The following is a 288,358-nucleotide window of genomic DNA, read 5'->3' as shown; positions in this document are numbered from 1 at the left end:
CTTGACGTACTCCTTTTCCTATTTGGAAATAGTGTGTTGTTCCATGTCCAGTTCTAACTGTTGCTTCCTGACCTGCATACAAATTTCTCAAGAGGCAGGTCAGGTGGTCTGGTATTCCCATCTCTTTCAGAATTTTCCACAGTTTATTATGATCCACACAGTCAAAGGCTTTGGCATAGTCAATAAAGCAGAAATAGATGTTTTTCTGGAACTCTCTCGCTTTTTCGATGATCCAGCGGATATTGGCAATTTGATCTCTGGTTCCTCTGCCTTTTCTAAAACCAGCTTGAACATCAGGAAGTTCACGGTTCACATATTGCTGAAGCCTGGCTTGGAGATTTGAGCATTACTTTCAGTACAGCATTCCTTTTCACAGCTGAATAATATTTCACTGGATGAATATACCACTAATCAAAGTGAGTTGTAGGGAGTTGTTTTAGCACAAAAGAGACATTGTTGCCCACATGCTGGTGGTTAAGACTCTGAAGCCAGACTGCCCTGGTTCAAATCTTACCACACACTTGTGGTGTGACCTGGGAGAGTTACATAATCTGTGCCTTCATTTCCTCATCTCTACACTGAGTAGTAATAATGCTTAGCTTACAATGTTGTTGGAACAATAAACTACATAATATATGCAAAGTGCCTAGAACAGTGCCTGGCGCATCATAACCACCGTGTAAGTAAGAGCTGCTGTTGCTAGAAAAGGAAATCAAAAGGATGATGAATGGCAGGGTAAGAAAGCAGAAGCAAGTATCTTGGATGATAATGGCTTTTTCTCAGTGATTTTTTCAAATTAAAAGTAGTTTTTATAATTGTGTATGCGCCTCTGCTCCCAACACATGTCCAGGGCAGTTTACAATTAAAACCCTGGTTAAAAGAGTTCAACCCCTCAAAAGCAGATCTCATCATTTTTTTTTTTCTATGCAGGTCATGACTATCTCTGTTGCAAATGTTATTAGTCTCCTATTGTTTGGTTCTTGGATGATTAACGCACCAAATTATGGGCAAGCTGTCTTGTTATGTAGTTCAGTTACTAAGTTGTCTTCAACTCATTGTGACCCCGTGGACTGTAGCCTGCCAGGCTCCTCTGTCCATGGGATTTCCCAGGCAAGAGCACTGGAATGGATTGCTATTTCCTCCTCCAAGGGATCTTCCCAAACCTGGACTGAACCTGCATCTCCTGCGATGGCTACATTGGCAGGTGGATTCTTTACAATTGAGCCACTAGGGAAGTCTGGGCAAACTTACTATTCCATAATCTGGAATTTCCAAACTGAGATTGAGATACATTTTTGAGAAGTTTGTATTTTTAATTCTGGGAGCAGAAGAGGAAAACCTCTCCAATTTCTTATATATGCGTATAGTCATATTACTCATGTATATATGAAGATTTTGTAAAGACAAGGGAATGAACAGGTGTGTAGGTGTGCATGCATGCTAAGTCACTTCAGTCATATCTGACTCTCTGTGACCCTATGGACTGTAGCCCGCCGGGCTCCTCTGCCTATGGGATTCTCCAGGCAAGAATACTGGAGTAGGTTGCCATGGCCTCCTCTGGGGGATCTTTCTGACCCAGGGATTGAACCCGAGTGTCTTAGGTCTCCTGCATTGGCAGGCAGATTCTTACCACTAACACCACCTGAGAAGCCTGCAGGTTATGTATATACTTTGGTAAAATGCCATTTATTGATATCATGTGGCCATACTGGGTTCAAATTTGAATTACCTGTTAGTCTCAGGCTTTAACCTTTTTAATAGTATATGGATTTTTTGTTTTTACACTGGTTTCCAAAGGTTTAACTAGAGCATGTAACAGTTTACATAAATGTCTCCTCTTTTTCAATTATACAAAAACTCCCCTTTCACACTCAGTTTTCTTTAAAGTGAGAGGGGAAATGGAGCCATCTCAGTCTGTTGTGATCCAGCACCTGCCATGATCCTCACAGCAGGATATTTTTCTTTAGTCATTTTCCCCACGGTCCTTGTTCCTTGTGATTGTTTAAGACATGTGGCCTGAGGTGTTAGGGCTTCCCCAGTGGTTCAGTGGGCAAAGAATCCACCTACAATGCAGGAGACACAGGTTGGATCTGGGTCGGTAAGATCCCTTGGAGGAGGAAATGGACACTCACTCCAGTATTCTTGCCTGAAAAATTCCATGGAGAGAGAAGCCTGGCAGGATACAGTCCAAAGGATCGCAGAGAGTCGTACATGACTGAGCAACTAAGCATAAGCACTGAGGCATTAAGTAACTAACTATTTCTCCAGTGGGGCAGTTCTAGAATTTTCAGCATTGGTTCAAAGAAGATAGTAGGTCCCTTTAATGGAATATTGCACCCTGTAAAATGAGGTTGGATTTGATCATCTAAAGACCTTTTCCTGTGGAAGCATCGTTCTGTGGTTCCAGGCCTGCCATGCAGCATGGTTGTCAAGTCAGACTTGTGAGGCCTATGATTGCAAGTTTGTGATATCAATTGTTTCTACCAGTTTTGACTGACAAGGGACAGTGGGTATTTTTGGAAACCAGCTAAAGTGGCACTGCCCTATGGTTAGGGCATAATCACAATTTTCAATTCTTGTGGGCCACTAGTTTTAAAATTAAGAGATTCTAAACGAATTTTAAATTTAAGATGTTTCCCATTATTTTAATTTTGCACAGAGAGACAGATTTTCTACTAAGACATTTAATACTGTGCTATTTCAAATGATTCTTTATTTCAAATAAAGAATTTCATACTTTGCATAGAATTTAATTACCTCTTATTTCATAGGAAAAATCATGCCCTTGTCATTAAACACCCATGGAAGCACATTCACTCTTTCATTTACTCTTCTGTACATTTTGGTACCTGGTTATATTGTTGAGTTAATCTGTCCTTTAAAATTCCAGGGATAGAGTGAACTGTATTTAATCTTAGGGTTCAAAATGACCTTAAATCCCTGTATTTCTATGGAGAACACTGTTTGGGGCCTAGAAAGAATGGGGCTCCATTCAGATTATCTTTATTTATTAATTAAATTTTTTTTTTTTTAGTTCTTTAAAGTTCATGTATCTGTATATAATTTTTTATTTTGTTTTTTCTACTGTCCTATTGTTTGTCTTAGAACATTCCTATTAAATGTTTCCATGCAACAGACACTCACACATGTGTCAACAAGCTTGTGCTCATAGAAACTTGATTCCAGTCGGGGGTCTAGAGCCCTCTGTGGCACAGACCAGTTGAACTGAGATCTTCAAAAATGAGACTCCAAACTTGAGCCCTGAAAGATTATATTGAGGACAAGAAATCTCTGTGAAAATTATAAACTCAGATCAAATGTTCTTTGACATGATGAGCTTTTGGCATTGCTTCCTTCTAGGAAATTTCTCTTAAAAAAAATAGTATTAAAATTATTTTACTTTTTATTTTAAAAAGCTGTATTGATTATCTTTATTATTTAAAGATATTAAATAAATATTTAATATTTAATTTTAATTTAATCAAATATTTATTTAATTTTAATTTAATTAAATATTTATTTATTTAAATTTTAACTCAATTCAATTTTAATTAATTTAAATAATAAATATCTATTTAAATTATTTAATTTAATATTTTAATTTTAAACAAATATTTAATATTTTAATATTTAAAGATCATATTTAAATAAGAACATGAACTGCAGAGAGGACAAATAATTATCCTTTGACATCTAGAATTTTACCATAAATCCAAATTTCACCACTGAAGTCAAGTCTGACCATTAAAGCCTGGCAGCCTTCTAGAACATTGACTCCAGTCCTCAGATGTAGTTTACATCAGAGACACAGTGCTTGCCATCATAAGAGTTAACGATTATAGGAAATTTTCATCAGAACTCTCAGATGACTGGGAAATGCTGTTATGGAAACAATTAATTATTGGCCAGTTAAACACCCATTTCAAACCAACCGAGGAGGTGAAAACAAGCCACTGGAAATGGACACTCCATAAACTTTTGGGACTTTGGTGATCAGCACGATCAGAAGGAGAACTAAACTTCCTGGTCAGGAGAAGAGAACTAAAATTTCTGGGTACGTTTAACTGCACTCAATTCTAGATTCTGTGGGGTATTTTATATATTTAATTCTCACAACAGTCCTTTGTGATGCATATTATCCTTATTTGACAGGTGAACAATATTATGTTTACAGTTAGGTCATTTGGCTTTCAACTTGTGGTTATTCTAACTTTATTATGTCCATGTGGTGCTGTAAGCAGTGTGGTCCACCTGTTAGACAACAGAAAATTCAACTGAGTAAATTTAAAGCTCAGATTGGCTTTATTAAATGTCTCATAAATTGGGCTTCCCTTTTGGCTCAGCTAGTAAAGAATCTGCCTGCAATGTGGGAGACCTCGGTTCGATCCCTGGGTTGGGAAGATCCCTTGGAGAAGGGAAAGGCTACCCACTCCAGTATTCTGGCCTGGAGAATTCCATGGAATACCCATCCCAGGAAATTGCAAAGAGTCCAAAACGACTGAGCAACTTTCACTTTCACTTTCCATCTGTCAACTTGAAAGGAGTTCCACCAAGTTGTAGAAAAGGGAAGGGTTTTTTTATTTGAACATCAGTTCAGTTCAGTTCAGTCGCTCAGTCGTGTCCAACTCTTTGCCACCCCATGAATCGCAGCATGCCAGGCCTCCCTATCCATCACCAACTCCCAGAGTTCACCCAGACTCACGTCCATCGAGTCAGTGATGCCATCCAGCCATCTCATCCTCTGTCGGCCCCTTCTCCTCCTGCCCCCAATCCCTCCCAGCATGAGTCTTTTCCATTGAGTCAACTCTTTGCGTGAGGTGGCCAGAGTACTGGAGTTTCAGCTTTAGCATCATTCCTTCCAAAGAAATCCCAGGGCTGATCTCCTTCAGAATGGACTGATTGGATCTCCTTGCAGTCCAAGGGACTCTCAAGAGTCTTCTCCAACATAGGCACCTTTAAAAAAAAGTTATTTATTTAGCCACACTGGGTCTTAGTTGAGGCATGTGGAATCTTTAGTTGCAGTATGTGGGATCTAGTTCCCGGATCAGGGATCGAACATGAGCCTCCTACACTAACAGTCTTAGCCACTGGACAACAGGTTAGTCCCAGGGAAGGGTTTTAAAGGCTTGAAGAGATAGGATAAGGAAATTATTAGTAAAGAATGCATTATTTTAGGCCAGGCCACCTTCCTAAGGGGATGGGAAGAGGTAGATGACCTCACTTGTGCTAACCAGGTGATTTCCAGGTTGGCTGGGTTAAAGGTTACTTTCCCAGAGGGGTTGAAACTGCGATTAAGTCAGATATTAAGTTTTGGCTCGGTGATGCAAGTTGAGCACAAGTGACTCCATTTGAGACACTCTGTCTCCTCACTCCACTGAGGAGCAGGCTATACCTCAGGACATGAAGACGGTTCATCTGATCTGCCCTTTAAGTGCAACCTGTGCAGAACCTACATTAAATGTTTAAGGTGGTAACGATCCAGCAAAGCCCAACTGAATGAAACCTCTACTTGCAGAACAAACAGAAAGAAAGTATTCTGCTAAGTGTATGTGATAAGTGATTTCTAGTAAGAAACATGTATTTGGTCTTCCTGTTTCTGCCACAGAGCTCCTAAAAACCTTGAAATTTCCTAAACAATGAGAACTGTAAAGGAGTCTTATGTTAATGAGGTGACTTCTGAAACTCATCTAAGGATGGGGGCCAGTTGCCAAGGGAACCAACCAAGATCAAGGTGTTGGAATTTTCATCCCACCCCCTGATTTCCAGAGAAAGTGGGATTGGGGGTGGAATCAATGGCCAATGGCCAAAAATCAATGGTCGATGATTTAATCAATTGTGATTTAATTAATTGTGCCTATGTAATGAACCTTCCATTAAACCCCAAAAGGTGATGGGGTTGGTGAACACAGGGTGGTGTGGGCAGAATGGGCCACTGAGAGAGCATGAAGCTCCACACCGTTTCCCTGTACCTTGCCCGACGCATCTCTTCCATCTGCTATTCCTGAGTTATATCCTTTTATAATAAGACAGTAATCTAGTAAGTAAAATGTTTCTCTGAGTTCTGTAAGCTCCTCTAGCAAATTAATCAAACCCAACAAGGTGGGGGTCATTGGATCAGAAGTGTGAGTGATGATCTGGGTTTGCAACTGACTTCTGAAATAGGCCTAAGTCTTTAACCTGTGGAGTCTGATGCTATTTCCAGGTAGACAGTGTCAGAACTGAGTTGAGTTGCAGGACACCCAGCTGGTGTTGAAGTGCTTGGTGGCCTGGGGAACACCTGTCCTTCCTGCCCCCTCCCCCACTCCTGACATTGGAATTGGGAGCAGAATCCTAAGTATGGGGACATGGGGTGAAAATCCAACTCACAGTTTCACTGAGACTACAAAGGAGTTCCTCAAACTGCAGAGTTTGCTTTACCAAGAAATTTACTATTTGACCTGCCAGTCCAAGGACCAGGACTCAGACCTAAGGTCTTTTCTCATCTGTTTCGTTTTTTGTAATTTTGGGGTACACCATGAAATATGAGGAATCTTAGTTCCCCAACCAGGGATCAAACCCATGCTCCCTGCTGTGGAAGCACAGCGTCTTAACCACTGGACCAATAGGGAAGTCCCCCTCATCTCTGCCTTTAATTGCTCTTGAGCTTCCAAAGACCTAAAGCCTGGGTTCCAAGTACTGCCACTCAGGAAGTCTTTCTGTTCCTGAGCTGGTGGCCATAACAGATTCCAAGAATATCAAGAGCTCCTCTCCTGCTCCCTTTCCGGGCACACATGTGGACCCCACATAGGTCTCCCAGAGGCTTGGAAAAGGCATACGTGGGCAGGAACAGGAGAAAGAGGAATAAAGGAAAGATATTCTTCTTTTTAATTTTGGAAGTGATTAAATTGTCCACAGGTTCCCAATCACTACATTAGGACATCTACACTGTGAGAAGAATTTTTTTTAAAGGAATCTTATTTGTATATTTTTCATGTATGTACCTCAAGTGTGTATAGTTCAGATAATGTGTTGAATTAACTGTCTGGTTCCCCACCGCCCTTTCCAAGTATTTCCCAATATTACATGTTCTTTGGGTTGACTTGTGTGCTTACTCTAATGGTCACAACAAAAAGATTTAAGTTTTTATCATCATTCTCTGATAATCATATAAGGAACAAAACCAAAATCATCCCCAGGTCCTCAAGAACTTCCTTTCTGGGTGAGTAGCTTTAGATCAAAGGTGTCCCCTTTCTGGGGAGTGACTCCATCTTCATAAATCTTTATGAGAATTATTTGGTACCCTCCAAAGCAGCTGGGATTATGCAAATTTCCTTTGAGATGGAGCCTTGGAGAACTGTCACACATAAGGAACACGTGGGGTTGTCAGGATGGTGAGATAATGCACTAACTGATAAGGCAGCTGCAGTGTCATCAGTCTACCACAAACCCTTGCTTATCTGTAAACCTTAGCCAGAGGAGCATCCTACTCACGAGGGTATCCTCCGCTTCCACAGTTCAGCAGCATCTCATGGATTAATTTTCATAGTCTGAAAGCTCTTAAGCTAATATTAAGGTAGCTTTAGAAAAAAGGTAGTTAATATCAGAAAAGACCTGAATACATAGGGCTTTCTTGGTGTACAGTGGTTAGAATCTACCTGCTGATGCAGGGGATGTGGGTTAGATCCTGGTCCGGGAAGATACTATGTGCTGCAGGGTGATTAAGCCTGTGAGCCACAACTGCTGAACCTATGAGCCTGGAGCCCATGCTCTGCAACAAGAGAAGGCACTGCAGTGAGAAGCCCCCACACCACGAGGAGGTAGACCTCCCTCACTGGAATTCGAAAAAGCCTGAGTGCAGCGATGAAGACCTAGTCCAGCCAAAGATGAAAAAAGAGAAAAACTTAGAATGGAATACAGTTCTCTTCTTGGAAGCTCTAACAGTCCCAAGAAACTTTGTTTTCTATTCTTGCTGCTGCTGCTGCTAAGTCGCTTCAGTCGAGCCCGACTCTGTGTGAACCCATAGATGGCAGCCCACCAGGCTCCCCCGTCCCTGGGATTCTCCAGGCAAGAACACTGGAGTGGGTTGCCATTTCCTTCTCCAATGCATGAAAGTGAAAAGTGAAAGTGAAGTCGCTCAGTCGTGTCCGACTCCTAGCGACCCCATGGACTGCAGCCCACCAGGCCCCTCCGTCCATGGGATTTTCCAGGCAAGAGTACTGGAGTGGCCTTAATCTTCCTCAAACTTGTGTCATCTTTTGGCTGCTGCCGCCTCTGGTTAAAATTTCTTGGATCATTTATAGCAACAATATAAGCTGGAATAGGGAAGAGGAAGGATAATTAAAGAAAGACTCCCCATTATAGAACCCATTCAAACAGACCATTTCCTCCAGGAGTCACCCCTGCGCTTTGATCTCTCAGCTAGTAAATCTTCCAGCTGAGATTTTATAAACAGATAGGGTAGGGGGTCCCTGGAGAAAGAGAATCAGTCATAGTTTTTGACAGAAGAGAAACCATTTTTGACCTAAGGTATTTGGTGATCTAAGCTGGGCCACTTGCATGCCTGCCCTTGAAAAGGTCTCAGTAATGAATGATCTTAAGGGAAGGGAAGGAATGCAGAAACAAAGGAAAAGCAATCAAGAAACAGTTGTTCAGTCTCTAAGTTGCGTTTGACTCTTTGCGACCCCATGGACTGCAGCACATCAGGCTCCTCTGTTCTCCACTGTCCCCCAGAGTTTGCTCAAACTCATGTCCATTGAGTTGGTGATACTATCTAACCATCTCATCTCCTGCCACCCCCTTCTCCTTTTGCCTTCAATCTTTCCCAGCATCAGGGTCTTTTCCAATGAGTCTGCTGTTCGCATCAGGTGGCCAAAGTATTGGAGCTTCAGCCTCAGTCCTTCCAGTGAATATTCAGGACTGATTTCCTTTAGGATTGACTCGTTTGATCTCCTTGCCATCCAAGGGACTCTCAAGAGTCTTCTCCAGCACCACAGTTCGAAAGCATCAATCCTTTGGCACTCAGCCTACCTTATGGTCCAAGAAACAATAGTTTGGTGATAAAACAAGTACCTGTTCCTCCTCTCAGGATATAATATCAATCTGATATGTATCTGAGTTCTCCATGAGCTAAGGTCCCCCCATCCAGGTGGAGGATGGTAGCGACATGTTGAGACCCCAAACTTGTTGGAACTGAAAGGATGATAATGTCGGCCTTTTCTGACCCTCTTGACTTCAACCAACTTCAGCTTGGACTCTGGTAAACTTTCCCCCAATTCTATACTGCATTCTCTTCTGCTCAAGCCCCTTTATGAATATGCATATACTACCCAAACCCTACATAAATATGTGCATACATTTAGCTTGAAATTTCCTCAGTTTTTCTCTTTGGGGGACATATATCCCTGGTGTTCTCCCTACTTGCTTCAAGTGATTAATTCTTCCTTCTCTTCATCTTGGTTGCATCTTTTGGCTTGACATATATCAAGAAGCAAACCCAATTTTGGGGTAATAATTTGACCAGGACTTTCTAATTCAAGACTCCAGGTATTTCACCACTGTTTCCTGGCAAAGTCAATGAGAAAGGAGAAAGAAAGCGTAGCTGTCTTTAAGGAAGCACCATCACTGTTCTTTAGTCACAGACATCCCTGTGGGATTCCAGAGAAGTGAGAAAGACAAATTCAAGAAACAGCTTTGCTGAAACTTGACTTTTGGTTGTAGAATTCAGGACTCCTTGGCTTATAAGTGAAGAGGTGACAAGGTTGCTTAAGCAAATGGGACTTCATTGGCTTGCGTATTCTGACCTTGGGAAACTGGGCTTGAGCTGGTCCCAGGGATGAACAGAACCTGGAACATGTGTGCCACCAAGCCGCAACCTCGGCCATCCCCATTCCACCTCTTGCTTTGTTCTGCCAAACTACTCGTCTGTGGCAGGGGATGTGGTGTTGGTGCGCCAGACTGGGGTCCTCAGAGCTCTGACCCAGACAGGACTTCAGCTTCATTCTGAAACATCGTGGAGAAGGGTTTTGATTGCCACGGCTTAGGCTATGTGCTGGTTTCCTGTGGCCAGGGGTAAGGTGCCCTGTTTGGTCCAGTCTGGTTTAGTGCATATCCTTGTTGCAAAAGGAGCCAGAGAGAATGGGAAATCACCATGGATTGGATGTCCGCTCTGTTTTGTGCCTTATGTAGCTAACTAATCTTGGAATGACCAAAAATGTTTTCAAAAAAATTTTAAAAAGGATAAGGTGTGTTTTATAGTTATGCTACAGGCCAGATTTCATTCCTTAATCAGTTGATCATGCAACTAGTCTCATTAATTATCCTCTTTTCTATTTTAAAAGCCACTAATACAACTTAAAAAAAAAGTCTTCATTGAATTTGTTACAATATTGCTTCAGTTTTATGTTTTAGTTTTTTGGCTTCAAGGCATGTTGGATCTTAGCTCCTGACCAGAGATCAAACCCGCACCCCCTGCATTGGAAGGTGAGGTGTTGATCACTGGGTCACCAGGAAAGTCAACAATAGAATGTTATATATATAGTTAAAAGAAAGAGACTTTTAAAAATTTATCAAATTATACACTTAAAAAAAGAAAAAAAACATAGGTACTGTGAGGAGTTAGGAGGGTGACTTCCTGCTACTCTCTCTCCTGCTGGACACAATCCACTCTGGTCTCAGAACCCCTTCTCACCATGTCCTGCCTTCCTCCCCTGCCCATTCATAGGCTACATTGTTTTGAAAGACTTCAGGGAAAATGAAAGTAGTGAATGGCCCCCCAAAGTTGGTGATTATGAGATCCATCCCAAATAGTTATTCTTTAGAGATAGGTAGATAACTATTTTCTAATTCATTAAAAGGAATCAAAGCCTGCCACTTACCATTTGAATTTTTTATATTTAATCACATGTTCTTTCCATTTAGTTTTAAAAATTGCATATGTTAAGATGTGTAGAAATAAAAGGAATTGCTTAATTTAGCACTGCTGCTGCTGCTGAGTCACTTCAGTCACGTCCGACTGTGCGTGACCCCGTAGATGGCAGCCCACCAGGCTCCCCCGTCCCTGGTATTCTCCAGGCAAGAACACTAGGGATAGTCTTATTAGACACAGAAAAGCCTCAGTTACCATTTAAAAATTCTAATGATAGTTAAGAGGGAAAAAATAATCATAAATTATGGAAATAAAGAAATCAACATTTTAATTTTCTAGGTTTTATGAGTCACTTATTGCAAAAGAATTCAAAAGAATCTATAAAAATTTGTCAGAGGTAATACGTTTTCTTAAATGTGTATATATATATATATAAATATATAACATAAATATAGATTTATTATTATATGTGTGTGCCATAATGCTAAAATACGCAATGATAATAAAAGATTATTTGTTGTTGTTTGTGCAAATATTGAATTACTGAGAATTAACTCAGGACACACAACATTTAAAATATAAATCTTAACATGAAAAATAAGAGGACAAGAATAAATGGACAGATATGTAATATTCCCAGTTGAGTATTTTAAATAAAGGAGATGATCATCCTAAATATAATACATGGGTTTATGCATCATTGATGCATTTTATCAAGGGAAGTTATAACAGAGTAAAAAAGTAGAACTTGACAATTTGATAGTCACCTGGAGCACTAAAGGACTCAGTATGAATTTGTAAATGTGTACATATTTACATAAAATTGATCATAGTTGAAACATTTTAGAAAGTAATGAAAACCAAAACATTATGGTACTGAGTTAAAAGGAGAAGCATTGCCCAGGGGATTCTATTTCGCTGCTCATTTACTATAAAATTAATGTATGACAGAACAAGAGCCATACAGCTGCCATGGGCAATTCTGCCCTCAGCTCACCTCTCTGCCTCCGTGTTCCAGGGTCAAGCATCTTCCATGCGCTTGGCTAAGTGGACTCAGGGCCTGCCATGCCTCTCTCTCCTCTGTGTACCCATCTGAAGGTGGCGATCACTATGCTGCTGTACCCTGCATCTGGTACTATCTCAGGCTTTTATTATTATTATTGTGTGTCTGCACGGGGTCTTTGTTGCTGTACTCCAGCTTTCTCTAGTTTTGGTGAGCCAGGGCTACTTGCTCGTTGCTGTGTGGGGCTTCTCACTGTGGTGGTGTCTCCCGTTGTGGAGCACAGGTTCTGTGGCACAGCGGCTGCAGTGGTTGCCGTGGATGGGCCCGGTTGCCCTGCGGCATGTGGGAGCTTCCTGGACCAGGGATTGAAGCCATGTCCCCTGCTTTGGCAGGCAGATTCTTAACCACTGGACCACCAGGGAAGTCCTGTTGCAGGTGCTAGTTGGGAGGTCCAGGTTGCATGTTCCAGCCCAGTTTTATCACACGAATACACTGGGAGTATTAGGCATTTATTCAGTTCCATCAAAGGTATACTTTCTTCTTTGTTTCTCATGGCAAATTTTTGGAGAGACTGAAGGGAAGGCTTGGGTGGATATGGTTGACAGAGGTGGCTGTGAGAATTCCTGTTTCTCTGACTATAATACAATATAAACTCACTACAAATTCTTTCATTACTAATATTATTGTGATAACTGGATAGCAAGACCGGGAAAATTAATTTAGATTTATACTTATTGTATATACTGCAATGAATTTGAAACTGTTTAGAGGCTTAAACATTAAACAATATATGAAAAAACAAGGAAAATAGAATAGCATATGAAACATATTTCTCTGTTCTGGGCAGTAAAATTAAGGTCTCATTAACAGTGACCTCAACATAATAAAGGCTATACATAACAAGTCCACGAGTTTCCCAGGTGATGGTAATAGTAAAGAACCTGCCTACTAATGCAGGAGACTTAAGAGCCATGGGTTTGATCCCTGAGCTCAGGAAGATCCCCTGAAGGACAGCATGGCAACCCACTCCAGTATTCTTGCCTGGAGAATCCTGTGGACCAAGGAGCCTGGCGGGCTATGGTCCATGCGGTCCCAGGGAGTTGGACACGGCTGAAGCGACTTAGTACGCGTGCATAACAAGTTCACAGCTAACATCATCCTCAATGGTGAAAGGCTGAAAGCTTTTTCTTTAATATCGGGAACAAGGCTGCCCTCTTTAGCCACTCCTATTCAACATAGTATCAGAAGTCTTAGCCAGAGCAATAAGGAAAGAGAAGGAAATAAAGGGCATACACATTGGAAAGGAATAAGAAAAATTGTCTATGTTTCAGATGATATGATCCTGTATGATAGGATAGAACATGCTAAAGACACCACCAAGGAACTGATAAACAAACTCAGTAAAGTTGCAGGATATAATATTAACTGCAGAAATCATGTAGAAGAGTTCTATACATTAACAGTGAAATATCTGAAAGAGAAACAAAGAAAACAATCCCACTTACAATAGCATCAAAAACAGCAAGACATTTAGGAATGAATTTAACCAAAGAGGTGAAAGATTTGTACACTGAAAGCTGTAAGATTGATAAAAGAAATTGAAAACACAAATAAATGGAAAGATATGTGTTTATGGGTCAGAAGATTTAGTACTGTTTAAAATGTCTGTATTGCCCAAAGCCATCTATAAATCTAATGCAATCCTTATCAAAATTCCAATGCCATTTTTTATAGAAGTAGAAAAAAACAATCCTAAAATTCATATGAAACTGCAAAAGACCCCAAATGTAGTAGGGAACTTTGTATTCTGCTACAAAGGGATGTTGCCTATAAGATTAAGTGATAAGTGACGGCCCTTCTTTGAGAACGTTGCCTCCCAGCTAATGAGCATTAAGCTAAAACACCTTCGCTAGTTTCACAAGTAACATCCTGACCAGGCTCACCTGTGACTGAGAGCAGGGAGGCTCATGGGAACCAGGAAGTGTTTGACTTTACTCCTCCCCTTTAGTATAAAAGAAGCCTAAGACTTCTAAGTCAGGCAAGCTGGTTCTTTGGGATACAAGCCTATTGTCTTCTTGGTCTGCTGGCTTTGTGAATAAAGTCATCATTCCTCCCCTCTCCACTCTGCTACCCATCTCTCCATTTAATGGCCTGTCATGTGGCAAGTTGTATGAGCTTGGACTCAGTAGTGGGTTTTGGCCCAGCCAGCCAGGAGTCTTGCTGTCTTGGTTAGCCGACCCGCTGGGCCCAAGCAACTCCCGAGGCCCATCCTGAGGATCCCCCCTTCACAGTTCTTCAAAGTGGCCCTGGCTGTCCCAGCGCTTGGCGGTTGGAGCAAGGAGCTGACGGGCTTCATACAGTAGGGTAAGTCACTCCGGTGTGTATACAGCCGGGAGAATTTCCTTCTTGTTTCGGGCCTTTTTCCCCCTCCTAGAATAAGCCCAATTTGTTTCCTATTTGAGTGTGGTACCCTGCTACAGAGAGGGAGGAGTTGCTGCATTGCACCTGACTTGGGAACTGGTTTGTTTTTTCGGTGCTAGCATCTGTGTGTGCCATTTGTGTTTTGTTTTGAACTTGTCTCTAGAAAGAGGGAAGGTTTCAACTATCCCTAAGGAAAGTTCTCGGACACATATTTTGGATAAGTGATTACAGCTCTGAACTCATGGGTGAGAGGAGGGCATTTAGTTGGAAAAACGTGTGGCCACAGTACCTGTGAGGCTCTCCGTAAAGGGTTTAGGCAGGGTTACTTTGGGATCCCGGGGAACCATGAACTGCTACCCTGGCTGCGTTAATTACATCAGTTATGGCCTCCTGTGTCGCAGGTGTATGTAAACCACCAAGACCAAATTGAGGGTTTAAGATTTTCTGTTTGCTTTTGAGTTTTTTATTTCGCTTTGTTTGGTACTGTTTCTCCATTTACAGCCAAACTAGTTTTGTGATATTTAAAACTTTTACTGGTATCAAATGGAGGAAAGGAACAGGAGAAAAACCCAAAAACAAAACCTGTCCTTATCCAACAGAGGGACATTCTCAGGAAGAAGAGAAAGGTTCTGCTTGGTTTTTAAAATCACCAAAAAGCTGCAAATAGAAATAGAAGTGTCTTTTCCATGAATATTAGTAAAAAAGGTTTAGCAGTCTAGACAGGTGACCTTGATTTGTCCCATCTGCTGGAAACCCGATTTGAAACTGACTTCTGTAACTGATGGGTTTTACCTTGTTGTACATGATTCAAAGGCCAAAGCCTTTGTGTGAATCACAACAAACTGGAAAATTCTTAAAGATACGGGAATACCAGACCACTTTACCTGCCTCCTGAGAAATCTGTGTATGCAGGTCAAGAAGCAACAGTTAGAACTGGACATGGAACAACAGACTGGTTTAAAATTGGGAAAGGAGTACGTCAAGGCTGTATATTGTCACCCTGCTTATTTAACTTATATGCAAAGTACATCATGAGAAACACTGGGCTGGAAGAAGCACAAGCTGGAATCAAGATTGCCGGGAGAAATATCAATAACCTCAGATATGCAGATGACACCACTCTTATGGCAGAAAGTGAAGAAGAACTAAAGAGCCTCTTGATGAAAGTGAAAGAGGAGAGTGCAAAAGTTGGCTTAAAGCTCAGCATTCAGAAAACGAAGATCATGGCATCTGATCCCATCAGTTCATGGGAAATAGATGGGGAAACAGTGAGAGACTTAATTTGGGGGACTCCAAAATCACTGCAGATGGTGACTGCAGCCATGAAATTAAAAGACACTTGCTCCTTGGAAGGAAAGCTATGACCAACCTAGACAGCATATTAAAAAGCAGAGACATTACTTTGCCAACAAAGGTCCATTTAGTCAAAGCTATGTTTTTTTCCAGTAGTCATGTATGGATGTAAGAGTTGGACTATATAAAGAAAGCTGAGAGCTGAAGAATTGATGCTTTTGAACTGTGGTGTTAGAGAAGACTCTTGAGAGTCCCTTGGATAGCAAGGAGATCCAACTAGTCCATCCTAAAGGAAATCAGTCCTGAGTATTCATTGGTAGGACTGATGCTAAAGTTGAAACTCCAATACTTTGGCCACCTAATGCGAAGAACTGACTCATTGGAAAAAACCCTGATGCTGGGAAATATTGAAGGTGGGAGGAGAAGGGGATGACAGAGGATGAGATGGTTGGATGGCTTCACCAACTCGATGGACATGAGTTGGGGTAAGCTCTGGGAGTTGGTGATGGACAGGGAGGCCTGGTGAGCTGCAGCCCATGGGGTTGCAAAGAATCGGACATGACTGAGGGAATGAACTGAACATGACTCATGGCAAAATTTTGAAATGGAAACTGAGGTCCTTTGTGTGTGTGTGTTACAGATGTGTGGCACTGCCAAAATTAATTTGTAAAAAGTTCTATTTAATTGCCTCAAAGGAAATGCTTATGTAAAATATTCAAATATAAAAAATCTGGCTGGAATGAATTTCAGGTTCATGTGATCTAGGAAATGTTCATTCTGGGAAGTATTGAATTAATATCTGGTATTAGAGTTAACTTAAGCTTGTTCGTTTGATTAATACAGATGTGCCTTTAGACTTTTCAACATTAAATATAATTTATTGTACCTAGGTTTCCTAGAAATTAAATAAGAATTTATTCCTTTTACAAAGCTTGTTAGCAAGAAAAATAACAATATAATAAAACTTTGAATTAAATAAAATAGAGGCAAATGAATTAAGCATTTTAGGTAAACTGTATCTGAATAATTGTTTTGGGAATGTCTGTCTAAAATAGTCTCTCCGGGTTTTCGTAAGTTGAAATTGAACTAAGTTAAGTGAAAAGAATTCATTCACCACTATATGGGTCATTTCAAATAAGATAAAACATTAGAACATTAATTGCTTGGCAGGACTAAGTTTGCTTACCTTTTGCCTTCTCCGAAGAGGAAGAATGAAGCATAAGCTTGTCAATTGGGAAATGCTGGTATGACAGTTTTACAAGTACTTGCTTCTTGGTTTTTACTAAAGAGTACGGTTTTAAGGTTAAGAATTATCAGGGAAACATTTTGGTATGCAAAGAGGGGATGCGTCCTAGAATGTTTCTGAATGGGAAAGAAAGGGAGGGACATGATAATATGGATATGGAAAGTTGTGGAAGGTTTGTGGAGCAGGAACACTGAAAGAGTTCGGTGCATGATCAGGATTCGCTAAGATAAGACTGAACCTAAGAAAATGAGCTGTAAAGGTAAAACGGCACAAAACCTGCATTTGCTTCTCTGAAAGGACAAAATTCTCTTCAAATATTGAACCGCTTTCGGTAATTGTGAGTTTCTCTAAGTGATCTGTACTTGTTATTGAACTCTTATTGTTGTTGTTTAAAACCTTTGGATATTTTTGACAAACTTTCCAAAGATCAAATTCTAAATGGAGTTCATTTGATCTCTGGCTTTGAAAGTCTTCCAATGGGTCCCTGGGACACCTCAAATTATTCTCCATCTCAGAGAGAAGATTAATTAGGCTTATTTGCTATGTTAAGTTACGTGAAAAGCATCATCAAATAAGTGATTGATAAAACTTCTTTTGTTATTTATGTAAACATTATTAATGTACACATTCTGGAAATCATATGCAACTCCTAAAATTAAAGTACATTTGATAAATAATATCAGTGATAATTTTAGTAATTATCTTAAATTGTATGTCTTAGTAACCAAGTTTCTTTTTTTTTCTTTTTTCTTTTAATTGGAGGCTAATTACTTTACAATATTGTGGTGGTTTTTGCCATATATTCACACGAATCAGCCATGGGTGTACATGTGTTCCCCATCCTGACCCTCCCTCCCCATCCCATCCTTCAGGGTCATCCCAGTGCATCAGCCCTGAGCACCCTGTCTCATGCATCGAACCTGGACTGGCAATCTATTTCACATATGATAATATACATGTTTCAATGCTATTTTCTCAAATCATCCCGCCCTCACCTTCTCCTGCAGAGTCCTAAAGTCTGTTCTTTACATCTGTGTCTCTTGCTGTCTCGCATATAGGGTCATCGTTACCATCTTTCTAAATTCCATATATATACGTTAATATACTGTATTGGTATTTTTCTTTGTGACTTACTTTGCTCTGTATAATAGACTCCAGTTTCATCCACCTCATTAGAACTGATTCAAATGCATTCTTTTTAATAGCTGAGTAATATTCCATTGTGTAAATGTACCACAGCGTTCTTATCCATTCATCTGCCGATTTTTGCATTGTAATTCTGTTGTTTGATGCCAAAGCAAAAGGCATCCTTTTGATGATTAGATGGTCAACTGCTATTTATGGTTTTACAGTGGCTTTTGAATGACTCTTGAGCTGTTTTGTGAAAAAGCAGGGATGGATTATGAAATTCTTTACGTTTGCGAGCATTTGGGCTATTACATCAGAGAAAATCAGAAAAGGAAGGGAATAAGATGGGGAGGGTATGTTGCTTCAAAACTTAGCCCTCCCTCTGAGCCAGGTGCCCCAGCCACTCTGGCAATTGTGCCGTCGTGATCAGTGGTGGAAGGTCTCAGCACTGCTTGTTTCAATTGGCCATTTAAAGTTAATAGTAAAAGACTGATTAATGATAACCATGTGTCATAAAACCTTCAGAAGGGAAGGAGAATGTTTTGCGGGCCATTGGTTCTGTGTTTGATAGTTTTAAGTTATTTTTATTTATTAAAAATGTTTCATTGAAGTTGATTTATAATGTTTCAGGTGTACACAAAGAGACTCAGTTATATATATATTTTAGATTATATATATAGTTATATATATTCTTTTCTCTTATAATTTTATTACAAAATATTGAGTGCTATTACCTATGCTATATAATAGGTCCTTGTTTATCTATTTTATATATGTTATTTTATATATTATTTTATATATGTTAATCTGAAACTCCTAATTTATCCCTCCCTCTCTTTCCCCTTTGTTAACCATAAGTTTTTTCAGTGTCTGTAGGTTTCTTTCTGTTTTGGAAATAAGTTCATTTGTATCGTTTTTTTAGATTCCACATATAAGTGATATTATATTTGTCATTCTCTGCCTGGTTTACTTACTGTGATACTCTCTAGGTCCATCCACGATGCCACAAATGGCATTATGTCATTCTTCATGGCTGAGAACTATTCCATTGTGTATATGTATCTCGTCTTTATCCATTTCCTCTGTCGTAAGACACTTCTGCTGCTTCCATACCTTATCTACTGTAAATAGTGCCGCACTGACAGGGGGGATACGTGTATATTTTCATATATATGAAAATTAGTTTTCTCTAGATGAATGCCCAGGAGGGGATTGCTGGATCATGTGGTAGCTCTGTTTTTAGTGTTTTAAGGAACTTCCATACTGTGTTCCATCGTGGCAGTACCGGTTTATATTCTCACCAGCAATGTAGGAGGATTCCTTCTTCTCCATGCCCACTCCAGCATTTATTGTTTGTAGACTTTATGATGATGGCCATTCTGACCAGTGTGAGGTGATACTTCATTGTAGTATTGATTTATATTTCTCTAATGATTAGCTTTGTTGAGAATTTTTTCATGTGCCTTTTGGCCATTGTATGTCTCCTAGTTATTTTTAAAAATTAGTACTTTTTAATTGGTTAAAGTCCTTCCTAAGGAAATTATTCCTTGATTTGGATTAAGACATTAGAACCATATTCATCCTAGAGAGCACATCAACAGGAAAAACCGAGAAAATGACCACTAACAACTTGGGATAAGGCCTTGCTATTCGCCTTGCTATGGATCAGTGGCTCCCAGAAGCAGGCTTAAATTAAGCCCCTTTGAAATATTGTATGGTAGGCTATTCCAGGTGTCTGCCCAGGTGAGAGAATCTACAAATGCTCTTAAAGACCTGAAAGTGAAAGTTACTCAGTCGTGTCCGACTCTTTGCAACCCCATGGAATACAGTCCCTGGAATTCTTCAGGCCAAAACACTGAAGTGAGTAGCCTTTCCCTTCTTCAGGAAATCTTCCCAACCCAGCAATTGAACCCAGGTCTCCTGCATTGCTGGTGGATTCTTTACCAGCTGACCTAGCCGTTGCCAATTATGTTAAAGTTTTGGGAACTATACCAAATTCTGTTCATGTGTTTGCCTCCAACAGGTCTGCCTATCTAATGGAAATAGATGGTAATTTCATTGTAGTGTCAATCAGTTTAATTTTGTCCAAATAAATAACACAGAAATTTAGTGTGTGTGTGTATATATGTATATATATATGTATGTATGTATATTGGGAATTGGAACTCAAACCCCAAGTTGAACAAAGTATCTCTTGACTTCCTACTTTTGTATTCAAATCCCTTATGATGAAAAAGACATGTTTTTTTTTTGGTGTTAGGCAACAAAGTGCTAAGGGGGTTCATCGGGTTCAAACAGTTGTAGATGAAGGACTGACATAAATATTCTAAGGCATATTTGTTGCCTCTATAAGTAGCCAGAGTGGTCTTTGTTCCTTTCCCCATAATTTTATAGAATGAATGTTGACACTGGGCAAGTGTAGTTATAGGGAAGAACTTTTGTGTTCTGTTACAAGTTAATCACTAAAGGAATATTGTCTATAAGCTTAAATTATACATAATGGCGTATCTCTGGGCTAATATCTCCCATCTAATGACCATTAAGCTAAAATACCTTTGTTTTACTCACAAGAAACATCCTGACCAGGCCCACTGCTATGATGCAGGAAGGAAGAAATGATACATCCCTCTGGAGGCCGATGGGAGCCAGGAAATGTTTGACTTTACTCCCTTCCTTTTCTGCTGTAAAAGAAACCTGAATTCTAACTCAGGCAAGATGGTTCTTTGTGGCATGAGTCCACTATTTTCTTGGTCTGTTGGCTTTCTGAATAAAGCTGCTATTCATTACTCCAACAACTCTTCTTTCCATTTGTTGTCCTGTTCTGAGGCAAATTGTACATGCTTGGACTTTAACACAAATAGCGTTTGAATTTCTTATATTTAATCTTCCCTGGGGGCTCAGAGGTTAAAGTATCTGCCTCCAATGCAGGAGACCCGGGTTCGATCCCTGGGTCGGGAAGATGCCCTGGAGAAGGGAATGCTAACCCACTCCAGTATTCTTGCCGGAAGAATCCCATGGATGGAGAAGCCTGGTAGGCTACAGTCCACTGTATTGCAAAGAGTCAGACACGACTGAGCGACTTCACTTTCACTTTCTTTCATACTTAATCTAATAAAAGCAATCCTGAGAAGAACAAATCTGGAAATATCATACTGCCGGATTTCAAACTATACTACAAAGCTCTAGTAATCAATACAATATGGTACTTTCATCAAAACAGACACTTAAATCAATGGAACAGAGTAGACAGCCCAGAAATAAACCCTCACATAGGGCCAAGAATACTCAGTGGGGAAAGGATATTCCCTTCAATAAATGATATTGGGAAAATTGGCTATTCACATGCAAAAGAATGAAACTGGACTCTTTGTCTTTCACCACTCACAAAAATTAACTTGCAATGGGTGGATTAAAGACTTATCCATAATACCAGAGACTGTAAAACTCCTAGTAGGAAACATAAGAAAAATGCTCATCGACATTGGTCTTGACAGTGAATTTTTGGATATGCCACCAAAAGCACAACCAGCAAATGCAGAAAGAAATGAGTGGGACAACATCAAATTAAAAAGATTCTAACTAGCAAAAGAAATCATTAACAAAATGAAAAGGCAACCTGTAGAAAGGGGGAAAATACATGAAAACTTCATCTGGTAAGGGGTTAAGGAACTCATACAACCCAATAGCAAAAAACTAATCAGATTTTAAAATGGGCAGCACCTGAATAGACATTTTCCCAAATGAGACATACAAACTACCAATAAGTATGTGAAAAGACGCTCAGTATCACTAATCGCAGTGCCCGTGGATTCTGGTGGTGCAGCTGTGTCATGCTGGCTGAGCTGTGATGCCAGGCCAGGTCATGGCTGCCCTGAAGGTGTTCTTCTGTGAAGGGCTGCTGCTGCTACCGATGTGCTGAAGCAGTCCTGTATTCTCTAAAACTGCGAGAGCGTGTGGCAGTGTTACCAGTACTGCATAAAGATCTTACATGAGGATAATTGTTTTGGTTTTTCCTTTGGATTTTACCATTTGCCAAGGACTTTGATGTGAGTCCATGAAAGCTTCAAGAGGAAAAATATCAGTAAGGATGTGTAGAACCCTTCTACCTCACCTTCCAGAAACATAGTACTCCTTTTTAAAAGCCAATCATGGGGTCTTAACACTTACTCTTTAGGGTCCTCTTGGAGCAGGGGCCTCAGTGACCATTAATGACAATCTCTTGGTTGGCCAATCCCACCATCCTCTAGACTTGCTTCATTTTGTTCAATCTTACAGGTGAGGACTGCCTAGTCAACCTTTGGGCCCATCTCACATTTCAGGGCCCAAGGGTGTCCTTGTAGGATGGTACTGCAGTGTAATTTCTGTTTACAGTTTCACCCAGAAATTATTTTCAATGCCACTGAATGCAACTGTATGATTCATTTGATCTGCCCATTCATTCATATATACATTCATTCAACAAATAGTTTCCAACAGAAAAGTTTTCTTTCTTAAAATGGCAAGGTTTATCAACTATAGTTCATTGCCAAATGGCAGCGAATGATTAGTTGTTTTGTGTTTCAGCATACTGGAGGTAGACTGTTAGTTGATTTTCGTTGACCTGTATTTGTGTTTAGAATCATATAAAATGCCAATGTATTATAACTCAATGCGTGAATTGACAAATGCTTTCTGAGATTTATGGAAACATCGAGTCTTCTTACTCATGGAATTCTTATCTGTATCTTATTACTAGCAGCCCCGAGCCCTTCTTTTTTGACAGCAAATGGAGGGAGATGGACTTTAAAATCTTTCAGAAAGAAGAAAAAGTCCATCTGTAGAAATATAGGTTATTGCCATCTTAAAAAAAAACCCAACAACAAAACTCAACCTAAAAATTCCATTTTTCTCCTTCTGTTCAAATCCAATTGTCCATCTGCTCTTCATTCCTTGCTTCCCTGTGGCTTACTTTGCACCTTTTCCCGGGTTTATTAACACTTGTCATTCAGTCATCTGTCCGCTCAAATCAGCAGCAGCCGCAGTCTAATTTAACAGCTAAATGACAACCTGCTCCTCTGGCTTTAATGTAGACTAATTTGGACAATCTGTAGTCCTGTTTACTTTAATTTTCAGCCTTCTGTGGATATTACCTCCTATAAAGTAGCAGAGGACGTTTGTGAGCTAAGGGCAACAGATGCCCTGCTTGTTTTATCATAGAAAAGTCGACCAGGAAAGCTAGATTCATGACAGTTTGGGGGCTGGATGAGTTTGGGGGGCTGGGTGAGCCTGCCTCAGTAGAGGTGCTTCTGGGATGAGGGGGTGGAGCTTTCTCTGACCACTTTCCTATCTTGAATACTGAAAGCACAAAATGAAGAGAGGCATGCTTTTTCAAAGCAGAATGTTTTAAGAGAAATTGAAAATATTATAAACATATATAAATATTTTGTAAAATGTAAATGTATATTTATATAAAATATTCTGGAACACATGGTATAATATAAATAAAATACATATTTTATAAAATGTAAAAATATTCTAGAACACATGGTAAGATACTAAATTATAGGGCTCTTGGGGTTCCTATTCATCTTTACAATGTTCCTAGGCTGCTGCTCATCTTTCTACTCCTCCCTGCTCCACATGCTTTGAAGTACTCAGTTAACATTTGTGGAATTGAATAGATTAGAAGAATCAAAGGCCTGGTAAATAACACATTTCAAAGGATTGATTTTTAGAAAGAAACTTTAAAACAGACCATCTTGTTTGGATCATTATTAATAGCTGGTTAGGCCTGAATAATATTCAGGGTACATTCCTCACTCATTTAGCAGGTATGATTGTGTCATTCTTCCTCGTCTCAGAACAGCAGTCCTTCCATTTGACATAAAACGGAAGGCAATGAGCAAACCCCATCACCCTGAGTTCCAAATCCTTGTGAAATTTGAACTAAAAACTCTAAATTCATAATAAAAAGATAACGCCTCTAATATCCAGAATTTACTTTTTACATAGTTTTTACTACATGTTGCTTAAAAATTACAGTATAAACTATTGGATGTAAGATAGGCTCAAGAATGTATTGTACAACACGGGGAAGATAGCCAATATTCTGTAAGCTGTAAATGGAAAAGGAACCTTTAAAGTTGTCTAAAATAAAAAAATTATGCCACAGTCGGGTATTCGTGCAGACTTAGCACAGACAGTGTCACAGGTGTCACAGGCCTCAGTTCTGTGACCTGGTCTAAAGCACCGGGGCCTGCTGACAGGGTCTCAGTGAGGGCGTGCTGAGTTTTCTCTGAAACTGCTTTCTTTGTGGAACAACACTGGATATGGAGTCAGAGCTGCCATGCATGGAGGGAAAGTGGGTGAAATATGAAGGTTTGAGAAAGGGAAAATGGCCTGACTGCAAGGCCAGTTTGAGACGACCCATTTGGATCATTGGATGCATTTGCCATCCATCTCTTCATAAATACTATCGAGCCCCTTCCTGTGACAGGCTCCCTTCTAGATGGTGGGGAGATAGCAGGTGACAAAGCAAAGTTCTGGCTCTCTCTGTTTACAGGCAATCAATAAAACCATGAGAAAACATGTCTGCAAAGGATTGCAAATCAGCTTAAAGACAAGAGAGTGATTGTGTGGTTACGCTATTCTGGAAGTCTGGTCACGTCTCTTGAAGGTGACAGTTAAGAGGAAATATGAGTAATTACAGCACTGAACATGGAAGATACTGAGAAAGTCTTCAGGAATATTTTCTAATGAGTTCTTAAAATGACCACTCAAAGGAAGTGTTGAAAACTAGAATCCTACTCTTGGAAACTTCCCCACCATTGCCCTCTTAACATTCTGCTTGCACTTCTGTCATAGAGCCTAAAACGCCTTGATGTACCCATTTCTTTCCATGTCTATCCTCTTGTTTTCTCCTGTGAGCACCTTAAAGACAATCTTTGTCTCTTTTTTTTTTTTGGTCTGTGGCTGGCAATTCTTGGCATGGAGTAACTATTTAATAAATTCAAGTTGAGTGAACTTATTTGTCTCATTCCCACAACTAGACAGAAGGCAGATACTGCGTCACACGTACTTTATATCCTCCAAGTGTCTGGCATCAAGAGGGACAGTAAGTGATGGGTGAAAGCTCCTTGAAGTATTTGGTTAAATTCCAAGTGGACTTTGAGCCTCAAAGGGTAAAATGGAAAGATGGAGAAATAGCTTAGGCTAGAGGCAGATTTAGACAATAGTCAAGTTTTTTAGGGTGTTTGGGTTTTTGGTAGATCAAAGTTGGGATTTAGGGCTGGATCAAAGAAAGGGTGATATGGAAATATGTGGGGAACTTGGGGCTGGGGGTTGATGTATTGGACGCAGGACATTTGTGAAAAGGTCAAATGATGTTCTCAAGGATAAAAAATGTTTTCAATAAAAGCCAAGTTCATTTTTATACAAGAAAATGATGACACAGTAATTGTGCTAGTTTGGCTTTTTGTTTTCTTGCTAATATTACATCACTGAGTCACACGAGCGTGGTGAGGAGGGGACAATAAAAATAAGTTATCAATGCACTATTAACTCAGCGTGCTCTTACCTATTAATAAGACATTGATGTCTCCTCTTATGCGTGTCCCATCGAGAAGCATTTTCTCATTACCTCCAAGCAGCATACACAAAATGGCTTTTTTAATATACTCATGCCTGTGAATGCTTGGTGCTAAAGACTTCTCTAAATGGTCAAAGATATCCTATTTAAGAAACAGGAAACACTTACATTGCACATTATCAACATTAGAACAGAATCTCATTATCCATTAGCTGGTATTTGCACGATTTATAACTCACTTTAGATTGAGTTTTGCAGGATTTCATGATCTTTACCACATCATCAGCTGAAAACTTAGGTGCTGTGTCCTTGTTTATCAGTTGATATTATTGCGGGCATCATGGCCTTGTGTTTTGTAGGCTGCAGAAATCTTTTAAGAGATGCTGCTAATTAACTATTAAATAAATGCTTGGATGAAGTTATCTTCATAACAGATAAGCTCCTCGGAAATTGCTTTCAATAAAATGGAATGAGTTAAATTTCTTTCTGTTTTTGTTAACCTTTGCCTGTCTTTTCTGAATCCCAGACAGAACACTATACAGTGTGTTTTGTTTTTGTTTCTTAAAACTTGTGCTCTCTAAAAACTTTTGAAAGGAGGAACTCGTAAAGATATCTCTGAAATACCCTATGTGATGCTCCAAGTGACGACTGATGTGTTCTCTGCTTTGCGATGAATCTGAGAAGGCAAATCTAATAGAGGCAAATGGTTTTAAACTATAGAAAGAAAATTACATTATAATTTAGTGAGAACTACATGTTAAGTTGCAGGGTTTTTCAATGAGAAAAGAAAAACTAAAAATCTAAGAAAAATGGGTGCTTTGGTTTTTTAAGCCATGACAGATTATTTCATTGAACTGAAAACTGTTGGCTTCAATTGTGAGACTAAATATGGGCTTTAATTGTAAATCTAAGGAAAAAGATTTAAATAGGTAAATACGGGCATCTCAAGACATTTACTGCTTTTGGCAAATATTTATCTTTTCTAAAATTTCACTACTTGAAGAGTTTATTTTCAAAAGCAAAATGGGAGTGGTTTAATTTGTTTATATCCACCCATCCAACGACAGAAATGTTTACTGGACCTGACCATAGTGAGACAGGCCGAGGGGCAGGACCTGACCATGGTGAGACAGGCCGAGGGGCAGGCAGGGCAGTCTTGGGGCCAAGACTAAGATAAGTAAGACACGAGAATCTGATGTTTTATAATCTAGGGACAAAACCAGAAGTTTAGGCCCTTGTTTACCTTCTGGAGAATGGCTCTTATTACGGTCCTCATACGGGGACATGCCTTGGAAATGAACAGAGATCATTCTGTCATTTTTGAGATTGCATCCAAGTACTGCATTTCGGACTCTTTTGTTGACTATGAGGGATGCGTGTTAAAACGACAGTAAATAAAATGACAGAAAAAAATCCATTTCTTCTAAGGGATTCTTGCCCAAAGTCATAGATATAATGGTCATCTGAATTAAATTCGCCCATTCCAGTCCATTTTAGTTTACAGATTCCTAAAATGTCAGTGTTCACTCCTGCCATCTCCTGTTTGACCACTTCTAATTTGCCTTGATTCATGGACCTGACATTCCAGGTTCCTATGCAATATTGCTCTTTACAGCATCAGACTTTACTTCTATCACTAGTCACATCCACAAGTGGGTGTTGTTTTCGCTTTGGCTCTGTCTCTTCATTGTTTCTGGAGTTTTTTCTCCACTCTTCTCCAATAGCATGTTGGGCACCTACTGACCCGGAGAGTTCATCTTTCAGTGTCCTATCTTTTTGCCTTTTCATACTGTTCATGGGATTCTCAAGGCAAGAATACTGAAATAGTTTGCCATTCCCTTTTCCAGTGGATCACATTTTGTCAGATCTCTTCACCATGATCCATCCGTCTTGGGTGGCCCTACATGCCATGGCTCATAGTTTCACTGAGTTGGACAAGACTGTGGTCCATGTGATCGCTTTGATTAGTTTTCTGTGATTGTGGTTTTCATTCTGTCTGCCCTCTGATGGGTAAGGATAAGAGGCTTATGGAAGCTTCCTGATGGGAGAGATTGTGGGGGAAACTGGGTCTTATTCTGATGGGCTGCTGCTAAGTCACTTCAGTCAGGTCCGACTCTGTGCGACCCCATAGACGGCAGCCCACCAGGCTCCCCTGTCCCTGGGATTCTCCAGGCAAGAACACTGGAGTGGGTTGCCATTTCCTTCTCCATTCTGATGGGCAGGTCCCTGCTAATAAATCTTTAATCCAACTTTATGTTGATGGGCAGCGCTGTGTTCCCTCCCTCTTGTTTTGACCTGAGACCAAACTATGGTGGAGGTAATGAAGATAATAGAGACTTCCTTCAAAAGGTCCTCTGCACACATCGCCACACTCAGTGCCCTCGACCCTGCAGCAGACCACCGTCGACCCATGACTTTGTCAGAGACTCCTGGACACACACAGGCAAATCTGGGTCAGTCTCTTGTGGGTTACTGCTCCTTTCTCCTGGGCCCTGGTGCACAAAAGGCATTGTCTGTGACCTCCAAGAGTCTGTTTTCCCAGTCCTGTGTAAGTTCTATAATCAAATCCCACTGGCCTCCAAAGTCTAATTCTCTGGGGGATCTCAGTCCCTTTGCTGGATCCCCAGGTTAGGAAATCTGTTGTGGGTCCTAGAATTTTCTTAACACTGTGAGAATTTCTTTGGCATAATTGTTCTTCAGTTTGTGGGTCATCTGCTTGGCAGCTCTATGGTGGGGTTAATGGTGACTTCCTCCAAGAGAGCTTATGCCACAGGCTGAGTGACCCAGGTAGCTGCACCCAGAGCCCCTGTCCTTGCAGCAGGCCTCTGACCTGTACCTCCAGAGGAGACTCAAACAGAGGTCTGGCTCAGTCTCTGTGGAGTCTCTGGGTCCTGGTGCACACAAGGTTTTGTTTGAGCCCTCTGATCGTCTCTGGCGGGTGTGGAGTTTGATTCTAAATGTGATTTCGCCCCTCCTACCATCTTGCTGGGGCTTCTCCTTTGCCCTTGGACGTGGGGTATCTTTTTTTGGTGGGATCCAGCATTCTCGTGTTGATGGTTGTTTAGAGAGAGTTGTAATTTTGGAATTCTTGCAGAAGATGAGTGCATGTCCTTCTACCACTCTGCCATCTTGATCTGCAGAAGCATTGATGTTTTGGAACTGTGGTGCTGAAGAAGACTCTTGAGAGTCCTTTGGACTGCAAGGAGATGAAACCAGTCAGTCCTAAAGGAAATAAGTCCTGAATATCCATTGGAAGGACTATGCTGAAGCTGAAACTCCAATACTTTGGCCACCTGATGCAAAGCACTGACTTATTTGAAAAGACCCTGATGCTGGGAAGGATTGAAGGCTTGAGGAGAAGGGGATGATAGAGGATGAGATGGTTGGATGGCATCACCAACTTGATGGACATGAGTTTGAGCAAGCTCTGGGAGTTGGTGATGGACAGGGAAGCCTGGCATGCTGCAGTCCATGGGGTCACAAAGAGTCGACATGACTGAGCAACTGAACTGAACTGATGGGTACATGCATGCTGGTTCAAACAGTATTGAGACTCACTGCTGCTGCTAAGTCGCTTTAGTCGTGTCTGACTCTGTGTGACCCCATAGACGGCAGCCCATCAGGCTCCCCCATCCCTGGGATTCTCCAGGCAAGAACACTGGAGTGGGTTGCCATTTCCTTCTCCAATGCATGAAAGTGAAAAGTGAAAGTGAAGTCGCTCAGTCGTGCCTGACTCTTAGCAATCGCATGGACTGCAGCCTACCAGGCTCCTCCGTCCATGGGATTTTCCAGGCAAGAGTACTGGAGTGGGGTGCCATTGCCTTCTCCATTGAGGTTCACTACCATATGTAAAATAGATAGCCAATGGAAATTTGCTGTAGGACTCCAGAAACTCAATCCAAGGTTCTGTGATAATCTAGAGAAGTGGGAAGGGGTCACAGGTGGGAGGGAGGTTCAAGAGGGAGGGGACATATGTACACCTATGGCTAATTCATGTTGGTGTATAACAGAAATCAAGCCAATACTGTAAAGTAATTATCAATTAAAAATAAATAAATGCAATTATTTAAAAAAAACAACAGTATTTAGAAGACAGCCAGCCTCAGGCACCACAGGACAGAGGCCAGGAAAATGAGAAAAAAGTCCTTAGAGAAGAAAAGAAAGAGATTTCTGAATTTAAATCCACCAACCAGCCCATGCACTCACCCACCTACTCACCCATCAAATAACCAATAGATATTACCAAACACCCACTGCCAAGAAATGGTTGTGGTGGTTGCCATGTAGGAGACATACAGAGGATTAGACCTAGATCCTGACTCAGAAAAGGAATCTAAATACCAGCTCTTTTCTTCCAGCGAAAAGGTCAATCCCTAATGGTTCATTATCTTGCCATTTTCCATGACAAATAATAACAAAGACTCTCCTTTCCTCTTTTTGCTAATACAAAAGCTTTGTTAGGATCTTTTTGTTCTTCTGTTGGGCTTAATTTTCCTCTTTCAAAGAAATGAAAATGTGGCTCTTGCTTCCTAAAAGCAACTTCATTCCGTCTATACTTCTCCCAAGACTCTGTTAAGCTTTGCAAAGGTAAAGAAAGTTAAGACGTGGGTTATTCTAGACGGAGCCGTACACTCACTCACCAACCATCCTCTGTGGCAGACGGCACTTTGCTTTTCCTGTAATGCCGTGTTGCATTCGACTCATGGGGGTTGTGGTGATGGGGGCTGTTCATGTAAATACATTTTAGGCTTGAAGTGGTAGAACAGGGAAAAGTAAAAAGTACTTGCCTGGAGTGAAGGATAAAAAAATCGACTTCTAAAAAGTTTTGGTTTTTGACTTGACTTGTGGGCAAGTCTGTTTCTATCATCACATCATTCTTGTCAACATTCAGAGATTTCAAAAGACATTCCTGATTGCGAGGAGCTCCAACCCAGCTCTCAATTATGCCCGTTTTATTCCTGTTTTTAGGTATTTCCTTCAGTGTGGAGGACCAGTTAGATTTATGGTTGTGGCTTTTATCGAGGGAGCTTTGTGGTCAGGAGACAGCTGCTGCTCTGGCATAAATTTAAGTTCCAGAACAACAGATAAACTTCACAAAAAGATTGATTGGAGGTAGAAAAATAGAGTCTGTCCTTCACCAGAGTCTGCAGTGGGTGGTGCCTAGATCTTGGCTCTGGCTTGTCTGGAGAGGTTCTCTAATGTCTGGACGGGCTTTGTCAAACCCATTCGCTCATCAACCACTGTTTCAATCTATCAGCCAACTGGGCACCACTAGAGGCCATGTGAGCTTCCCAGTGGCAACAGTGGTAAAGACCCCACCTGCTGATGCAGGAGACATAAGAGGCAGGTTCGATCCTTGGGTCGGGAAGATCCCCTGGAGGAGGACGCGCGACCCACTCCAGTATTCTTGCCTGGAGAATCCCAGGGAGAGAGGAGCCTGGCAGGATGCAGTCCAAGGCGTCACACAGAGTCAGACACAGCAGAAGTGACTGAGCACACACCCACGCAGAGACCATGTACTCTCCTTCATGTTGAACATAATAAAATATGACTCCCTTCCCTAATGCAAAGATTAGAACCTTTAATTTTTTTTCTCTTTAAAAAAAAGTTTTCTTTAAATTCCCCTTCATATTCATTTATGATAAAGTGAGGCTAATTTCTCTTCACTACCCATAATGCAAACTTGACATCCCCCATTCAAAAAACCAGAGTAAGGGAAGAGGGTTAATTAACAGCACACTTCTATGTCTTAAAATTTTCATATATGCTGATATATATCAGCAAGAAGGGTAAATGTACTTCAACTAGCAGGCAACTCCTTCTTAAGTAGGAAAAAGCTAAAAATAGGAAGCACTGTACATTTGTCTCTTATCCTGCTGGTTTGAGACTGGCCACAGAGTTTGCCCAGCTCAGTGCAAAATGAAAATTCGGCGTGCGTGCTAAGTCGCTTCAGTAGTGTCCGACTCTGCGACCCCATGGACTGTAGCCCACCAGGCTCCTCTGTCCATGGGATTCTGCGGGCAAGAATACTGGAGTGGGTTGCCATGCCCTCCTCCAGGGGATTTTCCAGACCTAGGGATAGAACCTGCATCTCTGAGGTCTCCTGCATCGGCAGCCAGGTTCTTTAACACTAGCACCACCTGGAAAATTTGGAGCCACTAGTTAAAATTAATTTCAAGAGGGCAACAGGAGAGCATTAACCCAGATGTGCGGTACCTTTTTTGTTTTTGTTTTTTAATTCTGGTAGTTTATTAAGTAGGGAGGACTGGTTGCAGTGGGGGTGGAGGCTGTGGGGAAGGCCCATCCCCTACCTCCACCATAACCACCAGGTGATACTAAATTTAAAAAAATAGCTGCAGGTGGGCACGGAGGAGAGTGGGCAGCAAACACTGAGAGTACAGGAGGGACACAATGCCCCCTCCAAGCTCTGTCCATCATCAACCCTGGACCAGTAGGTACTATGATCAGTGAAGGGTGGGGCTCTTGGCTCTGGCAGCCCCCCACAGCCACTGAGTGTGGCCCATTGGATTGCAATCTTTCTGGAGGAAGAGTGTTTTCGGTGTTTGGACCTGAGAGGGTAACAGGCAGGAAGGCCAGGGGTCTCCAAATGGAGGAAATAGCCTGCAAGTGTCAGACATTTTTATCTCTCTTAAGCGGCAGGAGGAAACAAACTAGCAATATTTTTTCCTTCTCTATACAAATTTAAAGGGAGGTTTCTCTTAAAATACTGTGTTGCCATAATGACACCTGGTTTATTCTTGAGCCTAGAGATAACCAATGCCTTTTTCTTATGGGACTGTTTGTCTTAAGCTATGCTAACGTACTATGCCTTTACCCCAAACTCTGTCTCCAAGCCAGTTCAGCTTCTTGGCCCAGAACCTACTTGACAAACCAGTATGGATATTGTTCCCCTAATCTATGTAAATGAAATTATTTGTATGGTGGTCTGCCCTTCTTCAAGATTCAAATTAATCATTTTATGGCCCAGGATAAACCATTTGGCGCCAAGATTATCCCAAAATGCATCTTATGGGTGAGGGGCCTGGTGCCATTCTGAATTTTAAGACATTCCTTTCTTTCATTAACAGACTGCTAGTGACTATATAACATCCAGCTGAAGACTAGCAGGGGTGTACTCTTTCTGCCCCCTTCTGATGCCTATGTCAGAAGCTTTCTCTATCTCCTTTATACTTTAATAAAACTTTATTACACAAAAGCTCTGAGCGATCAAGCCTCGTCTCTGGCCCCAGATTGAATTCTTCTCCTCCGGGGGCCAAGAATCCCGGTGTATTTGCGTGATTCAACAACAACTTTTCAGACCTTTATTCTTGACAGAAATCTGAACCCTTGGCTGGCCCAGTCAGACCCAGATTATGAAGAGGCTATTGTCTCTCAGACTTCTAGATTGTTCTATTCATAATATAAGAGACCAATGGGTCATTGTTACCTGGTGTCCTGATGATTGGTCTATTCAGGACAGAGGCCATGAAAGGGTTATTGTCATTTAGCTTTCTAATTGGTTTACTAAGACTCCAGGACATCAAAGAGTCATTGTTTCTTAGGCTCCCAATTGGTCTACTCAGGACCCAATGTCAGTCAGTCACAATTACTTAGCCTTCTGATTGGCCCATTCAGGACTTAGGACAGTAATGGTTCTGGCAACCTGGACCTCTGATTGGTCAACAGGAACCCATGGTTAGGACCTAAGGGACAGATAGAGCCCCAGCAGCCCCTGGGAAGGGGAACAAGATTACGTGCTTGGGGTTGTATGACTGTGTAAGTTGCCTGTCCAGGAAACTGGCTTTGTACTTACTATTATATGGGGTGGAGATCTCATATTTTTTATATCCTTCCCACAGTTTAATTCTTAGTTAGCCACATCTTGAACTAAACTAGATGATCTCTAGGTACTAGCCTTCACCATCTTTCCAAAACACAGTCTAGGGAACGTTGGAGAAATAATGGTGGCTCAGTGGTAAAGAATCCACCTGCCGAGGCAGGGGATGTGGGTTCCATCCCTAGGTCAGGAAGTTCCCCTGAAGAAAGAAATGGCAACCCACTCCAGTATTCTTGACTGGGAGATCCCATGGACAGAGCAGCCAGGCAGGCTACAGTCCATGGGGTTGCAAAGAGTTGGACATGACTGAGTGACTAACAGCCAGCATAGTTAGTAGTTTCTTATTGAGAATTTCTCAGAGTCTTTAATATACTAATAGCATTATGCATTTCCAGTGGGTATAATCTATAGCATGTCTCAAATTTTTGATGGGTTTGAGACAACTGAAAATACAGGCAAGAATAAGTATGTGATCCTGGAGAGTTAACGACCTAACTTGTTCTAGAGCTCAATTCTGTCCTCAACTGCTGACTCATGTATCAGAAATATCTCCAGCAGGAAGGCTGCATTCCAGTGGTCAACACTGGGGCAATGATGTTGCATAAGAGCCCATGCAGACACTGCTGGTTGCTTATCCAGTATCTGACCTCATCTCCTTTGCTGTTAGAGCCCTGATTTCTTCATGGGTGAAGATACTCACCTATGCGACATTTGCCACCAGGGTGGTCGTGTGACCTAGCTTGGGCCAAGTGGAAATCTATGAGACTTAAAAAAGGACTGAATCAATGGCATGAGTCTTTTGCTCTTCATACTTCCGAGCTTGCTTTCTTCTTAAAAGTCAGGAAACAAATGTTTGTAGGTACAGGATCCAAGTCATAATCATGAGGACAAAAGCCACGGGCGAGGCTGGTGCTGCAGGAGACCTGAGCCGTCCTGGTTTCTGGATGGTGGCCCTGAGCAGGTGCACAAGCCTTACATTGCCAGGGACCAGCCCCAGCTGATCCAGGGTACTCGAAGGAGAGACGGCGTCGGCGAGGGTCAGGATACGATAGTTTCAATTAGATATTAATTAGAGATATAAAGAGTAATAGAATAAGGATAGCTCAGTAGGAAAATTCAGTGGAGAAAAGAGGCTGAGTAGCTTGGTTTACGCGGGGGACCAATAAAACTTCAAGACAAGAAGCTTGCACCACTTACGTAGGCCGCAGGCGTCCTTCCGTTCTCCCGAAGGAGAGGAGACACTGAGGCCTCCCCGGTCGGATCTTAGAAGCCCAGGCAAAATTAGTAAGCTTGGTGGGTTCCGCGTTCCAGATGGAGACTCAGCCAGAGGGAGAGAGAGACATGGGGAGACCAGTATTTTGAGAAACTGATCCCCATTCTTTATTTTCCAGAGTCTGTTTTTATACACTGAGATGTTATACAAAAGTCACGTGGGGACAGCAGTCCTGACTTTTATTAAAGTCAGGTGCTTCACACAAATGTATACAGAGGTCTTAGGGGTGTTACATCATCTTCTGGCCAGGGGGGCCTGCTGACAATTTACGACCCTCTCCTTGTGACAGCGGTCAGTCAATCAGGACACTTATTTCTCCAGGGCTGATTATTCTCAAAACAGACGCCACCCAAGTAAAGTTACACTCCTACAGGGTGAGGGTGTAGTGGGTTTTAGTTAAGGAAAGAATTTACTTAGCCTAAGGTCTAACGTGATTAATATCAAAGGTTAATACTTATTTCTTCTATATATTCATTAATGTGTGTAAGGGCAGGGGATGTGGAGACTTAGCAACAAACATTGGCTCAACAAATGAAAAACCCTTCACCAACACAATTTCTAATTAGCCCATTATACTTATACTAATAGTTTTCTAACTTTTCTAAGGAACCTGTTTTTAGAAGGTTTAAAGCATCTCGTGCCTCTCATGGTTGGGAGGCTGTGAGCAATCACATGTGGCCGGACGAGCCTGTCAGGCAGGCCAGAGAACCTTCAGAGGAGTTTGTAGGTTAAAACACTCTTGCCACACCCAAGAGTTTTTATTGACTGGAGCTCTAGGTTAACTCCTTCTCCGAAAGAGGTGGTGGGGGACAGCCCCCCGTAAAGTCAGAGGTGTAGGTAAGAGCACAAAGTAGTAAAGTAGGCAGGCTCTGGTTATGGGGTAGACGCTCGAGGATTTCCAGGGGGACTCCTGAGGCTCGATCCCGCCTTTGCGTATGTCGAGCCTCCTTCCTCATGACCTTTGCCATGGGCGGAGTACCTCACTCTGGCCCCCAACATTACATGCCATCTTTGGGCTTCTTGTTACTGAGGAAAACACCCCCCCGCTTCTCAACTAAACGGCTGTAGTTGTTGGTTTTGTTCTGTGTAGCTAAAAGGGTAGATGGCCTGAAACACAGCATACCCAAAGCTGAAACAGCATGCCCTTCCCAGCTGCTCCTCAGGTTCTTTTCTCTCCAGTTGCCCAAGTGGGCACCTTGGAGGCGGTCCTCAGTCCCTCCTTCCCTCCACTCCCAGGAGCCGTGAGCCCTGTTCCCCTGGTGCTGCCGCAGGCACACTGAGGACAGCCTCTGCTCCACGGCCCCGCCCAGTGCAAGTGCAGCCACTAGCGCCTCTGGGGAACCAGTCGTGCAGCCTCTGACTTTGGGGACATCCAGGCTCCCCATGGGGCTTCCCAGGTGGCGCTAGTGGTAAAGAAGCCTCCTACCAATGTAGGAGACATAAGAGACCCTGGTTCGATCCTGGGTCGGGAAGATCCTCAGGAGGAGGGCATGGCAACCCACTCCAGTATTGCCTGGAAAATCCCATGGATAGAGGAGCCTGGCGGGCCATAGTCCATAGGATCACAAAGAGCCAGACACAACTGAAGTGACCTAGCACACACGCACACAGGCTCCCCGTGGTTTCAGAGGACAGGAGGATATCCCTAGTTAGGGACACTGCCTTGGCAAATTCCTGCCCAGCTCCACCGGGGGATGCTTTGTGACTGAACTCCTGGTTCATCCTTCCGACCAGGACAGGTCCAGTGGAGAGTCTGGATTAGGCACCAGCATTTATCATTAAATTCATATTCTGTTGTTTCTGTTCATATCTCTGAAAACTACCATAATATCACACTTGTATTTTCCAGTCTCATGTTGTATTAGGAGGGGAAGTGGTGCAAGTTTGAGAGTCATAGGCACCTGGGGCCGTAGGTGCTTAATTTTGAAGTAGTACCTGCTGTGTTGGAGCAACTACTGAGTCCTTTTGTTTCACCTCCTAAACTCTGCTCTAGTCAGTCTATTTATCTATGTCCCCATTGGTGCTACCCCACCAAGAACAGCTCACCCCTTGCATAGATTATCTATGTGCTTCCTAACTGCTGCCTTTTTTTTTCAAACACATATCCCCTCTTTTTTAGATTTCCTTCCCATTTAGGTCACCACAGAGCATTGAGTAGAGTTTCCTATGCTGTACAGTAGATTCTCATTAGTTATCTATTTCATGCATAGTAGTATATTTGTAGATTAGTCCCAATCTCCCAATTAATCCCCCCTTGGTAACCATGAGTTTGTTTTCTACATCTGTGATTACATCTGTGATCCTATTTCTGCTTTGCAAATATGTTAATCTCTACCGTTTTTCTGGATTCCACATATAGGTGATGTATTTGTTTTTTCTCCTTCCGACTTCCTTCACCCTGTATGACGAGCTCCAGGTCCATCCACATCTCTGCAAATGGCGCTAATTCATTTCTTTTTATGGCAGAGCAGTATTCCATTGTATAGAGGTACCATGTCTTCTTTATCCATTCCTCTGTCTACGGACGTTTAGGCTCCTTCCATGTCCTGGCTATTGTAAACAGTGCTGCAGTGAACACTGGGGTGCATGTATCCTTTCAAACTATGGTTTTCTCTGTATATATGCCTAAGAGTGGGATTGTGGGGTCATATGGTAGCTCTATTTTTAGTTTTTTAAGGAACCGCCGTACTCTTCTCCATAGTGGCTGTACCAATTTGCAGTCACACCATCAGTGCAGGGGGGTGCCCTTTTCTTCACACCCCCTCCAGAATGTATTGTTTGTAGGTTTTTGATGATGACCAGACTGAGGTGATACCACAGTGTGGTTTTGATTTGTATTTCTCTAATAATGAGTGATTTGAGCCTTCTTTCGTGTATTTGTTGCCAGTTACATGCTTTCCTTGGAGAAATGTCTATTTAGGCCTTCCTCTAATTGCTTCTAATGGCTTTCCCCACAATCAAGTTGGCTTCCTCATAACCCACACCCCCTGCCACCCACATTCCCAGCCATCCTGTGGCTCCCTGCTTCCAATGACAACGTTTCCCCACCGCTTTCGGGATGAAGGCCAACCTCCCTGGCCTGCGGTGCCACGGCCTTCCTGGAGAGGCCTCCCCCGGCTGCTTCATTTCTCACTGATGCTCTCTAGGCCTTCCTGGAGAGGCCTCCCCTGGCTGCTTCATATCTCACTGATGCTCTCTATTTGCCACACCGCAGCCCCACTGAACAATTCACGTCAGTGACTCTGCGCTCCGTTGTATCTCCAGGACCTTGCCAATACCGCCCTCTCCCCTCTCACATCCTTCACCTTCTCCCAGCTCCCCTTCATTCCACAACCCCCACCCATGCTCCAGATTCTCCTTCAGATCCACTTCTACAGGAGGTCATCTCTGGTCTCCAAGTCGCAGTGACCACCTGTCCAATGAGCTCCAAGAGCACGTGTTCCCACATCGGAGCCCAGACTCGAGTCAGAGAGCCCCGCGTTTGCATCCAGGGTTAGCTGCTTGCTTGCTGTGTGATCTCGGATGACTTGCCCTTTTAGGCTGTCTCCTCATCTATAAAAACAGGAATAAGGAATTCCCTGTCGGTCCAGTGGTTTGGACTCTGTGTTTTCACTGCCAAGGGGCCCAATTTGATCCCTGGTCAGAGAACTGAGATCCCACAAGCTGTGTGGTAAGGCCAGTTAATAAATAAATAAAAACAAAAACGGGAGTGACAGTAGTGAGAGTGAAAAGTGAAAGTCGCTCGGTGGTGTCCGACTCCTTGCGACCCCAATAGACTATACAGCCCACGGTATTCTCCAGGCCAGAATACTGGAGTGGGCAGCCTTTCCCTTCTCCAGGAGATCTTCCCGACCCAGGGATCGAACCCAGGTCTCCCTCATTGCTGGCAGATTCTTTACCAGCTGAGCCACCAAGGAATTACCTCTTACTGCTTCCGTGTAAGTTAAATGAGATCGTGTATGTGATTTCCCAAGTTTTAGTGAATGGAACACAGTAATTAATAAATGATTTTTACTATCGTGTAACTGTCTGTAAAGCATTAGCTTGTGTCTTATGCACTCAGAACAGCTTTTGTACCTGGTCTGTCAGAAAACATAATATATCCTCAAGAAGTACTTGCTGAATGAATGGATGGTCAGAAGGAATATTCCCACACCATCTTTTCCCTCATTTTAAAAGGGAAAAGTTTAATTCTATTTCAAAACAGAACTGAGTCTTTCTTTGAACTAAGTGGCCTGTCAGGAGCTTCACGTATATCAACTCATTTAATTTTCATCACCACTCTAAGGGGTAGCTGTCAGTCTTATTTTATAGGTCAGAAGATGATGTCATAGCCACACCAATAATAAAGAGCGGGACTCTGACTTGAATGGACTCCAAAGGTGTCAAATATTTGTCACTAGAAAAATACACCCTCCCTCAGCTTCCATCCTGAAGAAAAGGATGGACGCACGTGTGGGAGACCTATCAAACCTGTATGCGCAGCGTTTCAGAGCTTCTCTGCTGGCTGTCTGTGCAGCTGAGGGTGCAGTTGTGAAGAGGTCTCTGGTTCATTATTGGGCCCACTTCCACATGGGTTTAGACAGTGAGTCTTTGGGAGGATGTTTGTTCACAGCATGGGTGTGGCTGTATGTGTACACACCTGCTGGATACCTGGGCTGTAAGCAAGCACACGTGTAGCTCATGTTGAGGGACCAGCTGCACATAGAAACTACAGAAGGCCTGGGAAGGCCTAAATACACATCTCAAGGGGAGCTTCTTTGCAGCCAGGGAGCCCCACGTCGGGATGAGAAGCAGGAAGTGACTCCGTGACCTTGACCAGCTGGGTTTGGTGCCAGGGCTGAGAATCAGAGGAAAACTGGGTGTTGGCAACCTCCATCTTCCATTCGTAGGCTTTGTCCCCTGCTGACTGTCGCCCAGGTTCAGGGTGTGATTTGGAAGGAGGAAGTTTAGAAGGAAATCAGTAGTTGTTGCTAGAATTGAGGATTTGGTACCCCTGTACCCTCAGCCATCCCAACATTCAGGCTGCAAATGAGACGCACTTTCCTCTAAGGGAATGTACCTCAGGGATGTGCTAGAGGGTGAGGGGCTGGCTGGTAAATATTTTATTGATACTGAAATTAATTTCAAACCTGCCTTTAGCATTCATACAGCCAGGATTGAAAAAGCAAATTGTTACTGTCTGGGAACGATGGGAGGCCGGGCCCCCAAATTACTTCAGTTAATAAACCCAGACAACCGCACACCAGCCGCCCTGCCTTCTTCCATCTGTCTATGAGTTCAGCCAGTCTCTCCAGTGTTGTTTGCCTGGTGGATCGCTTTGGCTGTGAGCAAGGACACGTTTGTGAAAGTCAGGTTAGAGACTGGCATTGTAGTGAACTAACTGGTGATAGACCAAAAAGGAGGTTCAGGGATATGTGAAATTCAGACTGAGTTAAGATCTAAGAAGCCTCAGGGAAGGAGGTGCGAGAAGGAACCCAGATTGCAGGGGTGGAGAGGCAGGAGGCAGGGCCACTACTGTGAATACAGAGACCCACAGCGCTTGGTGAGGAGAGGAGCTGATTTAGGTCAGGGTCTGGAAGTGGCATAATCCACAACCTAGAACTTGAGTGTTGGGAGGGCTGAAAATACATGGGTATAAAATCCTCAATTCTAGCAACAACTATTGATTTCTCTATGAAACTTCCTGCTTGCACATGACACCCTGACCCTGGATGACAGTCAGCAGGGGACAAAGCCTATGAATGGAAGATGGATGCTCTAAATATGGCCAACATTGGCAACATGGTAAGGCAAATAAATGAACAAGACCTCTCTCAAAGGGTTAACTAATAGCACACCCAGCAGCTAACTGAATAAGGAAATGTGTGCTTCATTTTCCCAGCCCATATTTCAAAATGTTCTGTTGCAATTAGTATCTGTGAAAGATAAGTTATCTCAGCCTTCCAAATAAACTATCAATTATTAACTGATCTGTGGATCCCAGTACTTTATGAGTTACTGTAGTAGTGGTGTCTGAGTGGGCTGCCTCTTCCTTCTGCTGACACAAGTCACTCCCATATCTTTCTATCACCCAGGCTGATTAATAAAGGGAAATCTGACTTCTTCAAAATGTGCCCCCCGATAACTGGCATACACAGCGAGTACCATGCTCACCTGTGTTTTTAATCAGATTTCAGTGAATAGTGAGTTTCGTGGGAAAAAATGGGATTGTGCCAAGAGCGGAAGCTAGGTCACACAAACACCGCTCCTCACCTTGTGAAATGGTTGGCTATCCTGGTTTCAGGTTTTGCTTCAGTGATAATTTTCATTGCTGACTTTTCAAACTGTGGGGTGGGGGAGGGGAATAGGATACAAATGCAGAACCAGCGTATCTACAGCTTTTGCACAGACCAGGAACCGAAAGTAAGGGTCTTTGTGTGTAGGACAGGGTAACCAGGACAGAAACATGGAACCAGGATAGCCAATCATTTTACAAAGTGAAGGAAAGTCCCATTTTCCCATGGGATTCAAAAACCATCGAAACCTGATAGAAACAGGTAAGCATGATTATAGCAACTTAAACTACATCTGAAATTATTGGTAGCTTACTGAATTTGTAAAATCAGTCATCTCCTTAAAAGTTGAAAAAGAGACTTCCTTTATTTTATTAATAACTGTGCTAAACTGAGAGTAGGAAAAAGCAAAGAATGAAGCATAAACACGTTTATGCCCAAACTGAGGTCTGATATTCTCTTTGTTAGAGTTCATCTTTCCTTTGTTCTTCAGAATCAGTTAGGTTGGTTCATGGTTTGGTTGTTAATGTGAAAGAGGACTGGAAGACATACACTGTCTCAATCTTCAAACATGTGAAATGTCATGTATGAAACGAGATGCCAGTCCAGGTTCAATGCACGATGCTGGATGCTTGGGGCTGGTGCACTGGGACGGCCCAGAGGGATGGTATGGGGAGGGAGGAGGGAGGAGGGTTCAGGATGGGGAACACATGAGAAATAAAGGAATAAAAAATTAAAAAAAAAAAAAAAAGAAAATCGACTTGATAGCTTTTATTTTTGGTTAAGGGTTTTTTGTTGCTCAAAACCAATCAATGGGGGAAAAAAAGAACTACAATTTCCTTTATGCAAAAGCTTCTGATTTGCCCCATTCACTTTCAAAATTCCAAAGACTGCAAGAAGGAGCAGGAAAAAAAAGCTGACAGGTCAGTTTTGCACTTTGAAAATTTCTCTGTGGAAATGTGGCTTAAATTTGAAACTGCACAGCACCTCCATTTTCAAATCCCTCATCTCTTTTGAGCCACTTCTTTCTATTTATATAACTTCAGGATTCGAATGCCTTTGGCTAACTAAGGAAAGTGGGAAAGTGAAGGGAATATAGAGACCACCACCAGAGAGGAGAGTTTTAAAACTTTACTCTGTACTAAGGCTGCCTTTGGCTAACTAAGGAAAGTGGGAAAGTGAAGGGAATATAGAGACCACCACCAGAGAGGAGAGTTTTAAAACTTTACTCTGTACTAAGGCTGGACTGGAGTGATCCGTGGGCAGTTATTGGCTGGTTGGAAAAGCCCGACACCTTGTGGCCACGGTTAGTACTACAGCTGCCTCTTTGACACGGTGCCCCAGTTTGTACTCTTCCTAGGGGCTTCCTCGGGTACAGTGGCATAAAAGGTGTGTATGCTATATGTGTAGATTTTTGGGGGGAGGACTTTTTAAAATTGAAGTATAGTGGAATTTGAATATTTCAGGTGTACAGAAAAGTGATTCAGTGCTACGTATACACATTATATATGTATGTTCTTGCTCAGATTCTTTTCCATTAAACATTATTACAAGATTTTGAATATAATTCTCTATGCTACACAGTAGATCCTTGTTATTTATTTTATATAGAGTAGTGTGCATCTGTTAACCCCAAATTCCTCATTTATTCCTCCACTCCCTTTCTCCTTTGGTAACCATTGAATTTGTTTTCTATGTCTTTGAGTCTGTCTTAGATTCCATGTATAAGTGATATCTATGCTAATTGTCTTCCTGTGACTGACGTCACTTAGTATGATGATCTAGGTCCATCCGGGTGGCTGCCAACGGCATTATTTCACTCTTCATTAAGGCTGAGTGATATGCGATTGTACATATATTTCACATCTTCTTTATCCATTCATCTGTTGTTGGACATTTAAGTTTGGATTTTTCAAACATTTTTTCATCTTATACCTGTCTCAGTATCTCCACTGAGTCACAGTTTTTGATCAGAAAGCAGGAGACATGCTCAGAGCCTCCATTTTACAAGCAGGAGATGTTTATTTTGTTACCAAACAAAACTGGAGGGAACATCAACTCAGTATCATTTCCTATTTTTAGCCTTAGAAGAAAGAGAAGTTGGAGGACCAGGGTAGGGCATTCCATGTGCTTTCAAAAAACCCATGAAATGTTATTTTTATAAGTTAAAAGTGAAGGAAATTGAGAGACAAGTTTGTAGGGGAATGAGAGCATGCGTGCTAAGTCACTCAGTCATGGCTGACTCTTTGTGACCCCATGGACTATAGCCCACCAGGCTCCTCTGTTCATGAAAATTTTCAGGCAAGAATAATGGAGTGGGTTGCCATGCCCTCCTCCAAGGGATCTTCCTGACCCCGGGATCGAACCCACATCTCTTATGTCTCGTGCATTGGCAAGTGGTTTTTTTTTGTTTTGAACCACTAGTGCCACCTGGGAAGCCCCGGGAATGATTACAAAATGGGTTTTATTTCCAGCTCTGGTTCTGTCACAAACCATATATGATCTCAGGGAGGTCATTTACCCTCCATGGCTTTCATTCCAACAAAGCTAGGAGATCGGACCAGCTCATTTCCAAGGTTCTCTCTGGCTCTAAACCTCTGTGGTCTGCCCATGGCTGCTCCTCACCAGCTGTGCTTCTGGGAGCACAAACTGGTTTTTATCTTTACCCATCATGCTTCTGGTCCTGAGATCACCGAGCTTAGGTCATCCATCCAAGTCTTCAATGGCCTGTGTCTTTGAGAGCCAACATTCGAATCAACCCACAGAAACACACTGATCTTTCCTAGTTCACTTGACATCCATTAAAGAACTGAATGCATTGCCTTCATCAAACTGTTAGAAGAAAAAATTTTTTCTTTGGCAAGTGATACAAACTCGATCTGGAATCTCTAAATAGGTCCTTATCTTACCCTCTTTTAGTCTTAGAGGTTTTATGATGACCACAGATTTCATTTGTCATCCTTTTGACTTTACTTCATTGTTATGTAGCTCCAGGGTCTTGATCTTGATGGTATGAAGACTGGCCGCCATTAGGAATGTGATGTAATCATGCCATCATTCGGTAGAACCTCAAGTAGCATTACTTTTGAAGATATGACAATGAAGACAAAAGCCTTCATACCAAAGACTTACAGCTCAAAAGGGTAGGCAGAAGGATGTCAGCACAGAGACCTGAGACCAAATCAGCTTGGGGGATGTTGCTTGGTAAATCCTGAAGGATACGTGTGAGTAGCTAAGCATGGAAGGGCTGAGGTGGGGGAGGGGACTGCTTCTGGGAAAACTCGTTTCAGTGAAATAAGAATTTCCCAGCGCCTACTCACTGTTTTCAGTGATTTGGCTTCTTCTAACCTCAGATAGGTCAGATTTGGAGGATATCTGATTCTAACCCAATATATTTCTTTTTAAAAAATTTTAAATTTATTGTATTCAAGTCAATTTACAATGTTGTGTTAATTTCTGCTGTACAGCAAAATGATTCAGTTATATATATATATATATTCTTTTTCATATTCTTTCCCATAATGGTTTATCACAGGACATTGAATATTCCCTGTGCTACTCGGTAGGAACTTGTTGTTTATCCATTCTAGATAGACTAGTTTGTACATTCGTTCCAAACCCCCAATCCTTCCCTTCTACTTGCCTCCTCCTTGGCAATCACTGGTTTGTTCTCTACATCTGTGAGTCTTCTAACCAAATATATTTCTAAACTCAATTTACTCAGCAGTATTCAATTTGGGGGAGTCACATGTCCTCGTGTATAGCTGATGTACATACTTCTAGAAACTTGGGGTAGATCCTTGGACATTTTAGCCCAGTGATGTCAATCCTATAGGTTCATCCAACACACATGCCTGAAATCAGGAAAGGGGCCCCCTGGCGGGTTTAGTTGCAGTGAAATAGGGCAGAAGGGTTGAAGGTTTAAGGATAAGGTGGAATGATTTGGGGATGCTTTGTTTAGCAAAAGAAGGCAGGCAGATTCTCTGGTGACTGTGAAGCTGGGGAGGTCCTAGCCAGACGAGGACTTCAGATCATTCTCCCCCCAGTCCTTCAACCTTCCCCTGAACTGCTCAGTAAGATGGTCTTGAGCTATTTCATGCTATTTCAAGTACAATAAAAACTTTCTTAATCTGCGTTCACTCGCCCACTTCTCTGCAAAACTGACTGGTGAGTGCTGCAGGGTGCTGAATGCTCAAGTCTTTCTCTAGATCCCTCAATCACTTCTGCTCCTTGTTAATTATAATTATATAAATTATACATAAGCCAAAGAGACACACATTTCTATTGCTTTGCTTTTCTTGGTATGAACATGTATTATTACTTTTATTAAAAATTGTAATTTATTTTTGGCTTTTTTTTTTTTGGCTGTACCACGTGGCATGTGGGATCTGTTCCCTGACCAGGGATCAAACCCATGTCCCCCCTGCATGGAGACCATGGACTCTTAACCACTGGACCACCAGGGAAGTCCCAGTTTTGGTTGTATATTTGACTTACAATGTTGCATTTGTTCCAGGTGTATTTAGTGTTCAGGTGTTTCAGTGATTTAGTTATCTATCTCCCAATCTATATTCTTTTTCAGATTCTTTGTTATTATAAGATATTGAATATAGTTCCCTGTGCTATACAGTTGGTCCTTGTTTATCTGTTTTATATGTAGTAGTGTGTATCTGTTAATTGCAAACTCCTCATTTATCCCTCCCCCACCAACAATTAATTTCAAAACTTTTATTTTTTTGGCTGCAGCCATGTGGCATGCGGGATTCCTTAGTTCCCTGACCTAGGGATTGAAGCCATGCCCCCTGCAGTAGAAGCAGTGTCCTAACCACTGGACTGCCAGGGAAGTTCCCTACTATCTTTTAAGGCTCACCAGTTCATCTGTATTTGTCTTTTCTCGTATCTCCTGATCGCACAGGTACTAGATTCTCTTTGCATGCCATTGGGTTACCTGGTTCCCAGCTTCTTCCATTTATGATATGATAGCCAGTCTTCAATCTCTTGTCAATATGGAGTGGACTTGCAATCTTCATAATCTCTTCAGACAAGTTTCCTTCTGCTTCATGAGGATGGGGAAGAGTGTCTGGAAAGCCATGCACTAGGTTCAACTCACTAAGGAACCAATGCCAGAAGAACAACTTTTAAAATTTCTTTATTTATAGACATTTCAGAACCACTGAAATCAATGACAAATTTTTTTTAGACACAACATAACCATGTTTATCTTGAGGTACACATTGGGCCCATAGATAATGCTCTGGAAACAGTGCAACTGTTAACTGGTAGTTAACCCCAGGTTCCAAGCCAAGAAACTGTAAAGATGGTTACAAAATTCTTCGAAAAGAATAAACCATTTCCATTTAAGTCAAGGAAAACGCCCACATTTTTGATGGAGTTCAATTTTTAGGCTTAGCTTAAACAGTATTTTAAAGGGAACTTCATATGAGAATGGGAGAAGATGTTTATAGTTAAGAAATGATCTGAGCCTTACAACATGAGGTTGGAAACAAGAAATTCATAATCCGATAAGTTCATTACAAAACTCATAGCCTTAAAATTAAGAGCAGCAAAATTACAGAAGATATTTGTACAGTTTTACCGCAAATCACGTTTACCCTTTGTTTCTGGCTTTCACAAGGAGACAAATGTTCAAACACCAAGTTCTGAAGACTAAAGGACGTGACTGGCTAAGAAGTAGCCATCAGCATTCCACAAGATCCACAACCCCACCCTGTAAAAGTCCTACTTTCCATTATTTGCCCTCTGGCCATTGTATTTTTCTTGCCCCAGCAGTTTGGTGCCATTATGAGAAAAATAGTGGGAATTGGTATAATGGTGGTAAGTTTCTGAAAGTCTTGTGTGTCCAACAATAGATTTCACTTTTGTGGTGGACTGAAGTTGAAATTTCTTTGAACAGTTCGCTAGGGTCTTTGGAGAACTGTCTGCTTTACCAGTTTGTTATTCAAAACGTTAATCTCACACTCTTTAGGCATGATGAGTAGTGACTTGTGTGTGACACGGAGTGTTGGTTAAATGATGGACCCTCTATTCACCCACACCCACTCCCTGAACTGCTCGAGGAGTCGTGTGGACAACATGCAGTTGGTTCTGGAATGTCACCAGACAGTGTTCACCCATGTGTCTGAAAACAGTTGGAATGGACAGTCATAATATTTCCCCATAAGATTGTTTTATTTCTACATGAGACAAGAATAAACACTGCAATTTAGTCGAATGGGCAGCTCGCTGCAACTTCATAAACTTGAACGGCATATGTGGGTTGAAAGGGTCTCAACGTAAATTTCACAGTTCATAAAGTTGAGCGGCTCAACTTAAAAGAGAGAGAATATGCAGGCGTTTACGAGATGCTGAGAGGGAACTGACCTGTGAGTGCTTGAGTTCGCCCTCCCTGTGTGAGTCAGGCCCACATTTTACATTTTCGCTGCTCGGTTTGATTTATTGCTGAGTTTCCTTTCTGATGGGGGTCGTGATGATTTTGGCCATGAATTTAAGGAGGACCCCAAATAAGAGTCCTGTTTGGACACTTTCTCCCAGGCCGTGGAGTCAGTGCACAGACTGTGAGGCATCTGCCAGAGATGTCCTGTCCTGACTTGGTTGGTTAGAAACGATTCTGGGTGTGAGGGTCTCTCTACACCACTTTTCAATGCAAAATCGCAGCTCAAGAAGGGGAAGGGCTGTCTCCTTCCTACCCCTGTTCTGCATTTCTTGTCATGATTCTCTGTGGCTATGCAAGCCTTGTCTAGTCAGGGTGCCATGTGGCTTCAGACATGCCAGAAGATACTTATTAGCAATTAAAACAAAATTTCAGTCAGTAAAAAAGAACACTAGCCAGTGGGGCTCTGAGATGTTTTGTGTCTCCAACGCTTTCCAAGTTTTGATGATCTTGTAGTGTTTCTTTGATACTCCTTTCCTAGAAGCTGCCATTTTTCCCATCTGTGGCTTTTTGAAAGACAGAGCACACTTAACTGTCCCTATATCCAGCTGCTCGGAAGATTTCACGTTTCTCTTACACAGACTCAGTCTCAACAACTGTGGTTTTAAATATAAACATTATGAATTCCAAGAGGGCAGGAACTGTCCTTGATAGCAACCTGTCAAGTCATCCTAGCATGGTGCCCAGCACACAAATGATGCTCAGTGAATTGTGAGTGTGTGACTAAAAGGCCATGTCGTCCCTGCCCTCAAGGAGTCTCTACGTTGCCATCAATATAAACGCAACATACATAAGCCAAGACAAAAAAAAAAAAGCAGAAGGAACTTTTTTTTTTTTCCAAAGGAAAAAAAAAGATAAAAAGAATCAGTTGTTCATGTGGGGCGACCTTCATAGTAAACTCAAACCTACTTATTCCTCCCTCCTGAATTGAGAACGGTGTCTGGGCGTAAGGATTCACGAATGGGTTCAGCAAGATTTTGTCAGAGAAAACTTGCAACTATTCAACAGCCTCCTGTTTTTAAAGAAAGGTTCTGAGAGGTTAACTTTACCTAAGGGGTTGCCCCTGGCACTGAAGGATGGTTTCCCAACAGGAAAAGTCTAAGTGCAGTACTGGAAGCTTCTATACAGACTTGTCAGTTACTTATGAAGAGGTGACCCAGCCTGACAAGTTTTACAGGGTATTCTTTTTATGGGGTACTTTTAACCTAGAGTATTTGCATTTTGAGAGACATATGAAGGGAAAGAGGCTTTATTTAAAAAAAAGATTTAAGATGGAAAATGAGACAATGTATCAATTCACCTCAGTTCTAAACAATGAGATGGATTAAAAATATCTTTCATGGCAGGAAATGAAGCCATATTGAACAGGTCTGCAAAACTAGAACTGGTGGGTTTTGTCTTTCCACTGGTGGACTCATTTTGATGAGCAGGAAGAGCAGATAATAACATACAAGCCAATCCTGACACCTGGGTGGCTGTCTGTCCCATCTGGAATGTGGGGACAGACTTCAGGAAGGCAGGGCTGAGGATGATAACCTGTTCAGAGATGGAAAATGTTTCTAAGATTCATATGCCTTCAAAAAGTCAACAATTATATTGATGCCATCGTATTTTGGAATAGTTAATCATGTTTGGCAAAAACTGTCAGACTGGGTTCTAGAACTGTTGGAATGAAAGTATGGTAAATCATGTATTTTCTCTGGACGAGAGGAAAGAAGAGGTTTCCGAACTAGACAAGTACTCTTATTGATGCTCTAAAAAATGATGCAACAGACGTAGCACAGATCAAAGCAGAGGGTGGTGTGTCTGACTTCGGAGCGCTCCTAAAGCACAAAGCATGTTGAACATGAGACATGGCTCTGAAAACTGCTCTCCAGACCCCAAATAACCAGATACCGGGAGAAGAACACCCTCAAACCCGAGAATTATCACTCAACAGAAATGATCAGTTCCCCAGACATGAATGGGCACAGGAGTATTCTATGCAAAACCCAGCCTGTAACAGGTTTAAAATTCAACTTAATTCTTCAGTACAGACTCTCTACTGGTTTGTTCCAAGTTTTCCATGCTGGAGCCTGATAAGACCGAGCTTCGAGGGACAGGATTCTGAGAATCTTTGACATCATTCTGTCCACTCTTCCTAAGAGTCGACTTAATCAATGGCCCCAAACTTTCAGTGGATATTTGAAAGTGAACAGATGTTACCTAAAAGATCAGACTCATAGGGATGTTGAAAACATACATTTGTATCATGTCTAGATAAATATACATACACATATAGAGTCTGGGTATTTTTTCTCTGCTCAATAAAATTAGCAGCTACAGATAAATTGTTGTGGTCATGATTTATTATTTCTAAGGACGTCTTATATCCTCTACCAGCACAAGACTTGATAAAATGCCTTTTGATGAAAAGATCCCATCAAGCACATAACACTGCATTGTCATTTCATATTACTAACATTTTCAGGCACAAGAGGAAAACAATTAGCACTGAGCAGTCCAAATAACAGAGCACAGACTAGAGTTAATTGTCTGAAGTTGATTCTCCCAGAGGAGGGAATTGTTCAAGTGTGTGTGTGTGTGTGTGTGTGTGTGTTTAAGATTTCTTGTGTTTCTCAGCTTTGGCTATTTTGTAAATAAATATCAGACCTTCTTGCATAAACCTACTTGGGTAAGAAGTATTTCTCTGAACATGCCTTTTGTCTTTTAGCAGCTGTTGAGTGTTGAGTGACGTACAAGGCACACCTCTAAGTGTTCTGTACAGCATTTTTATTGATGTACAAAATAGCCTGTTCACCATTCAAAAATCATAATCTGCATAGTAAGAGTTCTCTCTTATCCCTATTTACAGCGAAGGTTTTTAGTGCAAAAAAAAAAAAGAAAGAAAGAAATCCATGAAACCGTGTCCCAGCCAGTCCCATCTAGCACAACGGGGTTATCAGTTTTGCTCCATGCCAGCTGGGCTTATTTGGCTATATTTTGGGTCTCCAGCCATTAATGAACTGCAGAATTTTCTTCACCTGCAGTTTGCTCAGTTTGAAATCCTCCGAGAGGATTTCTTCTGTGAGCTGAACGAGCAGATTGCCATCGATCTTCTCGGTCACGAAGAACACGATGACGTCCTCCGACAGCCCGATGAACCGCAGGGACTTGGACACCTCTTCGACCGAGAGTCCCGACAGGTCGGCGGGCGGCTGCCACGGGGACCCGTCGCCGCAGGAGCGGGGGGCCAGCTGCAGGTGGATTGGCGACGAGAAGGGGTAGGGCGTGGAGAGGAGGTCCTGCGCGCCCTTCTGGATGAAGTACGCGTCCTCGGACAGGTCCGGCGACCCGGACTTGGGGGCTTCCTCAGCACCGTCGATTTGCAGGGGCAGAGGCGGGGTGTCCGGGGCCGCTTTCTCTTCCAGCGGCCTCGGGGCCCGGGGGGGCAAGGCGGGGCAGGAGCTGCTCTGCTTGGCCGGCCCGCCTGCCAGGCTCCTGTCACCCGAGCGCTCCAGGCAGTAGCTGGCCGACTTGGGACAGCCCGCGGGCTCCGCGGGGCCCGGAACAGGCGGGCTGGTGGCCAGCTCGCGGCCGTCCAGCTCGAAGGCGGCCGGGCAGTTTCTCTTGGGCGTGCCTGGCGTCTTCTGTCGGGGGTAACTGTAGCTGCGGCTCGGATCCAGCAGGAAGTCGCTCCTGGTGTGGGTCTCCGACGCTCCCGAGTAATGGTTTGGCCACGAGAGCCTGGAGGACAGAGCTTCAGAAGGGGGGCTGCCGCACGGGGACTTGGGGTCCCCGGAATCTGCCTTCACTCGGTTACACGGGTAGCAGGACACGGGAGCGCTCTCGGGGGGGCTCGTCTCACTTTTAGTGACGCTGCTTAAAAGCCAAACACACAGAGAGAGGGGTGAGTGAGAAAGTGATAGTGAACATCCAGCCTAGCTTTAGCCTATCGATGTCAGTTTTGAGTAGAAAAATGCTAGGAAGCAAATATTTCTTATCATGAATTCAAAAAAGTATCTACTTAACCTCACTTTTTTTTTTTTAATTTAAAGAATCTTTAAAGTACTAAAATACATCAGTAACTATGGATATGAAGATACTGATTTAATAAGCTACAGCAGAGATGGCAAATAGATTTTTAACCACAAGAAAATCATTTGTTAGTGAGTGCCTGGATCTTCGTGAAGAGAAAAATCTTTAGTCCTGTTCGGGCTTATCACCAATAGGGTCTGATTAGTGACGTCTGCAGTGGGCAAGGGGGGCGTGAGGGAACAGATAGTGGGTGTCTCGTGCTACAGTGGCGGGACTACATCACCACCACCGATGACCTATCCATCCAAGAGGGTGTGAGGCTGGAAGAAACGTTTCAAATACAGTGCTTACACGAGCCTTGATTTCTGCACAGTTAACACCAGCATAAAGATTTAAGTGTCCAGCGAACAAAAAACACCTGCCAAGGAGAGCTACTGTAACCCATCAGGAGCATGTGTGATCCCCTGCAGCTCTGGGGCCCTATCTTCAGAACAACCATGAAACCCGAGTGCGCTCAGACTGGGTGACCGAGGTGGGGTGGGGTGGACAGTGGGTGGAACCGAGTCCGCCTCTTTGGGAGAAGAGAAGAGGCACATTCACGGCTGACCTCGCGCTTTCACAGCCTGACCAAGAGAAGCAGGTAGACCTAAGTTTGTTTCTCTAGACATAAGAAACAGTTGACAGTTACATAGAGAGAGATATAATGTAATATAATGAAAGATTTCTAAAAAAAAAAAAAAGTTCTCAGCCTGTGCCAACCATGGAATGAGCCACACTGCAGAAGCATTTGCTCAGGGCACCAGGAGGATGGAAATGGAAGACGGTCTGCCAGTGATGGTCAGGAAGGGACCCCGGCTCTGGGTGGAAATTCAGAGTGGAGGCAGAACCCCTGTGACTCCCCGTCTCCCTGGAAGTTGCTGTCTGCTCGGCTGAAGTCAGAATGGAGGGCAGCATTGGCTAGGCTTTATCACCGAACCCCGCACAGACTCTACAGTCTGCTTATGCCACTGGCTCTTCCATCCTAGCTCAGAACCAACAGGGTCTATGCTCGTCCAGTAAAAATAAAAAGAGAAAAAGCTGCCTTTCCTGTCACCGCGAAGAGGGGCCGGCTCCCTGACACTGTCTGCAAGGACCGGGGGCCTTGGCTGCTGAGGGCACCGTGGGGGAAGTGGGCGCTGGCATAGGACTTACATGTCGTGCAGCCCTGAAGAATAGTAGGACAAGGTGGGGCTGGGCGAGCGAGTCTGCGGCCGCGCCGGCTTGGCTGTGCGAGGAGGGACCGAGGGGCTGGTGGACTGAGGCTTTGCGCTGCGGGGCGGGACCGGCGGCGCGTTCAGGAGCCGGCACTCTTCCCGGACCTGGCGCAGAAGAGAACACGCGGGGTTAGCGACACGCGACCCGGAGGGGCCCGAGGCTGCTCTGACGCGACACCAGCTGCGATGGACGGAGGGGAGGGGTGACCTGAGCCGACAGGGGGCTGCTAGACGTGGATTGATTTTGCAAGAAACCAGTTTGGCAAATGCTGCTGAAACGTGGCAAGTAGAGGGGAAGGACAGCCCAGGGAGGGCGCAGGTGATCCATGGCGACGCAGAAAAGAGGAGCAGGAAGAAAGTAAGGGTGTAAGAGATCTTACTAGAGGATGCCATTCTCCCAGGCAGTGGTGTTTCTTCACTGTTCAAGCTGAATTCGACTTGATCCAAACCTTAGGGGCAGAGCGAACCTTGTCTAGTGCAAAAGCTCCTCCAGGGCTTCTCACGGGTAAAGGTGCACCTCAATCCCCTGGGGATCTTGTTTCTTGCAGATTCAGTAACCAAGGGTGGGGCCTGAGACTCTGCATTTTTCTAACAAGCTCCCGGGTGATGCGGACCGGGCTGGACCACAGACCGTACATACTCTGAGAAACAGGGCGGCAGATGGTGGAATGAGGCAGCTCTCCAAATCCCCAAAATAGTACTGTGTATAAGAGCTGCCTCTGCCTCTCTCACTCTCCCTTCATCTTCCCACCAGAGAGGAGGCAGGTGACCCGTGCCAGCAACAGCCTGCCTTCACCCCAGCTTGTTGGCGATTCACAGCCGGCATTCAGAACATGGTTCTTTATAATGAAGATATTTTACGTACTTCTCTGTGTCAGACAGCAGGGGGCAGTTTATACCTGGTTCAGCTACTCTACCCTTAACTTCATAGATAAAAACTGAGCCGATTCTGGCTCAAAAAAAAAAAAAAAAAGGAAAGAAAAAGGCTTTGCCTGCTTTTAGGCTGTGTTTCCACCTTTTTTCCCCACCTTTTCCTTGACTCCTCCATCTCAGGGGCCCTGGGGTAATGAAGACAATGAAATAACAGCTCCCATTAGCTTTTGGTTTGGAGTTTGCTTAAGACCAAATGAGACGGGCTCCTGTTACATCACGTTGGCTACCACCTACGCTGCACGCGGCCTCGAACTGGCTTCCAAGGCCTGATTCACTTGCAGTAGAAATCCAGCCATTAAGAACAGTTATGTGACCCCGGGTGACCCGGCAAATCTCAACTCTAAGCAAAATGGAAGCCATTAAAAGTCTCATCCATTGGCATTTCTCCCTGGGCCTGCTCCCACCCAGAGGACCCACCAGATACAAGTTTTCATCTCAGCAGCTCTTAGGCTGAAACAAAATATTCAGAGCAGTGGATTTTCTTCAACAGCTGCAGGCTTTCCCCTTTTGAGCTTTTCTTAAGAAGGTGGTAGTGGAGGAAATGAGGTTTGCATAAGGAAGAGAGAGGCTTGTAAGCTGGCCCAGGGGGGCTCTTGCCCCACTTTGGGGTCTTCTGCAGAAGCTGAGAACCAACCAGGAGAGTGAAAAGCTCTGGTTGGGGTGCTCCCCTCCCTGAGTTTTGGAAGCATGGGCTGATTACAAAATAAGTAAAATAGTGTTTCCACCTTGCTGCTGCCGCTAAGTCGCTTCAGTCGTGCCCGACCCTGTGTGACCCCATAGATGGCAGCCCACCAGGCTCTGCCGTCCCTGGGATTCTCTAGGCAAGAACACTGGAGTGGGTTGCCATTTCCTTCTCCAGTGCATGAAAGTGAAAAGTGAAAGTGAAGTCGCTCAGTCGTGTCTGACTCTTAGTGACCCCATGGACTGCAGCCTACTAGGCTCCTCCACCCATAGGATCTTCCAGGCAAGAGTACTGGAGTGGGGTGCCATTGCCTTCTCCGTTCCGTCTTGATAGCAAACTGTAAAGTAGCCAACTGTGTCTCTTTTCTTTCTTAAGGAATGTCTTTAGAGTCTAGGGTGGATGGGTGTAACGTCTATAGATGTGCCTGGTTCTGTTTATGCTAGAGTGATAAGAATCAAGGAAAACGTGAGAGGATAAGGAGTCTGTTAATTTTTTTGATTTTAAAAATAGTCACGTTTCAATATGGAATTAGAGAGAAGTATAAGGGTTAAGGCTGAATCTGATTTAAAAATTTCTAAATTTTGGAATTCGTTGTTAAATACACTTAATTAGGGATCGTTGACTTAGATGTCAATGATGATATGCTAAGATGTCAATTACAATTGCATTTTAAAAATGTATTTATTTTTAAGGTAAGGGTATGACTTTACAATATTGTGTTGGTTTCTGCCATAGGATCATTGGCTGATCCAGGTCTAGGAACACAGAGAAGCAGCCACGTGCAGTTGAATTTGACCTCTGGGAAGCCCTCTCTTCTCATAAGGTTCCTGACAGCTGCTTCTGCCTCCTCCTTCCCTAACTGGGCAGTCAGTCCTTAGAGCTTCCCCACAGGTTGGGGGTACAGAGAATACTATTAATAAAAAGTTATTTGTAGGTGACAGGGCCTGGTAAGGTGAACTTGGCTGACCGAGAGCCTTTCCAGCTGAACTCCAAACAGCACCTGAAATACGGAAAGCTCCTGAGATGGCCACATGACTCCTGAAAGGAATTCAAGAACAAAGGTGTGAGTGTGTGTGAGAGTGAGAGAGCTTCTTACCCTTGGGATCTGATCAGTGAGGAGATACTAACATGAAGCCAGAAAAAAAAAGAGTTCTTCCCTTGTGATGAGAAGGCAGTGTTGTTAAGTCACTTCAGTCGTGTCTGACTCTTTGTGACCCTGTGGACTACAGCTTGCCAGGCTCCTCTGTCCATGGGATTCTCCAGGCAGGAATACCGGAGTGGGTTGAGAAGGCAGTTTGGGTGTAATCACGTGACTTCAAGAACTAGGCTTATCTGAAACCCATTTCGGAGACAAAGGTAGTTAAAACAAAACCTGACTTCAAAGGGACCCCGTCCTGGATGAGAACTGAGCTGTAATGCGGTGGAGGCATAGATTAGTGCTTCACCCAGCAGGTGTGGGAGGGCAGCCCGTCGGGGGGTGAGCCCCGCTTACAGCTCTGCAGACAAATGCATCTCCACGGGTTACTCTCAACTTGTGGCTGCAGATGTGGGTGCTCGAGGGAAGTTGTACAGCAGTGTATTTTATGGGAAAAATTATATATGCGTTGGGGTTCCGAGGTTACGTATCACAGGGTTTATGGTGCCATCTTACTTCCTAACTCTTACATCCTTTCAACAGAAATCATTCTACTTTCCTTTGGATTTAATTCATCATGGGACATTTGTATCCAAGGGAAACGTAGCTGTGGCTTGAAATGTATTTCATCTGACAATAAAAGGTAATTTACAAGACCGGATGGCCAATCACCCTATTTCCAGTTTTCCCTCATATTCCGTTTCATGTTGAAGTGCTACATTTTCAGCACATTCCTTCTAAAAGTCTCAGCATGTGGCTTTCATCATGTTACTTCCCATCTCCAGGGGCCCCTCTGACTATTGGACAAAGTCCAGCTTCTCCTGCCTCCCATGGAGGCCTGCAGCAGTCTTTCTAGTGATTTCTTCCCATCTGGTGCCATCTTTCTAGTATTTCCCCTGCTCTCCTCTGTATGAACACACAGGTCCCTCCAGTGGGGCAGGTTCAGTGTCATCTAAACTTATTCCTTGTACTTTCCTGTCTGTCTGTGCTTTAGTTCCAACTCCCCCCCCCCCCCCCGACCCCCATCACTGCCTAAGGCCCAGCCTAAGCGTTACAGGTGCGGTTTGGGACCGTCACACACAGCCATCAGCACTCGTCACTGCGTCTGAACTCTGCACAGATGCCGTCTGTATTTACTCACTCTCCATGTATGCTCAAGGAGCCTGAAAGTGGACATGCTGGGGCCATCGGCATTGTTCTTACTGCTCTGTGGGTGGCAGAGTTTGGGGACTTGACACCCCTGGCCCAATGTGTCACCTAGAATGGCAGGCAGAGGTTACTGGATGTCACCAAACTCAAAGCACTTTTATTTTTATATGGATACCATAAGAATGTCTTTAATATTTTTATGTGGAAACTGCTATTGATAAGTCATCTGGGCTACATGTTAATTTGTGTGTGTGTGTGTGTGTCTTCATATTGGTATCAATTTAGGGGAAAAAAAGGCGTGTAGCAGACCTGGGCTAGGTGACCACCATCAACTCCGCCACCGCTAACCTGGGCGTGGTATCAGTGAAAATGACAGTTCTTTCTGAACTGGGAAATGCTGTGGCTTCATTAGGGAAGGGTGGGGAGGAGGGGAGAGGTATTTGGATGACCAAGAATAAGCTCTCTAACGCTGGTGCTAAGCGAGGAGATGGCATTGTGTCTGAGGCAGGTATTATTATTACCTATCATAGATTATGGGTGACTTTTGCCTACTGGTGGGTGATCTCTGGTGATGAGCAGCTTGAGTGTTTACAGCCAAGCTCCTGGCACCTGGTTATGATGGGGGTCAATCCACAGTATGAATTCAGGGCGAGCAAACTCCCACCCCGTACCCAGAGCCTGGCTTTACCAGCACTTCTCTGGTCTAAAGCCTTTCTTTCCAGCAGTCTCCCCCGTGCCCAGCATAATTGTCTCATCCTTGCCCCTTTACAAGTCTTGTCCCTTTTCTACAGCAATGTTCAATGATCCCATCTTATCAGAGATAAGATACACTGCCCTGAAGTAAGACACTTCTCCCCAGGGTTCAAGGTGCAGACTGCCAACCCAGGGCTAATCAGCAGATTTATTGAGAGGATGAATAGTGAGCTCCACCCTTTCTAGAACCGTCACTTCTCTCTAGTCTATGAAGCATATGTTCAGCGAGGCATAGGCAAAGTGACTCTCTAACACAGAGAGTTCCCTAGTGGGATTTGAAGGAGGCTGTGGAAGGTGCCCGTCCTGGGACTAACAGCCAGACCACAGGGACCATCTACTCCCACTGCCCCTAAAAGTCTGAAGAACATGCATCACTTCCCCTTTTCCTACAAACATGAATTCCATTTACGACTGACTTGTTCAGTTCCGTGCTGGGTGCCCATACAGGTTCACTGAGCTGCTGTGGAGTAGGGCTGACGAGAACGAGGAGCCCCTGCAATTAGCTGGGAGGGGGGTGATGGAGGCCAGTGCATGACAGATAGAAACAGGCTCCGTAATAGCAGAAGGTGGAACGCAGATCAGTGGGAGGATCATGGATGATTCAAGAGGCAGAGGGAGGACAAACTCAGGCAATTATGCTGAGGAAGTCTGGAGGCGGAAGGAGTTGTGAGTGTACGAGAGGCATGAAAACACCCCCGGAAAGATGAATTGGTCTGGGGGCTTAGAAGGCGAGACAAATCCTGGTGCTACTGATTCAGACAGACACTTAGAAAGAAGAACGGGCATTGGGAGAAACCAAGGAGTTCAGGGTTGAAAAGAGTTTGAGCTCAGTGTTCTATTGATAGAACCTGAAGACGTGAAGAGGGCTGAACCCCTAAGAGGCGGCAGAGGAGGAGACCAAGGCGGAGAAACACAGGGGCCTGCACCTCACTGTTCACGGCAGGGAACAGGCCCTGATGGTGTCACAGAAGCGAATGGTGGGGAGGATAGCTCAGGACAGGGATGCGGTGACGACAGGGACGGCAAGAAGTCCAGGCAGGTTGGGAAGATGTGTGACAATTAGCAGGTCACTGAGGATCTTAGCACATGAAGCTTCAGTTGAGTGAGGAGACCAGAAGCAGATTCCAGGGGAGTCAGAGCTGGAACAGGAGGCCAGGGAGAAGTTAGTGAGGACACACCATTCCTTACAAGAAGGAAGGGGGAGGAGCTATTAGAAGTGGATACTGGACTGAAGGAGGTGTGGCTTTTTTCTTGGAAGAAACTTGAAAACGTGCATGAGTAGGTACATGTACGCACGTGACCTGAAATCAAGTGTACACTGACTCCAGGGACAGAGAGAACACACTTCCCCACAGTTTTCTGCTTTCCCCAGGCCAGTACCGGCCACGTAAAACCAGAAAAATAATGGCAGCTGATTATCTAAGAGCTTCCCAGGTGGCGCTAGTGGTAAAGAACCTGCCTGCCAGTGCAGGTAAGAGATGCAGGTTTGATTGCTGGGTCAGGAAGATCCCTGGAAGAGGGTACAGCAATGCACTCCAATCTTCTTGCCTGGAGAATCCCATGACAAAGGAGCCTGGCGGGCTGTGGTACACAGGGTCGCAAAGAGTTGGACACGGTCGAAGCAACTTAGCACACGTGCAGAGCAAAGACGGACACACCCAGTAGAATAAGTGACTTCGGAAAGCTTTGTTTAGCTATGTGAAGGGTGGTTGACAAGGTCAAAACCCAGTTCCAACCTGTGGTCAGAATCGCATGCGTCACAGAGTGGGACTATTTATTTTCAGAATACTCTTCCAGAAAGTGTAACTTGGTTCCCTGACTCCTGGAATAGGCATTTAAAGGATCCTTTCTCCTCCTCTTCCCTGGACTTCCCTGGTGGCTCAGATGGTAAAGTGACTGTCTACAATGTGAGAGACCTGGGTTCGATCCTGGGTAGGGAAGATTCCCTGGAGAAGGAAATGGCAACCGACTCCAGTACTCTTGCCTTGAAAATGCCATGGACGGAGGAGCTTGGGGCAGGCTACTATCCATGGGGTCGCAAAGAGTCGGGCACGACTGAGAGACTTCACTTTCTTTTCTCCTCCTCACTCCTCATAGCTGAAAGTCTTTTTAGCTGGTGGGGGGAACTGAGCCCCATCTGAAGGACCAATAATTTATGCAAAATGGAAAACAAGGTCTTCTTCCTAAATAGTCACATATTAAAGACAATGCATGAGAATGTGTTAAATACAAAGCTCGTTAGAGCATGGTTGGAAACAGGGGTAAATGTAAATGTTTGGCAGACAATTCAAACATTACATACAACTGGAGTATCTTATACACATGAACTACTTTCTTCTGTGACATTCTCTTTCTCTGACACTTCCTAGGGATTAACACAACACAACAAAAGACACACAGTGTGCCTACGAAGCTACTCAGCATAGGAATAGGGGCTTTTTAGTCTGATGATGCTTCTTGGAAAGTCTTAGCTTCTCAGAACTCTCTACTTGTCTTATGAAAGAAATGACACTTTCACACCCCATTCATTCACCAACTGGACCAATGAGACAGCTTAGGAAAATGGAATACTTACAACAACATGTTCCTTGCTGAACTTTTTCTGGGGGAAAAAAATTTTATAGCAGCGACTGTTGTTTAGTCGCGAAGTCATGTCCAACTCTGTAGCCTGCCAGGCTCCTCTGTCCATGGAATTCTTCAGGCAAGAATACTAGAGTGGGTTGCCACTTCCTTCTCCAGGGGATTTTCCCAACCCAGGGATCAATCCCGTGTCTCCTGCATTGGCAGGCGGATTCTTTACAACTGAGCCACCTGGGAAGCCCATAGCAGTAATTACTCAACTTTTAAATACAAGCAGTGGATCTGAAAGCAACTGTCATTAAGACTCCGTGAGTCCTTGTCCACAGTCTAAAGTCCGGCATCCCATGCCTGCGGATGAAAACCTTGGCGCTCCAAGACCACACTACTTGGTCACTAATGGGCTGCAGCCATCCTTAGGCAGACTCAGGATCACTGCTTTTATGCTGACAATAATTCAGAAAACAGACACGATAGGTGAGCTTGATCTGAAACTGGACTCCCCTTCACTGTGAGTTTTCTTCTCTTAAAAAGCTGACTTGGGGATCGTGTCAGTGTTCCGAAGAAAGGAGTTTTGTAACCAAGCTTCCCTGAACTTTGTAACTTTGCCTTGACCGTGTGCCCTCTGCCCCGTATTTTACGTTTCTTCCCACACTCCCTCTCCCAGATAACACAATCATTACAGCCTTAAGAAATCTGATTTATAAAGAGGCTTTTATACAAAGAGTTCACAACCCTGTCACATACCCATCAGGGGTATTCTCAGCCAAACAGAAATTCAAGTTTCAGAATGACAATGTGGCCATCAATGAACGGCTCTTAGATGGATTACGCAAGGGTAGATGTGATTTACAGTCGAAATCCTGATTCTCTGATGCGTGTGTTTCTTTTTCGCCATTGTGTATGTGGACGGTAAGGACCGAAGGCAGGCCTGGGTCTGCCATGGCTTCCAACCTCCAGGCTTGGGGCACAGGAGTCAAGGCTGAGGGCACAGGAGGCCGCTGCTGGGAAACGAGAAGGGCCCGCAGCTCTGAAAAGAATACTTGTTTAAATTCCAGGGTGCTTCCCTGGACTCTAAAGAAAGATGATGCCATTGGGCAGAGAATAAAGCCCTTTTCTGAGCAAGGAGTATAATGCATGACAGATACACTGAAATAGGATATAACCTTCCTATTAATGTGATTCTGTGCAAATGGTAAACCCAAGAGTGCAAATTTGAAACAAGGGCTAGCCCAGAGAATATTACAGTGACTTTATTAACATTCTAATCATTGAGACTTTCAGTAGACACAGGAGAAAACAATTTCTTGGCCAAGAAGGTTTCATTTAAAAACAAATAACCTACATAAAACCGAAGGCAATTAGTTTCAAAATTACTAGAACACAGTAATAATTCAGTCATTATTTCAATTAACAAATGGGAAACGCAGGTATGCCTTGCTTACCGAGTACTCCTTAAAGGTTGTAATTAAAATGAATTAAATGTCAGATGCCTTAGGAGACCTTGTTAATTAGTGGAATCCTGAGTGAATCCTTTCGTAGAGCAATTATTTTGAAAAGTAAATAGTCATTTCCAGATGAACCTGTTTAATATCTAAATTTGACTATGACTATGTCAGGTTTACTTAAGAAAAACTTCCCTTTAGTGCCTTCCTAAGTTTTTTTTAGCTTAATTTATATCACCTAACTTTTTTATTGGATTACAGATATACTGTATCTTTTATATACAGTAGTGTGTGTATGTTATTTCCAAGTTCCTACTTTATCCCTCCCCATTTGCCTTCTCTAATATTAATATTCAACAGGAGAAAGCCCAAAGACAAAATAAAAATTCAGAGTAAAATCAATTATTTTTTAAAAATTTATTTGGTTGAAGTATAGTTGATTTCCAATGTTGTGCTAATTTCTGCTGTGCCGAAAAGTGACTCAGTTACACACGTGTGTACATACTCTTTGCCATTATGGTTTATCACAGGATACTGCATATAATCCCCTGTGCCACACAGCAGAACTTGTTGTTTATTCTATATGTAATAGTTTGCATCTGCTAATCCAAACTTGTAATCCACTCCTCCCCTTCTCTCCCCCTTGGCAAGCACAAGCCTGTTCGCTGTGAGTCTGCTTCTATTCTGTAGATAAGTTCCTTTGTGTCAGAGTTTAGATTCCACATATAATGGTGTATGTGGTATTTGCTTTTCTCTTTCTGACTTAGTATGATCATATCTAGGTCCATCTATGCCGCTACAAATGGCATTCTTTCTTTCTTTTTTAATGACTGAGTAGAACTCCATTATAATATGTACCACATCTTCTTTATCCATTCATCTGATGATTGACACTTATATTGTTTCTGTGAGTTGGTCATTGTAGATTTTGCTGCTATGAACACTGGGGAGAATGCATCTTTTTCAATTATAGCTTGTCTGGATATATGCCCAGGAGTGGGACTGCTAGATCATACAATAACTATTTTTAATTTTTGAAGGAACCTCCATACTGTTCTCCATAGGGGGTGCACCAATTTACATTTCCACCTACAGTGTAGGAGGGTCCCCTTTTACCACACCCTCTCCAGCATTTGCGATTGGTCGATTTTTAAATGATGGTCATTTTGACTGGTGACACCTCATTGTAGTTTTGATTTGCATTTCTCTAATAATTAATGATATTGAGCATATTTTCATATGCCTGTTGGCCATCTATGTCTTCTTTGGAGAAATGTCTGCTTAGTTTTTCAGCCCATTTTTAAATTGGGTTATTTGCTTTCTGCTGATGAGTTATGAGCTGTTTGTATATTTAGAAAATTGAGCCCCTCTCAGTTGCGTCATTTGCAGTATTGTCTCCAAGTCTGTAGGTTATCTTTTCATCTTATGGTTTCTCTAATTGTACAAAAGCCTGTAAGTTGGATTAGGTTCCACTTGTTTATTTTTGCTTTTATTTCTATTGTCTTGGGAGACCGACCTGAGAAAACATGGATACGATTTATGTCAGAGAATGTTTTGTCTATGTTCTCTTCTTTTAGTTTTATGGTGCCATGTTTTATATTTAAGTCCTGAAGTCATCTTGAGTTTATTTTTGTGTAAGGATGTGCTCTAACTTCACTGATTTACACGTGGCTGTCAACTTTCTCAGCACAATTTGCTGAAGAGATTGTCTATTTCCCATTGTATGTTTTTGCCTCTTTTGTTGCAGACTGACAGTAGGTTTTGTGAATTTAATCTCCGGGCTCTCTATTCTGTTCCATTGATCCGTATGTCAGCTTTTGTGCCAGTACCATGCTGTTTTAATTACTGTAGCTTTGTACCGGGCTTCCCAGGTGGCTCAGGTAAAGAATTCGCCTGCCAATGCAAGAAACGTGGGTTTGATCTCTGGGTCGAGAAGATTGCCTGGAGAAGAAAATGGCAACCCACTTCAGTATTCTTTTCCTGGAAAATTCCATGGACAGAGGAGCCTGATGGGCTACAGTCCATGGAGTTGCAAAAGAGTTGGACACAATACAACTAAACAACAATAAGCTCTGCTGTATTGCCTTCAGCTATGTTCTTTTCCCTCAGGTGTGCTTTGGCAATTCTGGGCCTTCTGTGATTCCAATAGGATTATTTGTTCTAGTTTTGTGGAAAATGTCATGAATATTTCATAGGGATACTCATTACATGGGTAGATTGCTTTGGGTAGTATGGCCATTTTAGCAATATTAATTCTTTCAATCCAAGAGTATGGGAGTATCCTTCTATTTCTTTGAATCATCTTCAGTGTCCTTTATTAATGTTTTATAGTTATCAGCATATAGGTCTTTCACTTCCTTGGTCAGATTTACTGCTAAGTATTTTATTTTTTTGATGCAATTAAAAGGGATTTTTTTTTCCCCCCCACATTCCCTTTCTGATCATTAAGTGTAAAGAAACACAACAGATTTCTTAATATTCATCTTGTATACTGCTACCTGGCTGAATTCATGTATCAATCTAGTAGTTTTTGTGTGGAGTCTTTAGGGTTTTCTGTATATAGTATCATGTCATCTGCATATAATGATAATTTTACCTCTTCTTTTCCAACTTGGGTATCTTTTCTTTCTTTTTCCTGTTCGATTGCTGTAGCTAGGACTTCCAATACTGTCTTGAATACAGTTTGCATCCTTGTCTTATTCCAGAATTTAGTGGGAAGGCTTTTAGCTTTTCACAGTTGAGTATTATATTGGGTGTGGGATTGTGATAAATAACTTTTATCATATTGGAAAGTATCTTCCCTCTATACTCACTTTGGTTTAAGAGTTTTTATCGTGAATGGATGCTGAATTTTATTAAATGCTTTTTGTGCATCTATTGAGTCATTGTGTGGTTTTTGTCTTTTGTTATGTGGTATACAACACTGATTAATTTGCATATATTGAACCATCCTTGTGACCCTGGGATGAATCCAATTTGGTTGTGGTGTTATGATCTTTTTTGTTTTGCTTGGCTGTGCTCGGTCTTCATTGCAGTGCAGGAGGGTTTCCTGAGCTGTGCTGCAAGGGCTTGTGATGTATGATCTTTTCTTGTGTTGTGGATTCAGGGTTTGCTAATATTTTGTTGAGAATTTTTGCATATATATTCATCAAAGATAATGGCATGTAATTTTCTTTTCTGGTACTGTCTTTGTCTGGCTTTGGTATCAGGGTGATGGTGGCTTCATAGAATGTCGTTAGGAGTGTGCTTTCCATTTCAGTCTTCTGGGAGAGTTGAGAAGGATCAGCATAGGTTCTTCCCTGTATGTTTGGTAGGATTCACATGTGAAATCATCTGGTCCTGGATTTTTGTTTACAGGGAGATTTTAAATTACAGATGTCATTTCACTTCTAGTGACTGGTCTGTTCCAATTATGCATTTCTTTTTGATTCAGGGTTGGTGGGCTGCATGTTTCTAGAAACTTGTCCATTTCTTCTAGGTTGTTGAATTTATTGGCATATAATTTTTCACAGTATTCTCTTACGGTTTCTTAGAATTTCTTTGGTATTGGTTATTTCTCCTTTTTCATTTATTATTTTGTATATTTGGGTCCTTGCTCTTTTCTTCTTGGCGAGCCTGGCCAGAGGTTTGTCAAGTTTATTTATTCTTGAATGAAGCAGCTGTTTGTTTTGTTGCTCTTTTTTCTATTTATAAAAAAATCTTTTATTTCCTCTCTGATGTTTATTATTTCCTTGTTTCCTTCTGCTCACTTTAGGTTTTCTTTGCTCTTTTTCTAATTCTTTTAGGTGGTAGATTACGTTGTTTGAAATTTTTCTTATGTTTTAAGAAAGGCACATACCACTATGAATTTTATTTTAAGAACTGCTTTTGCTGTATCCCATAGATTTTGTTTGCTTTTGCTTTTACTGTCATTTATCTCAAGGTATTTTTTGATTTCCTGTTTGATTTTGTTGTTGATTCACTGGTTTTTAGTAGCATGTTGATTACATGCTCCATGTAATCAATTTTCTTATTTTTCTGTAGTTGATTTCTAGTTTCATGCTGTTATGGTCTGAGAAAAGGCTTAGATATTATGATCAGAAATAATTTCTATACTCTTTAAGTTTACTGAGGCTTGTTTTGTGGCCTAGGATGTGGTCAATCCTAGAAAATGTTCCCTGTATACTATACTAAAAAAGAATGTGTATTGTCTTTTTGGAAATAACGTCCTGAAAATATCAATTAAATCTAACTGTTGTATCCTTTAGGATCTATGCTGCCTTACTAATTTTCTGTCTAGAAGATCTATTGATTGAGTGGGTGTTAAAGTCTCCTGTAATTGTACTCCCATCAATTTCTCGCTTTATGTCTTTTGGTATTTGTCTATGTATTTGGATGCTCCTACATTGGGTGCAAATAGTTTGATAAGTGTAATATACTCTTCTTGTATTGACTGCTTTATCATTATATAGTGTCCTTCTTTAACTTTCTTTATGGACTTTGTTTTAAAATTTGGTCTGATATGAATAGTGTGATCCCCATTTTCATTTCCATAAGATATCTTATTCCACCCCCCCATTTTCAATATATGTGTGTCCTTTGCCTTAAAGTGGGTCTCTTGTAAGGAACATATTGTAGGCTCCTGTTTCATATTTTTTATTCCAGTCTGTCACTCCCTTGTTGCCATCCACACTCATCTTTTTGTTGGGCTGTGATGGGTCTTGGTTGCTGCACACAGGCTTTCTCTAGCTGTGGTGTGTGGGCTACTCACTGCAGTGGTTTCTCTTGTCGCAGAGCACGGGCTCTAGGCGCATGGGTTTCAGCAGTTGCAGTGTTGGGCTCGGTAGTTGTGGCTCATGCGCTTAGTCGCTCTGTGGCATGTGTGATCCTCCTAGACCAGGCATGAAACCAGTGTTCCTTGCATCGAAAGGTGGACTCCCAACCACTGGACCACCAGAGAAGCCCTCCCTTGTCTTCTAATTGGAGCATTTAATCCAGTGACATTTAAAGTAATTATTGATAAATATGTATTTATTACCACTTAAAATCTTATTTTCCAGTTGATTTTTGTATTTTTTGTTTTTCTTTATGTAGTTTATGATTTCCTTTTGCATTATGCTTGTGTTCTCCTCTTTTTGGCTTTTGTAAATCTACCAAATGTTTTCACTTGTTGTTACCTTGTTTTCCAAGCAGTTTAACCCCTTCCTACATCTACTTGCTTTAGACTGGTAGTCATATACTCAAACATATTCTAAAAATATTTACATTTTATTTCTCTCCTCCCCCCACACTTTATGATTTTGATGTCCTCTTTAACATCTTCATGTATATGCTTTTGCTATTCACTGTGGCTGTCACAGCTTTCACAAAAACTTTCTGATCTTTAAAAAAAATCTGTCTACTGGCTTATTTAAGTGATTTGCTTTTCCAATTGTGATTTTCTCTTTCCTATATATTCTTGCTTCTTTTCTATTTACAGAAGACCATTCATTATATCTTTTAGGTTAGATTTAGTATTGCTATATTCTTTTAGTTTTCGTTCCTCTGAGAAATTCTTTGTCTTCTATTCTAAATGATAATTTTACAGGGTAGAGTACCCTAGGTTGCAGATTTCCCCCATGTTGCTATTTCCTCTGGCCTGCAAATGTTTCTGTAGAGAAATCAGCTGATAAACTAATGGAGGTGGCCTTGTAATTACCTCTGTTTTTCTGTTACTGCTTATTTAGAATCCTCTTTTTAACTTTGCCATTTCTATTATATCTTGGTGTAGATCTGTTTGGGTTCATTTTATTTGGGACCCTTTATGCCTCCTATATCTGGATATCTGTTCTGTTCTTAGGTTTGAGAAGTTTTCAGCCATAATTTCTCTGAATAAGATTTCAATCCCCCTTTCTCTTTTTTCCTCCTTTAGGGATCCCAATTATATGTAGATTGGCATGCTTTATATTTTCCCATGGGTTTCTTACTTGGCTTTCATTTTTAATTTTTCATTTGGCTTTTTCTGAGTGGGTGATTTCTATTATTCTGTCTTCCAGAATATTAATTCTTCATTATGCAATCTGCTATTCATTGCCTTTAGCTCAGGTTTCATCTCAGCAAATGAGTTTTCTAATCTTTCTTGGCTCCTCTTTATAGTTTCTAGTTCCTTTTTACCATAATCTGAATTCCAGTTGATAACTCTTCTTAATTTCTTCAGTATATTCACTATCTTCTTTTAACTTGGTGTCTATTAGACTGAAGAGTTTGTTTCATTGTTGGTTCTTTCAGGGGGATTCTACTGATCTTTTAATTGGGAATGTTTCCTCTGTTTCTTCATTTTTATTTATACTTCTCTTACTCTATGAATTTAGGAGAAATAATTATCTACCATGGGCCTGGAGGGCTATTTTTATGTGGGAATATCCTCGTGTAATCTGTGTAGGGTTAATATTTTTGGTGCAAGGGCTGTTTTAGTATGCATGCCTGTTTCCTCTTTGCTCAGTGTTTGTTGGCTGTAGAGTAGAATTGATTCTTACAGCTCAACTCTTGAAAAATCACTTCTCTCAGCTTTTAAACAATATATTTTAGGATTTTCCCCTTAATTTAGGTAGTTGTGTGAGGGCCCTCATTCTGTAGGGTGGCCACATCCTGCTGTGACATCTGGTAGCACCATGACCTAGCCCTACCCACGCCTAATGAAATCAGCCAAGGCAACTTCTCAGCTTTAATATTTCTAGAGAGGTTTTTCTAGGAATTTGAGTTTCTTGATGTGCATTTGCAGCCTTGGAACCATATGTGGCGTTTTTATAGATACTCTCTAGTTCTACAAAGTCCCCAGATCCCCCATGAAAGGATTACATATTATTGGGGTCCATAGGTTGCTGAGCATTTCTGTAGTTCTTGGTTTATGACAATTACAATTTTGGCTCCACAGCTAGATAACTGTAACATATAGCTTATCAAGTAGACATTTTAAAACTCGGATGAAAGAAGATTTTGTTACTTTTAAACCTAGTTAGGTTCCTGGGATATCTTAAAACAACTAGGAGAATGAAACTCACAGGCACTTTGGGAAGGCAGGGATGACTGTCCCCTGTCTGAGTGCCAGGACTCTCTGCTGGCCTGGCTGTGGAGGTACATGTCCTTGTCCCCATCAGTTTCCATGACTCTCTGGGGCGCCTTTATACCTTAGGTAAGGAAGAACAGGGGAAAATAACCTCCAAAAAAAGAATCCATCTCCTATCGAGGTATTGCTACTATTTCCTGATTACTTACCACGTGCCAGGGAATACTGCCAAGTACTCTGCACAATACAGTAATGCAATGAAGATGTCATTATTAAGTCTTGCAGGGACTGACTCAGGAAGTGAAATATTTTGCCCAAGGTATGAAACACTAAGGGGCAGGGGGAGGATGAAAAGCCACGTGTGCTCTCAGATGTGACGCTTTGTGCCTCTATCTATCACACAGTGTGGCAGACCACTCTGCTGCTGGTGAAACTCCACTGAGAGGGGAAATGAAGACTCAGGGTCCTTGGTGTCTCCTTCCACCTTCTCATCAGGTGCTCAGCCTGTCTGAAGCAGATTCAGATGCTCCGAATCACCTCTGTGTAGCCAGTCTTTTCAAGCACCCACTGAACTCAGTCCGGTGTGGAATCTGGATTAAATTCATCCTGTCTGTCTTATTTTCCTCAAGCATCAGTAACACAGTGTGCTCCATTACAGGAACTTTATTTACAATGAACTTAAATCTTGTAACAGTGGATGTATGCTACCAATCCATCTTATGACTCAATCCCCACATCCTGCTTCTCGTATGTCAAGGGGGCCATCCCAATGGTTAACAGATTCTCTGTCCATACTGCAGTAAAACTTGCTTTAAACAAGTGGTTTATAACCTAGAGCTCCTTTTAAGATTTTCCTTTCATGAATCTTAGGAATCACTGTAATGTTAACATCCAACCAAGAGTGAATGCATTTTTTCTTTTTCCCCTATTACTAAAGACAGGAAGAGGATGTTAATTAACCCCTGGGTTCTGGGGTCCTCAGGTTTGATACTATTGCACAGGTAGCTATAGACAAGTTGTGATCTTGTAGTTTTGATACTGATTTGTGATTCATTACATAAACCAGAATAGTCTGAGAGTCAAACATTCTATTTCTAGAATTTCAAGCAGTGTCAAGCTTTCTCATCATTGCTCTCCAAAATGGCATCTTCCAAAGAGGTTTAAAAAAAGACAGCTCTTGAAGACTGTCACTTATAGAGTGTATCTGGGTAAATATTTTAGACATTATCAGCCAACAGTCAGAAAATTAAAATAATGGAATGAGGGCCACAATGTTACGAAATAGGAGGATATGTTTAGAACATAGGAACCAATTAAGGATAACCCACTTAAGTGGAACTGTCAGGTCATTCTGATTTGAGGGCACTTGGCACAATTTTAAACAATGAAAATGTCACCCCTCAGTGAGCTGGGCAGGCCCCCAGCTTGGGCTTGTCTGCAGCAATTTTAAAGGACAGAAGTGGCCGCATCTCTTCTGTGCCTGGAACCAGGAGCTCCAGGATGTTCCAGTTAGGAACATCAGTTCCAGTTGGCTCCTCGGATGTTCCAGTTAGGGAGGGGAAAAGACTCTTATTCTCGGGAAAGATAAGCTGCAGGGTTTTGTGCTTAAAGAAGAAAACCTTTGTATTCAACAATCATTACAAAGATTACAGGGGTCTCTAACCCACAGGCCACGGACCACATAAAGAGACAAACCTCTGTATTTGATGATCATTACAAAGATAGAGGCTAGAGCAGGAAATCGGGCTGTACAGCAGGGGAGCGGTGGGTGAAACAGAAACCACCCCCTGAGCAGCCCTGGTCTGTGGGAAAACTGTTCTCCATGAAATCCAGTCCCTGGTATCAAAAAGGTTGGGAACTGCTGGACTAGAGCAAAATTCTAAGTAGCCACATCAAGTACAAAGTATATTAACAGGGCTAAACTGATTACCCGCACCTGCCTCCCCCCCACCACCTCCCACCACTGAGGATTTTCTGTTTGGCCCCACAGCCTAGTTTTCCATTCCAGAATATGGGCAGGAAAATGGTCAAGCATTAACTTGGATGATGATGGAACTGCAGCTCACTGTTGGAAACAGGAAGTGTTACTGTTGAAGGAGAAAATTTTTTTCAGAATTTTTTTACAGAAACAAAGACCATCAAAATGTGGAGAAATAGCACAGATATTTGCTATAACTCAGGGGGCTTCCCTGGGGGCTCAGTTGGTAAAAAGTCTACCTGCAATGCAAGAGACTTGGGTTGGGAAAATCCCCTGGAGAAGGAAATGGCAACCCACTCTAGTATTTTTGCCTGGAGAATTCCATGGACAGAGAAGCCTGGTGGGGTTGGACATAGTGACTAAACAAAGGACCCTGAAGCAGGTGGTGAAGAACAGAAGGAAATACAGGCTCACACACCCTGCAGTGAGCCACTGTCCCTGTAGATCCTAATAAGACCAGGCCATGGGCTGTTGCCAAGAAGAATTCATTCACCAATTACCAGCTTTGTTTCTTTTCATAAGAAAGATATTCTTTGACTCTGTTCTGTTACTCCAGTATCTTCTGTTACTGAAGACCTGATGGGATTTGTCACTTTCCCAGATCGCCTTACTTGAAAATGGCCTCACAGGGAAGCTTATTACCGTCTTCAATTATTGGAAGGATAGCTGTGAGACACATGGCCCATCTCTCTCCCTGGACCCACCCCACTGCCACTATCCAAAGGAGTTTTATTTAATTCTGTGGGAGCACTTGAATTTATGCCCCAATAAAGATCTCTTTTGAAAACTACAAGTCGAAGCCACATCTAACAGTCACGACATTCTCTGGATCCCATGCACATCCTAAAACTGGAAAACTTGTTTCATGGCCACAGAACCAATAAAATATATGACTTCATTCGAAATGCCTAATTCTTAAAAAAGGAAAATAAAGTAATTTCAGGTGTTTATAAAAAGTCTTTAGGATTGGAGCGTTCTATAAACACTGAATATGCTCTAAGAAGGTTCTCTTGTGTCGTAAGAAATTACAGCTTGGACTGGAGTACCAAACCTTTCATTCTGCTGTGAGATTTGCTTTCAGTTTCAAATTTAACTCTTAACATTTTTCTTTTAGGACCAAGGTCAAGATAGGGCCTCTTAATATTTATGCTCTTACTCATCTTCCATTAGCCACAGTGAAAACAAGCATCGCCAGTTTCCTACCTCAAGACTTGGTTACATAAATAACTGGGTGTGACCATATTGGATGAGTCAACCAGTCAGTCAACAAACAGGACTCCCCATTATGTGCCAGGTGGGAGCAGAGTTCTACAGGAAAAGTTCATGTGGTCACGTTCCCGTTGAAGAGAAGGACTCTAAGCTTCAAGCAACAGCAAATGTACAGCTGGGCCGAGCCAGTCCTGTAACTGCCCAAAGTACTTGCTAAGAGTACAGTACCTCTTACTTACCTCCCCTTACCTCTGATCTGTTTTTTGAGGAACACCATCTGACATGAATAAAAGAACCAAGGACTCTTGACTCCACCAAGAATTCCCCCAAATATTCTACACCCCCTTCTGGGTACAGGGACTTCTGGTCTTGTGCCTTAGTGCGTGCGTGCTAGTCATATCTGACTCTTTGAGACCCTACAGACTGTAGCCTGCCAGGGTCCTCTGTCCATAGAATTTTCCACGCAAGAATACTGGAATGGGTTGCCATTTTCTCCTCCAGGGGACCTTCTTGACCCAGGGATTGAACTCGAGTCTACTGTGTTTTCTGCATTGGCAGGCAGATAACTTATTGCTGAGTGACCCTGGAAGATTGTAAAGAGGAAGGGAACATGCAGACCTGCAATTTCTGGGGAGTTTTTATGTCCTGAGCAAACAGCTGGAGGTGGGTCTTCTCTCAGGAAAGCTTTGCTGCAGTGAGGGGTCTGCCTCGACAGCTCCAGCACAAAGTCCTACCTGGTGTCCAGGGCCTTGCGGCCACCACTGCCCTTCACCCTCCTTTTTCAGCCCTACTTCACCTGCCCAGCAGAACTGCGTTTTTCTCATCCTCCCCTGCCTCTGCTCAGGTCATTCTGTCTGGAATATCCTTCCTTCTCATCTCTCTGCTCTTCCCATTCACCTGTACACCCTCAGGTTTCCCATTCACGTGTACACCCTCAGCTCATCTGAAATGCCATGATCTCCATGAAAGCTTCTCCTGCCCAACCAGAAATTTTTCTTCTCTGAACTCTCCCACATTTTAACCTCCATAGTTGTCCTCTCTTTTCACCTGTTACCTTCCCTGCTGCTGCTACTGCTGCTAAGTCGCTTCAGTCGTGTCCGACTCTGTTCGACCCCATAGACAGCAGCCCACCAGGCCTCCCCGTCCCTGGGATTCTCCAGGCAAGAACACTGGAGTGGGTTGCCATTTCCTTCTCCAATGCGTGAAAGTGAAGTTGCTCAGTCGTGTCTGACTCTTAGTGACCCCATGGACTGCAGCCTTCCAGGCTCCTCCGTCCATGGGATTTTCCAGGCAAAAGTACTAGAGTGGGGTGCCATTGCCTTCTGCTGCTGCTAAGTTGCTTCAGTCGTGTTCGACTCTGTGCGACCTCATAGATGGCAGCCCACCAGGCTCCCCATCCCTGGGATTCTCCAGGCAAGAACACTGGAGTGGGTTGCCATTTCCTTCTCCAATGCATGAAAGTGAAAAGTGAAAGTGAAGTCACTCAGTCATGCCCGACTCTTAGCGACCCCATGGACTGCAGCCTACCAGGCTCCTCCGTCCATGGGATTTTCCAGGCAAGAGTACCGCAGTGGGTTGCCATTGCCTTCTCCAAAAGGGAAAGCTACTGGAGTCCAAAATCATCATTTCTGGGGTTACTGATGGTGATTCTAGCATGTGTAGTATGTGGCCCAATAACTCCATGGTTTGAAGCAAAGCTTTACACAGCCTGGTGATTACAGAGGGGTGCCCTGAGGCCACATGGTGGGAGCAGAGTGGATAGGACTATGGGGAGAACCCCAGCCCTCCAATCTGTCCTTCAGTCAGATGGGTTTTGACTGTAATTCTTCTATTTATTGTGATTCATATAAGTTTTCCTTTAAAAAAGAAATTCTACTAGAGATAGAAAAAAAGGAAACCACTGCCATAGATACTATCAAATAAATGAACAGAATTATATCCAATGCCTTGAGTACTTTTTCCCTTCAGATATAATGAAATCCATGATAAAAAAAAGTCAGGCAAGGTTCAGAGTGCCTGTCAATCAAAAACATGGTCAAAACAGAGGCCCTTTCTCCTCTCCTATATGATCCTTTTCCATTATAATTTGACAGATGCCTTCTCAAGCTCTGAGTGAGCTGTGTTTGAGGTGGTGAACAAAACCACGTTGGGCCTGGTTCTGCTCTGAGCATCACACCTGTGATGCTCTGATCTCAATGCATGTGGGTGAGCGCACTTATGATGCTCTGATCTCAATGTGTGTGCGTGAGCACACCCATGACACTGTGATCTCAATGAGTGTGTGTGAGCACATCCATAACATTCTGATCTCAATGCACGTGGGTGAGTACACCCATGATGCTCTGATCTCAATGAGTGTGGGTGAAGACACTCAAGAAGCTCTGATTTCAATGCATGTGCGTGAGCACACCCATGATGCTCTGATCTAAGTGCGTGTGCACATCCATGATGCTCGGATCTCAATGCATGTATGTGAGCACACCCATGACACTCTGATCTCAATGTGTGTGAGTGAGCACACCCATGATGCTTTGATCTCAATGTGTGTGCATGAGCACACCCATGATGCTCTGATCTCAATGAGTGTGGGTGAGACACTCAAGACGCTCTGATTTCAATGCGTGTGCATGAGCACACCCATGATGCTCGGATCTCAATGAGTGTGCACAAGCACACCCATGATGCTCGGATCTCAATGTGTGTGTGTGTGAACACATCCACGACACTCTGGTCTCAATGTAACTTCGAAGAGAGAACTACAAATCATGCTGACAGACATCTCTTGATCCTTCTCCCCCACCAAATAAATCTATTCCTTCAGTCTAAGTGGTGCTAATATCACTCTGCTGCTCAGGCTGCACATCTCAGAGTGTCTCCTGATTTCTCTCCTTCACTACTCACACCCAATTTATCAGTAATACTGCTAGTTGCATCTCTGAAATGTTCCCAAGCAGCTCATTTCTCCCTGCCATCTGCTGCTACCGACGGCTGGAGCTCAGGGCGTCATCATTCCATACCTGTTACCAAGTTCATACCTTTTCTCTACTCAGCCTTCTGCCCTCTCCTCCCTATTATCTGTACTCCAGGCAGCATGTTTAAACCTCTCTTAATAAAACTCTCTTGAGTTTCTTGGGAAGATTCCCCTGGAGGAGGAAGTGGCAACCCACTCCAGTATTCTTGCCTGGGAAATCCCATGGCCAGAGGAGCCTGGTGGGCTATATAGTCCATGGAGTCGCAAAGAGTCAGACATGACTGAGCAACACACACACACACACATCTCATCAAACATAAAGTTAAACTCTAACTCCCAACTGGTAAAAAAAAAAAAAAAATCCACCAAGTATTTCTATTTCTCTCCAAATTCAGCAAATTGCTCATTCTGATCACCTTGCATTGGGGAGTTTTCCTTTCTTTAAGAAAGAAAGTAAATTAGCAGAAGACTGAGCAGAGAGACAGAACTGGCCCATCACCCCCAAAACAGAAAGGACTCACGGCTTCGGATTTGGGAGGCACTGGAGGCGGAGGTAGGGCGATCTCTGCAGATTTCACTGCTGCACCCAGCGCTCCGGGCACAGGAAGGGGAGAGGTTGCACACTTGGACCGGACAGAACCTCGAAACTGGTCGCATCTGCTCTTCTCGCTCAGGGAGCGAGTGAGAGGCTGATGGCTGGGCTTGCCTTCCTCCAGCCACAGCTCTTCATAAGGAAGTTCTGACTTCCCTGCCATGCCTGCAGATTCTTCACCAGCTTCTGGGAAAAGGTAGTCGCTCCCGCTGTCCCCCGAGTCCTGATAGGGTAGGATGTCGTGAGGAAAGGGGGCCCACTCTCCTCCCAGGTCCCTGCAGCCGTGGAGGTTCACCTCGCTGTTGCCATGGAGATTGTTGCCATACACACAGACCGAGAGCCGGTGGAAGGACTGGGTGAGCTCATCGCGAGCGTAGCTAAGGGAATTGGGCACGTGGTTATGGCCGGCACACCGGCCTTTCTTGGGGCTCTTACAGTCCTCGTTCCAGTCGGTTTTCACGTCGCGGACTGCCCGTGAATACTCATCGATGTCGAACTGTTCTTGGCAGATACCCAGCCAGTGATGGACCAGGGTTTCAGGCCATCCCTCTCCCTTGACCAGGTGTTCCGGGAGGCTAAACTTGGGGACGGTCAAGTGCAAAGGGAAGTGCATAGGGAGGATCTTGTTGTTGCGCAGCACACAGCAGACCACCACTGTCTTGGTCTGGATGTTCACAAACTTGTAGCGGTGCCCCTCGCGGATGAAGTGGAGGTCATACGGGTTTCTGGGCGGTGGGCTGGGCACCGTCACGTTCACGGGGAGCCTGGTTTTCTCCACGATGTTGCGGATGGTATGCTCGCCCTCCTGCATCTGAAGCTCCAGGGGGCTCCGGGTGCTAAACCTGCCCTTGCACTGGAACGGGAGGCTGATGCTCTCGTTGGTCCGGTGATTCATGCAAATGAGGCAGGGCATCTTGCCTTTTCCCAGCTTGCTGATGGAGTTGAGTTTCCCAATCTTTTTGAAGATGGTGTTGAGTCGCGACTTCTCCTTGAAAGTCTTTGCATAAAGGATTTCTGCCTGGCCCATTAGAGTGAGTTCATCTCCCGTACACAGGGTGATGTTGTAAACTTCGGTGTCTTCATTGCATTCACCCGAAGCAACCTACAATAGGATAAATCAAATTTCAGGGCTGTTTTCTTCAGTTTATTCACACAGAGAAGTAGAAAACTTGATATTAAGACAGATGGGCATGCACAAAGGAAAATGCTGTTTTTAATACTAAATTTAGACACTCCATTTCTCCTATAATATTTATGTGGCTAACAATAACAGGATGATGTTAGTTTTTAGACTTTTAAAAACTTTTTAAAAACTTTTTTTCCTGAAGAACAAGGTACTTTGTATTCCTTAGTAAAATTTTGAGAAATACAGAAGATAAACATAAAAAAAAGTAACACCCACGAGCCTGATGACTATGGTTAATGGTTTGATAAACATGCTTCTAGTTTCTTTTTCTATGTATTCTACCATGTAGATAATTATATTGAGACCTTAATTTTATCACTGTATTTTTTTCAATTATACAAATACTTCCATAAATACTAATAGGTAGAAAATAGGTAGAAAAAGTAGAAAATATCTTTTAAACTATTAAAATTCTACTAATTTTTTACCTTTAAAGTTTTGCTAATTTTATTAAATTTTCTAAAGTTGGGACAAAGGATTTAAGAAATGTCTCATTTCTCCTATTCTTTTATTATACAAACTACTCACATTCACTAGAATTATTAGAAAATACAGATATAAAAATGAGCAAATTCTATACAACCTGACCAATCACTAAAAATAACTTGTTAACAATTTTATAAAAACAGAAAGAAAAGACAAGATGGGAGAGTAGAAGGACGTGAGTACAACTTCTTATGAAACACCAAAGTCACACCTAACCGAGAATGGTGGTGGTGGTGGTGTAGTTGCTAAGTCATGTCTGAGCCTTGCAACCCCGTGGACTGTAGCCCGCCAGGCTCCTCTGTCCATGGGATTTTCCAGGCAAGAATACTGGAGTGGGTTGCCATTGCCTTCTCCAGGGGATCTTCCTGACCCAGGAATTGAACCGGTGTCTCCTGCACTGCAGGCAGAGTCTTTTACCACCTGAGCTACGAGGGACCATAGGCTAAAAAAAAACCCCCCAAACACTGGTTCATATATACAATGGAATACTAATCAGCCATGAAAAGGAATGAAATAATGCCATTTACAGCAACATGGACAGACTTGGAAATTATCCTACTAAATGAATTAGGTCAGACACAGACAATTTATCATATGATACTGCTTACATGTGGAATCTAAAAACACACGTGCCACAAATGAACTTACTTATAACACAGAAACAGACTTAAAGAATGAACTCATGGTTACCAGGAGGGAAGGGCCAGGGGTGAGGGGTCGGGCAACTGGGAGGTTCAGACGGACATGTGTACACTGCTATACTGAAAATGGACAACCAACAAGGACCTGCTATACAGCACAGGGAACTCAGCTCAACATTCTGCAATAACCTGAGTGCGAAGAAAGAATAGATAGCATGTATATGTACAACCTAATCACTTTGCTGTACACTTAAAAGTAACACAAAATTGTTAATCAACTCTATTTTAATATAAAAATTAAAAATTCTTGAGTGATGTTTTAAGCAAAACTAATTTTACTATGCTTATTGCACCAAACTCAAAAATTTAAATTCCTGTTCTAAAAAAAGAAAGAAGTGTATTAGTCTATCTCAGGGATATATATTTATATACAATTTTACTGCTCTGCTTCTCACTGTAATTTGTCCATTTTCCTGTATATATACTCCATTAATATCAATACTGACCTAACACATTCCATTATATCTGGATATGCCTTATTTGACCAATTCCCTACTGTTAGGCAGATGGGATTTCCCAATTTTTAACAATTATAAATAGTACTGCAATAAAGATTTTACACTTATTTCCTTAGGATAAAGTCGCAGAAACAGAATGCATGAACAAAGCTGTGTATATATATTTGAAAGGTCTAATATGTGTTGCTCACTGCATTGGGTTGGCCAAAAAGTTTGTTCAGGTTTTTCTGTAAGATGTAATGAAAAACCCGAATAAACTTTTTGGCCAGCCCAATACTTCTGGTGTATTACGCGTGTGTGTGCTAAATCAGGAGTGTTACACACATTCATATTTCTGATTTATGAGGTTGTTTCCCCATACCCATGCTGACTAAGTTTAATGCTTAGCAGTATTAAAGGTAATGCATGCAACCTGCATTTATTTACGCTTGTGAAAGTTTTCTGATATTTATCAGGATTTAGTTTTTCTTTTGTGAGCTGCCTCCTTGTGTCCCTCACCCATTTCTTCTATTGTGACGGTTGTCTTTTCTTCTTACGATTTATGTGTCTATTCATGGGTGCACTGGGTCTTGGCTGCTGTGCCCGGGCTTTCTCTAGTTGCAGTGAGCAGGGGCTACTCTTCGTTGCGGTGGCTTCTCTTGCTGCTGGAGCATGGGCTCCAGCAATTGAGGCATTTGGGCTTAGCAGTTGTGGTGGACTGGGCTCAGCTGCTCCAAGGCACACTGCTCTTCCCGGACCAGGGATGACCCTGTGTCCCCTACACTGGCAGATGGACTCTTAACCCCTGGACCACCATGGAAGCCCTGTGATGGTCATCTTACTGACTGCTTTTTATGCAAGGTGAATGTCATTTATGCTATATATTTCCTAATATGTTGCCTGAATTTCAATTCTATGGTTTTAGTTTTTTTTTTTTTTAATGTAGCAAACATTTTAAAAGATTTCCTTTGAGAGTCCATTCTTGGGTATTATGCTCCTTCTTTGGTGTTATGCTCCTTCATATCTGGTGTTATGCACCAGATACAGATCAGTGGTTCCAATCAAGGTGTGGTTTTCTCCCCTCCCCAACTCCCTGGGTGTCCTAAGACATTCCAGATTGCCATGACTGTGAGGGTGCTGTTTACATCTAGTGGGCAGAGACGAAGAATGGTGCTGAAAATGCTTACAAGGCACAGGACAGCCCCCACAGCACAGATTCATCCAGTCCAACTTTCACGATTGCTGAGGATAAGAAATGCTGATATCATTAACTAATATTTTCTTCTGCTATTTTGATGGTTTCATTTATTAAATATTTATCTTATTTACATAAAATTTCCTTGGATTATTTAAGATAGGGCTTTAAATTTTTAAATAGCTAACTTAGTATCCAGTACATTTCCAAATAACCATCCCTTTCATCTCAGTTTTGAAGTGCCACATTTATCATATATTAAACTTATAAAACACATACATTCAAATACATATATTTTTTCCTAATGACCTTTCTGCCTATTTTCACATCATAACAATGTTGTTTTAATTTCTATATCCTTATCATACATTTTAAGATCTGATAAACAATAGCCCTCACTTGTGGTTATTCCAAAAACTCAAAGTTTTTGGATAGAAAGAGAAAAGAGAATCAAAATCAAAAGTCAAGTAACAGACTTTATTTTCCAGAACAGACTAAGTTTAATGTATAAGGTATACCACCATCTTGTTTAAGAAAGAAGGAAAAGTTACTATACATGTATTTCTGCCTTTTTTTTTTAAAGGAACATAAGAAAAATAAACCAGAAAACAAGGAAATTGGTTACTTCCAGGAGGGAGGGGAGTGAGGAACCTGGGGGAAGGGACATGAGGGCAAGTGACACGGCTGTGAGTAAACCATGCTATAGAGTTTCGCCTGTTAGAAAGTGGGCTAATGGTCTACATATTAAAAAGAATAATAATAAAATTAACAAGAAATTACACAAAAACTGAATGCAAATGGAAATAGATGAACCCAACTGTATTTCAAATGAATAAACTAAAAAATAGCCCCAGAGACAGAGAAATAATCAAAGTGACTGTGGAACACTGACTATATAGTTCAATTCAGTTCAGTCGCTCAGTCGTATCAGACTCTTTGCGACCCCATGAATCGCAGCATGCCAGGCCTCCCTGTCCATCACCAACTCCCAGAGTTTACTCAAACTCATGTCCATCGAGTCGGTGATGCCATCCAGCCATCTCGTCCTCTGTCGTCCCCTTTTCCTCCTGCCCCCAATCCCTCCCAGCATCAGGGTCTTTTCCAATGAGTCAACTCTTCAAATCAGGTGGCCAAAGTTGGAGTTTCAGCTATAGCATCAGTCCTTCCAATGAACACCCAGGACTGATATCCTTTAGAATGGACTGGCTGGATCTCCTTGCAGTCCAAGGGACTCAAGAATCTTCTCCAACACCACAGTTCAAAAGCATCAATTCTTCGGCGCTCAGCTTTCTTCATAGTCCAACTCTCACATCCATACATGACCACTGGAAAAACCATAGCCTTGACTAGACGGACCTTTGTTGGCAAAGTAACGTCTCTGCTTTTTAATATGCTATCTAGGTTGGTCATAACTTTCCTTCCAAGGAGTAAGCATCTTTTAATTTCATGGCTGCAATCACCATCTGCAGTGATTTTGGAGCCCCCAAAAATAGTCAGCCACTGTTTCCACTGTTTCCCCATCTATTTCCCATGAAGTGATGGGACCAGATGCCATGATCTTAAGTTTTCTGAATGTTGAGCTTTAAGCCAACTTTTTCACTCTCCTCTTTCACTTTCATCAAGAGGCTCTTTAGTTCTTCTTCACTTTCTGCCATAAGAGTGGTGTCATCTGCATATCTGAGGTTACTGATATTTCTCCCGGCAATCTTGATTCCAGCTTGTGCTTCTACCAGCCCAGCGTTTCTCATGATGTACTCTGCATATAAGTTAAATAAACAGGGTGACAATATACAGCCTTGACGTACTCCTTTTCCTACTTGGAATCAGTCTGTTGTTCCATGTCTAGTTCTAACTGTTGCTTCCTGACCTGCATATAGGTTTCTCAAGAGGCAGGTCAGGTAGTCTGGTATGCCCATCTCTTTCAGAATTTTCCAGTTTATTGTGATCCACACAGTCAAAGGCTTTGGCATAATCAATAAAGCAGAAATAGATGTTTTTCTGGAAATCTCTTGCTTTTTTGATGATCCAGAGGATGTTGGCAATTTGATCTCTGGTTCCTCTGCCTTTTCTAAAAACAGCTTGAACATCTGGAAGTTCACGGTTCACGTATTGCTAAAGCCTGGCTTGGAGAATTTTGAGCATTACTTTACTAGTGTGTGAGATGAGTGCAATTGTGTGGCAGTTTGAGCATTCTTTGGCATTGCCTTTCTTTGGGATTGGAATGCAAACTGACCTTTTCCAGTCCTGTGGCCACTGCTGAGTTTTCCCAATTTGCTGGCATATTGAGTGCAGCACTTTCAAAGCATCATCTTTTAGGATTTGAAATAGCTCAACTGGGACTCCATCACCTCCACTAGCTTTGTTGATGCTTTCTAAGGCCCACCTGACTTAACATTCCAGGATATCTGGCTCTAGGTGAGTGCTCACACCATCGTGATTATCTTGGTTGTGAATATCTTTTTTGTACAGTTCTTCTGTGTATTCTTGCCACCTCTTCAATATCTTCTGCTTCTGTTAGGTCCATACCACTTCTGTCCTTTATTGAACCCATCTTTGCATGAAATGTTCCCTTGGTATCTCTAAATTTTCTTGAAGAGATTTCTAGTCTTTCCCATTCTGTTGTTTTTCTCTATTTGCACTGATCGCTGAGGAAGGCTTTCTTATCTCTCCTTGCTATTCTTTGGAACTCTGCATTCAGATGCTTATATCTTTCCTTTTCTCCTTTGCTTTTCGCTTCTCTTCTTTTCACAGCTATTTGTAAGGCCTCTCTAGAGCCATTTTGCTTTTTTGCATTTCTTTTTCTTGGGGATGGTCTTGATCCCTGTCTTCTGTACAATGTCACAAACCTCCGTCCATAGTTCATCAGGCACTCTGTCTATCAGATCTAGTCCCTTAAATCTATTTCTTACTTCCACTGTAGAATCATAAGGGATTTGATTTAGGTCATACCTGAATGGTCTAGTGGTTTTCCCTACTTTCTTCAATTTAAGTCTGAATTTGGCAATAAGGAGTTCATGATCTGAGCCACAGTCAGCTCCTGGTCTTGTTTTTGCTAACTGTATAGAGCTTCTCCATCTTTGGCTGCAGAGAATATAATCAATCTGATTTCAGTGTTGACCATCTGGTGTCTATGTGTAGAGTTGTCTTGTTGGAAGAGGGTGTTGGAAAAACAAAAGACTGACCAAGATTGTGTTCTTTTTAGGAGATTTGTTTTGCATAGAGGTATAGGGACAGTGAATCTGAAACAACTTTACATGTGTTGTAGGATTGAACAAATGAGTAAATGTGTCCATAGTTTGGGAGTTTTCACTGTGGCAGGGGAGACAGAAGTATGGAATTGAGAAAAACAAAGAACTCCAAGGGGTTGGACTGGAATTGAAGGCATTAGTATGAACTCATAATTTTAAGAACACACACACACAAACACACGTTACTTGGTTTTGTCCTTTCAAAGAGATTACAAGCAAAGACTTCACTATCACCATTTCTCATTAAAAGGAACCAGGGCTCCTGGAATAAGTGACTGATTCCAAGGCTAGGGTAAGAAAGATACAAGATGAGCTGGGAATGTTCTGTTGTGCTGGGAAGTAAAGAAATGCTCTTAAGATGATGGGATCCTGTCAGAAGGATACAGGAACCAGCCTGAATTAGCCCCCATTGGTCCATATTGTTAATAAAAAATGAATGAATGAAAAAAATGAGTGGGGTAAAACCTGACACATGTAGAGAAGTGGTGGGGCTGGAAAAATTATAATTTTGTACTTATTACAGTAAAGATTATATGCTGCTGCGGCTGCTGCTGCTAAGTTGCTACAGTCGTGTCCGACTCTGTGTGATCCCATAGATGGCAGCCCAAGAGGCTCCCCCGTCCCTGGGATTCTCCAGGTGAGAACACTGGAGTGGGTGAATCATTAATAATTACTGAATTTATAGAAGTTTGATTAAAGAGATGGTAATGAGGAAGATCTTAAAATGTCTTCGTCCAGAAGCTTAGGAATTGCCAGAGGAGAAAAAGTAATTGTAGAGGGTAGAAACAAGTGATAAAATCTAAACTCACCAAAAAGAAGCGTATTTCCATCACATACCTGTGGGTGTGACTCCCTGATAAGGTCAGAACCTCACTCATGTAACATTCCACCTACAAGGGCATTCATTAATGGAATCTAATCATGAGCAAGTATCAGACAAACCCCAAATGAGACATATTCTGTAAAATATCTAGTGTGTATTCTTAAAAAACATCCATGTGATGAAAAACAAAGAAAAGTTGAAGAACTGTTCCAGATTAAAGTGAAAGACAGAAATGAAAAGTAAATGTAACACATGATTCTGGAATGAATTCTGTACTGAAAGAAAAAAATGCTATAAAGTACTATATTGGGACACTTGGCAAAGTTAGAATATAGACTGTAAATAAAAGTACTGTTCTCAACGCACTGTGCTCACATAAGAAAATACCCTTATTCCTCAGAAATATACACTGATTACTAAGGGGCAAAGGGCATAAGGTATACAGTTCATTCTTGAATGGTTCAGAAAAGTGTAAGTTATACATATATATGTATATGTGGGCATACAGAATGATAAAACAAGTGTGCCAAATGCCAAGAGCTGGTGAATCGAAAGTGGTTAGGGAGATCTTATATTACTCCTGCAACAATTAAGACAGAAGTTATTTAAAAATAAAAACTTCAAAGAAAACATGACAACAAGAAATTTTAGATATTTTTTAGATATTAATCTATTTCTCCAGATGAACTTTATTTTTGGCTGTGCTGAGTCTTCATTGTGTGCGGGCTTTTTTCCCCCTAGTATCAGCGAACAGGGGCTAAACTCTAGTTCTGGTGCACAGGCTTCTCATTGTAGTGGCTTCTCTAGTTGCAGAGCATGGCCTCTAGGGCACGTGGGCTCTAGAGCACAGGCTCAATAGTTGTGGCACTGGGCTTAGCTGTTCTGCAGCAAGTAGGGTCCTCCAGGACCAAACACTGAACCTGTCTCCTGCATCAGAGCCACCAGGGAAGCCCTCCCACCTGCCATGAACCTTAGAATCATCCTGTCCATGGTTTGCATTGGTAATTTTATTGGAAGCACATCTACATGGTGTTTTTTTTTTATATTGGAGAAGGCAATGGCACCCCACTCCAGTACTCTTGCCTGGAAAATCCCATGGATGGAGGAACCTGGTGGGCCGCAGTCCATGGGGTCGCTAGGAGTCAGACACGACTGAGCGACTTCACTTTCACTTTTCACTTTCATGCACTGGAGAAGGAAATGGCAACCCACTCCAGTGTTCTTGCCTGGAGAATCCCAGGGACAGGGGAGCCTGGTGGGCTGCCGTCTCTGGGGTCGCACTGAGTCGGACACGACTGAAGTGACTTAGCAGCAGCAGCAGCAGCAACATCATTATAGTCATATTTTCAAAGTCACATGAAAACTCTAATCATGTATTCAGATCTTTTATTTCCCTCTTGGGTATTTAAGTCTGCCTTTGTTATCAGTCCCTGAATATCACTGTTCATTTGTGTTGTTAAATATGCTTTGTTGATATTCTGTGTCCAGTAATTTTATTGTCATAGTTTTCCCAGTTCATTTTCTTGGGATTCCTAGGTGATTATATTACTGATTTGTCTTTCCAATTCTAGCTTTCTAAAAGTTTCTACAAAGAGATTTTATCTTTTACCAAATGCTGTTTCTGTATCCAATAAGATAGTCACGTTTATTTTAAATTTTGATGTATGGATTTTATAACAGTATATTTCCAAATATTAAAGCAACCCTGTGCTGTGCTTAGTTGTTTAGTCGAGTCTGACTCTGGAACCCCATGGCCTGTAGCCCACCAGGTTCCTCTGTTCATGGGGATTCTCCAGACAAGAATACTAGAGTGGGTTGCCATGCCCTCCTCCAGGGGATCTTCCCAACCCAGGGATCGAACCCAGGTCTCCCACATTGCAGGTGGATTCTTTACCAGCTGAGCCACCAGGGAAGCCCCAAAACAACCCTACATGCCTGAAATAATCTCTGTGTGATCATGGTGGACTTAAAAGTATACTGCATGATTCTCCTAAACAGCATTTGATCTATAGGTGATGTACTGGGTTGGCCAAAAACTTTGTTTGGGATTTCCATTGCATCTTATGGAAGACACCAATGAACTTTTTGGCCGACCCAATATCGGTCACTGGTGAGATTAGCCTACGGTTCTATTTTATCTTTATCATGTTTAGTGTCAGGCTTACATTAAGCCTGAGATGGATTTTTTTCTTGTATGTTACCAAAGCATCTTGGGTAAAGTGACTGACATTCATATTGCTTAATCAGTAGTGATCATTATGTTCTTAGAGAACTAAGTAGTAAGAATCCTTGTAAATAATTTCTTACCCATTCCAGGTCATCTTTACATAATTTTAACCTTGGGCAAAAGCAGTCTGTCAATTAATAGCAGTGCTATAAAAAAACAGACAGTTCTGTTGCCTCTGGCCAGGAATTATTCTGAAGGAGGCATTATCAGCACATAAATGGCAGAACAGTATTGCTTTTAACAGGAGTTCAGTCTCCAAAGGTTTAAGATCCATTTTTGGGGACTCAAATAAGTTTTATAATTATTTTTTGACAAGACCTCAACTTAATTGTGTTTATTTTTGGACTCGGCATTCACGTGGACTTCTCTATATTGGAGTAAGTTTAGGAATTTAAATCAATAACAAATAAAATTTAACTTTTACTTGGAATACTTCAGATTTGTAGGAAAGTTGCAAAGACAGTACAGAGAGTTCCTGTATACACTTCACCTAGCTTCTTCTATTAACATCTTATAAAACCATGGCACTTTATCAAACTAAGACATGAACATTGGTATAGTCTATTAACTACATTATAAGCTTTATTTGGATTTCACCGAATTTTTCAACAAAGGTCCTTTTTCTGTTTCCAGACCAAACCAGGATACCATATTGCACCCAGTTCTCTGTTCTGTGAATTTCTTGAACTTGCTTTGTTTCTTTATGATCTTGACAGTTTCCACCTGATTTTACAAATAAAGTTTTATTAGGACACTGCTATGCCCATTTGTTTCTGCACGGTCTGTGGCTGCCTTCACTCTCCACTGGCAATGCTGAGTAGCTGCAACAGAGACTGTATGGCCTGCAAACTCCAAACTACTCACTCTTTGTCCCTTTATAGAAAAAGTCTGCTGACCCCTGGTGATGAATAAATGAACCACAGCCTTAGGAAGGTGATGGCACCCCACTCCAGTACTCTTGCCTGGAAAATCCCATGGACGGAGGAGCCTGGTAGGCTACAGTCCACGGGGTCACCAAGAGTCGGACACGACTGAGCGATTTCACTCAGCCTTAGGAAATTAATTGGTACCATACTATCAATGGTGCAATACTAACAACTAAGCTACAACATGAATTTGAATCCTGTTTACTGTTAAGTAACCTTAGAAAAAGTTTTGCCATTTCGCTTTATTTATTATTTTTGGCCGTGCTGGATCTTCACTGTGGTGCTTGGGCTCTCCAGCTGTGGCACTTGGGCATGTGGATCTCAGCTTTCCAATCAGGGATTGAACCCATGTCCCTTGCACTGGAAGGCGAATTCTTAACATTGGACCACCAGGGAAGTCCTGTGTTTTACCTTTCTGAGTCTCAGTTTCCTCATCTGGAAAATGAGAACACCATCGGCTACTTCTCAAGCTTAATTACTGTAGGTAAACAACTTCCCACAGTGGTAAGCTCTCAGTAACTCAACAACTGTTATTATTACTTTTATTAACAATAATTCTTAACAGTTTTAATTCTTATAATTGTTTCACATTGCCTTTCCCATCTCTGTATTTTCATGCTGTTTTCTGTTTTCATGCACTACTGCTGTCAAGCCCAAACCACTATCTCTAAGCATTATCTTTCATTCTGTACCACAGAACTGCTCAAATTTTTATTGAATGTGTTATCCCGGAATAAAACTTAATGTCAGAATAGGGCCTGAAATATCATTACAGTTACATCCCAAAGGAAGTGAACATATTGAAATGATTCATAATACGCTGTTTTAGGATAAACTGGTCTCCAACAAGCTCAGATGCAGTGCTGTACTTCCTTTTTATTGGAACTTGGTAAAATAAAAACTTGGCAGTCCATCCATTTGGATCAGGTTAGAGACAGGGATGTTGAGAGAGAGGGTTCTCATGAGACTTGAGACACACATACACACACACACACGTACGTACGTTCACTCATACAACAAACTGTTTCCAGGGAACAGACAGGGAGCCAACAGTGCTTCTCAAACATGAGGGACTAAGAAGAAGAAACATCTCTTTCTAGCTTCTAGAGTCAGTAACTTTGGTACTATTTTTCCTTATTTACCTTTATAAACATACACCTTCCAGGATGAAAAAAATCATAGATCTGGTGAGTACTGCACACCAAATGAAACTGAAAGAGAATGTCCACATGCTTTGTGAGACAGAATTCACACAGATTAAACAGATCAAAACCGTCTTCAATAAATGTCACGCTCCAGGCGCACGCAACAGTTTTGTCTACAGATTCCTGTCTGTCTCTACTTCTAGAGGAAGTTACTCCTACTGCCATACATAAAAATGCATAACATATGTGCACACAATCTGTGATTCCAAGCTTCCAACTCTGATGTCACCGTTCACACTGGCAATTAGCTCTGCAAGTATTAGCAGACTAGCATACTGACCGATCTTGTGGTCACTGTCCGTGACAGAGGAAGGAGCTCATAAATAAGTGTTTTTCCTTTGGCAGCTGAGCCAAACAATCTCCTCTGGTTTCTACAGATGTGATTTATTTGCATAATTTCTTTAAGATTTTTTTTTTTTTAATAGCAAAAGAAACAGTGTGTTCTGTCTTAAGTGCTTGGGTATGCGTGCCTGGTTAACATTTCCAGTTTCAATGTTTCCTGAGAGGAAGTCATTCAAAGTGTGTTATCTAAACAACTCTAATAGGTCTAATCCAGGAAACTATCAGGGTTTTACTGTTCATAACACCATTCAGAGTTAATACCCCAGGGTCAAGCAACATTTAAAAACACTGACGTAAAATTTTACACACACACATACACACACACACACACACTCTCTCTCTCTCACACACTCTCTCTCTCCCACCCCATTCCGCTCTTCTGTCTCTCTGGCTCTGTCAACAGGCAACATTTTCCCCTAAGAACAGTTCTTTTAGAGACTGACATGGAATAGACGTTAAAGTCGCAACTCTTGAAAAAAAAAAATCAGGATTGATCTGACTGATATTTGGTTAGACAATATTTGATCAATATTAGATCTTTTCCTCCCCAAACTTCAGTTTTTATAACTCTTTTCTATGGGAAAATGGAAGAAAACGGGAAGCAAAGGGCATCAACAGTTAAGACAAATGTCAATCCTGAGTGTTTTATTTTTTTAAACAGGAAATAGGGCAAGGATGACAAGTACAATGGCCATGATTTAATTTGTAGCGGCGCAAAGGAGGGCTTGCCAACCGGTAGTTTTTCAGAGGAGGTCTCGAAACCACAGATGACAAAAAAAGCACTGGGCTGTCTTCAAACACTGAAATAATTAGCCTCACCATTGTATCCAATTTTATCGTTCTGAATGACTCTTGAAAATAAATGACATCTGACTCATGGTAAGGAAAAGATGCGATTTTTAAAAACTGGAAATTACAAATAAAAATTGGCCACCTCTAAATTCATTCGCTCTTCATTTTTAAAATTTGTTCTTACATCTGACAAAATTCAGGCTGCATAGTAATTGATAATTTCTGATCTCTCTGAAATGTAGCCAAAAAAAAGGCAGTGAAATAAAGGCCTCTGAGCAGCCAAAAAAGATATGACATAAGGGCTTACGGAAAAGCCTTTAAGGACCTTAATTTAGAGTACTTCCTCCTATCTAACTAAACTCTACCCGTAGAACTTGTTTCCAACCCACTGCAGAACAGAAGCGGTAATCTAAATGAAACTCGGACTCTTAAAGCAGGTATTCTAACAAACATAAGAGGCAACAATTTAAATGAGACCATAAAACACCTAATTCTTAGGGTATGGGGTTCTTTCCATTTAAAGGTAAAACTATACCGACCCAGAGATGAGAATGAGTTTAAATTTTGTTCAAGTACTTCTCTTTCAGATGATAGAAAGTAGAATCCATTTTAAGAAACTCAAAGAAAATTACAGTCATTTTGCCCAGGATTTTTGTTATAATTCAGTTACCCCCAGAACGGGCTACCCTAAAATTAATCATGCTCCAAAAGTTCTAGAAGAGGTAGGAAATGCCAGAGCAAATGAGCCCTATCCATTAAAAAAAAAAAAAAAATCACAGGGGGAAAACACCTGTCTGACATCATTAAAAACATACAAAACGAGAAGGATTCCTTTTCTGAATGGTCAAGACAGAAACTAGGACTGGGATAGTAAACTAGGAATGATGTGACCACCATGACTGATCTATGCTTTTAATATAGTAAAACAAAACAACCAAAAAACTCAGAATTCAGTTCCACTGTTTTGTATTACTGTACAGGATGACCGTAGGATGGCCCATGTACCCAGAGTAAAGTCTAGCCATAAACTGTTTTGCCTTTTAAAAGACAAACACAGGACTTCCCTGGTGGTCCAGTGGTTACAAATCTGCCTGCCAAGGTAGAGGGGCAGGGGTTTGATCCCTGGTCTGGGAAGATCTCACACGCTGAGGAGCCACCAAGCCCGTGTGCCACAACAAAGACCCACTGCAGCCAAAATTAAATAAATAAATTTGTTTTAAAAAGTAAAGATAAACATGATCGGAGAGATGGCAGGGAATAAAATAATTATGACAAGGGTTAGAATCAAGAGCAGCCCAAACCCTCTTCATGAGTGTATTTTCAAGGCCTTGTCTGTAGTGTGTTCTAAGATGAGTAGAGGAAGTAATATGACATATGTTTAATTTGTTAGCTATCTTACATATGGAAACAAAATACGGTCTAACCGGCTGGAAGAGCAGGAAGATATTTCTTCAGCACTTTTTCAGATGGAAACTTTAAAAAGGGGAACGAATATATTAAGATAAAAGGCACACAGACTGCCTCAAGTCAATGGCTTGGGGGGAAAGCTGGCTGATTCTAAGTTAAAAGCCTTGGAAAACATCCAAGGTTCAGCATCAAGTTGCAGGAATCATATTAAACTTTAGAACTCTTGCTTATTGATTCAATGACGCATTCTGGCCACTTCCTTGTATCTTCACCATTGCTTCAAGCAACAGAGCAAGAACCCACCTTGTTTCTCCGTGAATACTGGTTGATAACAAAAAACAATGCTGGGTTAATATGTTACACTAGCATTTTTGAAGGGGTTCATTTGGACTCATGCTATCTAATTAGAAACTGCATCCTGTGCTGACAGAAAACATCAGGTGAACTAGTAGGATTTATTTTTGAAATGCTGGCACTATGCTCAGGAATGAAGGAAGGTCTTAAAAATTGGCAGATGTAACATTCACAAAAGTTGCCAAATCCTGTGTGTCAGACCATCAACATTTCAGATACAAAAGGCAGAAGGATTTGGCTAGGCAATAATTATTGAATACATCTATTTACTTTTTTTTTTAAGAAAATGAATTTATCATGCAAGTTATTGTGTCTATGTGAAAGGATCTTCTCATCATTGTCATGGGCCTTATCTCAGATCCACAGACAGAATTCGAGGGAGTTAAAAAAGACAACTGGATTGAATTAGGGGACCAGGCTTTGCAGCTAAGTTGCTTTGTGGTTTTGTATGAATCAATGAAGTCAGCTCTCATCTGTTTCTCAGTTTTCCTATTTATTAAAAGAAGGAGTGGGATGGGGCAATGTGTAAGGGCCTTTCCAGATCTAACATTTGATGATTATCTGAGTCTATAAATTTCCTAGTCCTGCTGGATTATTTATAATGGTGTATCACTTTATTCTTGGTCATGTTTCTTAGCACTGAGAAACCTAGCTGCCACTCAAGTTCTCCGAACTTTAAATGATTTTATTTTCCCTATTAAAAAAAAAAAAGATCCTGGGGCTTCCCTGGTGGCTCAGTGGTGGAGAATCCACCTGCCAGTGCAGGAGACACCCTTTCAATTCCTGGTCCGCGAAGATCCCACATGCTGCAGAAAAACTAAGCCTGTGTGCTGCAACTCCTGAACCTGTGCTCTAAAACCTGGGAGCTGCAAGTGGAGCGCACTGCCACAGCTACTGAAGCCCATGCCCTGAGCCAGTCGCAATGAGAAGCTCCAACTACAGAGTGGCCCTTGCGTGCCGCAACTAGAGAAAAGCCCACACAGCAATGAGGACCCAGCACAGCCAAAAATAACCGAAAAATAAAAAAAGACAAGATATTGAAACCCGTGCCAGAAGCAGATGCCAAACCCAGTTCTCAGGAGCCGATACCCAGGTGACAGGACTGTCAGCGGAGCTCTGACCCAGCCCACAGGAAATGGTTTTTACGAGGTCTGTGCAGGCTTAAGTGGTAACTATGCTCCATACTGGATCAAAATGTCACAGTTCCTGAGTTGGGGCACGTTGCCCAGCGGAGACAAGGCAAACTTATTATTCTGCCTCCAGGGAAATCTATGCTGGAATGGCTGAGATCTAGGACTTCACTAACTGGAACGAAAAGGGCAACGTTACAGCATCCAGGTTAGCGTGTTCGGGCACCCTCAGACTGGAGAGGAGTCGTCCGGAAAGCTTCTGGGCGACAGTACTGAAGTCAAGATGCCTCTTCCCCAGTTAAGGAGAGCTGCAAGCTACCCACTGCTAAGTCCAAGGCTGCCCTTTCTTCTCGCTCTCTCTGCAAATGTCACAGAAAAGACAGAACTTACAAGATTTAGCTTTAGTCTTATTTTGATGGGAGAAAATACATGCGTGGGGGAATTTCTTACTATTACTGGGCTGGGTTTGCAAGGCTGGGAGACATTTTAAATAATTCACCAGGTACTGGCATGTGTGTTCTGGCATAAGAAGGCTCCAAAAAAGTATTTGAGGTGAAAGGGTATTCAGAAACAACAACAACATATGTACTGTGTTCTCAATATTCAGTCACAGGGTATAAAGTACTAAATAAAGGGTAAGTGAAATCATCTGTGTTAGGAAATTTTTTTTTTTTAGATGTGAAACTTCCCTTAGTTGGATTTTATGTTTCGAATCAGGGGTTGGCAAACTTTTTCTTACAGGGTCAGTGAGTAGTCATTTCAGGCTTGTGGGCCATATGGTCTCTGTTGCAACTACTGGACTCAACTGTTACATTGCTGAAGCAGCCACAGACAAGAGGAAGTGCAGGGGGATTGCTGTGTTCTAATAAAACTTTATTTACAAAACAGGTGTCTTGCCCTAAGACTGTAGGTAGCCAGCCCCTACACGAGACACTTGCAAAGCATGTGTGCTTTAATGCGTTGCTTCATTTAATTCTCATGACAAATCTATGAGGTGGGGAGTTGTTGCTGTTCCTCAGTCACTCAGTCATGTACAATGCTTTGCTACCCCATGGACTGCAGCACCCCAGGATCCTCTGTCCTTCACTATCTGCCCGAGCTTGCTCAAACTCATTGAGTTGGTGATGCCATTCAACCATGTCCTTTGTCGTCCCTTTTTCCCCCTGCCTTCTATCTTTCACAGCATCAGGATCTTCCAGTGAGTTGGGTCTTCGAATCAGGTGGCCAAAGTATTGAAGCTTCAGCATCAGTCCTTCCAATGAATATTTAGGACTGATTTCCTTTAGGATGGACTGGTTGGATCTCCTTGCAGTCCAAGGGACTCTCAGAGTCTTCTCCAACACCACAAAAAGCCTTCTTTATGGTCCAACTCTCACATCCATACATGACTACTGGAAAAACCATAGCTTTGACTACATGGACCTTTGTTGGCAAAGTAACGTCTCTGCTTTATAAAGTAGAGTAAAATACACTGTCTAGGTTTGTTGTAGCTTTTCTTTCAAGGAACAAGCATCTTTTAATTTTTGCTGCAGTCACCACCTGCCGTGATTTTGGAGCCCAAGAAAATAAAGTCTGTCACTGTTTCCATTGTTTCCCCACCATTTGCGATGAAGTGATGGGACCGAATGTCATGATCTTAGTTTTTTGAATGTTGAGTTTTAAACCAGCTTTTTCACTCTCTTCTTTCACTTTCATCAAAAGGCTCTTTAGTTCCTCTTTGCTTTCTGCCATAAGGGTGGTATCATCTGCATATCTGAAGTTACTGATATTTCTCCCAGCAATCTTGATTCCAGCTTGTGCTTCAACCAGCTCAGCATTTCTCCTGATGTATTCTGCAGAGAATTTAAATAAGCATGGTGACAGTATACAGCCCTGATGCACTCCTTTCGCAATTTTGAATCGGTCCATTGTTCCATGTCTGGTTCTAACTGTTGCTTCTTGACCTGCATACAGGTGTCTCAGGTAAGGTGGTCTGATATTCCCATCTCTTTAAGAATTTTCCACAGTTTGTTGTGATCTGCACAGTCAAAAGCTTTAGCATAGTCAATGAAGCAGAAGCAGATGTTTTTCTGGAATTCTCTTGCTTTTTCCATGATCCGTTGGATGTTGGCAGTTTGATCTCTGGTTCCTCTGCCTTTTCTAAATTCAGCTTGTACATGTGGAAGTTCTCGGTTCATATACTGTTGAAGCCTAGCTTGGAGGATTTTGGGCATGACCTTGCTAGAATGTGAAATGAGTGCAACTGTGTGGTAGTTTGAACACTGCCTTTCTTTGGGATTGGAAAGAAAACTGACATTTTTCCAGTACGTGGCCACTGCTGAGTTTTCCAAATTTGCTGGCATATTGAGTGCAGCACTTAGACAGCATCATCTTTTAGGATTTGAAATAGCTCAACTGGAATTTCATCACCTCCACTAACTTTGTTTGTAGTGATGCTTCCTAAGGTCCTCTTAACTTTGCACTCCAGGATGTCTGGCTCTAGGTGAATGATCTCACCATTGTGGTTATCTGGGTCATGAAGATCTTTTTTTGTGTAGTAGTTCTATGTATTCTTGCCACTTCTTCTTAATGTCTTCTGTTTCTGTTAGGTCCATACTGTCTCTTCTTTATTGTGTCCATCTTTGCATGAAATGTTCCCTTGGTATTTCCCATATTTTGCCCATTTTTCACATGATGGCACTGGGGTCCTATGACCTGTCCGTGGTCACAGTCAGTGTAGTGTCTGGACCTCAATTCTGAATCCAGAGCCTGAGCTATACTACCTGGTCTGACGTGCCCTTTAGATCATGACACCTTGTTTAAAGAGAGAAGTAGGACTGAAAACTGTTGGTGCAGCTATTTTTCTTATTAAAGCATAGAGGAATGAGGCTTCGGTTTGGAATGACCAATTCAGAGATAAGACATCTTCTGACTTTGAAAGTAAACATGAGAATAGAGACAGTTGATGAAAAAACTAAAGGAGGTAATTAAAAAAATGCCTATCACAGTTAAAAACAAGTAGGCAGGAAAATGGGTAAACAAAAACAAGATTCTCACCATGGAAACCAAAAGCTGGATGTTATTAATAGAGAGAAAAAGTGGCGAATGAGGCAGGTGACTGCTGTTCTAAAAACACTGAATGCCATTAGCTTAGGAGGGATTGGAGGAAACAGACAAAATAATCAGCAAGAGGCTACCTGCCCACATATTCTTTCATTTTCTTGACCTACTCATCTGCCATTTTCTGTTCCCCCCACCTCGGCTGCCTACTCAAAAAGGCATATTCAGATTTGAAGAGACAGCTACTCCTGTCGTTTCCTATGTTACTGCCTCAAATTTAATCCCAAGCATTCTACATTCTATCGCTGCTCCTAGTCTGCACCTTGCTTTCTTAACCCACACTGGAAGTCTCTTAACTTTGTCAGGATCTCCAAGATCCCATTTATCATATTCATACTTCCGGAGAAGGCAACGGCACCCCACTCCAGTACTCTTGCCTAGAAAATCCCATGGATGGAGGAGCCTGGTAGGCTGCAGTCCATGGGGTCGCTAGGAGTTGGACACGACTGAGCGACTTCACTTTCACTTTTCACTTTCATGCATTGGAGAAGAACCAGTGTTCTTGCCTGGAGAATTCCAGGAACGGGGGAGCCTGGTGGGCTGCTGTCTATGGGGTCACACAGAGCCGGACACGACTGAAGCAACTTAGCAGCAGCAGCAGCAACAGTTATTCTAGCCAAAGATAATGCTAACTAAGTGTAGTAACGGAGAGGGGGCGGGTTGGGTGGTCAGCTCAGCTACAGCACAGTTCTTGTGAGACCAGTTTTAGCCATTGGCACCAACCCACGAGGAAGCTGGAACCCCCATAGGAAGAGGCACAGATGAGCACTTAACTGTGCACACGAAGACCTAAAAACCAAAGGAGGTTAGTAATGATAAATATTTGGTTCTTTCAGAGCTACCTTCACGTTGAATGTTATTTCCTCCATGACGTACACGCGTTCAGGAAATGCTTTGGCCACCTCCTCCACGCTGTTGAAATATTGCACTGGCTCCTTTATATCTCGGTCTTGTTCCAGCAACTTGAATTGCCCTAAAATACATGATAAACAGAAGAGCTGTGAGATGCTTACGCTGGACAGCTGTCACCGTGGTGACAGCATCCCCTCCCCTTACTCCCACTCTTCTCCGTCAGAGGCTTCCGAGCATTACATTAAAAAAAGAAAGCCACTGTGGCAGAAGGTTTTCTCTGAACTAGGATATATTTAAAAATTAGCTTAAAAATGAAAGCAAACGTGTAGTTTCTTTCTTTTTATTTTTTTGCTTACATTCAGGGTTTATTCCCAAAAGATCAATATCAAATTGGATGAATGCTTGCTTAGAGTGTAAACACGATGTGAAAACTCAGTGTGTTATAAATGGTTGCACATGTGGCTTGTTGACAGTGGTCCTGCTGTTATTTAGGTGTAATGATACCCCCACACATTATATTCTAAAACCAAGGTTGAGTGGCCTGGGGGAACTGGTTTTTTTAAATTAGTGTTTTTAAAATGTGCAGGTGGAATAAAATAATCTCAGGCTTAGTTGTGTCTTGGGCTTTCCTGGTGGCTCAGAGGTTAAAGTGTCTGCCTGCAATGTGGGAGACCCGGCTTCGATCCCTGGGTCGGTAAGATCCCCTGGAGAAGCCCCTTAGCTTTCACTGATACCCTTGGTTTCAAGAATACGTGGGTGATATTGGGGGCTCAGAAGCTCCTATAATTTGTGGTGTGGTTGCGGTACATGGCCTGAGCCCGAAGGGGCTGGTGTTGGGGGGAGACCCTTCCAGTGAGTAAGGCACTTGGCATCTGGAGCAGCAGGTGGCTTCCTTTTCACTACCATCTGTGAAATTCACAAGTGCAGACATACTATCACAGTAGCCGTAGTTTGGGTGATTTTTGAAGAACTTTGAACACATTCCTAAAAATGTCAAGGATCTACTATGCTGCTTGTACATTTCCAGCATTTGTGACACTCACTGCTACATTCTAGAGGAGCTGCTGTCAACTTAGAATAAAAGACCATATACAATCAAGCCCATGACACCGTGTTTCTCAGTGGTCATTTTCTGAATGCTGTTTATAACACTTGAGAAACTGGAAAAGGAATTAAAAACTCTTATGAGGCAGAGTTATCTGCATGCATCCATAGGTCAACAGGTAGAAACAGGGGCACTTTCATACTGACCATTCATATTCTCAACATATTTTTTAACACAGCATCTATTAGGTGGAGGTATTATTTTAGATGCTGAGATAAATCAATTAAGAAACCATATAAAAATGTCCTCTTGAAGCTTTACATTGTAGTGGGAGACAGAGGATATATACAATAAATCAATGGAGTATATAATATGTTAGAAGGTGAGTAATGAGCTTATGTGCTCAGTTGTCTCTGACTCTGCAACCCCCTTAGACTGTAGCCCACCAGGCTCCTTTGTCCATGGGATTCTGCAGGCAAGAACACAGGAGTGGGTTGTCATTTCCTTCTCCAGGGGATCTTCCCGACCTAGGGATTGAAACCGTGTCTCCTGAATTGCAGGTGGATTCTTTACCAGCTGAGCCATCAGGCAAGCCCATCAGAAGGTGAGAAGTGCCATTAAAAATAGGGTGAGGGGGTTGGAGAGTACCCGCTGGCCAGAGCAGGCATGTGTCAGAAAGCGACTTTGATGGAGCTGTTCTTAGAATTCTCAACACAGCCAACAGTCTCCACAGAGACCGTCAGGCAGATGGGCTGGTGTGCGTTTGGTATGCTACCAGTGTGGCTGGACTGGGGTGAGTAAAAGCTAAGAAGGAAGAGAAAGAAAGTCAGGGAAATAACAGGTGGTTTTGACAGTCCACGGCTTTGCAGAACTGTGGCTCTTCATCTGAGTGGGATGGGGAGCCACCTGAGGGTGTGAGTGGAAAAGCAGTGCAATTATAGAAGAATCATTCCAGCTGCTTGTTCAGGACACACTCTGAAGGTGCCAGGTGTAGAGGCAGAGACATCAGTTAGGAGGCCCCGCCATCATGCAGGTATGAGATGGCAGGGGTTTGGAAGAGGTAAGAAAATGTCAGGAATCTGGAGTGGCTAAAGGAATGGAAATGCTATTGACTGAGATGGGCAGGTTTGGAGGGGTAGGATGAGGAAGTAAGGCCAGGAGTTAAGTTTGGACTCAGGCTTAGTTGTGTCTTGGGCTTCCCTGGTGGCTCAGAGGTTAAAGCGTCTGCCTGCAATGCGGGAGACCGGGGTTCGATCCCTGGGTCGGGAAGATCCCCTGGAGAAGGAAATGGCAATCCACTCCAGTATTCTTGCCTGGAGAATTCCATGGAGGGAGGAGCCTGGTAGGCTACAGTCCACAGGGTCACAAAGAGTTGGACATGACTGAGCTACTTCACTTTCTTTCTTTAGTCATGTCTGACTCTTTGCAGCCCCATGGACTGCAGCCCGCCAGGCTCCTCTGTCCATGGGATTTCCCAGGCAAGAATATTGGAGTGGGTTGCCATTTCCTTCTCTAGGGGATCTTCCCGACCCAGGGATCAAATCCGTGTCTCCTGCATTGGCAGGCGGACTCTTTACCACTGAGCCACCAGGGAAGCCCTTATTAGACATAGAAATGGAGATACCCTGAAAGCTCTTTAGATGGACAACATAAGCGAGGCAGTCAAGAGAAAGGTCTGGTTGGAGATGATAACGCTGGGTGCCATCAGCACATGGATGATATTTTCAGTCATGACATTTAATGATGACAACCATGGGCCTAAGTGCAGACTGAGAAGAGGTCCCAGGTTTGAGCTCTGGGAGACTGAGGAATGGTCAGGGGAATAAGGAAAATCCAGAAGCCGTATATCCTAGAAGCCAGGTGATTCTGGTGCTTTGGCCAACAATTCCACTGCTCATATCAAAACCCCCAATTAAATACAAGCTGCTAAATCCAAGAGTTCTCAGTCTCATTTCACAGTTTTGTATGCAACCCTTGACATTACTCCCCTTCTGCTCCTGGAGACACTTGAATCAAAAACACAAAAATAAAATAGAGCTACGACCTCAGAGGGCTTCACGAAAGGAGTGTTTTCAGGGTATATGCAGGTTTGGGTTTTAACAAGATGCAAGTAACGTCAAAGAAGGGTTTAAGGAAGTAGGGATTTTGCTGGTGATGAACCTTGATAGAAGTGTTTTCAAGAGTTAAAGGGTAGGTGGTGATGACAAAATAGAGGATGCACCCAGACACGACAGCTCGAGTACCTTCTAGAAGGATGTAGAGCGATGAATAACACATTCGAAAATACAAAATGATCATACCTTTTTCATAAAAACAATCTTTAAAAATTCAGAAAGACCATGACAATCTTAATACTACTTACATAAACAAATTCTGCCACTACAACCGACTAAACTTTTCCTTTCTCACTACTCTAGTCTGTGTACAAACTTTTAGTAACCACGGTTTATCTACAGTTTTATACTCTGTTCCTTTGTAATTTTTCTCCTTTTCCCCACATGATGACACAATGTTTGCACAGCATTTAATAATGGGCTTATCTGTTTTTCTGTTCTTCTACAGTTAGGTTGAGTTAGGCAGGTGCCTAATGTAAGTGGGCGCTCTGCCACGTACATGTTTTATGATACTGGCAAATCACTAAATCCGTCTGAGCCTTGCTTCCTCGCCTGTAAAGTGGGGACACTTCACAGGGCAGCTGTGGGGATTAACGGAGATGATGCAAAGTGTTCAGCGTAAGTAGCCATTTAGCGACTCTCGGCTCCCTTCTCTCTTCTCAAGACACACAGGGATTCTGTCTTTTGGTTCATGTTTTGGGGATAAATCTTCTGGAGTGAGATTATTAAAGAGTAACACAATTTCTTGTTTACCATTCATGGCTAAATTTTTTTTTTCCCCAAAAAAACCTAAACCAGTTTATATTTCTACCAACAGGCTATGTGCCTCCTAGTTGGAGCACAATCTTGTTCTGAGTATTTTTTCAATTAAACAATTCCATGCATATTACAAAGCATCTCTTCCTTTTATTAATCTGCATCTCTTTGAAGATCAGTGAAGTTAAACATCTCAATTTTTCTTGAGCAAACGACTATGCAGATTTATAATAAATATATTTGACACAGTCTACATTTCCTTTCACTTCTAGAGACATCTAAGGCCCTCTGGATGGTTATACTTGGAAGTCCCATTAGCACCAAATCCAACATGTCTAAATTCAGGGAAGCACAATGCCTTGCATGCAATAGGTACTTAATAAGTGTTTGCTAAATGAAAGAAAATTACTGTAGTCCTGGAACTGGCAGACAATAGAGCAATGCAGAAGTAACTGCAGGTTTTCCAAGTTGTAAATATAAGGTGAACTATATTACTGTATACAAGGTTTGCTTCTAAACCACAGATGAATGTTGTCACTCAACAAAGAAAGCAAGCAACGGTGTACTTAAAAATCATTCAAATCTGAATAATGTACAGAGCCTCAAAGGATATTTTTCAGGAATCAATCCTACCAAAGAACATCAGACAACCAACAGAAATTATCTTTCAGGATGAAGCAATCTTTCAGCATCGGGATGTGTTAAATAAGGGGACAAAACTAGTCATCAGTGAGTTAGAATTTCCATGAATACAATGTTTTCACATTGTCTTTTAAATCCTGTGTTTGTTTTACCCTTGTGGCACACCTCTGTTCACACCAGCCTCATTACAAGTGCTAAAGAGCCTGTGTGACCAGTGGTTGCTGTGTCCATGGAAAGTCTAGAACACCCCCCTGTGTTTGCTTATAAAAGTGGCTGCAGACACTGTTCACATCCTTAAAAAAAGATCCTGCCGTGGGGAGTACCTTCTGACAAAACAGGATGTTCTCTCTCGTGACATAAGAGCTTCAGAATTCTTATATTTTCTTTTTCTCGTCCTGTTTGTCATGATCACTGATATTTTGATTCAGATAAGAGAGCCTGGGTTTCTTGATACAAACCATCTCTAACCCCTTAGACAGATCGCCCATCTCTATCACCATTTCTCTTCTCTTTCAATCTGGTGCTTGTTCTTCAGGCATTCTTTAGTTATTTTTTCTTGTGTCTGAGATCTTTTACTATCAGCAGGCTCAAATATGCTTTGGCATATGGACCAAATGAATAATTCTGTCTGGTATGGCTGTGGTGTCAAGGGCAAAGCTGCACACATTTCTCTTCTCTTTCAATCTGGTGCTTGTTCTTCAGGCATTCTTTAGTTAATTTTTTTCGTGTCTAGGATCTTTTAGGTATGACATAAATCAAATCCCTTACGATCATACAGTGGAAGTAACCAATAGATTCAAGGGATTAGATCTGATAGAGTGCCTGAAGAACTACGGATGGAGGTTTGTGACATTGTACAGGAGGCAGTGATCAAGACCATCACCAAGAAAAAGAAATGCGAAAAGGCAAAATGGTTGTCAAATAGCTGTGAAAAGAAGACATGAGAAAGGCAAAGGAGAAATGGAAAGATATACCCATTTGAATGCAGAGTTTCAAAGAATAGCAAGAAGAGATAAGAAAGCCTTCCTCAGTGATCAATGCAAAGAAATAGAGGAAAACGATAGAATGGCAAAGACCAGAGATCTCTTTAAGAAAATTAAAATACCAAGGGAACATTTCATGCAAAGATGGGCACAATAAAGGACAAAAATGGTATGGACCTAACAGAAGCAGAAGATATTAAGAAGAGGTGGCAAGAATACACAGAAGAACTGTACAAAAATGATCTTCACAACCTAGATTATCACGATGGTGTGATCACTCACTTAGAGCCAGACATCCTGGAATGTGAAGTCAAGTGGGCCTTAGGAAACATCACTATGAATAAAGCTAGTGGAGGTGATGGAATTCCAGCTGAGCTATTTCAAGTCCAAGATGATGCTGTGAAAGTGCTGCACTCAATATGCCAGCAAATTTGGAAAACTCCGCAGTGGCCACAGGACTGGAAAAGGTCGGTTTTCATTCCAATCCCAAAGAAAGGCAATGCCGAATAATGCCCAAACTACCACACAATTGCACTCATCTCACATGCTAGCAAAGTAATGCTCAAAATTTTCTAAGCCAGGCTTCAACAGTATGTGAACCATGAACTTTCAGATGTTCAAACTGGATTTAGAAAAGGCAGAGGAACCAGAGATCAAATTGCCAACATCCTGGATCATCAGAAAAGCAAGAGAGTTCCAGAAAAACATCTATTTCTGCTTTATTGACTATGCCAAAGCCTTTGACTGTGTGGATGACAATAGACTGTGGAAAATTTTGAAAGAGATGGGAATACCAGACCATCTGACCTGCCTCCTGAGATCTGTATGCAGGTCAAGAAGCAACAGTTAGAACTGGACATGGAACAACAGACTGGTTCCAAATCGGGAAAGGAGTACATCAATGCTGTATATTGTCACTCTGCTTATTTAACTTACATGCAGAGTACATCATGAGAAATGCTGGACTGGAAGAAGCACAAGCTGGAATCAAGATTGCCAGGAGAAATATCAATAACCTCAGATATGCAGATGACACCACCCTTATGGCAGAAAATGAAGAACAAAAGATCCTCTTGATGAAAATGAAAGAGGAGAGTGAAAAGTTGGCTTAAAACTCAACATTCAGAAAACTAAAATCATGGCAGCCGGTCCCATCACTTCATGGCAAATAGACGGGGAAACAATGGAAACAGTGACAGACTTTATTTTTGGGGGGCTCCAAACTCACTGCAGATGGTGACTGCAGCCATGAAATTAAAAGACATTTGCTTCTTGGAAGAAAAGTTATGACCAACCTCAGTTCAGTTTAGTCACTCAGTCGTGTCCAACTCTTTGTGACCCCATGAACTGCAGCACGCCAGGCCTCCCTAGACAGCATATTAAAAAGCAGAGACATTACTTGGCCAACAAAGGTCTGTCTAGTCAAAGCTATGGTTTTTGCAGTAGTCATGTATGGATATGAGAGCTGGACTATAAAGAAAGCTGAGTGCCGAAGAATTGATGCTTTTGAACTGTGGTGTTGGAGAAGACTCTTGAGAGTCCCCTGGACTGCAAGGAGATAAAAGCAGTCCATCCTAAGGAGGGACTGATGTTGAAGCTGAAACTCCAATACTTTGGCCACCTGATGTGGAGAGCTGACTCATTGGAAAAGACCCTGATGGTGGGAGGGTGGGGGCAGGAGGAGAAGGGGACGACAGAGGATGAAATGGCTGGATGGCATCACTGACTCGATGCACATGAGTTTGAGTAAATTCGGGAGTTGGTGATAGACAGGGAAGCCTGGCATGCTGCAGTCCATGGGGTCACGAAGAGTCGGACACAACTGAGCGACTGAACTGGACTGAGATCTTTTACTATCAGCAGGCTCAAATAAGTTTTGGTATATGGATCAAATGAATAATTCTGTCTGGCATGGCTGTGGGGTCAACAGTAGAGCTGCATACCTTCTAACCTTCTAGCCTCACCTGTGTTTGTCGTCTCAGTTAGATGGCCAGGAAGACCTCAACCGCACGGGAGCACTGACAAGAAACTATGCTGAGAGTGATGAACGCACACAGATGAAAGAGTAAGAACAAAGTGGCAGCTAAATGTGACCAAATGTTTTCACATCTTAACATATTGCACATCAGAAAAATCAGTTCCTTTCATTCATTCCTGTTAACTGTTTACTGAATATCTAATACCATCCGTTAACTTGTCTCTTTTCCATATAGTTTATTTATATTGTCCTGCAAGATTTTAGTTTATATGTTTCTGTGTGTACATATATTTTTATTTTAAACATTTCCCTGTCATATGTTTAATGGTCTAAAACCAAATAATTATTTTATACTTCTTACACCCCACAAATACCTTTAAGATCTAAATATATCAAATGTTTTGATGTAATGTTTTAAATACCAGGTCACGGTATATATGCAGCTTCCTATTGCAGGGGCTGGCAAACTCGTTCTGTAAATAATTTAGTTTTTGTGGGCTAAATGGCCTCTGCTTCACCTATTTCAACTCTGGCAAAGTATCTCAAAAGCAGCCTCAGACGATTTGTAAACGAATTACAGCAGCTGTGTTCTAATCAAACTTTACAAAAACAGGCAGTAGGTCAGATTTGGCCCTGAGGCCACACGGTTTGCTGACCTCTGTCCTGCTGGGAGAACAGCAAAGACCCAGAAAGTGTGGCCAGAAAACAAGACATTTAGAAATGACCAGCCTTTACATTCTAATACTCCTAAGTAGTTACACTGAGGTCTCTAGTAAGGTAGAGATGTTATGTGTTCTCTGACTCTTTGCGACCCCATAGACTATAGCCTGCCAGGCTCCTGTCCATGGGATTTTCCAGGCAAGAATTCTAGAGTGGGTTGCCATTTCCTCCTCCAGGGGATCTTCCTGACCCAGGGGTGGAACCCAGGATCTCTTGCAGCTCCTGCATCGCAGGAGGATTTTTTACCACTTGAGCCAGACCCATGCGCAACTTAAGAACAGAAGTTTTCCCTTTAAATATGAGTCCAGAACCCAGAATTGTAAGATGCAGATTGTAATCTGCAGCTGTAGCTTATATTAGGGAATAAGGCAAATGAAATGCGAACATGCCCACATCCTCTCACTGGATTTTAAGAGACCAAATTTCTAAGCACTTTACTGACTTAGCTTCTATTCTCCTATAAAAGAATCTGACACTCTCAGATGAGTCAACTTGAAGTGCTCTGAGAAAGATGCTGAGCTGCTCTCTCTCCTGCCACTGCTGCAGCCTGGAAGGCAGAACTTGTCAGAGTCAAATCTTGGAGCCAATCTAAAGAGTTAAGAACCAGTGCCCTGCCAAAATGTGAAATCAATTTATGTAACACATATTCCCACAACCCCTACACGGAGGAACTAATTTTTTAACAGACCATTTCATGAATAACAGAGTCTTTGTGCCACCAAATAAAAACATTTGGAGATCGCCAAAACATCTGTTCTGAGATGTTACTGTCAAAACCCTGTTCCCGGAGAGGCAGGAAACTGCATTGTCTTTCAGCAGTTTTTTAAATTTCATTAAAAAAAAAAAAGTCTCCACTGAGAGCGCTCTTCTGTCTGTAGGACCTCCAAACTCCCAGGAATGAATTCAACAGCACGCTCGTAGGTTACAATTTACAGAAACTGGAGGTAATAATGTAGAAAGCAAAGGCTGGTAGAATTATTGATCTGCTTTCATGAGTTGCTTCTAAAACTACATTAATTAATATGCTGACGATAACTGTCATTCAGAAAATATCTGTATTTTGGTGTATGTCCCTCAAGATAATCACAGCGATTTACTTCAACAGAGATGATGCATTAAACACACAGCTAAAGGGCTTCTCTGGTGGTCCAGGGACTAAGATTCCAAGTTCTCAATGCAGGTGGTCAGGGTTTGATCCCTGATTGGGGAACTAGATCCCACAAGCCACAGCTAAAAAGATCCTGTGTGCTACAACTAAGTTAAGACCTGATACAGCTTAAAAAAAAAAAAGGGCAGCCAAGAGGCCCAAAGTCCTACCTGAGGCGTCTACATTTCGAGCTCCTATATGATGCTGAACAGTCTATAGGACTTTGTTACTTAGAAGGAAAAGGTCACTTGTCAGAGATGAAAAATGGAAACAAATTTTGCTAAATTAACAAGAGACAGCAACAACAGTGAGATGGGTAGAGAGAACAAGGAGAGTAAAGGTGGTCAAATTCAGTTCTGTCCTGTTTGCTACTGGCTGGGAAGCTGGGGTCAATGAGAAGTGAGTTCTGTGCCCCTGAAGATGGGGCTCCCATCACAGCTGGTGACGAGCACTGCCTGCAGGCAATCTCCTGTCACCACTCTGGTTTACTGCTCACCTGCCCTTTAGCACAGTGGCCGACTTCATATGTGTAAAGAAAAGCAAACCAAGCGAGAGCCAGGGCCGTTATTACCCATCTGTGGGGCCATAAGTCAAGTCAGTGGCGACAGCCACCCAGTTTCCCCCCCGCCATCCACCCCCTCCCGGCTTGGAGCTGGAAAAGGTCACAGAAATCAGCACAAATGATAAAATGGAAAAGAAAGCAACAAAAATGGCACTAGAACACCAAAGCAACAGTGAGCTAAGAACGGCTCAGACGAACAAAAGTGGTTAAGAGTCCCAGAGACTTCCCTGGTGGTCCAGTGGTTAAGGCTCTGAGCTCCCAATGCAGGAGGCGCAGGGTAGATTCCTGCTCAGGGGACTAAGAACCCACATGCTGAATGGCATGGCCAAAAAAAAAAAAGTTCCAGAATGTTGAAAACTCAATTACCAGGGATGAGTGATTTCCCATGGTACCTGGTATTATACCACATGCGGCATCAAGCAGGGCTTATGATTGAAAAAACGAAGGAATTCTTCTTTTCTTCTCTTACCTCTTTCAGAGACAGCCCACCAAGTCAGTTGTGTGAGTGAAAATACACTCTAAATGGTTCGAATAACTGGATCTTAAAACCATTGGGTCATTTCCAGATGTGAAGAAATGAGGATTCTCAAGTGACAGAAGCAACAAACCAGCTGCCATTTTTCAATAAATAAATAAACACACAGTCAAAACTATCCTTTTCCCAGTAGTCATGTACGGATGTGAGAGCTGGACCATAAAGACGGCTGAGCGCCAAAGAATTGATGCTTTTGAACTGTGGTGTTGGAGAAGACTCTTGAGAGTCCCTTGGACTGCAAGGAGATCCAACCAGTCCATTCTGAAGGAGATCAGCCCTGGGATTTCTTTGGAAGGACTGATGTTGAAGCTGAAACTCCAGTACTTTGGCCACCTCATGTGAAGAGCTGACTCATTTGAAAAGACCCTGATGCTGGGAAAGATTGAGGGCAGGAGGAGAAGGGGATGACAAAAAATGAGATGGCTGGATGGCATCACTGACTCAATGGACATGAGTTTGAACAAACTCTGGGAGATGGTGAAGGACAGGCATGCTGCAGTTCATGGGGTCGCAAAGAGTCAGAGACAACTTAGCAACTGAATAACAACAAATAAACATGGGCAGGAGTCTACACTTACACTCAAGATTTAACTTAAGAGTGCTTTTGTATTTTTAACTCCATGGATGAAAACAGGCTGGATTTTCTATAGGACTGAAATGGAAAAGGACTGCCAGGTAAAAAGAGATGCATCTTATTAGTTATTCTAAACTGCAGCAACCAAGAGATTGCCTTCTAAAAAGCGTCTGTAAATGCTTTCTTCTTCTACTGTTCACTTCTACCAACAACATATGAAAACTCATTTACCTAAACCTTTCACCAGTACTGTTGGTGAACCACCTGGAGTCCCTTTTCCTGAGGAATGTGAAGAGTTTTTATGATTTACTTAATATATATAATTGCCAAAAAGTTAAAATTGTATGTAAGGGTTTAGGGTAAAATGTCTCCTTCCCAATCTGATCCTCAGATCTCTTCGTATCCTGTACATTCGTCCAGAGATGGTATCTGATAGAGTCCACTCTTACCCAAACAAATGGTAGGATTCCATATAGTTCTTCTATCATTCCATAAAAATCTGTCTTGTTCTTTTTAAGAGGTACACAATATTCTACTCTGTGCAAACACCATAACTAATTAAACAAGTGCCCTGTTGACGGGCATTCAAACTTATTCCAACTTTGTAGCAAAAGCTTTGTGTGCTGAATCCAAGTACATTGGCGGGAAAATGCCTGCGTGTGGAAACTGCTGGGCCAGAGGGTAAGTGTGTTTTTATTTTTGATAGATATTGCCAAACTAACCTTCACAGAGCATGTGCCCACTTATACTCCCACTGATGGTTTTCTCATTTCCTATTATCAGTGCCAATGTGATAGGTGCAAAATAGTACCTTGAGATTAGAATTGCACTTTCCTCATTATAAAGGTAGATATAATTATTTGGTAATAAGGTAATTCATATTTCATATTCTGTTCAGCTTCTTACTACCAAGTTTTGAAACTTCTAATACGATTAAGCCTAACTAAAAAAATAAAAACCCAAGGACTTCCCTGGTGGCTCAGTGGTTAACACTCTGCCTGCCAACGCAGGGGATGTGGGTTTAATCCCTGGTCCAGGACAGCTAAGCCCATGCACCACAACTACTGAAGCCCAAGTGCCTAGAGTCCATGCTCTAAAACAGGAGAAATTATCGCAATAAGAAACCCACACACCACAAACAGAGTAGCCCTGCTCGCCACAACCAGAGAAAGCCCTCTCACAGCAACGAAGACCCAATGCAGCCATAAATAAATAAATCGTAAAAAGATAAAAAGGAAAACACAAATGTGAAATATAATTTGTATTTTATACTATACTATATACATAATGTATATACATAATACAATACTACAATACATAATGTAGTATTTCACACAAATTACATATCTTATTCTACACTTTGATTCCTAATATTACTTCTAGTTAGTTCTTACATTATAATTTTTTTTCAGGGTTGGGGGAGGGTTGGAAGTGGAATTGGGATAAAAAGAAAAGTAAAGAACAAATCTCAGAACAAAAGTTCCAAACTTGGAACCAACAGACAATAGGAATTAAAGTCAACAAACAGAAAGAAATCATCAACCAAAAAAATTATGAATTTCATCATCAACCATCTGTGGGTAGTTCTATTTGTTTCTCAATCTCCATGAAACAAGTGGTCAGACCATTGCTTTCAATTCTGAAACTCCATCCTTGAACTTAACTGGATTCAAAACTCTGATTCATTCTGGGACACATGTTCTAGCCAGCCAAGCTATTTCACACTATGCAAATTATTTTTCTATTTGTTGAAAATGGGAAAAATTATACTTTTCATTGCATCTAGTTGTTCATTTGCTTCTTCAGAATGATCATAAGTTTTCCAGGGCTCAATTTATCATAAACACGACATGCTTCCTAACATGTACTGGTGAGAATCACCAGTTAGTCTTCACCTCGCTGCTTCTACATTCAGTCTCGCCTGTGTCTTGCCCTTTCTTTCCTTGAAATCTGTTTGTCCTCAGCATGCACTGAGACTACTCTGGTTTTGATCCTTATTGGTTCATAATGGTATTAACTGCTTCAGATTTTAAGGCTGTCTCCATCTCTGCCTTTTCACTTTACTCATCTTGAAACACAACCTTAATGGATTCCATTTCACTCAAGAACCTAAATGTTCAATACACATTTGTAGAATAAATGAATAAATATACAAACCTGTAATAGCTCTTTAATTTCTAACCACCCAGCCCAGGCTGCTCTGTCTTAGCTTTCACGTCCCTCCCTGACCTGGCTCCATTCAGCTTCTGAAAATATTTCCTCCACCACCTGGGCAACCAATATTGCTCCTCTCCCCTTGGCTTGTGCCCTTGCTCTCCTCTCAGTCTCTGCAGAACTCTGGGTCCTTTTAGTGTCCTTGTAAGTTCTGTGCATGACTGCCTGCCTTCTTCCAGTCTCTCGGCTCTCCTGGGGGAACCTCACCCATCACCTTGGCTTCAGGGACCATGTGTAAGCTGACAGTACACCAACCTTCCCACCAGTCAGATCTCTCTTGAATTCCACACTGATCTACCCAATACCTGGTCCCTATCTCCCAGTAGTTCTCCCACAAAGATCTCTCTCAAAATTGATACATGCAACTCATCTTTTTATTTTTTGAATCAAGCAGCCACCCAAGTCAGAACCCTGGGTGGTCATCCTTGACGCCTCCATTTCCCTGAACTCTCACATTCAACTGGTGTGAATTCAACTCCATCCCCTTTCCTGCAGGCATCCCTTCCTCTCCATCCCCGCAACCGCTGCATATTCTAACCACATCATCTGGCTTTGGCCAGTTTTACCCCTTGATTGCTTTGCCCCTTGACTTCCATTCCAGGAAACTATTCTTTCCACGACTGCTTAAAATTAAAATCGAATCATATTTTAAATGAGGATAATTTGCAGAGGAATTATTCACGGCAGGACCACTAATGATGGTGTGGTGGGCTGCAGCGGAAGCACAGTGATAAGCTAGGGATAGCATCAGAGAAGAGTCACCACCATAGACCTGTGAGGCCGAGGGAGGGACTAGTTACCAGGCAGGAGAAGGTTATGTCAGTAGGTCGCCCTGAGAAGGGGAGATGCAGCTGCTCCCAGGCCATCCTTCAAGGGAGGCATGAGCTGGAGAACATAAAGACCTTGCCCAGCCTCCTCCCTCGACCGCACCCCCACCCAATCTCCTGCTGGGGCTGTCTATCCAATGGCTGAACTTAGCTGGAAATCAAAGGGCAGGAGAGTCTACAGATTTAGCCCTACCGGCCAGCCTCTGGGGTGCAGCAAGGTGGAGGCAGAGAAGCATGGATTGCCAGGGTAGGGGGTAGGGAGTGCCCTTTTACCCTCTGATGTAAAGACTCTGGTGACCCTCCGCCTCCTGTACAATTTAACTTTACAGAGAATATACAGGCCGTCTAAGATCTGACCTTCACTTTCCTCTCATCATGCTAAAAAGCCATGTAGATCCATGTACAGTGAAGGACACCTCTTCTTTAACTGAACTCCAGGTCAGGAACGCCTTTCCTCTGTTTCCAGGTTTGGCCACGCTACTCATCCAAAGACTGAGGGCAGGAGGAGAAGGGGGTGCCAGGGGATGAGATGGGTGGACAGCGTCACCAGCTCAATGGACATGAGTTTGAGCAAGCTCTGGGGGACAGTGAAGGACAGGGAAGCCTGGCGTGCTGCAATCCATGGGGTCACAAAGAGTCAGACACGACTGAGTGACTGAACAATAAGAACAACAACTCATCCAAAACCAATTCACTCATCACCTCCTCTATAAAACATCTCAGGTAGATAACTGACCACACTCTTGTGCTCTCATTATCTATTTATAGATTTTTATCCAAGCACCTATTATATTCAAGCATCTATTTATAGATTTTTATCAAATACACCCAAACATGTGTACTTTATCATTCTTATTTTTTTGCATGTCTTTGTAAATGAAACAGTAAAAACTTTCTAAAGAAAGCATAGGATGTGTCAATTACCTTGTTATTCTTGGGGTCCAATATGGCACAATTCACACAGATCAGTTGCTCAGTCGTGTCCGACTCTTTGCGACCCCACGAATCGCAGCATGCCAGGCCTCCCTGTCCATCACCAACTCCCGGACTTCACTCAAACTCATGTCCATCGAGTCAGTGATGCCATCCAGCCATCTCATCCTCTGTCGTCCCCTTCTCTTCCTGCCCCCAATCCCTCCCAGCATCAGAGTCTTTTCCAATGAGTCAACTCTTCGCATGAGGTGGCCAAAGTACTGGAGTTTCAGCTTTAGCATCATTCCTTCCAAAGAAATCCCAGGGCTGATCTCCTTCAGAATGGACTGGTTGGATCTCCTTGCAATTCACACAGTAGGTACTTAATAACAGTTGAGTGAGGGAATGAATTTAAAAAGTCCAATGTCATCCATGAAGCTCTCCTTCACAACCTCAGCTCATGCTGATCTTTGTTCATAGTTATCATCAGAGGTTAATGTTTAACTATTCTCTACTTATTTCACTTATTTTTGTATTGCTCTCTTAATTAGACCACAAGCACTCTGATAGCAGGGTTCATGTTGTCTTCTTTGACAGCTCAGTTTGAGTCCATACTAGAAATTTAATAAATTCTTGTTTTGAAGAGTGGATGTTCAGAACAGGGAAACACACACACACACACACACACACACACACACACACACACACACACACACACACGCTTCCCAGGTGGCACTAGTGGTAAAGAATCCACCTGCTAATGTAGGAGACACAGGAGGTGTGGGTTCGATTCCTGGGTCGGGAAGATTCCCTGGAGGAGGGAGTGGCAAGCCTCGCCAGGATTCTTGCCTGGAGAATCTCATGGACACAGGAGTCTGACGGGCTACAGTCCACGAGGTCACAAAGAGTTGGACACAACTGAAGTGACTTAACATGCATACACACACACACACACACACACACACACACACACACACACACACACTTCAGACTCTCAAAATCAAGGATTTACATAGCCAGAGAAGTTGTAAATTGCTAAAATTAATAAAAAGGTGGAGATGGCAACCTCATAGCTTGAGCACCTGACAATTTCCAGAGGTAAGAGATCTGGATTTTTTTAAAAATATAAACACATCTAATTATTAATTTAATGGCTCACTCAAATAAAAAAATCTCCTCTAACCCCGAGACTACTCTGGTTTCTAAGAGAGAGGAGGGAGTGGCTGTGGTTTGAACAACGGCTAACACAATACTGATGGACATGATGCTGTACTGAGTGGGCAGGTATCAGTCAGGAAATACTCGGGAAAATTAGGTGGGAAGTCTAGGCTCTTGAGGTTCTTCCTTCTCCCTCAAACTGAAAGGATGACTCTAAGTGGGAGGTCTCTGTTTGCAGCTTTTAGCCTAAGCGTTATGGGCAAGCTCAGTTAAGACCTATACCACTGACAGCCCTCAGCCTGGACATACCAGGAGCTCCCACTACTTCTGGCCTCAGCCCCACATATTTCCATCTAAAGATGGTAATGAATGATGATAAGACCTGCCTGACTCCAAAGGCCTGAACTTGTTAAATGCCAGCACTGACAAAGCATGAGGAGAGAGAAGCACGTTCCAATGCTCAACGAACAGCTTCTTAAGAAAGAGACCTCACAGAACGTGGAAACACAAAATAGGAAAGAAAAAGGAGTCTGAACCTCTGGACAGGAGCCCTGTCGGGGTGACTCCACAGTCAACCTACATTCACTCGAAAGGTGTTCATGCACACATATCACCTCACTCAAAAGACCACAGAGGTGGGCGGGGATTATCGAAGAATTACCTTTGGTCACAGCAAGTCAATAGCAAGTCCAGGATCATCACTCACGCATTCTCACCCCAAGCCCACCTTGATTATGCTGCTGCCCCAAACCACCGATACCACCCTCCCTCAGGATGAGGTCAACAGGGAGAGGAAGTGACTGTGCCTTGTAAGTTACTGGAAAAAATTGCCCTGAGTTAGTAGGAAGAAGGGAGAAGGCCCTGGCACCCCACTCCAGTACTCTTGCCTGGAAACTCCCATGGATGGAGGAGCCTGGTAGGCTGCAGTCCATGGGGTCGCTAAGAGTTGGATACGACTGAGCGACTTCACTTTCACTTTTCACTTATATGCACTGAGAAGGAAATGGCAACCCACTCCAGTGTTCTTGCCTGGAGAATCCCAGGGACGGTGGAGCCTGGTGGGCTGTCGTCTATGGGGTCGCACAGAGTCGGACATGACTGAAGCAACTTAGCAGCAGCAGCAGCAGCAGCAGTAGTAGGAAGAAGGGTCATTTACTATTCACATAGGCAATGAATCCTGCTGTGCTAGTGTGGAGGGCTACTCAGTTGGTTTCCTTTAATCCCCATATGACCCTGGCAATTGGTTACAAGTTAAAACCTGTCTTCATATCAGGGTAACTTAGGGTGACTGGAGCGTGGAGAGTACACGGTGTTACCGATAATTCACCCATTCGGTTGGAACAGAACCTTGCTACTCTTTTTAATCTCTGGCACTCGTATATGAATTATACTTCCATAAAGCTGTTGCAGAAAAATTAAAAAAAAATCAATGACCTGTATGTTTATAATGGGTGAGTTTTATGAAATATATATACATGTATATATATATATGACACTTCAATAAAGCCATTTAAAAAAATCTCTTACACTGGAAATAGTTGCTGGGATGAAGCAGCTGCTGCTATTAGGGATCAAAAGCCCACATTAACAAAACAAAAACAAAAAAACACACAAGGTTCTGGTAAGTAAAAAAACAGTTTGATTTGAGGTAGGATCTTTTTGGAGAAAGAGAAAACAATCTATTTATCTAGATGAAAAACTTATGAACAGCAAAAGTAAAACTTCGAGCTTTATTTGCAGAACTGAAAATCATACAATACCAAAAACTGAATGAGAAAACAAAGGTTAAGAGAAAATGGGAAGCAGGGAAGAGAAAATTAGGTGTAAAGGAGATATGGAAACAAATCTGAAAAAGAAAATGAGATATAGAAATTGACGCAAGAAAAAAAAATTACCCACAGATAAACACAATTTCAAGCAGACAAAGGAAAAGGAAGACCCCACTGATACAGATGGACAAAATATGGAAGTACACGACATCCAGGCAGACTTTAAAGCTACGTTGTCATTTTACAACTCCAGGCAAAAATGAAGGCACTCTGCGTGGACTCAGAGCTGAGGTCTAGGAATTTTCAGTACTCTGGTTCATACGATATGTGCTTCTCTTCCACGCTTTATGGAAGTATTTAAAAAGGAAAAAGAGAGCCAAACTGCATGTCCAAAGTGTGGGGAGGGTGAGGAGCACACTCAAGGATTTTAACATTCCACCATTCTTCCTCTATTGAAACATGACCCCTTTCTTGGATTCTCATTTGCTCCCTTTTCCACAGCCCGACAGTCAACTCCCACACACCAGTGGGACCACAGAAGAGAGACAATAACACGAGCAGCTGCTCAAGCTGTGGTTTTCATTAGGAAAAAAAGTGCCTTGATTATAAGGGATTTAGTTTTGAACCTTCAGGCCAAAGCTGAAGTGATTAAAACTCCATGCAGAGAAACACGAATAGTTTCTTAAAAGTCTGATGTAGAGCATACTCAGCATAATCAGAGGCGGCTGGGAGAACCATGCACATTTTTTAACACCCACCTTGGCTTAGGGCATGGACTTAAGATGGAAAAGCTAGCAAATGAATGAAATGAAAACATAGTCCAGAGGTCCTAAGTTGCACTTCTAAAGGTCAGGGGTACATTTTCATTAAATCCTTTAGCTACAAAATGTGAGACAATCAAGCCATAAAAAGATGTAGAGGAAACTTGAATGCCTATTACTAAGTGAAAGAAGCCAATCTGAAAAGGCTCTAGGCCTTTCTATGATTCCAACTATAAGGCACTCTGGAAAAGGCAAAACTATGGAGACAGTAAAAAGACCAGAAATGGCAACCCACTCCAGTATTCTTGCCTAGAGAATCCCATGGACAGAGGAGCCTGGTGGGCTACAGTCCACGGGGTCGCAAAGAGTCGGACACGACTGAGTGACCTCACTTTCAGGGATTAGTGGAGAGGGAGAGATGAATGGACAGAGCACAGGTGATTTTTAGGGCAGTGAAAATACTGTGTATGATTCCATAATGGTGGATACATGCCATTATACTTTTGTCCAAACACACAGACTGGGCAACACCAAGAGTGAACTGTTATGTAAACCATGGACTTTGGTGATAATGATGTGTCAATGTAGGTTCATAAATTTTAACACAGGTACCACTGTGCTGGGGGCTGTTGATGATGGGTGAGGCTATGTATATGTGGGGACAGGATGTAGATGTACCCTTCCCTTTAATTTTGGAACGGAAACTGAAATAGAGTACAAAAGTGAAAGTGTTAGTCACTCAGTCATGTTTGACTCTCTGCAACCTCATGGACTGAAGCCTGCCAGGGGCTCCAGGGATTCTCCAGGCAAGAACACTGGAGTGGGCAGCAATTTCCTTCTCTAGGGGATCGTCCCAAACCAGGGATTGGACCCTGCACTGCAGGCAGATTCTCTACCATCTGAGCCACCAGGGAAACCCCAAATAAAGTAAATGTGTGTGTAAATATAAACACATCACATATATATACATACATACACACACACACACACACACACACACACACACACACACACACATATACATATGCACATGCCAGCAAGGCAACCCCTGAAAGGCTTTGCGGGTGACATAAGAGCAGAGCTCTAAGGTGCAACGACACTGTGGGCGCCAGGCATGCTTTGTTCTCACGGCTCAGCATGTACTCATGAGTTATCATTTTGCCTCCACATCTTCACACGGCAATTAAGTGTATGAACTTCTGGAGCTGGCTCTCCCTCCCACTGTGCAGCCCTGATTAGGTCATAGCCTTCCACTCTTCCCATTTGTCTCCTAACTCCAGAATACAAGGGCAACACCACCCACATCAGCTGTTGGGATTATTAAACATACCTAAAGGGTTACACTTGGTGAGCAGCACCCGGTGAGGGCTCAACGACCATCAGAGAGCAGTCAAATGTGACCAAGAGGAACTTGTCCTGAACGAAAAGGAGTGCAATCATGAGACTCTTCAGAATGCGGGACGGGCTAGGAGGAAAGTGTTGGCTCCTTCTTATATCAGTCTGGGCAAAACTCCAGAAGAGCAGGAGCCATTGCCAAGCATTCTCAATTTAAGGAAGTGGCACAGTTGGAAGCCAGGTAGCTGGGAGGAAGACAGGAGAGAGCAATGCAGAAGATAGGGGTGCAGGGTGGAGCACTGCCACTTGATGAGAGGACTGGTTCTGGGAAAGAGAGAGAACGGGAGATGGCCAAGGTCACCTTTTCTACGACAAGCTGCTCCTGCACCCTCTGCTCAGTGAAGAGCAACTCCGAGTAAGATGTTTCACGTTGGGACTTCCCTGGCAGTCTAGTAGTTACGAATCTGCTTTCCAATGCAGGGGACTCGAGTTCCATCCCTGGTTGGGGAACCTCAGATCCCATATGCTGTGGGGCAACTAAGGCAGTGAGCCGCAACAAGAGAAGACTGTGTGCTACAACAAAGACTCAGTGCAGCCGAAAGAAAAAGATACAGGACTTCTCTGCTGGCGCAGTGGCTAAGAATCCGCTTGCTAATGTATCGGGCACAGGTTCCATCCCTGATCTGGGAAGATTCCACATGCTATGGAGCAACTAAGCCTGTGCACCACAACTACTGAGCCTGTGAGTAACAACTACTGAAGCCACGCGCCTAGACCCTGTGTTCTGCAACAAGAGAAGCCACCCCAGTGAGAAGCCCGTGTAGCTCAACTAGAGAGTAGCCCCCGCTTGCAGCAATGAAGCTCGCTGCAGAAAGTTCGGGCAAAGCAACGAAGACCTAGCACAACCAAAATAATAAAAACTTAAAAAAAATACGATTATTCTAATATATTTGTGACCACAGTGTTGTGGATGAGAGTCCTACGTTACTAGAAATCAGCCAAGACTACAGTCAAAGATGAAAACTCTAGTCAAAGGAAAAGGCCCTTACATGACAAAGAGCCCCTCATGCTTGTTAAACCTTTTTCTTTTAATTAAAAAATGGAGACACAATAGCCATGCTATGGCTCTGAGACCTGGGTCTCCATTTCTGTTCAAGTGTTTCATGAACGTGTGTCATTTCACGCTCAGTTGTGTCCAGCTCTTTGAGACCCCATGGACTGTAGCCCACCAGGCTCCTCTGTCCATGGATTCTTCAGGCAAGGATACTGGAGTGGGTAGCCATTCCCTTCTCCAAGGGATCTTCCCAACCCAGGGATTGAACTCAGGTCTCTTATGTCTATCTGCATTGGCAGGCGGGTTCTTTACCACCATCACCACCTGGGAAGCCTGTTTCTTGAATGACATGCTTTCAACAGTGGACCCCGCTGTCCCACACTCCTGAACCAGCACGTTTTCCCCTCCAGCCCTGCCCACCAAAAAAACACCCCTCTCTCCTTTTGTTTGCTTTGGTCTCTGCCCTGTTCTTGCTCCCTCTTGCATTGCTTCATTTTCATCCAAACGCCTCCACTTTTCTTTGCCACACATCAAGCTTCTTGGGCATTCTTTAGTGCGCTTCAGATCTGTGCTTGTTCCATGTTAAACAGGCTGTGGTGTGAGTGCAGGGCTGTGCAAAGTAAAATACTCCGTCCAACGAGGGCAGTTATGTAAACAGGGCTGTTCCTGGCAGGAATGTCTGATGGGATAAACAAGGCTGGAAAGAAAGACTCTCACAGAGGAGAGTGACTTTGTCAGGACACAGAAACACGTTCCAAATAAAAATACTCTTGCTTCTAATGTAAAAATCAGGCTTTGAATAAACCCAAATCACTGGGGGAGATTTAAAAAGAACAATTAGGGCTGAGTCAGAGATTGTGATTTCTGAAACTATACTAAAGGTCTTTGACTTTTTCCTTTTCTGGTTTTAGAGTTTTATTTCCTTAAAAGTAAAAACCACCAGTACAACACTGTAAAGCAATTATCCTCCAATTAAAAAAAAATTAAGTAAAATTAAATTACTTTTAAAAAAACAAAGGAAAACTAAAAATTTGAATGAATGAGGATATAAAGCAGTATTATTAAAACTATATAATAAAAAGCAAAAACACTTAACATGCCAGGATGTCAGAAGGCTACCATATGAATTTAGAACACTTAAGAGCCTATATAGATGCTGAATGGAAATAATGGCTAATCAGAAAGGATCAATTTGATGGCTATCAAATAAGAATCATCAGAAAATTAGTAGATTATGTCCATGTTGATACAAAGGCTTATCGCTGTTTTCATTTATATTTGGCCCCTAGGAAGAGGGATGAAAGTGCAGTATTTAGCCATGTACAAGAGTATACATAGAAAATTCACTATACTTAGATAATACTAGTTTATAATGAAGAAAACAGGTATCAAAGAAGACAAACAAAAATCGCAATACTTGAGGTTGACACCTACTTAATGTGATGGTTGCGAAGATTAAATTAGACCACGCAAGTACAAGAATACTCAGCAAAGAGCACTATGCACTTTTTAATAGTAAGATGACACCAGGCTTCCCTGGTAGCTCAGTGGCAAAGTTTCTGTCTGTCAAGCAGGAGACACAGGTTGATCCCTGGGTCAGGAAGATTCCTTGGAGGAGAAAATGGCAACTCACTCCAGTGTTCTTGCCTGGGAAATCCCATGAACAGAGGACTCTGGTGGGCTATAGTACATGGGGTTGCAAGAGAGTCAGATATGACTTAGCGATTAAATAGCAACAAAAGAGGATACTATTTCTTTACTGTTAGGATTTAATAAGAGAAGTGAAAATAAGGGCTGAGTTCATTTTCCCTCCCTATTTTAACTATTAGTCTAACTAATATAATAGGTCAAAGAACATGACTTACTTACTTAGTACTCTGTTCAAGGCAATGTTCAGAGTGCTAGGGGTATTTCAAACACTCAGAGATTACTGGGAAGAAAAATACAAGTCTCTGTGTTTCTTTCTCTTTCATTTACATACATTTGATTTTTTCCAATGCCAATCCAATTTTTATGTGAATAATTTAGGGGAGCATGCTTCTTTTGCATGCCTTGTAAATAATTCATAAATCTAAAATGATCAGATGATCGATAAACCTAATCACTATAGGATAAATTGGGTAGGACCTGAATTTATGCTGGTTGATATTATCCACTCCCTGTAAATAGAACAGACAACATCAATAGTTTCTTTCAGCAGTGACACTATTTCCACCTGGAGTCTAGCTGAAACTTTCCAAGGCCAGAATAAGGATGTGTTGACATTGTTTTCATGGGTGTTATTACTAGTCAGTGAGAGGCGGCTTATTCTTCTAGCTTTCTGAGTCATATTGACTTATACAAACACTCCTATGGAATGAATGAATTTCGAGAGGGTTAGGTAAATGGAAGACAAAGGCATCATTATATTATGTGACAAAGATAACTGGAAAAGATATTTAGCCTTTGACATGGTAAAACTGGCTCCCTGTACAGAGGAAAACTAAAAATGAATCCCTACCTGATACCACCTAACACCACCTACAGGCCAGGAAGGACTTCAGAAGCAGAGATTATAGCACCACATAATGATTACATTATAATTAAGGATTTCGGTTCAGTAAAGGATTCTATGAGAAAAGCTGACAGCCGATGGAACAGACGATGCCTTGCAAAGCCTAAAACTGAAAAGAGAATGATACCTGAATCAGTCAATGAAATGCTGCATATCACCAAAAAAGACACCACCATAAACACAATGGTGGGTGAGAAAATGAATAGACAACTGACTAATAAGCAGGCTTTGCTAAAGACCCACCCCAGTATTCTTGCCTGGAGACTCCCAGGGACAGAGGAGCCTAGTGGGCTGCCGTCTATGGGGTCGCACAGAGTCGGACACGACTGAAGCGACTTAGCAGCAGCAGTAAGCAGGGGACAAGAAACTGAATGGTCAAATAAATGGAAATGAAGAGCTATTACTTCACATCATACTTGTTGCTAATGTGAGTAAGGAATCTTGTTAGACTGTGGCAGGAACAATTGGGGCAGCCATTCTGGAAAGCAACCTGGTCCCAGGTAGTTAAATGAATTCTACATATTTCTATGGCCAGCAATTTCATTCCAGGGTTCATATCCCAAAGAAATGTTCAAACAGGAGCATAAAGAGAATGCGTGACTTTTGCTGCCCATCCTCATGAAAACATACGAACAGACAGTCAAATAAAAATGTCGCTAAGTCGTGTCCAACTCTTTGTGACCCTGTGGACTGTAGCCCGCCAGGCTCCTCTGTCCCAGGGATTTCCCAGGCAAGGATACTAGAGTGCGTTGCCATTTCTTTCCCCAGGGGATCTTCCTGACCTAGGGATCGAACCCGTATCTCCCACATAACAGGTGGATTCTTTACTGCTGAGCCACCCGCAAAGCCCTAAAATAAAAATGAATTTTAAAAACACAGAGCATCCTTAGAACATTACTGAATGGGGGGGAATAAAAGAAATATGAGACTTAAAAAGTGTGATTTATGTAAATTTAAAATATTTGCACACAAATCATTGCACTTTGGTAAAAACGCATCCAAAGAAAAAAGGGATAAGAAACGCACTTAAATGGTTGCATATACAAAGGTGGGAAGGTAAACAACCATCAGCCTGGGACAGAATAAAATTCACTCTCCCCACACATTTTTATTTCTAGACAGAGAACTCGATCACTTCTTAATGCTTATTTAATATATCAGGAAGAAAAGAATAAAAGAAGGGAAGGAAAAAAAGAAGAAAAGAAGAGGAAACTCTGAATGTCTGACAGGTCAAGCACTGACTTTGATCAATACATTAAAATATTTTTTCTGGAAACAACCGCTGCCATCCCGTACTCTCTTCAAAATTCACACAGGCCCCCACTGAGATATATGCCCACATAACCAGACCCTAGCTTTTGAAGTGAATGGGAAATACCTTCCAACCTCACTAAGTATTTTAACTCACAAAAAATCTGTTCCTACTTCTATTTCATCATTTCCATCAAACTAAGTACCTTCCTTCAATTCTTACTACCATTCACTTTGTGAGTAGCAAAAATCTAATCATCTTTAAAACATTTCTCTCCCACCCTTACTTAATAAACCCATAGAGAATGATTTTGGGGTTACAGCCTTTCCTGTGTTATGTACTCTACACCAATAAGAACTTCTCAACTGGTTTCAGAGACTGTGAAGAATTTACCCTTCCTCTACTTATACCATGGATTCCTAAGCAGACCAAGACGAAATTACTAGTCATATGGAAATTGGCGAAAATTCCAGGGATGTATCCCAATGTATGTGCTGTGCTTAGTCTCTCAGTTGTGTACAACTCTTTGCAACCCCATGGACTGCAGCCCACCAGGCTCCTCTGTCCATGGGATTCTCCAGGCAAGAATACTGGAGTGGGTTGCAATGTCCTTCTCCAGTGGATCTTCACAACCCAGGGATCAAACCCAGGTCTTGTGCAGGGCAGACAGATTCTTTACTATCTGAGCCACTAGGCAAGCCCATTCCAATGTATGCTGCTGCTGCTGCTAAGTTACTTCAGTCGTGTGCGACTCCATGCGACTCCATAGATGGCAGCCCACCAGGCTCTCCCGTCCCTGGGATTCTCCAGGCAAGAACACTGGAGTGGGTTGCCATTTCCTTCTCCAATGCATGAAAGTGAAAAGTGAAAGTGAAGTTGCTCAGTCGTGTTTGACCCTCAGAGACCCCATGGACTGCAGCCCTCCAGGCTCCTCCGTCCATGGGATTTTCCAGGCAAGAGTACTGGAGTGGGGTGCCATTGCTGTATATTAACCTGTTAATAACACTGTGTAAAAAAGATGAATGTTGGCAAAATAATGAACTTAATAATTTCATTGTGGAAACAAACTATTAACATACTTTATAAGAAAGTAAGATATATTTTATAAGAAAATAAGAAAATTTCATAAGAAATAAGATAACATCATTAAATTCTTTATTTTTTAATTACAAAATATTTTTTTTGGCTGCAACCATGTGGCATGCAGGATATTCTCTAACCAGGGATGGAATTTACTCCCCCTGTATTGGGAGCATGGAGTCTTAGCCACTGGACTACCATTGAAGTCCAACACATCATTAAATTCTAAGGGAGACACACCACTGCTGCTGCTGCTAAGTTGCTTCAGTTGTGTCCAACCCTGTGCGACCCCACAGACAGCAGCCCACCAGGCTCCGCCGTCCCTGGGATTCTCCAGGCAAGAACACTGGTTCCCAAAGCAGTGTACATTGAAATCACCAGAGGGCTGTGACAACACAGCCTGCAGGGCCCACTGTCAACTCTTATTGTCTAGGGGCAGGGGCGGGAGACGGAGACTCTGCTACTTCCAGTGCCCCATATGGAGTTCAAGGAGACACAACTGCTCACAGAACTGGCAGAACCTATCAGAGAAGGGAGAGCACGGCACTAACCTTAACCCGAGCGCAGGAGGCGCCGCAGGCGGGAATGACAAGCGGCAGGGCCAGCCCAATGGGCTTGGTGACAGGTGGGAAGCCAGGTGGAGGGCTCCACCTACTGCCGGTGGTGAGCCGAGGACAAACCTGGACACACTGCTGCCAGGGATGTCCCCTCCGGCCCACGGGGTGTGCGCCCTGCTTGGCGGCCACCCGGCACCGACCCCTCACCGGCAGACAGCACGGCGAAGCAGCCCCAACCCACGAGTGCTTGCCACACACTCAAAGCACTTATCAGTTTCAGCTAAGTAAGAACTAGAGAGTGAGCTGAGCTGTACACAGTGCATGTCTTCCCCTCACAGGTGAGCGCTGGCGCTGAGAGTCCGGCGTGTTGCTCCGCCCACCCGCCTCCGCGATGCGCACGACAGACCTGCTGAATGAAAGGACGCCGGCGGCCAGCGCGTCTGAGCCAAGGTGCCGCGGGTCAGGCACACTGAACTCCTGGCTCCCTTTCTCGCCCTCTTTTGGACTCAGCGCCAAACCCGAAGCCAGCCATGCGTACTCTCCTCCCCCAGGCAGGCCACAGGTGCCTGGCACAGAGAAAGCACCCCAGACCCAAGTCCTGCAACTCCAAAAAAGGGGACGCAAAGGAGGAGGGAAGGCAGAAGACGCCAGTCCTCAAATCCCCAAGAGAGCTGCCTTCACAGGCAGCCTGGACAGACAATCCGGCCCCTCTTCCTATTCCGAAGGGCATGGAGTCAGTCCTGGGATGTCTGGAGAGCAGGAAAGGGCGATATGCCTGTTCCCATCTCCGGGGAGACAGCGCGGGGTCCCTCCCACCGACCACCTGACAGGAAGCGGGGAGGAGTACTGGGAATGAGCCCAGAAGAGCGGTCTGCGCGGAGCTTGGCACTCAGTGCTTCATACATTGTGGTCTAGGCCATGGACTGAAATGACAATGACAAAACCAGACCCTGTGAGATTTAGGGGGTTAAAAAAACAGGTTCTTTTCCTTAGTTAAGCTGAAGCTGAGACAATAAGAAAGTGGAAGTGTATTCAGCCGCAGCAGAGCTTTGGAATGGGAGAGGTCAAGAGTAGAGTCACCTACAGGAGGTGGCAGTGGAAGCCGGGAGGGTTAGGTTTTCTGTGGAGAAAGGAAGATGTGAAGAGGGGAGAAAGAATGAAAGAGGGAGGGAGGGAAAGTGAGAGACAGGCACTGAATCTTGAGACCCTCATGGCAGGGATGAACCAAAGACAACTGAAGGAATGGAGAAGATGAAGTGAACCCAGGAGAGTGGACTGTTACGGAGACAGGGAAGGGGAGTTTCAAGGATGGTTCCTGCTGGTGTCTGATGTTACAGAGTCAAGGAGCAGAATCAGAGAAGACCAGGGCTGTGACCAAGACAAGTCATCATGACTTCAAGAGTCAGGTTTCAGGAGGTTTCAGTCGGTCTTGAGAAAACCAAGACCTCTCCAGGCACTGTTGGGATCCGGTTCTCCAAGTCAGAACATTGGGAGTTCCTGAGTCACTTATATTACTTCTAGAGCTAGGCAGATAAACTTCAACAAGTTGGAAACCTAGCCTATGCGTGCACACTCAATTGTGTCTGAATCTTCGAAACCCCATGGACTGTAGCCCGCCATGCTCCACCGTCCATGAGATTTGCCAGGCAAGAATACTGGAGTGGGTGGCCATGTCCTCCTCCAGGGGATCTTCCCAACCCAGGGATCAAACTTTCCAATGCAGGGAGTCTCCAGGATTGGAAAGCAGATTCTTTACCGCTGAGTCACCTGGGAAGCCCCAAACCTAGCCTACTCTTTTTCATTCAAAAGAGCCCCAAATACTGCAAGTCTATGTGATTCCTGTGAAGAGGCAGCTGCTTCATGCCAACAGATCTCATTCTCTTCATCATTAGGTGCTCAAACTACTCCTCCTGCACTGACATGATGCATCATCCGGTAATTTCATTTTTTTTTTTTTTAATTTTGGAAATTATATCTAGGTACTCACCAAGGGAGGTGGGGTGGGGGAGCAGCTGTGACAAGTTTAGAGAAAAGTTGCCCATCTGTGTGCAGGCTGGAGTGTGATCTGCAGGTAGAAGGCAAACGTCTACTTCTGTTCCACCAAAGCTTCACCGTCACTGTGCAGGCCCGCCCCCGCAGTGCTCAGGAGGATGGTTCAGGGCAGGATTCATCAAGGATGCTAAGGACCATATTGTACACCCAGCAGTTAAGAACATTGTGAAATTACAGCCAGAAAGGAGCAGGTGTCTGGAGACAGAGAAAGAGTGACTCCCCACACAAGCTGTAACCGAGCCAAATGCTTCAACTCCCAACCCAATTTAGCCACTTTCCCATCAGAAAAATCCGTAAGAGAAGAGACAGCTTTGTCAAAGGCTTAGTCAGTCAGACCCTGAGGGGTGCAGATTTCCGAGGCAGTTCCGAGGAATGATGAGAAAGCCCAGTGGTATATTTAGACTCCACTGGGAACAGCTTGGAGACAGATGACACCCTGATATGTCACGATTGTAATTTTTGTGGAAATAAAACCTGCTACCAAGTTTTATTTACCAAAACCTCTCACCTCAAAGGAAAAATAAATAGGAAAGTGCAAACACTCAAACAGTTACATACTGGGGGCTGGGGGGATGGAAAAGGAAAGCCAGGATGGCCTGCATACTTTTCAAACCCAAGAGGAAAGCTCCAACTTTATGTGGCTTTCCAACAGTTTCCTGAGTGGAGTTCCACTTGGGAAGAGAGAGACAGTAAAAGATGGGAGTTGTTTCGAAGGACACAAGCTGTCCCGATGTGGCATAATCTATTACTCATATTTTTGCTGTGGGTTTTGTTTTTTTCTTTTTGTCTCTTATCAATGTAACTTTGAAAAGAACTAAAGATATCCCAATCTTGACTTCCTCCCTTAAAACATCCCTCTTGAGCTAAAGAGGGAAATATGACCCCCACTGGGCTTCCCTGGTGGCTCAGACAGTAAAGAATCTGCCTGCAATGTAGGAGACCCAGGTTCGATCCCTGGGGTGGGAAGATCCCCCAAAGAAGAGAATGGCTCCCCACTCCAGTGTTCCTGCCTGGAGAATTCCACGGACAGAGGAGCCTGGTGGGCTCTGTGGGGTTGCAGAATCAGACACGACTGAGCAACTAACACTTTACTTTTCATGTGAACCCCATTACATGATCACTTCTCTGCCTTTCTTCAGTGAAAATCCTAGAATTATTTCTCTTTCTCGCCTCTTGGTAGAAATGGGAAACAGTTTAGGGTAGGAGATGCGTGGGAACAGTCAGGAGACTCAGCAGAAATACTGGAGACACCTGTACCTGACGGGGGTGGCTGGTATCACCCTGTCTTTGCCGGCTAATGCACCCTCGGACAGGGGAGCTTTTAGGATGGCTCTTTCTGCCCACTCCTTCCTTCCTCTTCAAATATAGCCACCTCCTCCCGCCACTGCCAATTTTCAAATCGGCACAATGATTAATGACCCAGACAAGAACTTAATTTCCTGTCCAGTAGTACAAGGCTGATTTCCAATAAAAAGAACTCACTCAAGACAACTATTTCCTCTCCGCAGCTTCTAATCTGGTATTCAATTGTGGGCATTCTTCCCTCACGGGTGTGAAAGCAGAATCAATTTTTGAACTTCCATTTGGTGAGTGTTCCAAAGAATCACTGAATGCTAACACTGGAAGGGATCTTAAACGCAATGTAATTCGACCTCCTCTTTTCTTGTGATTCAAGCAGGACTTGAGGGGAAGGCTTTGCTTTCCATCTTCTCTGTGCACTTGGTCAAGCAGCAAGTGAGAAGGGAATTACTATCATTAAAGCACACAGCTTGGGTCCTCACTGGTCTCATTATGGAGTTACCTTTAATGAAACAGTCCATTTTAAATTGGGAACTAATCACCATGGGAGAATATTTCTGCAATTATGGGCTCGGGCAAAACAAAACAAAACAAGTGTCAGTGAAGCCCTTCTGACAGAGCGGCACAGTTACCATGTTCAATTACCTCAGGCCTCCTTAAACACCCACAGCAGATGTAATGAGTTGTCCTGATTTGAACTACACTGTATCCATCGCTTGTCTTTATTTCTCAGAAATGCTTGAGAGCTGACTCCACTGCTTTCTGTGAAATGAATTCTGAAGAGCGGAGGTCCCTCCACAAACCACTAATGGCTGCATAATACAGCGCTTTCTTTAGATGCATGATTTCCCATCGACAATTCTAGTTACAACTCAGGAAATGCTTCCTGGGTTGATGCCTAAATTATCTGAAATTCACAAGGGAGGGATGCAAATGACAAGGGATGGGTTGGGCTGATGGTGGGTTGAGAGATGGCAGGGTGACCACAGTGGCAACAGAGCATGTTGTAAACTGTTCACATTAACACTGGACCAAGAGTGATGGACATGAGGTTAGAAGACCCCAGTGCAGCCCTCAGCTCTGCTTACTAGTTGTGTATGCTTGCCTGCTAGCTCAGCTGGTAAAGAATCCTCCTGCAATGCAGGAGACCCTGGTTCGATTCCTGGGTTGGGAAGATCCCCTGGAGAAGGGATAGGCTACCCACTCCAGTATTCTTGGGCTTCCCTGGTGGCTCAGATGGTAAAGAATCCACATGCCATGTGGGAGACCTAGGATTGACCCCTGGGTTGGGAAGATCCCTTGGAGGAGGGCATGGCGACCCACTCCAGTATTATTGCCTGGAGAATTGCTGTGGACAGAGGTGCCTGGCAGGCTACACTCTATGGGGTCCCAAAGAGTTGGACACGACTGAGCAACTAAGCACAGCATCCTTCCCCAAGTATTATTCTTTTCAAAGCTAGGTTGGAAAAGACTCTTGAGAGCTCCTTGGACTGCAAGGATATCAAACCAGTCAATCCTCAAGGAAATCAGTCCTGAATATTCATTGGAAGGACTGATGCTGAAGCTGCAGCTTTAATACTTTGGCCACCTGATGTGAAGAACTGATTCATTGGAAAAGACTCTGATGCTGGGAAAGACTGAAGGCAGGAGGAGAAGGGGACGACAGAGGATGAGATGGTTGGATGGCATCACTGACTCAATGGGCATGAGTTTGAGCAAGCTTCAGGAGTTGATGAACAGAGAAGCCTGGAGTGCTGCAGTCCACGGGGTCACAAAGAGTCAGACATGACTGAGTGACTGAACTAATACTACTTCCTTACCTGTAAACAAGCAATAATTAAGAACTGCTGGAATGTCCTATGAATCCTATTAGATACAATGCATGAAAAAAAATCAATCACACAGCACCTACCAAATACTGGTGCTCTACAAATGCTTCTTGAATTAAATATCTTAATCCCCTGACAATATACTTTTTTTTTAAATTGAAACATATTGATTGCCATCAACAATGCAAACATGGGGATTTTTATTATTTCATTATTTAAGTTAGCATATAGCAACCATCGGAGAAGGCAATGGCACCCCACTCCAGTACTTTTGCCTGGAAAATCCCATGGATGGAGGAGCCTGGTAGGCTGCAGTCCATGGGGTCTCTGAGGGTCAGACACGACTGAGCAACTTCACTTTCACTTTTCACTTTCATGCATTGGAGAAGGAAATGGCAACACACTCCAGTGTTCTTGCCTGGAGAATCCCAGGGACAGGGGAGCCTGGTGGCTGCCGTCTATGGGGTCAAACAGAGTCGGACACGACTGAAGTGACTTAGCATAGCATAGCAACCATAGGATTCAACAAGCCAAATTTCCATTGGCTCTGACTTACCCCCCAGTCAAATGCTCTGCTGAACTAAAATTCAAATATGGGTCATAAACGGTCATAGAACTTAATGACATCAATCTGAACACTGTAATGAGATGAAGCTGAAGGCCAGAAAAAGCCTGGGCTTCAGACCAGAACTTGACTTGACCAGCAGCAAGACCTTGGAGAGACTCTTTAACTTCCCTGAAACTTCATCTATAAAGTGAGAATCCTACCAGCGACTTTGCAGATTAAGAGGATTAAATAATAGCAGATGAAGGTAACACAGCGGGCTAGAATCAGTCCCCTGACTGAGAGCAAGTGACTGAAAATGGTAATTGCTAAAAATATGCAGTCCAGGGGTCTTTAGATGAATGTTACCTTTGTTTCCACCTATTTTACAAGACAAGTACTGCACAGCTTTGTCACGAAAATCCATAATCTAAGAAGTTCAAAACTATAAACTATTAAATGTCGTCTCTCTACTCCATGCAAAGATACATTATGCTTTTGTATTGTCTCTGGGAAATCCATCCCTGGAAAACATATGTTTTATTTTTAATGGCTTGTTCTTAGCTCCAAAAGATGCCAGAATAGGGACTAACAAAGCCACATGCAATTTTGTTGTGCAAGACCAAATGAAACCAAGGCAGATGATGTTCACAGCAAAACTTTGTGAAAACTTACAGTATGTATGTAAGTACAGCCAATGAACACACATTTTGCACTACAATTTAGTATCTGCTATATAAGCTTGAAAGTGGTAACACAAAAATTCTGTAGCCCTGTGTGCTACGGCTCAACTCATCCACTTACGCGTGCCTGAGGACAACTGCTTCCCACCTACATTAGTCATCGGAAAGAAGGACAAGCTTCACTTTCATGACCTTTGAGATCCAGATGATCTAATGTAGAAAGTTACCTTTTCAAAACTGAAGTCTTCACCACACTTAATCCGATAATGAGTAGGGATATGAACCTTCCGAATGGCCAAGAGCTGGAGAGCCAGAAGATACTTCCAAGGGTCACAGGATGTCTTAGCAGGAGATTATTTTCTATTGAAAACTCGGTTTGTGCCCCATCCTTTCCCAGCCTAAAATTAGTGGGTGGTTTGCTCAATCATCACTCAAAGAACTCTCTCAAGTTGGACAGCACTTCTCCCTTAGCTGGCTCTCTTGGAGACAGTATTTTGAATTTCCTTGGTTGAATGCAAAACACATTAGCTAACTAACCAAACAAAGTGGAAGGAGGCATAACATGGGATCCAAACCTGGCAGACGCGATGACTGTGAAAACACTCTTAAATGCTATGGGGCAGGAGGGAGGGTGACCCAGAGAGTGAAGGAGGTGGTTTCTTTAGGGTTTCCATATTTATTTGTCCATAAATATAGTCATCCATAATGCCGAACTAGAAAGGAATGGACGGCAAACCTGAATTCCTCTGACATGAAATAGCCCAGAGGGATCAAGGCAACCCCAGAGGGATCAAGGCAAGCCCATAATCTGGTAAAGTTTTTATTTCTCCTATCCTGAATTCAGGTAGGAGCTCTGTAAATATTCATTCTCATGTTCATTCATACTCTCTCTCACACTCCCTCCCTCTTCTTTTAGAAATAAAATGTTATGGGACAAGAGGTTAGGAAGAGACAAGAAAGGCTTGATTTAAAATGAGAAGACCTAGGTTCAACCCAGCCATTTAATGGCCAGAAATCTGGTATGAAACCTAATACTGGAGCCTCAGTTTCTTCATCTGTAAAATGGGAAATAAACCATGAAATGTTGATTTCTGAGTGTGAAGGCATGCACTTCCCTTTTGAAAGGCAATGCAAACTACAAAACCAAACAAGGAAGCCATGATGCTTAAATACCTCTAAGGCGACAGCAAAGCTCCTGAACTTTATGTAAGTAATAAAGACCTCTGTTTCTTTAAAGCCCTCAACACTGTGGATGTTTTGGCTACTTTACATACAAGCTGTAGATGATCAAACTGTCTTTTATAGATCTGCAGCCCTTCAGAGCTTCTCTGGAGCAGGCTAATGGCACAATTAAGGGCAGCCTACTGAGTGTGATGGTTAATTGTGTGTGTGTCAACTTGGCTCAGTCATGGCTCCCAGATGTTAGGTCAAACACTATTCTAGAAATTTCTGTAAAGGTGTTTTTGGGGGATTGGATTGACATTTAAATGAAAAGACTGAGCAAAGCAGACTGCCCTCTATAATGTGGTTGGGGCTCATCCAATCAACTGAAGGCCTTGAGAAATTAGACTCAGGTTCCCTGAGGAAGGGGGGGCTTTTGCCAACAAACTGCCTTTAGAATTAAACTGCAACTCTTCCCTAGGTCTCTTGCCTGCAGATTGTGCCTTGCCAACAACCAATCTCTTTCTATTTCATACATACACCCCCCCGCCCCAATCCTATTGGTTCTGTTTCTCTGGAGAAGCCTGAATACCATACTGGGTTTCACTCTTAATTTTATTTAACACTAAATCATGAAAATTTATTATGTCCTTCGTGTCCATACAAGTTGCTGATGTGCCTGCTAGTGCTGTAGCCCATGATGAATGGCTGAAGAAGCATACCTACTATGAGTCCTGCATACCTACTATGTGATAACATTGTCCTAGTGCTGCAAGGAGAGCTCACGGGGCAGGACTCACATTTCTGTTTGTTAAGAGTTTCTCTGCAGGCCCCTAAGAAAAACTACTGAAATAAAAAAATGCTTGAGTGGCTATCTTTAGGGGCACATAAAATTTGTATCTATAGCCCAAGTTGGCATGTTCTAAGCAATTGTATAATTTGGGCAAAACAGGCAGAAGGACCGGGATCCCTGTAGACTGAAATATCTTTACAGAAGACAACGGGCTTGGGCTGAGCCTGCGGGAATGGCTGCTGCATGGACCACCCACCCACACCTTCAGCATCCACACCCACATCTCCTAAATCTCTCTGTGTCTCCTGAGCCCATTCTACTTTAAGCCTCCACTGGACAATTCCTCAAGGGTGCCTCATATGCATTTAACATACCTAAGTCCCATTTCATAGTACTTCTCTCTAAATCTGATCTTTACCTGTTGTTTCTTAACTTCTCAAAAGAAAGTCATAATCCACAAAGTAAATACGAGCCAGGAACCTGTAAGTTGTCTTCATCACCCCAACACAGCCCCCCTCATCCTCCCCATCACATAGTATCAGTCCTTCCATCCAAATATTTCTCGAAGTTGCTTCTTCTGCTCCATCCCTGCTGTCTAAGTTCTGAGCATCAACAACTTTCATCTCTGAATTGAATTACAGTCTGGCTCCGTATTCCACCCACCCATCCACCTCCCTGGTGTTAGAATGACCGCTTGAAAATGTAACCTAATCCTATAATCAAGGCCCTGGCTGAAATCCTTCCCCAGCTTCCCCAAGATCTGGATACAACTCAAAACCTTGCCAGAAATGACAATGTCCTTCCAAACACAGCAGCGCCCCCTCCTCCCCAGGTCCTCACAGAGCCTAGGGGCTCCCCACACAGGCCTGGTGGTTCCGTGGAACACACTTTTCCGTCTCAGTTTGTCAAATGCTGTGCTAGGCACTCGAGATGGAATGGGGAGTGACGCGAACAGTCTTAGCCTCTGAGAGGTTCTCATCAAGGGACAGAGTGTCAGGTACTAAGCAATCACTCAACGAAATATGTAGTTACAACTTGGATAAATGCTGCTTTAAGCAAAAAAGTTCTATAAGGTCAAGAGTATCTGGCCTTGTCTAAGGGGCCAATGAAAGGGCTTCATGAGAAAGCACTCTGACCTGAGACCTGAAAGACGAGCAGAGGTCAGGCTGCAGGAAATGAGCAGACTAGGGTGCTGGGAGTCCAGCAGAGCAAAGGAAAGGAAAGTAGCATAAGATGAAGTTTCTAATAGGCGAGGGCTTGTCACACAGTGCCTGGCAGCAGTAATAAGAACTGCCCTCTGATATCTTTGGATCTCTTTTTTCCCTTTTCTTTAAAACTTTTTTCTAAACTTATATGCTGTGAAAGTAAAGCATATTTATTATAGCAACTCAACAGTAGAGAGGAAAATTAACTGTTAATTAATAGGAAATTAACTATTAATGTATGGTACTTACTAGATGCTAGGCACCTTCCAAATGCTTTCATGCTACTATTAACCAAATAATACAAAGAAGTTTAAGTGGGGTTTCCCTGGTGGCTCAGATGGCAGAGAATCCACCTGCAATGCGGGAGACCCAGGTTTAATCCTTGGCTTGGGAAGATCCCCTGGAGAAGGAACTGCTACCCACTCCAGTATTCTTGCTGCCCAAGGCCATGGAGCTAGTAAGTACGTGCTGGACATGGATCCAAGTAGTCTAGTCCTAGAGTCAGGCTCTTAGTCACCATGCTAAGGCCACAAATGGGGCCTGCCTCCAACCTTACACCCTTAAGGACTGATGTAAAGTGTTTTACTCTGTGCTCAAATACTTAAAATCAAGTAGATTACAAGAGAACTGACATATATTGAAATTATTTTCCTACAAAAGGGAAATTTTGGCATTCACTTTAAGTACAACCAGAAGCCACTTGAATTTGTTTATCACGGGAGTAAGGTGATCAAATCTGCACAGGGGACCCTTGAACAACACAAGTCTGAACTACATGCACCTACTATTACACAGTTTTCTTCCCCAATAAATACTTATTGTAGCATCCACAGTTGTTTGAACCTGCAAAACATTAGATACAAAAGGGCTGACTGTAAAGTTATACAGTGGATTCTCCACTCTGGATGGTTGGGGCCCTTAACCTCAGCAGTATTTTAAAGTTTCTCATACTCTGGGTCCAGAATGGAGAAAAGGGGTGGGATGGGGCAGGGACAGGCAGAGGGAAGAAGTAACTTGTTAGGGCCTACTGCAATCCTTGAGCATACAAGACCACATTTTCTTTATCCATTCATCTGTCAATGGACATTTAGGTTGTTTTGGAAACATACCCAGAAGTTAGACTGTTAGATCAAAAGGTAGTTCTATTTGTAAGTTTTTGAGGAATCTCCATACTGTTTCCCATACCAGCTGTACCATTCTGCATTCCCCTCAATATTGTGTTGTTATTGTTCAGTTGCCTTGTGTTCAACTCTTTGCAATCAAAGTTGTGTCCAACTCTTAAGACCACACGGACTGTATGTAGCCCACGAGGTTACAGATAGTCCTACACGATCTTGTGGAGCTTGCTCAAATTCATGTCCTTTGAGTTGGTGATGCTTTCTAGCCATCTCATCCTCTGACGCACCCTTCTCCTTTTGCCTTCGATCTTTTCCAGCATCAGGGTACCAATATTGTACAAGGTTCCAATTTATCCACATCCTCACCAATACTTTATTATTTTCCTAAGAACAGCAATTCTAGCAGGTATGAGGTGATTTCTTATTGTGGTTTTGCTTTGTGTGTTTCTCTAAAGATGAAATGGACATCTGAACTACCTCTCAAGTGACACTGAGTATCTTCTCATATACTGTTGGACGTTTATATCTGTTCTTTGGAGAAATGCCTATTCAAGTCTTTAGCTCATTTTAAAATCAGGTTTTTTTTGTTGTTGTTGCTATGGAGTCACAGGAGTTCCTTATCCTTCACATATTTTGGAAATTATCTATTTTTGCCTTTGTTGACTGTCCTTTTTGTGTCATTATCAGTGAAGTCATTCCAAGACCAATGTCCAGAGGCTCTTCCTCTATGTTTTTTCTAGGAATTTTACAGTTTCAGGTCTTATGTTTAAGTCTTTAATCCATTTTGAGTTGAATTTAGTGTATAGTGTCATATAAGCGTCCAATTCCACTTATTTGCATGTGGATAGCTAGTTTTCCCAGCACCATATATTGAAGAAACGATCCTTTCCTATTGTGCACTGTTAGCACTCTTGTAAAAGGTCAATTGACCGTATATGCATGGGTTTATTTCCAGGCTCTCTATTGTGTACCATTGGTTTGTATGTCTGTCTTTATGCAAATACCATACTGTTTTAATTACCGTAGCCTCGTAACATATTTTGAAATCAGAAACTGTGATGCCTCCGGCTTTGTTCTTCCTTTTCAGGCTGATTTGGCTTTGCATGGTCCTTTGCAGTTCCATGTAAATTTTAGAATTGTTCACAAGAGCACTTTAAGACAAGCTGACTAAAACGAAACCAAACCTATACTTCATATAATCAATTTTGTATCTTCCAGATTATTACATATTTTAGTGTAACATATTACCATTTGCCTAACAAGCATTTGGGGCTCCCTTGGTGGCTTATCAGTAAAGAATCCACCTGCAATGTGGGGGATTGCAGGTTCAATCCTTGGGTTGGGAAGATCCCCTGGAGAAGGAAATGACAACCGATTCCAGTACTCTTGCCTGGGAAATGGCATGAACAGAGAAGTCTGGTAGGCTAGTCCATGGAGTCACAAAACAGTCAGACATGACTGGTTGACTAAACAACAAGTACCTACTATTCATAGGAAATAGTGGTTGCCATCTTTAGCACTGTCTAGAGCCATTTAACTTCTATGCAGAGTACATCATGAGAAACGCTGGGCTGGAAGAAGCACAAGCTGGAATCAAGACTGTTGGGAGAAATATCAATAACCTCAGATATACAGATGACACCACCCTTATGGCAGAAAGTGAAGAGGAACTAAAAAGTCTCTTGATGAAAGTGAACGGGGAGAGTGAAAAAGTTGGCTTAAAGGTCAACATTCAGAAAACGAAGATCATGGCATCTGGTCCCATCAATTCATGGGAAATAGATGAGGAAACAGTAGAAACAGTGTCAGACTTTATCTTTTTGGGCTCCAAAATCACTGCAGATGGTGACTGCAACCATGAAATTAAAAGATGCTTACTCCTTGGAAGAAAAGTTACGACCAACCTAGATAGCATATTCAAAAGCAGAGACATTACTTTGCCAACAAAGGTGCATCTAGCCAAGGCTGTGGTTTTTCCAGTGGTCATGTATGGATGTGAGAGTTGGACTGTGAAGAAGGCTGAGCACCGAAGAATTGATGCTTTTGAACTGTGGTGTTGAAGACTCTTGAGAGTCCCTTGGACTGCAAGGATATCCAACCAGTCCATTCTGAAGGAGATCAGCCCTGGGATTTCTTTGGAGGGAATGATGCTAAAGCTGAAACTCCAGTACTTTGGCCACCTCATGCGAAGAGTTGACTCATTGGAAAAGACTCGGATGCTGGGAGGGATTGGAAGCAGGAGGAGAAGGGGACGACAGAGGATGAGATGGCTGGCTGGCATCACCGACTCGATGGATGTGAGTTTGAGTGAACTCCGGGAGATGGTGATGGAGAGGGAGGCCTGGCGTGCTGCAATTCATGGGGTCGCAAAGAGTCGGACACGACTGAGCTGAACTGAACTGAGAGCCATTTGAGCAGTCAGAAAGCACATGTACGTGTCAGCAGGCCAGCACTTCCCGGCCGCCTGCTGAGGGCAGCAGTCCCGGATCTCCATAGGCACCTCCCACTCCTAGCTCTTCTGCCCCATGCCTGAATACACAGGACCAGTGCCTGGTTCCCTTCCATCCCAAGCACTGGGGTGGGGCTGGGCAGGGGTGGGGATGGCACAGTGTGACCCCCTCCTGGTCACACCGGCAGTCTTTGTATCATATTCTTTTTCTGTCAAGGCTCAGATCTCCAGGGGCCTTTGTGCAGCCTACTCAGGTCTTCTCACATCCTACTCAGGAGGAAGTCTTGGAAATGCCCAGCTTGGTAAGTGGTATTAATACCACCTCTGCATTATATCCAAACAACTGTGCTGCCTCCCTGATCCACCTCCACACCCCAACGGTCAGCCTGTTTCTTTGGGACAGGACCTCTTTTTGGACCCAGATGTCAAACTGAACTTTGATTGAAAAGGCTACATTCTTATTGAAACCTGGTCTTGTACTGCTAGCTTTCTCATAGAAATTATCAATAATTATACTAAGTGGGGAAAAAAGTAAATACTATGCTGAATAAACAGCAGTTTACTATATATAGAAATACCTAATTACTTGAATAATTTTGGGGAAATTAAACAATGTGGGTAAAAAATTAAACAGGGATTTCTGATACAAAAATACTTTTAAAATAAAACATTACTAGATGATAAAACACATACATACGCTTGTCCATAAATCTGTAATAATGAAGTAACAGATTAGAAAGCTAGTGAACAGCCTACAATAAAAGTCTATAGTCTATAGCAAACTAGATAAGTAAAATGTATGAGCAAATCAAACACAGTCAACCCAGGACAGACTAATTACAAAGTCACGGGATTTGGACAAGGTTAAAATGAGAATGATTAAATGCAATGACTGTGTACCAGGAGACCACTGTTAGGAATCCAGCATTACTAACACAACATGGGAAATCCTCTCTAGCAATCATACTTAATCTCATTTAATTGTTGAAATCTAAATCAATATGAAATTTGGCAAAATTTTCAATTGCTAATTAGAAATATCATTCAATGATAAATCAGTAGAATAAAAAATTATGACATAAAAAAGAGAACTTGTATATTCATGGCTCAGTCATGTCTGACTCTTTGCAATCCCACGGACTGTAGCCTATCAGGAGCCTCTGTCCATGGGATTCTCCAGGCAAGAATATTGGAGTGGGGAGCCATCCCTTTCTCCAGGGGATCTTCCCAACCCAGGGATCGAACCCAGGTCTCCTGCATTGCAGGCAAATTCTTTACTGCCTGAGCCAAAAAGATAAAGGACAAAATAATTCTATTTCAGTCAATACTGAGTTCTTCCAGTAGACTAAGGAAAAAAAAAAAGGAAAACCTTTCGGAAAATTTCTCACTACAATCTTGATAAGGTAATGCTCATTTGGTAAAATTGGCAATGAGCACAGGAAATGGAATCTGACCCCATCACTTCATGGCAAATAGAAGGGGAAAAAGTGGAAGCAGAGACAGATATTACTTTCTTGGGCTCCAAAACCACTGTGGATGGTGCATGCAGCCATGAAATTAAAAGACACTTGCAACTTGGAAGGAAAGCTATGACAAACCTAGTTCAGTTCAGTTGCCCAGTCATGTCCAACTCTTTGTGACCCCATGGACTGCAGCACACCAGGCCTCCCTGTCCATCACCAACTCCAGGAGCTTGCTCAAACTCATGTCCATTGAGTTGGTGATGCCATCCAATCATCTCATCCTCTGACCCTTCTCCTCCTGACATCAAGCTTTTCCAGCATCAGGGTCTTTTCCATTGAGTCAGCTCTTCACATCAGGTGGCCAAAGTATTGGAGTTTCAGTTTCAGCATCAGTCCTTCCAATGAATATTCAGGACTGATTTCCTTTAGGATTGACTGGCTGGATCTCCTTGCAGTCCAAGGGGCTCTCAAGAGTCTTCTCCAACACTATAGTTCAAAAGCATCAATTCTTCAGTGCTCAGCTTTCTTTATGGTCCAACTCTCACAACCATATATGACTACTGGAAAAACCATAGCTTTTACTAGGCGGACCTTCGTTGGCAAAGTAATGTCTTTGTTTTTTAGCTATCTAGGATGGTCATAGCTTTTTTTCCAAGGAACAAGCATCTTTTAATTTCATGGCTGCAGTCACCATCTGCAGTGATTTTGGAGCCCACCCCAAAAATAAAGTCTCTCACTGTTTCCAATGACAAACCTAGACAGCATATTAAAAAGCAGAGACATCACTTCGCTGACAAAGGTCCATATATAGTCAAAGCTATGGTTTTTCTAGTAGTCATGTACAGATGTGAGAGTTGGACCATAAAGCCCTGAGTGCCAAAGAATCACTGTGCTGGAGAAGACTCTTTATAGTCCCTTGGACTTCAAGGAGATCAAACCAGTCAATCCTAAAGGAAATAACACTGAATGTTCATTAGAAGGACTGATGCTAAAGCCCCAATACTTTGGCCACCTGATGTGAAGAGCTGACTCATTGAAAAAGACCATGATGCTGAGAAAGACTGAAGGCAGGAGGAGAAGGGAGTGGCAGAGGATGAGATGATCAGATAGCATCACTGACTCAATGTACATGAATTTGAGCAAACTTTAGGAGATAGTAGAGGGCACAAGAGGCTGGTGTGCTACCATTCATAGGGTTGCAAAGAGTTGCACACGACTAAGCAACACAGCATGAGCAATAGCACAGGAAGCAGCTAAGCCAAGTGAGTACAGAATTTTAAATATGATGATAGATCGGGGTCCCCTTATGGAAAATAAAATCTTTTACCTTAATTGGCTTAAATCTACCAAAGCACTCCCAATACAATTGGACCATCATTTTATGAGAATTCTCTTATGTATTCTGCATATGTTTCATCAATAATAGAGCAAATCCTCTTATAAAGTGATAGACATCGTTAAAGATAACTTAGTATTTTGAAAATGTATCCAAGCCCTGGTTGATGGTTCTTCTATTTCAGATCACATACAAAAATAATATTCCAACACACCCAGAGGGTTTGGGCTGTCCTTTGGGGTCAAGAGAACAAATGGTTTACTGTGCTGCTTATATTAAGTGCATTAATGTTATGGGAATCAGGGAAATGATTGACTTATTTCTCCCTGGTTGTGTTTCACACGTTGAAAAGTGAAGAGACGTGGAGTCACTGGATTTTGGAGAACTTCACGGATCTGATTCAAGAACTTTCACCAAGGTTTCCCGAACACAAACTTAACATTAGAAGAATGTTTATAAAGCAGAGTTGAACTGCAGGGAAGAACATGCCTTGCAGAAGGTGGCAGGTCTGAAAAGAACTTCCCGCAAAAGGGAAGGAGGTTGTCACCAGGGTTAAAGAGAAGGCAGGAGACAGGATCAGCACCATCTCCATTCAGTTCAACCTGGTCAGCTTTGTTCACACGACATTTCTGTTTGGAAAGAGAATCTGGATATAAAATCTGATATAAACCCTCGCTAGGAGAGCCAGGTTTAAGGCCTTTCAGGGCTGTAACTATGCATACATTGTGTCCTCAGATTGTTAGTAGTGTGCGTACAATTAAAAAAAAGAAAAGAAATGACCTTAAGACCATTAAAGATGAAAAGAAATCACTGAGAGAATAAGAGATTAAAGTGTAGTAGCAAAAAACTACATTAAAAACAACCAGCCGAAACGCACAGTGCACGTCTGGCCCGTGGAAAGCACTGCTCTGCAGCCAAGGACTAGCGTCCTATCCTTGCGGAGCCAGACCTTCTCAGGACTCCAGGTGGCTGCCTGTGAACAAGAGAAACCGAGGAGGGCTCTTATTAGAAACAAGGAGACAAGAGAAGTATGAAATGGAACCAAGTGGAGAAAAGCAATCTTTCAAAAGTGAATGGAGGCAATTGCCCTCCCTCTCAGTCATCAGTCGTGTGACCCCATGGACTGCAGCCCCCCAGGTTCCTCTGTCCAAGAATACAGAAGTGGTAGCTATTCCCTCTCTAGGGGATCTTCCTGACCCAGGGCTCAAACCTACATTTCTTGGGTTCTCTACCACTACCGCCACCTGGGAAGCCCCTGGAGTCAACTTGTACTCAACTGGATAACAGAGGATGAGTCTGGGTCCATTTGAAGAGATTTCTGGAAGAAAAGGACTCTTCTTTAGGAAATGCCATAGGATGCAGAAAACAAACAACTTCTTTAATTAAAATCACAGGAAAGGACCAAATTGATGCCAATTAAAAATATTTATGTATTTTGTATTTTTTTGGTATGTATTTGTATTTTGTGCAATGGCTGTAAGTGGGAATAAGGACTATAACAGGGTTTATGAGACAGTTTCAGTCCCTAGAGACACAATGGTGATCTTGAAAACAGCACAACAAAATCTGGGGCCAGCAGATACTAGTCCTGGTACTCTTTTCAGGCCAGGCTACTATCTTCTTAATTTGAAGATCTTGATGATATTCCATTATATAAACATGCATTAAGCAATTCACTAATTGTGATCTGTCACTGTCATGAATTACTTTCTGGGAAAGGTAGGACCTGGAAGCCTGCCCCGGTGGAACTTCCTTTCTAAGCTCTGTAAATTTACTCTTGACATTCCAGAGAACGTGATGAGGAGTTCTAAGACAGGAAGGAAACACTGGTTGAGGCCTCCTTGCTAATTTGAAAACTACTTTTGGAATCTGCAATTATTTCTTAAAATAGAGATTTAAAAATCTCTGAATTCAAACTAGATTTTAATTTGCCTAGTTTAAACTTTTGTAGAAAGCCATAAGGAACTACTCTAGAAATTATCAAAAGGATACATTAGGCCACTCAATGAGAAAGGCAGAGGGCCAGGGTTCTGCCTGTGATTAACAATACTTGTCTTCGATTTGGCAAGGGGATCTGTCTCAAAAAGTTTCATTATTCTGGATGAATCAAAACTGGGTGAGTACAAGAAAACTATGTTTCACATCATCATAAGAGAAGTGAAAAGCAGGCAACATGCAACCTCAGCCTACAAAGTCAACCAGAGCTCAATACGAACATGAATATTAAAGGAAAACCCCCTTTCCACTTAGTAAATACGTAATTTACCAACTCAAATAAGAGGATATAAAAATGATCAAATATATTCATACTATAAATAACTATTAACCGGTATTTTATTTTTTAGGCTAATTAGGTCATTAATGAACACTAAGAAATCCATGTAAACATCATCTGTTTGGTGTTTACAGAGATTTCTGTCCAAGGACAAATATATTTCACAGATTTTATCAAGTTTAGTCCATTTCCTAACATGTAAACTGTCCAGAATGTAGTAGATATAAAATAGAACAGACTTTATTTTAAATGTGTGTTCTCTGAGAGTTCATAAAACTAAATTCACACACCTTTTAAATACTGGAAGAACTAAACTTTTCAGGGTCCTCATAACTTCTCCATAGAGTTTAACAGGACAGGTATATAAAAAAGTTAAACTACTCACTTCAAATGCAGTTATTTCTCTAAATAATTTTCAAAAATTGTCAGGTTTTTCTAATGTTTATGGCTTACTGGCCAAAATCACTTATTAAAAAACTAGAAATAACCATCTATAACAGTGATTTCCAATCAGTTAGCCAAGAACTAAGAAGTACTGTAAGATGTCAAGTAATTCTGTACACTGAGTAATATCTACTATGGATGTGCTCAGTTGCAACCGACTCTTGGCAAACCCCATGAACTATAGCCTGCCAGGCTCGTCTGTCCATGGGATTCTCTAGCAAGCATACTGCAGTGGTTTGCCATGCCCTCCTCCAGGGGATCTTCCCAACCCAGGAATCGAACCCTCCTCTCTTATGTCTCCTGCGTTGGCAAGTGGGTTCTTCACTACTAGAGCCACCTGGGAAGCCCAAATGATGTCTACATACTGTAGCTCAGTTGGTAAAGAATCTGCCTGCAGTGCAGGAAACCCGGGTTCAATCCCTGGGTTGGGAAGATCCCCTGGAGAAGGAAACGGCAACCTACTCCAGTATCCTTGCCTGGAAAATCCCATGGACAGAGGAGCCTGGTGGGCTGCGGTCCATGGGGTCGCAAAGAGTCAGGCACGACTGAGCGACTAACACTTATTCACTATGCCTTTCTAAATACAGGTAGAAGCCATTGTTATTTACAAAAGTTTGAAAAATCAATAAATATATTGAAATACATATAATTAATTATAATATGAGATAAACAGTTGCCGAATGAGGGAATACTAAATTGATGCAATTTCAACTGACTTAGACAGGCAAGTCTTACTGGTTTTACCACCTGATAAACGTCTGGTCATTCTGTATTTTCTTAACCAACAAATACAGAATGGATCATGGGTGTGTAAACTGTCATGCTGTTAAAAACGGATTCTTGATTTTGAAAAGGTAGCATGAAGTACTGAAAATAAGGCATGCTTTTTTAATCCAACCCTGAAACTTCAATGAGCTCTAAAAGGACATTTGCTCGAGTCCAGGGACTGTGGAACACAGCATGAGAAATGTGAACATTCTTGGTAAACCGACATCATCATGACAACTTTGGCAGGGCTCCAAGTGTCTGAAGCGAAACCGAGTCTTGTTTATGAAGCGGACAGAGAAAACTTGGGCTTTCTGATTTACACCTTGGCAACCAGTAGAGATAGTTAAAAGAAAGGGAACGCTTTTTATGTACAGTAACTGACAAGTTTCAGTGAAGAAATGGGAAAAGGAGAAAAGAAAGCTATTTGGAAAGTTTAAAACTACCCCCCCCCACTCCCCGCCTTTCAGAATGAGTCATTCAGAGTCTCTTTCCTCTCTAAATATACATACACACGGAGATTTAAAAAAAGCCTATTTATGAAAGTAATATAACCACTTCACAATTTGGAAAGTAAGAATAAAATAACCCATAAGAGTCCAAACTCAATAGAACTACCCTGATTAGGATTTTTGGCTAATATTAGCACATTCTTGCCCCAAATGTTTTAAAAACAGAGTCAGGGTCTTTATGATATTAAATATGGACCCAAAGACATTTAAATTTGGTATAAGGAAAAAAAAAACACATTTCTACTCAAACTTGTGGATGTCAATATTTCTGGTGATATATGAGGTCTAGCTGTTACTGCTTCAAACTAAAGATAAGATTCTTTTTAAGAAACATAAAAAGAGTTTTTAAATGCAGTTTTAAAAATAGCTTTTACATGTCAAGTCAACTCTTATAATGTTGCAAATTATTTCTTAAAGTTCTTATTCAGATATTTGTTCTCTATTTTAGCAAACTATAAATTGAAGAATTTTCATTTCTACTTCATACAATAAAAATAATGTGAGTTTAAAAAAAAAAAAATCAAAGTTCATACTGTGGAAACAAACCAAGTGATGGCCTTCTTGTTTCAAAACACATGAATTCCACTGGTCAAGGTTTTACATTTCTGTTCCACATTAAGTTTTATGGCCTATCGGGGATGTAGAGTACCATGTTTCAATAAAATTGCAATTTAGTAGCTAAGTTCCTACTTTTTGATAAATGTACTTTGTTTTTCAATGGTATATACCATTTTTTAACTGGAAAGAGAACAAACATTAGCAAAACAGTTTGCGAGAGAAAGCTGATATGAACATTCTTCTAGGAACTTGTATCTTAATTTCTTAGTCTGTTAGTTGAACTTCAGGTTCAACTTTAAATTTTATAGTGCACTGTTATATTTCCTTACATCACTAAAAAAAAAAAAAAAAGAGTTGAAGGTTATCAATGATGCTATTTTAATATAACTAGGAAGTAATTTTCATTCAATTGCATTGAACTAGAAAGAGTACTTTGGCACCATATGAAATGTGTTTGGGTGTCTTTTAATCGCAATTCTATATTTATTTTTTGGCTCTCCAATGGTTTTAAAAGGTTATCTTTAGATTTATTACTCACTAATCTGACCAAATTTATCAGTAGAGAGAACTTATGTAAAAGTATTGATGCAAGCAGGAAAACAACAATTACAGTTCTTGGCCCTAATTTAACTCAGACATAAATAATACATTAATAAAGGTTCAGACATTCTCCATGAAAAGCTTTATAGTGGGGATCAAGGACACAAGTTTCACACAGTTTAATCAAGTTCATGAACATATGCTTCATGTGGCTCAGTGGGTAAAGAATCTGCTTGCAATGGAGGAGACCTGGGTTTGATCCCTGGGTTGGGAAGATCCCCCTGGAGAAGGGAAAGGCTACCCACTCCAGTATTCTGGCCCCAGGGAATTCCATGGACAGATAAGCTTGGCAGGCTACAGTCCATGGGGTGGAGAAGATTTGGACACGAGTAAGTGACTTTCACTTTCAACCAAGAGAAGTGTGGAGGAAGGTAGTTCAAAACGATGACCTTAAAATTCGATGTCCTGGAAACCTGATTAATAAACATTCTGAGTAATATCCTGAAAAAATGAAAATGTAAGTATTTCTAAAGCATACCTTTTTTTGTTCAGGCCTCTTACTTGAACAGAAAACATCACTAACCTAAAAACAAGAACCAAATTTTGCTCGGCATGACTTGATACCACAGTTCAATTCTGACCGGCTACCCTACATTAAAATTCTCAGTACATTCTTTGAAAAGATGGATTAAAATATTAGTTTTCATGCCATAAAGAAATGCCTGTGAAAGGGAATCTTTTCTTCAGTGTAGGTACACAGCTGTTGACATGTAGATTTAAGGAATTCTGTGTGTCTGAAATATGTGTTTTTTCTGTACAAATGTATTATGTCTAAAATGCCCAAATTTAAAGGGAAAAATACTGTAAATTAAAAAGATTAAAATGTGCTTTTAGAGCTAAAAATTCTCAATGTTTAAAGAAAAATGAACAACCCTTTCTTCTCTTTCAACCCCTACCGCAAACAAAGCCCTTTTGAGCAGCTGCAGGGTAGACCCTTATCAGAAACAGGCTGGCACCAATTGCCAAATGTATGGATATTCCAGAAGTTCATTTATTAGCCAGTTCTTCAAAACTTTAACATCTTCCCAGAGAAACAAGATTAAAATTGGGGATTATGCTGCCAGGTCAGCACACAAGACCTGATTTAAAACATAACAACACTAAGACAGGACCAAGAGTCCCACAGAACGCTGGGGAGACGCACCCAAGGCCAACCCCAAGGTGGGTGGCAAGAACCCACCTTCCTGTGCCGCAATGCTGGCCTGAGAGTGGGGAACCCTGTCTTGCCACTGTGAGCCCAGAACCCTGCCACTGCCAGTCACTATTAGAGGATTTGGGGGTGTTTGCTGGGGAGGGCTTGGGAGTAGCCTTTAAGAGGCCACAGTTTCAGGAGATGAGGGACAGAACCAGACATCTGGGGAGGACAAGCTTGAATAGGACTGTGGGAGGAGGTGGCGAGGGATAGGAAGGTAAGATGGAGCAGAGAGTGAAATAGAAAGAGGAGGCAGGGTCTAAGGGGTAGCCGGTGAACACAGCTAGGAGCCAGAGGTTACCTCCCTCCTTTCTGTGGATCAACCTTCTCTTTTCCCTGGAGTAAAAAGACTAGACCTGTGAGCACCTCTGATTATGAGGGAAGGCAAAGATCTTCATGGAAAATGGGTTTAGAAGGACAAGAGTGGAGGATGGACAGGTTGATCTGGGGCCTGAGGAAGAAGACACTCTCCAGCTGTAGCCACGGGATAGAGGAGCTCGAGATACAAATACTAATTAATTACTAATACTTCCCTTTGGGAACTGCTGGAACACATACATGGTACAAACTGAGAACACGAGGGGGCTGTGAATGCAAATAACAAAGCAAATGAGTTCAATTATTTGTTTTTTTTATTAATGAGAAACCAACCTGCACTAAATCTTTCAATTATAAATTTCCATACACCAACCAGACTGTCATATTTTATTTAGAACGAGAGTGTACATGCACATGATTTTCCACTCTTATTCCACTTATGTTAAATTAATATTTTAAAATGTCCCAACATAAAGCAATGTACAAACAAGTTCTGATTAGAAGCTAATAAAATTGGGAGCACTTTTTTCAATAAATACCTATTATGTGTGAAGTATTTTCTCAGCGTAGGTGATACAGCAGTGGAGGGTCAGAGAAATCCTAAAATGCTACTTTTATTTCTTAGTGACAATTCTGCCACATGAAGTATATCCATCCTCTTACTTTCTAGTTGGCGTTTGAGCACAACTGTTTATTTACATAATAGCTATTTCATTGGAATATAGCCAACTTTTTGACCTTGGCCCACCTAAAAGGGCTAAGAATTTGTTACACTTCAGTAATTTCTCAAGTAACTGGCTTAATTTACTAATTTCTTCTTTGATTATATAAGTATCTTTTTTACCTACAAACTCTAACTTCTGAGTTGCATTAGGTAGAAGTACATTGAAAATAATGAAGTTTGACAGTAGATTAAGGATGAAAAGACAAAGATGGATCATGGAAGGAGAAATGACATTTTTTCCTTTTGTTTTTGATTGATATACAGTTGATGTACAATGTTGTGTTAGTTTCAGGTAGACAGCAAAGTGATTCAGTTACACATATATATTCTTTTTTAGATTCTTTTCCATTATAGGTTATTATAAGATACTGAATATAGACCCCTGTGCTATACAGTAGGTCCTTGTTGGTTATCTATATATAATAGTGTGTATCTGTTAGTCCCCAAATCCTAATCCCTTCCCCTTTGCTAACCATACATTTGTTTGCTATGTCTGTGGGTCTGTTTTCTAAGTAAGTTCATTTGTAGCATTTTTCTAGATCCCACATTTAAGTCTGTAGGATGTCTTTTGTTTTTGCTTTTGGTTTCCTTTTCTTCCCTGGTAGCTCAGATGGTAAAGAATCTGCCTGCAATGCAGAAGACCTGGGTTCGATCCCTGGGCTGGGAAGATCCCCTGGAGATGGGAAAGGCTACCCACTCCAGTATTATGGCCTGGAGAATTCCATGGACAGAGGAGCCTGGCAGGTTGCAAAGAATCTGACATGACTGAGCAACTTTCACTTTCCTTTTCTTTGAAAAAACTTTTAAGTTTGGTTAGGTCCCATTTGTTTATTTATGCTTTTAATTCTTTTGCCTTGGGAGACTGATCTAAGAAAATATTGGTAAAATTATGCCAATAATTGCCAATAATTGGTACAATTATTGGTACAGTTGGTACAATTAAGAAACATTGTTTCTTATGAATGCTCTCCTGCCAAAAATCTAATAACATTGCTTTAAAAAAAAGTACATCATGAGAAACGCTGGGCTGGAAGAAGCACAAGCTAGAATCAAGATTGCCGGGAGAAATATCGATAACCTCAGATATACAGATGACACCACCCTTATGGCAGAAAGTGAAGAGGAACTAAAAAGCCTCTTGATGAAAGTGAAAGAGGAGAGTGAAAAAGTTGGCTTAAAGGTCAACATTCAGAAAATGAAGATCATGGCATCTGGTCCCATCAGTTCATGGGAAATAAATGGGGAAACAGTGGAAACAGTGTCAGACTTTATTTTTCTGGGCTCCAAAATCACTGAAGATGGTGACTGCAGCCATGAAATTAAAAAATGCTTACTCCTTAGAAGAAAAGTTATGACCAATCTAGATAGCATATTGAAAAGCAGAGACATTACTTTGCCAACAAAGGTCTGTCTAGTCAAGGCTGTGGTTTTTCCAGTGGTCTTGTATGGATGTGAGAGTTGGACTGTGAAGAAGGCTGAGCGCCGAAGAATTGATGCTTTTGAACTGTGGTGTTGGAGAAGACTCTTTGAGAGTCCCTTGGACTGCAAGGAGATCCAACCAGTCCATTCTGAAGGAGATCAGCCCTGGGACTTCTTTGGAAGGAATGACACTAAAGCTGAAAGTTCAGTACTTTGGCCACCTCATGTGAAGAGTTGACTCATTGGAAAAGACTCTGATGCTGGGAGGGAGTGGGGGCGGGAGAAGGGGACGACAGAGGATGAGGTGGCTGGATGGCATCACTGACTCGATGGACGTGAGTCTGAGTGAACTCCGGGAGTTGGTGATGGACAGGGAGGCCTGGCGTGCTGCGATTCATGGGGTCGCAAAGAGTCAGACACGACTGAGCAACTGAACTGAACTGAACTGATGTCAGAGAATGTTTTGCCTATGTTCTCTTCTAGTTCTATGGAGTCATGTCTTATATTCAAATCTTTAAGCCATTTTGAGTTTATTTTTGTGTATGGTGTGAGAGTGTGTTCTAACTTCATTGATTTACATGTAACTGTTCAACTTTCCCAACACCACCTGCTGAAGAAACTATCTTTTATTGATTGTATATTCTTGCATCCTATGTAGAAGATTAACTGACCATAGGTATGTGGGTTTAATTCTGGGCTCTATACTGTTCCACTGATCCATATGTCTTGTCTTTGTGCCAAGACCATGCTGTTTTGATTACTGTAGCTTTGTAGTACTGCCTGAAGTCTGGGAGGGTTATGCTTTCAGCTCTGTTTTTTGTATTCAGGATTGCTTTGGCAATTCTGGGTCTTTTCTGGTTCCACATAAATTTTAGATTATTTATTCTAGTTCTACGAAAAACTTCCTGGATAATTTGAAAGGGATCACATTAAACCTATAGATTGCTTTGGGTAGGATGACCATTTTAACAATGTTAATTCTTCCAACCCAAGAGCATGGGAATATCTTTCTTTGAATCATCTTAAATTTCCTGTATTAATGTTTTACAGTTATCAACATATAAGTCTTTTAATCCCTTGGTAAGGTTTATTCCTGGGTATTTTCTTTGTTTTGGTGATATTTTAAAAGGACTCCAAAAATAACTTTTTCCTTTCTGATATTTTACTATTAGTGTAAATAAGTGCAATGGATTTCTATATGTTAATCTTGTGTCCTTCTACCTTACGGAATTTATCAGTTCTATTAGTTTTTGTGGGGTCTTTAGGGTTTTCCATATAGGGTATCATGTCATCTGCATATAATGACAAATTTTACCTCTTCCCTTCCAACTTGGATATCTTTTCTTTTTCTTGTCTGACTGCTATGGCTAGGACTTCTAATACAATGGTTGAATAGACATAGTGAAAGCATGAATCCTTGCCTTGTTCCAGAATTTGGTGGGAAAGTTTTCAGCTTTTCACTACTGAGTATTATACTGGCTGTGAGTTTATCAAAGATAGCTTTTATTATGTTGAGATATGTTCCCTCCACCATTTTGGTGACAGTTTTTATCATTAATGCACATTGAATTTTATCAAATGCATTTTCTGCATCTATTGAGATGATCATGTGGTTTTCATCTTTTCTTTTGTTGGTGTGGTGTATCACATTATTAATTTGCATATGTTGAACTATCCTTGTGACCTAGGATGAATCCAACTTGATCATGGTGTATGATCTTTTTTATGTGTTGTTGAATCTGACTTGCTAATATTTTGTTGAGAATTTTTACATCTCTATTTATCAAAGATAATGGCCTGTGATTTTCCTTTTTGGTACTGTATTTTTCTGATTTGGGTATCAGGGTGATGGTGACTTCATAGAATCACTTTGGGAGCATTGCTTCTTCTTTAATCTTCTGGAAGTGCTTGAAAAGAATCAGCATAATTTCTTCTTCACATGTTTGGTAGAATTCCCCAGTGAAGCCATCCAGTCCTAGACTTTTGTTTGCAGCGAGTCAGTTAAATTATAGACTCCATTTCAATTCTAGTGATCAGTCTATTCAAATTATCTATTTCTTCTGAATTTAGTTTTGGAGGGCTGTATGTTTCTAGAAACTGTCCAAGACATGATTATTTAATCACTGCGACTACATTGAAATCACCGCATCTTTACAGTGGATTCTAAGATGCCTTCTGAATGAGAAATGATTCCATGCTGTCCTATGAGCAAATGAAAATACCTATCAATGGAACCTGGACCTTTCCGATTTAGAACTTAGAGAGCTGGCACTAGTGATAAAGAACCTGCCTAACAATGCAGGAAACACATGAGACACAGGTGTAATCCCTGGGTTGGGAAGATCCCCTGGAGGAGGAATGGCAACCCACGCCAGTATTCTTGCCTGGAGAATTCCATGGACAGAGGAGCCTAACAGGCTACAGTCCATGGGGCCACAAAGAGTCAGACATGACTGAGTGCCTGAGCACAGCACAGCACAGCACAGAGAGCTGAAGGAAGTTAATTTAGGGAAAGGGCGGGGCAGGGGAGTAGTGGAACTTGTAAAGAAAGAGAGGCGGGGGAAATGAAGTGGATGGGAATAATGGAGAACTAAAACTCTTAAAAGTCAAGAAAGCAAAGTTTTCTCATTAGAAAGTTTATAAGGTCTTCTATTAATAAGCTGACTAGTTAGAAATGAATCATTACAAATAATACAACGATTCACACATGATGTCTTGGATGGGTCCGTGTTAAGAAATTGATGAATATTAGGGAAGCCAAAGGAACCACAGATAACATATATGAAGTGTAAATCATCCTGATAATCTAAACCAACAAATTCATTAGAACTATCAGCTTACAGTAAAAATAAATAAATAATTCCGTACCACAGATTTGCTTTTTCTGCTTCATGTTTATGTTGTAGGAATCTTACACTGAAATTCCTATTACTGGTAAAAATATTATTTAGCAATATAAGCAAAATAGCAGTAGGAAAGAAGTATGTGAAAAAGTTTCATAGATTTTGTGGCACTTCTAAATGCTAATAGATTTGTCTGAAATTATGAAAGAAAAACATTCAAATACATAGGTGTGTCAAGTTTTGAGACAACTGTATTATACAATACGTTCTATTTCAGTGCCTTGTACCCAGCACATTAGGTCAACAAATATTTGCTACATTACTGAATGAACATTAAGGCAAAGGAGAGACAGCTATGGCTGGAAGAATTTAGTTTTCATCTGGGAGAATCCAAAATTAACTGTAAAACCACCAGGACTACCTCCACATGACAACTTGTTTCTTTTCTATCTACAGTGCAAATCTGAAATTTTAATAACACACTGTAGCTAAGGAAGAAGCAAGCTATAATTCTCTCTAAACCTCTATGAAAGTAGGATTGACATTTTGACCACCCCAAAAGGGGTTAGAAGAGAACACTAAGATAGCAAAGGCCAACTCCCTTGCTTCACTGGTTAAACTTGGCCCAGAGAGGTCAGATGATTTGCGTGAGGTCACACAGCAGACCAACAGTTAGAATTCTAGTCCTATGACTTCCCGCCAGTGTTCTACTCTTTACCGTGTTTAAAGAAATACTTTGTAAGAAAGCAAATGTTATGGGTAAGATAAGTGAAGAGGGAGAGACAGAAGAAGTTACTGTGTTTGCCTGATGATACATTTACCACAGAGATTGCTATGTCACTGGACTCTGTTCCAGAAAACTCCACAAACTGTCTTTATAGGCCATTACAAGAATGAAAACTTGGAGCAGAGATAGAAGAGAGAAATGTTTAAGAGAAAACAGTCCTAAGATCATTATCCACACTGAAGAGGTCATGTCTGAATCTGATGGTATTCTAAGTTTTTCCAAAACTACCTAGCAGTTACACAGTTTTACAAATCTATATCTAATCCCTTAAAACACACACAGACACACACACAAAGCTCTCGAAACAAGAAGCATATGATGAAGAACAAAACGACACCACTGAGAACTGTATATTTAGGTAAGTGAATAAAATTTTCTTATTTTGTACCTTTGGAATAGAAACATTTTGGATATGGCTGCTTTACTTGGATTTCTGTTTATGATAATTATTCATATATTTTACTTTAAGAAATCAAGAACAGAGAGGAAAGTGGAAAATTACTAGCTTTCCACTCTTGTTTTAGAGCTTCACAGCTCAATGTTTCAGTTACTAATAAGAGTTGGGGGGAAAAATTCAACAAATATACAAACACATTAGACATTATTTCATTTTTATCTTCTTCAATAATGCAACTAAAAATTACTGGTTTCATCCTGATATTTATAAATTCAGAGGAATGAAGGGCTTTTTTTCCCCTAATACCTTGACAAAGTTTGATTTACATTCACAGACAGAACAAAGAAGAGTGTGTTAGCAGGTAGAGAAATATTCTATAAAAGAAATGGAGGCTTTTTAAGCAAACAGAAGTAATCAAAAAATTATAAGCCTACCAAACCCAATATGTCTTAGGTCCACACAATTGTTGAAAAAAAGAACATTCAATAGAGTTCAGGAAAATTCCAAACACACTTAATATTAGAGAAGGCTTATTTTAGAAAATGAATATATCTTCAAGTGCTCTTCGTTGCTACGAGCAACATTCTTACAACCACATTCTACTGCCTGAATCAGGTCATGATTACCTCCAAACAGACCTTGCCTTTCTAGAGAAGCACTTTCCTTTCATTCAGGATTTCTAAGGAAAGGGCTTTCATCTTAGGCAACCAAACATCTGGCCTCTTGGTTTGTTTTAAGGCACAAAATGGGAAAAGAATGAATCACCATGAAGCAGGTCTGGTTAGCAAATTTTTCCAATTAAAAAAAAAAAAGTTACAGTCTCCAAAAACTTTTCCTTGAGAAAAATGACTAATTCCAAATGTACTAATAATGATAGATCAGGGATTTTTGATTATGTCTCATGAACATTCACATTCATCTTCCATGTTTGCTTTCTAAACTTTTACAAGCTGTTTAAGGTTATAAATCTACAAAGTAAAAATGCCCAGGAGGAAAAAAAGTGAAACTATTCAAGTTCTACTGCTGGGCTTTTTGAGTTTTCCCATCATAAAGACAATTACATAAATGTAATTTTGAACACTCCTTCCTTTGATTCTTAGAACATGCTCTTCTATTTATCTTTCCTATTTAATGGCTGAATAATTTGGTTATTTATTACTCTGCTCCTCTGACCACTTATTCTTGTTTAAATTCCTCAAAAACATAACAACGGCAACAAAGATGACCACTATTTCCACCACCACCAGCTGTTAAGAACTCACTAGGTGTCAGACAGTGTACGAGTACTTCACATAGGTCTTTTCAATCTCTACTATGGTATATGGTATTATCATGCCAACTGAGGATCACCAAATTAAGCCATTTGCTCTCACAAAGAGCAATCTGAACCCAGGTATATCTAAGCCAAAAATCTCCATTAAGATGTGAGAGCTACCTCCTAAGAGGACCATCATCATGATGATATCTGAAGATCCAAGACTCACAGTTTTGCTGTTAAAACCTTTCCTCGTGTATTAATGGCTTCTGCTGTATGTATGAGTTCAAAGCAAAAACCTTACTGGAGTTTTGGGTCCTGGCTGTGTGGTCCCTTACTGCCTTGGTGATTCAGTGCTGTGCGACCTCTCCTCCTGTCCTGAGCTCAGGGACACTGACCTTCTGCGGATTCCTTTTACACAAGCACTATGTTCCTGACTCCAAGTCTTCACACACTCTGTTCCCTGTGCTGGCCACACCCTTTCTTTTCTAGTGCATCGTTCAGGTTTCAGCTCACAGATCAATTTCTCAAAAAGGTTTTCCCTAAACTGAACCCAATTTAGCTCTTTCTTTTCTGCTGTAAGGACCCCTTGACCTTTTCGTTTATTGCCTCTATCTCAATATGGAGCTGATCAGTGCCTCTCCTCCCTGGACCAGGAGCTGCCAGATGACAGTGTCTTACTTGACCTTGTGTATCCAGTGTCCAGCACAGTGTTAGGCATATGACCTGAATGGATATGAAGAAAAGCCACTACAGGAAAGAAGCTGGTTTCCAATTGCTTCATCAGCTCTAGCTAGTACCCTAAGGCACGCCATATGAAAGTTATGTTACCTGCATCAGAGCTTTTCACCCTTTACAAAACTGTTTGTATCTAAAATGGAAAGAAAGATGCAGCAACACGGATGGACCAGAGACTGTCCTGCTGAGAAAGAGTCAGAGAGAGAGAGAGATATTGTATGACATCCCTTACATTTAGAATCTAAAAAGGAATGATACAAATGAACTCATTTATAATACAAAACAGAAAAAGACTCACCGACTCCGAGAACAAACTTACGGCTGCCAAGGGGAATGATGGAGGGAAGGGACAGTCAGGGAGTTTGGAATCAACATGCACATACTGCTCTATCTCTAATGGGTAGCCATCAGGGAGCTTCTATATAACACATGGAACTCTGCTCAATGTTACGTAGAGCCTGTATAGGACGGGAGTTTGGGGGAGGATGGATGCATGTATATGTATGGCTAAGTCCCTTTGCTGTCCACCTGAAACTATCACAACATTGTTAATCAGCTATACTCCAATATAAAAAATTATTCCAATATGTATACTACAATAAAATTCCACAGACTGTATAGTCCATGGGGTTGCAAAGGGTTGAACACGACTGAGCGACTTTCACTTTCACTTCCAATATAAAAAAGTTTTCAAAAATCCAGTAAGAGGTTTTTAAAAAGTTAGAAAAAAAAAAATACAAAGAACAGAAAAAATTTCATCTAAGTCACATCTATTCCTTCATACTAAACAGTAACTGTTATAACTTTAAATAATTTTAATGAATCAATAAGATATAACAAAAAATAACAACTTTTAATAAAAAAGTTTGGACTGCAAGGAGATCAAACCAGTCAATCCTAAAGGACTGAATATTCACTGGAAGGACTGATGCTGAAGCTCCAATACTTTGGCCACCTGATGAGAAGAACTGACTCATTGGAAAAGACCCTGATGCTGGGAAAGACTGAAGGCGGGAGGAGAAGGGGATGACAGAGGATAAGATGGCTGGATAGCATCACTGACTCGATGGACATGAGTTTGAGTAAGCTCTGAGAGTTGGTGATGGACAGGAGAGCCTGGCATGCTGCAGTCCATGGGGTCACAGAGTTGGACACGACTGAGTGACTGAACTGAATAAATACAGCGGAAGGCATATATCCAAATTAGCAGTGCATTTCAGATAGATCACTCTGGGGGCTGCACAAAGACCCCTGTGGCTGTTACTGCTTAAGACATTTCTAAGGCTCCTCTTTGGAAACTGCTTTTAAAATGAATTTACTAAAACCAAAGAGGAAAACATGCCTCCTCACTTTATGGCAACGGGTCACTACTTCTCGGCTGGCACTGTCTGTCTGCTCCTCTGTACACACGTGACAGACTCTGCTTAGCCTCCACTCTGAGCTCAAGCAACATGCATGGGTCAGATCAGCAGCAGACTGGATAGATTCAGTCAGTTCATGGGTCACAGAGGAGACCCTTTAAAAGAGCACATCAGATGTGCATGCATCCCCAAACTGGTCTTGGAAGTAACACACAGGTGGGATGTGCCAACAGTCACCCGGTGACCAGTCAGGATATGAGAGCTGCCTACAGAGGGCGCTGCTCACTACAAGACGTCAAGTGAGACCAGAAGGGGCCTGATTTTAGTCCTCTCTGTGTCCTCCTTGGTTGAAGGGGAGTCCTTTCATACCTCAGGGTCACCATCAACTTCTTCCTCCTAAAATGCTGCTATAACTTAGCTTTCCACTTCTCTGTTGGGCAGTCCAGATATCCTTTCCTAAGAAAACCATTTAACTCAGTATATAGTTCAGAATTAAAAATAACAAGGGCCTGGGGACAGGCAGGGATGAACAGGTAGAGCAGAGAGGATTCTTAGGGCAGTGAAACAATCTGCATGGTATTAAAATGTTGGAGACACATCATTATAAAGGTGTCAAACCCACAGAACATACAATACTGCTACAGACTGAGTATGTGTCCCCAGTGTGATGGCATGAGGAGATGGGCCTTTGGGAGGTGGTCAGGTCACAAGGGTGGAGCCCTAATGAGTGGGATTAGTGCCCATATAAAAGAGAACCTGGGGCTTCCCAGGTGGCACTAATGATAAAGAACCTATCTGCCAATGCAGGAGACATGAGACATGGGGTTCAATCCCTGGATTGGGAAGATCCCCTGGAAGAGGACAGGGCAACCCACTATAGTATTCTTGCCTGAAGAACCTCATGGACAGAGGAGGCTGGCAGGTTACAGTCCAAAGGTTTGCAAAGAGTCAGGCACAGCTGAAGTGACAGCATGCATGCAAAGGAGAACATAGAGAGCCTCTGCCCCTTTTACACATGTGAGGACACAGGCCTGCACCTTGATCTTGGACTTCTTAGCCTCCCAAACTGTGAGAAATACATTTCTGTTGTTTACAGGTCACCCACTCTACTGGACTGTTACAGTAGCCAGAACAGACTACAACATTGAGAGTGAACCCTGATGTTAAACTAGGGCCTCCGGGTGATAAAGATGGATCGGTGTAGGTTCATCAATTGTAACATGCTCCATTCTGGTGTGGGATGTTGATAATGGGAGAGGCCATGCGTATCTGGGCAGGAATATATGGGAAATCTTGGTACCTTTCCCTCAATTTTGCTGTAAATGTAAACTGCTGTTAAAAAAAAAAAAAAGGAAAAGAAAAGGTCTATTAAACTACACCAAAGGCTTCCCTGGTGGTTCAGTGGTAAAGAATCTGTCTGCCAGTGCAGGAGATGCGGGTTCGATCTCTTGGTCGGGAAGATTCCCTGGAGAGGGAAATGGCAACCCACTCCAGTATTCTTGTCTGAAAAATCCCATGGACAGAGGAGAAGCCTGGCAGGCTACAGTTTATGGGATTGCAAAAGAGACAGACAGGACTTACATGACTGAAACAGCACCAACCACAACAATATCTTTCTTTGTCAGATATCTTAAGAAGAGCAATTAACTAACAAAAGATTAGTTAGTTAACTAACTAACCAGGACAGTTTTCTGGAGGCATAATCCATGACTTCTAAACTTTCCTGGGAGGAACCTACGTTTATTCCAATGCTTAAGGCCACAGCAATGCCTGGGTGAAAACAGGCCACTGGAAGGTCAGGGTCAAAGGAAGGAGTAGCAACCTCAATAGGACAGAATTCGAACAATGTATCTATTAGAAGCGGGTCTGGCTACATAATTTGCAGAGCCCAGGGCAAAATGAGAATGTGGGGCCTCTTGTCCCTAAATTATCAAGAATTCTGAAACAGTGATGGCAGAGGATTCTGCCAAGCGTGGGGCGCCCGGGACAGGAAGGGCAAACCCCGTGCAAACCACCGGCGCCAGACCCAAGGGGGCCACAGAGTCTTCCTCACGCTGCCCGGATGTCCACTCAGTTCACATCGTGCCTGCTGTGACCTCCATATGCTGTTTCAAAACAGTATATGGTAGGCTTTGTGGCAAAACCTGTCTCCTGCTTTTATTTTTAAAGTAAAACATGCCCGTAGTTTTAATAGTCAGATGGCACTAAGTGTCTTATAATAAAAAGAGAAATAGCAGCTCCCGCTTCACACCTTCCAACCTGATTCCTGCTCCCCAGAGCTGTTCATTTTTAACTCTTTGAGCATTTCTCCTGATATCCGTCTTCGTGTTTCTAAACACGTATCACTTGTATATATCACCTATTGATTTCCTGTCATATAGGAGGCTTATTTACACCACATACACTCATTCTATGCTCTCCTGCCCTAAACCACCCAACTAGGTTCCATGACAATTTAATGTGGGCATTAGAATCAAAATTCAGTGTTTATATTATACAGGTCACAGTGGAACCAAATGGATTACATATTCTTTCCTGTGTAATATTTAATCCCCCTCCTACCCCATGGCCGGGTAAATGACTCCCATACAGCTGCTTTGTGTTTTAAGTAACTATTTCTTGCTAATTCAAAGCATAAAAGCCCTCCCAAACTCGGTCAAACATATCAGGTATTGGCTCTCTCTTTAAAAAAAAGAAAAGATACTGATGATCACCTACATTCATTCCCTTTCTAGAACACCTATTATTTAAACATTGAGGCTTACATTGCCTACTTTGTTTCTCTTCCTTACTAGTCTATACTCTTCTCCTTTACAAAATTTTACTCCCTGAAAAAGCTCTTCAACTTTAGTTACACAATCATTCCACTGAATTTCTTTATTTCTGCAATATTTGTAATTTCTGAAAGAAGAGCTTGCTTATTTTGTTACTTTTTTTAAAACCTTGTTTTTGTTTAATAAACATCTTCCATCCTTTGATCTTTTTTAGACAATTAAGGAACTTTTCTTCTGATTCCTGGATGGTATCTGTGCTGAGATTCTTTCTTTTGGTGTGTGGTTTGCTTGGACAGTCCTGTTGCAGACACTCCCCACAAATCTGATGCTCTGTGGTTATTGCCAGTCTTCATCTGAGACAGACATTAAAATTCAGATATGGGAAGTTCTGTGCGGGTGAATGGGTTTGCTGACTGGTTAATTTCACTTCAGGCTGATCACCTGGGGAGCATCCTATTAGGGAACCCCTAAATGTCAGTATCTGTAGACTCTTTTCTGGGGGATCACTTTTTCAAAAAGTCATCCTTCTACATGACCCTCGTCCAAGGTAAGGAGCATTGGCTGCGCTTTGCTGGAGCAGCTGTGAAGAGATACCCCACGCCCAAGGTAAGAGAAACCCAAGTAAGATGGTAGGTGTTGCAAGAGGGCATCAGAGGGCAGACACACTGAAACCATACTCACAGAAAACTAGTTAGTCTAATCACACTAGGACCACAGCCTTGTCTAACTCAATGAAATTAAGCCATGCCCATGGGGCCACGCAAGACGGGCGGGTCATGTGGAGAGATCTGACAGAATGTGGTCCACTGGAGAAGGGAATGGCAAACTACTTCAGTATTCTTGCCTTGAGAACCCAAGAACAGTATGAAAATGCAAAATGATAGGATACTGAAAGAGAAACTCCCCAGGTCAGTAGGTGCCCAATATGCTACTGGAGATCAGTGGAGAAATAACTCCAGAAAGAATGAAGGGATGGAGCCAAAGCAAAAATAATACACAGTTGTTGATGTGACTGGTGATAGAAGCAAGGTCCGATGCTGTCAAGAGCAATATTGCATAGGAATCTGGAATGTCAGGTCCATGAATCAAGGCAAATTGGAAGTGGTCAAACAAGAGATGGCAAGAGTGAATGTCGACATTCTAGGAATCAGCAAACTGAAATGGACTGGAATGGGTGAATTTAACTAGACGACCATTATATCTACTACTGCGGGCAGGAATCCCTCAGAAGAAATGGAGTAGCCATCATGGTCAACAAAAGAGTCTGGAATGCAGTACTTGGATGCAATCTCAAAAACAACAGAATGATCTCTGTTCGTTTCCAAGGCAAACCATTCAGTATCACAGTAATCCAAGTCTATGCCCCAATCAGTAACGCTGAAGAAGCTGAAGTTGAACGGTTCTATGAAGACCTACAAGACCTTTTAGAACTAACACCCAAAAAAGATGTCCTTTTCATTATAAGGGACTGGAATGCAAAAGTAGGAAGTCAAGAAACATCTGGAGTAACAGGCAAATTTGGCCTTGGATACGGAATGAAGCAGGGCAAAGACTAATAGTGTTTTGCCAAGAAAATGCACTGGTCATAACAAACACCCTCTTCTAACAACACAAGAGAAGACTCTATACATGGACATCACCAGATGGTCAACACCAAAATCAGACTGATTATATTCTTTGCAGCCAAAGATGGAAAAGCTCTATACAGTCAGCAAAAACAAGACCAGGAGCTGACTGTGGCTCAGACCATGAACTCCTTATTGCTAAATTCAGACTTAAATTGAAGAAAGTAGGGAAAACCACTAGACCATTCAGGTATGACCTAAATCAAATCCCTTATGATTATACAGTGGAAGTGAGAAATAGATTTAAGGGCCTAGATCGGATAGATAGAGTGCCTGATGAGCTATGGAATAAGGTTCGTGACATTGTACAGGAGACAGAGATCAAGACCATCTCCATGGAAAAGAAATGCAAAAAAGCAAAATGGCTGTCTGGAAAGGCCTTGCAAATAGCTGTGAAAAGAAGAGAAGCGAAAAGCAAAGGAGAAAAGGAAAGATATAAACATGTGAATGCAGAGTTCCAAAGAATAGCAAGAAGAGATAAGAAAGCGATCAATGCAAAGAAACAGAGGAAAACAATAGAATGGGAAAGACTAGAGATCTCTTCAAGAAAATCAGAGATACCAAAGAAACATTTCATGCAAAGATGGGCTCGATAAAGGACAGAAATGGTATGGACCTAACAGAAGCAGAAAATATTAAGAAGAGATGGCAAAAATACACAGAAGAACTGTACAAAAAAGATCCTCATGACCCAGATAATCATGATGGTGTGACCACTGACCTAGAGCCAGACATCCTGGAATGTGAAGTCAAGTGGGCCTTAGAAAGCATCACTACGAACAAAGCTAGTGGAGGTGATGGCATTCCAGTTGAGCTATTCCAAATCCTGAAAGATGATGCTGTGAAAGTGCTGCACTCAATATGCCACCACATTTGGAAAACTCAGCAGTGGCCACAGGACTGGAAAAAGTCAGTTTTCATTCCAATCCCAAAGAAAGGCAATGCCAAAGAATGCTCAAACTACCACACAATTGCACTCATCTCACATGCTGGTAAAGTAATGCTTAAAATTCTCCAAGCCAGGCTTCAGCAATATGTGAACCGTGAACTTCCAGATGTTCAAGCTGGTTTTAGAAAAGGTAGAGGAACCAGAGATCAAATTGCCAACATCCGCTGGATCATGGAAAAAGCAAGAGAGTTCCAGAAAAGCATCTATTGCTGCTTTATTGACTATGCCAAAGCCTTTGACTGTGTGGATCAAAATAAACTGTGGAAAATTCTGAAAGAGATGGGAATACTAGACCACCTGATCTGCCTCTTGAGAAATTTGTATGCAGGTCAGGAAGCAACAGTTAGAACTGGATATGGAACAACAGACTGGTTCCAAATAGGAAAAGGAGTACATCAAGGCTGTATATTGTCACCCTGTTTATTTAACTTCTATGCAGAGTGCATCATGAGAAACGCCGGACTGGAAGACGCACAAGCTGGAATCAAGATTGCCGGGAGAAATATCAATAATCTCAGATATGCAGATGACACCACCCTTCTGGCAGAAAGTGAAGAGGAACTCAAAAGCCTCTTGATGAAAGTGAAAGTGGAGAGTGAAAAAGTTGGCTTAAAGCTCAACATTCAGAAAACGAAGATTATGGCATCCGGTCCCATCACTTTATGGGAAATAGATGGGGAAACAGTGACAGACTTTATTTTTCTGGGCTCCAAAATCACTGCAGATGGTGACTGCAGCCATGAAATTAAAGGACACTTACCCTTGGAAGGAAAGTTATGACCAACCTAGATAGCATATTCAAAAGCAGAGACATTACTTTGCCAACAAAGGTTCATCTAGTCAAGGCTACGGTTTTTCCAGTGGTCATGTATGGATGTGAGAGTTGGACTGTGAAGAAGGCTGAGTGCCGAAGAATTGATGCTTTTGAACTGTGGTGTTGGAGAAGACTCTTGAGAGTCCCTTGGACTGCAAGGAGATCCAACCAGTCCATTCTGAAGGAGATCAGCCCTGGGATTTCTTTGGAAGGAATGATGCTAAAGCTGAAACTCTAGTACTTTGGCCATCTCATGCGAAGAGTTGACTCACTGGGAAAGACTCTGATGCTGGGAGGGATTGGGGGAAGAGGAGAAGGGGACGACAGAGGATGAGATGGCTGGATGGCATCAATGACTCGATGGACATGAGTCTGAGTGAACTCTGGGAGTTGGTGATGGACAGGGAGGCCTGGTGTGCTGCAATTCATGGGGTCGCAAAGAGTCGGACAGGACTGAGCGACTGATCTGATCTGATCCTTCTTCATGCAAGAGTTACACTTACCAGCAAACATCACAAAACCAAGTTGAGGGCGGGTTCTGGGGATTAAATGGGGTGTTTTGATTTCCACAAAGCTCTTGTTTTTAATACTGGCATCTCCACATCACTATGGTTTCTTTCTACTGAAAATTTGAAGATTATGGGTGATATTCCCATGATTTACTCTCGAGACTTGTTAATAACTTTCATGTTCTGCCATCTCCTCTCTTCTGTTTATCCTTAAGGGTCTATACCGTCAACTACAAATTGGCACTTACCAAGAGCACTGCCAACGACTGAACAACAAATGCATTTGTCATCTGCCTCTACAGAGATTGAACCCCATGCTGCTTGGCTGTTGACCTTCAACAACCCCTGAGGGGATTCAGGGTGGAGTGAGGCACTCTGTGCTTCAGGGAATCTGGTGGAACAGGTCTTTAAACAGTTGGATATTTTTAGGAATAGAGTTTGTGATCTCAATCCTTGCATCTCCTCATATCTAGATAAGCAATAAATCCCTTCATGGTGACATCAGATCCTCATGACTAACAAAAAACCTTTTATAAAATGAGTGCTGCATGGTATTGAACTCCCCCTTCACCAAAATCAATATACAAATTGACTTTCCCCCACTGACACCTCGGAGCAGTCTCTCAGAGCTATCTGAGATGCTGCCTCCTGGGCTGCAGTCCTCATTTCGCCCCAAATAAAACTTAACTCACAACTCTCAAGTTGTACATTTTATTTTTAGTCAACAATACCCTACTTGCTTCTGCACTTCATTTTTTCTTGATTTGGGGAAAGAGCAAATATTAAACATTTGTGCTGAATCAGCACATTTAATCAGGGTTTGAAGCTCAGTTGGTGAAGAATCTGCCTACACTGCAGGAGACCTGGGTTTGCTCCCTGGGTCGGGAAGATCCCTTGGAGAAGGAAATGGCAACCCACTGCAGTATTCTTGCCTGGAGAATCCCATGGACAGAGGAGCCTGGCGGGCTGCAGTCCACGGGGTCGCAAGAGTCGGACACAACTTAGCTACTAAACCACCACCACCCACCTTTGTTTCAGACCTCAAACAGAAATATTCTCATTCTGGTGGCATTTCCAGTTAGGTAGAAATACAGTTCTACTTAATACTCTTTTTAAAATACTGAAATTCTCAGAGATAACAGACTTCTGATTTTTATCTAATCCTCAGATCCTGCCATGCAACCAAAAGAAAACAAGGCACACTTCTGTCTGGTCCTAGATGGATGAGTTTTCTTTCCTCCTAGTCATCACTACCACCACCTTCATCACCCCACACACTAGCACATTCATATGCAGATAATCTACCTCAGGGAGCACCTAGAGATAATCCTGAAATCTGAGACCAGCTCCACCCCATAACCACACACAGCTGACTCACTTCCTCATATACTTCTTGTTGGCAAGAGCCTAAGAACTCTGGCTGTTTTTAATGTTAGGGCCAGTTAAGCACGATGAGGAAGGCAAATCTTTGATCAACTGCAAATATCAATCAAAGATATGACATTCCCAAATTAAAATATTTTTGGATATTTGTATCTCTTCAATGAAATTCATAAGGAAGAATCTACCTGAATATTACTTATTAACTTCAATAGTATCATTAACTATAAATTCATCTGGGTGCACAAGTTATCCCTCTAAGTTTTTATTTTAGATAGAAAATTATTTTCAAAGTATTTGGAAATCTCACATTCCATTCTCCCACTTCCAATGAACAAGAAATGGAATTAAGACATTCTATGAAAAACTCTACATCAGTATTTCAGAATTTCCCAATACCTTAAGTCAATTATTATACAAACATCTGTCAACCAATTATGTTTCCTAGTAGAATTTATAAAACGTATCATGATTACCTCACGTAAAATCAGCATCAGTAAGTTAAATCAACAGGTAGAAACAAGAATGGAAACCAGTCACTCAAACATCTTTGAACACCTAGGTGCCAGGTTAATAATTTAATAGTTGAGTCCAGTGCATGCCTTTACATTAGTGTGTGTCGCCAATTTAAGTAGAATCATCTACATGTGTTGCTTAACAATGACTACTGTCAAGCAATCACACAAAAATAAAAGTTTATAAACCATTTACATCACCTTCAACAGCTACAAGCAACTACCACAGCTGGTCTGGCAAGGAGGGTAGGGAGGCATAATACAGAGGTACCAGGATCAAACATGCAGATTCTCAGTATTTAAACTAAGTAGCTATGCTGCTGCTGCTGCTGCTGCTGCGTCGCTTCAGTCGTGTCCGACTCTGTGCGACCCCATAGACGGCAGCCCACTAGGCTCCTCTGTCCCTGGGATTCTCCAGGCAAGAATACTGGAGTGGGTTGCCATTTCCTTCTCCAATGCATGAAAGGGAAAAGTGAAAGTGAAGTCGCTCAGTCGTGCCGGACTCTTAGCCACCCCATGGACTGCAGCCTACCAGGCTCCTCCGTCCATGGGATTTTCTAGGCAAGAGTACTGGAGTGGGGTGCCATTGCCTTCTCCAAGTAGCTATGGTCTTCAGTATTTCCCACACCAGAATTCCTATTCCAGGATACAGTTTCCTCACCCTCAATCACCTTCACTATACACACCTTCTTTCCATACTGATACATTTACCCTCAGGTACCCAAATGACCTCTCTGGAGCTTGTCATTTTTCTAGGGTAAGACCTTTTCATGTCCTTTGTAAAAACATCTTAAAGATTTTAGTGGGTTTATAAGGATCTAACTCCTCCTGCATTCCTAAATTAAATGTGCTTTAAGTTAAAGGTCAGTTTTCATTCCAATCCCAAAGACAGGCAATGTCAAAGAATGTTCAAACTATTGCACAATTGCACTCATTCACACACTAGCAAAGTAATGCTCAAAATTCTCCAAGCGAGGCTTCAACAGTGAACCAAGAACTTCCAGATGTTCAAGCTGGATTCAGAAAAGGCAGAAGAACCAGAGAACAAATTGCCAACATCTGTTGGATCATCGAAAAAGCAAGAGTTTCAGGACATGCAACAACAGACTGATTCCAAATTGAAAAAGGAGTCCACCAAGGATGTATACTGTCACCCTGCTTATTTAACTTACATGCAGAGTACATCATGCGAAATGCCAGGCTGGATGAAGCAAAAGCTGGGATCAAGATTGCTGGGAGAAATATCAATAACCTCAGATACACAGATGACACCACCCTTATGGCAGAAAGCAAATAATTAAAGAGCCTCTTGATGAAAATGAAAGAGGATAGTGAAAACATTGGCTTAAAACTCAACATTCAGAAAACTAAGATCATGGCATCCGGTCCCATCACTTCATGGCAAATAGATGGGGAAACAACGGAAACAGTGACAGACTTTATTTTCTTAGGCTCCAAAATCACTGCAGATGGTGACTGCAGCCATGAAATTAAAAGACGCTTCCTCCTTGGAAGAAAAGCTATGACTAACCTAGACAGCATATTATATTACTTTGCTGACAAAGGTCTGTCTAATCAAAGCTATGGGTTTTTCTAGTAGTCACATATGGAAGTGAGAGTTGGATTATAAAGAAAGCTGAGTGCAGAAGAATTGATGCTTTTGCACTGTGGTGTTGGAGAAGACTCTTGGGAGTCCCTTGGACTGCAAGGAGATCAAACCAGTCAATCTTAAAGGGAATCAGTCCTGAATATTCATTGGAAGGACTGATGCTGAAGCTGAAACTCCAATACTTTGGCCACCTGATTCGAAGAACTGATTCATTGGAAAAGACCCTGATGCTGGGAAAGATTGAAGGCAGGAGGAGAAGCAGGGTACAGAGGATGAGATGGTTGAATGGCATCACTGACTTGATGGACATGAAAGCCTGGCATGCTGCAGTCCATGGGGTCGCAAAGAGACACAACTGAGTGACTGAACTGAAGTTACAAATAATATTTGAAATTATAATGTTCCTCCAGTTGCTAAATATATATAGCTGATCAGCAATGGACATAAGGAATATGTGATTTTCTCAGTTTTTCATACTTCAGTTGTAAAGGTAAATTACAGGAAAGAGGAAGAAATGACTGAAAAGCTCAACTGAAAAACAAGTGAGAAAAACATATATGGTTTAACCAAGTGATAACTAAACTAGCACTCACTGGGATCCAATATCTAATGCTGTGCAAGATATTAAAGAAAAAACTTCATCTATTTATACTACAATCTGCACTTCCAGTTTGTTTCAAAAGAGAAAAATTCTAGGCATTTTAAACATCAAAACAAAAGGATGGATATTACTGAAGAAAGAAGAGCTGCTTCTTAGCCGAGTTTGCATTTTGAAACCAGGAATATTCACTGATTATACAGTTATCCATGTGTATACCTTTGAAAAACTACATTTTCATCTACAGTGAGTCACTTTGTACATATTTGGTTAGATTGTTCTTCCAAGGAGTCCTATGGTAAATATGCAGTCATTTAATCTATACATCTTCATATCTGAATTCACATATTAAATTTGCTTAAATTAGAATAAACAGGAGTTTAGCTTGGAAGTATTCAGTTCCATCATGGAGGGGTTGGTTTTCAGCCCAACCTGATGAGCTTTACTTAACAGAAACAGTGCATGCTCAGTGGCTCACTTGTATCCGACTCTTTGTGACCCCGTGGACTATAGCTCGCCAGACTCTTCTGTCCATGCAACTTTCCAGACAAGACTACTGGAGTGGGTTGCCATTTCCTTCTCCAAGGAATCTTCCTGACCCAGGGATCAAAACCCGTGTCTCCCTTATTGGCAGGAGGATTGTTTACCACTGGGCCACCTGGGAAGCCCAACAAAAATAGTAATATTCCTGAGAAACTGGATATACCACAATCTTCTTTGTCAAGATTACAAAAGCATACCTATGTTTCTTAAGGGAAAAAATATTTTTCTGTGTCAAGGCAAAAAAAGTCTTGTTTAAGAACACAGTAAACCTTTAGAACACCAATTATTTTCAGGAAATCAAAAACAATTGCCAGGGAGTCCCTGATGGGCCAGTGGCTAAGACTCCATGTTCTCAATGCAGGGGTCCTGGGTTCGATCCCTTACCAGGAAACTAGACCCCACATGCTGCAACAGGGAGCCTACATGCCACAACTAAGACCCTGTGCAGCCAAATAAATGAACAAATATTTAAAAAAAACAATTGCCTTCCTATTAACTCTATCATGGCTTCATTCCCCTGGAAAAGTAAATTTACTTTTTGGATATTACCTCACCACTGTTTCTTTATAAAATGAATATAATATCATAGTTGTACAGTTAACCATCCTGGTTAGAATTATCAGTGATTAATTTTTGATTGAGGTGTAGCTGATTTACAATGTTTTATTGATTTCAGATGTAGAACAAAGGGCTTCAGTTAAAATACACTTTTTTCAGATTATTTTTCATTGTGGGTTATTACAGGATGTTGAGTGTAGTTCCCTGCACTATACAGTAAATCTGTTGTTTACCTGTTTTACAGGCAGTAGTTTGTATCTGTTAATCTCCTGCTCCTAATTTATCCCTCCCCTATTTCTTTTCCCCTTTGGTAACCATGTTAGTTTTCTATGTCTGTAAAGATTGCTTCTATTTTGTATATCGGTTCATTTGTATTATTTTTTAGATTCTACATATAAGTGATATCATATAATTAAAACCATTATCACTGATCATCTTACATGCTATTTATAGCTGGTAAAACTGATATAAAATTTCTTCAGAAAACAATAAAAAATTCTGTAAAGCAATTATCCTTCAATTAAAAAATAAACAAATTTTTAAAAAGTGTAAAAAAAAATTTCTTTAGAATTTCTCTTGATTCAGTTAAGATTTCAACTCTCGGTGGGAGATCTTTTTTGATCTAGGCACTGAAAGCCTAGGTCTCAGGCTTTATTCCTAACAAATCAAGCTTCAGTGAAGGATTTGAAAATTTATGCAAATGTTAGAAAAGGTTTAATGAGCTGACTCAATTCCCTTATCCCCAACTCCAGGAACACTGTAACATTCTGAACTTTCATCAGATACAATGCCTTTGTAGATTTGCAGTCATCAACACATAGAAGGGAGGGTTGTTCTGAAGAGGCTCAGTAACTTCTAGAACTTTCTGAAGCATCACAGAAGCCCTTGATCAATCTGACTGTAAGACACACTCAGGTCAAGGTCATTTTTCTGATTCTATAAAAAGGATCATTTCAACATCTCAGGGCCATAAGTGTACAGCCCTGTCCTCCCCTCCCCCACACAGCATGCAACACAGGAAGTGTGGGAGCAAAGCAAGAACTATATTCATGGATTTTGTAAAAGCCTGATGTGCTAGTGCTAACAGAAACACTGTAAATTGTGAATACATGAATTGTTAGTAAAATACACGTCCGCAATTCTCTAATCTAACGCACAGAAAATTATAAACATAGGCAAATGTTATAACAGTAGAAAATGTGGAAAAATGTAGGAAAAGGACACAGGAGATGAAGATAATCAGATTAAAGTTGTAAAATATGAGAACATACCATGTACCAGGCACATGTAAGATCACAAGAAATGAAGTGAGGAGGAAGTCAGTCTCCAGAGTGTTAACTTCATGAAATCACAGAGCAACGCAAAAACTCAACCCACGACTCTTTAAAACTTGTACCTTTTGACCACCTACAGGAACTTTTAAAAATGGGTAAGAGACACTAAGATGGAATTTTCATTTCTAACCTTCACAAAGAACACCGGTTCCAAATAATAATTTAAAATATTAACCAGAACCTTCATATATATACACGGAATTAACTTTATTTTTATGGAGAAACAGTAAAAATCATTTCGACTGCCTTTAACTTTGATGTTCTACTCTGGCAATGCTAGATATTTTAGTTTATTCAACAGAAAAAAAAAAGTCAGTCATTCACATTATCATGAAATACCATCATTCCACACCCACGGCTATACTAAGGCACAGAAACCACCCTGATTGCAAATATTCTTTTCATTATACAAACATATCATGGAGACTTCCTGTAAATCCAGTAAGAGTCTACATATCTCAAAGGAAGTGGTACAAAAATCTTTCTTAAGATCATGGTTTCAATTTGGGGTTCAAGAACTATGCACACAACAGGTGAATGCCCTGTATGTGTTATGATGGGGAGATGGGAAGTGGAAAAGAGGAGGGAGGGTTGATCAAAACACTAAGGAAGGTGACAGCTCCCTTCCTGACTTGTTCCCATGGCCTGTCTCCCTCCCATGTCTCACCTCAGGATCCCCCCTGCTTCATTCCCATTGCTTCTTGGTTACCTATCCCCTTGACCGACAGCACCTCATCAAAAGGCCTTCCTGAGCGTTGATCTTAGAAATCAGTGTCATTAAAATAACACAAAAGAAGTGTGATTTTTTCCCCCCCTCCAGCATGAGTTAAATCTCTAGAGGGAATGCATTGGATAAGAAAAAATGAAAGGAGGAATTCCAGTGTTACATAGGGAAGGGTTTAGGGAGGTGGTGGAAGGAGTCCAGAACTCTTTCAAATAATATTCCTTAGGTGTTGCTTAAAGTCCTTAGTAAAACATAAAATAAGATGGTCCTCCAGATTGGACTCCTATTTGCCAACTTTGCTCTACCTCTCCATTTTCCCTTCAACAAATTGTTGGCTCAGTTGTTTCAAATGCATAATTTTATTTCAGTGCAATGCTCTGCTCTCTCCCTGCCCATACACTGTCTCTCCTCTCTGCACCCTGTGACCCGGCAGGAACACCACGATGCAGTTCTACCAACCTTACCTAAGTTCAGCTAGCAGCCCCTTCTAGACGATGAAGTGCCTCGGGTTTCCCTGTGTGCTCAGTCGTGTTCAACTCTTTGCAGCCCCATGGACTGTAGCCCACCAGGCTCCTTTGTCCATGGGATTTCCCAGGCAAGAATACTGGAGTGGATTGCCATTTCCTCCTTCAGGGGATTTTTCAGATCCAGGGATCGAACCCATGCTTCTTGCATCTCCAAGCATTGGCAGGTGGGTTTTTTATCCCTGCGCCACCTGGGAAGCTTCTTCCCAACTTAGTGCTACTTTTTCTTTTTTTAAAATTTTTATTGGAGTACAGTTGCCTTACAGTGTTATGTTAGTTTCATACAGCACAGTCAATTAGCTATAGGAAGATCCTCTGGAGGAGGAAAAGGCAAGCCGCTCCAGTATTCTTGCCAGGACATTCCATGGACAGAGGAGCCTGGTAGGCTACAGTCCATGGGGTCACAGAGAGTTGGACATGACTGAGCAACTGAACACACACACAGACACATATATCCCCACACTATTGATACTGTGTGTATCAATAACTAATAAATAACTAATGAGAAACTACTGTATGGCGCAGGGAGCTCTACATAATGTTCTTTAGTGCTACTTTTTAGCTACAGTGCAACACACGCCCGTGGCAGGCTTATGGTTCTCTAGTGTTTCAGAGATGGGGACACTGCCTGGCAGAGAAGATCCTCGCCCAATATCTGCTGTACAAATGGATTTATAAATAAAGTTATGGCAAAGGCTGCCCCAGGAGAAAGAAAGAGAAAAGTCTTTCAAATGTATTATATATATATATATATATATGTTTAGAGGAAGGGACCCGTATATCATAGAGAAACATTCTGTTCACACAGATCCATCCATTCAAAAACCAAAAGGGACAAAGACTAGAAAGCCGAGCCAATGCAGCTTTTAATCCTCTTCCTTATTTTTTTACAAGAAAGTCTAACCACTACATCATAATATGAGATAAACTTTGATTACAGCCATTAAGGAAAACTAAGTGCCGAAGTCAACGGCAGTTATGCAACAGAAAAGAGTGATTTAAATTATATTTTGCTTCCGGCTAGCTGGGAGGTCTACATACCAAAGCTGGGTTGGCAGCTCTTAGTGGTTGAGAAAGTTCTACAAATATTCTGGAAAAACCAGTGGGTGGAATTTCAGTCCTCAGTAATAACACAGCTTTTATGGCCAACAGGTGAAATGTAAGGTTGAGAAACCAAATATCATTATATGAAGGTCAAGAGTTTCACAGTGAACACCCTGAATTTAAAAAAAAAAGAAAGAAAGAAAACCAACTACTCTAAAGGATAATAGAACTTTTTATTTAAAATTTTTTTTTTCTTAAATGGAGAGAAGTTACTGATGCTGGGTGCATGGACAAGGACAAGTTGATAATCTACCAGAACAGCATCTTCATCACCCTCAGCCCTTCCCTACGCCTTCTCGCAGTGCTACCATTCTTAATCTATAACCTTGCCCTTCAGAGTTTCAAACTGATTCCTATCAACCAAAACCAACAGCAATAACAACAAAAAGGCCCACGCCAAACAGAAATGGCACACACTTCACTTTCTCTTAAAACATATCTATGTATATTCCTTGGTCTTCTGCAAAGCCCAAGAAAATCGCCTAAATAAAACTGCTCAACTACTGTTTTCAAACAGTAACAAGAGAAATTTAACTAATAGCAATAATGATTAGGGTTTATGTCAGATACTGATTTTTGACTGGTAGAAGAACACTGTTTAGTATATATTATTACACGAGGGTCAAGAGTTTCTTACCTCTCAAAGCCCATTCTTCCATATATGGGTAAGAACAGGGTTTTCCTTACTATAAACTCAGTAGCAATAAACTGGTTGTTTTAGACTAAGATTACATATTGATCCTAAGACTAGACTAAGCCTTTTTCTTCTTCTAAGATATTTCATTTTATAACATCTAGTGCATGTATGCATGTCCAGTTGCTTCAGTCGTGTCCAACTCTTTGTGACCCTATGGACTGTAGCCCACCAGGCTCCTCTGTCCATGGAATTCTCCATGCAAGAATACTGGAGTGGGTTGCCATGCCCCTCACCCCCCCACCCCAGGAATCTTCCCAACCCAGGGATCAAACGTTCACCTCCTGCATTGGCAGGCAGATTCTTCACCACTGAGCAACCAGAGAAGCCCTTATAACATCTAGGGATAACCCCAATTCCAATGATTTACAGAACACATGCTTCTCCTCTGAGACATTTCTTACACTTCACCTAATTTCCAGATTACCTCTCTGATAAAACAAATACAAGAAGAGCAATCCCTCAATAAATGTCCTCATTGCCAAAGTTCAAATTTTATTTTACTTTGCTTTCTTTATTGAATATTTTCAAGCTGAGCACCCTCCTAAGTTTTAGGGTTACAAGGGTGATGAACTAGGTCTAGCCCCACTCCTGAGCAAGCCAGGGAGACACTCACGAAACAAAATAACCATTTAAAGTGAAGGGCTACGTGGAAGAAGAAGAGCAAGGTCGGTCACAGAAAAGATGACTAACTGCCCAGGGAGCCGGGCGAGGGTGTACATGGGAGGCAAGATTAATCTGGGGCTTGAGGGATGGAAGAGAGGTGGGTGTTAAGTCAGTGCCAAGAAGGGTATGACACATATGAGGTGTTCGCTCCGAAAATAATCTCCTCCTCCTGACAAACCCATCTACTTTTTTTTTGTTGTTGTTTTTCTAGAGCAGTTTTAGGTTCACAGCAAAACTGAGAAGTACCAAGATTTCCCAAATACTTTCTGGCCCCCCTACTCAAGGACAGCCTCCCCTGTTATCAACATCCCCACCAGAAGGGGACATTTATGACAACTGATGAACCGACACATACACAATGAAGTGCACAGCTCAGGGCTCACTCTTAGTGTGCACTGCAGAGGTCTGGACAAATGTGTAGTGACATGCACCTACCATGACGGTAACAGCTTGAGTAGTTTCACTGCCTACATCCTTGGTCATCCACCGAGGCGGAAAAAGTGCTTAGTGAATGCTGCTTGTAAATGAGGACCAATGATGAAAACTGAGCTATTTATTATTTCAACACTTGACAGAACTTCTATGAATCTCTGGATCTTCACATCCCTTCATTATGTGTCACAGTTGGTGCCAGACAAGTAACTTTCATAGAAAATCAGGCAAAAATGCTGTGCCAGAGACTGAAAGAGATGTCTCAATATTTCCTCATTGGTAAAACCACCATTCTCCTCTTCTCTTCTGCATCACTGTTCCTACTGCCTCAGTGATAACCTTTTAGGTTATGGGAACTCTGTCTGTCATATATTAAGGTCATCAAGTCTCAGCAGACCCTGGTGCTGAGTCCTAAGGAGGTAAAGTATATCTGGAAGTGAAAGTGAATCTATAAAGACCCTTCACCACCACGTGTCTACATCACTCCCTGACCCTCTGACCCATTCATTCATTCACATGCTCTTCCTCTCCTCCTCCCCCTCTCCACTCACCCCAAGCACATGCAACAAGAATATGGCTTTTCAAAAACAGCCTCTGCATTTTGATCAGGAATCTGAGAAATCTAGTTCCCTATCAATAAAGAGTGAAATTAAACAAAAGGCATTCCTGGAGCTTAGCACTTTCATTTAAATATCACTCATCAAGGGACTTCCCTGGTGGTCCAGGGGTTAAGACCTTGCCTTCTAATGCAGAGAGTACCGTTAGATCCCTGGTTGGGGAGCTAAGATGCCGCAGGGCCAAAAAACCAAAACATAAACCAGAAGCAACCCTGTAAGAAATTCAAGATAGACTTTAAAAACAGTCCACATAAGGAAAAAAACCTTAAAAAAAAAAAAAATAAGCATTGCTAACCATGAAAAATCTGCTTTGGGAAGTCAACATGAAATGTAGTAATTGTCCGTTTAGAAAGTGAACAATTAGTCTGCACTTGATTTGAATGGTACACCTACACCATTGCTCCTCGTGAAGGTAGATGGGCACTGTTACAGCAGCTGGGTGTTCCTTTCATTGGATCGTCTTTCCCACACGTCAGCTCTAAGGGTGCCTGTATTCTGGCACGGCTACCCGCTATCAGACATTCTGAGAATGAGCGAAAGACAAAACGAGTGCCGGATGTAGATTCGCATTTCAGGGCCCATAAGCTTTGTTTTAAACGATGTGGAAAAACTTCCACATGGTGAATTTGGACAATGATCCAAATGACTGAAAGTCTGCTTAGGTTAAAAATATTTGCCAGCATGTTTCAGAAAAGAGATAGTGAGACATCAGCCTTGTAGAGAGGTTTTCAAAGCTTAGTAAGCTTTGAAAGTTAGTAACTTGTAACTTGTAACTTCCCTTCTATTTTCAGTACCGACAAAGACTTTGTTGATAATGTTATTTGTTGCAGGTTAAAGACACACACACAGGCATACATACACATCTCAAGCCTACATGGAGGTTTGTCTTCTTTTTTTAATTGTAGTATAATTGGTCTACAGTGTTGTATTAGTTCTGCTGTACATGAATCGTGTATATTTAGACATATATCCCCTCCCTCTTGGACCTCTCTCCCACCGCCCGCCTCATCCCAACCCTCGAGGTCACACAGAGCCCCGAGCTGAGCTCTCTGTGCCACACAGCAGATTCCCACTAGCTACCATTTTACACATGGTGGTGAATATATGTCAATCCTAATGGAAGGATAACAATTCTATGGTAGCTAATAAACAATCTTTTTAGTTGAAAATATCAAGGCGTTTTTTTTGTGTGTGGGGGGGTATTAAGTCAGGTATGACTTAAAATAAACACACTGTATTTAATTTCTTCCTGATTAACTAAACCACGCTATGGGGCACTTTGTAAATAAAAAAATAAATCAACCATGACATCAATGATTTCTTCCAACATCACTCTAACACAGTCATCACTGTGGTGTCTTCCCTCTGGATATCAATGTGTATGTCCTTCATTTCCATCAGCTGTGAAATTTGGGCGATGAAGAAGATAACCTTTCTATCCGAGCTGTAAGTTGCTATAAGCATCATCAGAAAGTACATAAGATTTAATATCTATTTTCTCCATGTTCTGGATGAAGAAGATCATGAAAGTTTCCACTGTCTGAGCACTTACGCACTACTCTGTAGCAATTTGAAATAAATGTGACTAGTTTTTAATGATGCACTTATAAAAGTGTAAGAATGCAGAGTTCCAAAGAATAACAAGGAAAGATAAGAAAGCCTTCCTCAGTGATCCGTGCAAAGAAATAGAGGAAAACAATAGAATGGGAAAGACTAGAGATCTCTTCAAGACAATTAGAGATACCAAGGAAATATTTCATGCAAAGATGGGCTCAATAAAGGACATAAAATGGTATGGACCTAACAGAAGCAGAAGATATTAAGAAGACGTAGCAAGAATACACAGAAGAACTATATAGAAAAGATCTTCATGACCCAGGTAACCACGATGGTGTGATCACTCACATGGAGCTGGACATCCTGGAATGTGAAGTCAAGGGGCCTTAGGAAGCATCACTACGAACAAAGCTAGTGGAGGTGATGGAATTCCAACTGAGCTATTTCAAATCCTAAAAGATGATGCTGTAAAAGTGCTGCACCCAATATGCCAGCAAATTTGGAAAACTCAGCAGTGGCCACAGGACTGGAAAAGGTCAGTTTTCATTCCAATCACAAAGAAGGGCAATGCCAAAGAATGCTCAAACTACCACACAACTGCACTCATCTCACATGCTAGTAAAGTAATGCTCAAAATTCTCCAAGCGAGGCATCAACAGTACATGAACTGTGAACTTCCAGATGTTCAAGCTGGATTCAGAAAAGGCAGAGGAACCAGAGATCAAATTGCCAACATCTGTGAGATTATAGAAAAGGCAAGAGAGTGCCAGAAAAAAACTTTTGCTTTACTGATTATGCCAAAGCCTTTGACTATGTAGATCACAACAAACTGGAAAATTCTTCAAGAGATGGGAATACCAGAGCATTTTACCTACCTCCTGAGAAATATGTATGCAGGTCAAAGAAGTAACAGTTAGAATTGGACATGGAACAATAGACTGGTTCCACATTGGGAAAGGAGTACATCAAGGATGTATACTGTCACCCTGCTTATTTAACTTATATGCAGAGTACATCAAGCGAAATGCCGGGCTGGATGAAGCACAGGCTGGAATCAAGACTGCCCAGAGAAATATCAATAACCTCAGATATGCAGATGATACCACCCTTATGGCAGAAAGTGAAGAGAACTAAAGAGCCTCTTGATGAAAGTGAAAGAGGAGAATGAAAAAGCTGGCTTAAAACTCAACATTCAGAAAACTAAGATCATGGCATCTGGTCCCATCACTTCATGGCAAATAGATGGGGAAACAGTGGAAACGGTAGCAGACTTTATTTTTTGGGGGCTCCAAAATCACTGTAGATGGTGACTGCAGCCATCAAATTAAAAGACACTTGCTCCTTAGAAGAAAAACTATGGCCAACCTAGACAGCATATTAAAAAGCAGAGACATTACCTTGCTGACAAAGGTCCGTCTAGTCAAAGTTATGGTTTTTCCAGTAGTCATGTATGGACGTGAGAGTTGGACTATAAAGAAAGCTGAGGGCTGAAGAATTGATGCTTTTGAACTGTGGTGTTGGAGAAGACTCTTAAGAGTCCCTTGGACTGCAAGGAGATCCAACAAGTCCATCTCAACGGAAATCAGTCCTGAATATTCATTGGAAGGACTGATGCTGAAGCTGCAACTCCAATACTTTGGCTACCTGATGCAAAGAACTGACTCATTGGAAAAGACCCTGATACTGGGAAAGATTGAAGGTAGGAGGAGAAGGGAAGGACAGGGGATGAGATGGTTGGATGGCACCACCGACTTGACAGACAGGAGTTTAAGCAAGCTTTGGGAGTTGGTGATGGACAGGGAAGCATGGCGTGCTGCAGTCCATGGGATCATAAAGAGTCGGACTGAGGGACTAAACTGAACTGAACTGAATTTTTACTACAGGCATGACTCCCAAAATTTGCAATTATGTTTTGTGAACTTATTTAAGCCAATGTTCCTCAACTGATAAGCCACACTGTTTTCAAGATTCCCAAATTTCTGTTTCCCTTGTATTTAAAATTTCAAAATAAATTAAACCTGGTACAGGGCATACAACAAGAGAAGCTTAAATACTGTGTGTGCCACTTCAAAACATTCAAGCTCAATTCTCCTCACCTTCACACACAGGCTGGCGATCAATGATAGAAGCCAAGGTAATACTAACACTAAGGTTATGTTTAAACTATCTGCTGTTGAAAATCTTTACATATCCTAATTCTTATCGGCAATTCACACTATCATAGGCACATTGTTAATGTAAAGACTTATTGTCTTATTATATGCCAGATCCTCTGATGTATCTAGCGATACAAAGGAAGATCTTTACTCGTCCTCAAAGAACTCAAGATCTACTGGGGGAAAGGCCAATTATAAATGCAGACATGCAACATCAGAGACAGAGGGTTACAAGGCCAGAATGGCTTCCTGGATGATGGATGACCATTCAAGGCGGAGAAGAGAGCATGACCAAAGGAAAGACAGGGCCGGTGCGGGAACTGCACAAATGCAGACCTGGACAGGCAGGATCAAAGTCAGGCAGGATCAAAGTCGTACAGTGTCTTAATTGTTCACACTGACCTTCTCTTGTTGGCCTGGGGATCCATGGAAAGACCAAGCAAAGGTGTAAGGTGTGTAAATGAAAAATATTATGTGTCTTAAATATCGAGGACCTTTTAGCTACTGTGTGGGCTGCAAATTTTAGGGGAACAAAACTGGAGGCAGTCCAAAGGCCATTTAAGTGAAAAATCAAGAGGATTTGAATGAAGACTATAGACATGTGTTTTTTTTTTTCACAGAGGATACACTTGATATGTAGAGGAGATAGAATCAGGGAACTTTTCATCACAGGATGTGGGGGATGAAGTCGTGGGAAGACTCCCAGATTTCTGGCTTGGGACGTGATGCCACCAAACAGGATCCAGGAAGAAGAGCGGGTTTAAGGGCGGGTGTGGCAGCTTTAGAACAAGCTCCAGTGAGCTGAGTGGGCCAAGGATGACATTCTGGGTGACACTGAGCACCAAGGACGGATGACACAGAGGGACAGAGCTCGGAACCAGGGGCAAGTGCTGACGCCCTGGCAGTCCACGATGTCAAGGAGAAAAACAATAAGCTCACTTGTGGCAGAGAGGTCTGGTGAGGAAAAGACTGGAAAATGCCCACGAGATGTAGAAAGCAGGATGCATGAAGGACCTCAGTAAAATCTATTAATATGTCAGCCAAGCTATGAGAACTAAAAGTCAGGCCATAGTGAGTTAGGAGGTGAAGGAGAGGTGAGACGCAGGGAGGTACGGCTGAGGAGCTCCTAGGTGGAGAAGCAGGGTTCAAGGTGGGGTTTGGGTTGGTTTGTATTTTAAATCAGTTGAAAGCTCACCACCTAGAGATAGACAGCATTGACATTTCACATAGGCATACCTCAGAGATATCCGACAACTGCCACAAAGCAAATATCACAACAGGTGAGTCACCCACATTTTTTGGTTTCCCAATGCATATAAAAGTTATGTTTACACTCTACTGTAATCTATTAAGTGTGTATTAGCATTATGTCTAAGAAAAAAATGTACATACCTTCATCTAAAACGGATGCTGCTGGAAAAAATGGTGTTGACAGACATACACACTGCTATGCGTGAAACAGTTGGTGAGAAGCTGCTATATAACACAGGGAGCCCAGCCTGGCGCTCTCTGATAACCTAGAGGGGTGGGGTGGGGGAAGAGGGAGGCTCGAGAGAGATGGGATATATGTATATTTACGGCTGATCTGCGTTGTAGTACAGCAAAAACCAACACAATGCTGTAAAGCAATTTTCCTCCAACTAAAAAAAAAAAAATTAAAAAAAAAATGGTGCTGACAAACTTGCTCAACACAGGGCTGCCACAAAGTTGCACTTAAAAAAAAAAGAAAAGTACTATCTGTGAAGTACAAGAAAATGACATTCACCTGTACATAAATAAACATACATAATAATGCACAGACTTAAGGAACATTAATTGTCTACAAAATTATTATATACTAATAAGGCAAGCTGTATCTTTACACCGAAACTATTCTTGAAATTATCAGAATCACAAGTGTACTCATAACAGAAGCACAGTTAAAACCCAACATCTCTATGACATGCACTACCCTTTGTCAACACTGGCTCTTACTTCTGAGAAACGTAATGTAGAAAAGTCAGCTGAGGAAACAGACACACCCAATCCATTGATTTTAAAAGGTGGAGAGCAATTACCCACTTGAAGTATTTCCAGGGGGTTAAACATGCAGTCTTAGGAGTAGAACCCTGGAAGCTCTACCTCTTGAGGTCAGACAACCTCTTGCAAGGGAGTACTAACAAGGTACACCCAAGAGCAGCACCCAGTGAGTCACCAGAGGGGCAAGTTCCACCCTGTACGGCTCCCACACCTGCCTCATCACCACGGAAGGAACAATGCACAAAGCTCTCTAGTGTGGGGCTACAATCTCAACAGAGCTGGGAATACTGGTTAAACTGGCCCAGTCAGCCGAATGGCCATTGGGTTTGGCTTGGGGTTGACTCTACTAGGAAATGGGAAAAGAGGTCGTAATTGTAACACAGAAAAGGTAGCACCCAAAGACTTCCAAGTGGGCTTCCCAGTGGCTCAGTGGTAAAGAATCTGTCTGCCAAGCAGGAGACGGGGTGTTCGATCCCTGGGTCGGGAAGATCCCCTGGAGAAGGAAATGGCATCCCCCTCTAGTATTCCTTCCTGGAAAATCCCATGGACAGAGAAGCCTGGTGGGTGTCAGCCTAGATATCCTGCCCACCCACCACCCCCCTACAAAGGCAGTCAAACTGGAAATCATTTGATGAAAGGCAACGGCTGGAAGTTAGATCTGGTGATGCGCGTCCATTCGGCACGCTCAGTCATGTCTGACTGTGACTCCTCACACTGTAGCCTGCCAGGCTCCTCTGTTCATAGAATTTTCAGGCAAGAATACTGGAGAGGGCTACCATTTCCCACTCCAGGGGATATTCCCGACTGCAGGATCAAACCTACATCTCCTGCATTGGCAGGCAGATCCTTAACCACTGAGCTATCTGGGAAGTCTCTGGTGATTTGGAATTGATTCTAACAGTGAATAGACTTTAATAGAAAATGATACATACCTGGTCTGGCTCTTCAAATCAATTTATATCTACTTTAAAAAAAATGTAAGCCTAAAAATCTCTTTTATTTTTTATTAAAATATAAAAAATTTTTTTTTAATTGAAGGATAATTTCTTTACAGAATTTTCTTGTTTTCTGTCAAACGTCAACAAGAATCAGCCATAGGTACACCCATGTCCCCTCTCTCCCGAACCTCCCTCCCATCTCCCTCTCCATTCCACCCTTCTAGATGGTCCCAGAGCTCCTGTTTGAGTTCCCTGTATCATACAGCAAATTCCATTGGCTATCTATTTCACACATGGTACTGTAAACTTCCACATTACTCTCTCCATACATCTCACCCTCTCCCTCCTCCCTTCTTCCCATGTCCATACATCTGTCCTCTCTGTCGGTTTCTCCATTGCTGCCCTGAAAATAAATTCATCGGTGCCATCTTCCTAGATTCCATATATATGCGTCAGAATACGATGTTTATATTTCTAACTTCACTCATCCACTTCATTAGAATTGACTCAAATGTGTCTCTTTTCATGGCTGAGTAGTATTCAACAGTATATGAGCCGTGAACTTCCAGATATTCAAGCTGGATTTAGAAAAGGCAGAGCAACCAGAGATCAAATTGCCAACATCCGTTGGATCATCGAAAAAGCAAGAGAGTTCAAGAAAAACATCTACTTCTGTTTTATTGACTATGCCAAAGCCTTTGACTGTGTAGATCACAACTCACTCTGGAAAACTCTTAAAGAGATGGGAATACCAGACCACCTGACCTGCCTCTTGAGAAATCTATATGCAGGTCAGGAAGCAACAGTTAGAACCAGATATGGAACAACAGACTTGTTCCAAATAGGGAAAGGAGTATATCAAGGCTGTATATTGTCACCCTGCTTATTTAACTTCTATGCAGAGTATATCATGAGAAACGCTGGGCTGGATGAAGCACAAGCTAGAATCAAGATTGATATTGATATTTCAATATCCTCAATAACCTCAGATATGCAGATGACACCACCCTTATGGCAGAAAGTGAAGAGGAACTAACTAAAGAGCCTCTTGATAAAGGTGAAAGAGGACAGTGAAAAAGTTGGCTGAAGACTCAGCATTCAGAAGACTAAAATCATGGCATCTGGTCCCATCACTTCATGGGAAATAGATGGGGAAACAGTAGAAACAGTGACAGACTTTATTTTTTTGGGCCTCCAAAATCACTGCAGATGGTGACTGCAGCCATGAAATTAAAAGACACTTGCTCCTCGGAAGAAAAGTTAGGACCAACCTAAACAGCATATTCAAAAGCAGAGACATTACTTTGTCAACAAAAGTCGGTCTAGTCAAAGCTATGGTTTTTCCAGTAGTCATGTATGGATGCGAGAGTTGGACTGTGAAGAAGGCTGAGTGCCGAAGAATGATGCTTTTGAACTGTGGTCTTGGAGAAGACTCTTGAGAGTCCCTTGGACAGTAAGGAGATCCAATCAGTCCATTCTAAAGGAAATTAGTTCATTGGAAGGACTGATGTTGAAGCTGAAACTCCAATACTTTGGCCACCTGATGCGAAGAGCTGACTTATTGAAAAGACCCTGATGCTGAGAAAGATTGAGGGCAAGAGGAGAAGGGGACGACAGAGGATGAGATGGTTGGATGGCATCAGTGACTCAATGGGCATGAATCTGAGTAAACTCTAGGAGTTGGTGATAGATAGGGAAGCCTGGAGTCCTGCAGTCCCCGGGGTCACAAAAAGTCAGATACGACTGAGAGACTGAACTGAATAGAACTGAGTATTCCATTGTATATATGTACCACAGCTTCTCTATCCATTCATCTGTTGATGGATATCTAAGTTGCTTCCATGTTCTAGCTATTGTAAATAGTGCTGCAGTGAACACTGGAGTACATGTGTCTTTTTCAATTTTGCAAACCATGGAATATCTACTTTGTCTGTAAAGTGATCCATAGATTTTGTCGAGACTTATGGCCATCTCAGAGCAAGAACTACCACAATCACCACTGTAGCTACACACAGGTGGCCAGGAAGCTCAATTTGTAACACAGAGTTTGCATGCACTTAGTTTAAAAAAAAAAATCTGGACAATAATCTTAAGAAAACTGTCTTATCACACGTCCCCATGTTCAGACAAATGACTGAATTAAAAGTATGGTATGAATCCATCAGGATATCTCAAAATAGATTTTTGGAAGGAATCTGTAAATAAGATCCTCCATGTAAAGGTAGGGGGCATATATTAATATTAAAACAAATCTATACATAACATTTAACATGTTTTCATATGCCAACAAAGAAACACCTGTCTCACAGAGTAACAGATGTGTTGACATCTCAAAGCTTAACTGTCTTCACTGAGATCAAGAGGAAGGTCCTTACAAGGGAAATGAGAATGTGTTCTGGATGCAGTGTAAAAATTACATTTTCCACTTGGAGATTTCTAGTGTATTAGAGAGCATTATTGATTTTATAACCTAACCTTGTATCTGACCACTAAATTCTAATGTTATTTATAGTCTTTGGTTCAGTTGATTTACTGGGATTTTCTAATGAGACAATCATATGTTTTTCTCCTCCTTTCCAATGTTGGAAATCTCATTTCCTTTCTGTCTTACTATATCAACTACACAGTAACAGCTCAGACAGTGCCCAGCATATGACAGGTGCTCTTCTAAGCATCAGTTATAAGCTCATTTCAGCTGAAAACCAAATATTGTTGTTGTTGTTGTTTAGTCACTAAGTTGTGTCTGACTCTTTGCGACCCCATGGACCAGAGCTCACCAGATTCCCTGTCCATGGGATTTCCCAGGCAAGAATACTGGAGTGGGTTGCCATTTCCTTCTCCAGGGGATCTTCCCAACCCAGGGATCGAACCTGCATCTCCTGCATTGCAGGCGGATTCTTTATAACTGACCCACCTGGGAAGTCTCAAAACAAGTATATATAGGTTATTATTTCCCCTATTTTATAAGTGATGAAACTGAGGCGCAGCAAAGTAAGACAACATATAGAAATGATCACAAAGCCCCTAAGAAGTTGCAACAGATCAATGAACTTCCTCCCTACACTGTCACTTTGGTAGACTGCATACTCTAGTTGGGGAGTAAAATTCAAGCAGTTAGGCCACTGCTATGGACTGAATATGTCCTCCCCTCTCCCATTTATACATTGAAATCCTAAGCTCATGTGATGGTACTAGGAGGCGGGACTCCTGGGAGATGTTCAGGTCAGCAGAGGGGGCTGCCATGAATGAGATCAGTGCCATCATAAGAGAGACCCCACAGAGCTCTCCAGCCCCCTCCACCGAGAGAGAACACAGCAAGAAGTCAGCCATCTGCAGTTCAGAAGAGGGCCTTTCCCAGCCTTTCCCACATGTGCCCACGTGGGCACAACGTCCTTGGACTTCTCTGCCTCCACAGCTATGAGAAGTAAATTTCTGCTGTTCCTAAGCCACCCGGTATGTGATTATTTTGTGAGAGGGACCTGAATGGACTGAGAGCCACAGAAGAGCAGAGATCAAAGTAGGAACCCTCATCGTCTTCCAGACTCCACTGCTGTCGTTGGTTTTTGCCGTAAGACAGGAGGAGGCCATGATCTGGAGTCTGCCAACAATTGCAGAGCTGACCCAAGGAGGCTCCTGCCACTTCAATGTCATTCAAGGTCTGGAGTGCCCGGCTGGTCAAGCACCAAGACAGCAGACGGGGATGACCGGACGCCAGCGACACTAGTGACATCAGCTCTTTACGCAGCAGCACGCTCGACAGCTGTCACACAGAAACGCCCCACAATCACAGTATCAAAGAGAAAGCAGCTTCTTCATGGTTCCCGCAACAGGCAAAGTGCACCCCCTGACCGTCCTTCCACTACCTCACAGAAAAGACACACTCACCATGAAACACGGTGTGTACGTGTGTGGGTTCTGGAGCAGAACGGGGCTGAGGTGAAGTTATGTATGCCAGGAATTCTCTAGTTCAGTTTAAGTGCCTTCATACTTGACATTTCCCTAGCCGTCTGCCCTGTTTATCTGGACATGGGGTTCGTGATTTTTTTTTCCCCAGCCCTTCTACACCCTGGGAACACACAGGAGGCCTTTCTGCATGGTGCTCCCATGGCAGGGAGGAGGAATAACACACCCTCAAAGTTGTGAGTTTTTCCTGCTGGATGAGCAGAAGGACACTACGTGTGTGTCCTGGCTGACGGGAGGGCTCCAGGTAGAGGGAAGATGGAAAAACAGAGAGGATAATTATAGCCCCAGTCAGAGCGCTGTCTCATTCCTGAGATAGTATCCGTCTCTTCAAGACTCACCCACCTGCCCGGACAGACTGGGGAGCAGCCCCGGGAACAACGGGCTGTAATACTGGCTGTTCCACCTTACTTACGCAATTTGCTAGTCACCGAGGGCCGTCCCCACCTGCTACCAAAGGGTTATCTCTGAAACACACATAAAAAATATCTCGGAGCTGAGCTTATGCTGACAGGGTGCAACCCCAACCCAGAAGGCCCGTCGGAAGCCTGTGACCTGGCCCCCGGGGCAGGTGGCAGGCAGGCTGTGGGCGTAGTGGGCAGGCTCCATGGCTGGGCGGCTCTGGGTTTCAGTCCCCACCTACTGACAGCAGGACCTTGGCCAGGATCCCAGAGCCTTGGTTTTTTCATCTGGGAAGGGGCCCGTTTCTACCATGAAATGAGATCACAGGTCTGTGTGATAAAGAACCGCCCCCCCACACACAGCAGGTGCCCCCAGGTGCTCGCCACAGCGGGTCTTACGTGCTATCACGGCTTCCACTCCACTTGTCCGCCCACCCTCTGCACCCACTGCCCAGCGTCCAGGAGGTGCTTCCAGTTATTCAATCAGGGTCTGGAAAGATCCCCAGACCTGCAACAGCACTGCTTCTGTGCAGCCTCGCCCCCTAGACTTGGATTCCCTATGCAGCTGCCTGAGCTTTGTTAAAATGAGAAAGAAGCTGTAACAATAGTGAAATGATCGTCAATAGTGAAATGATGCTATACTTCTATTTGGAGGAGGCAGGGCTGATCTGGACCCTTCCCCAGATACAACATGTAAAATTCTTAATTTCAACAACATCTGAAGAAACATATATTATGTACATTCATACTGCAGTCTGAAGTACAGAGACCAGGTTTTACAATGTCGTTTTAGTTCTCTTAAAATTTGTGTACTCCAGGCATTTACACATATACCTTTTTCTTTTTTAATAAAAAGGGAGAAGGACGGGGCCAGGGTAGTCCTGGAAGATAAACAAATCTTTGCGTTGAAAGGGGTCTGCACCTTCACTGTTCCCTGACTTTTTCTGCCATGACACCCGGGCTGCTGTCAGGAGCAGGGAGTGTGTACAGAATGCAATGTCCATTCAGAAATTTGAGAACAGCAAAAAAAAAATGCTTCATATGCTTTTTTTTCAGTCTGGGCAAAACCTTTTTCCTAGGACATGTCTGCCTGGCAGCTGCTGTGCAAAATCAGAAATTTGGTCAAAACAAAATAAAACTGATATAATCATGTCATTATTATATTAGTTATATTTATTATATAATGTTATAAAATAATAACATTATTATATCAGTTTTATTTTACGCTGTATTATCAAAAATTCTCATTTTCTGCTGAAAAATTCTCTATTTTATGCTGAAAGCTAAGCACCGAAAAATTGATGCTTTTGAACTGTGGTGCTGGAGAAGACTCTTGAGAGTCCCTTGGATAGCAAGGAAATCCAACTAGTCAATCCTGAGGGAAATCAGTCCTGAATATTCACTGAAGGACTGATGCTGAAGCTGAAGTTCTAATCCTTTGGCCACCTGATACGAAGACCTGACTCATTTGAAAAGACCCTGACGTTGGGAAAGAAGGAAGGCAAGAAGAGAAGGGGACAACAGAGGATGAGATGGTTGGATAGCATCACCGACTCGATGGACATGAGTTTGAGTAAACTCCGGGAGTTGGTGATGGACAGAGAAGCCTGGCGCGCTGCAGTCCATGGGGTAGCAGAGAGTCAGACACCACTGAGCAACTGAACTGAACTGAATAACAACATGATTATTGCTATCTGATTTTCTCCATCTCAGCACCACTGGCGTCTCTGTAGTGGAGGCCCTCCGGGGCTTACAGGATGATCAGCAGCATCCTTGGTTTCTACTCACCAGGTCACAGTAGGTCCTCCTCCCCTTGTTATAACAGCCAAAAGTGTCTCACAGTATTGCCACATGTCCTGGGGAAGGAGAGGTGGGTAAAAGTTTGCAACTTGGTTGAGCAACTTGCTTGCTCAAACTTGGTCGAGCACCTTGCTGTTGCTGCTGCTAAGTTGCTTCAGTTGTGTCTGACTCTGTTCGACCCCATAGACAGCAGCCCACCAGGGTCCCCCGTCCCTGGGACTCTCCAGGCAAGAACACTGGAGTGGGTTGCCATTTCCTTCTCCAATGCATGAAAGTGAAAAGTGAAAGTGAAGTCGCTCAGTCGTGTTGGACTCCTAGTGACCCCATGGACTGCAGCCTACCAGGCTCCTCCGTCCATGGGATTTTCCAGGCAAGAGTACGGAGTGGGTAGCCATTGCCTTCTCCGTGAGCACCTTGGGTCTACGTTAAAGTAAAGAAAGAAAACAAATATTCTTTTTCTTAAATAAAGGAAGTAACAGTTATTAAGAATTATAACAGATTCCATAACAGACGTTTTGATCTTAACAAATCAACCTATGAAACACATACTCCCTTTCACAGAGGAAGGTCTTTATCATAGCACTGGAAATATACGACCAGACTATTTCACTCAACTCAGTTTCCTAGATTTTGACACACAGAATGAAGAATTCCTACTGCATGGAGGAAATAAGTAATTGCCAGATATAAGCCAAACTATTAAATCTTTGTGGTATCAATCTTTTAGACCTTTAGATTTTTGTATATAATTTTTGTTCCTCCTTTCATCTGATGCCTTGTATCAAACACGGTTTTCAGTGGAACTCCTATCCCTGATTACCTTGCAGGCTCAAAAACTAAAAGGATGAGCACATTCTTGTCAATCTAGAAGTCTAAGTGTGTGTGTGCTATGTCATCTTAGTCGTGTCCAGCTCTTTGCGACCCCACGGACTGTAGCCTGATAGGCTCCTCTGTCCACGGGATTCTCCAGGAGTGGGTTGCCATGCCCTCCTCTGGGGGATCTTTCCAACCCAGGGATAGACCCCATGTCTCTTATGTCTCCTGCATTGGCAGGCAGGTTCTTTACCACTAGCACCTCCTGTACCCGAGGTGATGGGAAACTTCTACTAGAAGGCCCTGAGTGTCCCCAAAAGATCACAAAAGCATTTCAAAAAAAACCAATACAATATTGTAATTAGCCTCTCATTAAAATAAATAAATTTAAATTAAAAAAAAAATATTTTACTTTCAAAAAAAAAAGAAATCTGAATCTTTACTTTCCTACTGTATTTATTTTTAGGAAGAACCTGAAATTTATTTTGTTGACAACATTTTAAGAGGCAAAAGTGTTTTTAGTAAAAAAGAAAATGGTAGAAACAAATGAAAGCTATTAGGAAAAAGCATGCATGAGAAAGGCCTATGCCTGGGAGGTTGAAAACAAAAATCTGCTTCCTTAAAAACTGGACAAAAAAAAACACACAAAAACTCAGAAGAATTATGTTTCTTTTTCCTTGTCCCCTGCATCTCGATATCAACTTTTACCTCATCAGCACTTCCTCCAGCCTAGGTCAGGTCTTCATTATCTTTTCATCAGGCTATTCAAACAACTTTCTATTCTCTTTCTCTTATTTCTCAGCATCCATTCTGAATCAGCGGAGGTGGCCTCTGAAAGACAGACTATGAGGGCTGCTACCCCCAAGGCACAAAGACTACTGTTCCCATTATTCATCCTAGAACTCAATTCTCTTCAAATCTGTTCCAAGCTGACTTTCTAACCTTACTTTCTAAACACTCCTTTCCCGTCTCACCCACAGAGCACCTGAATTATCTTTACCACTGTCCATAACCCGCAGCTCTGCTCAAGCTGGCACTCGGTCAAGACTCCTCCTGGAATGGTCACCAAAGGGCCTCGCCTCTCATCCCCACCAGAACTGCTCTGTCCTTATTCAACAGTTGGCGCCTCCATCAGAGCATCACAATCATCCCTCTCCCTGTCCACGGAGGGGCTCAGAGCCACACCTGCCTGCTTCAAGGGGAAAGCAAATCAGACTGTTCTCTGGGCATCTCGGGCATATTTGTAAACCGACTGGAAAAAAAAAAAGTTCATTCTTTAAAGATGACTCAAGTTCCACGCGGTCAAAAATATTTAGTGAGCTCTTAAACCATCCAAGCCTGTGCCAGGTTCTGTGAGGGACAGGACTGTCCTCAAGGAGCCTTTAGAAGCAGGGAGAATAAGATCACGACATAAATGCTCTTGGACACAAATTACTACAGGATTCCACACAGAAAGGACCTTATCTGTATACATGGTGTGGAAAACTGGGAAAAGCTTCTTGAGGGAGGTGGTGTGTGAGGGAGACGCTCACGAGCTGGGGGTGGCTGAAGCGTGAGCCATCCAAGGACTAGGGTCAGCATGGAGTGCAGCAGGTGGGCACAGCCCATTTGGGGAACAACAAACAGGCCATGGTGGCTGGAGCCTGGCAAGGTGTGGATCAGAGACCAGGGCTCTCAGTTGAGTCTATTCTGGCCCTGATTAGAAGAGAGTCTGTACTTACCTGGTCAGTGGTGAAATAACAGCAGTAGTTGAGAAAGAATAATCTGACTGATGGGGGCAGGGAGGAGGCATTAGGGTCTTCAGAGACCCAGTGAGAGCAGGCTGGAAAAGGGGAGCAGCTTTGGCAGGGGCTGGGGAGGTAGTGTCCACAAGACTTGGCCAGGGGACGTCCCTGGTGGTCCAGTGGCTAAGACTCTGAGCCCCTAATGCAGGGGGCCCTGGGTTCAATCCCTGGTCAGGGAACTAGATCTCTCATGCCACAAGTAGGTCCACATGCCACAACTGAAGAAGTCCAGTGTGCTGTAATGAAGACCCAGCACAGCAAAAAAAAATCAACCCAAAAAGCCAACAACAGCAGCAACAAAAAACCAAACCAAGACTTGGCACACGATTTCTTTGAGGAACAAAGAGAAAAAGGCATGAGGTGGACAAGGGACTGCAATTTCCCTCTCTGGGTGACTGGCTTCACTACTACAAGTAAGAAAGCTGAGGGGTTTCCCTGTGGTCCAGTGGTTACGAATCAACCTTTCAACTCGGGGGACACGGGTTTGATCCCTGGTCGGGTAACTAAGACCCTGCACACTGCAGAGCGACTAAGCCAGAGCCCTGCAACTACTGAGCCCACACACTGCAACACAGTGTGCAGCACAGACAAAATAAAATTTACAAAGAAAACTAAAGAACGCCAAGGTGATGAAAATGCTGTGAAGGACTGTACAGAAAGATGCAACCGCCACTGAGTATTAAGCTCATGGGATGCAAAAGAAGACATGAGGGGAGACATGGAATATTTCAAACACTGATGTGCCCATGGCATCTCATTTACCTACAACAATTTTTCACATGTAGAAGGTAAAAGCTCTGTGTTTCTCATTTGTCTCACGCTCACTCACTGGCTTGACTCAGTCTTAGGGACAAAACCCCATGATGTTCTGTAAACCAGTCCTAACAGGTTGGAGGCCTTGCTGAGGTACATCTTCCGGGAAAAAAGCACATGTGAGTGTCTGAATCATCTCCTTGCCCTAAATGTCAGAAAGGCTCACACGGTACACGAGGTACATCGTTTTACTGTGGATAGCACACCTGACAACTCCCCAGTTGGGTAAGAGGTTTAACAGAAGGCCAGCACACGACTGTCCTGGAGGGTGAGTCATAAAGGTAAGTGACTCCAAATCTAAGAAATGGAGCAAAGTGACTTCATGAAGCTTTACCAGCACTGCATCAGTTTTGGAACATATGAAGCCTGTTTTCCGCAAAGAAAAAAAAACAAAAAAACAAAAAAAACCCTCAAAGCAATTCTTAAAAGCCGAAAGGGAACCTTTGAAAAGGTCACACCACCTCTCGGAGGTACAAATCCAACATGGAAATCAAATTACGAAGTGAGACGAACCCATCCCCACCCATGTTATAAACACCCCATTAACAGCGTGGTTACAGGCAGCTTGTTCAAACTTTCCACCTGATGTTAATCACATCATCTCATAGGTTAAACCAGACTGGAGCTGGAGTGATCCTCTTTCAAGTACTAACCTTCCATTCGGGACTGACATATAAACTGGGGGGGGCGGGTGGGGAGAAAAAAGAGAGAACAGCAGCCTGGAGTTTTGAACTCTAAACACCACCCCTGTTTGCATACCCTGTCTGTTTTACATTTCAGAGCCTAGGTTTTCTGTGTGTAGATTCAGTATGTGATTTTCAAGGATTCTGAGAGTAAACAGGCAGTGAAAATAGCAATCGAGGGATCCTCAAATATTTTATGCAAGTTTTTTACCCATGTTTACAGATCAAGAAAAGCCGCATACTGTGACACTGACTCTGCCCTGCATTTACTCATACGCCCCCTTTCCATTTCTCCCATAGAGCTCTGATTTTAAGGGGAAACTAATGAAAAAGAATTTAATGAGAAACATTTCCTTTCTTCTCAAATCTCACTCAACTTACACACACACACACCCACCCCCTCTCCTCTATACTTAAATTATCACCACCAACTCCGTCAACCCCTGGGAGCTGACGGACTGGGAGCAATCAAGCCCCCAAAGGAGTCTGGGGATGGTTCCACCACGTGGCGAAAAGGGAATCATTTCTCTCTGGTTCACCTCGCACTGGGCTATTTCTACACTTGACCCTGGAACAGAACAACCCAGGGAAAGGTGAACTTTCACCCCTCCAGAAGTTACTTAAGACTGTAAGTAGGGTTCAAGGACTGAGGTAGGGGTGGTTTCGTTAAGAATACCACCGAAGAGTTGGACACAAAAATTCACTTTGCTGCTGGTTGTCGTCAGGGAGTCCTTTTCCCCTTTTTATTAGAAAAAATTTTGAAACATACAAAAAATGAATACCATCTACCCTTTACCTAGACTAAACAACTTTAACAGCCTGCCCAATATTCATCTATGTTGATGTTTGATTTTGAAGTATTTTATATATGAAAATCATATTCCCCTTGCCCTAAATAATTCAGTGTGTCTCTAACAAACAAGGATGTTTTCCTTCAAAACTGTAACACTAGAATCACACCTAACACAAAATCAAGATAATTCCCTTGTATCATCTCAGGATGAATGCCATTCACATTCTAGTTTACTTGGGTTATTATTCTTAAGTATTTAGAAGTAAAACTAGAAAACTATACCAAAGGCTGACAACAATCCTCAAGTCATTCTTCTGTCAAAGGTTGATGCTTACATTAAGTTCTTTATCTTTGTTTTGAGTTAAAACATCTGGGCGACACCCAAGTGTGAAAGAAACAATTCATCCGACCTCTGACCACAAACGCTATGTCACAGTAGCTACACCAACCGCATCATGAAGAAGTGGAAACAACGGCAGAGACAACTTCCTAGGCGCTGGGCTATTATATTAATTAGTTTCCCCCTTTATCCTCTCTTGAGTAATCCTCCAACCAAGAAAGATGCCTCCAACTCTGTTATTGTTAAAAAAAAAAAAGATCAGAAGCCTTTCACTCCTATGTCCTCTCCCTTAGCTTTTCTTTAACATACTGTGACAAACATAGTTATTCATGCCTGCTGTCTCACCTTCCACTCATTTTTAACCCCCTCGTGAAGTCTGACTTTTCTCCCATTTACTCACTGAGACTGTCCATCAGAAGACCACCAATGTCCTCAGTCACACTTAAAAGACCCTCTCCCCGGCCTCCAGACTTGGGTAGGAAGCCCCCCACGTTCCCTCCATCCTCTCCCCGGCCCAGGGCTCTCCATGCAGCTCTTCTGTCTTTGCTACTTTCTGTAATTTACTTGAGAGATGAGAACGTCACCTGTATGCAGATGACATATAAATCTAGAAAAGGTCAAGATAGGACCGCGCGCCCCCGGCCCTCCAGCCCGCCCGTCCGCCGCTCGCCGCACGATGGGTGCGGGCCGTGAGGCGCCAGCCCCCGTGCCTCCGCCCCGCCGCCGCCCCCGACAAGCGCGCCTCGAGAGCCGCAGCCGCAGCCGGGCCCGCGGGCCCGCATTAAAAAAAAAAAGAAAAGGTCAAGATAAATATATGTTTCCTTACTTTTCCCCTAGAGTCAGAATACACGTGGGGAGCTGGGTGAAAGGAGAGAAAAGCAGAAGCTTCAGTAAATTTACCAGCAAATTCTAAAAGATCTCTCTTTTCTGTGATGGTCGGGATGACTTCCATGTGGAAGTGCCTTCTAGCACATTCAAGAGGAACTGCAGTGGGGGAAACAGGTCGTGGAGCTGCAAGTCCTGGGTTCCAATCACACCCATTAGCTGGGTAATATTACAAGATCCTCAATGTCTTTAAACTTCAGTTCTCATTGGTGCACAAATACAGAAAATAGAACCTGCCTCGTGGGTTTGTTGTGAAAGCTACATGAAGACATACAAGCAAAATGCTAAATTAGCAAGAGAATGTAATGTGTGTGTGTGGTTAGTTGCTTCAGTCGTGTCTGACTCTGTGACCTCATTGGCCACAACTCACCAGGCTCCTCTGTCCACGGGATTTCCAGTGTAAGAATACTGGAGCGGGTTGCCATTACCCTCCTCCAGGGGATCTTCCCAACCCAGGGACTGAACCCGCATCTCCTGTGTCTCCTGCACTGTAGGCAGATTCTTTACCGCTGAACCACCAGGGAAGCCCAACAAGAGAATATGTGCTTAGTTGCTCAGTCATGTTCGACTCTTTGCAACCCCATGGCCTGAAGCCCGCCAGGCTCCTCTGTTTATGGGGATTCTCCAGGCAAGAGTACTGGAGTGGGTTATCATGCCCTCCTCCAGGTGATCTTCCAATCTAGTGATCAAACCCAGGTCTTTCCCATTGCAGGCAGATTCTTTACCGTCTGAGCCACTAGGGAAGCAACAAGAGCAAGCACTAAATAAAATTAAGTTATTGCTAACTGTGACCTAAAGATTCAATTATGAAAAAGGGTTATTTCTTAGCTAATATTTATTACTGGTACTGGCAAAACAGGTTGGGATAATACCGCTTGCCATGTACTGTGGTTATTATTTAGTTATTAAGTCATCTTTGACTCTTTTTTTTTTTGTTTTGCAAACCATTGGAGTATTGCCCATCAGGCTTCTCTGTCCATGGGACTCCCCAAGCAAGATTGCCATTTCCTTCTCCAGGGAATCTTCTGACTAAGGGATCGAACCCAAGTCTCCTGCACTGGCAGGTGGATTCTTTACCACTGATGCACCTCAGAAGCCCAATATTTGTGCTGAGGACTTTTTAAAAGACAGACTGGTTACTTTCCATTTTATCACATAAGCTTTATACCATAAAACAGAGAAAGTACACATACTGCTCTACACAAGTAGTTACTTTTATAAATGGATGATTCACACTAATTAAACTCACAACCCAGGAGAATAAAATTAGCTTGTTTCAACATTTTCTTTTGTTCAGTGATTACAATTCAAGGTTAATGTTAGATACCACATTACTATAATTTTGCCTGAGAGACAGACACTGCACATCCTGCATTTTTAAAAACAGGTACTGCTGATATAAATGCAGGTGCTTGCTAAGGGCCTTGCAGATTTCATAAGCAATTCTAACTAACCTTGGGCTTCACTGTTACTTATTTGTGTACATTTGTAGCTAGGAGGGAAGCTGTTGTTGATGTTCAGTCGCTAAGCTGTGTCCGACTCTTTGCGACCCCCTGAACAACGTAGGGAAAACCACTAGACCATTCAGGTATGACCTAAATCAAATCCCTTATGATTATACAGTGGAAGTGAGAAATAGATTTAAGGGCCTAGATCTGATAAATAGAGTGCCTGATGTACTATGGAAAGAGGTTCGTGACATTGTACAGGAGACAGGGATCAAGACCATCCCCATGGAAAAGAAATGCAAAAAAGCAAAATGGCTGTCTGGGGAGGCCTTACAAATAGCTGTGAAAAGAAGAGAAGCGAAAAGCAAAGGAGAAAAGGAAAGATATAAACATCTGAATGCAGAGTTCCAAAGAATAGCAAGAAGAGTTAAGAAAGCCTTCTTCAGCGATCAATGCAAAGAAAAAGAGGAAAACAACAGAATGGGAAAGACTAGAGATCTCTTCAAGAAAATTAGAGATATCAAGGGAACATTTCATGCAAAGATGGGCTCAATAAAGGACAGAAATGGTATGGACCTAACAGAAGCAGAAGATATTAAGAAGAGATGGCAAGAATACACAGAAGAACTGTACAAAAAAGATCTTCATGACCCAGATAATCACGATGGTGTTTTCACTGACCTAGAGCCAGACATCCTGGAATGTGAAGTCAAGTGGGCCTTAGAAAGCATCATTACGAACAAAGCTAGTGGAGGTGATGGCATTCCAGTTGAGCTATTCCAAATCCTGAAAGATGATGCTGTGAAAGTGCTGCACTCAATATGCCAGCACATTTGGAAAACTCAGCAGTGGCCACAGGACTGGAAAAAGTCAGTTTTCATTCCAATCCCAAAGAAAGGCAATGCCAAAGAATGCTCAAACTACCACACAATTGCACTCATCTCACACGCTAGTAAAGTAATGCTGAAAATTCTCCAAGCCAGGCTTCAGCAATATGTGAACCATGGACTTCCTGATGTTCAAGCTGGTTTTAGAAAAGGTAGAGGAACCAGAGATCAAATTGCCAACATCCACTGGATCACGGAAAAAGCAAGAGAGTTCCAGAAAAGCATCTATTTCTGCTTTATTGACTATGCCAAAGCCTTTGACTGTGTGGATCACAATAAACTGTGGAAAATTCTGAAAGAGATGGGAATACCAGACCACCTGATCTGCCTCTTGAGAAATTTGTATGCAGGTCAGGAAGCAACAGTTAGAACTGGACATGGAACAACAGACTGGTTCCAAATAGGAAAAGGAGTACGTCAAGGCTGTATATTGTCACCCTGCTTATTTAACTTCTATGCAGAGTACATCATGAGAAACGCTGGACTGGAAGAAGCACAAGCTGGAATCAAGATTGCTGGGAGAAATATTAATAACCTCAGATATACAGATGACACCACCCTTATGGCAGAAAGTGAAGAGGAACTAAAAAGCCTCTTGATGAATGTGAAAGTGGAGAGTGAAAAAGTTGGCTTAAAGCTCAACATTCAGAAAAAGAAGATCATGGCATCCGGTCCCATCACGTCATGGGAAATAGATGGGCAAACAGTGGAAACAGTGACAGACTTTATTTTGGGGGGCTCCACAATCACTGCAGATGGTGACTGTAGCCATGAAATTAAAAGACGCTTACTCCTTGGAAGGAAAGTTATGACCAATCTAGATAGCATATTCAAAAGCAGAGACATTACTTTGCCAACAAAGGTTCGTCTGGTCAAGGCTATGGTTTTTCCTGTGGTCATGTATGGATGTGAAAGGTGGACTATGAAGAAGGCTGAGTGCCGAAGAATTGATGCTTTTGAACTGTGGTGTTGGAGAAGACTCTTGAGAGTCCCCTGGACTGCAAGGAGATCCAACCAGTCCATTCTGAAGGAGATCAGCCCTGGGATTTCTTTGGAAGGAATGATGCTAAAGCTGAAACTCCGGTACTTTGGCTACCTCATGCGAAGAGTTGACTCATTGGAAAAGACTCTGATGCTGGGAGGGATTGGGGGCAGGAGGAGAAGGGGACGACAGAGGATGAGATGGCTGAATGGCATCACTGACTCGATGGATATGAGTCTGGGTGAACTCCGGGAGTTGGTGATGGACAGGGAGGCCTGGCGTGCTGCAATTCATGGGGTCACAGAGAGTCGGACACGACTGAGCAACTGAACTGAACTGAACTGAACTGCAGCATGCCAGCAACCCGGCCCTTTACTATCTCCTGGAGTTTGCTGAAATTCATGTCCATGGAGTCGGTGATGCCATCTAACCATCTCATCCTCTGTCACCTCCTTCTCCTCATGCCTTCAATCTTTCCCAGGATCAGGGTCTTTTCCAATGAGTTGGCGATTTGTATCAGATGGCCAAGTACTGGAGTTTCAGCTTCAGCATCAAATATTCAGGGTTGATTTCCTTTAGGATTGACCGGAGGAGGGAAGTACTGAGATTATTTTAGCTTATTAAAGAGTTACTGGATTTGCAGAAGGCTGAGAATTTAAAAATAGAAGCCAAATGTGGCTGGCGTTTATCTCAAATGCTTATGTTCAAGTGGCAGTCTGTTTGGTGAAGACACCAAGCATGCCACTGAATGATGTGCATTTTCATAAACCCAGGCAGAATCCCACTACTTCCCCAAGTGGTGGACCATGGGTACACAGACACCTCACATTCTGATTCATCTGACTTCTCAGAGCTCTGTCCCTGGACAGCTCTTCCTGGTTAGTTTTCAGGAGAGGTGAGAATGAGGAGGTAACATTATTTAGTACTCATCTTGAGGTAGGGAAGCTGTTGAGTCAATAACGCAAATTAGAGCTCAGAGAATGTTCACAACATTTTCTAAGGAAAATCTCCATTTTATAAGTTGGAAACTTGGAGCTTAAAAGGGCAAATTCCAGAGGCAAGAGCATATTCAGCTTTTGGTGGAGTCTGAAGTTTACATTAGTTTTAACGGACAAAATGTCAAATTGTGAATACCAAATCAGGGTTAATACCCTAGGAAGGTTCAGCCTAAACCCGAGACACTTGCTTTAGTGTAAGCAATGTTGAGTGAGCTTGACCGATCGCTCTGAACTGTAGAGACAAAAGGAATTTGATGAAGAGAAATCTGAACTGTTAAAGGGAGCTCATTCATCTTTACAAACTATTGGCTATAATTAAGTTGCACTAGGTTCCTTTTTCTTAAAAAGAAATTTTTGTTTTGTTTTGTTGTTGTCATTTAACAAGTCAAGATAAACTGGGGAGGTAAGAGATGTTCAGGGTGAGCTATGAGTGGAGTAGGCCAGGCAGGAGTTTAGATGGCCTGAGTATGCATAAAAATTCCGAATTCCCCATTGTACATTCCTTAGGAAATCTTTGCCCTTTCGGTAGCAGCAAGAAGTTAGAGCTTGGATAAAATTGATCTGTGATGCCTTTTGACTAAAACGTGTGTGAAAGTGGCCATCACATTTCTAAACCCTATGCCAATTTTTCTTGAGTGGTTTCTCTGCTGTTAGCAAAATACGTGATGCTGACTAAACACATTCTCTCTCTCGGAATCAACTGTTTGTTAAACCAAGAAAATTCTTTTTATTCCAAATAAAAAATTTACTTCATCAGAAAGAGGGACGTCTTTATTTTTTTTTTTCAAAGCACACCTAATAATTTCAGAATTCAGAGTAAGGTGATTCTTATCACCACCACGTGAGAGTGTAATTCTGATAAGAACTTCAAGTTGTATTTCTCTTCTCTGAAAATTTTATGACAGTATTTCTTTTCACATGAAGACTTTCATGAAAATCTCTGATTAAAAATATGGGAAAGGCACTCGGGATTGTGATTTTTCTAAAAATGCTGAGGTCTGCTATTTTTTGGAATATATGTGAACAGAGCTGTGTATGGCTGCCTAGGCTGTGTACTGCACAACTCCAAGGGACACCATTTAGAGAGACCACAAAGTAAGGGGTGTTGCCTGGGACAGCACAGTGCAGTGGCCCTGACAGAAATGGTACACGGAGAAGGAGAAAAACAGCTGCCACCAGAAAATAAGGACAAAGGGGGCAAGTCATAAAGATGGATGGGCCAGCTTGTACCCAAATGGCAAAATCTGGACAAGTCGAGCATCAAAATAAACAAGGACAGGAAGATATTTTGACCCCATGCATGAAGTAAGAATCCGTAACTCCATGCTGATAATAACAGGTAAGTAAGGGCACAGTGGGAGGGAGGGACAGCTCTTCCTTACAGTAGAATGACAACACACGGAAGAAGGAATGATGGAGTTATGTTAGAAATGCACTATTTTACCACCTTCAAAGTAAAAATTGAATCAGACAGGTATCATCAACAACTGCTCAATAAAACGGGGTAGGGAGTTAGAGAAGGAACAGGATACCCACAGAATCTCAAAGAATCTTCTTTCAAACTTCCCAGTAACACAAAGCACATGCTAATTATACAGCAGAGAAATCAGACGTCTTAACCAAGTGATCAAAATCAAGGTCACCAGTAAGGGACAGAGGGACACCTGTGTCTCCAGGTGTGATCTCACCGAGGAGGACACAACCAGCCCAAAGTGCATAATCTCAGTCTAATCATGAAGAGACTGTGGAACCCAAAGTGAGGGTTATTCTCAAAAGCAACTTGCCTACATGCTTCTAGATTGTCAAGAAACACGAGAAAGGCTGAGGAACGGTCCCAGATTAAATAAGGAGACTAAAGGGACATGATAGGAAAAACCAGTAAGTGGTCTCAGACTAGATGCTGTCCTGGAGGGAAAAAAATATTATTGGGACAAATGACAAAACCGGAACGTGCACTGCAGATTAAATCAAAGTATTAAATGTCCTGAATTTGCTGACAGTACTGTGGTTACATAAGAGGATATCCTTGTTTTTAGGAACCATATAATAAAGTACAAGGGGGATGCGTGTGGTCTGCTCCAAAGATTTGGGATAAATAAATAAATAATATGGGTGTGTGTGTGGGTGTGTGCCTGCATGTAGAGAAAGAGATGGAGGAAAAGAATACAACAAACATGGCAAAATAATGGTCCAAATTGGGTAAATAATATAAAGGAATATATCATACTATTGCAGCCTCAAAATAAGTTTAAAACAACAACAACAACAAAAAGTAGCCAAAACAGCTCTGAGGGGTGTCAGTCTGCTTTAATGAGCATTCAACTCAAAGTAATTCAACTTGTAATCTGCACTTCAAAACAAAGAGTTAAATCTTCAGAAACATTGTGCTGCTATCGTTACGATAATCACCACCATTAACACCATGGAGCACTTGGGAAGTATTAATAGTAAGCATTTCCCACTTCGCTCAGTGGTAAAGAATCTGCCTGCAATGCAGGACACTGGGGTATGATTACTGAGTTGGGAAGACCCCCTGAAGAAGGAAATGGCAACCCACTCCAGTATTCTTGCCTGGGAGAATCCTATGGACTGGGGAGCCTGCAGGGCTACAGTCCATGGGGTTGCAGAGTCAGACCCGACTGAGTGACTATACAAACAAGCACTCAGAAAGGCGCTTCACTTGCATCACCTCTTTTAATCTCCACAACCACCCAAAGAGAAAGGCACTCATTGTCTCCACTTTATAGATGAGGAAATTGAGATCCAGAGAGGTGGAGTAACTTGCCCAAATACACACAGTAAGTGGCAGAATCAGGAATCCAACTAGGCTGATTACAAAGCTGGTAGATTTTATTCCTACATCAAACGTATTTAATTAATTATTTTTCTCAAAGAATGAGTGGTGACTCTCAATGTAAATGAAGTTATAACAAAGTAGTGAAATATGCATGAATAAGTGTTTCTTTTACTAACGAAAATTAGAACACTACTAAACCAGAGACATAAATGGTATTTTTAGCCTCCACTATTTACTTTATGCTCTCTTTCTTCCAAAGGCTGGACTTGGTCATAAATCCTTTGAAATAAAATATACCTGAGGATGTTCTTTGAAATGATTTTATCAAGTCTCATAAAACACTGGTTCCTTGCTATGGACTGAATGTTTACATTCTCCCAAAGTCAGATCCTGAAGGCTAAATCCCCAATGTGATGGAATTTGGAGGTGGGGTCTTTGGAGGGCAATTAGTCCTGAGGGTGGAGCCTTCATGAATGAGATTAGTGCCCTTGTAAGAAAAGACTCAGGAAAGCTGATTGTTCTCTCTCACTCTTGATCTCTCTCTTCTTTCTCTCTCTCTCTACCATATGAGGACACAGCAAGAAAATAACCATCTGAAAACCAGAAAGTGGGCTCTCACCAGACATCAGACTTACTGGCACTTTGATCTTGGACTTCTCAAGAAAGAAATTTCTGTTATTTACAATCCCACCAGTCTATGGAATTTTGTTACAGCAACTTGAACTAAGACAGTTCCATTTCAAATTTTTCTTCCTTTAATATGTTTTCTTTCTTTTCATGTAAAGTGGTGGAATCTTAGTGCTCATATTTCCTTTTAGTCTTTAACTTTACTTTAAAAATGAAAAAGTATCATTTGCAATATACTGCCTGGGGTTCCCAATTAAGTGCACTATCACTTTCCTTGCAGATAAACAGTAAGCTGTCCGCATACCATTTTTTATCCCAACGGAAGATGAATGTAAAAAATCTATATATTTAGAACAACAAAACATTTGCAAGTATTTGCAGGTGTTTGGGGAAATCTCATCATCTGACACAGCGAATGCCCACTCCAGAACAAAGGATTTCCAACCTTGGCTGAATAACAAGAGGAGCTATTAAAAACCCTGATGCTCAGCCCACACTCAAAGCCAATTAAATCAGAACCTTGGATGTGGAACTGGGCATCAGTCATTTTTAAAGCTTCCCAGGTGATTCCCAGATATGTAGCCAAGTTTGAGATCCCTGGATGGAACATCCACAGCCATAAAGAACTGTATCTTTTGTGTACAGATCCAAAGGACTCACAAAGGCCTTTTGAATTAGTCTCACTTGTTAAGGAGTGTGCAGTCCAACTGGCAAGTGGAGATATGGGTACATGCAATGGCTCAGCAGGTAAAGAATCCACATGCAAAGCAGGAGACACAGGAGACATGGGTTTGATTCCTGGGTCAGGAAGATCCCCTGGAGGAGGAAATGGCAATCCACACCCGTATTCTTGCCTGGAGAATCTGATGGACAGGGAAACCAAGTGGGCCACAGTCCATGGGGTCACAAAGAGTGGACATGACCGAGTGCCTAAGCACAAGTACAAGGAAGAGGTAATGGAGTGAAACCTGAGGACGTGTGCCAAATGCATGTGATACAAGGTAAGCACATCAGGAGACAACATGGGGACAAGTTGGGGGAGCCAGCAGCCTCCTGATGCAACGACAGGCTCTGACGGAAGCACAGCTGAGGAAGGCAACTCCGGCCAGGGAGTGGTTACACAGAAAAGTACTCAGAATGTCCAGGACACAGGAAGGTGACTAATCTAGCCAGAGGGGAAGGCCCACTCTTCAGAGTGGAAAAGTTAAGTTTGGAGAAGTGGACTAGAATCAGAGCATGAGAGCTTTGAGCAGAAAGTTAGAGAGACTGGTGGTGTATGGGGTCTCTAAAGAAATCTGCACATCTGATCAAATGACAACATTCGTTTGGGACAAGCGATGTCACAGAGCTATTCACAAGGGTTTGGGGGAAAGACTAAAAGTCAATCTGCTAAAAGAACACAACAGATTAGGTAAATTTATTCATCTGAATCACAACCTTACATCTTCCTTCTTGGTTTTCCATGAAGTACAGGAACCATAATTTTGGTTCGGCTAAAACTAGCATGGAACTCACCTGTCGTGTGACCACTGGCAGGAGAGACCAGGCAGGTGGAGGCTCGCTCTCATTCTCTGTCCCTTTGCCTGGCTCCCAATATCACTCTTAACACTTTCTGTAGCTATATGTTCCTCCTTTTTCTATGAAGGCTACTCCCACAGCTGGGAAAGAGAATTCTAGGACAGAGTTTCAGGCAACAGAAATCTTTTCTTAAAATTTTTTCTGTAATAAGGATTTTGAGAAGTTTAGTGACCCCTAGGTCATATCCAGCAATAAAGACTCCTAGAAATAAAAAGGGGACCAAACCATTCTTACATCCCATAAATATTTACTGAACACATACCATTTACTGCTGTTCTAGGCAGTGGGAATACAGTGAAGCCCCTTTTCCAAACAGACAACTCTCTGGGCAATGCAGAGGTTTCGCTCAAAAACATAACAGCAGTCTAGGGCATCCTGCTACAGACTTTTGAAACATTAATGATACTAGAGAAAAAGAAAAAGATCCTTCACATAATGAATTATAAGGAACAGAAGGAAGTGTAGGATATATATATATATATGCTTTTTAAAATGCTTTTTAAAAACTGCATGTATAAACTGCCACTATTGAAAATGCATTCAAGCTACTAGATGGATCCTGAATTCCTAGAACAGTGCTAGTACTTAGAAAGCCCTTAATAAATATTAGTTAAATGACATGGAAAGGAACTAGTTAAATAACAGTAAATTTAGTTAACATGTTAACTAAACTAGTTAAAAATTAGTTAAATAAATGCAACAGTGACATGTTACACTGAACAGAATTCCAAGTGAGGCAGGAAAGTAGCTATTATCCTGATTTAACTAAAGCAGTGAGGTCACCTCTGCTGTCTGTGTTCTAAATGCTCCTTTGCAGAAGGACATATGCAGGTATCTGACTTTTCAATACTTTTAAAACCAGACCATAATGCTTGTTTGTGCAATGGTATTTTGTAAAACCATGAAATCAAAGTCATTCACAAATTGTGCTCAGGTTAATTCAGAGATCCTTGTGCTCAGAGGCTGCCTACACATATGGACTGCCTTTCCAAAGAAGATCTTCGGAACCTTTTTATTTTATGAATATCTGAGAAGAATTTGTGCTTAACGGGGAACTCTGCTCAATGTTATGTGGCAGCCTGGATAGGAGGGGAGTCTGGGGGAGAATGCACACATGTACATGTATGGCGGAGTCCCTTTGCAGTCCACCTGAAACTTTCACATTGTTAACTGACTATACTCCAGTACAAAATAAAAAGTTAAAAAAACGCACAAGATCATTAAAGAAAAAAAAAATTCATGCTTAACTACATGCATTAATTAGAAATTCCTATGACAAAATGAATCTGGTAACCAAAGTGTTTTGTTCTTCTTTGTCCAAGTCATTATATCCTCTAGTTTATAGACAACTCCTATTTTCTCACTGTGGAGAGAAAATTAGCATATTCAAGTACCCTTCCGTGGCCCTGTCCCTTGAGAGGAGCTTTACCTGCATAATGTACCGGAATCTCTATCTTTGGCCCAATGACATAGTGCCCCTCCTCCAAGCTGTGGGCGGTGATGGTGGTCCACTGACGACACGAGTGGATCAGAAGGTAGTCATTGTCCCGCAGCCCTTCTACGCACTCTCCTGAAAACAAATTTTATAAGAAACTTAGAATTAGCATCTGCTTACTCCATTCTCTGCAACACAATTTCATTAGTTGTAAGTTCACTAATGGAGAAGTTGACAGCTCATCCCAAGATGAGATAAAGTCCACTTTTGAATCAGCAATTTAAAAAAAGGCATTCCATGCCAAGTTGACAACTATACACAGGATTCCATAAAAATGTTTCCCATTTATCTGCAAAGAGATTTTTAAATACCTCATTCTATCCTAGTGGTATTTCAACAATAATATAATAAAATAAAAATATACTGAGTGCCAACAATATCCTGAGCACATCTAATTAAATGTTTTATATATATTATTTCAATGTAATAGAAGAACATTATGAGGCAGGTATTGTTCCTTCTTTATAGACAAGAAAAATGAAGGTTCAGAATGTTAAGTATAGGGGTTTCCCTGGTGGCTCAGTGGTAAAGAATCCACCTGCCATTGCATGGAAGACATGGGTTCAATTCCTGACCTGGGAAGATCCCACTTGCCTCAGAGCAACTGAACCCACGAGCCACAACTACTGAGCCTGGTCTCTAGAGGCTGGGGAGCCACAACAACTGCACCTTCGTGCTTCACCTACTGAAGTCCACCTGGCCTGGACCCCATGCTCCACAACAACAGAAGCCACCGCAGTGAGAAGCCCACACGCCACAACTACAGAGTAGCCCCAGCTCTCTGCAGCTAGAGAAAAGCCCATGCAGTAACGAAGACCGAGCTCAGACGTGATAAATACATAAACAAAATTATTTTTAAAAACAGAAATGTATAGTCTAAGTGCACAGATTTAATAAGCAGAAAGGTGCGGATTCAAGCCTAGGTCAGATTCCAAAGCTTATGCTTTTTTTTTTTTCTTGGGTACACCATGGCTCATGGGACCCTAGTTCCCTAAACCAGGAGTGGAACTCAGGCCTTTGTCTGTGAAACCATAAAGTCCCAACCGCTGGACTGCCAGGGAATGTGCCCAGTACAGTACTAAAACATGTAAAGTTTGAAAGGAGATTATAAGCATTTAATCTCAAGTACTGTTTCAACAGAGAGAAATTTAGTTTTTTATTTTTGGTACTTATATTGTAGTGATTAAATTTCTCTCTGTTGAAACAGTACTTGAGATTAAATGCTTATAATCTCCTTTCAAACTTTACATGTTTTAGTACTGTACTGGTACAAAAACAGACACATAAATCAATGGAACAGAACAGAAAGCCTAGAAATAAACCCACACACTTATGGTTAATTAATCTACAACAAAGGAGGCAAGAATACACAATAGAGAAAAACACAGTCTCTATAGCAAGTGTTTCTGGGAAAACTGGCCAGTTCTATGTAAAGGAATAAAATTAAAACATTCTTCAACATCATATACAAAAATAAACGCAAAATGGATTAGAGACCTAATTGTAAGACCATGTAACTCTCAAACTCTTAGAGGAAAAGAAAACATTGGCAGAATCCTTTTTGATATAAGTTGCAGCAATATTTTATTGGATCTGCTTCCTAGACTAATAGAAATAAAAGCAAAAATAAACAGATGGAATCTAATCAAACTTAAGAACTTTTACACAGCAAAGGAAGCCAGAAAGAAAATGAAAAGACAACTTACAAAATGAGAGAAAATATTCACAATGTGATGGACAAGGGATTAACTTACAAAATATACAAACAGCTCACATAGTTCCATAACAAAAAAACAACCCAATTAAAAAATGGGCAGATCAAAATAGACGTTTCTCCAAAGAAGACATACAGATGGCCAACAGGCACAGGAAAGAATCAACATCACTATTCAGTTCAGTTCAGTAGCTCAGTTGTGTCTGACTCTTTGCTACCCCATTATTCACAGCATGCCAGGCTTCCCTGTCCATCACCAACTCCTGGAGCTCACTCAAACTCATGTCCATCGAGTCGGTGATACCATCCAGCCATCTCATCCTCTGCTGTCCCCTTCTCCTCCTTTCCACAATCCCTCCCAGCATCAGGGTCTTTTCCAATGAGTCAACTCTTCGCATGAGGTGGCCAAAGTATTGGAGTTTCAGCTTCAACATGAGTCCTTCCAATGAACACCCAGGACTGATCTCCTTTAGAATGGACTGGTTGGATCTCCTTGCAGTCCAAGGGACTCTCAAGAGTCTTCTCCAACACCACAGTTCAAAAGCATCAATTCTTCGGCGCTCAGCCTTCTTCACAGTCCAACTCTCACATCCATACATGACCACTGGAAAAACCATACGCTTGACTAGACGGACTTTTGTTGTCAAAGTAATATCTCTGCTTTTGAATATGCTATCTAGGTTGGTCATAACTTTCCTTCCAAGGAGGAAGCGTCTTTTAATTTCATGGCTACAATCACCATCTGAAGTGATTTTGGAGCCCCCCAAAATAAAGTCTGACACCGTTTCCACTGTTTCCCCATCTATTTCCCATGAAGTGATGGGACCGGATGCCATGATCTTCGTTTTCTGAATGTTGAGCTTTAACCCAATTTTTTCACTCTCCACTTTCACTTTCATCAAGAGGCTTTTTAGTTCTCTGCACTTTCTGCCATAAGGGTGGTGTCATCTGTATATCTGAGGTTATTGATATTTCTCCCAGCAATCTTGATTCCAGCTTGTGCTTCTTCCAGCCCAGCATTTCTCATGATATACTCTGCATATAAGTTAAATAAGCAGGGTGACAATATACAGCCTTGACGTACTCCTTTTCCTATTTGGAACCAGTCTGTTGTTCCATGAACAGTTCTAACTGTTGCTTCCTGACCGGCATACAGGTTTCTCAAGACTCAGGTCAGGTGGTCTGGTATTCCCATCTCTTTCAGAATTTTCCACAGTTTATTGTGATCCACACAGTCAAAGGTTCTGGCATAGTTAATAAAGCAGAAATAGATGCTTTTCTGGAACTCTCTTGCTTTTTCCATGATCCAGAGGATATTGGCAATTTGATCTCTGGTTCCTCTGCCTTTTCTAAAACCAGCTTGAACATCTGGAAGTTCATGGTTCACATCCACTGGAGAACGAAATGGCAAACCACTTCAGTATTCTTGCCTTGAGAACCCCATGAAGAGTATGAAAAGACAAAATGATAGGGTACTGAAAGGGGAACTCCCCGGGTTGGTAGGTGCCCAATATGCTACTGGAGATCAGTGGAGAAATAACTCCAGAAAGAATGAAGGGATGGAGCCAAAGCAAAAACAATACCCAGTTGTCGATGTGACTGGTGATAGAAGCAAGGTCCAATGCTGTAAGGAGCAATATTGAATAGGAACCTGGAATGTTTGGTCCATGAATCAAGGCAAATTGGAAGTAGTCAGACAGGAGATGGCAAGAGTGAATGTCAACATTCTAGGAATCAGTGAACTGAAATGGACTGGAATGGGTGAATTTAACTCAGATGACCATTATATCTACTATTCTGTGGGCAAGAATCCCTTAGAAGAAATGGAGTAGCCAACATGGTCAACAAAAGAGCCCGAAATTCAGTACTTGGATGCAATCTCAAAAACGACAGAATGATCTCTGTTCTTTTCCAAGGTAAACCATTCAATATCATGGTAATCCAAGCCTATGCCCCAACCAGGAACTCTGAAGAAGCTGAAGTTGAATGGTTCTATGAAGACCTACAAGACCTTTTAGAACTAACACCCAAAAAAGATATCCTTTTCATTATAGGGGACTGGAATGCAAAAGTAGGAAGTCAAGAGATACCTGGAGTAACAGGCAAATTTTGCCGTGGAGTACAGAATGAAGCAGGGCAAAGGCTAATAGAGTTTTCCCAAGAGTACGCACTGGTCATAGCAAACACTCTCTCCCAACAAAACAAGAGGAGACTCTACACATGGACATCACAAGATGGTCAACACTGAAATCAGATTGATTATATTCTTTGCAGCCAAAGATTGAGAAGCTCTATACATTCAGCAAAAACAAGACCGGGAGCTGACTGTGGCTCAGATCATGAACTCCTTATTGCCAAATTCAGACTTAAATTGAAGAAAGTGGGGAAAACCACTAGACCATTCAGGTATGACCTAAATCAAATCCCTTATGATTATACAGTGGAAGTGAGAAATAGATTTTAGGGACTAGATCTGATAGACAGAGTGCCTGATGAACTATGGATGGAGGTTCGTGACACTGTACAGGAGACAGGGATCAAGACCATCCCCATAGAAAAGAAATGCACAAAAGCAAAATGGCTGTCTGAGGAGGCCTTACAAATAGCTGTGAAAAGAAGAGAAGTGAAAAGCAAAGGAGAGAAGAAAAGATATAAGCATCTGAATGCAGAGTTCCAAAGAACAGCAAGGAGAGATAAGAAAGCCTTCCTCAGTGATCAATGCAAAGAAACAGAGGAAAACAACAGAATGGGAAAGACTAGAGATCTCTTCCAGAAAATTAGAGATACCAAGGGAACATTTCATGCAAAGATGGGCTCGATAAAGGACAGAAATGGTATGGACCTAACAGAAGCAGAGATATTAAGAAGAGGTGGCAAGAATACACAGAAGAACTGTACAAAAAGCTTCACGACCAAGATAATCACGATCGTGTGATCACTGACCTAGAGCCAGACATCCTGGAATGTGAAGTCAAGTGGGCCTTAGAAAGCATCACTATGAACAAAGCTAGTGGAGGTCATGGAATTCCAGTTGAGCTATTTCACTAATTATTGGAGAAATACAAATCAAAACGACAATGAAGTACTACTCACTTCACACCAATCAGAATAACCATCATCAAAAAGTTTACAAACAATAAATGCTGGAGAAGGTATGGAGAAAAGGGAACCCTCCTAAACTGTCGGGAATGTAAACTGTTACAGCCAGGATGGAGAACAGTCAAGAGGTTCCTTAAAGAACTAAAAACAGAGTTACCTTATGATCCAGCAATCCCATCCCTGGGCAAATATCAGGAAAAGACAAAGCTGTAATTTGAAAAGATACATGCACCCTAATGTTCACTGCAGCCCGATTTACAATAGCTAACATATGGAAGTAGCCTAAATGTCCACTGAGAGACGAAAGGATAAAGAAGATGTGGGATATGTATACAATGGAGTATTACTCAGCCATAAAAAAAGAATGAAATAATGCCTTTTGTAGCCATATGGATGGGCTTAGACATTATCATACTATGGAATAACTCAAAGAAAGACAAATATCATATGGTATCACTTTCGTTTGGAATCTAAAACTATGATACAAATGAACTTATTTCCAAAATAGAGACTCACAGGCATAGAAAACAAAATTATGTTTATCAAAGGGGAAAGGTGAGGGAGAAGGGTAAATTAAGAGTTCAGAATTAACGGATATACACTACTCAATATAAAAAAGAAAAACAGCACTGGGGGCTATATTCAAAATATCATAATAATCAATAATGGAAAAGAACCTGAAAAAGAATATAAATGTAACTGAATATATGTAACTTTTTCTGGAACTCTCTTGCTTTTTCAGTGATCCAACAAATGTTGGAAATTTGATCTCTGGTTCCTCTCTGCCTTTTCTAAATCCAGCTTGAACATCTGGAAGTTCATGGTTCACGTACTGTTGAAGCCTGGCTTGGAGAATTTTGAGCATTACTTTGCTGGCATGTGAGATGAATGTGACGAACTGACTCATTGGAAAAGACCCTGATAGTGGCAAAGATTGAAGGTGGGAGAAGGGGAGGACAGAGGATGAAATGGTTGGATGGCATCACCAACTCAATGGACATGAGTTTGAGTAAGCTCCTGGAGTTGGTGATGGACAGGGAAGCCTGGTATGCTGCACTCCATGGGGCTGCAAAAAGTCGGACACAACTGAGCAATTGAACTGAACTGAGAGCAATTGTGCAGTAGTTTGCACATTCTTTGGCATTGCCTTTCTTTGGGATTGAAATGAAAACTGACCTTTTCCAGTCCTGTGGCCACTGCTGAGTTTTCCAAATTTGCTGGCATATTGAGTGCAGCACTTTCACAGCATCATCTTTTCTGATTTGAAATAGCTCAACTGGAATTCCATCACCTCCATTAGCTCTGTTTGTAGTGATGATTCTTAAAGCCCACTTGACTTCACATTCCAAAATGTCTGGCTCTACATGAGTGATCATACCATTGTGGTTATCTGGGTCATGAATATCTTTTTGTATAGTTCTTCTGTGTATTCTTGCCACTTGTTCTTATCTTCTGCTTCTGTTAGGTCCATACCATTTCTGTCCTTTATTGTGTCCATCTTTGCAAGAAATGTTCCCTTGGTATCTCTAACTTTCTTGAAGAGATCTCTAGGATTTCCCATTCTATTGTTTTCCTCTATTTCTTTGCACTGATCACTGAGGAAGGATTTATCTCTCCTTGCTATTCTTTGGAACTCTGCATGCAAATGGGAATACCTTTCCTTTTCTCCTTTACTTTTGGCTTCTCTTCCTTTCTCAGCTATTTGTAAGACTTCCTCAGACAACCATTTTGCCTTTTTGCATTTCTTTTTCTTGGGGATGATCTTGATCACTGCCTCCTGTACAGTGTCACGAAACTCCATTCGTAGTTCTTCAGGCACTCTATCAGATCTAATCCCTTGAATCTATTTGTCACTTCCACTGTATAATTGTAAGAGATTTGATTTAGGTCATACCCAAATGGTCGAGTGGTCTTCCCTACTTTCTTCAATTTAAGTCTGAATTTGGCAATAAAGCACTCATGATCTGAGCCACAATCAGCTCCTGGTCTTGTTTTTGCTGACTGTATAGAGCTTCTCCATCTTTGGCTGCAAAGAATATAATCAATCTGATTTTGGTGTTGACCATCTTGTGATGTCCATGTGTAGAGTCTTCTCTTACATTGTTGGAAGAGGGTGTTTGCTATGACCAGTGCATTCTCTTGGCAAAACTCTGTTAGCCTTTGCCCTGCTTCATTCTGTACTCTACAGCAAAATTTGCCTATTACTCCAGGTGTTTCTTGACTTCCTACTTTTGCATTCCAGTCGCCTATAATGAAAAGGACATCTCTCTTGGGTGTTAGTTCTAAAAGGTCTTGTGGGTCTTCACAGAACTGTTCTACTTCAGCTTCTTCAGTATTAGTGGTTGGGGCATAGACTTGGATTACTGTGATACTGAATGGTTTTGCCTTGGAAACGAACAGAGATCATTCTGTCGTTTTTGAGATTGCACCCAAGTACTGAATTTTGGACTCTTTTGTTGACTGTGAGGACTACTCCATTTCTTCTAAGGGATTCTTGCCCACAGTAGTAGATATAATGGTCATCTGAGTTATATTCGTCCATTCCAGTACATTTTAGTTCATTGATTTCTAAAATGTCGATGTTCACACTTGCCATCTCCTGTTTGACCACTTCTAATTTACGTTGATTTATGGACCAAACATTCTGGGTTCCTATGCAATATTGCTCTTTACAGCATTGGACTTTACTTCCATCACCAGTTACATCCACAACTGGGCATTGTTTCGCTTTGGCTCCGTCTCTTCATTCTTTCTGGTGTTATTTCTACATTCAGAAAAACTCAACATTCAGAAAACTAAAATCATGGCATCTGGTGCCATCACTTCATGCCAAATAGATGGGGAAAAAATGGAAACAGTGAGAGTTTTTTCAGGGGGACTCCAAAATCACTGCAAATGGTGACTGTAGCCATGAAATTAAAAGGTGCTTGTTCCTTTGAAGAAAAGCTATGACCAACATAGACAGCATATTAAAAAGCAGAGACAATACTTTGCCAACAAAGGTCTATCTAGTCAAAGCTATGGTTTTTCCAATAGTCATGCATGGATGTGACAGGTGGACCATAAAGAAAGCTGAGCACTGAAGAATTGATGCTTTTGAACTGTGGTATTGGAGAAGACTCTTGAGAGTCCCTTGGACTACAAGGAGATCAAACCAGTCAATCCTAAACGAATTCAGCCCTGCACTGGAAGGACTGATGCTGAAGCTGAAGCTCCAATACTTTGGCCACCTGATGCAAAGAACTGACTCATTGGAAAAGACCCTGATGCTGGGAAAGATTGAAGGCAGAAGGAGAAGGGGACAGCAGAGGATAAGATGGTTGGATGGCATCACCGACTAGATGGACATGAGTTTCAGTAAGCTTTGGGAGTTGGTGATGGACAGGGAAGCCTGGCATGCTGCAGTCCATGGAGTTGCAAAGAGTCGGATATGACTTAGCAACTGAATTGAGTTGATACGTAACTGTAACTACAACTGAAAGTAACACAACACTGTAAATCAACTATACTTCAATAAAACAATAAAACAAAATTTTATGTTTTGCCAATTCTCTCTGGCCTCCCACTAAATTTCCCAATCAATTGAAAATAATGAAACTTTGTAACATACAATGAAATTTTTGATTTTAATATTTTATAAAGTAACTTTTCAGCATTTGCCCCAATAACAAACTATTTCAAATGAGAAACCTATCCCCTGAAACTTAAAAAATGTTTTTTCCTAGATATTAAAATAATCCATCCCCCACTAACCCTGGTTTACAATTTTCCAATGGTCAAAAAAATGACCCAACAAAAACAATAGCAACCTGAAAGGACTAATTTCTTTATACAGAAAATAATATGCCTTCCTTATTTTTGACATTATATCAAGATGTCAAAATATATTAAATATATTTATATTTATATATCTGAATAAATGAATTATTATTGATTTCACTGTGTGTTCTGAAATGGCATTCATAGACTTTTCAAAAATTCTTAAAAGTGTCAATATGTTTTCAGTAAATAAAGTAGAGGAAGCTGTAATGATCAACTCGGTTATCAGAGTAATAAATAGTGGGAGGATGGTGGTTCATAAAGCCACCACCAGGGACCACTGGTACTCATGAACCCTCTGCATCCCTCAAGCGTGAAAGAAAGCAGGAAAGAAAGATCTGGAATGGCTGCACCAAAGGAGAAATTAAGCAGCCTTCTAGGTGCTCCCCATTAGGAGGCAGGATGGTAGGAAGGGCATATACCCAGGAGGCAGGTGTTACAAGTTTGCACTTTAGGTACAGCAGACCTGGTCAAGCCCGAGCCCTGCCACCGCCACTGTATGGTCCTGGGCAGGAACCTCCTCTTTACTGTGAGATGGGGAAACAATGGTCCCTGCTTCACAGAGCAGCTGTGAAGACGTGCGATGACAGTGATGGAAAGGTGCAGCACACGTCTGACCATGTTAGAAACAATCAGTAAAGGTCAGCTATTAATTATATTGGAAGCTTTTTCTCCCTAAAACTCAGTCCTCACATAAGCATTGTAATTTAGGGCCTATGAATCTTCCCCAGGTGAGGAAACGACCTTTAGAGCAGTCAAGAAGCTTGTCCTTTTCTCATAAGTGGCAGAAAACTCACTCCATGGTCCCACTCTCTACTCTGCTCTTCCAATACCACAGTCCTTTGCCTTTAAAAACCACCAATGACAACCCAAGAAACAGGGAGACCCTGACCTTCGGCCTCAAGTCTCACTCCTTGACTCAACCTGTAAGACAGGCTCTACTCCGGAGTGCTTGAGATGCAGAAGCAAACAAAACAAATGGCCCTGCCCTAAGGATGCTCAGGAATCCAACAGGAAGGCGACAGACAGGACCATTAACGCAAATGAATGATTAAATTATGAATTACAAAGTAAAGGCACCATGGGAAAAGGGTAAGAGATCAGGAACATACAAGAAAGAAGAGTCACTTGCAAGTTTGTCATTTTGAGATATTTCTCATTTATTTACCCAACAACATGTATTTATTTTGCCTTTTTAAAAAAACAGCTGGAGAGGCAGCCTTGCAAGCATGACTGAGGGGATGAAAAAGCTTGAGGAAAGTGTAAAAAGTACATTATTCTTTAGTCAGTAAGAAAAAAAAAAAAAAAAAAACAGAGGCCATTTGAAATTTCAGGGAAGACAAAAAACCTAGATAAGAAAGCTTTGTCCAAACATGATGAAAATAATAAAGAGGTAGGATTTTAAGCAAAAATCCCAAAACAACGACACTAAAAAACAAACCACCCCCTGACCTGATTTACGGAGTTATAAATGATATTCAAAGAACTGTACATATTTAATGTGTACAATATGATGACCAACAAACACTTGAGAATTTTTTATGCACAAAGCAACTGGGGAGCTGGGGAGTGAGCAAAAATATAAAGAAGACCTTGCCCCTCATTCTCCTGGGTGAGATACGTTCTCGTAATTTCATGTAAGGCAGGATGGGATGAACACTATTGCAAGAGGAATAAGATACTGAGAGTGGAGGTGGGGACTTTAGCAGAGAGGATCAAGAAAATGCTAACGGGGAATATACAGCATTTGGGTTGATTCTTCTGTGATGGATAAGTTGGGCTTAAATGAGGGTGGAATAGGGAGCCACTGAAGAGTTTTGGATTGTCAAAATTCTGCTTTAGGAAAATTAATGTGGTGGTACTATAAAAAAAATGGGCTTCCCTGATGGCTCAGTGGTAGAGGATCCGCCTACCAGTTCAGGAGACGTGGGTTCTATCCCTGGGTTGGGAAGATCCCCGGAGAAGGAAATGGCAACCCACTCCAGTATTCTCGCCTGGGAAATCCCATGGACAGAAGAGCCTGGTGGGGCTACAGTCCATGGAGTCGCAAAAGAGGCGAACCCGACTTAGCAACTAAACAACAACTATGTATAAAAGATCGATGAGGGAGGAGAAACCAGAGCCATGGGGTGTGTGCAGGAAACTCAGAAGGAAAACACAGTGCCATTCAGGGAAAAGAGAAAATGTCATTTTCTGCAACTAAATTGTTGTATCATAAAAACGGTTTTAATTTTATTCCACAGTGGGCTCTAAAGAGGCAGCCAAGAAGCAACTGCAGTGAAGTTAGTCAGAAAATTTAACGTGAAATTCTCCCGCTTGTTGATGCAGTAAACACTCTATCAAGAGGATTCAGAATGATTGCTGAAGCCATAAAGTGGTAAGAAACCAATGCCTATTTTTCAGCTTATGTCTTTTTCATTTTTTAAAACAACTGAACCAAGTGCCTGCTTGAGGCAAAATAAGTCTCACAAAAATTGTCTAGAAAAAAAAAGCTTAATATAATCACTTAAAATATCCTTGGGCAGGTCACTAATAGAGACACTATTTAAATGAATTCATGAAGTAAACATTTTTTGGTGCTATAATTATCCTGTTGCTTAAGTACTATGTATAACATGCTAAAACTTACATATTTAGCTCAAAGATGTAGTAAAAAGAACTCTCAAAGAACTGTGTGTTAAATTCCAAAATACGTTAGTGCCATCCTGAAATTTCCCCACATCTGGATATACTTATAAATATTTGACTGGTTTGACCTTGATTCTCAAGTCTCACAACCTGTTAAAATCATTTCTCATGTTAGGGGAACATAAATCTATGAATTCTTTAAAGTCAGTCCACTTAAAAAAAACCAATCTCAAAATTTAAAATAAATATTTATAATCTGGACGTACACAAACTGTGTTCCTTTATCTGTTTGACCAACATAATCTCCTGATTCACCTTTCTGATGTCTCCGTCTTACCTGCTCCTAGTTTTCACCCCTTTACATCCATCTATATTAATTGTAATTATAGGAGTTAATCAAGGTTCCCGAATGGCTTCCCAGGTGGTACTAGTGGTAAAGAATCTGCCTGGTAATGCAGATTCACAAGAGACACGGGTTCAATCCCTGGGTCAGGGAGATCCCCTGGAGAAGGGCATGGGAACCCCTCCATTCTTTTCTGGAGAATCCCATGGACAGAGGAGCCTCACGTGGTCCACGGGGCCATGAAGAGTTGGACACGACTGAATGACTGAAACACACACAATCAAGGTTCCACCCTTAGCCTGTTCACCTTTTCTCTCTCCTTTACAATCGTATACATCTCTCAATGGTCCCATTAGTTATGGACAACTCTCGAATCCATGCTACCGGTCACTAACTTCTCTTCCGAGCTCAGAGTCCAGACTTTACCTTCTGCATACTTCTGCCATGCTATTCATTCAGGCATCACACATTTATTCAATACTTATCCAGGACCAGCTATGTTTTAGGACCTAGAGATACGGCAGTGAACCAAGTATCTGCTCTCATAGATCTAACCTCTTGACTGGGGTTTCAATCCTCTATTCTTCACTTTTTCAATGTATTGAAATATTGCTGCAGACGACACTTTCGAAAGAACACAGCACTGCTCATCTTCTTCTTCGACTCCCATCTGCCTTCAGAGGTTCCCAGCCACAAGGAGGCCTTAATTCCATGGCCCAGTACTCAAGGCTCCCATGATCTAGTTCTGAAGAGTCTCTCGCCTTACGTTCCCCACATCATATACTGGAGCGCAAAAAACAGTTCTCTGGGCCACATACACATGGCACTTTCATACATCTGGGCCCTCTTCTCACTTTCTTTCATTTTCCTGCAATGAAATGCCTTATATTTGAATTTATCTCCCAATCCCTATTTACTCATGACTCATCTTACTGGGTCTTGATAGACCAGCTCTATGAATGTTTTCCTGCTTTGAATATCAGTATTTTTCACTTAAACTGTACTAATTTTGTAACTTTTTTGCTTATCATCTATCCTAATTTATAAATTTTAGAGCTATGAGCACAAGAAATTTAGATTGACTGTTTAGTGTTCATATATATTTAAGTGACATAATAAAAAATTAACACTATGAAAATTACAAGCATTTCTTCCCTTCTAAAACCAGTCTTTACATTTATCAAGTTTGAGAACTGTGAAAGTGTTAGTCACTCAGTTGTGTCTGACTCTTTGTGACCCATGGACTGCAGACTGCCAGGCTCCTCCACCCACGGGATTCTCCAGGCAAAAGTACTGAAGTGGGTTGCCATTCCCTTCTTCAGGGGATCTTCCCGACCCAGGGATCAAACCCACGTCTCCCATATTGCAGGCAGATTCTTTACTGTCTGAGCCACCAGGGAAACCCCTTGAGAACCATGGGGATAAGGAACAGACATTCAAGACCGTACATGCTGTTGGATGCTGCTGCTGCTACTGCTAAGTCGCGTCAATCGTGTCCGACTCTGTGCGACCCCATAGATGGCAGCCCACCAGGCTCCCCCATCCCTGGGATTCTCCAGGCAAGAATACCGGAGTGGGTTGCCATTTCCTTCTCCAATGCATGAGATCCTCTCTAAACCATCTGGTTCTACCAGCATCCACAACAATGCAATGAAACAGCCCGGATTCACTGCCCTCATGTTTTTTTTTTTTGTTTTTTAACTGAGGTATAACTGACACAACATGGTGTAAGTTTTAGGCATAAATACTAACAATCTGATTTAAAAATACCACAAAATCACCATAAGTTGTTCAGTTCACATTCACCACTATACACAGTTGCTATTTTTTTCCTAAGAGACTTCCAAGATCCACTCTCCCAGCTACTTTCACCTGTGCAATACAATTATACTAAGTAGAGTCGCCATGCTGTACATCGCATTCTCGTGACTTAGTCATTTTCTAACTGGAGACTCGTGCCTTTGGCTCCCACCTGCCCCTTCACCCATTTTGCCCACCACCCTCAGCCCCCACCTCAGGCAACCGCCTTTCTTGTTTCGCTTTTTAAGTATTCTATAGTAACTTTTCGGAGAAGGCAATGGCACCCCACTCCAGTACTCTTGCCTGGAAAATCCCATGGATGGAGGCGCCTGGAAGGCTGCAGTCCATGGGGTCGCTGAGGGTCGGACACGACTGAGCGATGTCACTTTCACTTTTCACTTTCATGCATTGGAGGAGGAAATGGCAACCCACTCCAGTGTTCTTGCCTGGAGAATCCCAGGGACGGGGGAGCCTGGTGGGCTGCCGTCTATGGGGTCGCACAGAGTCGGACACGACTGAAGAGACTTAGCAGCAGCACAGTAACTTTTAACTTAGGCTATTCTCCCCAACGTTGAACCTTGTAGGTTTCTGTTTTTGTTTTTTAATGCTTTCTATTTTAGCTTTGTCTGAACTGTAATGAAATTCATTACAGCTGAATGTGTCTGAGTAAGTGTATAACTGCTGTACCTTTATACATGAATTACTCAGAATGTGTCTGAATCAGCTCAAGTCCTCGTGTCTGCACAGCAGAATCCAAATTTCTTTGAAATGCTTTATTTTTAAACATGAAATATGACTGTACTCAGATGACAACTGATAATGTTTTGATATTAAACCTGTTAACTTACTGCGGATGAGTTCTGTATTAAGGTTGAGTGGAATGCATAAAAGAAAGTAAATACGGTGTTATTTATTTATTTTTGCTGTTCTCATGTCACATGGAACAAATGAGTGACTCACTCACTTCTCTAAGCTGTGTTGTAATTTTGGCAGCTAGTAAATTAAAGTGTTTTTTTATTTTCCACATTTGTGTCTTTATTCTTGGTGCAGCATTTCACACCAGAGTAACAGGCTCTATCCCCACAGAAGGCATATATTGTTAATCCTTTAAGTCCTGACTCTGCTTTGCTTTAAAAATAATATATCGTCTTAATGGGGCTTCCCTGGTGGCTCACTGGCAAGAACCTGCCTGCCAATACAGGAGGCATGAGTTCAGTCTCTGGGTGGGGAAGACCCCCTAGAGGAGGGCATGGCAACCCACTCCAGTATTCTTGCCTGAAGAATCCCATGGACAGAGAAGCCTGGGGGACTCCAGTCCCTGAGGTCACAAAGAGTTGGATATGACTGAGCAACTAACAGTACACCACTTGACTATGGTCTTATATTGCTACTTATTTTTCTCTTGTAAAGTATCATTTTAGCTTGATTTCCTCTCAGGACATAAGTAGCACCCTGTCTGGGGTGGGTACTCCCAATATCTGTTGACTGACTAATAAGGCCCCACTAAAATAATCTGATTTGTTAATACATATGTACTGTGAATGAGGTTTACTGAATTGGGTATTCTTTAAATCTGTTTTAGACACAGACTGTTAATGTCATAGCTAACTCTATCAACAATGGGTAAATTGAAATATTCTACATGTTTTTCTTACTACAAATCTAACTTAACAGCTGTACACTGCTTTATTTTACCAATGTTAAAAGGAAAGCTAGTCGAGTGATAATACTGTACATATACTTCCTCCTTATTAATAGTCTTGCCTAATTTTAATTATGTATTTACTTGACCTTAAAATCCTTTTCATGCATAAAGGAAACCTACTGAATTAACTATTCAAAGCACTGCATTTCTCTCCCTAAACATTTTAAAAAATACCTTTGATGTCAGGAGCTGATTACCAGGCAGGTTTCTTTTTCGTTCCCACTCCCCTTGCAGTTAAGTGGTGTCACGTCACTTAGTGCTCAGCCAACGTGTGGGAGCAGAAATGACATTTCCTACTTCCTGTCCTAACCCATGAAAACCGCCCACAAGCCATCCTTTATGCTCTTTCCTTGGCCACGGGCTGAATATTGATTCCCAGAAAGATCTTGGAACAAGCTGAAGATAGCCCAGCTGCCAGCAGTCTGGGTTCCTTAATTAATATAGAGCGGAAGAAACCACCTGCCCCCACCTGGTATTGATAAACCACCAATGATAGCTCAACATGGTCATTTTTCACTATTTAGCTCCCATACATTTAACTACCAGACGAAATGAAAGGTATTTACCTCCTTTTTTGGTCTTATATTTTGCAATAAGAAATAAGGAAAATTCTACCTTATCAGATTTCTCTTTGTATGTAAAATCTTAAAAAAAACAAAACAAAAACACCAAGTTATTATTTCAGGCTCATGGGAAGCTTTACATCTAGCACGATTGTCGACTTAACCATAATAAATTGTAGCTGTGTTTTTTTAAATTCACTTTTAACTTGGAAAGTGGCAGAGATTGCTAGAGACCCAATAATATCTCTGGAGAAGGCAATGGCACCCCACTCCAGTACTCTTGCCTGGAAAATCCCATGGATGGAGGAGCCTGGTAGGCTGTAGTCCATGGGGTCGCTAAGAGTAGGACACAACTGAGCGACTTCCCTTTCACTTTTCACTTTCATGCATTGGAGAAGGAAATGGCAACCCACTCCAGTGTTCTTGCCTGGAGAATCCCAGGGACGGGGGAGCCTGGTGGGCTGCCGCCTATGGGGTCGTACAGAGTCGGACGCGACTGAAGCGACTTAGCAGCCGCAGCAGCAGCAGCAATAATATCTCACTGACTCCCTGTCATCAGTAACACTCCCCTCGTAGGCACGTGGCTGCCCAGAATACTGTTCCCAGGCCCCACAGCAAGTAGGTGTAACTCTGTAACTAGGTTACAGCCAATGGGATGCAGTGCAACTAGTGGACGTAACTTCCAAGATAAATGTGCATTTAAAATCTTTAATACACCAGAAAATTCAGATTGCAGTTTATATTCAATGCTTTTAGTATATTCACAGAGTTGTGTAATCATCACCACCATCTAATTATAGAACATTTCTATCATCCCAAAAGAAATCTCAAATCCATTAACAATTAAGTCTCTACTCCCCACCCCAGGCTTAGGCAACCACTACTTTCTGTATCTATAAATTTACCTAATCTGGAAATTTCGTAGGAATGGAGGTATAAAATGTGTGAACTTTCGTGTCTGATTTCTTTCATTTGGCATGTTTCCGAGGTTCATCTATGTTGTAGCATGAATCAGTAGTTCATCCCTTTTAATGGCTGAATAATATCTGATTATATGGATATACTATTTTATTTATCCAGTCATCAGATGATGGCCATCTGGGCTGTTTACAATTTTGGCAATTATTGAATAATTCTGATAAGAACATCTGTATACAAGTTTTTGTATGGACATATGTTTTCATTTCTCTGAGATATATACCTGGGGTAGAATTGCTGGGTCATATGGTAACTGTATATCTAACTTTTGAGAACTCCCTGACCTTTTCCCCAAATCGGCCACACCATTTTACATTCCCTCTAGCAATGAATGAGAGTTCCAATTATTCCACATACTCCAACACTTGCTATTATCCATCTTTAATTTAAATTATAAGCATCTTAGTGGGTGTGAAGTGGCTTTTGAACTGTGGTGTTGGAGAAGACTCTTGGGAATCACTTGGACTGCAAGCAGATCAAACCAATCTAAAGGAAATCAAATTTCCCCAATGCTAAAGGAAAAATCAACCCTGAATATTCATTGGAAGGACTGATGCTGAAGCCCCAATACTTTGGCCACCAGATGCAAAGAGCCAACTCATGGGAAAAGACCCTGATGCTGGGAAAGATTGAAGGTAAAAGGGGAAGGGGGTGACAGAGAATGAGATGGTTGGATGGCATCACCAACTCAACGGACCTGAGTTTGAGCAAACTCAGGTAAAGGATAGGGTAGCCTGGTGTGCTGCCAGCCCATGGGGTTGCAAAGAGTTGGACACGACTAAGTGACTGAACAACAACTAACCCAGGATAGCTGAGATACAAATGAAAGGAATGATTTCAGTGAGCCCAGACTCTTGCATCTTCCCATACATAGTGCTAATTTCCTTAACATGGGATATCTGCTTTTCTTTAATTAACAATTATCTTTAAAGATTCAGACTACCTGCCCTTTGTTGCAAAATGTCTATATAACCTTGGTTCCTCCCCTTGCCTCCCAGCAGCAGTTCTCGCAGGGTTACTTGAGATACTGTCTCCAGGGCTTGAAGTCCTAAAAATTCCCACCAAATAAAATATAACTCTCAACTTTTAGGTTGAGACTATTTTTTAAATGATCAGGTAGTTAGCCTAAAAGTGATGTCCAGTTCCTTTACTGACTAGAAAGTATCAAACATTTAGAAAGAAGAAACAAATGCTTAGAACCATTAAATCTGAATCTATCTTTACTTTGAATGCATAGGCATGAAACAGCCAGGACCCTTGTCTCTTCAGCCAGATTATCACCTCTTCAGGCCCAACCAACATCATCTGTTTCTCTTCTGGTTTGCATTCCACAAAACCACTGTGGAACAGAATAAGTATATAACAAATGCTTTCTGAATGAACACTGTTGGGTAGAAATGTGTGAGCATTCAACATTAAATAATTCTAGGTATAAACGAAGCCCTAAGGTCTTATTCAGTATTTAAGCACCTGGAGGAAAGCTGAATATTTAGAAAGGCTGTTTTTTTTTCAAATCTCCTATTGATCTCTTCCGACTCTAAACCAAATCCACAAATCTACACTAAGATCCCCTCCTTAAATGAATACTCTGTTCAAAGGCCCCAAAACTGTAACCTTGGGTTCTAAACAACAGAAAGAGTTTTCACGTTTTATGCTTTACTGTGAAATCCCAAGAAGAACAGAAAGAAACAGAGATGAATTCAAACAAAGCACTAAGTGGTACGGGAATCAAAGAACTCCATGGTGAAATCTAAACAAAAAGGAATGTATGAAACAGAAGAGAAAGATGTTGAGAGGGACAGAGATTAAGGATATATTATTACCTCTTTTCAAACAAACCCTGGGGCAAAGGACTCCCTTTTCAACAGCAGATTTACCAGGAATAATACTCCTGCTGTAGGAAACAGAAGTATGCCTACTTAAATCTGAAACTTTATGCTCTGAAATACTGTACTTAATATTTAAAAGATAAGAATTCTATGTCAAGGGATTTTTAGAAAAACAGGTGAGCCATTGTAGTACCAGTATTTCTACAAACATTGACAATATGCTAAATCTCTTAGTACAGCGTCTGGCACATACCCTGGAATCACATTTCTGGCAGGTGAGGAAGATGGGAAAATGACACTTTGGCAATCCATTAAAAGGCAGAATATAGACAGTCCTCTCTGTAAGACTGATACTGCCCATGTGTCCTCCCACGTTAGACAGTGAACCCACGAGGATGCATTTGGTTGGCGCCATGTGCGTCTATCACATGGTGCGAGGCGACATTCACACCATAAGATGACACCGAGAACAAGCACTGGAGCAGGCAGGTGTCATCTCAGACTCTTTCAGGGACCAAACTCTCAGATGGGCAGGCAGGCAAAGGCCCAATCACCAGGCACATTCCTAGGACACTACTCCTTGCCCACAGCTCTTTGCTTCCATTAACTCAAATGAGTATATGATGATTCCAGACGCTAGAGGGAAGACAGTTCGGGATTTCAATAGCCTAAGATTCGGAGCCAGATTTAGGTTTGAACTGAGATTTGAATATTTCTTAACTATGTGACTCTGGGCTATTTAATATCTTTGAGTCTCAGAATTCTCATAGTTAAAATGATGGTAATAATTTACCAACAGAAGTCCCTGTTAGGAGGGACTTCTCTAGTGGTCCAGTGGTTAAGAATACACCTGCCAATCAAGGGACATGGGTTTGATGCCTGGTCTGGCAAGATCCCACAGCCATGGAGCAGCTAAGCCCGTGAGCCACAGCTACCAAAGCCTGAGAGCTCTAGGGCCCGTGGTCCACAACAGAAGAAGCCATGGCAAATGAGAAGTCTCCGCTTGCCGCAACTAGAGAAAGCCCACGGACAGCAACAAAGACCCAGCACAGCCAAAAATAAATAATAAATAAATAGGATAATAAAGAACTATAAAGAAAGTGATAAAGAAACCTGAGCACCAAAGAATTGTTGCTTTTGAACAGTGGTGTTGGAGAAGACTCTTGAGAATCCCTTGGACTGCAAGGAGATCCAACCAGTCCATCCTAAAGATCAGTCCTGAGTGTTCATCGGAAGGACTGATGTTGAAGCTGAAACTCCAAAATTCTGGCCACCTGATGTGAAGAGCTGACTCATTGGAAAAGACCCTGATGCTGGGAAAGATTGAAGGCAGGAGGACAAGGGGGCGACAGAGGATGAGATGGTTGGATGGCATCACTGACTCGCTGGACGTGAGTTTGAGTGAACTCCGGAAGTTGGTGATGGATAGGGAGGCCTGGCGTGCTGTGGTCCATGGGGTCGCAAAGAGTCTGACATAACTGAGCGACTGAATTGAAGATAACAAAATGCTAAAAACAATACTATAAGGAAGTTGGGATGAGTGGATGAGGATAAACATAAAGGACTCAGGATAGTACTGTATAGCTAGAAGGTTCGTGAATAATATGCCTTTGACTTATTTCCTTCCTCGGTGAGTTCCCTTTCTTTTACCAGCCAGGCTCAGCTACACAGTAGTTTCTTCCTCCAATGAGAAAATGCTCTGATAATTAATGTGTTATAATTTGCATTGTACGCTTCACATCAACTATTAAAATAAAGCCATGATTTTCACCAGGTATAAATGTCATGTTAAATCCAACTATTTTATTTCAAGAGGATAAATTGAGCTGTAAGTCACACTTAAAGGATTTTCACTGTCATTTTTAGTTTCAAATGTGGTTTAGAGTCCCTTGAGCTTTATTATGTGACAAAACAAACAAAATACTGAAGAATCAAACCAAAACCTATGATTTACTGCTATGGAAGTTATAAAAGAAGACACATTCTTAGAAAAATATCTGAGTTACATATTTGACAGTTTGTAGAATTTTCTCACATTAAGTCGATTTCCAAAAATCCTGCACAGCTATAAAAAGAAAACCAAACAAGATTTTGAAAAATAGAAACAAAACTCACACATACACCTGAAAATCTAATGTTTCCAGTGTCAACACACAAAACCACTGAATTTTAATATTCTCTGTACACATGAGAGAGGGTAACATACAAAAAGTGCAGCTGCCAGATAACATCCGAATGTCTACTTTTCCATCTGGGTTGCCTTTAAGGTGGAAGCAAGACAATGCTTTACCTCTACAAATCAGAACACATGTAATAAAAAACCTCAATGTGAAAGAACACCATATTAAATTACTGAAAATAAATGGCCAAAAGCTTTAAAAATATCAGATCACCCAATTTTATAGATAAGTCTATACAGATACTATAGGCCTAAAAGTATAGAGGCCTCTAATAGTAGAAAACAGAACTGGAAAACAAACCAAGAAAAAAAAAAAAACCCTTTCTTTAAAAAAAAAAAAAAAGGCAAAAAATCCAGAAGCCCCCTGACCCCCACCACTAAACCAGGAATTTACAGATATTAATGGGAAGACATCATCAATTAAGTCGGTTAGTTACATCCCCTAACCAACTATACTGTTCACAGATAAATTATAAATTATCTGAGGCAAAATGAAACAAGAAAAAAAAAATCACTTTGACATTTAATCCTCCATACACAGGGCCATTTCCTAAATGTGTAACCTGAGACATGGACTATTTAGCTGGCTTGAGGAAAGGCAAGATAAAGTTGCATGAGTTGTCAAGTGTTTTATGTACACATACACTTTTTAAAATTAAAAATCTACTTTAATGGATCAAAATTATGATGGCAATTATTCATAACAGTCATTATTAGTAAATGTTAAATTATGTTAAATTTAAATAACACTTGAAAGGTTTTCACACTGAAAGCACAGACTGGCTCAATCAATGAGGGGCTCCCCACAACCAACATCTATTCATGAGTCACCATGTGAATGTCACCAAATGACTCAGAATTTGGTCTAAAACTCTAAGCTTGACGAGCTGAACAGGAGACAACTAGAATGCAGTTCATCATATATAAATACATTTCTTTTCTTCAGACAAGGGCATACCTAATTAAAGAAATTTACCTGAATGATGTGGAGATAATAGAAATGAATACAAAAAAACCTTCTACCTCATCCCATTTTATGTTCCAGCTCTAAGAAACAAAGAAATAACTTTATAAATTATCCAGGGGACCAGTATCCAGAAATGTTATTCCATGAACTTAATAAATAGAGAATATTTTCTTCCATTTCAATATTTGTTTTTCTTCTAGATGCAAGAGAAATCTAAGGAGAGGGTCTAAATAAAACCAAGGACACTAAAATAGAACAATCACACACATATAATGAAACTGACAGCCTGTGTTCCCTACTCCCAAGTCATACAGTCAGAATGAGGTATTTTCTTCTTGGCATGCTTGCAGACTGCAGTGGTGGGACGCTGATGTCCATGTCCGGCCAACTGCTCCTTGTTGCTATGTTCTAGAAAAACACCTGCCAGCCAATCCCACAGCCTTCTTTCTGTTCTAGGTCCCAGTCCCACCTCTGCTATAGAATAGCCACATACTGCTCTTTTGCTAAGCGTACACATGTGAAACGGGAATAACAGGCCCACTTCAACGGATAACCGGGGTCCCAGGTGGCCCGGCAGTAAAGAACTCGCCTGCCAATGCATGAGATGCAAGAGACTCAGGTTCTATCCCTGGGTTGGGAAGGTCCCCTGGAGGAGAAAATGACATCCCACTCCAGTATTCTTGCCTGGACAATTCCATGGGCAGAGGAGTCTGGCAGGCTACAGTCCATGGGGTTGCAAGGTGTCAGACACGACTGAGCTCACCACACCAGTGGGTAACATCCAAAACATCTTGTACAGCAAAATAAACATCACCAAGAACTAAATCAATAAAGGGAAAAGGAACAGAAATTACACCCTCAAATCACTTCAAGTAGGAGGATAACACCATGGAGACTTCCCCATCTCCCTGCAATGGCTGGAACCTATGTGAAGGATCATGTAACACAGAACCAGGGAGGGCTTCCCTGGTGGCTCAGTGGTAAAGGAGCCGCCTGCAAATGCAGGAGACAGAGGTTCGATCCCTGATCTGGGAAGATCCCATATGCCATGGAACAACTAAGCCTGTGTGCCACAATTATTGAGCCTGTGCTCTGGTTCCCAGGGACCGCAACTGCTGAGCCCACGAGCTGCAACTACCAAAGCCCACAAGCCCCAGAGCCCATGACCTGCAATAAGAGAAGCCACTGCATGAGCAGCAACAAGGAGTAGCCCCACTGGTGGCAACTAGAGAAAAGCCCGTGCAGCACAGAAGACCCACCCCCAGAAAAATAAAAGCATTTATTAAAAAGAAGAAAATAAAAAGGAATCAGTGAGACTTGGCTCAGGATTTTAAAAGAGAAAAGGGGAAAAGAAATAGGATTTGCCTTAATTCACTGCAGACGTGGCTATTAGGGCAACAGATGGAAAACACACTAAGCTGAGAAATGGTAACACTGCAGCTCAGATGAGCAGTGATCAGCATTAGTAGAGAGAAGTGGGGCAGGGACAGTGTATCTGTTTCCTAATCCGCTGACTCCTCTGCTCTTTGCCTATCACAACGCTGACCCTGAACTGCCATCCTGGCAGGTAAATTGACCACCACCTCACTCATCTGTCCCAAGGACCACCAGGAAACCATACATCATTGGGAGGTCTGTGAAGGATACTTTTCATTTAGATTGTAAAGAACGCAATCCAAAGCTGAACACAAGAGAGCTACAGAGTATCTAACTGCATTGGCTTCCCATACAGGAAGGTTTTTCTGCTTTGGAGCTGTCTTCACTACAGAGAATCCAGCAGCCAGGGGTTCCCCAGACTAGTCCCACTTACTGTGACACTGGAGTTCCCTCCCCAGTATTTCTGCTGCGTGGACATATGTAGAGAAGTATTAATAAAATACTTCTGGGGAGATACAGAAAGAGCCTAAAGCTCCACCCAGAGTCAGATAAAGGGTCAATTATGAAAGGGTCTGAGCCTCATGACTCAGATTGTAAAGAATCCACATGCAAGGCAGGAGACCCAGGTTTGATCCCTGGGTCAGGAAGATCCCCTGGAGAAGGGGATGACAACCTACTCCAGTATTCTTGCCTGGAGAATCCCGTGGACAGAGGAGCTTGCCGGGCTACAGTGCATGGGGTCACAAGAGTGAGACACGACTTAGCAACTAAACCCTGTGAACGAGTCACTCAAACTATATTCAGCTTCGCCAATTTGTTAGTTTGTCCTGATATCAAGTGCACTCAGAACTATACACAACTGTCAGGCACAGGCCGAGCCTGAGCTCCAGGTCTATGTATCTAATTGATGTCTAGTATCACCAGCTGAAGGCCCCCCATCGGAACCTGAAAACTAGATATATCCCAGAATGATGATCCTTCCTCCAAGAGCTCTGACTCCTCCCATCTCAGTGTAGGGTAGCTCCCCTCCTTGGACCCCCCAGTCAACCAGGCAGTCATTGCTGGTGGGACCTCTTCCCTCGTCACCTCCATCCAGCCCCTCACCAAATCTTACAGATGCCTACTGATCCAGAGGCAACAGAATGTAGTCATTAAGTGTGTGCACTGTAGAAACAGCTTGCTTCAGCTCACATCCCCCAACTGCCACGTGCTGGTGTGTAATTCAGCAAGTTATTACAAGGAGATCAAACCAGCCAATCCTAAAGGAAATCAACCCTGAATATTCATTAGAAGGCCTAATGTTGAAGCTAAAGCTCCAATACTCTGGCCACCTGATTTGAAGAGGCAACTCATTGGAAAGGATCCTGATGTTGAGAAAGATTGAAGGCAGGAGGAGAAGCAGATGTCAGAGGATGAGATGGTTGGATGGCATCACCGCCTCGATGGACATGAGTTTGACCAAGCCCCAGGAGATGTGAAGGACGAGGAAGCCAGTCTTCTGCAGTCCGTGGGGTCGCAGAGTCAGACACGACTGAGAGACTGAACAACAAAAATCTCTGCTAATATTTTGGTGTTATTATTCTGCCTCAGTCTCTGGGCTCCAGCCCTTTTCTATACATCCCGTCTGCTCTCACTGAAGGCAGGCTCCCAACAGCTCTCAGTGGGCTATTGTGAGGGTGTTTCCATCTACATCCTGACACCCCTCTAACCCAGCTTCCATTTTGCTGCAATTAGAGTCTTTCAAATGCAAATCCGCTCTCATTACTACTCTGCTTGGAATGCTTCTACGGCTCTTCATTGCTAAGAGAGAACAGTCCGAAATCCATGGGGTACAGCATGGAGGCCTTCCTGACCTGGCCACAGTAATGACACTGGGAAGGTCTGAGGCCTGAGAGGGCCAAAGGAACCCCTGGGTGAAGACTAGCTCAGCCCCATGTGCTGTCTGTCTCGGATCTCCGTAGGCTTTTCTCAGGCTTATCCTGTTGCCTAGAGTGCCCTTCCCTCATAGTTGTTTAAATTTGAAATTACGCTGCCTCCCCTCTGCCACTTTTGCAAGAGATCAGTTCATCCTTCCTTGAGACATTTCATCAAATGTCTCCTTAATGCCTAGGATAGCCTCAAGTCCATACAAGACTGGCCCAGGCTGGATGTAGCTTACCTCCCCAGCAAGTCATCCTCTGGCATGTGATAGAAACAGAACTACCTGGGGTTCTCTGAAGAAGTCTGCTGAAGGGATCTGCTTCTCTGACAGGCTTCCTTCTGCCTCTACGATGGTCTACTATCCTTTCTCCCCCTGGGAAAATCTCATTCTTAGTGAAGTCCGCATTCCTTCTATTTGCCATCCCACAGAAGAAACGGTTTCCCTCTCTCCCCCTCCTGGCACTCTGTACTCTTTCCTCCCAGGATCCTTCTATTTGTAATGACATTTCATATTTGTCAGCTTGCTTTCCATGCTCATTGCACATGAATTTGAGCAAACTTCAGGAGATAGTGAAGGACAAGGGAGCCTGGCGTGCTGCAGTCCATGGGGTTGCAAAGACTCGGACATGACTGAGCGAATGACTGAACAACAACACTTCCATGCTCAAGGTCTTGGGAGACCAAGTACTTAATACTACTGCTCAATTTACATTTGGGGAAGGAACTCCTGTACAACTGGTGGTCTGCAGTCATTTTCACTCTTTAAATTCCGAATGAGTGTCTTACCATGTGACCTTATTTCTTACTCAATAGAATTTAGGATTTTGCTACAATACTATCCCAAACTCAAAGCCTATTAATCCCTGGCATAGATTATTTTGCTGCTGTTGTTGTTCAGTCACTGAGTCGTGTCTGACTCTTTGTGACTCTATGGACTGCAGCACACCAGGCTCCCCTGCTCTTCACTATCTCCTCAAGTTTGTTCAAATTCATGTTCACTGAGTCAGTGATGCTACCTGACCATCTCATCCTATGCTGCCCTTTTCCCTTTTCCCTTCAATCTTTGGCAGCATCAGGGTCTTTTCCAATGAGTCGACTCTTCTCATCAGGTGGCCAGAGTACTGGACCTTCAGCTGCAGCATCAGTCCTTCCAATGAATATTCAGGGTTGATTTCCTTTACGATTGACTCGTTTGATCTCCTTGCAGTCCAAGAGACTCTCAAGAGTCTTCTCCAACACCACAATTTGAAAGCATCAATCCTTTGGTGCTCAGCCTTCTTTATGGTCCAACTCTCACATCTGTATATGACTACTGGAAAAACTACAGCTTTGACTAGACTGCCCTTTGTCAGCAAAGTGATCTCTCTGCTTTTTAACATGCTGTCTAGGCTTATCATAGCCTTCCTTCCAAGGAGCAGGCGTCTTTTCATTTCACACCCGTCAGTCACTGTCCACAGTATTGTGGAGCCCAGGCATCAACAACTAGGAAAAAGTTAATGTAAAAAGGTGGGGTCATCATATGAGGCAAGATTTTTTTTTAATTCTAAATGGAATAGTAATAATGAAATGTAGAATCACAGAATTTCAGAACCAGCAGGAAGCCTGGAGAACCTGAATGCCACCTGCCTTCATTTTCTGTTTGAAGAGGACACAAAGTTCCCAGTTAGTGGCAAGTGAAGACTTCCTGGTTCTTGGTCTGAAAACCATGCAATCCCATTATGCCAGATGAAAAGGAAAACCGAACCGCCTGTTCTATAAATGATTTACCTGGATTTCTCAAGAGCACATATGCAGCTCACCTAAATTATATGTCTCACTGTAGTTTCAGAGCAAACCCAGCCCAAGTGAATATTGTGATGAACAGACAGACAGACAGCTGCTTCTGAAGTCTGAAGGCAGAGTCTGAATCCTGGCCCAACACTAGCTGTGTGATCCCAGGGAAGCCACAATCATCTTGGAGACAGTTTTCTAATTGAAATGTGAAGAACAGCACCTCTTTCATAAACTGTTGTGAGGATTAAGTGAGGATGTTGATGAGTGCATTCTGTGAATCACAAATGCCACATAATTGCCAGATACTCAGAAAATAAAATATAAGGGTGTGGGAGGGTACTGCTGCTGCTGCTAAGTCACTTCAGTCGTGTCCGACTCTGTGCAACCCCATAGACGGCAGCCCACCAGGCTCCCCCATCCCTGGGATTCTCCAGGCAAGAACACTGGAGTGGGTTGCCATTTCCTTCTCCAATGCATGAAAGTGAAAAGTGAAAGTGAAGTTGCTCAGTTGTGTCCGACTCTTAGCGACCCCATGGACTGCAGCCTACCAGGCTCCTCCATCCATGGGATTTTCTAGGCAAGAGTACTGGAGTGGGGTGCCATTGCCTTCAGCTTACACCAGTGCAATAAACATGAACTTGGGCAAACTCTGGGAGGTGGTGAGGGACAGGGCAACCTGGAGTGCTGCAGTCCATGGGGCTGCAGAGTCGGACGTGACTGAGTGACTGAACAACACTAGTTCACATTCTTTAAAGCACTGAAAACTAATCACTTGTTAATTGTTTTGTATATCCTTATATCTTTCTCTCTTTCTCTTTTTTAACTCTAGCATTCGCTTTGCTCATCAGCATTGCACTAGGTCCTAAGCAAGGAAAAGAAAGGGAAGGGAGGGGATTGTGTGCTAAGTCACTTCAGTCCTGTCCAACTCTTTGCGACCCCATGGACTGCAGTCCACCAGGCTCCTCTGTCCATGGAATCCTGCAGGCAAGAATACTGGAGTGGGTTGCCATGCCCTTCTCCAGGGGATCTTCCTGACCCAGGGGTTGAACCTATGTCTCCTGAGGCTTCTGCATTGCAGGCAGATTCTTTACTGCTGAGTTACCTACTCGATTACAAAAAAATTCAGGTTTTCTTTAGGCTCTATTCTGGTGACAAAATACAAATCTCTCTCTAAAATAAGGTTACGAGTACAGTATATCATCAACCTACAACTACGTAATACAGACTGCTACTTACCCATGCATTCAGACAGCTTATAGGCCTCACACAAGCTCAACATCGGGGAAACACACAATCTTCAAATTGCAAGGAGCACTGGGAATATCTAAACCCTATCTTATTTTTAAAGCATATTTAAGAAAGAAACCTAACTAGAAAAGAAGGCACAAAATCACTATGCTATTTTATACCTCAACACATGATTATTTCATAAGTTATTCCTGACTATAGAGTAGATGTTTATTAATAAATAGAACTACTACATTTGAATGTCTCACAAAAGTACTTTCATGAGCTACAATCTATGATACATTAAACTTGAGATAGTTATGACACATGTCACTGAAATATATGTAGAAATATTATTAAAAATTTTGAGTTCTTTCTCCCTTTACTTATGATTATATACTAAGACACTAGGATGAGATCAAGGTCAAGAGACAGGAAGCAATCAGGGAAACATCCCAGGTTACAAATCAGTATTGCATGTTTTGCATGAACTTGGTTAAGATAAATCAATTTACCAGGGCCTGATACATCTCAAACCAACAAGAAAAAAAATTGGCATTAACTATATAGAGATATGAAGTATATATAATTGGATAAAATCATTTTCTCTCAGCATATACATTCAGATGGATGAACAAAATTTTAAAAATAAAGCTTTAAGCATGGCTTTACCCTGCTGTCAATGTACATATAAATAGAACTTGTAAACATCAGATGTTTTACCCACTTTCCTGCGTGAAACACCCTTATAACATTCTCTTAATTCAGCATGTTGTCAAATAGTACTTATTAAGCAGTATTCTCAGTAAATGAAACAGAACAGCCCCTTGTTCTGTGTTGTAATTTGGCACAGATGACGTCCTCGCAGGCCAGCCTTCTGAAGGGTGTATCAGGGCTGTTCTAAAGAAAGATCACAACAGTAAGGCCCAAAAAAAGGCACTTAAAATTCTGTGCCAGTCCCAATTTAGTGTCTGTGTTTGAGTAAAGTGTCAACCAAATCATCACCAAGCTCCTCCCTTCCAGTACTCTCATCCCAATGGGATGGCATGCCTCAATTAGTTACCACTGACTCATACAGCCCACTATCAACGTGCTTAGAATTTTCTATACATTCTGCTTTTAAACTCTATTAACTCAGTGGCTCCCACTCTTTAAAAAAAAAAAAAAAAAAGAACCTTCTCCATATTTAGTGATAGGAAACACAGTGATTTAACCAATTAGTTAAACTGCCATCGTGGCACAAAAATCTTCTTTGGAGACTTTCCCCACTAACAACTGTGAAGATTTCCCTAAGAAGAGAGTTATTTTTATATATTTTTAAAATTTATTTATTTTGTGGCCATGTCACGTGGCATGCAGAATCTTAGTTCCCCAACCAGGGATCAAACCTGGGCCTCCCCAGGAGTGGAAGCGCAGAGTCCTATCCACTGGACTGCCAGAGACGTTCTCAAAGAGTTATTTTCAAATGTAATTTACCACCGTTTGAGGTAAACAGTGATTCCAAGTATATATGATACACATTGTGGTGGGGCCACCTCCCTCAGTAGTCTGCTGATTACTCAGGTCTGAGAGTCTTTAGTGGCTACAAGAATTCATTCTGTGCTCTGTATCATCTTGTAATCTGGAGCAGACAAAGAAGAGAGACAGGCATGAACAATCAAGAAATACAAGATGGTACAAGATTTTAAACTGCTACACCTGCAGCTGAGATTTTAAGTCCACAGAAGTTCAGTGACACTGCGTGGCTGACCTCAAAAGAACACAGCCAAACGGTCAAGGACTCAAGCAGTCTAGTCCAGTCAAAGACACACTGGCCAGCTACTCTGACCAGAGATTTCACGCCTTGCTCTTCTCCTCAAAGAGTCATTCTTTTTATCTAACCTATGTCTCTCTGGAACCATGCCCCTTCCTTCAGTTCTCAGTGAGAAAGGAAACAACTGCTCAGTATCCTTCTCATGACAACCCTTCACATATACGAAGACTTATTAAGTGTCCTCTTGAACTTCTCTTCAAACGCAAGATCCACAGCTCCTTCACCCCTTCCTCATGGGCCTTATTTTTTACAGTCCTTTGGGTCTTGCTATCGCTCTTCCCTGGATCCTTGCCAGTTTTCTTTCTTTAGTTCTAGAGCCCAAAAGAGAAAATAAAACATTCTGCTAATGGCCTGGGGGCAACAGTGAGCAAAGCAGGATTATTTCGCTGTTCTTAAAAACTGTATACTCTTACTGATATTAAAATGTGCATCTCAGGATCTAAGGTAAAGTGTTAGTAGCTCAGTCATGCCCCACTCTTTGCGACCCCATGGACTGTAGCCCCACCAGGCTCCTCTGTCCATGGGATTTTCCAGGCAAGGATACTGGAGTGGGTTGCCATTCCCTTCTCCAGGGGATCTTCCCAACCCAGAGGTCAAACCCAGGTCTCCTGCACTGCAGGTAGATTCTTTACCAACTGAGTTACAAGGGACGCCCTGGTAAGATACACAGGTAACAGCAATTCTCACTTCAATTTAATCTTCACTTTATTGTATGCGGGTTTGATCGTTCAGTTACGTCTTCTATCGCACGTATGTTGAGTTTCAGTCTTCAAATGCATTATGACTTAATTCTACAGCAATTCCTCTTTTCGATTCTATGTAAAGCTTTCACAGTGTAATCAACTCTATCAATTCAACATGACCTGAATAGCTAGTGAGTTTGCCACTTATTTTATCAGTTTACTCCTATGCCTGTATTTCCCTCACTGCCCCAGCTTCCTATGATAGCTTCTGGGAGCTCCACGTTTAGGAGCCATATTCCACTGCAAAGCAGTAAAATGGATATCAGTTTAACTAGATAGGAGCTTTTCATTAATGAAGTTATATTTTATAAGAAACACAGGTCATCTAAAAATTAACAGAAACTACCATTAAGTAAACAGCAATGAACTTCCAGGAACTGTGGTAAGTATTGTTTTTAAAGGTCAATAGCTCTGTCAGTGGGATTGGGGGGAGGGAGGTTGGAAGGAGGCCCAAGAGGGAGGGGATATATGTATACATGTAGCTGATTCATTTCATTGTACAGCAGAAACTAACACAACACTGTAAAGCAATTATACTCCAATTTTTAAAAAACAATATTAAAATAAAAAAGGTCAATAACTCTACAAACTCTTTCCCCCACATTTACAGATGAGAAAAACAACAGCTCTGAGAGGTGAAATGATTAGCCCAAGATCACTCTGTTAATAAATGACAGAGCTGGAGAGAGAGGATAGAGCTTGACCGTAGTGACATCTAAGGTAGCTGTGGTCTGGGTATAACACCACTATCATCAGAAGCATGATCAGAAAAGCTGGCAGATGCAACACGCTTACCTCCCACAAACACACATGCAAACTTCTACTCCAAAGGACTGTATCACTTTAGTCTGTCATGACACAAAGATGAAAGTCAGGCATATGGAGATAAGTGATACTCTGCATTGAAATTAAGCATCTAACTTTAGAGGGAAAACACTGGCATTAATCTCACTGAGAACGAAAATGACTCACAAATATTTCCTATTTTCCTTCCAACCATATAAAAAAAAATGTGACCTTTCAAAAATGCCACATCATTTACTAATATATTAAAGCTATATTTTCTAAATCTGAAAGTTAAATTTCTTAGGTCTCAAAAAATGTGCCGACACACAACAGTATGAAGAAAGGGAGGGAAGAGGTTTAGTGTAGTTTCAGAAAAACTGAGTGAGAGAAGGTGACTATACGTGGAGGAAAAGCATGTATACAGAGCTCTGGAAAGGGTGATGGGTCGTGTAAGAGGAAAGGGAAGCCATCCATTTTAAAAAATAAAATGTCATTAGAAATGCAGTGATCTTTGAGATACAGAGCAGCCATATGGAGGAAAACTGTTAGAACATTATGATAGCTTGCAAAGGAACATGGTTGAAAAGCTTACTGTATTTGCAAGTTTGACAAATTGTGTAACCTTCCTAAAGGTCACACACCATTACAGGCTTTAATTATAATCAGCCGGCAAGTTTAAACAGTTAGTGTAATAGATCACTTTGGGGGGGTTCTGCCTAGATTAACGCTTAACCATTTACATGTCACTTGTTTCCCACAGAGAAGGAACCCCAGACAGAACATTTGGACTACATGCCTGAATTCCTGGACACAGCTGATTAGCTCAAGGGTGGGCATGTGACCCAAGATGAGCCAATAAGATCATTTTCCATCTTTTTAGTTCCTTGTTTCATCTTCTGCTACCTTCTTGCCCTTGCATTTCATAATACTCCAATATTCTTTCCTGATTAGGCAGCTTGAGTTTGTTTTTATCGTTTGCAGAGCCCCAGCAAAAATCTGTATCTTCAAAAGCATTTATGGAATGAATTTTATGTTTCTCGGTGTACTCCCCCTTTCCCTGAACAGAGAACTCTCTAAAAATGAAACCTATCATCACTTCCCTTCACTACCAGGGGGTAAAAAAAAGGACAAAGTGAATGTTGGAGATCTCGAATCTACTGCTGATACCACAGCTTATTATCTCTATCAAAGAATGAAGGGAGATGACCCAGTTCAAATTTGTATTCACTGTTAGGCTTTTCGTATCTCAGTAACAAGTTAATTCAAACTGTGCATCATTCTACACTAGCTACTGGAAATTCACTCTTCTTCAGTCTCCCCAGCGATGTGCTAAATCATTTGAGTGATATTAACACCAATGATCTACCAAGTGGGATTATTTCTATCATGTGAATCAAATATATGTGGTTCATAAAACAATGTCAGCATTGTGCATAATAATGCTCACCTCTCAGAACCACCGTCACACCAGCATTCAATAACCAAGCCTGAAGCTTTCCTTCACAAAACAAAAGTCCTTCTGCAAAGGCAGCCATGGTCCCCTCACAAGGAGAGGCTGCACGCCATTCTGAATTCTGGTGCTGCCAAGATATTTCTGAGTCTCACAGTGCAGTACTGTCAAACCCTAAAAGTGATTCCAAGCTGAGACAAGCCAGAGAGCACTTCAGTTTGCCGGCTGTGTTTCCGGCTCCGGTTCTTGACAACATTTTAATCTACATGGATAAAAGACACTTTACTTCTTTAATGAAAAGCACTGATCCAAATAGCCTTTTCAGCTCACCCCCTTCTTGATGCAGGGGGAAAATGACATTCTTTAATCTTTACTGTCATTAGCCTAGAGCATACATATAAAAAACAAAAATGAGCTAAATACTTGGCTACTTTCTATACTCCGTGGGTCACAAAAGAGTCAGAAACGACTGAGTGACTAAACAACAACTTTCTATACCTCAAAGATTGGTGAACACATTCGAAAAAGACCAGAAATAGTGGTTTGTCACAATCCAGTAAGGTGAAATCCAGTCACACGTTACTGCATCCAGGCCTGATATAGTAAGGATTTGGTTTCCGACAGCATGTCACAGTAGTAGTATATCTTCACGTGAACTCCGAAACACAATGGATGTTACAGGAAGTTTCAAGAAGCCAGCCTTGTCCTTTTCTGTTAGCAAACACATTATAGGTCAATCGTCCTGGCATAATCACCAATCAAGCCCCAGAATGCTGTTTACATGTCAATAACTGCTGTGAGAATGCACAACAGCACTGCGGAGTGAAATCAGAGTGAGAGGAGACTGGTAACTGGGAGAAACAAGCGACACTGAAGCACAACTTTGCACGCGTTCAGACCCAGAAAACAGACCACAGACAGTCACGCTGGACTGTGCTGGTGGCTCAGAGTATCTTAAAAATGTGAAACCTAACCTTTAAAACATCCTCTTATCATTTGGGTCTGACTATACTGCAGGTGAACTGTGCACAGAAATACACTGAAGGGGATGGAAGAAGCTGACACTGCTGCTGCTGCTGCTAAGTCGCGTCAGTCGTGTCCAACTCTGTGTGACCCCAGAGACAGCAGCCCACCAGGCTCCCTCGTCCATGGGATTTGCCAGGCAAGAGTACTAGAGTGGGAAGCTGACACTAGTAGATTTGAAACCCATGTGTGTAATTTGCTATTTTCAGGTTAAAGAATAAAAGACTTGTACACAAATACTGTACACTAATTGCCAAACTTGTTTTTCCATAGAAGTGTGGGTTCAGAAACCTCTCCAAGCCCCAAAACACACACACACACACACACACACACACACTCTCTCTCTCTCTCTCTCTCTCTCTCTCTCTCTCTCCAGTTGAACAAATAAGCAAATACATTGAAAACAAGGGGACGTCAACCTGGCTGGCACCCTCAGGGGAGCCACAGCCTTTCTAGATTCTTTCAAGATTCCAGATAAGATACAGTAAGAAATGCCACTGTCTCTCGACTGATTGCAATCACAAACCCCAGATAGAATGCAAGGTGTAGGATTCTGAGGTCTCTGAAAAGCAAGTGGAAGCAGGCAGATGAGGGAAGGGGACAAGAAGCTGGCACAGCAAAACACTGGAGTCTTCAAGCAGTCCGGTAGCAGTGGTGTCAGGAGCTGGGTGTGTCCCTAAGACTCTGAGAAGGTGAATCCTCTCTGACCAGTGAAGTGGTGGTCCCAAGAGGATGGGCAAAGCACTGTTGCTTAAAAAAAAAAAAAAAGTATTTATTTTACTGGAGTATAATTGCTTTACAATGTTGTCTTAGCCTCTGCTGTATAACAAAGTGAATCAGCTATACGTATACATATATCCCCTCCTTCTTGAGCCTCCCTCCCTCCCACCCTGCTAGGTCATCACAGAGCACTGAGCTGAGACCCCTGTGCTACACACAGCTTTCCACTAGCTATGTATTGTATATATGATGGAGTATATATGTCAGTGCTATTCTCTCAATTCATCCCACCCCACTCCCGCTGCACCTGCCCCTCTCCCCAACCCGCCGCCGCCATGTCCATAAGTCTGTTCTCTACCATAGCCTCTTTGCCTCTCTGTCCTCCTGAAATGTGGTCCTGGACACAAATGCAACTGCAGGAAGCACAGGGCAGAAAGGAAAAACACAGAGCTTTGACTTCTTGGCTAGAGGATTGGAAAGGGAGCACCAGGAGCCAGAAAACGCTAGTAGAATCACAAAGGGAGTTCAAGAGAGAAACTGCACAAAGTTGTACAGGACTCCTGGGCTCACCTCCAAGCTGCACATGGTTCTGACATTCAACAACCAACCAAACACCTTGGGCATTAACTGCAGTGTAGACCAATGCCCAGACCCAGACTGGTTCCAGGGTGGGGCAGAAGAAAGTCAGACCCAATCAGTACTGCAAAAGGCTGTGAAAACTAAACTGACACTGGAACCACTGCCTTCTAAGCAGGTTGGAACCTGTAACCTAAACCCAACCTGTTGAATGAATGCTAACACAAAGTAAAACACAAATCAATTTTCTGTTTAAAATTTAAACAAGACCTCAAGACTCTGAATTTCGTAACAGGATATTCAACATGTCCCACTTAAGAACCAAAATTACCTGGCATACAAACAACCAGGAAAATATTAACTTGAAACAGACAGACACCAACCCAAATACTGGAATTATGAGACAAAGACTTTAAAGGTGCCGTTAAAACTATGGTTTAAGAAGTAACAGTGAACACTCATGAAATGAAGAGATTAAAAGGTCTCTCTCCCAAATCTGGAAATACACAGGAGCAAACGAAAATTTTAGAACTGGAAAATACAACAACTAAAATGAAATATTAACTGATGGAGTCTATACCAGAATAGAATTCATAGAGGAAAACATCATCTGTAGATAAATCAATAAAAATTATCCAATGGAAAGAAAGAAAACAAAAATCCCTGACCAGGTCCTCGGGATTCTATGAGAATATACCAAAAGGTCTAATATTCATGTTATCAGAGTCCCACAAGAAAAGAAAGAGCACGTGCTGAAAAATAGGTTTGAAAAAATAATGGCCGAAAGCTTTGAAACCTGGTAGATACAAATGTCAGTGTTCTTGCCTGGAGAATCCCAGGGATGGCGGAGCCTGGTAGGCTGCCGTCTACAGAGTTGCACAGAGTCAGACACCACTGAAGCGACTTAGCAGCAGCAGCAGCAGATACAAATGTACAGATTTAAAACTCTCAGCCAACAACAGACTGAACATGCTCAAAGAAATCCAGGCTCTGACACACTATCAAACTGCTGAACATGGAAGACAAAGACAAAAATCCTGAAAGCAGAACTACTACAGTGACCCGCTGCCTAGGAAAACAATGAAATGCCTGCTGACTTTCCATTAGAAACTGTGGACGCCAGAAAGAAGTAGAACATTTTTCAAGTCCTGAAAGAAGAGAAATGTCATCCAGTGAAAATAGCCTTAACAAATGCAAGTGAGATAAAGACATTCTCAGATGAAGAAAAACTAAGGGAAAATTTGTTGGCCAGAAGATTTACTGAAAACAAAAACTGCTAAAGACAGTTCTTCAAGCAAGAGAAATGGTACCAGAAAGAAGCATACTAAAGAAAAGCAACAGAAATGGTGAATATAAAATATAATACACTACCCTTTTCCTCTTCAGATCAGATCAGATCAGTCTCTCAGTCGTGTCCGACTCTTTGCGACCCCATGAATCGCAGCATGCCAGGCCTTCCTGTCCATCACCAACTCCCGGAGTTCACTCAGACTCATGTCCATTGAGTCAGTGATGCCATCCAGCCATCTCATCCTCTGTCGTCCCCTTCTCCTCTTGCCCCCAATCCCTCCCAGCATCAGAGTTTTTCCAATGAGTCAACTCTTCGCATGAGGTGGCCGAAGTACTGGAGTTTCAGCTTTAGCATCATTCTTTCCAAAGAAATCCCAGGGCTGATCTCCTTCAGAATGGACTGGTTGGATCTCCTTGCAGTCCAAGGGACTCTCAAGAGTCTTCTCCAACACCACAGTTCAAAAGCATCAGTTCTTCGGCGCTCAGCTTTCTTCGCAGTCCAACTCTCACATCCATACATGACCACAAGAAAAACCATAGCTTTGACTAGACAGACCTTTGTTGGCAAAGTAATGTCTCTGCTTTTCAATATGCTATCTAGGTTGGTCATAACTCTCCTTCCAAGGAGTAAGCGTCTTTTAATTTTCATGTATGGTGGTTAAAAGCAAGAATTACAACAATGTCTTTCGGGATTTTCAGTGTACATGGGATACTAATGAAGCAGTGAGAAGAAGAGTATTTAGAACATGAAATGCTTGTATTATAAAAGTAGAAAGGTCTGAAATCGGCGATCTATGCTTCAACCTTAACAACTAGACAAAGCAGAGAGAGAGAAACCCAAAGCAATCAGAAGGAAGGTAGTAAGAGCAGAAATTTTTAAAATGTTAAAAAGAGGAAATGAAAGCAGAAATCAATGAAATTAAAAACAGAAAAATAGAGAAAAAAATCAATCAAACCTAAAGCTTAGTTCTTGGAGGAAAAAAAAAAATCAATAAAATTGATAAATCTCTAGCCAGGCTGACAAAGAACAAAAGAGAGAGAAAAAAATTATCAGCAACAGAGGAGTGGGGCCATCAATAAGACCTAGTAGGCATGAAAAGGAAAACTGAGTAGAACATAATTTACAGGTGTGAATTCAACAATGTAGACAAAATGGAATAATTTCTCAAAAATCCAAACTACCAAAGCTCACTAAAAGAAAAAAACCAGATAACCTGATCAGTCTTCTTTTCAAGAAGTTAACATTGTAGTTAGAAAACCTTCCCCCAAAAGAAGTCTCAAAGGCCAAATCACTGCCAAATTTTACCGAACATTAAAAAAAAAAAAAATTACACCAATTCTACATCCCTTCTAGAAAACAGAAGAGAGTTACTTCCAAACTCCTTCTGTGAAGTCAGAATTACTTTGACAGCCGACAAAGACAGCTCAAGAAAAGAAAATTACATTAATATACCCCTCATATACCTCAAAAGGTAAAAATCCTCAACAAAATGTTAAATTAATAGTAATATACCACTTCCACCAGGAGTTCATCCTGAGAGTTCATAGCGAGATTAATATTTGAAGCCAACTAATGTAATTTACCACATTAATAAAATAAAAACATAATCCACACATGGTCACTTTCAGTTGATACAGAAAAAGCATTTCACAAAATATAACACCCACTCATGATAAAAAAAACAACTTTCAGCAATGAAGAGAATCTTTCTAATAAAGGAAATTACAAAAAAAAATTCAAAGCTAACACCACACATCATGGTAAAAGAATAAATGTTTTCCCCCTAAGATCAAGAACAAAGTAAGGATATCCATTTGTCTATTTCCAACATAATACTGTTTACAACAGTTGCAATGAAAGAAAGAAAAACTTATGTATAAATCAAACAAACAGGTACAGGTATGTTTCTGTACGCTGAAAACTAGAAAACCTTTGAAAGAAATCAAAAGATGTAAATAAACACAGAGACAGCATGTTCATGGATGGGAAGACTCATTATACTCAGTAATATCAATTCTCCCCAAAATGATTTACAGATTTAATACAACTTCAACCAAAATCCTGACAGGAGTTTTACTGGTAAATACAGACAAGCAGATTCTAATACTTATAGGGAAAGACAAAGGAACTAGAATAGTCAAAACAATTTGAATAAGACAAAGAAAGTCAGAGGACTCAAAGTGGTTGATTTGAAGACTTAACTATAATCAGGATGGTGTGGTATTTGTGAATGCACACACAAAGATCAATGCAACAGAACAGAGAATCCAAAAATAGACCCACATAGATATGGTCAATTGGTTTTTGTTACTGAAAGTCAGTTTCTTACTGCTGTAGAAACAAGTTAAAAATAAGCAAAGGAGGAAGGTTAAAATGAACTTTGTGCTAGATACGAATCCAAGGTTATACAGTATGAGCCCTCCAGTTCGTACATAGAGAGATATAGAGACGTGTGTGTGTGTGTGTGTTAGTTTACATATATATACTCCCTAACTTTGTCTGCAGAGAGGCCTACAAGCCGTGACACTCCAGGAGAATAAACATAACCTTTATTAAAAGGAATTGGGGCTCCTTGGAGAAGTGAAGCCTGAGGCAGGGAAAATAGAAAATGAGCCTGGAACATCCTATAGTGTCAGAAAGTAAGAAAGGGGGCTTTTAAAAAAGAGATGGAGGCACACTGAAGGACACAGAAACCGCCATGAGAACTTCCTGCAGCCAAAGCTGGAACGGTTTGAGCAACGAAGTAAATAATGATAATATTAAATTATAACCCAAAGGATAAAATTAATATCCATGCATTCATTCTGATATAAATAATGATAATTAATAAGTAAACATGAGAAGACAAATCTTCCTTGTAGAAGAATTCTAATTCAAAATGTAGACAGAATGAATGAAAAAGAAAATCATAATTAGCAAACCCTGCAACATTATTGCAGGCAAGATCCACAGATGAATGCTAAAATGAGTGGGCAGAAGTTAAGGAGAGACAGGACTTCCTTGGTGGTGCAGCAGATAAGAATCCGCCTGCCAAGGCCAGGGCCACAGGTTCGATCCCTGGTCTGGGAAAATTCCACGAGCTGCAGAGCAACTAAAAGCCTGTGCACTGCATCTACTGCAGCCCACACGCCTAGTCTGTGCTCCACAACAAGAGAAGCCACGGCAATGAGACGTCTGTACTCCACAACGAAAAGCAGCCCCCTCTCCCAGCAACTAGAGAAAGTTCACACAAAGCAGCAAAGACCCAGTGCAGCCAAAAAAAAATTATTAAAAAAAAGTTAAGGAGGAACCCTTGATGAGGGTGAAAGAAGGGAGTCAAAAAGCTAAGATTCAACATACATCATACTAAGATCATGGCATCCAGTCCCGTCGCATGCATGTGTGCTAAGTCACTTCAGCCATGTCCGGATCTTTGCAACGCTATGGACTGTAACCCATCAGGCTCCTCTGTGCAGAGGATTCTCCAGGCAAGAATACTGGAGTGGGTTGCTGTGCCCTCCTCCACGGGATCTTCCTGACCCAGGGATCAAACCCATTGTCTCTTAGGTCTCCTGCACTGGGAGGCGGGTTTTTTTTTTTTTTTTTTACCACTAGTGCCACCTGGGAAGCCCCCCATCCCATCACTACATGGCAAACAGAAGGGGAAAAAGTGGAAGCATTGACAAATTTTATTTTCTTGGTCTGCAAAATCACTGCAGAAGGTGACTGAAGTCACAAAATTAAAAGAAGATTGCTCCTTGGAAGAAAAGCAATGACAAATCTAGACAGCGTATTAAAAAGCAGAGATATCACTTTGCTGACAAAAGTCCTATAGTCAAAGCTATGGTTTTTCCAGTAGTCATGTGCAGAGGTGAGAGTTGGACATAAAGAAGGCTGAGCACCCAAGAATAGATGCCTTTCGAATTGCAGTGCTGGAGGAGGCTCTTCAGAGTCCATCAAGGAGATCAAATCAGTCAATCCTAAAGGAAAGCAATCAATCCTAAAGGAAATATTCATTGGAAGGACTGATGCTGAAGACCCAATACTTTGGCCACCTGATGTGAAGAGCCATCTCATTGGAAAAGACCCCAATGCTAGGAAAGACTGAAGGCAAAAGGAAAAGGCAGCAGAAGAGGATGAGATGGTTAGAGAGCATTTCCAACTCAATGGACATGAACATGAGCAAACTCGGAGAGAGAGTGGAGGACAGGGAAGCCTGGGTGCCGCAGTCCATGGGGTCGCAGAGTCAGACATGACTTAGCAACTGAATAGCAACAACTATGATTTTTAGGGAAAGATGAGTTAAGGGGATATGGGAACTCATTATACTAGTTTTGTAATTCCTGCAAACCTACAATTATTTCAGAATACAAAATTAAAAAGTAAAGCAAAAGTTTTCTAACATTATTAAACTGGTTTTCTGAAAACTAGGCCAATTTTGTCTTCAGAAACATTATACCTGGTGGGTAGGTTTACAGAATATGCCACAGACTATTTAACCAATAATGTGGGATTCTTTTCATAACAGGAGAAATCAATGTAGAAATCAATGGCAGTAATTAAACAAAAATAATGACATAAAATAAAAACTTGGTTTTTTTAAACTGTTATTACACGAGGAAAAGCAAGTAGTCTTTGAAAAGGAGAAAGATGCTACTTCATGAAATTAAGAGTCACCATGCCTAATTTCACACACTCAGGTTTGAATTCCTGGAGTGTGCCAGGAGCAGTTTTAGGTCTTTTCCAGCAAGATCTTAACTAATCTTTATTACCTTTGAAGGAGGTATTGCTAGCCCTGTTTTGCAAGTAAAAACATCGTCACCGAGGTCTCACAACTAGTTAAGCAGCAGAATTGAGCTTCCATCTCAGGTCTGAATAATATCCACGTTTCTTTTTCTGTATTTACTGCCTTTTTAAGAAAACTGAGTCATTCTCCTCAGATAAAGGGCACAACTTCAGAGGCTGAGAAGAACAGAGAAAGGCACCAAAGGGAGTGAGTGTGATAAGGGAAGAAAGAAAGAAGGCAGAACTAATTAAGTCATCAAATGATAAAGCAAATTGCTGGTGGAAGAGGTTTAGATCTGCGTTCTCCGCGCAAGAATTTCAGGGTTGGGGGTGAGGGGTGGGGAGGGATGTATTAATAAGAGCTGCCGTGCAGAACTAGCCCCCAACAGAGCTGCTCTCTTGAGAGCCTCGAAAGGTCAAGGAAGTTACGGAACAACACAGAACACAGAGCCACCGCAGCTTTCCCCTGTGGTCCTCACTGTAGCTCTGCCTTACTACTCATTTAGATGAATGTGTGTAAAGCTATCAGTGTTTTAAACCCAGTGATTCACAAGCAAGAAAATTAACTATGACATGAAAAGGACTTATATTTATCTACCTCTTTCTAACGTAAAAGAAACACTCCAAGCTAACCACTGGAACATAAATCCTGAGTAAAAACAAGGCCTCTTTTTGTAGCCAATTATCAATGTCCTCTCTTATTCAACCTGATGAGGCTGCTTAAGTCAGATGTCATTTCTGTAACTTCAAGCAGCCTCATTATCAGGACTGCTTACATGCATCCCACTATTCATTCCAAGTGTTTGTCTTGAATTCTATGTCTAAATTAAAACAAAGCAAGGTAATAGTTCAAGAAAAATACATTATCCTGATTAGATTTAAAATTAAAAAGAAAACCTCAAGTATAAGAGGTTTATTTATTCTGAAAATGTAATTGTGAGGTACTGAGGGGGCAGAGATTTCGAAGACAGACAGATTCAAATCCGAGCCCCGTCGCTGACTTTAAAAGTTACCATGGAATTAACGGAGAAATGCCATGTCTAGCTGTCGATCCTGCCTCTGCAACACAGGGAGCCCTTCCTATACGGTTCAGAGAAAGTCCCAGTATCACATGGCTCTTCCTGTCACACATGGATTTTAAGCCATTATAATGATACAGGATAATTACAATGACAAAAGGGACAGCTGGGAAACAAACAAGTTTAACCAAAGTAATGTGTTATGGTTAAAATAGCACCAGACAGAGCCGGAGACATGGGTTTCAGTTCTATTTCAACCATTACTCAGCCAGGGACCTGGAGACAGGACGTAACCTCCAGCTCTCGCCTCCTCCCATAACATCATACGATGGGGACAAGGTGGGATTACCCTGGAGTTTCCTTCTAGCCCCTGGATTTTGTTACGTAGTACTGGGGACCTGATAAAGAGCTAAAGAGCTGAGTGAGACCATGCGTAAAGGGATGAAAACTGTCTGCCATTAGTCCTATATGGAAAGGAAGGAGGTGAAGGCAACTCTAGCCTTTACAACCGTTCAACACATGATTCCAAGCTCTCTGGTGTCTAAAACGCCACAACCAGAGATGCTGGTAGAAGCTGACTTTCTAGACTGTTTAGAGGTAAAGAAGAAAGTGAAAGCCGGGGATGATGAACGTCAAGGATGACAATTACATCTTGAAACAGGCTACCACGCTGAATGACCCTGAGGCCAAGGCCATCCTGCCTTCAGATACAGGGACAGAATTACCTACCGACAGACAGAAATGAGGCGGTTTTCAAACACCAGAAAATGGGACCAAAAATGAGCCTTTAGTCGCTGTGTCTACTTCCTTTTTAAAAATCCAATACAAATAATTCAAACAGGTGTTTTAAAGAATGTTTGTTCTAACTTTCTCGGAAAAGGGTTTTTATTCCATCCCTGTGCTCTTTATGGAGCACCTGATGCAAAGAACTGATTCACTGGAAAAGACCCAAATGCTGGGAAAGATTGAAGGCAGGAGGAGAAGCGGATGGTAGAGGATGAGATGGTTGGATGGCAACACCGACTCGATGGACATGAATTCGAGCAAGCTCCAGAAGTTGGTGATGGACAGGGAAGCCTAGCGTGTAATTGTGAGGTACTGTGCAGTCCATGGGGTTGCAAAGAGTCGGACACAACGGAGCAACTGAACTGAACTGTGCTCTTTACATCATTAAACCAAGCAAATTGAGCTTACCTTTATGCAATGTTTATTACCCTCATGTTTTATCCAAAGTGAATTGGACTAGTCTCTTCACAATGGTGAACTGATAGCCAATAGCTCAGAATAGGGGCTTCCCAAGTGGTGCTACTGTCAAGAGTCCGTCTGCCAGTGCAGGAGAAGCAAGAGATTTGGGTTTGATCCCAGGCTTGGGAAGATTTCCTGGAGAAGGAAGTGACAACCCACCCCAGGATTCTTGCCTGGAGAATCCCATGGACAGAAGACCCTGGCAAGATACAGTCCATAGGGCTACAAAGAGTCAGACATGACTGAGCAACTGAGCACACACACGGCTCAGAATTACCAAAATCCACTCTAAAGCCGAGAATAAAAACAATAAATTGAACTACTGTTGCCACCAAAAACACGAGACACTCAACATGTACAGTGCGCCCCCCCATTTCTATATTCTTTCTTTTTCACTTGGGAAGGAACGAACTTCAGCTGCCATTTCAACTCTCAGCGAAAAATAGGAAAGGGAGAAGGCCTACAACATACAACTAAATAAGAGACAAAAATAAATATGCTTTATCTGGCAGAGAAAGTCTGTTTGCTCTGGTCGAACCCTCGGCTCACAAGCAAACTAGCAGCCTTGGGACAGCCATCAGCCCTGTGAATTTATGGCTTCGATCCATGAACTTCCTTCCACAAGGTCTTGCTAAGCCCTCACACTTTCCTCACCTTGGCGGCGTGCCTGGTTCCCATGATGACAGCTAGCACTTCTCCACACGGCCCCTCGGCCCTGGAGGCAGCTGAACCCCTTATCAGCCTGACCCTTCCCCTCAGGGAGCTATGAATCTCACAAACTGTGCTGAGAAAGGGGGGGTCAGAAACAGAAGACAGACCCCATTCTCTCCTGACCCTGGAACTACAGAGTGTCAAGAACAAAAGCTTGTCAAGTCCTCATCCTGACAAATGATACTGAAACACGAAAACCAGGAACTGACTTTGGCTGATTTATAAGTTTATGATGGAACTTAACTTTTACTTTTATCTCTGGGCACTTACCTAACTGCTGAATCTCAGTTTTCTTATCTGTAAGATGAAAACTGTAACAATACTACCTCCCAAGGCTGTTTCGATGATACGTATGGTTGCCAAAAAAGATTTTAAAGTGATTATTATCGAAATAAGCACTGATCTTCTGAAGGCAAATAACTTGGGGGCCTCGTATCCCGCATGCAAGAGTTTCAGGGCTGGAGGATGGAAAGAGAAGCAGGACATTGTCTGACTTCTGCCCCCGCCCGGATGAGTAAGAGTGACTCATTTCAGTAAGGACTCTTGTTGGGGAGCATGAATTGTTTGGAAAAGGTCCCCATCTGATCCCTGGTCCCATACCCACCCCTGCTTTAGACAAAGGTGGGATGTCTAATTGTGACTGAGTGTTACTGACTTACTGGGCTAGCACTATTATTTGAAAGATTAAGAGCTGAAGCTATAACACTGCAGAGGGTTCTCACAACTGCTCTCTGGAGTTAAGTACCAGCTTCTCTATTAGAGAGAGAACAAAACTCATGTGGGAAGCCTTGCCAGCCACTGGAAGGCAGGTTATAGAATTCCCAAGCCCATTTGCTCTGCTCTGTATTCACAACTGGGGCTTCCCAGGTGGCTCAGTGGTAAAAAATGTGCCTGCCAATGCAGCAGACACAGGAGGTGCAGGTTTGATTCCTGGCCCAGGAAGGTCCCCTGGAGAAGGGAAATGGCAACCCACTCCAGTGTTTCTGCCTGGAGAATCCCATGGACAGAGGAGCCTGGTGGGCTACGGTCCATGGGATTGCAAAACAGTGGACATGACAGAACACACATGTGGGCGGGGTGGGGGGGTGGGGGTTGGTTACAACTTCTGTATTTAACGTGAGGAGTTGTAAAGACACGAAGTTAAGTTCTCCACCCTCCCACCCCCTGCCCAAAGAACACGGAGGAAGAAGGTAGAAATACGCGAGTAACTGAGCCTTGGTTCTGCTCCAGGCTGACTACAGATAAGCATGGAACTGGCCCACCCATCAAGCACCCAAAGCAGAAATCTGTAAAGGAGAAAGCCCATGATTGCTTAGGTAAAAGTACTTCTATTAAGAATGCTTCGGAAGATTTCTCCACTCCTATAAAACCTCCGCAACTGAAGAAGGCTCAGCAGATTTATGTCCTGTGGGTTGGGCCTGATTCTGGGCCACTTCTGGACCAAAAGATATTGAAGAAGCAATGGTTTAAAGGCACTACAGAAATTAATTCACTACAGCAAAAGACTCTGAGGTGGAAACTATTCTTTTTTTTTTTTGGATGAAGAAAATGGGGCACAGAGAAGTACCTTGCTGAAGCTCACACAGCTTCCATGTGACTATAATGGGCTTCTGGCACTTCTCCACATCATGAGACATTCTAGCTTCAGATCCCAGGACTGCTGCTATTTCCTATTAAACTGTCCAGAGTGAATTCACCAACATACATATACATAACACTGGAAATAATACACTGCCTGTTTCCTTGTTATCATTACTCATAATTAGCATAAGCACATTCCGGAGATAAAATGATGAACCCCAGTAAAGGTGATGAAGTTAAGAAGTCTGGGCTTTTGATTGTTTTTCTTCCTCTAGTATTACACCACCACATTTTGACTCTACCCTGCATCTCCAGACTTGGCCTGCACCTCACCATCACTGCTGCCTAGGTGGTGGTTCTGATGTCTTCTCATTTCCTGTGCATACACGCATTAGAAGCTGTAGTTTCAGAGATCCTGGAGACAACAGTAGAGCATTCCTAAGAGATGATGCCTCAACAATGCTCTCGACTACACAGAGGCCCGTCCTGTGTGGGAAAGCACGGACATCTACAGCTGAGGGGCAAAACGAGGCCCAAGAGTTCCACTCGGAATGTAAGGAAGACTGAGAAATACCCTAATTTGTTTTGTGTATATTTCCTTGTTTCTATGGCCCAAGAATGAAAAATCTATAAGTAATCTCAAAGAGGATAACTTACTCTTTACTTACTTTATACAAGTATATATATATAAAGTATATACTTTATACAAGTATAAAATAAAATTGTAGGTGATAAACAGCAATGTTCCAGTTTCTTTGGCATTTATTTTCTTCAGTTCAGTTGCTCAGTCGTGTCCAACTCTTTGCAACCCCATGAATCGCAGCACGCCAGGCCTTCCTGTCCATCACCAACTCCCGGAGTTCACCCAGACTCACGTCCATCGAGTCAGTGATGCCATCCTATATATACAATACTACCATTTAGTTGATATTTTTGTAAGATTCAATGAAATACAGAATCAGAATCATCACTAGCAGAAGCTGTCTTCACTGTGGTCCAGTGGTTAAGACTTCACCTTCCAATACAGTGGGTGTAAGGTTTGATCCCTGGTGGGGAAGCTAAGATCCCACATGCCCTGGGGCCAAAAAACCAAAACATAAAACAGAGGCAATATTGTAATAAACGCAATAAAGGCTTTAAAATTGGTCCACATCAGAAGCTGTTTCAGAGACCTAAAGAGACATTAGGATCCCAGTTCCTACAGGATCTTTGAAAGAGAAAAAGACCCTCTGAGGAAGCCTAGAGGTGCAGAAGCAAGTCTTCAGGTAACATGCATTTTGCTGTTTAGTTGCTAAATCATATCTGGCTCTTTTGCGACTCCACGAACTATAGCCCACCAGGTTCTGCTGTCCATGGGATTTCCCAGGCAAGAAGACTGGAATAAAAATACAGAAATATATATATATAGTATCTACTATACCGAGAAGGCAATGGCAACTGACTCCAGTGTTCTTGCCTGGAGAATCCCAGGGACGGGGGAGCCTGGTGGGCTGCCATCTATGGGGTTGCACAGAGTTGGACATGACTGAAGTGACTGAGCAGCAGCAGCAGCAGTATCTACTGTAACTAAGAAGATTTTAAAACTTTTCCCCAAACTTCACAAGAGTGTGGGGTCTGGCAGCCAACTCCATGGACAAGCTTGATTCCCCATTCTTCTAGGTCAGGTGGGGATAACAGTGCTTCATTCTGTGCTGCTGCTACTGCTAAGTCACGTCAGTCGTGTCCGACCCTGTGCGACCCCATAGACGGCAGCCCACCTGACTCCCCCGTCCCTGGGATTCTCCAGGCAAGAACACTGGAGTGGGTTGCCATTTCATTTTCCAATGCACGAAAGTGAAAAGTGAAAGTGAAGACGCTCAGTCGTGTCCGACTCTTAGCGACCCCATGGACTGCAGCCTACCAGGCTCCCCTGTCCACAGGATTTTCTAGGCAAGAGTACTGGAGTGGGGTGCCATTGCCTTCTCCATGCTGCTGCTATGAGGATTAAATAACCCGACTAAGGAAACAAAAACACACTACTTGTTACAGAATAAATACTTAATACATGTTAGCTGTGGCCAGTAATTACCAATCAAAAATATATAGCTTTTCCAAAAAAACGGAAGAACCAGAGGAGGAAAGCTGCTACCTTGACCTGGACTTCTTCTGTGGTTGTGTTCTCTATTTAGTGACCGCTCACTGGGAAGCCCCGGTGGCTCAATGGTAAAGGACCCGCCTGCCAAGGCAGGAGACACAGAGACTCGGGTTCCATCCCTGAGTCGGGAAGATCCCCTGGAGAAAGAAATGGCTACCCACTCCAGTATTCTTGCCTGGAGAATTCCATGGACAGAGGAGGCTGGTGGGCTATAGTCCATGAGGTCGCAGAGAGTTGGACACAACTGAGGACATGCATGCACACACACGCGCACACACACAGGCACACACAGACACAAACACGTTTTTTTTTTTGACTGAGGCCTTTCCTCATATCCGGAAACAAAAGCAGCCCCTACTGCTGCTTTATTTCTCCAATTCTGTAATCAGCCCCAAATCTGAATAGGTTCCTTCTTCGGACACAGGCCAACCCACATGGTAATCTCTCCTTACACAGCCCACCCTCCTGACCTCGCAGAGAAAGAAAAGTGCTCTGAGAGTCCTCTGGAGACGACAATGCACCAATATTTTCGCTTGCATTCCAAAATACAGCAAACTTCCTGTCCCAGCTGCCGCCTACCAAGTTCCTCGGAAAGGTCGCTGTCATAGCACTGGGGGCAGGTCACCAACCAGCTCCAGAAGGCAGCCCCAAGAGGCTGAACCCCGCTTCCATCCATGTCCATGGCACGTGCAAACTGATTTCTTTTTGAAGAAGAAACCCCTCTGAAGTGGCTAGAAGCAGCTTTGCCAACTACTAAACTAAGTTACTGAACTGCTCCATGAAAACCATTATTGATCTACTGTTTAAAAATATAAAAAGCGGTACTGAAAATCTGTTGTTCTATTTAATACTGCTAAGTAAACTCTTGTGGCTTTATATAAGGCCTGTTACCCTTTATATCACAATGACAGAATTTACTGGATAATTCTCAGTTTTGATATTTATCACCATAAAGTATGAAGCTAAGCTATTTATTGCAAAATAATTTTTAACAACATGAAAAGCAAAATAACAAAACAATAACTAAAGAATAGAAACGAATTTATGTGAATTCAGTATGAAAATTCCATTTCAGCTTTTCAGTCAACATGTGATATTTCAGGGTAACAGAAGCTCTTTGAAATATAAAGTACATTTAAAGAAAGATTGACACCCTCACATTTAAAACAGTGTTTACAAAAAGAGAGGTATCGCTGTGTGAATTAAGCATATTATAGAACTAAAAAACCTCCTGTTTCAATGAAAAATAAAAACAATCAATGACTTTACAAGAAAAATGTGTAACATGTTATTTGAAGAATAGACTGTGAAGTTTCCCAAACTCAGCTTTGATTTGGATGTAAATTTTCAGCGCTACAGCATGGGATGTGGCGGTTTTCAAGTCACCTGCATGTTTTAAGCTTTTTGCCCTCTACTCAGTAGCTTTGTTCATTGTGCAGATAAGAGACTGATGCAAAGAGAGATGCTTTCATTGAAAGATCCCAAACAAATGTTCTCAGAAAATGAAGACATTGTCCTAGAACAGAGACCAACTGTTCAGGTTAACAGAGCAAGAGTCTTCAGTACTACACTGACTTGTATTTGCTACTGTAAAAGAGAACATGTATATTCTTCAGCTCACAATAACGTTAGGTTAAAAAAAAGTTGAAATTAATCACTGTATGTCATTAAGTAGATTCCCTCAAAAGACCAAACATAAGACCCAGAAGAGTGAAAACAAGAATTTTTCTTAAAACTTTTCACGTAACTTCATGTGAACTGAAACATTAGAAAGATTAATAATTTAAAGATAAAATAGCTGGGAAACACAAAAAAGTCGTCACTAAGAAGTAACCTATAAAAAGCCAGCTAAAACTGGATCAGCTCAATAGATCTGAATGTAAGTGCTAAAACTATTGAACTTTTAAAAGAACACAATAGAAGAAAGGCAAGACGACTCTTCCTTCCAGACAGTTGGTGTAGTGTATTCTTGGTTATCAAAATACTCATAGCTTTGGGACTTAGAAATGGTAAATATTCATGATGTGTGAAACAGCATGATACATAACTGTAGGATCTTAATTACATAAAAATTAATGCTTAGCTGTGAAAATACACAAATGAGACCTACAAGAACATGTCAAATGGTAAACTGCTTGTGATTATGGATGATGACTTTGTTTTTTGCTTCTTGCATTTTTGCTTTCCTATTATGCACATGTTAACATTTAAGAAATAAATGTTATTTTAAAAACCTTAAAAAAGAATACAATAGGAATAAATTATTTGTGCCTTTGGATTAAGCAATGGCTTCTTACATGTAACACAAAAGTGCATGACAACAAAAAAACAGATAAACTGGAAATTATCAAAATTTCAAACTTTTGTGCTTCCAAAAACACCATTAAGAAAGTGAGAAGATAACCCACAAAATGGGAGGAAATATTTGCAAAACATATATCTGATCAAGGGCATGCATCCAGAATACATAAAGATGGCTTGTAATTCAACAAGGAAACAAATGACCCAATTTAAAAATGGGCAAAGCACTGAACAGTCATCTCTCCAAAGAAGATACACAAGTGGACAAGCCCATGAAAAGATGCTAAACATCACTAGCCATTAGGGAAATGCAAATCAAAACCACAGTGAGATGGCACTTCACACTCTAGAACGGCTATAAACAAAAAGACAATACGGATGTGCAGAAATTAGAACCTTCGTACCTTGTTGGTGGGAATGTAAAATGGTGCAGATATTTTGGAAAAGAGTCTGGCAGTTCCTCCACTGATAAAACACAGAGGTCCTATATGACCCACCGATTCTACTGAGGCATATATACGTCCAAGAGAAATGAAAACATAAGTCCGCACAGAAGACCGTATTTGAAAGTTCATTCAGCAGCATTCATAAGAGCCGAAAGTGGAAACAGCCCAAATGTCCACCAACTCATGAACGGACACATAAAATGTGACAGATCCATACAGTGGACTATTATTCAGCCATAAAAAGGAATGAAGTGCCGATACATGGTACATCACAGATGAAACTTAAAAACATGATGCTATCTATGTGAAGAGGCCAGTCACAAAGGGCCACGTACTGAATGATTCCACTCAGACAAAGTGTCCAGGACAGACAAATCCTGATAAAGTAGACTAGTAGTTCCCAGAAGCAAGGGAAAGGGTGAAAAATGACTCCTACTGGGTCCAGAGTTTCTTCCGGCAGCAACAAAAATAGTGGTGTCAGTTAAACAACTTCTGGAATATACCAAAGACCCTTGAACTGGACACTTTAAAAGAGCGAGTTTCATGGTTTGGACTTATTCCTCAATAAAGCTGTTAGTGGGGCTTCCCAGATGGTGCTAGTGGTAAAGAATCCACCTGCCAACGTAGGAGACATAAGAGAACTGGGTTCCATCCTTGGGATTCACTGGAGGAGGGCATGGCAACCCACTCCAGTGTTCTTGCCTGGAGAATCCCATGGACAGAGGAGCCTGGTGGGCCACAGTCCATAGGGTCACGCAGAGTCAGACATGACTGACTCCACTTAGCATAGCATAGCACAAAGCTGTTAGTGTTTTAAAAAGTTACCTGCTCTGTGGAAATGGCATGGAGCTCAGGGACAGGGGTCCCAAGTCCTGCTCTGGTTATGAACCCAGGCTTGTTAAATGCCAGTTTTCCTGGGAGCCTTAGTTTGTGTGTCAACGGCTTGGCCTGGGCTAAGACAGAGGGCCCTATCCAGCTTCAAAGAGGTCACTGTACCATCATGCCAGATCTCAAAACATGGCAACAACCCAAGGGCACGTTTAGGAGTCACTAGAAATATCACATCCTATCCCGGTTAAGGTACAGTCATCACATGAGGGATAACTGTCAAGAGAGTAAATATTCTAAAAACAGAAGAGGATCAAAAAGGAACAGAAAAAGCAGCGGAACCAAGCTGCCCCTGGAAACGCCAGCCACTCAACAGTGCTAGGTGCCATCCCAGATCTTTCCAACCAGCCCTGATGAATTAAGCTCCCACTGTGCAAGGGAAAAGCCTCTCTCTGTCTCTTTTCTAAGGACTGGTTCAGAAAATTCTACATTGAATGATTATGTGCTTGTAGCACAAACATTTAAAAGGGTAAAACTTTCAAAGATTAACAGGAGGCCACATCAGGTAAAAAAGGTAAAGAAAAACAGAGCAGCCCCCTTTGCTAGCTAATCCCTCTCTGTCCTTCAAGATTTAGCACAGGAAACAATTCCTCCTAGAGGTACATATTCTGCCTCCCTTCCCAACCATCAGCCTGGACCCAATGTCTGTATGTGATCCCAGAACACCTGGGCTCATGGATGGGAGCAAGTAAATACCAGAACTACATCTCACCTGCATGGCCCATCAGCAACTCAAGCTCAGCACATCCAGCCCCTGATGGCATCACCTAGTCTCTCCACTACCCACCCCAGGCCTGCCATTTTTCCTAGTTTTGGAGAAGGGCATCACCACCTATTGCTTTCAAACTACGATGCTGGAGAAGACTCTTGAGAGTCCATGGGACAGCAAGGAGATCAAACCGTTCAATCCTAAAGGAAACCAACCCTGAATATTCATTAGTAGGGCTGATGCTGAAGTTCCAATACTTTAGACTAACAGATGCCAGTGGGAAAATCTATATTCAGTAGTAAGAAGGGTGAATTATAGAACTTTTAAAAAAGATTTATACCTTTCATTCAGGATCACACACACAAAAAGGCCAAAGAACTATTATAGATCTTTCAGAGTATCTTTTAGGAAGAGAAAAGAATTTATGACCTACCGATAAGACAGTTGAAACTGTGGAAAATTCTTAGAGATGGGAATACCAGACCACCTTACCTGCCTCATGAGAAACTGTATGCAGGTCAAGAAGTAACAGTTAGAACCTGACATGAAACAACTGACTGATTCAAAACTGGGAAAGGAGTGCCTCAAGGCTGTATATTGTCTCCCTGCTTATTTAACTTCTATGTAGAGTACATCATGCAAAATGCCAGGCTGGATGAATCACAAGCTGGAATCAAGATAGTCAGAAGAAATATCAACAATCTCAGATATGCAGATGATACCACTCTAACAGCAGAAAGTGAAGAGGAATTAAAAAGCCTCTTGATGATGTTGAAAGAGGAGAGTGAAAAAGCTGGCTTAAAACTCAGCATTAAAAAAACTAAGATCATAGTATCTGGTCTCATCACTCCATGGCAAACAGATGAGGAAAAAGTGGAAACAATGACAGATTTTATTTTCTTGGGCTCCAAAATCACTGCAGATGATGACAGCAGCCATGGAATTAAAAGACACTTGCTCCTTGGAAGAAAAGCTATGACAAACCTAGACAGCATATTAAAAAGCAAAGATATCACTTTGCCAACAAAGGTCCATCTAGTCAAAGCTATAGTTTTTCCAGTAGTCATGTATGGATGTGAGAGTTGGACCATAAAGAAGACTGAGTGCCAAAGAATTGATACTTTTGAACTGTGGTGTTAGAGAAGACTCTTGAGAGTTCCATGGACAAGCAAGGAGATCAAATCAGTCAATCCTAAAGGAAGTCAACCCAGAATATTCACTGGAAGGATTAATGCTGAAGCTCCAATACTTTGGTCATCTGATGCAAAGAGCTAACTCATTGTAAAAGACCCTGATGCTGGTAAAGATTGAGGACAGGAGGAAAAGGGGGCAACAGAGGATGAGATGGTTGGATGGCATCATCAACATAATGGACATGAGTTTGAGCAAACTCTGGGAGATGGTGAAGGACAGGGAAGCCTGGTGTTCTGCAGTTCATGTGGTCACAGAGTTGGACACGACTTAGCGACTGAATAACAACCAAGACAGTTCATCGGAAAGACCTAACAGCAGTGTATGCCTCAAATGGAGGCATATACACCCGCCCCCGCCCAGAACATCATTCATGTTGTTATAGGAAGGAAGGAAAGGAAAGGAGGAAGAAAGGCAGGAAGCAAGGAAGGAAAAGGAAGAGTATAAACAGTCTTGTTAAATTATTACATATGGTAATATTTAGAATTCATGAATAATTTCTTGCTTTTGAATGTAAACCAGAAATCTTCTAATGAAAGATGACTAAGTGAAGCTGAATGGCTGAAGATAAAGATTCCTAGCTTAAATTGCCAAAGTTCTATGTATAAATATGTTCAGTGTGCTTTGCAGGATTCTAATGCACAATTAATCATCTTACTCTAGCATGACAAATTACTTCCACCTTCTAAAAATAGTTTTAAATCCCTACAGTAAATCCCAAATATCAAATTAGCATATATAATAATCCCAGAATCAAGTTATATGGTCTTAAACTAGATTCATTTTCCTACCAAAAAATACAAGATCATAGTAGCATGACAGAAATTAAGTCTCACAAATTATTTCAGTTGCGAAAGTGCGTTATCCCAGGAAATGTAATGTTGAGGTAAAAGGCATGTTGCTCATCATAAGAATTGCTCTAAATTTTAATTCCTGCTCTGCCACAAGGCACCAGAGGCTTCAATTTAATTCAAATAACAGATAGGGACATTAAACAATGATATACAGAGCTGTGCAAGTGAAATTTCTAATGATACACAGGAGTAAGCACTCCTTTCAAATCAGAGTATTGATTCCTGATGCACTATAAATGGTCATCAAAATATTCTCTCCATTTCACAGACAGCAATTTCCCTATAATACATACGTATGTAAAAGATATGTACCCATCTATCACCACTTCTGAATAATATGTATACATGAAGATAACTATCAACAAAATTATTCATCATTGTTATAGAATTCAATGTAATTCACTGTAACAAAAATTTTATTTTTCATTTTTTGTAAGCCAAAAGAATCATGCTGGTCATTTTCATATTGTTTCATATAATCACTAGATATCACAAGACTGGGTGGGTATTATCTCCCCTTCACCTATAAACAGCATGTCTATATAATATATCTTCCAAACTAGGGCCCTTCACAGACAAAAGAGGATTCTATTAATACTACTCTGGGACAAGGGATGCAAACTGGGACTATCCTGGGCAAACCAGGATCCTCCACATAGGGAACAAATTGAGAAAAGCTCCCTAATTTCTCAAATTCACACACAAGGTCAAGAGGGAGCTAGAGAGAAAAATCCACGTATAACTGGAGATCAAAAGAAAAACAATCCCCCCCCTCAAAAAAAAAAAACCACAAAACACAAAAATCAGCAGGAAGTCAACAAATGTAGTAGCAGTCCTTCTTTCTTCCATACACTGCTGTTACTGTGAGCTTATCACGATGACTTGTAGGAGACTTCCTGAGTTGACTATTATTGCTTCCACCAACACTTTCTCAAATCCCCTTGCAATTCCTATAATTATGCTAGATGAGTAATGTGGAAGCTAAATTTTCCAGGCACTGGGAAGATGAAACTCTCTGAAGTGTAAAATGAAAACAGAAAAATCTAGACCTGTTGAGTGTTACCAAGCACAATCTCCCAACAGTAAGTGGGCAGCAGTTACCTTATTAAGAGATGTTTACTATGTACATCATCCCAGGAGGCTCAACTGCCACAAGCCATCAATGGCCTTGATTGTACTGAACACATAGAGAGAACTAAATACATGCAACTTTGCTGCTTTTAAAACTACATATGCTAACCAAAAAAAAAAAAAACAAAAAAAACTGTATTACTGTGCCTATTATAAACAGACACAAACAGCAGTCACAACTGTTTCACAGAGATTAACAGCATCCATCACCATCTAATTTACATTCAGTAGGAAGTTATGAGTGGGTTTCTGATAATTCATTTACATTACTACACAAATTATTCCTCCATGTTTTAAGCCAAAGAATCTCTGAATATGTATTACCAAATTTAAGACAATTTTTTTTTGGTTATAGCTCTAATAAGAAATCATTAGCTGTATATCATTCAACTAGATTCTAGATTTTCAAATTTTACTCCTGCATGTTTACAAATGTACTAAACGAAACCAAGTAAATTTTCTAAGTCATAATCCTACCACTCCTTCCCTCAATATTATTAAAAAATTCTTTGCATTTATAGAAAAGCAAACATTTTAAAAGAGGCAATATACACATTAATGTAACTTTTTTTTTCTTCTCATACCGTATCAATGTTTGGTATGATTGTTTGAAAACTACAATTGTTTGAAAACTATTTGTTTTGCAGGAAAGCAATAAGTGATTAATAACAACCTCTCTGAATTGGTATTGATTCAGTTCTCTTTCTTAAATCATACAAATCTATTGGAATAGTTGTAAACATTGATATAATACTAGTACTAAAAGATTAAGTACTAAACTTTAAATTTTGTGAGGCCAGGGGCCTTGTATTTGTTTGTTCTTTCCATCTGCTTTATCCATCAAAGACATTTTTCCACAACTGCAATTTTTATTTCTATAGACAATTTTTAATGACATTAATGAAAAGAAGTACTACGGATAATCCAAGAGACACACAATTTAGAAATTATGTTGTTGAAATTCATTGTGTGTGATTAGTGAAGTGGTTTTGTCTTTCCTGATTCTATGCTATGTAATGACACTAAATAATTTAGTTTGTGTTGACTAAGTATACTCTGAGAGGGCCAACAAGTACCCAGCCCAGCATGAAACTTAAACCGTTTCACACAGAGGTAAGGTTATAAATAATCAAAGCTGCTCTATTCTATTTCTAAAGGGGGTTATCTGGAGACCTCTCTTGTCCTGTTTTCAAAGAGAGAAGCTGCCACCGATTAAAGCGCAGTTACACGTGAGTGTACGTAAGACTGGTCTGTCCACATCAGTTCATTTTTCAGAATCTAGGGAGATCTTGTTGTTGTTCAGTTGCTCAGTCATGTCCAACTCTTTGCAACTCCATGGACTGCAGCACGTCAGGCCTTCCTGTCCCTCTCTATCTCCCGGAGTTTACTCAAACTCATGTCCATCGAGTTGGTGACGCCACCCAACCATCTCATCCTCCGTCGTCCCCTTCTCCTCCTGCCTTCAATCTTTCCCAGCATCAGGGTCTTTTCCAGTAAGTCCGTTCTTTGCATCAGGTGGCCAAAGCATTGGTGCTTTAGCATCAGTCCTTCCAATTCAGGACTGATTTCCTTTAGGACTGACTGGTTTGATCTCCTTGCAGTCCAAAGTGCAGACATCTCTACTTTCATCAATGTAAAGAAACACCACCAATCTCAAAAAAGTAAAAAGCTTACCCGATCTCTGAAAATTATATTGATGTTTACAACTCTTCCAGTAGATCTGGGCAATTTAAGAAAGAAAACTGAATCTATACCAAGGCAAAGAGGTTGTTACTAATTATCTGCTACTATTCTGCAAAACAAATGTAGTTTTCTAGACTTCACTCCACTGATACGATATGAGAAGAAAAAGTTATACTAAAGTGTGTGTGTCCTCTTTTAGTGCTTCTCTATAAGTTAAGTTGCTTGCTCAGTCTTGTCTGACTCTTTATGACCCCGTGGACTGTAGCCCACCAGGCTCCTCTGTCCATGGGATTCTCCAGGCAAGAATACTGGAGTGGTCAACTCTAGTATTCAAGTGGCGAAGCAGCCAGAGAAACAGGTGAATGTGTGGCTGGTAAATCTTCATTTACTAAACAGGCAGCATGCCAGACCTGGTCCCTGGGGGTCACAGTTTACTTGGGTAAACTCTGGGTGCTCTCTGGTAGGGGGAACTCAAGTGGAGTGAAATCAGACTTGTGTGAATGGCACCAAGTTCCATTTCTGAGAAGCCTTCTTCACCACTTCCCACCCCAGGGCACTGCCGCCGCCACCACTCCCTATGGAGGAAACCCCAATATAAGGAAGGCTATCTAGTCACCTGATATATTTTTTTTTTTAAGTCATAAGCTCCTAGGATGGGTGCTCCTTTCCCCTCCTAATGCCGTCATGACTGTCCTCTGCTACGGTGCCCACATCGTGTGCAGTGACAGGACATGCTAATTCGGGGTTCTGAGTCCTTGGCTTTAGGCGACAGGTGAACAGATAAGCAACACTTGGAAATTAACGCGACAAACTGTGTTAAGGCACATGTCGATTTGCTGCTTTCGTCAGATCTCCAACGAGTCAGACAAGAATCCCCGCTCAAGTTGTTCTCATCCATACACACTGTGAACGCACTGCCTGGTACAGGTGTGTGCTGGGGGGCGCGGAGGACCTGTAGGGGTCGGAGCCTAAATATGACCACAGACCCTGATGGCACCTCTCGTGTTCTTTGTTATCACCTTGGATGACACCGATCTGTTTTCGCTTGGTTTCCAAAGAACTTGCCATATCACACTGTAATCATAAAATACAGTATACTCCTCAATTCAAGGAAGGGACTTGACTACAAGCGGTGGACTTTGTGACAGATGGACATCGGGGCAGACGTTCTCTGGAAAGGCTGGCATTTTGTCAAACCTTATCCCAAGGTGAGTGAGGCTTTGACTCTACATGTGGGTTTATGTATATAAATGCACACACACACACACACAGGGCTGGTCGAAAGTTCATTCAGGTTGTGCCATAAGATGCTATGGAAAAACCCAAATGAACTTTTTGGCCAACCCAATATATATGCATGCATAGACCATGGTAGGCAATTAAGGAACAAGCATTTTAAATGCCAAGAACAAAATGAAGACAGTTCTTATTTCGATTTTACATGGCAGTTTCTATCCCTCCTCCCCCAAGTCTTTCTTGTTGGGGAGAAAGGGGTAGGAAGACAACAAACATTTGAAACAGAAAACCTCCCTTGGCTGGCGAGTTCCAGAATCCTGTTGAATTCTCACCTTCCACTAATAGTTCTCCAGGGCCCTGGCTTTTCAGTAGTCATGTATGGATGTGAACTGGATCATAAAGAAAGATGAGCACCGAAGAACTGATGCTTTTGAACTGTGGTGTTGGAGAAGATTCCTGAAAGTCCCTTGGACTGCAAGGAGGTCAAACCAGTCCATCTTAAAGGAGATCAGTCCTGAATATTCATTGGAAGGACTGATGCTAAAGCTGAAGAAATGACTTACTGGAAAAGACCCTGATGCTGGGAAAAACTGAAGACAGGAGAAGGGGATGACAGAGCATGAGATGGTTGGATGGCATCACCAGCTCGATGGACATGAGTTTGAGCAAGCTCTGGGAGATGGTGAAGGACAGGGAAGCCTGGCAAGCTGCAGTCCATGGGGTCGCAGAGTCGGACACAACTGAGAGACTGATCAACAATGAGCAATGTGGGTGAGGAAAAATTCTTGTGGGTCAGAGAAATGGGAGAAGCAGAGGAGAGGAAGAAAGCAGGGTTCTCGAACCAGTTAGCAGCTCATTACCCGGCTTTACAGCTATGTGACCTTGAACAAATGATTTCCTTTCCTTCAGCCTCTTGTTCCTGGTAGGTAGTCTTATGTCAAGAGCTATTGTGAGAATTAAGTGCAGTAATGTATATAAACTATTGTGCAACAACCGGCACCATCATTACCCTCAGTAAATGTTAATTATAATTATCATCCAGGAGTCAACACCAATGACTCTGCCTGACTGAAGAAGAATAAGGAAGAATTGCTTTTAATACTTTTGTGGGTCTGGGACAAGAAGGTAATAGGCATCGCTTCCTTCTTTTTTATTTTGCAACCATTCAAGATACAGTGCTAACAAAAAGCGGAAGTCTGATGAATACTCCTTTGTATCTACTGTGAAGACCAAAATGGTCATTTTAACCATCACTGCTGTTGTAATTTTGCAGTTTCTTTCAAAGAAATAACGGTAACATGCCTTAAACCAGGCTTGTTTTGTTTTTTTTTTTTTAATTTTCCTGTTAAGCACATACTCTTAAAAGGGAGGAGAGTTTATTTGGGGTAATCACATATGTCTGAAAAGATTGTATGAAAAGATTAAAAACTGCGTAACTTAGGTGTGTAGACTACTATGCAGGTCAGGCAGGCAAAAGCACAAGAGTCTTTTAAGAGAAGGGAGAAGAGAAATAACATGTCTCATGCGTGCACATTGGCCAGTGGGGAAAAGTGCTATTAACTACCTCCCTTTGCCAGTAATCGGACCTATAAAAAGAGATCATTACAGCAAGGGTAAGCCCGTACCTTTCTGTCTGAGACACAACCAGTTAGAACACTTAATACGGTATTCTAATTTTCTGAGTACTCAGCAATTTTAGTATCCATCAACTTATAACTGATCTTCAGTTCAAACTACAGAAGCTATCCTTGACAATACATTCCCCTCCCTGCCAGGCCAGAAAACTGGCCGAAATCCCATGGCAAAATCTAAAGGCATCTTTTAAAGCACTAAATGCAAGTCAGCAATTTTGGAGTATGAAAAAGCTAAACTCCATTTAAGTGATTAATTCAACCCCTATGCCAACAGTTACTTAAAATTATTTAAAACTTAAACAGCTAAAAAAAAAAAAAATACGGCTTTGGGGTTGCAACATTTGGAACCACAAGCTTATGAACCTTGATCTCCTACCATCGTTAGCACAGGTTCTATTCCAGCCTAATGAATTACTCACTCCCGTGACCTGTTTTATGACCACTACTTTGAAGTCTCCCAACATTATTCCTCTAGCCCTGAACTCTCTCAAGATGTAAGCCAAGTCTTCTAATTCCTTCTGAACGGAACTTCCCTTAAATAAATACCTCAAGCTCAACATATTCAGAAATTAGCACAAGACTCTTGAGAGTCACACTCCTGGCCCACTGAAGACTGCACACCTCCATGCTCCCGACGTTAGATGTGGCCGTGGGATCTGCCATGAAAAACAAAATACAAGAGGGACATGAGGGGCAGCGCTGCTGGGTGGATGCTTTAAGGGGCCAGTGCGTGATCTGCGTATTCGCTCTCCTGTCTCGCATCAACACAGGCCTACAGGAAGGATGAGGACCCAGAGGACAGCCCTCAGTCAGCTCGTGATAAACAAGGAGCATAAAGAAGAAACAAACCTCTGCTGTCTTCAAAGGCTGACATTTGGGAGCAGTTACCACAGCCTCCCTGGTGGCTCAGACAGTAAAGCTTCTGCCCGCAATGCAGGAGACCTGGGTTCGATTCCTGGGTCGGGAAGATCCCCTGGACAAGGAAATAGCAATCCACTCCAGCACTCTTGCCTGGAAAATCCCATGGACGGAGGAGCCTGATAGGCTACAGTGCATGGGGTCCTAAACAGTCAGACACGACTGAGTGACTTCACTTTCACTTTCACCACAGCCTCCAGACCACAGGTTTCCCAGGTGGACCTAGTGGTAAAGAACCCGCCTGCCAATGCAGGAGACTTAAGAGACATGGGTTCAATCCCTGGGTTGGGAAGATCCCCTGGAGGAGGGCATGGCAACCCACTCTAGTATTCCTGCCTGGAGAATCCCATAGAGGAAACTGGCCAGCAACGGTCAGTCCGTAGGGTCGCAGAGAGTCAGACACAACTGAAGTGATTTAGCACACAGCACACACACCACAGCCGCACCTGGCCTACCCTGACTAATGGCCTCACCTGCAATCTGCTTCTCCATCTGTGTTCTCACCTCTGACAAGGACATCAGCACCCGCGCCAGGAGCCTCAGGACTCCTGAGCGCGTCTCTCCTCCTCATACAGCCATCCTGGAAATCTCACCTTGAAAATTATTTCCAGGGCATCACCCCTCCTCTGCAGTCCCATTTTAGATTTGGCTGGAGGCCATCTTTCTCCTTGATTATAAACCCACGGCTTCCAAATATTGTCTTTCTATAATTCCAGTTTCTTCTTGCTCTAAGTGACCTTCCAAAATGATACGAGTGTGATCCTTCTAAAAATCTAAATGTGATTTTCCATATTGAAAGCCTTCTGACATTTCCCCTTGGTTCATGTTAACCACCAATGGAGGAGTGCTCCCACAGGGGGACCATGCTAGGAGCACAGGAACAAAGATGAGCTCTTTGTCCAAACACCCATCGGCAACCGTGATGTGATGACATGCTGGCTGCAGACTATGTTGCTCAGTACTAGGACTAAGTGAAATATGAAGAAGTCTGTGAGATAATTTATTCCTAAAATAAAAACTGGAATGGATTCAAGTTCCTCTCTGAAAATGTGACTCACGAACCCTAACAAGTTTTCTTTTTTTCTTTTAACTTTTTATTTTGTATTGGAGTACAGCCAATTAACAATGTTGGGATAGTTTCAGGGGGACTCAGCCATACATGCGCCTGTATCCATTCTCCTCCAAACTCCCCTCCCATCCAGGCTGCCACGTAACACTGAGCAGAGTTCCCTGCGCTATCCAGCAGGTCCTTGTTGGTTATCCATTTTAAATATAGCAGTGTGCACAAGTCTATCCCAAACTCCCTAACTATCCCTTCCCTCACCCTTCTCACAGCAACCACAAGCTTGTTCTCTAACAGGTTTTCTTGAGACAGAAAGAGATGGAGTTTATCATTAGCTGGGCAAGGAAGTGCACATGGCCCAAGATTCTCCCCTCCTGGGAGCCTCTCCGGAGATGGCTCCCGATATTTGCAGCTTATACATTATTAGGGGGAAAAAAAAATCCTTGTTGGTCTGGGAACTGGGAGACGTGGGCTGCAACATGTCGCTGCGGTTCGTTATTTACTATTTCACACTGAAGTGCACCAAGATGTGGGACTTGCGCAGATACGCTGCAGGGGAGTGTGTTATCACACCACCTGTTATCTGTGTCCTAGAAGGCGGGGGAAAGGCTAAGAGCCATCAGCTAAGCCACAGGATAAACATGTGAAGCTCTTCAAGATCCTCCCACCCCCTTCCACGCCTCTGTTCAGGATATTCCTAACCTCGGGCCGGAATAGCAGCCTCCCTCCTCTAAGCCCACTGAAATCCTACTCACTCTGTCTGGGCCTGGCTCGGTGGTCAAGGAACAGTTTCTGTGAAACCTGCCTCCGGAGCTGCTGGCAATATTAACCTACCTCTGGGATGAAGCATGTCCATGCTTATTATATGACAATAGTTATTTCTAAGCATCTACCTACTCAGTGGGCCTCGGAATTCCCTGAGCATCAGGACAGTGCTTATTCACCTTCGTGTTGCCAGCACTTGACATTATGCTGATAAAGACAGTGAGCATGTGAGCCACAGCTGTGCAGCAAACACAGAGTGAAAACCACATTCCATAATCCTGCTTATCCATCAGCCTACTGATGGATGTTAGGGTAAAGTCCACACTGGGAAAATCCAGAAAAGGACGTTATATATTTATAGCTTCTAATGTTAAAAAAAAATTATCTGACATTTTACTTATAGGCCAGCAAAACTTGTGTGTGTTCACACATGTGTGTGTGCTTCTGTGCATGTGTGAGTATATATATATACAGCAGTTTCCTCTGGCTGCCATAATAAATTTCCACACATTGAGTGCCTTAAAACAACAGAAACTTATGCTCAGTTTTGAAGGCCAAAAGTCCAAAATCAAGACTGCTTTCTTGGAAGGTGCTGGAAAGATTGTGGACCCTTGCCTCTTCCAGCTTCTGGTGGCTTCAGGTAAACCCTGGCTTGTGGCTCTGTCGCTCCAGGCTCTCCCTCCTCTTGAATCTGTCTCAAACTCCCTCTGCCTTCCTCTTGGAATGACACAGGTCAGTGGATCTGTATAATCCAAGTTGATTTCATCTCAAAATTCATCTGGAAAAATTCCTTTTGTGAAGAAGCTAACACACAGGTTCCTGTGATCTGGACATGGACATGTCTTTTTGGAAGCTGCCATTCAACTCACTGCACTGTGAGAGAGAGAGTGTGTGTGCATATGCGCGCGCTGTATATTGTGCCAGAGAAGAGTGCTTAAACCAAGTTCTACTGAACGCCCTCCTGTTGCCAAGGTGACAGAGTTTGGAAACCACGTTGGGTGCTGGAAACACAATGGGGAACATGAAAGACACAGTCTCTGCCTTATGGAGGTCATAACAAGTCAAATATTTTAAAGTTGGAAAATGTGGGATGATGGAAAATTATGCTGTGATTGTATACAACAGGGAACCTTGCCTTGTCTGTTAAGTGATAAATGTGACCTTGATATTTTCTCAGTTAGAGATGGATTACACGGAACATTCCTTGATTCTTAGTATGGATTATCTTCTACCCTGTAGAGTGACATCCACTAAGAATCCTTGTTTTACACGTATGCTTTGCACTTGAAATGATCTGATGCAAAGATACTCCATGAAACTATCACAGTTCATATAGTTTAGGATGCCATCACTTGCAATACAATCATTATTTTACAACAATCGAGAAGAATAAACGCTGCTGATTAAACTATGAGACACCATTAATTATCATCCCAATCTCATAGATATTGAAACATGTACCTTAGAATCAGTGAAATATGTTCATTTCTACTCTGACATACGTTCTCACAAATTAAAAATCTTCTGATTAAACAGTACAACCAAATATCAATGGTCTACCAACAATATTTTAACACTGAGTTGGCTTCACTAAGCCTCAGAATATTTTTCACCTTTTCATGAGGTTCAGTTCAGTTCAGTTGCTCAGTCACGTCCGACTCTTTGCAACCCCATGAATTGCAGCATGCCAGGCCTCCCTGTCCATCACCAACTCCCAGAGTTCACTCAAACTCATGTCCATCGAGTCAGTGATGCCATCCAGCCATCTCATCCTCTGTTGTCCCCTTCTCCTCCTGCCCCCAATCCCTCCCAGCATCAGAGTCTTTTCCAATGAGTCAACTCTTCACATGAGGTGGCCAAAGTACTGGAGTTTCAGCTTTAGCATCATTCCTTCCAAAGAACACCCAGGGCTGATCTCCTTTAGAATGGACTGGTTGGAGGTCCTTGCATTCCAAGGGACCCTCAAGAGTCTTCTCCAACACCACAGTTCAAAAGCATCAATTCTTCAGCACTCAGCTTTCTTCACAGTCCAACTCTCTTAATATATGTAATTACAATTCACTAAGTCCTAAATTAAGACATTGGCTCAGCAGTAAAGAATACCTGCAATGCAGGAGACACAGGAGATGTGGGTTCAATCCCTGGTTTGGGAAGATCCCCTAGAGGAGGAAATGGCAATCCATTCCAGTATTCTTGCCTGGGAAATGCCATGGACAGAGGAGCCGGGCGGGGGGGCTACAGTCCATGGGGTCGCAAAGAGTCGGACACTAGAGTGACTGAGCACAAATGCATATTAGGTCTCTTTAAGGCTTGAGAGAGTTTGAGAAGTCAGAATACTGGGAAAGACTCTAAAACTCTTGAGCTGAAGCAGAAAGATGTGGCTGCTGGTATTATTGTCCCTTCTTTCCAAGTCCAGAACTTGGTAAAAGGTCAGAAGAATACAGTGTGTACACCTGTGTGTGTCTGCGAGCAGAGCTTGCAAATAGGGACAAGCCAGACTGTCCAGAGGTCCACGGGGCAGGGTCACATCTGGTGGCCCCTGTGAAATGCTACAATGGAAAGAGAAGACAGGATCCCTGCTCTAAGAAAGACATCTAAAAAGAGAAGTGATGAAACTTTTAAACACACCCGACTCCAAGCTCATAAAGTCTGGGAGGACTTTCTGGAATGCAGGATTGAGATTTTGCTGTAAATCTGCACAAAGGTCATAACGTACTGTAGAAAAAGTCTCAGAGAATGATCTCTGTATGAATTCTCTTCTTGCACTTATTTCTCATTTTTTCATGCAGTTTGGGACACTGAGATATCACATCCACATTTCCCGGTGTTTTTCCTACAAAGATTTAATTTTGCTCCTTGCACATGAAATTAAGAGGAATGAGGAAGACAATGCCATCCACGATTTGTGGGGAGGTACGGAACATAAGAGAAATTTAAGCCTTTAAAAATGAACAGATGTGAGTCAATATGGGGTTTTTAAGCAAGAAACACACATACACGTTAAGAATAGTATGTGAAGTATGTTCCTTATCCCCAAAATAATGAGGTAAATCAATATACTTTCAATTAAGTAGTTTAAAAAAACAAGCTGAGCTCAACTTGCAAATTCTTCTGAAATTTTGAAAAGGTGCAAACTCTTTTACACACACACACACACACACACACACACACACACAGCAGCTTAGTAAAGTATCATTTTAAAACAAATTCTTCCCTGGAGAAAACTTATTGCCAAAGCATCTGGTCTGTGCTTTCAGAAGGCATTTAACAAGTTACTATCATTTCCCAGACTCACCAGGGTAGCACTGACTTTCAAATGAATTAAAATTTTCTTTAGAAAAACAAATCTCAGGCCTCCCACAGCTATTGGAAAGAAAGAGTAAAGCAAGGTTAGGGGCAGATCTAGCCAAACTCCTTTTCTTCGGGGAATAGAGGGATTGTTTTCAGATTTCGGTAACCATATATGTTTTTCCATCACATCCCAAGGCAATCCCTGAAAGACAAGTATGGTTGAAGTGTGGATTTTCTACTGTTAAAGAACAAAACAAATTTGACAAAGATAGTTCAATTTAGTAAGCCTACTTCTGAATAAATGGACTGGCACAACAACAGTCTGGAAGAAAATAAAAATCTTATGTCATATGCAAAAATTAATTCCAGACAGACTAAAGACGTAAAATTAAAAAATCTTCCTAGAATATCTAAGAAAATGCATATACAATCCAGGAGTCACTTTCTCAGCCAAGAGTGAAAACACAGGAAAAGGAGACTGGTCTAAATAAAAAATTTAAGCTCTTGAATGGATATATATATATAATATAAACAAAGTCAACAGATTCAGTAAATGTAAATAAAAAATATCTCTATAATACACAAACGGCATCTAGAAATTGCCAAGAATATGCAACAGAAAAACTAGTAAAAATTATTTCAATTTGCAGAAGAGTATGTCTAAGTGATAAACAGATACATAAAAAGAGCACAAAAACCACTAACGGTCAGAGAAATGCAACTTAACATAGCAAAGATCTTATTTTGTATCCATTAGGCTGGCAAATGCTGCTTGTACACTTTGTATCTAATGGTTGTCACAGATTTGGAGAAATGGTATTTTCATACATCAATAATGGAAATGAGTATTGTTTCTGACTTTTCAGACAGCATTTCAGCAACTTCTATTAAATCAGTTCCACTTCTGTGAATTGGGTTTTGATATTGGGACAGAGGGTTCCCAGGTGGCTCAGTGATAAAGAATCCACCTGCCAATGCAGGAGATGCAGGTTTGACCCCTGGGTCAGCAAGACCCCTGGAGGAGGAAATGGCAACCCACTCCAGTATTCTTGCCTGGGAAATCCCATGGACAGAAGAGCCTGGAGGGCCTCGTTACAGTCCATGAGGTCGCAAAGAGTCAGACACAACTGAAGCGACTTACCATGCATGCACTGGGATAGAACACCTACTTTCCCTAAATTGTTTCTTCTAAAAAGATTTAATTTTCGTCCTTGCATGTGAGATTAAGAGAATCAGGAAGACAGTCATCAAAGATGTTTTGGGGGACAAGTACAAGGTGTGTGATAGAAACCACAGAATTTTATAGAAATAATGAACAAATGAATGACATTACATACATGGAGGTTTGAAGTGAAGTGAAGTGGCTCAGTCGTGTCCAACTCTTTGTGACCCTGTGGACTGTAGCCTACTGGGCTCCTCCATCCATGGGATTTTCCAGGCAAGAATACTGGAGTGGGTTGCCCTTTTCTTCTCCAGGGGAACTTCCCAACCCAGGGATAGAACCCAGGTCTCCCGCATTGTAGGCAGACGCTTTACCGCCTGAGCCACAAGGGAAGCCTTGTGGAGGTTTCAGATCAGATCAGTCACTCAGTCGTGTCCGACTCTTTGCGACCCCATGAATCACAGCACGCCAGGCCTCCCTGTCCGTCACCAACTCCCGGAGTTCACCCAGCCTCACGTCCATCGAGTCAGTGATGCCATCCAGCCATCTCATCCTCTGTCGTCCCCTTCTCCTCCTGCCCCCAATCCCTCCCAGCATCAGAGTCTTTTCCAATGAGTCAGCTCTTTGCATGAGGTGGCCAAAGTACTGGAGTTTCAGCTTTAGCATCATTCCTTCCAAAGAAATCCCAGGGCTGATCTCCCTCAGAATGGACTGGTTGGATCTCCTTGTAGTCCAAGGGACTCTCAAGAGTCTTCTCCAATACCACAGGTTTAGTGAAGTATAACTAACAGAGGCCAATAACTAGAAATAAGTTGGACATCAATCAACAGAAGAATGAGTAGATCTGCATCATGGAATATTATGCAGCTGTTAAAAAGGAATGAATTTGTTTTATACCAGATGATTTAGAAAAATTCTCAAGAGTGACATAAACAGGAAGTCAAGAAGTATGTATAATATACAAGTATTAATAGATAAAATACAATCCCATTTTCACAAAGCAAGGACAGAATCCTATTTCAGTATATGTCTTTGTATGAAGGTTGGTTGGATCTGTGGGTGTAGAGTCCATGGGTACTGAGGGTCACTGTACTATGGCCAGTTTACTATACAGACTTCAGCATCGATGGATTTTGGTAACTGCAGGAATTCTGGAATCAATTCCCCAAAGATACTAGGGGTGGACTACATATCTAATATCAATGCAGGATTATACGAGTAGGGAGGAAATATGAAGCAAACTCCTGCATTATTAAAGTGGATTGTGTGGGTAGACAGGACTGGATTGGAGGCATGAGGGTTGACGTGAAGGGAGAAACAAAAAAAGTGGTAGCTAAAATGTCTCATTTCTCTAAAATTATAAGAGTGTGGGAGAGAAGAGAATAGGGGATGCATGAAAGGACAATCACAGTTATCTCAGGGTGGTGGGACCTCAGATAACCTTAAGTTTTTACATATTTCCATGTATTCAAATTCTTAATAGTGAATGCATGATGTTTATAATTGGGAGAAATGAAATTCTATTTCATTGTGACAATTTAAAAAACTAGACAGACTGTAAATGATGTTTATAACTTAGTTCATATATTTCCCTTCTTCCTTCCCTGTCTAGTCTCCACTTATTAGCATGAAACTCCTCTGACATTGATTGTACTCAAACTGTGAACAACCTGCTCAGATTGAAATCTTCCCAGCTGAGTCAAGAAGACAGCAAACTGGAGGGAGGGCAAGAACAATTTCAGAATTCCCTGATCCTCTGTGAAGTTGGCTTGAGGGTTCTTCTCTGATGCTAAAAGATTCTCTTAAAGTCATCTTGTACTGTGCTTTCAGCAACTGCCACCTCAACCTTCTGATAAAGACAACTATTTATAGAGTCCTCAGGTGTCAAGCTGGCAACAGAAAACATTTTTGATTCCCCCATCAATCACTGCCTATACATAGAGAGAATTAAACCCAGCTTTCCTCCTCTTATCTCTGGTTCCCTTCTTCTTAACCATTACACTGACGTCGACACTTGCACAGATATTCAGCAGAGGAAATGAAATGACATTCAAACTATCACATTTGCTTCCCTCCTGGTCTTGAAGTTATCTGTGAATCTCTAGCATTTATTCTCCTGCATTCATACTCAGATTCTAAGCTTCAACAGGCTCTCAAGTTGCTGAAACCTAACTCTTACAAAAAGAAAGAATAGGAAATGGAACAGAAACTCTAATTGCCCTAAATGCAGCACTTCAGGGTTCATTATAGATTACATATAAAAATAATGACATTTTCATAAACGTATCCATTCATTCTTAGTCTTTAAAATCAAATAGTGATGAACATAGCTTGGCAGCTTAGTTTTAGGCAATGTACAGGAATTTGTCAACAGTGACGTACCAACGAGGAACTATCCATGACTTGAACTTAAATATTGTACAATTATAATTGCTAACACACAATATGGTTTTTACCAAGATTTTCATGAGATTATTGACTGACCACAATGCAATACTGAACGTAACATTTAAATCCAATATCCAACTTGATGAAGAAAAGTAAGTTAACCATAATTATTCAATTTCAGAAACAGGTAATGCCTATTTATGAACGTTAACCAGAGAAAAATGGAACAAAAGTTTATAAAGTGATTAAACCCCCATGAAGCCTAGAGATTATTATAAACATCCTATAAAAAAAAAAACAAGAATAAAGGACACTAGGATTTCATTTTTATTACAGGAGCTTTGGAGGAAAAAAAAATTCTACCGAAAACAACTGAATAACTAACTTATAAAATTCACAATATGAAACAATCATTGAATTTATTCTAGTAGCCTTCAAAGTGATGCAAATTAGAAAAAGTACCAATTTTTAGATCACCTAAATTAGCAAAGACTGAAAAAAAAACTCTGATATTCAATGATGCACACTGATATTCATTAACTGCTAATGGTGCAAACTTTCCTGGCTACAATTAGCAATACACATCAACAACCTAAAAAAAAAAAATTTTTTTTTAATCCCACTTCCAGGAACCTCAAATAATGAATGATATACAAAACAGACAAATTTAAGTATAAAGATAGCCTCAAAAAATGACACTCAAAACAACTGAATGTCTAGCAAGCAGAAAATGGTCAAATAAATAATGGTTAATTGGTAATAACAGAATTGCATTCGGTCATGACAATTTTATTTTCAAAGAAGATTAATAATGAAGGAAAATGCTCACGATATAATGTAAAATTTTAAGTTTTATATACAATTTGGGCTTCCCTGGCGGCTCAGACAGTAAAGAATCTGCCTGAAATGCAGGGGACCCAGGTTCGCTCCCTGGGATGGGAAGATCCGCTGGAGAAGGGAATGGCAACCCACTCCAGTATTCTTGCCTGGAGAATCCCATGGACAGAGGAACCAGGAAGGCTACAGTTCATGGGGTCACAAAGAATCAGACATGACTGAAAGAATAACACTTTCATTTTCATATACAGTTTAGGGCTTCCCGGGTGGCTCAGTGGTAAACAACCCTCCCACCAAGGCAAGAGTCGCAGGAGACTCAAGTTCCATTCCTGGGTCAGGAAGATCCCCTGGAGGATGAAATGACAACCCACTAGAGTATTCTTGCTGGGAAATCCCATGGACAGAAGAGGCTGACAGGCTATACAGTCCATGGGGTTACAAAGAATCAGACACGACTTAGCAACCAAGCACATATACAGTTTAGTCTCACTTTATATACATTCTCCATGTACGCGGCATGCCTGCATAATAGGAAAATGTTAATAATGGTTACATAACAATTATATAACCTCTGGAATTAACATTGATATTCATTTCTGTCATTTTCTGTCTATGTTTCCATAGTAAAACTCTCTATAATAATGATATTGGGGGTGACGGTGGGGAATAGTAAGTATGTTTAAAAAAAAAAAAACAAAAAACCAACCACTAAGCCTCTCTGGCAAAAGAAATAGTTTAAAAAATTGGACAACTATCCCCATTGTGTGCATCAGGTCAAGGGCAAAATCTGAAAAGTAGGCAAACCAAAAAAGAATGCGAGAGTGCCTTCCAACAATGTCTTAAGAGTATACAACTTCTCCTGCTTACTGAAAAAGTACTTCCAACCTCTAATAAAGAGCCTCTTATACAGAGCCGCTTTAAGGTTTTAGCTGAAGGATGAAGAGAGAAAAGTTGGGGCAAGAAGTTCCTACTCTCTAAACTGCAGAAGAACCCAAACAAGGAAATGTCTAGGAACTGGGGCCCAAGGCATGACTGTTTTAGTAAGTTCTGGGTAGAAGAAAAAAGAAAATGCAAGGCATCAAGGCAAAAATCTAAAAGGCAGAGGCTGACGGGTAACTCCCAATATTCAATGACCCCCTTTCCTGCACTGTGCCCAATTAAGATTCCACTCGCCTTCCTGCCCACATAGCAGTATGTAAGTCCTGACCAATGAGATGTGAGTGCAAGGCGGTGCAGGATCGATGGTGAGACATACCCTTGGGCCCTTCCTTCTATCTGGGATGCAGACATGATGGCTAGAGCTCCAGCAGCCACTGAGAACCATGAAGTGAAAACTACCTACTGAGGATGACAGAGCAGAAAGCCATGAGAAGCCTGGGTTCTTGTCATTCTGCCCTGTCATTCTGGGCCATGTTTCTTCAGACTTTTGTTATTTGAGAAAGAAAGAAATCTCCATGTTGGATAAGCCATTATTGCTATTATTATTTTTTTTGGTCCTGTTACATACAGTTAAAATGAACCTAAAGTGATGTACCTAGCCATGATAAGCTTCTGAAAATTTTTCTCTTGATCATGTCTATTCTCCGTGGCTCCCTTCCTCTTAACAGACCAAAGAGTGGACCAAAATAAACAGGAAAAAATAAAAGTAGAATATCTTAATAAAGCTTTATGTTATTTATTTTTAAGTAATCTGAACCTTCATGAGCGTGCTCTCTCTCTTTAGGCATAACTAATTAAATTATTTTTAACTTGGGTCTGGTGCTTGATTGATTTTATGAGTCAGTGATCCAAGGTAAAAATGGATTCCTTATTACTTTATATGTTAACCTGAAACAAAGTGAAGGTTTCATAAGATAAGCTACAGAGGATCAGGAATGACAATAAAATAGATATTAGGTCTTTGATTCTAGCCATCCCTTACTTGCCCACTCAAGGAAGAGAGTGGCATCTGCTTGGATGAATGTCCTGGAGTTATTCAAGCGAGTTTCCTCTGGCATTTCATTAACCTTTTTTTGAATGGATGACAAAGTCTCTTACAACCAGTGCTTCCTAATTACCTACAAGATAACAGATATGTTTAAAAATAGCAAAGTAAATATTTACCCTTTTCCAGTTACTTTTAGGTATTTGAATCTAGTTTCCTGCTAGGAGGAAAATACTGTCAATTTGAACTAATTATCAAGAGCAAAGTTTCATTTCTAACATCTTAACATCTATTACTGAGAAAACTATCACTTTGGGGGGGGAGGGGAACTTACCGAGGAAATTTTTCTTTACTGAATGGAAAAAAACAACAGAACACAGCCTATTCAAAAATCTTCACAAGGATACACACATAAGCTCTGCTCACAATTCTATTCCTCTCTAAGCTATAATCAGACCTAATCATAATAACTTACTGTACATGTTACATATTAACCTAAATAACAGCTTCATAACTATGACTTCACATTGCATTTTAAATTCAATAACTTGATATTCATTAAACAACCATTAAGCCATCAAAGCTCAAATGATATTTAAATATTTATTTCAAAGTAGGTTTAAGAATTAGCAGAATCAATTAAAATGACTTGCCTTATAGTATAAAGTAATTCATCCACAGAGCTAGAAAAGGGCTCAGGAAAACTGGGTTTTCCTCCTCCTCCTACCACTATGTAATACTCCTGCAATGGCATAAAAGGAAACTCACTGTCTGGGATTAAGAGACTATGGTTTCAAGTCAATCTTGGGGCTATTCTAGGAAAACAACAACTGTACCAAATTAGCAGTAGTAGTTTTGCAACACTACTTAAACGAAGCGGCTTGCTTTGCTTAGAAGTAAAACCCCTGATGCTCTGAAAAGATGAAACAATGGATAGTTAAATGGTGAGCTGGCTATCCAATCAGGTTCTTTCTTATTGTAACAGTTGACTAGCTCCAAAGATGTATGGCATTCTAGGTGACAGAAGGCTAAAAATTTAATGACATACTACATGTAACATGTGAAGAAGGCATCTGAATTTCAGAATGAAAGAACGAGTAAGAAAGCAAAGAGAAAAAAAAGGCCTTTAAAAAATGAGTTTTAATTGCTAGAAATAATTTATTTAAAGATGGATAACTAATGAACCTAAGAATCATTATTTCATCATGATCTTACCAGTCTCTATTTTTCCTACTGCTAACTTTAGGACCTACCACCTTAGTCTGTGTATCTCAACTGAATCAAAAGTTAAATTATGTTAGACTTGCAGAGGCCATAGACACCTTTAGTAATCTACTTTGGACCTTAAAAATTTTAACATTGAGATGTATTCATTCATTTATTAAATTCTTACTGAATGCCTCCTACATACCAGGAAGTGTGCTAGGAGCTGGGAAATCATGATAATTTATTAAATTTTTTATCCTTTTAATGAAATTTGGGTAAATGTTCTTATGAAACTGGGAATAGGGGTGGAGGTTTGAGATGTGGGGAAACAACTTCATGTGGAAATGTCATCTAAAGAAGAATTAATCCCATGAGATTTAAAAAATATTTTAGCAAGCATTTTATATTTTATCAAATATGACAAAATAATACGTAAACAATAAAGAGTTATTTTTCAAGTTGCATATAATAGCTGGTTTTTTTAAGATTGATAGTCCTGCTAAAGACAAGAAGGAGTTTATGAGTCTTCCTAGAACTGGAGCTTTTTTAGTGAAAAGACAGATACCTCAGGAATCTCAGACAAAAATAAATGAGTTTACAAGCTGGTCGACTAGAACTTGGTATTTCAATAAGGAAGCCAAATGAGGTAAAGAGACTAAAATACTCTCTTTAAACTATGATACAGTCAATCGCAATGATCAAACCAGTTTTCCTTTTACAGATGAACTGAGCATCTCAAGATTCTTTTTTTCTTATCACGTGGATACTCCCTTAAGACTTTCAAAATCGACATCTTATTTGAAAAGCAAGAGCGTTTAAAATAAGGAGCCATGTCCAAATCTCATCTTACGAGTCTAAATGTTGATAACCATCCACTGTCCTCCACAAGATCCTGTTATGCATGGCCAACTCAAATACATGATAACTAGAGGAAAATGACAGTATATAAAAGAATATTCAAGAGACTTTCTTCAAAACCTACCTTGTGTATAACATACTAGGCACCTCTTTCCTGCTAACAGTTATTCAACTACAGATTCTCAGAAAATCATCTTCAATCCAATAAAAGCATTGATGAGTGCCTACTAAAAATTTCAAAGATAACACTTGAATCTAAAAACACCTGTGACACTTTCAACAGCCACGTGGAGCCTCTTGGCCATCTGAGTGGCCACAGTTGTTTCTGCTCCATCAGCTCTCCAGGCACTTGAACGGTACAGTTAAGAGAAGGAGCTCCGCAGAAAGCAAATACCAAAGCCCCCAGCATGCCACACACGTGGGGTTTGGAATCAACTCTGCTTCCTCCTCATGGTGGAGAGAGAGAAAGTGCAGCTATCCACCCAACGCAGCTGCCTCCAATGCCTACCATCTTTATTTCTCTCTCCCTGGCAGTTCATGCAGCCTATGTAATCTTCTTTCTTTCAGCAAGCAGGACCATACACTCATCTTTCCTGCTCTAGACCAGCATTCTTTGAACTAGGGTACGTGTCTGAAGCAAAGCCAACACTTCGCAAGGGCTTCATCATCACAACTATGTGTTGTGCTTAGTCGCTCAGTTATGTCCAACTCTTTGCAACCCCATGGACTGTAGCCCACCGGGCTCCTCTGTCCATGGGATTCTCCAGGCAAGTATACTGGAGTGTGTTGCCATGCCCTTCTCCAGCGGATCTTCCCAACCCAGAGATCGAACCCAGGTCTCCTGCATTACAGGTGGATTCTTTACCGTCTGAGTCACCATTGAAGTGAGTCAATTTCCAAGTCCCCAACTTTCAAATACTCTCCTGTCTAAAAACTGATTGCCTGAAACTGTAACTGTGATGGAAGAACATCCCTCCTACAATGAATGGCAGCTGTCCTTTATTACCTCCCCCTCCCAAAGGTCCTTCTCCCACTTTACAAAAGCAGTCCTCTGGATCAACTTCACCAGATCTTTCTAATCTGCATTACCCCAGGGTGTAAAGATCCCAGGGAACGGGGCGACTAACAAAAGAACAAATGAAAATGCTGATCCCTGCTGTGGAGTGCAAGTCTCCAGCATTTGAGTATCTCCTTTCCTAACACAGGGAATTTCCACTTCTTTGTTTTAAACAACCTGAAATATTTAAATAAAAAGGGCCTGTGGCCAAATGAAATACGAAATACTAGTTTTTGATTTATATTCTTTTTTTGGTACAGAAAGTAAGGCAGTGATCAATAAGACACTGCTTTGGGAAAGATTTCTGGTGTTCTCTTTATTTACTGCAAGTAATAAACCCTTCCTTCTAACAGAAAAAAAAAAAAAAAACAACAACTATTTTCCATTGGAGTAAAATTCTGTAGGAGAAAGGAAATGGAAATATGAATTTAAGGAGAAAAAAGGAAAGACATAAAAATTTTAACTGTTAAGAACTTATTCGTGCATTTCAAAAATGAATAACGTTGACAATCAAATATGAAGTGAAGTGAAAGTCACTCAGTCGTGTCCGACTCTTTGCAACCCAAATTCTCCAGGCCAGAATACTGGAGTGGGTAGCCTTTCTCTTCCCCAGGAGATCTTCCCAACCCAGAGATTGAACTCAGGTCTCCCGCGTTGCAGATGGATTTGGTGGCTCAGAGGGTAAAGCGTTTGCCTGCAATGCGTGAGACCCGGGTTTGATCCCGGGGTTGGGAAGATCCCCTGGAAAAGGAAATGGCAACCCACTCTGGTACTCTTGCCTGGAAAATCCTATGGAAGGAGGAGCCTGGTAGGCTACAGTCCATTGGGTAGCACAGAGTCAAACACGACTGAGTGACTTCACTTTCTTTACCAGCTGAGCCACAAGGGAAGCCCAAGAACACTGGAGTGGGTAGCCTATGCCTTCTGCAGGAGATCTTCCGGACCCAGGAATTGAACCAGGGTGTCCTGTGTTACAGGCAGATTCTTTACCAACTGAGCTATAAGAGAAGTTATGAGGGAATCAAATATAGATTCTACTAGAGTTTTTTAAACAACGCAATAACTTGAAAAGTCAACGTTGATGGTATGATGAAAAATAACATCCTCTACAACTATTTAAATTTAAGATGAAAAGTTTTAGCAATTAACTTGAAATGTGCTTAGAGTACAGGCTTTTACAGAATCTTTCAGGTGCTGTAAGAGCAAAAAAGTTGGAAGAGTATGGCTGGAGAACAGCTCTTCAGAGCCCTTCCAAGAAAAAATACTGAAGAGACAGAGAAAAAAGAAAAATTTCCCCACCTACCTAGCCCTAAGTGTGGACGGGCTGATGATGGGTGAGGATTATTCTCTCCACCCTCTCGGTCATAAAGACATTTGTTGAACCTGGTTCTACAGCCAACAGTTTCCAAGACTGATGATGAGGTTAAATATTTGATTTTAACTGCGTTGCAGAACGGTGTGAGATTCTGGCTGAAGAGATGTCTTTCTTAAGGAGAACCTCTACTTTTCTTTTAGTCTCCAGAAAGACTCATGAGGCCATACTGTGGTGGTGGTTTAGTCGCTAAGTCATGTCCGACTCTAGTGATCCCACAGACTATAGCCCGCCAGGCTCCTCTGTCCATGGGACTTCCCAGGCAAAAAAGACTCACTAATTTTGTATTTATCTTAAACGATGACAAATTTCACCAATGGGCGTGGAACAGTGAATGTGTCTGGTAATTCATGAGTGACATGCAGGAGGCAAAGAACTGGAAAGCTCTTACTGTGTAGTTAGTATGTTAAATGTGGCAAACGTCCTAAAGTGCTCTCAACAGGCATTTCTACATACCCCTGGCCCTCAGACTCTACTTTTTGCCTTCTTTCTCTGATTCTTTACTTTCTTCTCTGTCCCTTACCGCTTTTCAGCCACTCTTTTGGGAAGCAGAAAATCGTCTAAATATGATGGATGAGGCCAGCACTTAATTCGATGTCTACTCTGTTCTAAAAATATTGACTTTCCGGTCCTCTAGCTCTCAAGAGAGACGGTGGGGCTCTTTAGACCAGACGTTAGATCTACTCTAAATCTACTCCTGTTTAGTATAAGGAGGTAGTACAGTTTAAGATAAAAGGTCTGTCTTCAGAGTTGGAAAGTCGGCTAAAAATCACAATCCATCATTTACTAGGTATGTTGCTCAATTTCTCCAAACCTCAGGTTCCCAAAGTCCTTAAAATGGAGTGCTAAGGATTTGAGACAAGATACATCAAGCACTTAGAAACCGACCAGCACATAGTAGGCATCCAATAATCAACAGTTCTGAAATTAGATGTTTGATTTTTTTTTTTAAATGATTGCTTACAATCAGCCAATAGTTTCCTCTTGGCATTATGTCAACTACTGCCATGTTTTTCCATTCCTTTCTAACCTCTCTGAAAACAAGTGATTTGGAAAATGAATACCTTTCATGTCTAAGTATAGGGTGTATGTATGTGTGTGTGTGTCTAAAATGTACCTGCAGCACTAAAGCTGGCAAAAGGACATACACAGGAATGAGGGCTGCACAAATTTCACATACAGCATGGCAGCATGTCCTTAACGTGTTCTGCGCACTGCTGTGACACATTTAAAAAAATAAACATGGAATCTATGACCAACTCTTTTAAAGTCTATCCAAATTTAATTGGTAATCTAACACTTTCCGCCCTTCAAATTAGCAAAGTTTATTGGTTCTAGTTGTTTGTAAAATACTTATTATTTTAAGGTTGTAGGGAAACTGCTACTCCCATGATTCTCGCTTGAGCATGAGTATAACCTTTAGTCTCTGAAGCAATTTGGCAATGTGTAACAAGGACTTAAAAAGGATTTACATGCTTATTCAGCAGGGGAGGAATATATCCTAATCCAAACAAATAGATCTATGTATAAGAGTATTCATTACATCACAACTTAAAATTCATAAAATGAAGCAGCTTTGGTGTCCACTTTGACTTTTCACTTTCATGCATTGGAGAAGGAAATGGCAACCCACTCCAGTGTTCTTGCCTGGAGAATCCCAGGGACAGGGGAGCCTGGTGGGCTGCCGTCCACGGGGTTGCACAGAGTCAGACACGACTAAAGCGACTTAGCAGCAGCAGGGGACTCGATATATGGTACAGCCATCATCCCATGAAACAGCATGCAGCTTAAAAAAAAATTTTTTTTTTAAATAAGATGAGATTAAGTGAAAGGACCAAAGTATAAAGCAGTATTTGGCTATGATTCCAAATTTGTATATGCCACTGTGATCCTCAAGCAGTAATAACAGAAACTTTACAATACAGAATTGGAATTACACACAGTGATCAAAATCCATTCCACAGCTTGAAAGGACACACTGTTAAGACTTGCTACCCACGTCCTAATTTGAAAAAGAAGTGTGGGATGAGTACACTGCTGATTCAGATCCTTTTTATGAATGGCAGGGAGAGGAAAGTGGATTGTAAAGCTGAAAGTTATGTCTGCAACTGACATTCAGCCTCTTAAAATTTTGTTTAATGAAACTTTTGGGTGACTTTTACACCACACACATCCATGTTCACCATCTAGCTAGTAAGTTTTGGTGATGTGAGCAGAGATGAGAGATAGGAAAAAGTGAGGAATTCTATAACCTTTCAGTATACACAACTGCATACAATGTAAGAATAAATGAAACTCAGAGTACACACACACTCTCTCTCTGATTCAGACCTGCAGACATATTTAAAGCACTCCCACTCCAAGCAGAAATGCCTCAAACATACCACCTGACCGTCCCTAACTCACCTGCCCTTCATCACTACTTTCCGAACTCTTAGCTTATTCCCAATGCCCACGACTACCACCACCAATTAAACAAAGCTAGTAAGCACGGGGAGACTGTTTTACAGTGATCCTGAACTCTCCTGCCTTTATTTTTCACATCAGTACTTCAAACGTCTAATCTAACTCCTCAGAAGAAAGGGAACAAAAATGCCTTTAGACACTTACAACGTCTCATGTTACACATGCCTGGACTCCAGAGAAAAAGGAGCAACCCAAGTCCTTTGAGCAGAAATGACACCTTTCTGCTCAGTGCTGATTTGGCGAGAGCACAGCTTTATACACTTGCCTGCCCGCCTGGGCCCAGGTGCTTCAAGCAGCCCCATAGCAGAGGCCAGCTTGTTTCTGCAAACAGTCTGAAACCGCACGAAGCCAAAATCAACAGAAGTTATTACGAAAACACAAAAGGCAAAACACACCTAAACTGCCACCTTGTCTGTCACAGCTCTCAAACCGAAAAGTATCTTAACAGTATGCACATCTATCTACCTGTTTGCAGATGTCAACCTGCAGAACAAACAGCTGGGAGACGTGGGGTTAGTCTCTGGTTGTCAATTTCAGGAAACACGAGCATGTCTTAGTTTTGAGCTCAGGTTCCAGGTCAATACAGGTTTTCGGGACTTCAGTTTTTTTTCCAGGCTGGAAATGCACTAAGCTAATAATTAACCTTAAGCATACCATCACCTCTACTAAAAACATTTGCTACACAGCTCTAAATTACTTTCAGTTGACTTAAACAAAACAGACAAGCTGTAATAAAAGGTCTCTGAGAAATGTGATCTCTTTCATTGGTCACCCAGGACCTTTCCCCCTAAAATCTGCTCCTTCTTGGGGAGGGGAGGGGGAGAGTTGCCAAAATAAAGATGCCACCCAAAGCACAATTATTTTGTGAGAAAGTTACCTAAGCTAACTCTTCAGGGTTTCTCAGGTTGAGTAATTCTTGCAGGCGAGTAGGGAGGGACAGCTCGCCTCCAAGATTACTATCTGCAGAGGTTTCCCTAATGTTGATTTTTTTTTTTTTTTTGGCGTCCTTTTTAATTATCCTGCAAGGGCTCTGATTTTCACATCTCTAGCTGCTGCTGGGGGGAGTTGAGAGCGACGCGCCAGGGCTGCGGCAGCCGCTCGGGCCAAGTCCAACGCCGGGGGGGCGGGCAGCCCACTCCCCACCGGGTCCCACCCTCCCCGGCACAGGCGCGCACAGCCCAGCCAAGACTGCGGCTCGCGGGCGGGGACTCACCGCTGTCCAGCCGCGCAATCTGGGGCAGTCGGTAAGTGCTGACCAGCAGGTCGAGCGGAACGGCCACCGAGCTCCACTTCACATCCTTGAGGCTGCAGCCCAGCGAGGGCGCCGGGTCCATCTTCCCCGCCTCCTCCGGCCCCGCGCTCCCGCCGCCGGCACCACCCCGCGCCTCGGCGGCCGCCGCTGCTCGCGCTCGCGGAGCTGGGACGCGCGAGGGGCGCCCGGCACTCCGGCCGCGGGCAGCCCGGGGGCGCGGCGGCGGCTGCGGCAGCCGGGAGCGAGGGAGGGACGGAGGGGGCCCGCGGCCGGCTCAGCTGCCGCTGCGGGGCATGGCTGGGGCGCCCCGCGTGCCCTCAAGCCCGGAGAGGACTCGCAGCAGCCCCGCGGCGGCCGGGGTGGCTGCAGCGGCTCCCGCTCCGCCTCCTCCTCTGGCCCCGGGTCTGCAGCTGCGGCGGCCGCCCGCTCGCCTCCTCCTCCTCTCACCCCTCCTTCCCTCCGCCTGGAGCGTGTGAGGAGGAGCCGCGGGTCTGAGAAACGCCATAGCAGCGCTCCCAGCACTGACTAATCAACAAGGTGCGAGCAACGCCTGCGCAGCTCGGAGAGACCCCGCCTCCGCCTCCCCGGCACCGCCCGCTCCGCCCCGCCTCCCGCTCGGCCTCCCCCGCCCCCCGCAGCCGGGCTGGCTCGGCTAGGCGGCGGCTCCCGGATCCAGCGGGCGTCTGGGCGCGCTCCGCAAGCTTTAGCTCTCGCTCCCCCGTCCGACCGCTCCGGCGCCTTGCAGCCTCGCCCGGCGCCGCCGCGCGCCCGCATTCCTTCGCTTTCCCGGGGCCTGCCCGGAGGGCGCCCCGGAGGAACACGGCGAGCTCGGGAATCTCACTCGTCTTGCAGATGTAACTCCCTCTCCGGTCCACCCCCACCGTGGCGCTGGAGTTGCTGTTATAGGCGCAAGAGATCTGTGTGGTGCCCATCTCTTGAGAGTGCCACCGCTGGGAAAAGCATCCATCCCCTGGCGTGCCTCCCGCCACCCCGCCCCGAGAGCCCTAAAACTCTCCAGAAACGCAGCCGGAAGTTACCCCCTTGAGTCTAGACTCAAGTTTTAAGATTATTTTACACCAGACTCTGGCTACAAGGCGGAATGAAAAAGGCCTAATCACCGAGAAACAGAAAGGTAACGAATTATCAGTACCCACATAAGGGAAGATGACTGTCAGGTTGGCACCTTCATTGTACCGACAAGCTGCTGGAGACAGCGGAGATTGAGACCAACAGCCACAGACACGCCAATTTACTGGGAGGTGACGGGAACCAGCTGTTGTCGCATGCTTTTCTCACTCATTTCTCTCCCAGGGTTGGAATAATCCTCGTTTTCTAGATATACGTACCAAGACATTTGGTAAATTGGCAAGATTGTGCACTTGTAGATGGATATGCCTGGATTCAAGCCCACAGTCCACTTTCTGTGATAAACACTCTGTTTTCCCCAATATTGACTGTGGCCTACTCCCTGCAGACAGAGCTCAGAGGTGGCTGTAAGATTCCTGTTTCTTTAAGCACATCCTAACTTTTAATTGCTACTTTTTTTTTTTTTTTAATATTATTTTACACCAGCAAAATAATGGCTTCCCAGGTGGCGCTAGTGGTAAAGAACCTGCCTGCTAATGCAGGAGACATAAGAGGCCTGGGTTCGATCCCTGGGTTGGGAAGATCCTTGGAGAAGAAAATGGCAACTCACTCCAGTATTCTGGCCTGGAGAATCTCATGGACAGAGGAGCCTGGCGGGCTACAGTCCATAGGTTGCAAAGAGTGGGACACCACTGAAGCGACTTAGCACACAGCACACACACCAGCAGAGGTGAGTGGTGGCCAGGTGAAAGGGTTACATAGATCAGTTCTTTATATTTTTCAATACGTATTCAGTGTACAGTGCATGGAAGACAAAACAAACACCTGCTTCACCTGCCCAGGGGGACTTGGAAACAACCACTGCCTTTCAGATGGCTGGCTTAGGTCTGTGCCAATGAATAAACCTCTCCATAGCAATTACAGAGGAGAAGGCAGTGGCATCCCACTCCAGTACTCTTGCCTGGAAAATCCCATGGATGGAGGAGCCTGGTAGGCTGCAGTCCATGGGGTCGCTAAGAGTCGGACATGACTGAGCGACTTCACTTTCACTTTTCACTTTCATGCATTAGAGAAGGAAATGGCAACCCACTCCAGTGTTCTTGCCTGAAGAATCCCAGAGACAGGGGAGCCTGGTGGGCTGCCATCTATGGGGTCACACAGAGTCGGACAGGACTGAAGCGACTTAGCAGCAGTAGCAGCAGCAATTACAGAAAAACCCTGGAGATGCTTCTCACACTTTCCCTGTCCTCCCCCTTGGAAGCACTGACAATGATTTTCACAAAATCTTCTGCTGAAAGTTTTCAGCTTTGTGTCACTGATGTGAAGTTTTCGGAAAAGTCTTGGAAAAAAAGGCGGGGGGAGGAGTTTTTAGTTTGTTTTACTCCAAATCCCGGTGACTTCGAAGGAAAAGAATCTGCCTCCAGTGCAGGTGATCACTGTTCAGATCGCTGGGTCGGAATCTTCCCTGGAGAAGAAAATGGCAACCCACTCCAGTATTCTTGCCTGGAGAATTCCACAAATAGAGGAGCCTGACGGGTTATAGTCCAGGGGGTGGTGAAGAGGCGAACAACTGAGAGACTAACATTTTCACTCGGAATCAGAGGTCCATAAAGTTCGAAGTTTTGCTCACAGAAAGAAGAATTTTTAAAAATTAAAAGGAACCAATTTTCCAGTAGTCATGTATGGATGTGAGAGTTAGACTATAAAGAAAGCCGAGTGCCGAAGAATTGATGCTTTTGAACTATGGTGTTGGAGAAGACTCTTGAGAGTCCCTTGGACTGCAAGGAGATCCAACCAGTCAATCCTAAAGGAAATCAGTCCTGAATATTCATTGGAAGGACTCATGTTGAAGCTGAAACTCCAATACTTTGGCCACCTGATGCAAAGAGCTGACTCATTTGAAAAGACCCTGATGCTGGAAAAGATTGAAGGTGGGAGGAGAAGGGGATGACAGAGGATGAGATGGTTGGATGGCATCACTGACTCAATGGACATGAGTTTGAGTAAACTCTGGGAGTTGGTGATGACAGGGAGGTCTGGCGTGCTGCAGTCCATGGGGTTGCAAAGAGTCAGATATGACTGAGCGACTGAACTGAACTGAACTGAAAAGCAATCAAATGCCAGCTATTTTTTTCTATTTAAGTAATTAATCATTTTTGAAAATTAAGCTCAGACTCCAAAAACGATACAAGAAACATTTAAGAATGGATAGGGTCAGGGGTCCTTCAGGCAGTTAGTAGATCCTTAAACCTTAAATGGTAGATTGATTTTTTTTTTTTTTAATAATTTTCTTCTACTATTACATCCTCTTTAAAAGCTTCAGGGAACAGTAGAAGTAGTTCTTTCCCATGAAAGCACTGGTAACTTATGACCTAAAGGCAAGATAAAAAGTAAAAAGATTAATGCAATCAACTTTTTTTTTTAATCAATAGAGAACTTACATTAGATTTGCTCTTATTGCTGACCTTGCAGAAAAGTTTTCATTTCAACCTTGAGTATTAAAGGAAAGAAATTTTAATGAGCTCCAAAATCTTATATAATCTCCAGTCATGGCAGAACTGTTTCAGAAAGATTTTATTTGTAAGACAAAGAGAATTTTGATTAAACTGTAGGGGAAAAAAATCAACTGAGAAGAGTACTCTTTCAGTCTGACTAAACTGCACTTCCAAACATGATATGAGGAGGTATGTTGTCTTAAGATTGTTGGGCCAGTGCAAACCATTCACATAAAAGTGTAACAACTGGGTACAGGGGCAGAACTTACAAGATTTTACAGTTTACAAAAAAGAAACACCCAAGAAAATTTTTCTGTAAAGCAAAATTCAATGTACTGGTCCCTCATTCCTGCCAAATACGTTTTAAATTGAGGTTTGTGGAAGGCAGCGTTTTATGGTGATTAAAAATATTGACTCCAATGCCAGATGGCATGGCTTTGATTAGTGACTCTGCTTCTATTCAGGAGCTGTTTCCTCTTCTGAAAAAATGGGGATGATTGCTATAGACTGAATGTTTGTGTTCTCCCCAAATTCTTATGTTGAAACCTAATCCCCAGGTGGTGATTTGGGGAGATGATTAGATCATGAACAAGAAAACGGGCCCTAAGCAATTATCCTTCAATTAAAAAAATTAATAAACTTTAAAATATTTAAAAAGAAAGAATGGTTCTCACCAGACTCAGAATCTACAAACGCCTTGATCTTGGACTTTCCAGCCTCCAGAATTGTAAGAAATAAATTTCCGTTGTTTATAAACCCCCTAGTCTATGATAGTCTGTAATAACAGCCCAAATAGACTAAGATAAACATAATAGTTCTCATCACATAGGGTTGATATGAAAATGTAATCCTTTAATATATATTGAGCATTTAGAATAGGGCCTGACACATAGGAGGGCTTCCCTGGTGGCTCAGCTGGTAAAGAATCTGCCTGCAAAGCAGGATACCCCAGTTGGATTCCTGGATCAGGAAGATCCACTGGAGAAGGGATTAGACGACCCACTCCAGTATTCTTGGGCTTCCCTGGTGGCTCATATGGTAAAGAATCCGCCTGCAATGCGAGAGACCCAAGTTCCATCCCTGGGTGGGGAAGATACCCTGGAGAAGGGAATACTGAAGCGGGACTACCCACTCCAGTATTCTGGCCTGGAGAATTCCATGGACTGTATAGTCCATGGGGTCACAAAGAGTCAAACACGACTGAGCGGTTTTCACTTCACTGACACATAGGAAGGGCTAAAAGAAGTATTGGGTTTTTTTCTTTTGTTTCCTTTAAAAAAAAAAACAAAAACTTTCTGACTACCTTTTTAAAACGTATTTATATTTATTTATTCATTTGGCTGTGCCAAGTCTTGGTTACTGCACTTGGGGTCTTCACTGCTGCATACAGGAGCTTAGTTGCGGCATGCAGGATCTTTGGTTTCTGCATGTGGGACCTAGTTCCCTGACTAGGGAGTGAGGCCAGGCCCCCTGCATTGGGCGCTCAGAGTCTTAACCACTGGACCACCAGGGAAGTCCTGAAGTACTGGTTTTGAAGGGGCACAGTTTAGAGAAGAATGGAAGAGGCAAATGGAGCTGTGAGGAAGTGATTCGATTTTGGAAGAACAGTTATATCTGGCAAGTAGTAGAGAGCATCAGTCCTCAAATGGAAAACCCAGGTGCCTGCTCCCACCTGTGGAACTTCCGTCCCTAAAGCTAGAGTCTGTGGGGTTAATTCCACAGTAAGCCAGTCCTGTCACCCAGCCAATCCAGGCAGTGGCTGTGATGACTCTTTATATGCTGAAAAGCTCAGAAGTGAATCAGGCATATGATACTATATGACTCCTATGGGGGACGCTTCATGACTTCCTAACTGTGAAACTTCATTTTATACGTTCGTAATTCGTTAATTCTGTGCATTATCGGCTTTGCGAGATAAAAACATTACATGTTGGTTTTCTTCATATCAGAATGTCCTGGGTCACATAATAGGCTAGCAGTCAACTGTGATATTAAAGTTCATAGCCCTGGTGGTTTTCTAGATCTCTAAGCTCTTTTCCCTGTCAACTACAGTCCATGCTGTTGCCTAAGTTAAGTCACTCCGTGCTTAAAACCTTGTACAGTGTCTTTATCCTCAGTGTCAGTGGAATAAAGTGTAAAGCCCTTTGTCTGTATAAAATGTTCTTCTTTTACATAATCTCACATAATCTCCTTTATGTGAATGGCTGTCCTCTCCAGCCTCATCTTGACTGACTACCTGCTGACACCTTACAATCTGGTGGTAGTAGCAGATAGTACTAGTGCTTTCTTGTAGATGCCCAAATGTGCCATGCTAATACTGGGTTGGCCAAAATGTTTCATCAGGTTTTTCCATTACAACTTATGGGAAAACCCAAACAAACTTATTGGCCAACCCAATACATGCCCTTGAAGAGGCGGTCCTCTTGGCTTGGAATGCTTTTCTTCCTCTCTTTTCCATGAAATTCTGTTTCCTTCCAAGAGCTGACCCTCTCTTTCCCTTGTCACTATCATACCTGGGAATACTGCCCTTT

At 42.0% G+C, this 288,358-nt stretch overlaps 1 protein-coding gene across 2 annotated transcripts; it reads right to left on the bottom strand.

The window, feature by feature from the left end:
* Window positions 1-46,019: 46,019 nt before the first annotated feature.
* On the bottom strand, window positions 46,020-282,766 carry GAREM1 (GRB2 associated regulator of MAPK1 subtype 1). 2 transcript variants are annotated; one of them, XM_070778766.1, is made up of 6 exons: window positions 282,208-282,766; window positions 201,772-201,912; window positions 95,456-95,586; window positions 74,985-76,157; window positions 52,546-52,712; window positions 46,020-51,198 (listed from the first exon to the last, which is right to left on the bottom strand). In XM_070778766.1, exons 1-6 carry the CDS (start codon window positions 282,326-282,328, stop codon window positions 50,313-50,315), a joined length of 2,619 nt encoding a protein of 872 aa, XP_070634867.1. In that variant the 5' UTR covers window positions 282,329-282,766; the 3' UTR covers window positions 46,020-50,312. The 2 variants fall into 2 exon arrangements, with proteins under 2 accessions (XP_070634867.1, XP_070634868.1); XM_070778767.1 differs by having other exon boundaries at window positions 46,020-51,195.
* Window positions 282,767-288,358: the final 5,592 nt, after the last annotated feature.

This window comes from Bos indicus, chromosome 24, assembly GCF_029378745.1.
Source record: "Bos indicus isolate NIAB-ARS_2022 breed Sahiwal x Tharparkar chromosome 24, NIAB-ARS_B.indTharparkar_mat_pri_1.0, whole genome shotgun sequence".
In the NCBI taxonomy this organism is placed as follows: Eukaryota; Metazoa; Chordata; class Mammalia; order Artiodactyla; family Bovidae; genus Bos; species Bos indicus.
Note: the sequence above shows the minus strand (reverse complement) of the source record. Positions and strands in the feature narration are given on the sequence as shown.

Coding starts and splice junctions, on each gene's coding strand:
- GAREM1 (XM_070778766.1), bottom strand. CDS start 282,328: ATGGACCCGGCGCCCTCGCTGGGCTGCAGCCTCAAGGATGTGAAGTGG. Junction 201,913..282,207: donor GATTGCGCGGCTGGACAGCG/GTGAGTCCCCGC, acceptor ATTTGTTTTCAG/GAGAGTGCGTAGAAGGGCTG. Junction 51,199..52,545: donor TCTTCAGGGCTGCACGACAT/GTAAGTCCTATG, acceptor TTGGCTTTTAAG/CAGCGTCACTAAAAGTGAGA.